The sequence below is a fragment of the Primulina eburnea genome, chromosome 2, assembly GCF_022965805.1.
Source record: "Primulina eburnea isolate SZY01 chromosome 2, ASM2296580v1, whole genome shotgun sequence".
Taxonomy (NCBI): Eukaryota; Viridiplantae; Streptophyta; class Magnoliopsida; order Lamiales; family Gesneriaceae; genus Primulina; species Primulina eburnea.
This window is the reverse complement of record NC_133102.1, coordinates 45,857,456-46,101,248: the sequence shown is the minus strand read 5'-3', so window position 1 is coordinate 46,101,248 and position 243,793 is coordinate 45,857,456. Positions and strand designations below refer to the sequence as shown.

General features: G+C 34.6%; 30 protein-coding genes, 3 long non-coding RNA genes, 1 other non-coding gene and 1 pseudogene across 50 annotated transcripts; 25 read left to right on the top strand and 10 right to left on the bottom strand.

Moving 5' to 3' along the window:
• Positions 1-908: 908 nt before the first annotated feature.
• On the bottom strand, positions 909-5,156 carry LOC140823722 (uncharacterized). Its single transcript, XM_073185198.1, has 3 exons — positions 4,666-5,156; positions 4,090-4,170; positions 909-1,556 (listed from the first exon to the last, which is right to left on the bottom strand). Exons 1-3 carry the CDS (start codon positions 4,822-4,824, stop codon positions 1,167-1,169), a joined length of 630 nt encoding a protein of 209 aa, XP_073041299.1. The 5' UTR covers positions 4,825-5,156; the 3' UTR covers positions 909-1,166.
• A 6,228-nt stretch (positions 5,157-11,384) lies between these two features.
• LOC140823720 (UDP-rhamnose/UDP-galactose transporter 6-like) lies at positions 11,385-14,631 on the top strand. 5 transcript variants are annotated; one of them, XM_073185195.1, is made up of 6 exons: positions 11,385-11,551; positions 12,459-12,686; positions 12,985-13,169; positions 13,256-13,456; positions 13,862-14,023; positions 14,129-14,631. In XM_073185195.1, the coding sequence occupies exons 2-6, from the start codon at positions 12,530-12,532 to the stop codon at positions 14,453-14,455; spliced, it is 1,032 nt and encodes a 343-aa protein (XP_073041296.1). In that variant the 5' UTR covers positions 11,385-11,551; positions 12,459-12,529; the 3' UTR covers positions 14,456-14,631. The 5 variants fall into 5 exon arrangements, with proteins under 5 accessions (XP_073041296.1, XP_073041298.1, XP_073041297.1 ...); XM_073185197.1 differs by having other exon boundaries at positions 11,385-11,650; positions 12,484-12,686; XM_073185196.1 differs by having other exon boundaries at positions 11,385-11,650; positions 12,475-12,686.
• A 3,268-nt stretch (positions 14,632-17,899) lies between these two features.
• On the top strand, positions 17,900-21,929 carry LOC140823719 (brassinosteroid LRR receptor kinase-like). Its single transcript, XM_073185192.1, has one exon. The coding sequence runs from the start codon at positions 18,080-18,082 to the stop codon at positions 21,716-21,718; it is 3,639 nt and encodes a 1,212-aa protein (XP_073041293.1). The 5' UTR covers positions 17,900-18,079; the 3' UTR covers positions 21,719-21,929.
• A 6,065-nt stretch (positions 21,930-27,994) lies between these two features.
• On the top strand, positions 27,995-34,757 carry LOC140823718 (uncharacterized). 2 transcript variants are annotated; one of them, XR_012116268.1, is made up of 3 exons: positions 27,995-28,217; positions 28,657-28,875; positions 34,644-34,757. It is a non-coding gene; the product is annotated as an uncharacterized lncRNA (long non-coding RNA). The 2 variants fall into 2 exon arrangements; XR_012116267.1 differs by lacking the exon at positions 34,644-34,757 and adding an exon at positions 33,183-33,727.
• On the bottom strand, positions 30,165-37,543 carry LOC140823717 (developmentally-regulated G-protein 3). Its single transcript, XM_073185191.1, has 10 exons — positions 37,335-37,543; positions 36,667-36,720; positions 35,589-35,762; positions 34,787-34,858; positions 33,738-33,797; positions 32,524-32,633; positions 31,750-32,049; positions 31,197-31,388; positions 30,560-30,611; positions 30,165-30,461 (listed from the first exon to the last, which is right to left on the bottom strand). Exons 1-10 carry the CDS (start codon positions 37,374-37,376, stop codon positions 30,411-30,413), a joined length of 1,107 nt encoding a protein of 368 aa, XP_073041292.1. The 5' UTR covers positions 37,377-37,543; the 3' UTR covers positions 30,165-30,410.
• Positions 37,544-38,947: 1,404 nt separating this feature from the next.
• Positions 38,948-44,884, top strand: LOC140823716 (shikimate kinase, chloroplastic-like). 3 transcript variants are annotated; one of them, XM_073185189.1, is made up of 12 exons: positions 39,027-39,080; positions 39,386-39,451; positions 39,614-39,842; positions 41,261-41,316; positions 41,556-41,610; positions 41,720-41,792; positions 42,407-42,494; positions 43,164-43,246; positions 43,337-43,466; positions 44,134-44,212; positions 44,351-44,415; positions 44,500-44,884. In XM_073185189.1, exons 3-12 carry the CDS (start codon positions 39,629-39,631, stop codon positions 44,548-44,550), a joined length of 894 nt encoding a protein of 297 aa, XP_073041290.1. In that variant the 5' UTR covers positions 39,027-39,080; positions 39,386-39,451; positions 39,614-39,628; the 3' UTR covers positions 44,551-44,884. The 3 variants fall into 3 exon arrangements, with proteins under 3 accessions (XP_073041288.1, XP_073041290.1, XP_073041291.1); XM_073185187.1 differs by lacking the exon at positions 39,386-39,451 and having other exon boundaries at positions 38,948-39,064; XM_073185190.1 differs by lacking the exon at positions 39,027-39,080 and having other exon boundaries at positions 39,100-39,451.
• Positions 44,885-48,574: 3,690 nt separating this feature from the next.
• On the top strand, positions 48,575-50,683 carry LOC140823714 (F-box/kelch-repeat protein SKIP6-like). Of its 4 annotated transcripts, none has more exons than XM_073185186.1 (2): positions 48,575-49,746; positions 50,300-50,683. In XM_073185186.1, exon 1 carries the CDS (start codon positions 48,642-48,644, stop codon positions 49,716-49,718), a length of 1,077 nt encoding a protein of 358 aa, XP_073041287.1. In that variant the 5' UTR covers positions 48,575-48,641; the 3' UTR covers positions 49,719-49,746; positions 50,300-50,683. The 4 variants fall into 4 exon arrangements, with proteins under 4 accessions (XP_073041287.1, XP_073041285.1, XP_073041286.1 ...); XM_073185184.1 differs by having other exon boundaries at positions 50,268-50,682; XM_073185185.1 differs by having other exon boundaries at positions 48,575-49,759; positions 50,300-50,682.
• Positions 50,684-52,604: 1,921 nt separating this feature from the next.
• LOC140824822 (mitochondrial pyruvate carrier 4-like) lies at positions 52,605-53,092 on the top strand. Its single transcript, XM_073186369.1, has one exon. It carries the CDS (start codon positions 52,709-52,711, stop codon positions 53,006-53,008), a length of 300 nt encoding a protein of 99 aa, XP_073042470.1. The 5' UTR covers positions 52,605-52,708; the 3' UTR covers positions 53,009-53,092.
• Positions 53,093-58,662: 5,570 nt separating this feature from the next.
• On the top strand, positions 58,663-62,086 carry LOC140823713 (OVARIAN TUMOR DOMAIN-containing deubiquitinating enzyme 5-like). 2 transcript variants are annotated; one of them, XM_073185182.1, is made up of 4 exons: positions 58,698-58,788; positions 59,926-59,984; positions 60,113-60,220; positions 61,029-62,086. In XM_073185182.1, exons 3-4 carry the CDS (start codon positions 60,117-60,119, stop codon positions 61,909-61,911), a joined length of 987 nt encoding a protein of 328 aa, XP_073041283.1. In that variant the 5' UTR covers positions 58,698-58,788; positions 59,926-59,984; positions 60,113-60,116; the 3' UTR covers positions 61,912-62,086. The 2 variants fall into 2 exon arrangements, with proteins under 2 accessions (XP_073041282.1, XP_073041283.1); XM_073185181.1 differs by lacking the exon at positions 59,926-59,984 and having other exon boundaries at positions 58,663-58,788.
• A 1,577-nt stretch (positions 62,087-63,663) lies between these two features.
• LOC140824821 (nuclear transcription factor Y subunit B-like) lies at positions 63,664-64,568 on the top strand. Its single transcript, XM_073186368.1, has 2 exons — positions 63,664-63,957; positions 64,027-64,568. Exons 1-2 carry the CDS (start codon positions 63,750-63,752, stop codon positions 64,509-64,511), a joined length of 693 nt encoding a protein of 230 aa, XP_073042469.1. The 5' UTR covers positions 63,664-63,749; the 3' UTR covers positions 64,512-64,568.
• Positions 64,569-66,933: 2,365 nt separating this feature from the next.
• On the top strand, positions 66,934-67,806 carry LOC140824381 (transcription termination factor MTERF8, chloroplastic-like). Its single transcript, XM_073185975.1, has one exon. It carries the CDS (start codon positions 66,934-66,936, stop codon positions 67,804-67,806), a length of 873 nt encoding a protein of 290 aa, XP_073042076.1.
• Positions 67,807-70,368: 2,562 nt separating this feature from the next.
• LOC140824380 (transcription termination factor MTERF15, mitochondrial-like) lies at positions 70,369-71,013 on the top strand. The gene has a single exon (XM_073185973.1). The coding sequence runs from the start codon at positions 70,369-70,371 to the stop codon at positions 71,011-71,013; it is 645 nt and encodes a 214-aa protein (XP_073042074.1).
• A 3,507-nt stretch (positions 71,014-74,520) lies between these two features.
• On the top strand, positions 74,521-77,563 carry LOC140823712 (uncharacterized). 4 transcript variants are annotated; one of them, XM_073185177.1, is made up of 3 exons: positions 74,521-74,765; positions 75,147-75,311; positions 76,912-77,563. In XM_073185177.1, the coding sequence occupies exons 2-3, from the start codon at positions 75,171-75,173 to the stop codon at positions 77,374-77,376; spliced, it is 606 nt and encodes a 201-aa protein (XP_073041278.1). In that variant the 5' UTR covers positions 74,521-74,765; positions 75,147-75,170; the 3' UTR covers positions 77,377-77,563. The 4 variants fall into 4 exon arrangements, with proteins under 4 accessions (XP_073041278.1, XP_073041279.1, XP_073041280.1 ...); XM_073185178.1 differs by having other exon boundaries at positions 74,554-74,765; positions 75,124-75,311; XM_073185179.1 differs by having other exon boundaries at positions 74,598-74,765; positions 75,137-75,311.
• Positions 77,564-83,956: 6,393 nt separating this feature from the next.
• LOC140824820 (heavy metal-associated isoprenylated plant protein 23-like) lies at positions 83,957-85,298 on the top strand. Its single transcript, XM_073186367.1, has 2 exons — positions 83,957-84,381; positions 84,978-85,298. The coding sequence occupies exons 1-2, from the start codon at positions 84,219-84,221 to the stop codon at positions 85,268-85,270; spliced, it is 456 nt and encodes a 151-aa protein (XP_073042468.1). The 5' UTR covers positions 83,957-84,218; the 3' UTR covers positions 85,271-85,298.
• Positions 85,299-86,638: 1,340 nt separating this feature from the next.
• Positions 86,639-89,156, top strand: LOC140824819 (agamous-like MADS-box protein AGL66). Its single transcript, XM_073186366.1, has 10 exons — positions 86,639-87,048; positions 87,131-87,184; positions 87,289-87,307; positions 87,580-87,635; positions 87,939-87,966; positions 88,054-88,115; positions 88,258-88,357; positions 88,437-88,490; positions 88,597-88,736; positions 88,909-89,156. Exons 1-10 carry the CDS (start codon positions 86,864-86,866, stop codon positions 88,913-88,915), a joined length of 705 nt encoding a protein of 234 aa, XP_073042467.1. The 5' UTR covers positions 86,639-86,863; the 3' UTR covers positions 88,916-89,156.
• A 1,477-nt stretch (positions 89,157-90,633) lies between these two features.
• On the bottom strand, positions 90,634-91,389 carry LOC140824379 (FCS-Like Zinc finger 6-like). The gene is made up of 2 exons (XM_073185972.1): positions 91,109-91,389; positions 90,634-90,754 (listed from the first exon to the last, which is right to left on the bottom strand). The coding sequence occupies exons 1-2, from the start codon at positions 91,387-91,389 to the stop codon at positions 90,634-90,636; spliced, it is 402 nt and encodes a 133-aa protein (XP_073042073.1).
• A 1,883-nt stretch (positions 91,390-93,272) lies between these two features.
• Positions 93,273-94,649, top strand: LOC140823710 (olee1-like protein). The gene is made up of 2 exons (XM_073185176.1): positions 93,273-93,527; positions 94,152-94,649. Exons 1-2 carry the CDS (start codon positions 93,383-93,385, stop codon positions 94,475-94,477), a joined length of 471 nt encoding a protein of 156 aa, XP_073041277.1. The 5' UTR covers positions 93,273-93,382; the 3' UTR covers positions 94,478-94,649.
• Positions 94,319-95,630, bottom strand: LOC140823711 (uncharacterized). The gene is made up of 2 exons (XR_012116266.1): positions 95,444-95,630; positions 94,319-95,169 (listed from the first exon to the last, which is right to left on the bottom strand). It is a non-coding gene; the product is annotated as an uncharacterized lncRNA (long non-coding RNA).
• Positions 95,631-105,948: 10,318 nt separating this feature from the next.
• LOC140823709 (ethylene-responsive transcription factor ERF060-like) lies at positions 105,949-107,944 on the top strand. The gene has a single exon (XM_073185174.1). The coding sequence runs from the start codon at positions 106,534-106,536 to the stop codon at positions 107,656-107,658; it is 1,125 nt and encodes a 374-aa protein (XP_073041275.1). The 5' UTR covers positions 105,949-106,533; the 3' UTR covers positions 107,659-107,944.
• A 13,224-nt stretch (positions 107,945-121,168) lies between these two features.
• Positions 121,169-121,241, bottom strand: TRNAR-ACG (transfer RNA arginine (anticodon ACG)). Its single transcript has one exon. It is a non-coding gene; the product is annotated as a tRNA-Arg (tRNA).
• Positions 121,242-122,167: 926 nt separating this feature from the next.
• Positions 122,168-129,568, bottom strand: LOC140823708 (asparagine synthetase [glutamine-hydrolyzing] 3-like). The gene is given in 15 exon segments (XM_073185173.1): positions 122,168-122,576; positions 123,058-123,165; positions 123,272-123,358; positions 123,502-123,582; positions 124,277-124,411; positions 124,607-124,828; positions 124,918-124,998; positions 125,694-125,855; positions 126,496-126,590; positions 127,135-127,230; positions 127,513-127,654; positions 127,826-127,921; positions 128,368-128,400; positions 128,402-128,507; positions 129,356-129,568. Coding segments are annotated over 15 exon segments (1,719 nt in total). The 5' UTR covers positions 129,436-129,568; the 3' UTR covers positions 122,168-122,381.
• A 9,276-nt stretch (positions 129,569-138,844) lies between these two features.
• Positions 138,845-140,295, top strand: LOC140824818 (transcription factor MYB53-like). The gene is made up of 3 exons (XM_073186365.1): positions 138,845-139,024; positions 139,166-139,295; positions 139,398-140,295. The coding sequence occupies exons 1-3, from the start codon at positions 138,892-138,894 to the stop codon at positions 140,098-140,100; spliced, it is 966 nt and encodes a 321-aa protein (XP_073042466.1). The 5' UTR covers positions 138,845-138,891; the 3' UTR covers positions 140,101-140,295.
• An 8,876-nt stretch (positions 140,296-149,171) lies between these two features.
• Positions 149,172-151,833, bottom strand: LOC140824817 (nudix hydrolase 18, mitochondrial-like). 2 transcript variants are annotated; one of them, XM_073186363.1, is made up of 5 exons: positions 151,577-151,833; positions 150,269-150,368; positions 150,094-150,177; positions 149,692-149,814; positions 149,172-149,602 (listed from the first exon to the last, which is right to left on the bottom strand). In XM_073186363.1, the coding sequence occupies exons 1-5, from the start codon at positions 151,660-151,662 to the stop codon at positions 149,447-149,449; spliced, it is 549 nt and encodes a 182-aa protein (XP_073042464.1). In that variant the 5' UTR covers positions 151,663-151,833; the 3' UTR covers positions 149,172-149,446. The 2 variants fall into 2 exon arrangements, with proteins under 2 accessions (XP_073042464.1, XP_073042463.1); XM_073186362.1 differs by having other exon boundaries at positions 150,269-150,383; positions 151,577-151,830.
• Positions 151,834-160,333: 8,500 nt separating this feature from the next.
• On the top strand, positions 160,334-163,501 carry LOC140823707 (uncharacterized). Its single transcript, XM_073185172.1, is given in 3 exon segments — positions 160,334-161,114; positions 161,210-163,243; positions 163,245-163,501. Coding segments are annotated over 2 exon segments (429 nt in total). The 5' UTR covers positions 160,334-161,114; positions 161,210-162,913; the 3' UTR covers positions 163,344-163,501.
• A 1,421-nt stretch (positions 163,502-164,922) lies between these two features.
• On the top strand, positions 164,923-168,544 carry LOC140823705 (PHD finger protein MALE MEIOCYTE DEATH 1-like). Its single transcript, XM_073185171.1, is given in 4 exon segments — positions 164,923-165,589; positions 165,744-165,987; positions 166,825-167,044; positions 167,046-168,544. Coding segments are annotated over 4 exon segments (2,121 nt in total). The 5' UTR covers positions 164,923-165,294; the 3' UTR covers positions 168,408-168,544.
• An 11,401-nt stretch (positions 168,545-179,945) lies between these two features.
• On the bottom strand, positions 179,946-183,312 carry LOC140823703 (uncharacterized). Its single transcript, XM_073185169.1, has 3 exons — positions 182,816-183,312; positions 181,659-181,896; positions 179,946-180,297 (listed from the first exon to the last, which is right to left on the bottom strand). The coding sequence occupies exons 1-3, from the start codon at positions 183,113-183,115 to the stop codon at positions 180,146-180,148; spliced, it is 690 nt and encodes a 229-aa protein (XP_073041270.1). The 5' UTR covers positions 183,116-183,312; the 3' UTR covers positions 179,946-180,145.
• Positions 183,313-184,649: 1,337 nt separating this feature from the next.
• On the top strand, positions 184,650-185,684 carry LOC140824816 (ubiquitin domain-containing protein 7SL RNA1-like; annotated as a pseudogene).
• A 1,797-nt stretch (positions 185,685-187,481) lies between these two features.
• LOC140823702 (transmembrane 9 superfamily member 3-like) lies at positions 187,482-192,936 on the top strand. 2 transcript variants are annotated; one of them, XM_073185168.1, is made up of 8 exons: positions 187,482-187,754; positions 188,591-188,631; positions 188,752-189,337; positions 189,424-189,561; positions 189,666-189,822; positions 190,966-191,450; positions 192,108-192,329; positions 192,498-192,936. In XM_073185168.1, exons 1-7 carry the CDS (start codon positions 187,609-187,611, stop codon positions 192,325-192,327), a joined length of 1,773 nt encoding a protein of 590 aa, XP_073041269.1. In that variant the 5' UTR covers positions 187,482-187,608; the 3' UTR covers positions 192,328-192,329; positions 192,498-192,936. The 2 variants fall into 2 exon arrangements, with proteins under 2 accessions (XP_073041269.1, XP_073041268.1); XM_073185167.1 differs by having other exon boundaries at positions 192,108-192,528.
• Positions 192,937-193,750: 814 nt separating this feature from the next.
• On the bottom strand, positions 193,751-194,947 carry LOC140823704 (HMG-Y-related protein A-like). Its single transcript, XM_073185170.1, has 2 exons — positions 194,803-194,947; positions 193,751-194,405 (listed from the first exon to the last, which is right to left on the bottom strand). Exons 1-2 carry the CDS (start codon positions 194,851-194,853, stop codon positions 193,977-193,979), a joined length of 480 nt encoding a protein of 159 aa, XP_073041271.1. The 5' UTR covers positions 194,854-194,947; the 3' UTR covers positions 193,751-193,976.
• Positions 194,948-208,072: 13,125 nt separating this feature from the next.
• On the top strand, positions 208,073-210,342 carry LOC140824378 (uncharacterized). The gene is made up of 8 exons (XM_073185971.1): positions 208,073-208,083; positions 208,151-208,322; positions 208,453-208,514; positions 208,648-208,758; positions 209,008-209,129; positions 209,210-209,341; positions 209,448-209,519; positions 210,200-210,342. The coding sequence occupies exons 1-8, from the start codon at positions 208,073-208,075 to the stop codon at positions 210,340-210,342; spliced, it is 825 nt and encodes a 274-aa protein (XP_073042072.1).
• A 2,517-nt stretch (positions 210,343-212,859) lies between these two features.
• LOC140824377 (uncharacterized) lies at positions 212,860-216,931 on the top strand. The gene is made up of 13 exons (XM_073185970.1): positions 212,860-212,878; positions 213,047-213,158; positions 213,241-213,360; positions 213,948-214,083; positions 214,374-214,544; positions 214,680-214,838; positions 214,951-215,057; positions 215,319-215,409; positions 215,502-215,643; positions 215,729-215,879; positions 215,971-216,087; positions 216,459-216,585; positions 216,689-216,931. Exons 1-13 carry the CDS (start codon positions 212,860-212,862, stop codon positions 216,929-216,931), a joined length of 1,695 nt encoding a protein of 564 aa, XP_073042071.1.
• Positions 216,932-223,667: 6,736 nt separating this feature from the next.
• On the top strand, positions 223,668-227,803 carry LOC140824376 (uncharacterized; the record flags this gene model as incomplete). The annotated part of the gene is made up of 13 exons (XM_073185968.1): positions 223,668-223,811; positions 224,095-224,146; positions 224,463-224,584; positions 224,690-224,740; positions 225,005-225,118; positions 225,223-225,342; positions 225,512-225,647; positions 226,018-226,188; positions 226,340-226,498; positions 226,578-226,684; positions 226,973-227,060; positions 227,160-227,301; positions 227,634-227,803. Coding segments are annotated over exons 1-13 (1,527 nt in total), but the record flags the coding sequence as incomplete, so codon positions are not given.
• Positions 227,804-227,867: 64 nt separating this feature from the next.
• On the top strand, positions 227,868-228,891 carry LOC140824815 (uncharacterized). Its single transcript, XR_012116463.1, has 3 exons — positions 227,868-227,987; positions 228,422-228,549; positions 228,652-228,891. It is a non-coding gene; the product is annotated as an uncharacterized lncRNA (long non-coding RNA).
• A 3,420-nt stretch (positions 228,892-232,311) lies between these two features.
• On the top strand, positions 232,312-233,799 carry LOC140824814 (dof zinc finger protein DOF5.7-like). Its single transcript, XM_073186361.1, has one exon. The coding sequence runs from the start codon at positions 232,601-232,603 to the stop codon at positions 233,600-233,602; it is 1,002 nt and encodes a 333-aa protein (XP_073042462.1). The 5' UTR covers positions 232,312-232,600; the 3' UTR covers positions 233,603-233,799.
• A 2,567-nt stretch (positions 233,800-236,366) lies between these two features.
• On the bottom strand, positions 236,367-243,454 carry LOC140823701 (metal transporter Nramp7.2-like). The gene is made up of 12 exons (XM_073185166.1): positions 243,275-243,454; positions 243,066-243,106; positions 242,902-242,980; positions 238,762-238,866; positions 238,534-238,643; positions 238,120-238,301; positions 237,957-238,026; positions 237,682-237,855; positions 237,443-237,547; positions 237,242-237,373; positions 236,897-236,992; positions 236,367-236,804 (listed from the first exon to the last, which is right to left on the bottom strand). The coding sequence occupies exons 1-12, from the start codon at positions 243,378-243,380 to the stop codon at positions 236,499-236,501; spliced, it is 1,506 nt and encodes a 501-aa protein (XP_073041267.1). The 5' UTR covers positions 243,381-243,454; the 3' UTR covers positions 236,367-236,498.
• Between the last annotated feature and the right edge of the window lie 339 nt (positions 243,455-243,793).

Genomic DNA, 243,793 nt, shown 5'->3' with positions numbered 1-243,793 from the left:
ATTTATTAAAATTGTGTACTTGAGCTTGACTCTAGTCTATTAGCTTATAAGATATTTTTTAATTTAATCTAAATATTACAATATTAAGATGATATTTGATTAAATTTATTTAAAACAGCTTATAAGCTCTTTTATATATATACATATATATATATATATTTATATGTGTATATATGAAAATAGTTTCATACTTTTAATATTAAAAAAATAAGTCTATTTTATATTATATTTTCTTTGGAAAAATATATTAAATTTTATTTTCAATGTGTACAAGTAGATTAAAAAAATTAAAGTTACTAATTTACTCAATAAAATTTTACAATTTTTTTTATATCATAATAAAAAGATAGAACAAAACCTTATTTTAAGTTTGGTTGAAAGTAAAGTGATAAAGTGGAGATTTAAGAAGCGAGGATATATTGAAGATTTAAGTAGTTATAAACTGGTATTTTGGAGAAGTGAATATTAAAATCTTACTTTTTTTTAAAAAAAAAAGTAAGATTTCCAAACTTTTTTTTTAAAACAGTTTATTTTGATAGTTTCCAAGCTTTAATACAACGCATAAGCGTTTTTTAAAATTTATAAACTTTGTCAAACACCTTCTAAATCTTCAATACCGACTTTAGAGGTCGCGAATTTGCCAAGGGCACATCAAGAAGGCTCATGGCTTGGACCCTAATTGAACATTATGGGCCAAGTTAAATTGAACGCATATTCATTCTAATTTCTTTTGGACCCAAACTTGAGAATCAATTAGAAGGCCCGGTTCGCCCGCTCCACAAATAAATAGAAAGTTTCATACCACATAATTGAAAAATGATTAATTTTTATTCAATTAAATCGGTTTCTTTACTCACATGTACATGTGTGCACCGGTATAACTGAAGAGGGCAAAAAAATACCATACATAAACACCAAGAATAACTTATCAATCAAGCGACATACAGAGTGTAGTTTCTTACATGGACAACAATACTGACTAATGAGAAATTATAAACTTATAAAATGACAGACGATTAATATCGGATATTGAAAAGAAAAAGAACACCGATACCAAGTATATTAATTCATTTGGCAAAACCTGCAAGGGCAAGGCAATCTTCACTTTTTTAAAGATTTGCACTAGTGATTCTCTCACCCAATAATAGAGATGGGATTTCAGCATTTCAGTAAGTAGAATCATGGCCAGGGCTATCAGCATGCATGTCCATCGAAGACTCATTGGAACTCTGGGGATGGGGATTCGGATCTATGGATTGGTTGCAGCCAATCTCATTGTTCCGTATGGCAGCATTATTCACATTGTGAGCACCATGATATTGCTGGAGATTCCTGTGAGCAGGACTAGATAGTGCATTGGAGAAGATGGTGTTCTTGCTTTGGTCGGAGTTCCCTAAATGCATGCCTTGCCCAGCTGTTGTAGCCGCAAGTGCATTAGAAGATACAGGGAATCCGTGGTGAGCTGAGTGAATTGCAGCAGTTTGGGATGGTTGGTGGTGCTGCAACGTCGGCCTTGGGGATGGTGGAGGTTCTTCTGTCCCATAATCTAACTCGTTCTGCAAATTTATGAAATTCATATAGAAAAAAGAAGCGGGGGTTTGAAAAGCCAGGACATGATATGAATAACATGTCACTACGAATACACTTTAAAATCAGTCAACTGCATCCAATATTTCCTTTCCCGAAGGGTGGTTTTACTACATAAAATAAGTAAACTTTTATAACATGAATAAGTAAACTTCTATAACATGAAGTAGATCAAAAAGAAAGAGAACGCTTTGCCAATCTCCATAAACAGCATCTAAGCAAATCACATGCATTCATCTCTTTCAACATATTGACAATTTAACAGAAGAAAATCCATATCCAGGAATTGGAGATCAGAGGTTTTTCTCGTATGTGTATATATATATATATATATATAGATGTAGTATTCCAAAGGTATTTACTAAATATCAAATAGCACAAGGGTTTCATCCTTTCATGAGTTTCAACCAAAAATATTTGAGTCGGTGAGATTATGAGTAGAAAAGTTAGCTTTACATCAATAAAAAATACAACAGAACAAGATGTAGATAAAACTTGCAACATAAAAAGACGTATTCGAAACTCCTCATGTACAAACCCTCATCCTCTACCCTTTAAACTGATACTGCTGGTATTGGAACAAACAACATAAGGAGTACAAGAAATGAGAGAGGAACGAAATGGTTCGGGCAGGAAAGAAAAGAACTAGAAAATAAAGTCACCACACTTGAAGATAATAAAGTGAAGTAGTGTGATACTGCCAAGAAATCATACGAACTGGGTTCCTCAAATGGCTTTACTCGTGTTGTTAGACACAAAGTTCATCACCGTATCAAGGACGAAACAAACAAGCACACATAAAGGTAATCTACTTATTAAACACAGTTTTAAAAAACAGAGAAACTGCAGTATTACAGTTCGAGCAGACAATTTCCTTAATTCCTAAGGAACCAACCACCAGAAACCCACAGTGAGTTTTTTTCCCTACAAAATTATAACAATATTCAAAAACCTCTAGTTCCCCGGAGTTGAGCATGTAAAGATCCAAGTCCCAAATAAGCCAGACCTCAAACTATGAGAAATTGAACCAAGCCGACTGAAAACTGGAGTAAACCAAAGCCCCGATGCATAACTCTATCTCGTGGAATGTCTTTTATACTCTCATACACACTTTACATTTCAAAAATTATACATGTTTGATTAATCATGCTAATTTTCATATCAAGAATTTTGGTTTCACAAAATTTAACATGTATGGGAAACTACAGAAGCTGGAACATCATCAAGTTGAACATCATCATAGACCATCCAGTGGACTATCTCATCACATGTTTGGATATGTTTTACAGAGAGAAAAACTTGACATAAAGCCAAAAGCATAGAGAACTCATTTAATTTTGCACCCCACAATAGGACTTATTATAGGTTGATGGTGAGAGGAGAAAGCTGATCAAACCAATTGCTCCATAGCATAGTTGTCAAACGAGCGAGACGCAAAAATACCCTCCAAGTGTCTGGGGCTTAAAGCTTCACGATTTACGGAAAAAAGCACAATATACAAATGTCATAGATGAAAATCTACTATAAAGAAATTTAATATTAATTTCATTTATACCATATAATCTAATGCGCTTTATAGTTCTCAAAAGTGCAGGTCTTGCGCTTCGTGGCACTTTGCGCTTAAGTGAACGCTTTTAACAACTATGCTCCATAGTATCAGTACAATTAATTTAGAATGAAAAACACTAAGGATAAATTCATGTTACAAGATTTAACATCATAGTCTAGAATTTTCTTACAAATAATTGCATGTTAAGGCTAGTTCCCAGACAAAACCAGATCCCTCCACATGAATTCTTCACTCCAAATCAACTTAATGATAGAAAGTTGAAATATTCTACTACATCTACGCTTAATCGTAGGAAGTTTCAAACAGTTGGCAAAAACTTAAACAATAACAGCTAGTCATTCTAGGTTTCAGAAATCAAATACGAAAAGTTGAAATTACAGACATTAACGTGATAACGTCCACATCCATCAAAGTGAAATCAGACTTCAAACTTTGCTTTAGGATGTGCTCCCAAATCCCAATGAACAGCGAAGTTTCATCAAACAAACTACTCCTATTGCTTATATATAATAAACGGTAATCGCATAACATGGTTAAGTTGGTGCAAAGATCAATGGTCACAGTTAAAAAAGATTTCACGAGGATGAAGCAACAATGTAAAACTTCACAAATTGATAAACTATATTTATCTGTGGACAGAACAAAGTCCTCAGGCATCTGATGTGAATCGTTGGAGCAGAAATAAATACGCTCAAAACTGCAGGCAATCTATGAAAAATTTTCCTGATCACATTATGTATCATATCAAAGAACCAAAAGTGGATAAACAGAGAAGTTGATCTCTCCTACAGTTTTGATTAACTCAGACAGAAACACACGGTGAATTTTTAAAAACGCCACAAAAAACCAACATTAATGATGCAAAGTACTAGAAAACTGCAAACGCATTAAATTAATAGTGTAAAGTGTAAACTAATCAAGACAAGAAATACCTGCATATATGCAAGTATGTCACCAGTCATCACCCTCACCCCATCTTGTTGCTGTCTCAAAATCCAATCAGAAAGCTTTCCCTACAACCAAAAGAATACAATGCGTGGAAACAAGTCAATTATCATTTATTTGCTTGAAAATCCCTAAATCTTTAAACCACCAGATTCATCAGCCTCGAGGCATTCTTCCCATGTTATGCAACAACATACACAGAATACTTCAAATTTTCATCGAAGGAATGCATTTAAATAGTCGTCTGGAGTTTAATGTTTTGAACATCGGGTGCATTAAAGTACTACACAAATTAACCCTATCATGTGATCATTATAAATTAATAATCTTTACAACCACAAGCGTTCATCATAATCAAGAGCAAACGAAGACAAATTTAGAAAAATCAAAACATCAATTATCCGTACCCAATCACGAAAGACAAAGATAATAAGCAATTTACCAGCCAATTATCAAAACAAAACTCAATTAACGAAAATCCCCTCCAGATAAACGGAAACCTATCAACGATCGATAGCTATCAAACTTAAAAAGCTGAAAAGAAGGGGCAAGCAGCATCATACCAGCGCGTGACGTTCACCAGCCTGGAACGACAGTCGCTGTTGGTGCATAGTCTGGGTATACAGCTGCGAAAGACAGCTAGCAGCGCTACAAAAGGTGGAATACATGCTCCGATCCACTTCATCTAGCCTCGTCGCGTCGGATTTCCTCTTCTTTGCCATTTGACAATCGGTAACGATAAAAACTATGGCACCCTTTTTTCTCCCTTGATTTTTCACAAAAACCTCGACAGTCCCGTCCCGCCTTCTATATAATCTCTGTTTTGTGTGTGTTGTATATATACATACATGTATCTATTGCCTACGGAAACTACGTGAAGAATTACTCTTCTTCGGTGCTGGGAAAAAGCAAACGAGGATTTATCCAATGGGAGAGAAGAAACTGAAATGGAGAATTGTTAGGGTTGTGCTTTTAGACTACCACGTGGCATTTCCAGTGGTAACATGTTCTACTCGCCTTGGAGAAAAGCCACGGGCGACGGCTCCTGGTCGGTACTTTGTAAAGTCCTCATACTTTGTTAAATGTATCTGAGTAGGTCTCATGTGAGACCGTTTCACGGATCATAATATGTGAGACGGGTCAATCTTACTCATATTCACAATAAAAAAATAATACTCATAGCATAAAAAGTAGGAGCGAGTCTCATGTGATATCGCCTCACGGATCTTAATCCGTGAGACGGGTCAACCTACTCATATTCACAATAAAAATTAATACTCTTAGCATAAAAAGTAATACTTTTGTATGTGTGATCCAAATAAGAGATTCGTCTCACAAATACGACCCGTGAGACCATCTCACACAAGTTTTTGCCAAAAAGCAATACTTTTTCATGGATGACCCAAATAAGATATCCGTCTCACAAATAAAACCCGTGAGACCGTCTGACACAAGTTTTTGCCAATGTATTTAAGATTATATGAATTTATGAGCTTAAGCTCGATTGAGTTTTTGCAAACTAAAGATTGATATGTTACGATGAAACTAATAAAAAAATTAGAAAATTGTATTGTGGTATAATATGTTTGTTCATTCGTAATTTTGGTTATCAGTTTCATAGAATTATATTATTAGTCACGTATCATTTGATTTTTGAAGTTTTGATTATTTTTAATCTATAATGTTGATATAACACTATATATGTCAGTAAAATTGATTCTACGTTAGTTGCACATCGAAAAAAAACTAAAATTATATTTTTTTAAAAAAACAAAAGAAAAACATTTGCGGACCAAAATGATATTTGACAATATATAAAACCATAATCATTTAAAAAAAAAACCATAATCATAATTTCAAAACAGTTGAACATCGATAAAGAATTAAAATTATTTCAAAATTTTTTATTTAAAATTTGTATTTGAACGGAATATGTATATTACTAAAATTGAAAAATAAATCCAGGATAACCGAATGGGGTCTAGTTGAAAATAATTATAATATACTTAATGAGTTAAGGTATGTTTATAGGCAAAGTTTGTCGGAGACGGTCTCACGGATCGTATTTTTTATACGGATATTTTATTTGGGTCATCCATGAAAAAATATTATTTTTTATGCTAAGAGTATTACTTTTTATTGTGAATATTGATAGGGTTGACCCGGCTCACAAATAAAGATTCGTGAGACCGTCTCATAAGATCTACTCATGTTTATATATTAGTTAGTGATCCTTTTAACCGATTAAAATCTGTCAACTTTCGGGTAGCTTTTTATTAGCTAATGAATTACAATATTTGAAATCACGAACTTTCGGTTCTTGTTTTTTTTTTTATATATCAAAATTATGTTCATTTGGTGGTTAGCAGTTTCGAAGAAATCAAAATGTCGGTTTCAAGTTATATACTTGTACGTTTTCATTGAAATTTGACTAATTAAATTACCAAAATCATAATTAGGCGGTCTTACAACGTAAATTTTATAATTTTTCATTTTCTTTAATATAGTAAATTAGCAGCCAATATATTATTTATATATTAAGTTCAAAAGTATCAATAAATAGTTCACTAACTATAACATCATGTATTTTGTTCTTTCACAAAATAAAAGGTCAAATTATATATATATATATATATATATATATATATATATATATATATATATATATATATATATATATATATATATATAAACACACACACATATAAAACATAAGCTTCAAATCGTATTTCTCTTAGAAACTAAATCAAAATATGTTTTTATTAATAAGTGATATCAAAATATAATAAATATCACCCTTTAATTTATAGCTAGCTAGTTATGAATTGGAGGTTTGTTTCGAGGAGGAATGTAATCTATCGTGGACAAATCTTCATTGTCCCCGATTTCTTCTTTTGTTGCGACCATTTCCTTTGCAAGTTTCGTGGGATTTTGATGAAGAATATTCTCTTCCACGCGTATATTTCGTGCTACAATATCAAGAAAAAAAAATGATTATACAAGGGAGATCATGCATCATCAAAGAATAAACAGCATAGTTTCAAGCCTCGACAACAAAATCAAGGATAAATTAACAGGTTCAAAATTTTCATTTTAATATATTTTAAAAACGTGAATTTTGCCCGTCTCTCGAAATATATATATACCACGCCGTCCTCGACTAAATGATAAAGAAAATGAATTGAAAATTTAAATATTAAAATAGAAGGCAATGCCAATATACCTTGAGTAGTTGTTAAGAAGAAGCATATTAGCAAGATCGAAAGTGTTGCAAGAAACAGGCGTTTGGTTGGGAAAACAGCCATCTCAAGAATATGTGGCGCTCAAGTTGCGTATACAAATCTAAGTTTATACATTACGTCTTATTTATAGGCAGACAAATACAACTTCAATCGATAGTCATGCGCATTATATGTATTTGAAGATCTTACGTAAGTCAAATAGTCATAATTTTTTTAAGGGAATTGGAGTCTCCATCAGTGGCGGAGCCACATGTATAAGCCCGTGTAGCCTAATTTTTTTTAAAAAACATTATATGCAAATTTTGTATATTTTTGGATTAGCATGATATTAGCTCGGGTAGATCAATTTAAAATATTAAAAGATTTTAGAATTCAAAATTCTAGCTCGGGCAGAACCATTTCCTGACTACGCAATTGGTCTCCATGGACGTGGTTCAAAGTTGAATGTGTCTTGTTGATTTGGTTGGTGCATGTACTGTATATATAGTGGAGTTATTGTATTATGTTTGCGTCTGCCCATTATGCGTGAAAAAGTATATGGAATTGAAGCTTAAGGACAGTGCATATGCCACATGATAAAGGCCAACCACATGTTTGGTTTTTGTCATTTGTGTTTACTGAATCTATTCACTAAGTTTTGGCATCGTGAAAGCCTAGGTTAAATGTTTTTAATTATTATTTCTTGAAATATATACATACAATTTGATGGTATATCGTATCCCTTGTTGAGCAGATTGAATACTTTTTCTTCTTTCGAAATGATAAATATAACAAATGGATTACCGATGCATATGTGCGGTTGAAGCATACGTGTTGCTTGTACAAAGATAAATATGAGATATAGAGCTAGGTTTGCGGCGGTAGTTCAATTTGGAGAGAAATTGAAAAGGAGTTGCTTTCATTTAATTTGGATAAAAAGTTAAATAAGATGCGACGATGATTTAATTGCATTGAGAAATATATTTTGTCTTTAAACACAAAAAGATATCAGTGTATATTTGTTATTTTCATATTTTTCACTGGCCATTTTCTTGGTTGTTGCATTCATGTTTTGTTAATCATATTATTGTAACTCAAACTCAACAAGAGTTGTTTATTTTGATTCATGTGGAAGTTCAAGTCAGTGTTCTGAAAAGTGGAAGACGATAGATATACGGTCATTCTACTGCTTAGCGTTTAGGCGATCGTTTTGGTGGATTTTTTTTCCTAAATATCTAAATTTCTCTCCATCTTCATATTTTTCCAATAATTTTTGTATATAGAATTCAAACTCAAAATTAACTTCATATTTCTCATCTTTATCTGATACAACTGATTGAAACAAATTCTTTTAGAAAACTGATTCTAGTTGTATGTTTACTCTAGGGCCTAGGGGTGTAAACAAATCGAATCAATCCAATTTGACGAAAATTTGAAGGCTCGAAATAGTTCTATTCGAGTTTGAGCTCAATTTGAAAATTTTAAATTTTTTGGCTTGAATTCAGTTCGAATTAAAGCTCGATTTCGAGTTCGTCTCGAAATATTCGGTCTCATTTATTCATTAAACTTTTGTAAACTAATAAGTTTTAGTGTATAACGTTTTGCCATGAGGCAGTACACAAGTTTTTATACTTGTACATGATTTGTTTGGTCTCATTTTATTCATTAAATTTTATTTGTGTGTGTAATTAATGTATATCCCGCTGTATGTTGTGAATAGGTCTTACACCACCTGTACATAAACCATAAATTCTGATACACACAATCTTACTATTTTTGTATTTTTATATTAAACAAATCACTTGCACACATTTCGAAGAATGTTCTCATTTTAGCAATCAAAATTTTCTTATTTTTCTGGCGTTGGATATAGCCAATTTGAACGTACGACGGTTTATTTGGTGCCTCTAATATAATGTTCGTGACGCATGTGACGATATATCATATCATCCTTAGGGTTTGTAGAAGCAATGTCTAATATAATGTTCGTGACGCATGTGACGATATATCATATCATCCTTAGGGTTTGTAGAAGCAATGTCCGCACTCTCGGACCCAGCTAACGTTCTCGTGTTCTCCAGAATTTTCCTAATTCAGGTAACGATTTTTTCTAGCTACATTAACAACATTTTAATTTTTCAACCAATGTTTGAATTATTGTAATATTGGTAAGTTGATTCTGAAAATTATTATTGGTATGTATCACTATGACATTAGAATTTTTAATTAGTTTCTAATTGATGTAATTTTTGTAAATCAAGACCAAACCAAATATTACCTGAATCAAACTGAACCAAAATCGTGGTTTTGTTTCTATTTATAATTTAAACCACTAATTTTATATTGACAATTAACCCAACCGTTTGTTTTTTATGCCTCAACTAGTTAAATCTAAAATATTTTACTCTTTTAAAAAATGTTTTAGTGATACAACTACCATTTGTCCATCAAAGTAAAAGTATTATCGTTACTTTAGCACAGTTGTCAAAATAAAACTACCATAAATTGGATACTAGTACTAAAATTCTATCAAAATAATATATATTTAATCTTAAAAAATGTTACACGATTGTATCAATTTCCTCTATTTTAATCTAATTAAATTCCTTATTTAATTTAATTATATGATTTTTTGTTGTAACGGTTTAACTTTTATAATTAAGTTAAAATGTACTTTATTTATTCCAACCCATTTTTTTAAACCAAAAGCTAAGTTTCTTTCTAATAAAGTTTTTAAATTTTCAACCCAAAAAAATATAAATTTTTGAGCTTGTTCTGGGGTAAAATTGTGGTTTATTTTAGCAAACTAATTTTTGTATGAAAAATATTAAAATGGGCTTTTGGAATAAAATAATAATTGTGAAACTTCTTAAAATATGAAAATATTGATGATGGGTTTTTCTTTTTTCCCGTAATTTTCCCTTTTCTGTTTTTTTATACCTTTTCTAATATAAAAGTCTCTACACGTGCAAAAAACATGCACGTGATCCAACTTGCTAGCACATGAATAGACAAGAGAACTAACTGTAATTCGTTCTCCAGTCTACGTCTCTGCATCCTGTCACACCTGATTTTTCTCTTTTCTTTTTTTCTAATTTATTATTTAGTAAAAAAAATAAATAAATCAACTCTTTTGGTTAGAACAAGTCATAAACAGGTAGATATAATTACTGATTCATGTGCTCTGATATATAAGATAAAATGCTTAATTTTCTGGGGAAATATCATTAGGCGTACAAATCACAATCTATAATATTGTGATTAAATCTAATTAGTTTCTATAAAACTAGCAAACGAAGTAGGCATAATGCTTGGTTCTAAATTACACCCTCCCATAAAAAAAATTTAAAAACAAATTTTGGAGTCAGTCATAATCCTACCTTTATTTATATATAAATAGAAATTATTTGAGTAAGTTTCTTGTGAGACGGTTTCATTAATTTTTATCTGTTAGACGAGTAAACCCTATCAATATTTACAATAAAAAATAATACTTTTAGCATAATAAATAATATTTTTTCATAGATGACTCAAATAAGAGATCTGTCTCACAAAATACAACTCGTGAGACCGTCTCATACAATTTTTTGTCAAATTTATTTTTGATGTAGTCAACTTTCGAAATTATACCTCATAACAAAAAATTAGGTAAATGGCTAACTAGTAGTTTCATTTTTCTTCCTAGTAGCTTTGTATAACTTCCACATTATAGTTGACATTCTATGAAATTTTCGTAGATTTTTTTAAAATAATTAATTTTAACTATTATTCTTATTATTACACATTTAATTATATATATCACATTTTTCTTTACATTTTATTTTTTCGTCAATTCTATGGAATTTTCATAGGTTTTTTTAATAAATAATTACTGTTATTATTTTTATTATTATTCATTTAATTATATGCATCACATTTTTCTTTACATTTTATTTTTTCGTTTAAATTTTACTTTCATTTTAAAATTAAAAGCAAAAACCTTTTTGTTCTCTAATTTTTTGTAGTGAATATATATTGTATGTATGTAAAGTCGCCTTGAATCAACCAAAGGTACACTCCATTCTAAATGGTAACACGTTTTCAAGAACGGAAACTGGGAACAGCGCGTTTCATGGACAAGTTTCAACAGTGTTGTTTTGTGCAACACTCAAAGGTCACATTCGTCCAGATTTGTCCTCGAACATCACATGATCAATCTGTTAAATTCAGAGGCTTGCAGTTGAAACAAGTAACTATTCTCTTTTTCCTCTCGATTCGGTCTCCTCTTGCAGTCAATTCCGCGCTGCGGAGAGCAGAGTAGAACTCTTGCGGCAAAGCTGTGGATCAGGTAATAACAGTTCTGAATTTGCTGTTTCCTTTTACATTCGAGGATTTTATGTTCTTTTTTTTTGTATCTTGTTGCTGAATTTTAGAATCGATTGTGGTTTCGCTGATTTGCTGTTGGATATTGATTATGTGTGCGATGGAGTCGCTGCTTGATTATCTTGTAGTTATTTATTCTTTGGTGTTCTTTTCCAATATCTGTTTATGAAACTCGATGATTTTAAATGCGGCGATGTTTGAGTTACTTGTTTGTATGTTTATTCTAGAAAATTGTTATGTTTAGTTCAAGTGGTGATAAGTGGAGTGAGCTCGTGAAGATATTTCTTGATAGTAAACTTTTTAGTTCTGGTTTTGGATGTATGGCTTCTGTTTTTTACATATTTGAAGATTCCAGTTGGACTCTTGCAGTAATAGTTATACCTTAATCCAGAGTTGAATAGGTTGTATTTCTTCAGTAAGCGTGCTCGAATCATGTGAAAATTTGAGTCTAGTAATTGGATGGTTCCCCTTGAATATCAGATGTTATTTTGAAAAAGAATTGATTGAATCGAATTGGTTTTCTTGGTTATAATTCTCAGTGCCCCGAGGGTAAGTGCCTGTATGGTAATTGATTTAACACCGCTCAAGATTGTCAAGTCTGAACGTGACAAAGTGGGATCATAGATCGATATGATTTTAACCTTATATCCTTCTTAAAAAATAAAGACGTGTTTCACTTCATATTTAACGTCTACTAATTTTCTTAGTATACTTGACCTTCTGTTCTTATTAGTTCTTTAAACTCAGTTAATACCAATAGGCTTGTTTTGCAGTGATGTGCATGTAAAGTTTTGACAGGAGCAAGAACTATTTCCTTCCCTGGAGCTGACATCTTTAGAACAATATGGACATTTTTAAGCAACTGAAGAGAATGTCTTCTGGAAGCAAGGATGACCGCAAAGTGGCTCTTGATGCAGCTGCTTGGATGTTCAACATAGTTTCTTCTGTTGGAATTATAATGGTCAATAAAGCTTTGATGGCTACATATGGTTTTACTTTTGGTATGATAGTAATGCCTATCGATGGATAGATCCTCAATAGCCAATTATTTTATTACTTTCATTGATTAGTCTATCCTTTATCCATCCATTACATTTTACATTTCATATGGCATTAGGCATGGAGATTTGAAGGTTTTTTTTTTGTTCGAAAAAAACTGTTAGATATGATAATCTGAACTAATGTAGACGGATATTTAGCAGCAAATTTCTCTGGAACCTTATGTGAAACTTGCAGCCCACCACTAAAACATAATGTATTGATATGTTTTCTTTGTTCGATTATTTCTTTGCTTTTCAGCTACAACTTTAACCGGCCTACATTTTGCTGCGACTACCTTGATGACTCTTTTACTTAAGAGGCTGGGCTATATCGGGAGTTCTGCTCTTCCAGTCTCGGATCTTCTGAAATTTGTTTTATGTGCAAATTTCTCTATTGTTGGAATGAATTTGAGTTTGATGTGGAATTCAGTCGGATTCTATCAGGTTAGTACTGCAGTTCATTCAGATTTTACTGCCAATGCAATTGTTCATGACTACAAAATGTTCTGCTCCATTTCTTGATGTGCCAGATCGCAAAACTCAGCATGATCCCTGTGTCATGTTTTCTTGAAGTTGTATTGGACAATGTGCGGTATTCAAGGGACACCAAGCTTAGCATTTTAGTTGTTCTATTGGGTGTTTCCATATGCACTGTCACTGATGTTAGTGTGAATGCCAAGGGGTTTATTGCTGCATTTATTGCCGTTTGGAGCACTTCGTTGCAGCAGTATGTAAGTCTTCTCTCCATCAAATGATATTGATCAAGGAATCTTGTGGCTTACGGCTATTGGGATCATCCGTGAATTAAATTGTGTTTGAGTTCGGGTGGTTGGGTATAAACATGGTTGGTACAAGGAAAAAAATTTGACTGGGAGGCTAATTGCATCTTTTAACTTTTATATTTCAGTGTGGAGGTGAATATCTTGGTTTCAGTCCTACTGCTTATATCCAAACTGGAAGGATGGTTTGGGAGTAATCATTAAATATGAGTGTATTGCGGGCTTGTCTATGTTAAGCACGACCTTTAAGCATGAATTTTCCGATGTCTTTGATAGCTCATCATAGGATATACTAGTTGCTTACCTAGTCTTAATGAAGTGCTTGATTGGGTTCTTTCATTTTTCATACATCTGCAGTATGTCCATTTTCTACAAAGGAAGCATGAAATCGGTTCTTTCGATTTATTAGGGCATACTGCTCCACCTCAAGCAGCATCATTGCTTTTGGTAGGGCCCTTGATGGATTACTGGTTGACAAACCTAAGGATTGATTCCTATCACTATACCTTAACGTCAACGGTAAATCGGTCACTATTACAAGGAAAATATGATCAGCGATTATGCTGACACTAATGCCTGTATTTTGTATGTAGCTTTTTTATCGAGTCTTTGACGTCTTTGCAGATGTTTATAACATTGTCCTGTGCAATAGCAATAGGAACCAATCTGAGCCAATTCATCTGCATAGGAAGATTCACAGCTGTGACATTTCAAGTGTTGGGCCATATGAAGACCATTCTCGTACTGATATTAGGATTTGTTTTCTTTGGAAAAGAGGGACTTAATCTACATGTGGTTGTGGGGATGATGGTTGCTGTCATGGGTATGATTTGGTACGGTCGTGCTTCGTCTCAACCTGGAGGCAAAGAACGGAACCAAACCCTGCCCGTCCAGACACTGGAAGAAGAAATCGGGCTCGTAAAATCTAGTGAGAATGAAGAGAAGATCTAGTGACCATCCCAAAAGCAATGCCAAGAGGCGTTTTAGCTGTTGGGTAAAATCTCCTAGTACAAAAGTGTCGAGTCATTTTACTTACAGCGCCCCAATATTTGTGTTTCATAAGATCATACAACAGTTGCAAGTACCCAAAGAATTTACCCATCAATATAGTTGCATTGATCATTTCAGCCATTTGGCAGGTAAAACTAGGGGTGCAAACGAACCGAATCGAGCCGAATAATAGTAAAAAAATCAGGCTCGAATTCGGCTCGAAATAGGTATATTCGAGTTCGAGCTCGATTCGAAGTTCGATAATTTCAAATATTTGGGCTCGAGCTCGGCTCGAAATGAAGTTCGAGTTCGAGTTCGAGTTCGGCTCGAAATATTCGAATATATTCGTGAACTATTCGAATTATTGCTCGGATATTAAGGTTTGAAAGCTCGAAATGCTCGAAATATTCGATATATATATATATATATATAATTATATTATATTAATAAAATATTAAGGCTCGCGAACTATTCGCGAGCTATCGAACAAAATAATTTGGGCTCGAGTTCGGCTCGAAAAAAAGTTCGAACATGTTCGAGTTCGGCTCAAATTCGATAAGTTCGAATACGAATCGAATATTTATCGAGCCGGCTCGAAAAACTCGCGAACATGTTCGGTTCGTTTGCAGCCCTAGGTAAAACTTTCCATGCTTATGTTCTTATCAAAGCAGACGTGGCTCTCCCCATCTTTGCAAATATTGCATCGTTTACTTAACCGACTTCACATTTGCATTGTGCCTCATAAATCGACTGAGTTTATTTTTTGTTAATATGATCTTAAGCAGGGGAACAAGGAGAGGGGGTAATGAAGACTGACTAGGGTACCCTTTTCCCCCTAAATGATCTATTGGCTCATTTATTTTTCCTCAGCTCCCAGACTTCTAAGCCTTTGACTCCGCTACTCTAGTTAATGTTTGCACAAGAAATCTATAAAGTCACAATGATGAAAGAATGATGAGAAGGATATGAAAATCACAATTTTCTGGTGGATCTAGGAAACAAATTTTAGTTTCACAGTAAAAATCCGGTAAACTCCATCCATCGATTAATTAATTAGTTGGAGGTCTTTTTATGTCACACCACGATCTTGGAAATATGGTCTCGTCTATCTTCTAAAAATTTGATTAAAAGTTTAAGAACATGAGCCTATCTTCTAAAAACTTCTAGGAAACCTATCTTTTTTATTAATCCCATACAGAAGCGGTTTTTGGGCATTACCCATGGGCCTCGCTCGCATTTTGGTTCCAAATCGTTCTGACAATTGATTGTTTTAATGTTCGTGAGATTATTACCATCAATCACTTGATTTTCTCTGTTTGATGAAATTCGTTTGTGTACCACGCGGTAATCAGAGATGGACACGTGTACTTAATTTACTATATGATAAGAAAACATAATAATGGCAAGATAAGATTTGTTTTCTAATCAAGAAACCATTCGATTCATTATTTTATCCGCAAATCATACAAGTTGAGATTGAATATGTTATTTATAAAAATATATTATTTTTTTGAAAATCTCCTCATTCGAATGACAAACAATAGCATTTTCATGTTGATACAAAAGTTTATGAGATCGTTTCACGAATCAATTTTATAAGACGAAGATCTTATTCAATCCAATCTATGAAAAATATTATTTTTATGTAAAAAATATCAATATTCACTTCATATACGAAAGCTAGTTGATTTGTCTCACTGTTGTGTGCAGTAATTTAGTTCAAGGTAGAAAAATCGAAAATGGCGTTTGAGCTGTTATATATTTTAAAATATTTGAATCTCACTGCTACCACTATCTATAATTTTTAATAAAACAACAAAAGCTCGATCACATCCTTACTAATATATAGTTACGACTTACGAGACTGTGTTCTTACATAAAAAGTATAAAAACTTGCTTTAAAATTGTAATCATTTGATTTTTAAAAAAATTTGTAATCATTCCATCTTAAATTACATTTCATTTAATTATATTAAATTTAACTAAATGAAATGTAAAGTTTTTGAGAAAAAATACATTTTGTATGATTTAATTCATTAGAAATTTATAGCATGGTTGTGTGCAGTGTACATGTGCAGCCTTTTTTTTTATTTAAAAAAAAACATTACTCGATGATAAATTAATACACATGATGAATTTTAGATTGATTATCAAAATTATAATATTTATGCAAAATATAAATTATTGCATTGCTCATAAATTAATCCTCAACTACCATACTGTACATATGCACATTAAAGACGACAATAAATTGAGAATTTGGGACTTTAATATTGTAAAATTGAGCCAGATTGCAATAATGACGGTAAATAAAAAATCTCATAGGCATTAACTTATGTGCATGATCGTGTGAAGACAATCAATTAATTATTCAATGAAATCTTGTCATTCATAAAAAGTAGATAGTGATTGAGCCATCCATGCACTTCCGTACTTTTCAACCCTTTCCTACACTAAATAAATAGTTAGTAGGTAATTAATTACTAAATGCAATTAGTTATATTTTTACTCTATTCCTACTTATTATATTTATAAATCTAAATTAATAAAATTAATAATATACTTAACTTGATATGTATGCATGAGATGATAGTAAAATTAAATTTAAATAGATTATGGATAATACAGATAGAAAAATGCGATCATGGAATAAATCATGTGAGGACAGACGAAAATAGAATTATGTTCTATTTGGATTTTGACAAAAATTTGTGTGAGACGGTCTCGCGATCGTATTTTATGAGACATATATCTTATTTGGATCATCCATAAAAATATTACTTTTTATATTAAGATTATTATTTTTTATTTTGAATATCTGTAGGGTTGACTTGTTTCACAGATAAAAATTCGTGAGACCGTCTAAAAAAAACTACTTTTGGATTTATTCATGAGTTTTTTTTTTTTTTTTTTGAATCATTGAAATGTATCAACTTAAAGTTACTACAAATCATTTTATTCGAACACCTCATCAAATCAAATCAAAATCCTCGTATCTAATTGTAACCTTAAATATTTTGGTACGATAAATTTTAGTTTTATATATTTTTATTTATACGCTTGAAAATATTTCTGAACGGCCATCCCTATTCATGCATTTCCTGCATAACAAAGACCACTTTTCTATCAAAACTAGAAATCAAAAGACTTGAAAAGCCAAGTTTTGAGCAACTGAGAATGGAGTTAGAGTTTCACTCATTTTGGAAATTTGATTATAATCTGACATTTGAAATAAAATGTATTCTATATTTAGGGCAGAGATAGAAATTTGTGTCACATGGCATGTGACGAAACAGCTGTGTCCACCCCCCCAATTCAACACCCCCCTGCCTTAAATAATTCAACGATAAATTTATATACGATATTTATTTATTTATTTATTTTAATTACTTAGAGTTTATTGACTCCATCTCTACAAAGCCAATCCCATTTAGTTTTGGGTTGATCCCTCCCTCTCTCTACTTTGTGTCTGTTCGTGTGTGTCTGTTCCATATCTCCTGTCTGGAATGGAAGCAAAAGAGCCACGGCTCCTCAAGATGCACAAGCCCACGACATAATTCCTACAGAGCACGTTAAATTTTGAACATGAAAGACCACAACAAGCTCATCAACTCCAATTTTCTCTTCTTCTTATGTCATCACACCAGTCTGCAGCAGCAAATCTTGATGTGTGTATTATTATTATCTGTCATCTTTCTCCCCTCTACACTTGTTTTTTCTGCTTCAAACGACCTCTACAGGGACTCTCACCAGCTAATTTCCTTCAAGAATTCACTCCTCAACCCCGCTCCACTTCAATCCTGGCAGCCTGCCATTTCTCCCTGCAGTTTCAGTGGTGTTTCTTGTAAAGATTCGAGGGTTTCATCCATAGACCTTTCTAATTATCACCTTAGTGCTGATTTCTCCTCGGTTGCGAGTTTTTTGTTGACTCTTCAGAATTTGGAGTCTCTTGTTCTGAAGGCTGCTGGTATTTATGGTTCAATCTCTTCTGTTTCGAGTGTTTCATGTGGGAGCTTCTTGAGTTCGCTGGATCTAGCTGAGAATGCTATTTCCGGGAGTTTGACTGATATTTCCATTCTCGGGACTTGCCTTGGATTGGTTTTTCTTAATCTTTCCAAGAATTCTTTGGACCCCCCTTTTGTGAAGGATGTTGCTAAAAAAGGCACTTCCTTTGCGGGGATTTCCTCGTTACAAGTTCTTGATGTTTCTTACAACAATATTTCCGGGCAAAATGTGGTTCCTTGGCTTTTATCGAGTGGTTTTTCTGAGTTGCAGCGCCTGTCTTTGAAGGGTAACAAATTGTCAGGAGATTTACCTATGTTGAACTACAAAAATTTGGTCTATTTGGATCTTTCCACCAACAATTTTTCCACCAATTTCCCCTCATTTAGTGACTGCTCCAACTTGGAACACCTTGACTTGTCTTCCAATAAATTCCACGGTGATGTCGAGAATTCGCTTTTAAAATGTGGGAAGCTGAGTTTTCTTAACCTCAGCAATAACCACCTAACAGGCTCGATTCCAGAGCTGCCTAGTGGGAGCATACAGTATCTGTATCTCCGAGAAAATGATTTCCTGGGTACTTTTCCTCCGAGTTTATCCGATTTATGCACAACCATCGTGGAGTTGGATCTGTCTTTTAATAATTTTACAGGTAGTTTACCTGAAATTCTTGGTGCCTGCTCTGCCACCTTGGAGCTTCTTGATATCTCAGGAAATGATTTCTCTGGTGAGTTACCCATTGACACGCTCTTGGAATTGAGCAATTTGAGGACTTTAAGGATGTCTTTCAATTACTTTTCGGGACCTTTGCCCGATTCTTTTTCGAAGATGGTGAGTTTGGAGACCTTAGATGCGAGTTCAAATAGTATATCTGGTTTGATTCCTTCTGGTCTTTGCCAAGATCCTAGGACCGGTTTGAAATGGTTGTATTTGCAGAATAATATGCTCACTGGTTCGATACCTCAGAGTTTAAGTAATTGCTCACAGTTGGTTTCTCTTGATCTTAGTTTAAACTATTTGAATGGAACCATCCCGCCAAGCTTGGGGACGTTGCTGAATCTCAAGGACGTGATCTTGTGGTTGAATCAACTCAATGGTGAAATCCCAGAAGATTTTATGTACTTGCGGAGTTTAGAGAACTTGATTCTTGATTTCAATGACTTGTCTGGATCCATACCAGACAGACTTAGCAACTGTACCAGGTTGAATTGGATTTCATTGTCTAATAATCAATTGAGCGGGGAAATACCAGCTTCTTTGGGCCTTCTAGGCAATCTAGCGATTCTGAAACTTGGAAACAATTCGCTAAGTGGAAGTATTCCAGCTGAGTTAGGGGATTGTCGCAGCTTGATTTGGTTGGACCTCAACACTAATTTCTTGAACGGGATGATCCCTCCAGAGTTGGCCAAGCAATCTGGTAAAATTGCTGCGGGATTGCTCACAGGGAAGCAGTTTGTGTATATCAAGAATGATGGGAGCAAACAATGCCATGGAGCTGGAAATTTACTCGAGTTTGGAGGCATTAGGCAGGAACAATTGAGCAGGATTTCGACGAGGCATCCCTGCAGTTTCAACAGAGTTTATAGTGGCACTCTTCAGCCAAATTTCAATCACAATGGCTCCATGATATTTCTTGACCTTTCTTACAATAATCTGGAGGGAAATATTCCGAAAGAGCTGGGTTCCATGTACTACCTGTATATACTTAACCTGGGACACAATGATCTTTCTGGTCCAATCCCTCTGGAGCTCTCCGGCTTAAAGAATGTTGCTATTCTTGACTTTTCCTACAATAGGCTGAACGGTTCCATTCCACAGTCGTTGAGCAACCTCCCGTTGGGTGAAATTGACCTATCGAATAACAATCTATCAGGAATGATACCTGAATCAGCTCCATTCGACACATTTCCTGATTCCCGGTTTGCGAATAATTCAGGACTTTGTGGATACCCTCTTCCCCGTTGTGGGGCGGGATTGGGTACAGGAAATGGCCAGCATGAAAAATCTCACCACAAGCGTACATCCATTGCGGGAAGCGTGGCAATAGGATTGTTGTTTTCCCTCTTCTGCATTCTCGGATTGACGCTAGTTGCTATAGAATCGAAGAAGAGGACAAGGAAAAGGAAGGAGGCAGCGATCGAGGCCTACATGGAGAATCACTCGAACTCGGTCACAGCCAACAGCATATGGAAAATCAGTGCTCGTGATGCATTAAGCATCACCCTCTCAACCTTCGAGAAGCCACTCAAGAATCTCACTTTGGCGGATCTTTTTGAAGCCACAAATGGCTTCCATGACGACTTCCTTGTAGGCTCAGGTGGATTCGGGGATGTGTACCGAGCCCAGCTAAAGGATGGAACTATAGTGGCTATCAAGAAACTGATACATATCAGCGGCCAAGGTGACAGGGAATTCACTGCCGAAATGGAAACAATCGGGAAGGTCAAACACAGGAACCTTGTTTCCCTTCTTGGCTACTGCAAGGTTGGAGAAGAGCGCCTCTTGGTCTACGAGTACATGAAATATGGGAGCCTAGAGGACGTGTTACATGACCGGAAAAAGATAGGGATCAAGCTAAATTGGGCTGGAAGGCGAAAACTCATCATTGGATCAGCTAGAGGATTGGCTTTCCTCCATCACAACTGCAATCCACACATAATTCATAGAGATATGAAATCAAGCAATGTTTTAGTCGATGAGAATTTTGAGGCCAGGGTGTCGGATTTCGGAATGGCAAGGCATGTAAGCGTAATGGACACTCACTTGAGTGTCAGCACATTGGCTGGAACGCCAGGATATGTACCTCCCGAGTACTACCAAAGCTTTAGATGCTCGACCAAAGGGGATGTCTATAGCTACGGCGTGGTTCTACTCGAACTGCTTACCGGTAGGCGGCCGACAGATTCTGTCGACTTTGGGGACAACAATCTCGTTGGATGGATGAAGCAGCAGGCTAAAGTGAAAGTACGGGATGTTCTTGATCCCCAGTTGTTGAAAGAGGATCCTAGTTTAGAAATGGAGCTTTTACAATACTTAAAAGTGGCATGCTCATGCTTGGATGATCGGCCCTGGAAACGTCCCACAATGATCCAAGTTATTGCTATGTTCAAGGAAATTCAGGCTGGATCTTTGGTCGATTCGTCTTCGATAGTTACAGTAAGTGACGGTAGTTTCACAGCAGTTGAAGGTGTAGAAATGAGCATACGAGAAGGGAATGTATAGAATAAGCCATTGTGAAACCGGAACCAAGTTAGTGAGGATTCTTTGATAAAGGTCAAGAAGTATGCATGATATGCACTTGAATTTGTACTCTTGCAAATAGTAGTAGTTTCTTGAAAAGAGAAAATCTTGTTATTTATTTATATACTTAAAAAGGATATTTAACTTTTGTAACACTTTATTGTACATATACAGTTTGAGTTTGAAATGGTTCGTCCTTCCTAGTTTTCATGGATTTTTTTCAGAAACACAGCAAAAAAATATGTGAAAAGTGCCTGTTAGATTCTGTGACCTCACTATGACAGTGACGAAGTTCATGATTTTTCTTATATTTTTCATCCGATTATCAGACCTAGTAAAAATTGTCATGCCTTAGCTAGTTGGCTCAATTCCCTTTTCAGCATCTTGTCTTAAATCCAGGAATGCATCATCTGTCTTATCATCTCATTTTCTCCCATTTATTTGTTCCAAGTTTTAACTTGTTCTGTTCGTATAAAAAATCTGTAAATTGTCAAACAATGTCTCTAACTCTACATGCATGCAAGTTACATCAAAATGCTTGGGGATTTAATTATGTTTGTAGGCCATCCCCCCTTCATTATTCATGCTTTTGAGTTTTGACAACTTTCATGTTCCACCCCCCTTCCTTTTTGTTCCGTTCCTCTCTGTATCTATTCTAAATACATGTACTATCACTCAATTATTGCAAAGGAGTATATTATATTTTATTTTCCTTCCCAAAAAAGCCTACTGATTTTATTCATGTTTTTACTTTTTATATAAATATCGAAGGAGAACATTTTTGGTTAATTTTTTTTAAAAAAAATTCTATTAAATTTAAATTTCCCACTTTCTAATCAACATTAGTAATAGATGTAACATTCACGAATCACCAAGTGGTCCTTAAAATCTATTGGTTTTATGTGGGCGTGTGCACGTTCACGTGTATTTTTGCTTCAAAGCAAGTGCGTTAAAAGTGGTCACATCTTACCTTAAAAGTAATAAGATAAAAATAAATCCGTATATATATATATATTTTTTTTAATATCATATATACATATAAAAATATAATTTTAGCATTATAAATAATATTCGTAAATTTGTCATAGTGAAACTAATGAATTATTTGAATTCAAATTTATATATATTTCAATTTTCGAGATTTGTCTTCATAATGAAAGGACTTGCATGCATTATTAGTTTCGAGCCCATTGTTCTTCACGATTCTATATCATTTTCAGACACTTATATCCAGCTTGGTGAAACAAAGAAAGGCTAACTACTCTAATTTTTTTAAAATAATTTCTTAATATATATCATAATAATTCAATCTCAATTATATAATAAATAATATTTTAGATCCATAACGTCGTAACAGTAATATTATAATGTTCCAAATTAGTTATTTGGTCATGAGACAGCTTGCACTTGTCCTTTATAATTATTTTTCTTTTTTTTTTCCTTCCTAAAATTACATTTCATTTTCTTTCGAGAAATGACATGCATGTTCATATAATTAACAGATTTAACAAAAGGATTCGTATAATTTTATTTGGTTTCGTGTTCGATATCAGGTGATAACGAATTTTTTTAAAAAAAAACTTAATGTAGTAAAATAATTATTCATGAAAATTATATATTTCAAAAACACACACGCACACACCTCCGGGGTCCCTTTTTTCCAAGCATTTTCATTGTTATCACCACCTTCATTGAAAATAGGAAGATTTAACCGATTTCTTGGTCTATATAACTTTACGCCCCGGAATTTTTTGTTATATTTCATTTTTACATGCACAAACTTATATTCAAAGAATAGTCTGCAGAAAATTTGCAAATTCTTGCGATTATATGAAACGACATGTGGCCCCGAGACTTGAAAATTTTAGACAAATTTTGGGGTTCATGGATTAGATATAGTTTTAGAAGCATTGTAGGTTTTGTCCCCTCCCATTTTAATGTAATTAATCCTCACAAAAAAAAAATCTTTGCCAGCCAATGTTGTCTCCTTCCCTTTGCCACATATTCTCACCCTCCAATCGGATTCTAGCAAGAGATTATAATTTTATTTTTAGAGCCCACTTCATATCGTGTGTCACGTAGATATTTTACATGATAATAATTGGGAATTTTTTTAATAATTTATCTTTAAAAGTGGTTGTTGGAGTTGTTGAATAAGGGTGAAATATAACAATGAAAATTGATTGATTATTGCCTAGATTCATTGATCTAGTTACATGAGTTGTTAGTTCATCAAGAAAATTCTTAATTCTTGATCATAATATAACAGTATACTTCCACGATAATATTTAGAGTAGGTCTCTTGTGAAACAATCTCACGAATATTTATCTGTAAAAAAGATCAAATCTACCGATATTCATAATAAAAAGTAATAGTCTTAGCATAAAAAGTAATACTTTTTTAATCTGTCTCACAAAATACAACCAGTGAGACCGTCACACGCAAGTTTTTGCCTAATATTTAACAATACTTTTTACATCAAAGATGTATTTTGTTTTTTTGAAAACACAAACAAAATTGATTTAAATCTCATCCACTTAATTAATATTGAAAGTGGAGACAATAACCTATCAAGAATCAAGATTTTAAAAATCATAATTATATCCTATATTTTCCCTTTTTCAAGAAACGTCTATTTTGGTGGGTCGGGTGGAACCCCAATGTCTACAATTTTAAACAAAGGTCGAGTGGTTTAGGTTTATACCACGTCAGGAAAGGGTCCAAAAATTACCAAATAACAAGGATAAGAATTCGTTGTGCCCCCACTACAAGGAGAAGAGGACAAGCGATTTAGGTCTCGAGCTTCTTTTTTTTTTTTTTTGCCCGGAGACTTAAAAAGTTTTGTTAAAATTAAGGTAGTCCTATTATTGTTTAACTTTTGATCTAGGTAGTTTATGTCTTTTGCAAATACACATAAATATCAAAGTTTTTTTTTTACGGTATACTCAAGAGTCCTTCAAAGATGCCAAACGTTCCAAAATTGTAAAAACTAAAACTCGGAATGTAATGTGTGTTTACGATATTTGAAATTGGGGGATCCCAAGACAAAAAGTGGAGATACATATTCATTTTCGCGATGGAATAGAATTGCATAAAACATAACCAAATTTCGTTATCACTATGGTTTTTGTTGGGAATGTGTTTTTTTTGTTGGATAAATGAAAATAAAAGAAGGAGAAAAGTGAGGAGTTGTATAGGTAAGTGGGATGTCTTAATGTGGCTTGTCCCACATTGAGAAAATTACCAAATGAAGTTTCTCTAATAAGCTCCAAGTTGAGACAAGGGTTTGGGCCCCAAGGGGTACCAGAAGTTTTTAGAAGGGGGAAAACGCTAATAGGCTGTGTCTCGATGAAACACACGCGCGCTCGTCTCGTCTCGATGCGGTGCGGTCTTTGACCAAAGTTAATCTTTTTAGACCAAATTTATTTGGAAATTAAAAATGTTAGCTCAACGAGAATGCACAACAGAGTGCATGGTGCACGCACTCGGGCAGAACTGGGCGCCACATCCCGCGCGGGTGCGCGCATGTTACTGGAATTCGAGCATCGGGCCAGAACTGGGCGCGCGGCCGCGCAGCTTCTCGCGCGAGCGCGCGCGCCCTACTGTGAAATGTGCGCACTGAGACAGTGCATTGCGCGCGGCCGCGCGTGTTGTCGCGCGGCAGCGCGCGCTGCACTGTTTCAGACGAACATGTGCGTCCATTGGCTTCTAAACATCCGTTCATGGCTGCGTTTCCACCAAACCTTGTGTCCTTTGCATAGAAGTGTGTCTCCTCGTTGCATCCGGTCTGAAGAAACGTCTCTCTTCAAAGCAACCGGTGATCATCTATAAATAATCCCTCCATCCACATTCAAAGGCTGCTGAAATTTTGCATCTTCTCCTCTCATCTTGCTGCATCTATTTCGAAAAACACTTGAAAGCTTTTGCATATTTTGTGTTCGCTGATTTCGAGATTTGAAGTGCTGCAAACTCTCGACGTGAAGTCGTTGTATATTGGGGACGATTGCCTACGAAGTATAGCACTATATACGGGCAATTTCATCTTGCGGAGAAAAGATCCTCCTTGCCTCGACTTGATCATTTTGTTGCTGCCGTTGGTTTGATATTGAAGTTGCTGCTCTTGATCGTGTTTCAAGACATCAAACATATCCGGGTAATATCTATTTCTAACATTTTTTTCTTAGCATTGAAACCACATGTGATATCGGTTCTAATAATGAATAAGATTTCAAGATTGTACAAGTATGAGGCTAAATAGTTGAGAACGATTTAAAAGATTTGACAAGTACTATTCATATTATCAAATATATCTTATTGTCAAATATAAACACGCTAGAAAGACTCATGTTGATACAGTGGAAGTAATTTCGAACTTGAGACGTTACATCACATTGAATGTGATTAAATCAACGTGAGAACAAACCTAGTTATGCTATTTGTTCTTTTATATATATATATATATATATATATATATATATATATATATATATATATATATATATATATATATATATATATATATATTCGATTTTAATAGTAAATGCACGAAGCAAATTTGTATAGCGATCGAGCGGACCTTTTTAAAACATTATTGTAAACAAATATGTGGTCTCACTACATTATAACGTTACTTGAAATTTAACAACATCAATACTTTATTATCAATGTCTGGGTACATTCTTATCACATAACATGTAAAATGTTTTGATAATTCGTCTGAGTTAAGAGCGTGATGTAAAACAATGTGTTTTTGTAGAGACTCGATGAATAACAAAAGTCGATCAAAAAGAGAATTAAAGATGTCACATGTCGTATCAACGATCCAACAAAAACTATGTCAACATGTAAAGCATAAAATATATAAAGATCAAGTTTGTAGAGTAAATTGCTATCTAGGCTGAACTTGCTACTCTTACTTATCAAGAGGCAAACTCGAACTGGAAAACCATTATTTTTCCGGGGTGAAATGCAAGAACCCAAAAATTTCGAGGGTGAAAATGTGATTATAACGTGCTTCGAATTATTGAAGGACGCGTGTCACGGTTGAGGCCAATAAGCGTGGTTCACGGGCAGCAGACATGAATCGGGCAAATGGGGCAGCTGGAATCATTGTGACTTTGAGCTGGGCTAAGTAGCTGGAGCTGCCCACGTGAGATTGCCAGATGTGGGCCCCGATTTACTAAATCCGGCCTACTCATTGGATATGAAGTTACAATCCACAAACGACTTAAATAAATTTTTTTAAAAATAAATTATCAATTTATTGATTAGTTAATATATCTTTAAATTAATAAAATTTTATGATATCAATATTAATAATTTATAAATATTTTAGAAACAATAATTTGCAAGTTCAAACTGAAAATTCTGATTTTATAGATATTAATAGGATAAATAAAAAGACTGGGCCACATCAGAGGTGGGCAAAGGGCTAGGCCAACCCAGAACAATTTAAACCAAGTATATACTGCCATTTAAGGCCCAGTTAAACCCTGACTCGGTAGCCCATGGGGCCTGGTCCAATTGCCCATCAACGTGAAAATTATATGAATATTTCATAGACTACTTAATAATTAATGTAGTGAAAAGAACTAATAAAACTTTAACTCTTAATTATTGCAAATGAAATAATATTTGAGTTAAGTGTAGGAAACCTCGGCCGCTTCTTTTATTTTTTATTAAAATTTCTTAAATCTTATCTCTTTTTTTTTTATTATTAATCGAATATATGAAATTTTAATATTTTTTTAAAAAATAATATCATTAAGTTATACATATGATAAATAAATTAGCTATATTATAATTATTGATGAGGAATAATAGTACGAACAACAATAAATACTATGAAATAAATTAATAAAAATGTAATTAGAAATAGTGAAAAAAATGTATTTAAAAAATTAATAATTTTATTAATAATTTAAGAAATTTTTATTTTATAAAATAAAATCCTTAACAAGTTTAATCTGAAAATATTTTGTATGTGATTAAAGTAATGTTTGAAATTTCTATTAAGTTTTCTTTTATAAAATTGTACAAATTCACAGTGATAAAAGTACATAATATAAATATATGACAAAAACTTGTGTGAGACGGTCTCACGGGTCGTATTTGTGAGACCGGTCTCGTATTTGAGTTATCCATAAAAATATATTACTTTTTATGCTAAAAATATTACTTTTTATTATGAATATCGACAAAATTAACCCGTCAGATTAAAATCTGTGATGGACTCACTCTCGTATAAATCTGTCGCCCGTGTTTATGCCTTTTCTTTGTTCACAGCAGGGAGCACATGCATTTTACCTAAGAAACTGTTCTTTCCTCTCTCTCATCATCTAAAAACACAGGGAAACTTATAAATTTTCCTTAAAAAGAATAGAAAGTGCAGTATTTTTAGCAAAAAAGTTGAAAAGGTGCAGTATTTTTAGCAAAAAGGTTGAATTTTTTTACTGCTGTCAGATGGACGACTCCAAGGAGGTAAAACTAAGTCAAAAGGGTCTTTATTTGCTTTGGAGGACTCTGTTTCTCTTAATGGATGATATTTTATTGATAATAATTCAAATCCCAGAAGGCTTCAAGGCATTTTTTTTTCAGAATTTAATATTTGAAAATCAATTGGACTGTGGATACATTTGGATGTGCTTGGTTTGAAGAAAAAAATCTTTAAACTTCTTTCATGTGAGAAGTGCCAAATTCATGAAAAAATCTTAACTTTATCAATCCCATGCTTAAATTTGTAGTTTTCATCTTCATTTGTTGGAAGAATTTCAAGTGTGTTAAAAATCCGGATGTGTTATATGACGAAATCAAGTTCTTACAGGAATTTCAAGGGGGCCTTTTCTTGTGATTAAACCTACAAAGTTTGTTCATTTGAATTTTAAGTGTCATTAGCTGAAATGTTTTCTATCTTCCACAGAAGAATTCACCATGGCTATCTGTGGCACAATTTGGAGACTGGGATCAAAAGGGACAGTAATCTGTTTACTCGATGGATTTCTTGAAAATCCGAGAAATGAGGAAGCAGAACAAGAGGGGATCCACAAGAGCCAGTGTTGGAAATGAGGAAAACCTAATCTCTTTAAACACGAGAGATTTGAACAAACCCCACGACGATCATCAGGACCATTCTCCAACAGTATGATCCTTTCCCCATCTTTAAGTATGACCTGCATGTTTGAGTTTAGAGAACAAGTAGTTGATACTTACGAGCTAGCATTCAATATCTAATCGGGTATTGATGGCAAACTCTAGACAATTTTTTACAGATACTGATAGAACGTAAAAGAAGGTACATCATGGAATGATGTAGGTGGGAAAATTCACATTTTTGGATCGAGTTTTCTGATTATGTAGCCGACAATCTTAGAGATAATTGGTTTCCTTGGCGTTTAGATAAATAAGCCATTTCAAGAATGGATCTTGTAGAGAGTTTCCTTCTTGCTCAAGATGAATGCTTACTGGCTTTACAATCATATCAAATAGATAAATAAGCCCTTCAACTATGAATTTTATAGATACTTTGATTCTTGCAGGATCAAACTTTAGGTCAACCAATCAGCCTATAGAATCAGACTTAGAATCGCTTATTTATGTTTGCTAGGAATCAATCTATCATCTATCTCAAAAGGCTTCTTAATCTTCATAAAAACACGCTTTAACTTTGGCTCCATCTGGTTAAAAGATAGCTATGATTTCTTTGAGATGTGCTCTTGATGTTGTCATGAAGCATACATTTGAGTGGATGTGATGCAAGATGGTGTACCATAACACACTGAAATAACATGCAAGAGATGGGTGTGTGCTTGATGAAGAAAGCAACGTTTGGTACTTGCTAAAGCTGAAAAGTATCCCTATTACATCTGGACCACCTTAAAGCACATGTGATTTCACATGGAATGTATGTTACCAGAAACATAAAATAATGAAGTAGAATGTAGCTCGTTTTGGGCTCTCTTTAATCTTTATACCCATAGAAGGTATCCCTTTTCATGAAGCATACTGTCATCTCACGTGATAATGATTCTTAGTTTCATTGTTTATTTGAATAAAGATTCTTTAAATAATTTTGCAAGTTTGATGTTAACAAGAAAATATTAGGGTGATTTGGAACCTTTTCTAATCTAATAACATAATTTTATATCCAATGCCAACCTGATCCCTTGTGTCTTCAAGGCCTGACAATGCCAATGGACAGTTTGCTGAACTTTTATTATCTCGGGCTTGTATTATTATAGTTATTTTCTAGTTTTAAGAATTTTTTCTCACCGTAGATACTGTATAAAACAGTACATTTACTAAATGTAAATGCTAGTAAATGTAAATGCCGTACTAAATATATGCGTATAAGGAGACTTTAACTGTCGAATCGAAGACGAAGTTTCCATTTCACCCGGCGAGAGAGTATATTCAGGAAGAGTTTCATAATCAGAGAATCACTCTTAATATAAATTGAAAGCTTAGAGCATCTCATCAGGACATTAAAGTTGCAGCAAAACACAACCACGAATAGTCGATTTTAAACTCCAGCTTTTATATCATGTTCGATCCTACTCGCTAAGTGACTCTTCATACAATGACTCGTACTTAGGAGAAAGTTCTATAAACTTTACTGCTGGAAGTCTGGTGCCACATGCCTCGGGACATAGCTCGAGCCACCGACCCTCGAACTCATCACAATTTTTTGATTATCTGCACTACATCTTCATCTTCCAATTCGTGCTCCTGGTGAAGATACCGGGGCCAAATATAAAGCAGCAGAAATATTACAATGATTACCATATAGCATGAATCCTGAATAGGAAATCATGATAGAATTTTACCTTGCCTACCCTCTGGGGCTTGTGTTTTACACTTGAACCCCAAACCAGTGCGCTGCAGAATTGAACAAATAAAGTTCAGTAATAGCAATCAAATTTCTGAAAAATAAATAAAGTTTCCAGATAACTATGCACCAATGAATTAGAGGATACTTGTAATTCTACCCTATATAAATTTCACGTTGATGCTTCATTGCACGAGGAACAATGAGGACAATGTCAATCCATGGTGAGAAACCTCACCGATGTCTTTCCATGGTGAAAAACCTCACCTCAACAAATTACAGGTGTTAAGAGACATTTCTTGCCATCCCCTTTATCTTCAATCAGATACTTCACATCAACCCATGGTTGATAGAACTATTAGCCTTAATGAGTAATGATTACTCTCCGTTTTGATGTTTACAAACACGCTAAGATCAATTGAATCGACCCAATTGATGTTTGATCTGTTTCCTTTCTTCTTAAAGCTAAAGTATAAAGTTTTGAAAACTCCGATAAGCTCTGTTTGAGGTAGAGTGTAGGGATATGCAACTATAATTAGCTGGGTTTTACTCTGGATAGAATAATCCTGTCCTCAGTATTGACACATTTAATCAACAGTAAAGAACTTCAAAATCAAGAAACTTAAGGAACTTACTACTTGAATTGTTTAAGCATATCCTTGTGGATTCTGTTACAGAAATCCTCAACAGTCTTTTTCTTCGATGACAGTATAACAGGGTCTTCATAGTCCGGATTCATCCCTTTGGGCTTCGTGTATATGCGAGTTAAGCTAAGATACTCCCATACTTTATCTAGGAGACCATCAAGATTCCATTCCAAATGAGCACTGGAAACACAAGTTATAACGCAAATAATTTGTACAATATCAGAGAAAAAACAGAAGATATAAACAAACTAGAAAATAAGGTATTACATACATCAGAAAATAATGCCGAAGAGGCACGCCAATTATAAAATAAATTTAGTTCAATTAGTTGAGCTTTGAGAACATGCAAATACTCTGATAAACTTCAGGAAAAAATCTTATCTCAGAAATCTTGGAACAATTCTACAATTCATATTCTGGATTGCATAGATGAGATGATGTGCTCTTACTACATTTATTCTAAACAATTCAGAGTATTGTAAGCAGAAAACAAGATTATAACGTCATTACATTATTTCATATAAAAATAATCCAAGGTTACCTCACAGGGCAATAATGTGGAAGTTTGTCGAGAATCTCCAGTTCTTCAAGTGTAATCTGATCAATCTTGTTGACAACATAAATGCAAGGCATATATACCCTACTTCCCTCAATGACATCTATAAGATCATCAGCTGTCGCATCATACCTAAGATTGATATCAGCATTGTGTATTCTGTATTCACTGCATATTGCCTTCACAGTTTCAAGGTCCAGATGTGTGTTGGTAACTGTAGACGTAAGATTGATTCCACCCTTATCTTTCTTGCGGAATGTCAAATTTGGTGGTTCCTTGTTTAACCTAATCTCATTAAAAGAGTAATATATCGTTTCAACGTCATGTAATTAGGATAATCATGTGAAGAAATACATAAAAAAGTTGTAATTGGTTTTGCATAAAATGAAAATAAAAAACACATGAAAAAAGCAAATGCAATTGACAAGATTTTTTCCTATGTTGGTTTTCAGGCTCCATATAATTAAGAATAACCTATTAGTTCACTTCACTTTCTTTAACATCCACCACGCTAAGAAATCTGGCAATATTTTCCTTGCCACACTATTTAACTAGTAAACATGCACGTGCATGCTTATTAAACAGGAGCCATAAACTCTTACGTCATCAGTGCGCGAAACCCGCAAGTCACACACAATCAGTATAGACAAAATGAGCTACGAGTAAAGTACAAAGCTTCCTGCAAATAGATACTGGCAAAATGATGCAGATATAAGGGATTAAACTGTCATGAATATATCACATGACCATGCAAAATACCTTATACCAAATCCCTCGAGCTCTTTCTCTATAAGTCGTTTATGTGTAATTGGCTTTATTGCATCCAGAACAATCAGGATACAGTTACACGTCCTAGCAGTACTGATGACCTGAATTTAGAACACAATCAAAAGCACTGTATGAAAATATAAGCATAAAATATGAAATTGAAACATATTATCTAAACGAAAATGATATTCAGATATTGACATTAATAATGCATAATCACCCATTGTCGCAATTTCTGTAAAGGTGGGAATGTGGGATAGATTATAGCAATTAACCAAGAAGATAACAAAAGATCATCGTCGATTTCTAAACCTCATCCTAACAAAGCTCGCCATCGGTCCCCTTAATTATAGATTCTCTGAACAATCAAATAGGGGTCCACTCAACAATATTTGATATCGTTGTCTTTTGAAAATTTCAATATTTCATAATCATATAGAAGAAATTCAGGCAGAGAAGGCAAAAAGTACAGGTCGTATTCATGGATTACGGGTTGACGCAGCTGTCTCATTAAGTACAGTATCCTCCTCTTCCACTTGGTGCAGGTGTTCATGGTTTCGTAATTGTGATTCCAATACTGGTTTATACTATATTTCACAAGCTCTTCGTGGGGAGAAGATTCTCTAACTTCCTTTGCCTTTTCTTTTCAGGAGCGAGGATATTTACATAGCACGTGCAAAAAAAGGGTAACAGAAAAAGACTTTGGAAATGTTCTTCAAATCGAGTTCTTGGCTTATTCAGGATGAAAACTGAAGAAGTTTTAAAGTAATAACAAAAGTTGGTGAGTTTGGATTATCTTCTGTTTGAAGCTTGCGCCTGAAGGATTTTTTAGGTTGGGTTATACTTGTATTAGTTTTATTATTTGTTTACCAGTGTGTCTTGGGAAGCAAAAAGGCACACACACAAACACTTAATATAAAGGTGAAATCACTGAGTTAGAAGATTGATATGCAGAAGGTTCTCAACAAGACTTTGTGGATTCAAACCAGAAACCCAGGGTAATAGGATTCTAGGAAGTATGTGCCAAGAGAATAATTTCAATTTGGCAAAATGATGCGCCAGATGTACAATAAACAAAAAATTTTAAGCCCAAAAGACAACTTCAGTAAAGCTAAACAAAAACAGATCGAGGGGAGAGAAGGGTGAGAAGAAATACCAGTCAAAACAAAACAAAACTATATAGTGACAGAAACGTTGAATATTACCTGCCTACCTCTCCCCTTGCCATCTTTAGCACCCTCAATGATACCAGGAAGATCCAATAACTAAAAAATGCAGGAAAAAACTAAAAGATAAATATTTCAAACAAGAAGAGTATAGATAATGCAGGGAACCAGTTACTAAATGAGATTTTTGAGGCCATTATTTCTGGCTGAATATCGTCCAAGATTCACACAAATTTTTGATATTACCAACCTTCTTGCATGAAACAAAAATACATTTTAGAAAAATAAAACATTAATATGCATAACTGTTAAAGGCCTGACAAGTTGAGCCCTCAAGAATGCATTATTTTTAAGACGAAAAGAAAGAAAGTCCAAGACTGAGATTTTTAGGCCCTGTTAGTAAAAACACTAAAAATGCAATTATGAATTTCTCAACCACGCACTCGTTCCTATATTATTGGAGAGCAATGACAGAAAAGTAATGCACAGATTGCGTTGCTCTTTACATCCATCAATCAATAGATTTATTGATGCATACTCTTAATGGCCCTATCATAAAATAGATTTCAACCACCCGCAGCCTTCCAATGTCTATATGATATCCCACTCTTAATTTTGACAATATTTAATGTTAACAACTTAAATGGGAAAATGTACCACGTTTATTTGAAAACTCATGAGAGGAAATATCTATATCTCGAGCTCACAACAATACAAATAAAGTAAGTTCGGCAAAGTAGTTTGTCACTAGAGATGCTGGAAGGTTACAAAAACAAAGTTAAAGGAGAAAAACACGTAAAGGGAACACTGTGAGAAGACTTGCATGGACACACAGAATGCAAGTAATTTTAAAATTTTGAAAAATCTCCAATAAACTTGATTAAGTGAGTGTTGTAACTAGTAAAAACAACCAACTGCATATTACTCTGTAGTACGATTATGCAGGATAGCATTTGAAATCAGTATTCGCTTCAACAGAGTAAAGCTGCATTCGGGTAGGATTACAACTTTATTTTGGAAACAACTCTATGGAAATGCAAGTGTTCTAATAACTGAAACAAACAGTTCGCCAGTGGAAAAGTAGGTACCTGAATTTTGGCTCCTCGATACACAATGACACCAGGAATGCAGGTTAAAGTAGTAAACTCGTATGAAGCAACCTGAAATTGATGTAAAGAAAGATCAAAAAACACTCGTTTGAGGCTTCAGAAACCTGAGCATAAATATGTAATGTACCAATAAGAATAATAAGAAGAGAATCAGGATACCCAACAGCAGTTCTATCAGTCAGAAAACATGAAGAGTACTGATTTCATCTTACATTGGAGGTTTTCGTTTACCCATACTTTGCATTTATTTCAGACGAAAGGATTGATACGAATCCCCAAAAAACACAGAATCATCGCCACAACTCCCCCAACAAACTTAGTTAGACTTTCACGTCAATAACTAATTAATCGTGTACAGATGAACGGTAAATGAACCAGAAACGGAGGATAGATGTTTATTTTACAGTGTAGATATCTTAAGCTTTTTAGGGTGACATAATTCTATATATTGGTCGTTATTTCGTTAAAATTTCAGGATGTGTTCCTGATGATCCGTATGCCTCAGCCCTTACACTCCCAAATACATTAATTGTTTCTCGCATTTAAAAAAAATCCTTTCTTGCAACGTCGGTCAGGATGTAATTAACTCACCACAGCACTAAATATTCAGGAAAACAAGCAAGCATCCAAAACAAATGCATAAAACAGATGTTTTAGAGAGAGTTTGTACACTTTAAAAGCTAAAATAACCGAAGTATGCAATAATTACATATAGATTGGATGCTATGGCACATTATCCATAAAAGGTCCGCGGCTGCGCAACATATCAAGAATTACAAACCTCTGAAAAAGTGCCTGTTAGTTTGTTTAAAAGTGTGGACTTCCCAACTGAAGGGAAACCCACAAGTCCAACTCTAGCATCACCACTTTTTGTAACATCAAAACCTTCTCCAGCACCACCACCCCCTTTTGATGAAGGCGTAATTAGTTCCCTCCGAAGTTTTGCGAGTTTTGCCTAGGAGATTAAAAAGCCACGCATATTAAAAAGGTAGCTAGTGAACTTCAGATATCTTTGGAGAAAGAAAAATTTCACTGAGAATGGCTGGTAAAACAGAAAGTTTCACAAAAATAATAGTCAATCAGGTCCGTGTTAGAAGCTTATACAAGGACATGTATACATGCATTAATATGCATGTACATGAGGCTACAGTTACATCATCTACACCATATTTTTCAAATTACGTCAATCCAAAAGATGATAAATAATGTCATATCATAGATGTTAAAAGCGCACACATTGCACAGGGGTATTGACACAAGGCCTGGTGATAGTGCCCTTGTACCTTAAAGAACTATGTGAACCGACCAAATATATATGAGCAATAATTCAAATTCACAGACACATTGTACCCTACACATCATAAGATGTGGACAAAAGCCGACAATATAGTATTTTAATTTCACAGAGAATCGGTGAGGTTATAAAAACTTTTAAGGGAGTTCCAGCACAAGTTAATGAGGTGGGAGACAATTTTGATGAGGAACTTCTAGCAACTCAAAAAGACAAACATGCATCCCCCTATGTCCAATATAAACAACAATTTCACCAAATGGAAAATGAATATCATTCAGGCCATTTTGAATGGCAGGTAAAAACACAAGATTCAATTCAGGAAATACTGGTGTATAGTTACAAAAGACCTGCTTTAGATGATGTCCACTCACTCACTTTGAGTGGATATACAGTTCATTTCAGTAGAATTGTAATAAACAATATTGGATATGCGCAAAGTGATCTTGATTTTCTCTATCAACAAGATTAAAGATAAGAAAGGTAAAACTGAAGACATGGAAACATGATATCTTTTCATCAGAAATTTTTATGTTAAGACAACGGTGACAAACATGACGTGCTGTACCTTCAGTAAGCCCAGGTGATGGGCGGTTGCTTTGTTCTTCTGAGTCCTTGCCATCTGCAATAGGGAAAGGAGAGAAATTTTCCTGTTCTTAAAACGCTATGCAAATTATAATAAAATCGATCCAACACAAGACATATGAATACAACAATTCAATGATTTAACTTTCCAACCCTGAGTAGCCAGCCCAATACACATAAAAATAGAAAGCTAAGGAATAAAAAAATCCGACTGAACAGCACTTGGTAACAGTTGGATAAGAGTATATAATTGTAAGTCTATCTCGGAATATAGCATTATCAGTAGCAACAAAGTGAGATTCAGTTAAAAAATGACGTTCATCTTACATCAAGAGGATTTATAAACATTAAGTGAATGGGAAATAATACAAGAATACCTCGTGGCCATGGCTGGAAAAAATAAACGTGAAAAACTAAAATATCTGAGAAAAATCAACCTTATATTTAACAATTGCATAGTTGCACTAATTTTTCAGCCTCAGTTCGCTAATAACACTAAAATCTATTAATTTCCTTCTCACATCTCGCCAATAAAATCAGATAAAGACCGATAAACAAAGAAAACCACTTCCTTAAGTTAAAATACGCAGACATCGAATGAAAATTTATCAAAACCTCGATCATTTGCTTCTTAATAAATATTTCAATTACCTCATCTTCGATGTCTTTAATCTTCTGCATGATAGTGGCCATTGTTTCCGAGACAATAGGAAATGAGAAGCTATAACGACAACGTACAAGCTTTAGGCGGTGGGAATAAGCCTTCAGGTCGGAGCTGATCCTTTGTGCGTCGCCGGAGTTGGGGGAACCAAAGAAACCCAAATTCTTCTCAGCTTGGGCTACGCTACTAGGGCCTGTTATTTGTTGGGCTCTACTTTATGGGCTTCTGCCTACCTTTTCGGACCAACGCCTTCCAATTTTCCATATCGACGCGCACGAGATCTCACGAATCTTTATATATGAGACGAGTCAATTATATCGATATTCATAATAAAAAGTAATACTCTTACAATAAAAATTAATAATTTTTCATGGATGATCAAAATAAGAGATCCGTCTCACAAAATACGATCCGTGAGACCGTCTCACACAAATTTTTTGTCAGTATGGGACATGGAGTTTGATGGCTAAAAAATGTTTTTTAAAAAATTCATCAATATGTTAAAAATAAGTCATTATACGATTTAACTTTAATTAATAACATACATGATAAACTATGTTTGTGGCACCGATAAAATTGGACGATTTGTCGGTGGCACCTAACACGTGAAATTGGATGATATTGTCGAGTTTGGATTTGAGCCAGCTGAAAATCAATACGATATGTTATAAGAGAGAACAAAATGGTGGGTGAAAGTTCCAAATCAGAAGTTTTAAATTTAATAACTAAAGGTGGATTAAATAAATATAAATTACTAACGATTTTTTTTTTTTTATTAATATGACTTTTCTTAAGTACGGTTGTGTTAAGTTGATTACATTGTCATTTTTAGGTTACATCAGACTGGATTAATTTTTTTCTATATATATTATATATTAAACTATCCGTCGAAGTAACTTTCAGGATGAAATTAAACTGATCATGATGAAATTAAACTCAAATTCACAATCTTTCAGGGATGAAATTAAACTCAAATTCACAATCTTAACGTGATATTAGAATACAAGTTCATCGTTACATGTTGGACTATTTATATGGATCACCCGAACTTCATGCTCTCATAATTCATTCATGGGTATGAAGAGATTGTCCAACGTATATTCGTAGTATAATGGTATATAATTTGAAATTTTTTGTGTAAACCAGAATATCAAAATAATATATATAAATTAAAAAATATACTATTTTTAAATAATAAATTAATTTTTTTAAAAAAATATAATTTATTTTTCGATATAAAACAGTATATAGTGATATCATACCGAAATATCGGTACATTACAGTATTTCGATATGCTAATTATACATATCGAAATTTTTGGTACGATATCGATATAAATATTTTAATACTTTAATTTTCGATATCGTATGTTTTTCGATATAATACGGTATAGTATCTTTGGTAAAAATGTGATTTGATTTTATAATATTTTTATTTTTTAGACATTTCTTTTGTAACTATGAGCATAAATATAACAATAATATATATATATATATATATATATATATATATATATATATATATATATATATATATATATATATATATATATATAGTATGAGCATAAATAATATAAGTGAAATAAAAATTAAAATACTTTCCCTTTTGAAGTTGGAGTTGATAGCCACCTACCACAAATTTCTCATCTATAAAAACTATTAGCATGCTGACGTCTCAATAGGAAATTCACCACCAGCCACAGCGTTTCTTCCAATTTCGGGTATGTAAACGCTTATGTATGCTTCAATTTCATGTTACATATGCTGAGTTTTCCACCCGTGAATCTCGTCTGTTTCTGCATTTACATATGTGCGCGAAACTTTTCTGTACGGGCATCCTTTTCTTGTGGCAAAGGAAATTTTTTGTAATGTTTTGACCTGATTTGAGGAAAATCTGGTTTTGTTTTGTCGTGTTGAGTTATCAATTTTTTTGGTAAATTGGGCACCTTTTCTCTTTAGTTTTACTGCTGTTTTATCATGGGTTTATCGAACTGTTCTACTTTGGTTTTGTTTTTTAATGTTTGAAGGATATTGATTGAGAGTGTCTTGTTATTGATGAAAAAAGTTATAATCAGAGTGATAAAAGATTGGACCTTTGAAGTTTTCTGGTGATTCTTTTTCCCGTGTATTTTCTAAAAAGTGAAATTTCTTAATTAATCTATAACACTGAAAGAAAATCTTGGCTCAAAATTTGGTGGGATTGAGTTGTTGTATGGTGATTCATATATTGAAAATTTCATTTTTTTGAAACTGAATCGTATATTTTGAAGAAAGAGGAGAAATACATGGAGGCAAAATTTTCCCAAAGCTTACAATTGCCGGCAAGGATAAACTCTGAAAAGATTGCAAGGAAATCAAGTAATTCTTTACAGTTTTTGCGGAGAAATGGGGAACTAAAGTCGTATCTGGCTCCTGGTTCTATTAATCTGCTGGCTAGAAAAGTAAGAACTCAGGGCCCAATGGTGCTAAAGGTTTTGTGCTCCTCTGGAAATGTTCCAGGTGATTATGAATAGATATCATTTGGTTTGAAACTTGTATGGAGAACCGTTATAACAATATTTTTTTTCTTTTTCTGTTGAAACATCAACATGGCATAGTTCAAATTTGGTGCTGATTGTAACCATAGTTGTCAAAGGCGAGCGCCTTAAGGCGAGTGGCGCCACCAAGTGAGGACCCTTTGCCTGGACTCCAGGCACAACGATTCACTAAAGCGAGTTCAGGCACTCGCCTGAACTAGCCTTGGAAGTTTACTCAGACGCGCTTGGGTTAATTTTTTTTAATTACTTGTTTAAAACAAAAAGCCCGAACCCAAACCCAAACCCAAACCCTACCAGCCCAACTCCCCAACACCGGAATTAGAAGAAGAGAGCTATGAAGAGAAGAACGACTACATCCAAAACAACCAGAAATAGACCGATTTTACATCTTTTGGACGAAGAGAAAGAAGAAAATGATGAATTCCAAGAAGAACACAAGTGGGGTTTTTGATGATTCGATATAAGAAGATGAACTTGATTTGGATGATTGAATAATTTTATTCATGTTATTAATTACTATGAACTTATTAAATATATTTTTAAAATTTAAATATGTGCGTCTTGTTTCGGTAAGGGGTTTCCTCGTCTTGGTGTGCCTTGAGCCCGTGAAAAATGTGATTGTAACTAAAAAAAGCGCTGATTTCATTGGATCCTTGTGGTTTTGTTATCTTCAGTTTACAGAAGATGATTTGTCAAATGATGGTCAAGCGATTCATTAAAATCGCTCAATAATTTTTTTTTATCAAAGATTACCTGAGTGGTTGACAGAGATGATAAGATGAATAACATTTAAGTGTCATCAGTTTGAGAACTGACAGAAACAAGTGCCTGATTTTCCATATATGCGCACCAATTTTGTACCCCTCTCACCTGAAAAGATATAAACCGTCCTTCAATTTATTGAAAGTATGCACCATTTTTCATTTGTTTGCTATCAATCTCTAGCTTCAGAATTTCATCTTCTAACATCATAGTTTTCAGGTTAAAATCATGAAACATGTGATCTTGATTTAGTGGTCAACATTTTTTAATATTTTATGAAAAAAACCACTCTTTTTGCGGTATAGATGATATAACAATCAACATTAGTTACATCAAGCATATGTAAAGACGAGGACTGCAAATTTGTGCAGTTACAATGAACTTTCCTTCTCTTGTGTCATTAATTCAGCTCATCGTCAATGCTGAGTAAATACATAATTTTAGCTTCTATTAAATTGTCCATGTATCTATTTTCTGTCAGTCTTCAGTGTTTTCTGTCGAGGTGGTTGTTTGAATTTTCCATTGGTCACACGTCACATACGAAGATAACAAACTGATAGACTTAAGTTTCTAGCATCACATGAGTCACTATTTTTTTTGTATTTTTCTGTCTTTCAGCTTCAGTACTAGAGTCTGGAAGCCTTCCTTCATTTGATGAATCTATAATTTTACAGGTAAGTTCACTTGACATTTCTTCTTTAGATTAACGTCCTAAAACCTTAGCTGACCATACCTAGTGTTATGGCATTAAAAATTATAATGTTAATGATGTCATAAAGATGTGTAAAGCTTTTTAGAGTGCGAGAAGCTGCCTTTCTCCTTGGGCAGTAATGGAATAATAAAAAATTGGGCGTGTTCTTGAGTATTTGAGCAATTGAAGTCTGCTTTTAACTTTATTAAATGCATGTTGCAGAATAAATCTGAAGGAATTGAACCATATCTAAATGGACGTTGTATATATCTTGTTGGTAAATGCACCCATCAGTTTTTTTAAATCTGTGTGAACTACTTTGTTTCTTCGCCCTTTAACTTTTTTTCTTTCTTTCTTTCCTTTTTTTTGTGTTTTTAATTATACAGGGATGATGGGGTCTGGGAAAACAACAGTGGGCAAGGTTTTGTCAGAAGGTCTTGGATATTCTTTTTGCGACTGGTTGGCACCAAAACTTCATTCTTCTTCCTGATAAGTGAGGAGCCATTTAAAATTCAAAAAGAGCTATTTGAAAATGGATTTGTTGGATCCTTTGATTAGTAATTGAAAATTGCTGATTTCATCAAGTATGATTGAGACTTAATTGTGTTATTAATCACTACTTGCTATTTATGATTTTACCCTCCACTAACTCAGTTATTGGAGATATGCTAAAGTTTATGGATATTTAGAGCCTTAATGCCAGGCGCAAGGTAAGGCACGTGCCTTATCAAAGTGAGGTGCCGTAAGGGATAGAATACTAGGATCTTAATACATGTAGAAAATCTAATCACATAAAGTCCAATGTCAATGACAATTAAAAATCCTATAATTAGTCTATTAGTGAATTAAATGCAATTATTTTTCATTTTACTTTAGATTCACTATATCTACATTGAAGGTGCATTTAAAAGGTGTCTTGAGCCTGTAGAATGCACCAAGGCTCGTGCTACATAGCCAAGGTGTGTGCTTTACTGAAGGGCTGCGCCTTGAGCTTGGTGCATGCCTTCTGGATTTTAATAACTATGGCTGATCCTTGCAATACATATCAATAGTTTTACTTGTGAATGCTTCAGTGACACGTTAATAGAACAAGCTGCTGGTGGAAACACAGTGGCTGAAATATTCAAGATATATGGTGAGAGCTTCTTCAGAGATACTGAGGTAAGAAAAAAACTTCTTTCCTATTCAGTTGGTCATTTCAGGCTTTGACACCAAACAAAAGACTCGGACATTGAGTTTTTATTAGAGCCTGTATTGGTTAAGCCTAAGCTTATGATTATTGAATAGTTTATATGCCTGTTGGTATTCAATTATCAATTTGTTTTATGATGAGTTAGTTGAAAGTTAATCCATCTTTATTCTCCCAGGGAATTATTTAGATTAGTTAGTGATTGATTTATTTGCTTTAACCACCCACAAGATTTATGCTTGTAAGTACTAGAAAATCTTGTGCTTCAACGGATAGTTTACTAGGATAGTGTGGCCAAATTTCCCAATCATACCGTTTTTGCATATGGACTGCGGTTTGAATGCTTTAAAAGAAACTTTGATATCTATCCAGTGCGGGCCAGTGATACAAAACCAATTTCGCCGTTTGGCTAGGATTTTCGAAGATTCCGAAATGGGTTAACCAATTTGGTCGATAAATATTTCTTATTATTTTATATGATTCATTTAATGTGAAGTCACCGACTATTAATGCCGTTGTATTTGTTTAATTGGCGTAATAGCATCAGCATCATGCTCCATGTTTTATTGAGTTTCGTAATTGTTGGAGAATGTGACAATCTTTCTGTCTCGACTACAATTCTTCTTTCTTCTGTTCTTTAGACAGAGGCATTGCAGAAACTGTCTTCGATGCATCAATTAGTTGTTTCTACCGGTGGGGGTGCAGTGATCCGACCAATCAATTGGTAATAAAATGTGAAGTTCTTGTGGCATTTTTAAGTGGTCGACTTGCTATTTCAACAGTGTTTCACGGGTCACTGTTTATACTTTACTAGGAGATACATGCAAAAGGGCATCAGTGTTTGGCTAGACGTACCTTTGGATGCCTTAGCACGTAGAATTACTGCTGTAGGTACTGATTCTCGACCCCTGTTGGACCAAGAATCTGGTGATCCTTATTCCAAGGTAACTCGCCGCATTTTTATTAATTTTGGAATTCGTCAAGAATGGTACAGGTCTCGTGTACTTTTTCAACTTACGAAAATCGTGCTGGGGCTATTGCGATTGTGATTAGACGTGAATAGATTCCGATTAAAATATGTCTGGGTTTGGGTTTCTATAGGTTCAGCTCATGGAAGACCTAATCCAATCATAATAAATTTATTTTAATGAAAATCTGCATTCGCTCGTAAGTATATGTATTTTTAATGATTTTGAGTTTCAAATAAGACTCGTGAAAGTTGTTAAGTATATACCATCTCTTTTGAAGTCCAAGAAATATGTACCTGTGTTTTTTCTCCACGTGGGACTAATAAACGATGAGTGAGATTGCTATTTGTCAGTGATTGTAAAGTTGGAACTTACACTGAACTTTATCATTCTTTAGAAAATTTATGTATTGATAATTAGATTATAGATTTATGGCTGCATATGTGTGAGCCATATTGGACTAAACTTGGTAAGAGGGATTCATTTAAAAAAAATTTGCCAAGTTCGAGCAGACCATCTTGGCTCACTTGTACGATTGACATGTTGTATGTATACATATGATCCAGGTTCCGTTAAAAAATCAGATAAATTTGGGGATTTGGGGTCTTCTGTTTTTTTCCTTATGTGTAACTTCGTTATGTAGACCATGAAGCGATTATCTACACTTTTCAAAGAGAGGGGTGAAGCATACGCCAATGCTGATGTCCGTGTCTGCTTAGAAAGTAAGATTGCAGTATCTAGTTTCATTTTTGTTAAATTCATTCTTTTGCTCTTTAATTTTTTGTCCAAAATCGTGCATGCTATAAATCAATCTGCCCACGTAACTTTATTGATGGATCACTGTTAATCTTTGTATTTAGATATTGCTGCGAAACTCGGATTAATGGATGTATGCAATCTCACACCTAGCGTAATTGCGATTGAGGTCTATCTGTCTCCTTCTCTAACTCCTTTGTTTTTGACCAAGTAGTTTCTCTTATCGACTTAACTGGGTATGATGTGACAACAGGTGCTTTCACAAATCGAAACCTTCTTGAAGAAAAGGAAAAAAGTTATTTGATTCTTTCATTCCTTCATAATTGAAGAGGTGATTGCCGCATTTCGGTTTTTCCAGTTCAAATACACGGCAGTTGCAACCGTGGAGTGAGGATGTTGTGCTATATAGCTACTGTACAGAATAACATGTTGGATGCTGCTGTGTGTCCTCTTTTGTTTTTATTTTTGTACACTTTCTTGTTTGATGGATGATCATTGCTACTATATATAGAGTGGTTCACTCTTGTCAAAAGAGAAAACATCGTTTTCTCTATTGTTTGTAAAATATGTGTCAAAAACAAGGATGTCTGTCAACTGTGTAACTTTAAATCGAGTTTTTATTTTGTTATGTACTTACATGTTACTTTGGATAATAACGATGTTCCAATAATATGAAAATTTATATCCAAATTCTATGAATCCAAATCTGACCATCGGTTCCCGATTTCAATCTCGGCATACGAATTGAAATTGAAGAACATATGGTTTAGAGCTTGAATTAAAAGTTATGGTTTTAACTTGACTTCACAATATGAATCAAATCAAGATCGGGTCGAGGTGGAGTTGATTAGTTAGCACAGAACTTTTTATCCTCGTGTTACTATTAGAACCAGATAACATTTTATATTTAAAAAAAAAAACTACATTTTAAAAAGGGGAGATAAAAGAAAATAATCAAATTACCTATAAAAGAAAATTTTATACGTGATTTACTCATATTTCAAAGTCCCATTTCCTTTTTCTTTATAAAATATATAAATGAAGCACCCCCAAACCATATGGACTAAAATGTTTTTCACATTGTTCCTCCTTTCACTCCTGGTGGATTTGGCCTCCTCACAGAGCAATGAAGGATACGAAGTTCACGTCGTGAACGTCCTTCCTAACAACGATTTCCCATTGAAGATCCATTGCGCCTCCAAGACCACTGATCTCGGCAACCATACGCTTTACGTGACCAACGATTTCTACTGGCATTTCCGGATGAACATCTGGCACACTAGCATGTTCTTCTGTAGTTTCCATTGGGGTTCGAGGAATCAAGCCTTCGAAGTGTTTAATGAAGGCATTGCCTACACTTGCGGATTTAAACCAGATGGAAACATATGCAATTGGTCCGTTAGAGAAGATGGGTTTTGGCTTAGCAATCAAGTTCCTCCGGGTCCGAGTCAGATTAAGAAATATGGTTGGGTTTTGTTAGAACAATGAAGATTAAATTTATATCTGTTTAAGATATGAATAAAATATGATCAATTATATGTAAAATAAATAAATTTTGTCCTGTTGAAAATCCAAAACTCAACTACATATTATATATCCGTAGTGGAAGGAATTTTTTTTAATTCATCTTCAATATCCTGAGATATATAGTAGATGTCTTGTGAGACGGTTTTACGAACTTTATCTGTGAGACGGGTTCTGCCGATATTAACAATAAAAAGTAGTACTCTTAGTATAAAAAATAATATTTTTTCATGGATGACCCAAATAAAAGATCTGTCTCACAAAATACGACTCGTGATATCGTGTCACACAATTTTTTGTTTTAAATAACTCTCCCTTGGTTATAGATATTGAGAAAAATAAGGGCATCCGCATCCGTTCTCATTAATCCATGTTAATAACTCTTCATCTCCTCAAAAATTATGGGGTCCACGAGCCACATATTCATTGCATTAACACTTTTCCATTATTAACACACACTCACATTCATTTAATATCAACTTTCATTATTTATGGGTTCCACTGTTCACTTACTCATTTTTTTTATTTTTAATTATTTCAATATCTTTCTAATATTTTTAAATTTTACAACAAATATTACTAAAAATAAATAGTATTATTATTTTAAAAATAACTTAATTCCAATATTCATTAAAATATTATTAATTAAAATATTATTAAGAAATGAAAAAAAAGTTGGAGATTAAAACTAGACATTGGATAATAACTAGCCGTTTGGTATAAACACTAGTGAAAGTATGTGCTGTATGTTTGAGATAAATTTTTAATAAAATTAATAACACTAATGTAACTAGCCGTCAGATTCACTGTTCTCAAAAATACAGATTCAACACAATCTCTTTAAAAAAAACACAAAATACATTGAAAACGAATTACGATAATTGAAAAAAAAATTACATCAATCGAAAATTACATATTTCATTTCTCTCTAATTTGGTCACACAGATGTTCATGAACTATAAGCTGTCCGGCGTCATTTGTGAAGTGTCTTTCGAAAGAATTTCGTATTCCTTAAGCAAATATTTGCTCTTTTTAGCTTCAGATTTGTTCAAAGTCGCTTTTGCTTTCATCTCCTCTATTGCAAGTTCTTTTTGTTTCCATTCAGATTCGTTCTTCTTTATGTCTGTATACTGAGTAAAACTTTCGAACATACTGTCGTATCTTGTTGTCAAATCCTACATCGATGATTTTGCTTTGTTTTTACCTTTTATTTTTGCGGCTTTTTGACCAATTGGACGAATCTCTTCTTCATTTATATCTAAATCAACACTCGCATCTTTGTTCGATGAGGTGTTGCTAGCCCACGACTCTGAGATTCTCGCTTTCTTTGTACCAACCAAGTGATCATCGGACTGTGGAGTAAACAGTGGACGTGTTTTCATGATTCTCCACACATGCTCCAGATTAAATGCAACTCCATTATTTTCATCACGATATTTTTCATATGCAAACCGCAATATGTCTTCATCACTATGGCCGCTTCGATAAGTATTGTAAACACTATTATAATTTGCGTTGAAGCGATTCACCTTTTTTTGGACGGTATTGTGTCAATGATATCGAATCACGTTTAAAGCTCTCCGAGATGAACCAGCGGGACGATTGTCATTGTAGTAGCTTGCAACACGTCTCCAGAAATCATTCCCCTTCTGATCATTGCCGATGACTGGGTCATCACTCATTGTGACATACGATCTCGCTAGTAGCTCGTCTTCCTCCTTTTCCCATATTATTCGCTTCTTCGTACCCTCAACATCTACATCAGCATTTTGCATTTTTTCGAGATCAACTCGTGTTTCACGGTCGGACAATTGAGTCTCTGGGACAGACGTAGGAGTTGGCGGTTCGTTTTCGATTGGCATAACGGTGGATTGTGGATTATATAATCCATAAAAATAAGGCGGCATGAAATCTGGGTTGCCTATACTTTGCCAATATTCAGATGTAGGCGGTGGATACGGAGCTCGGGAGGTGTAATTTGAATGATTCGAAGGATTTTCATAACCTTGAAAATTTGAAACAAACGGCCAATTCGGAAATTGTGGTGGATATTGTGTAGAAGAAACAAATCGAGGTTGATTTTGTGAGTTCTGACTATTGTCACCCATTTGGTTAAAAATTATGATTCAACAAAGAAATGATGAAATTGAAATTGATAGTGTGAGAAGATATAGAAGAGATATTGAGTGTGATTAGTAAAGATAAATGTTTTGGGATGAATTTGTAGAAATTGATTAGTATATATAGTGAATAAATTTTAGTAAATATCATATGTAGTATTTAATTTTCAAAAGAGTCGTTGGTGAATAATTTTGCCGTTTGAAAAGAGCCGTTGGTGATTCCGTTCGGGAGATTTTCTTCAGAACATGCCTTAATTAACGACGGTTTTTGAAAAACCGTCGCAAATAGCGACTGTTGTTAAAAAACCGTCGCAAGTAGCGACTTTCATTAAAAAACAGTCGCGAGTAACGACGATTTTCAAGTTGTGATGGTTTACGAAAAACCGTCGCTATTTGCGAAATAATGCCGTTCATTCTAATGAATTTCTTGGCTGCCATATTACCCAAAATTAATAACTTCTACATCCACATAGGTGCATGAACATTAATGTGCGTTAATAATCATCCATTAATGCACCAATGTGGGTGTCCTAATAATGGTCAAAAGTAAATTTTATTTTAAGAAATAAAATAAATTTATAATATATTTGATTTAAAAATTCGTGCACTAAATTCCAGTTTAAATCATTTTTTTTTTTGAAGTTTTAATCATTTTTTCTTGAAAATCAGACAATAATCTTTCATTAATTTACAATCACAAATTTCAAGATTCCTACTCTCTTCCTCCGCGCGCACACTAGAATCCACCCGCATGACAGGTCCATCCGCCGCCGCATCCCCCCTGTGTCCTTCATCACAACTCATCCCGAACCTGCCAGATGATATCTCCGTCCAAATACTGGCCAGAGTTCCCCGTTCCCATCATCCGTACATCTCTCTAGTCTCAAAATCATGGCTGTCTACCATAAAGTCCCCTGAGCTCTTCCGCACTCGATCCCTCCTCCGCGTCTCCGAATGCTCTCTATACCTCAATCTCCGCTTCGATTCTTCCTTCCACTGGTACTGTGAACAAACCCTTCAATCCAAACGATCGCTGGTACCCCTCCCCCAAATTCCTCAGAGCCGCATCGGGCCTTCGACTTCAGTGCTTGGCCACAAAATTTACATGATAGGCGGTTCTATCAATGACATCCCATCGAATGATATGTGGGTCTTTGATTGTAGGTTTAATAAGTGGGAAAGCGGGCCGAAAATGCGGGTGTCCCGGGAGTTTTCCGCCGCGGAAAATTGGGGCGGGAAAATCTATGTCATAGGTGGGTGTGTGGTGGATAATTGGGCTCGTTCCATCAACTGGGCCGAGGTTTTTGACCCCGAAAGCGGTTCTTGGGCAGCGGTTCCGAGTGCCATTGAGGTGAGGGACAAGTGGATGCACGCTAGTGCCATGATAGGGAATAAGCTATACGCAATGGCCGATAGGGGAGGCGTGGTTTTCGACGTGGGCTATGGGGAATGGGGCAATGTGCCTAAAAGGTTGGACATGGGTTGGAGGGGTCGGGCTGCGGTGGTTGGTAATGTGTTGTATTGTTATGATTACTTGGGGAAGATTCAGGGGTATGATGTGGAGATGGATGCTTGGAAGGAGTTGAGAGGGGTAGAGAAAGGATTGCCGAATTTCTTGTGTAACTCGACAATGGTGAATTTGGATGGTAAGTTGTGTGTGGTGTGGGAAGGGAAGGGAAGTGGGAAAGAGGTGGATATTATGTGTGCTGAGATCGAGGTCAAGAAAGACAGTGATGGAAGTTTGGGTGGGAAGATTTTGAGGTTGGATGTGATTCTTGTGGTTCCGAAAGGGGCTTCGATTGCTCATTGCTTGGCGGTTGAACTTTGATGGAGTTCTTGGCGGTTGTTGAACCATGGTAGGATGAAGGGGTACGTCTTTGCTATTTATTTGGCTTGATTTTACAGCTTATTATATCAATTACGTACATCGAGTTTAAAGATTGTGATAGACTTGAGTCCGTTTAGTCTGGAGATTTGTTAAAATGCTTAATTTATATTGTACATTGTCTGGCCTGAGATCTGGGATGAGTGAGTGCAAGATGAGTGTGTAAGTTGCTTTAGTGAACATGTTTCGGAATTGAAATAGTCCATGCATGGGTTGTAAGTTTATAAGAGGTATTGAAAAAGTCATGTGTAGGTGTAACATGATCATATGATTAGTGTTTCCAAGTGTAGTTGAATATAGCCCCCACATTTCCGGTTATGCAACTGCTGTAGCATGAAAATGTTGGTTCGGAAGACACTTTTCTTGCCTATCTTTAGCTGCAGAATTTCATTGGTGAATATCATTTTGGAATATTGTATTTGATTCTAGTCGAATACCATGTAGAAGCTAATCTTTTGTTTTTGCTGTGCGTGTTAATATTTCTTCCGGCAGAGACTAAGCACGCCAAATTTTTCAAGATGCAGTCTTGGCCCTAAGCCGATTTTGCAATATCGAGTTGCAGTGTGCTGGACGAAATTTGATTACTGCGACGACCTAAATTTTCAAGGTTCGTAACGTTAAAACAGCAGACTCGTATTAAAGATAACCGGTCTTGCCAAGACATGTAACATATATCCGCCATTTTATGAGTTCAGCCACTTAAAGCCGCCCGGAACTAACATACAATGTGTTGATATACTCAGGACTGTGTTGTGTGTATTTTCAATTATGGGTTAAAATTGATTGGAGTCGGTTTTGCAACCCTTTGAGTTTCATCCCTTTGAGTTTCGTCCCGTTGAGTTTCATTTTGTGATCCATATTTCAAATCATACGGTGGCTTCTTGTACAAAATTTGAGTGAAATTATTAATATTTTTCTCTCCTGAAGTTTTATCAAGTTCCATATTCTAGTTATTATTTTATTTAATATTAATAGGTATACAAAAAATGTACTACAAATTTATGTATTTAACATAATATATTCATCATGTCTGCTAGCGAGATTTAATATTTTATTGATATAACATAATTATGTATTAAATAAATATATTTTTAACTTCTTGAACATTTTATTTCGAGAAGCTGGTTAACATATTTGAATGTTTCGAAATGAGTTTGAACTCGAGCTTTGATTCAAATTGAAGTTGAGCTAAGACTATCAAAATTTCTTGCGCTTCAAATTGAAATCTAGCTTGAACAAGAATTCAAGCCTTTAAATTTTGTGCTATTCGATTTGATTGCGTTGGTTCGCTTACTACTTATACAAAAAAGAACGAAAAAATGCACGGAACACATGCTCCCGTATGCTAATTTTAAATATTGATGCACGTAATTTTTTCCATGAAATATATGTACACTTCTGTATTCGTGCACATTCTATTACCACCTTAATTTTTTTCCCCCAAAAAAGGAAAGAAAAAAAAAGTACAGTTCCAGTGTTGTCTATTTGACATATATTTAACAACACATGCAGTGTTGTAATGAGAAGCTCCACACCAATCAACCAATGTAAATGTCATAAATGCACGTACGTTACCCCCCAACCACCCCCCCCCCCCCCCCCTCCCCCCTCCCTCTCGAATAGTCCACACAAGCAGATGATGCCATTATTATAATTGGCTGGCGATGGCATATAGACCAAGAATTTTACAAATTGGTCGAGACAACTTGTTCTTATCATTTTCGTCACTTCTTCCCTTTCTGTGTGAAAATTTTCAGGTGACGGAAACTTTTGATGGGATAAGTTGGGGTGGACTCCCAATTCGGCTTGTTTCCCCTAGTTTGAAAGTAGGGTGGGGATCCACCTCTTGATTCGTGTTTTATTCTTCCGATCGAGTAAAGTTAAATTTTAAGATTGTGTTGAGATCGATAGATTTGAGACGTTAGATTTCACAAATAAATTTATTCGATATCAAATTATATAATTGTAATAGTGTACCTTCAAATCTTACTCCCAATCAAATTCTATCGGTTAAAGTGGTACCTAAATATATTTTAGTTGGTAGGCCAAAAATTAATACGAGACTTGGCAATTATTAAATGCGTGCACCAAAAAAGTGGACGATGGTTATTGACTATTTCTCGACTCTTGGGACAATATATTGTTGTCTGTTGAGTAGTAATAATTAGATTTGATTTATGGATCACTCATTGACAAAGCCATAGCTAAAAATGTCGGATGAAATCGAGTGTTCTATCAAATTCTGTTATTTTACACAGATTTAAAGTATCATTATAAAAACAAATTGTACAAGCAAATTTCGTATTTTATCATTATGTAAATCATCCAAAAAATGGTTGTATATCTTTCAAATACTTATTTCATATTAAATTATCATAACAAAAAAAAACCCCATTAAATATAAACACTGAACTACATATTTGAAAAATGGGAAAAAAAAATACACACGTCGTATATTGGCGTAATATTATAGTAAAAGCTTTATTTTTTCCCAAACAATCATTAATGTATCACAACATATATTTGCATCGGTCTATATCTTATGTGTGTACTACCTTCACTTCATTTCAACGAATAAGATCTTGTCACACATATAATTTCAAAAAAAAAAGTGGGTCATAAATATGTATGGATAAATCTTGGTCATCCATCCTATCACGGGACAATGTCCACGTGGGTAAGACTGAACAAAACGGTCTATATTAAATCAGGTGTAGAGGATATGTTGAATTAAAATAAAAAATTGCGAGAGGAAACCTGACAATATTAAGTGAAATAAAGTCTTTTTAGTCAGCAGTTAAATAAAGCAAATCTCCCAATCACCCTCTACCCATCTACCTATATTTAACTCAATCCCAAGAATAAAATTATCAATTCTCCAACAAAAACGACAGAGACACAAAAACAAACATTCAGTGTGATTGGTGGAGACGATGAATGCGAAGAAGTTAGTCGAGAGCATATGGAACCATCCCGCGGGGCCAAGAACCATCCATTTCTGGGCACCGACGTTCAAGTGGGCCATCAGCGCGACCAATATTTTCAATTTCTCGATGCCGCCGGACTCGATCTCGTATCCTCAGCAGACGGCATTCGTGGTCGCGGGGTTCATCGGCGCCCGTTACTGCACGGTTATCACGCCCAAGAATTGGAATCTTTTCAGCAATAATTTTGCTTTGGGTTGCACAGGTATTTATCAGCTGGCGAGAAAAGCCACGCATGACCACTCCTGATCATCTGATTAATTAATATTCAGGATTACTTGTAAAACCAGGTTTTTGTTTGGTTAATTAATTCCCATGGATGGATTTGGAGTGTGATTCAAAGGGGCTGGCTAGTTTCATGAATAATTAATCTGCATGCAAGCACTTGCCTATGCGAACCAATTATTTGGCAATTTAATTTCTTTGACAACTTGTATGAGCAGGTCTTTTGTGAGACGGTCTCACGAATCTTTATCTGTGAGACATGTCAACCATACCGATATTCACAATAAAAAGTAATACTTTTTCATAGATGACCCAAATAATTAAGAGATCTGTCGTCTCATACAAATTTTCTGGAATAATTGATATCATTTTCTCCATTGACATGTTATAATCAATGGTTTTATGGGTAGTAGTTATGCAAATAGAGGATTTAACTTAATTGGGTATATTTCAAACAAAAAAAACAACACGGCCCATTAGTTAACTTTTAAAGCATTAAATGGTGATGTGGAAAATTTGAACAAATCGAATTCATTCCTAAACAGATTGAATTTATTAAAAAGATAGGTAATATATATATATAATTCAATTTGTTTAGGAATGAATTCGATTTGTTCAAATTTTCCACATCACCATTTAATGCTTTAAAAGTTAACTAATATATTACAAAAAAAATTTTTTTGAAAAAAATATATTTATTTTTTTCATTTCACCAAAAATCATGTCATTATATCGAGTTATAGCTAGTCATTATATCATATTATGGCTAGTAAATTAAAAAAACACATGTATTTTTCACATTTCACAAAATATCATGCAATTATATAGGGTTATGACTAGCCACAAAAAAAATACACATATTTTTTAATTGAACAGACGGATAGACCCATAAAAAAAGTAAAAAAAAAAAAAAAATCGGGTACCCGATACCCAATTTGGTATCGGTAAAATTACCCGAACCCGATAATGTCGGATACTCGACAGACCCGATTTTTATTTGAAAAATACACGACCCGATTGGGTTTTACCTGATCGCGTCGGATCGGGTACCGATATCCGAGAATAAATGCCACCCCTACGTGAACCACACGTATGAATCTGCATAAGATACACATAAAATTACAATGAGTAGAAAATTTGGAAAAATAAAATAAAAAATTGTAACTTGGTTAAAAAAAAAATTTCCCACATATATAAAATATCCACGCCGGCCTCCGTACGTCAATAAGTTCTAAACTTATAGTATAATTATATTTCTTTAAATTAATTACAATTTCGATCCAATTAATTAATTTATTATGTATGTAATAATTGATTAATTAATAATGGCTCCTTGTGTATTTGATTAAATGCATCCATGTGAAACTGTGTATGAAATGTTTAGCAGAAATTTAGCTTTAGTGCTTTAATATTGCTCTGCTCCTTTATGGTTGAAGAGCTCTGAATTCTCGAAAGGTACGGCGTCTCTTATTTTTCAAGGGACCCAACTGGTATGTATATTGGAGATCGAATGAGATCTATCTCTATTCATGTCACATGGGGAGTAATTTTTCCTATGTATTGTCAGGGCCGTTTTCAGAAATTTGGAAGTCCTAGGCTATTTTTTTAGGTGAATGTTTTATATAATTTTTTTAAAATTAAATATACAAATATCACATAAAAACTAATGATTAAATGCACATAATTAATCAACAGTATCTAATATGCTACATAAAGAGGCCCTAACAAAAAGAGAGGCCCTAGGCGGCTGCCTAGGGCGCCTACCCCTAGAGCCGGCTCTGTGTATCGTACACAAAGACCTTCAGTTTTTATCCTTTCAATTTGATTTTTAAAAAGTTCTTTGGGATTTGATCAAGAAACAGATACAAAATACATCAAATAAAATGTGATTGTTTCGTAAAACAAATTTTATAGCATGATCAGAACATAATCAACAACATTAAACACAATACGTCGAGACATTATATGTCAGAACATGCTGCACCAAAATAAAGGCAAACAAATTATCAACAACCAAAATTTATTGCAATACAAACTAGCAACATAAATATAAACTAACAAAATAAATTTGTAATGCGATAATGAAACAAACAAACCGAAAAGTAAAGTTTCTTTAAAAGAAATTTGCCCGGATGCTTGAAAATTGACACTTATAGACGTTTATTTCTCAGGATACAACAGTAAAATCAGTAGCAAATTAAGCACAAATTTGCTACTTTGGCAAACTCTCGTATCTTTACTTTATCATCAAAATTTAATGGAGGCCAAATGAAAAGCTAGCAATATGAAATACAAAAAAAAAAAACACTTGAGTGAGATCTTGAATGTATTTGTAAAAATATCTATGGATTGAGGAAATATACACATTATTTGTAAGATCCAAAATACACATAAAAAATCATGAAAAATTAATTAACTCAATTAATCTTATAGTTAATAACTCAAGAATATGAAAAGTCAAAAGATATTTTCAGAATCATAAATAACAATTAAGTCAATAATACAAAAGAGCTAAAAGACACTACCACGTCATGATCCATACATAATTTTCATTCAAACTTTAACTAATTCAAATTTTCAACATGTTCGACCAAATATAATGTCACGCCACATGATACAAGTCGACCGTGTTTTCGGAATTTCAATACTTTAACATGTTCAAGAAAAACTAAGCCTCGACTTATTAATAAACTTAAGTAATACTTATTCAATGAATTCAGCATTTTACGAAACTCAATAACTTAATTTATCTAAAAAAATGCAGGTATCTCAAAATTCAAGTTTTCATAACAACCAAACATTCAATTCACCAGCCCCAACATTTGGTAACCTCTTGCTCTTCCACTCCATGTAAAAAGTAAATTACACAAGTGTCACTTAGTAAATGGAATGAAAATATTTCCATGCTCAACATATGGCAATAATATACCAAAACTTTACATAACACGTTCATATAACATAAGTAATTTTGAAACATCTGCAAATTTCCTCTGGTTTTACTTTATTGAAAAATGTCATTATTTTTTAGTTTGACCCAAGTCTCACATATAATGTGTCCATAAACGAATCAATTATCCAACATGGCACACATAGAAAAAAATAACAAATTACTTATTTAATGAATAAAAATATGAAGAACACAAAAATTCATTTGAGAATTGAGATCATTTCATGTTAAATTTGTGAGATAGATATTCGATTTGATATGCGAAAAACATTATTTTTCACTGATATATGGTAAACTAATCATCCGCTGTTGTTGGTAAATTCTGTTCTGCATGCCAAACATGCATTCAGAATTGGGTTTTTTCTCTTGGTTGCGATCCTGCTGCATGTCAAGTGACTTGTTTGACCAAAACACATCAAAGCCATTTGCATGATTGGTTCATTAATTTGTGATTTTATGGGAATGGGGCTTTAATTTTTTGTGCCATACTTGATTGGAAGCATCTATTTGATTATCCTTGCTATAGGGAGCATCTCCCAAGGGTTTGTTTTCACCTCCTAAATTAGTGACTGGAGCTGTAACTTATGATAAAATAATCTTATCCATTTGGGATCTTGAAAAATAGTAACGAGAGTCGGGAAGGTCACAAAATTGTTGGGCAACATGTTTCGGTGGATTCCCACACACACTGTGAAGGGAAGAATGTCATATAAAACCTGGTAAATATGAAACATAAGTTGAATGGTTTGAATTATCTTTGTTGCTGGTTATTTCAGGCTGCTATTTAATGATTTAGCTTGATGTGTTCTGTGGTTTACGGGAAAGAGAATAGAAAACATGATGTATTGCCTTCTACACTAACTGATCTTTGCCACATGAACGTGTGACAAAAGTGCCCACCTCTTGCTTTTTTTGACCATCAATTGCATGTTTATGGTATCACTCGAATCCATGATCCAAGCCGCAAGGACTAACTGATGGCTGACAGTTTATTAACTAAGTTTATGTTGATGGAAAACTGACAATAATGGGATTATTTTGCAGGTATGATCCGCTGCTGCTTCCATAATTAAAAATAACAGAGGTGCTGCATGAGGCTCTAATTGTCAGCAATGTCAAAGAAGGCAACAGTCCTTGAATGCATTGAAACAATTAAGAAAAGAAGCTGAGTAGATTCATTATGTTTGACAGAAAACAATTTTTTTAAAAAAGCAAAAAATGCTTGATTTGATATATTATCTATACTATATTATTAAGTTTGAGATACTTAGAGTAACTAATTTTTGGTGTTATGATCTGTTCTAATAATTATATATATTAATAAAATACTAAAATCTTAATGTAAATCATATGTAGTTTAGCGGTTAGAGTCTTTATTTTTTAGACATAAAGTTTTGTGAGCTCAATTTCTATTTGGTTTTTCTTATTCTTTTTTTTTTCTATTTGTTTTTAATTTATATATCAAAATTACAGTGTAGTCCCTCACTATTTCTTATAATTATATTCTGATCCTCATTTAAATATAAACCAAATGAGTTATGAAAAATATTCTACAAGCACGTAACGCGTGCGTCGGTACACTAATATATTAGTATTATTGTCATTGTTGTGGTTTTTATTTAATTTTTCAGTTAAGCTGCGTTTAGCGGTGCCTAATTTCCCGATCTCGATCAGAGATCCATAATTTTTTAAAAAGCCTCGATTAGAGGAGTTCACAAATCAAAATTTGATACCCAAGAAAAATAAAAAAACGAAAGAGAGAAATAAAATCATTAAACTAAATATGATTTTGCACCTCTTCGTATGAATCATTTGGTGAAAATATTTTCCAGTCTTGTGAATTTGGAATTATAGTGATTAATAGTTTTATGACCACATTTGCAAAATTTTAACTATTGAATTGTTCAAAAAAAAAAGAAGACATTTTTGGTTCTATATGTTTAAATCTTTGTTATTTGGGTAATTTATATGGCCAAATTTCAGTTTTAATTTTATATTTTTCAATTTTTTACAATTTCAGATATTTTCTATCAAGATGTTGATTTGGTAATGTACAGAAAATATTTATGTCACATCAGCAATGTCATATCAATGTTATGTAAAAATTACTAAAATTACAAAAAAAATAATTATCTATGATTTGAATTTTCAGAAAATATTAAACAGATACTAATATAGTAATATGTTTGTATAATTTTTCGAAAAATTATATATATATATATATATATATATATATATATATATATATATATATATTATCTTGAAATAAGTAGTCAATAAAATTTAGGTATAATTTGTTTTATTCACAAATATTCTAATAATTCTTTGATCATATGTGCCAAAAATAATCTAGGTTTTATTCTATTCGCACGAAAAAAATTATTATAAACAAGTTCACAAGATGAACATGTCTCGTGTGAGATGATTTCACGAATTGTTATCTATGAGACCAGTTAATCCTACTGATGTTCACAATAAAAAGTAATACTCTTAACATAAAAAGTAATAATTATCATGAATGATCCAAATAAAAGATCCGTCTCACAAAATACGACCCTTGAGACCGTCTCATAGAAATTTTTGATATAAACTTTTTTGTTGGGTTTTCTTGGATTTGTCGAGTATGAATTTTTTTTCCAAATAAGTTTTAACTTTTAAGGTAATTTTTTCTGAAAAAGGAAATAGAGAAAATAGAATAAGAAGGAAAAGAAAAGTAAATATGGAAGGGGCCAATTATTTTTTTAATAAAATAAATATTTGGAGTCGTGAAATGAGGCGATTACTTCTCCTAAAACCAAACCCTCCTCCCCCTCCTCTCTGAAAGCGGCCGGCGGCTTGGTTACAAGTTATGAGCCAGGTTATACTTTGTATTCAACACCCTTACTTTTTGTTACCCTTTGTATATATATATGTATGTATTTATCTGTGCGTATACCTATATATTGCTAGAATACAGTTCAAAACTCTACCGTCTGGGTCTGTTTTTCATCTGTTGCTGCGTACATGACCTTAATCACCTCCATATTCGGTGTACATGGCGTTTCTGTATCGGGTTTTAGTGAAATTTTAATGTTGTGCTCGTCCTTCGATGTGGGCTAAGTTCGACTTAATTTAGAAAAAAAATGATTTAAATTGTTGGTATCTTATTATCTTATTAAAGTTGGTGCGGGTCTTATTATGTAGTTATTGATTCGGGTCTCTCGTGTGTGATGATTGAAACCTTTACGGTCTTTTGTTGTTCTTTAAGTGGTAGTTTAAATTCTGATTTGTCACTCATCCTTCTCTATTACTTGTTAATGTTGTTTTTTATGCATTGTGAATCTTGACTTTTTATGTCATCTTAATGTTTTTTTTTCCGGTGAATTACGATGTGAATTGAGTTGTAGTAGTTATATTTTACTAAAATTGTCGTGTAAGTTTTATTCTTGTTACCGGGAAGTGATGCAATGATGTTGTTTATTGCTATGTAAACGGAAAATCTCCTAAAACCTTTTCTGCCTTCTTTTCTTTGACACGTGGCTCTATTTCGCTTTCTCAAGTGACTTGTGTTTGTCTCTATGATTACCCTTAACGTTTTCATTTCATAAAATATCTCTATCGTGATCTTGTTTGATTAGAGAGGTAGATAATTAGTAAGCATGTTGAGTTGTAAAAGCATACGATGAGTTCTATGTTTTCTTGCTGAAAATTGGTGGGTGCACCATTGTTGATGAGTTAAATTTTGGCGTGTTTATTTGATTTTGTTTGTATTCCGAGTGTCGATGTGTAATGAAGTTAGTTAGATGCTGAATATCTAGTTCCAGGGAAATGGTTTACGGGGAAATGGATGATTGAAAATAGAATGTCATTTGAAATGTAGGTATTTTCTGTAAGATTAAATTGCATCCACCCGATACTAACCTAGAGAAATAGCTGGAGTGATCTTGATACGTCTTTAACAAGTGATGATTGATTATGGTGGAGATGTTGCTTAAATTACAAACACATTTTACAGCATGGATCTAATCATACTTTGCTTTTTGACATCCAAGACCAGCTTGCGTTCTTAAACTGGTGGAATTTTTGGCATTTCATTTTCCCACACTTTGTTTTTCGTTACTCTCCTGTTTTGTGTTAGCCTTGAAGTCTTGATTGATATAAATTGATCCCAATATTGATCTAACACCTTGATTTCGGGATAGGTGAATGGCAGATACAAATCCAGTGGAAGACACAATGTCTGAGGGGGTTTCAGAAAATGCAGTTCCAGAGAAGCAAGAAACTCTTGAAGAGATGCTTTCTAGACACAGGTAAATCTACACACATGTTCTTGCATGCATAATCCTATTTAAGTGGTTTTTTTCTGACCTTGTTTCTTTATTAAAGAACAAATAGTGCAATATCGATATATGTAAGAATATTTACTTCCATAATCTCTTCCATAAAGATGATAAATCTTTTTTCCTTAAAATCAATGAATGAATTACCTCTCAATGATTTTGAATGGGATCCGTATCATGATACATATGATTTATTAAATCAACTCATAGTCGAGACTTGAATAGTATGACAAAAGAAATTTTTTTTATTCTTACCGAATCTAAATTTGGATTTCTGAACTAAATAATCCAAAATTCGTTGTATTTGTTACCTGTTTCCTTGTATTTTAACCAATAATTTACCTTGCGGCTTTCTTGGATAATCATTTGCTGAAGTATAGCCAGATTGCCTTTCCACTTTGGTTACACACACAGTCATAGACCTAAACAAACAATAGATGCAAAATGGAAAACAATGGAAACAAAAAGAACAAAGACTCCTTTTTGGTTTGGGAATGTCATTATGCTCCCCGACACCCTTTCTGTAGAAAGGTGAAATGAATTGAAGTAGTTATTGGACATTGGTTCCATCAGGAGTGTAGGCTGATTTGTTTCGTATCTGGTAGATTTGGTTGCAATCTTTTCTTGCTCTGGTTGCTAGTGATTTGTTAAATCGCCGAAACTTTGAAATTAGATGATTGTTTTACAGTTGTTGACAATCAAAAAGCTCTTTGATTGTGTATTTTCATACGGAGAACGAAATTTGTTATGAGCTCAAGTGGAATTTGTTGAATTGCAGAAAAGAGACTAATGATCTACAGAGCAAAGAAGTTGCATTAAAAAAGGCCGCGGCAAAAGGTAGCAAGGCCGAACAGAAAGCCAAGAAGAAACAAGTTGATGAAGAGATATCTAGACTTTCAACAAAGCTTAAAGAAGCACAAGCTAAGGAATTGGCTTTGTTAGGCTACAATGGCGGTACAGATAAACAGAAGGGAGATTTGGACAATCTGGTGAAGGCAATTGCTGGGGTTTCAGTCACAAATCAAGCAGAGCAGTCATCAAAACCAAATAAGCACGCAAAGAGACGTGAAAAAAGAGCCCAAGAGGAAGCAGCCAGGGAACGTAGAATTCAAGAAGAGCAGAGCCAGATTGTAAGCCATCGAATTATTGAAGATGAGAAGTTAGAGCGAAAACTAGAACCCCTTGGATTTACCATCAATGAAATAAAAGCCGACGGCCATTGTCTCTACCGAGCTGTTGAGGACCAATTAGCCTTCCATTCTGGAGGCTCCTCACCTTGTACTTACCAAGAACTTCGGGAAATGGTGGCTAATTATATGCGAAAAAATGCATCAGATTTTCTACCGTTTTTTCTTTCTGAAAATGCTGCAGATGGAGAATCTGCAGATTCCATTACTGAGAGGTTTGAAAAATATTGCAGGGACATCGAGTCTACTGCAGCATGGGGAGGACAACTAGAGCTCGGTGCTCTAACCCATTGTTTAAAGAAACCTATCATGATATATTCAGGATCTTTTCCTGATGTAGAAATGGGGAAGGAATACCTTCAAAGTAATGGAACCGGCTCATCATCGAAGTCAAGTATTCTGCTGTCGTTTCATAAGCATGCTTTTGGGCTTGGTGAGCACTATAATTCTGTTGTACCTGCGGGGATTCAATAGTTTCTATTTAGCCATGGTTGAGTTGAAAGCTAACCTACTGTTGGCTTGTTTCTTTAAGTCATTCTTTTTTCTTATTGTTATTGCAGACTTTGTTGCTCAAACTACCATTTTTTATGGATATATTTACGTGGTCTTGTATTTTATGATATATAAAAGTAATAAAATTCATTGAACATGATGGAGATGGAGAGCAGACGATTTTTCCTTGTAGTGGCAAAGTTTAACTAGTTTACAAGGCAAACTATAGTTAGTTCTATTTTAAGGGACAAGGAGAACCAGTTATATATTTGCAGCCTCGTACGCTGTTGATTTCGAGTGGCCACTGTCAATTTAACATCTTGCATTAACACCGGCATCGGTTGATGGTGGATACGGCAAAGCAACACCTAGGTTACAGCTGCCAGTTGACGCCCTGCTGTCGCCGTTAGCCTAACCTAATCAGCAAAACAAGAATAATTTTTGTTATCATTATTTAGATTCACAAAGTCGCATGTTTAAAATAACAGGAAATAAAAAAATGGGCTTCCGCGATTTTTGTGATGAAATCTTATTTATGTGGGTGATACCCTCACTTCATTTTAACGGATAAGATCTTGTCACACATACAATTTCAAAAAAAAAAGTGGATCTTATATATGTATGGATAAATCTGGACCATCCATCTTATCATGAGAGTAATGCTCACATGAATAGGATGAATTAAACTTGCGATTTATCACATATCTTCTTAACTACCTAAGAACATTTTTATGAGAAAATATATGGAAATCTTCTTATTTCCTTTAGCACTTGTTCATATATTCTTTATCTAAAAGTCTCCGCTGCGCAGCCGACCAAATTTGGAAGCTTCTAATAATGTCAAAGTTTTTTCGTGGGACGATCGCACTTACAAAAATATAAATACAATTGTTTGACTAAATGGATAAAACCAATTTTGATAATTAATTTTTCCAACACTTTCTGATTGGACATCACGTCATATTTGAAAGACGATTTTCGGTATTTTAGTGCATGTCTATTGTGAAGAACAGAAAAATGTTGCATTGCTTCTAAATGTGCCATTTGGCATTCACATAAAGATTTGAAATATTTTTGTCAAAATTATGTTCCACTTTATAATATTTCTTCTCCACAGATAAATTTCACTGTACAATATATCGAAATAAAACCGAAATTTAATAATTTCTTGATTATAGATTTTTTCCGGTTGTAAATTAACATTTTTTTTCTATAAGAGAACATTACATTTTTGATCACATATTTGTCCAATTGAAGTCTAGGTATGTTATTTTTTTTTGAAAATTTAATTTTTTTTCCCGACAAACTGTTTATTCGATGAAAAATGTTTAAAATTATTAAAAACCAAAAGAAACATGACCAATATTTAAATTTGTTAACAAAAAACTAAAATAAAACAAACATACATACATACTATAAATTTCTTGAATTTCCTCTTTTTTATTTTCTCGAGTCTGCACAAATGGTCCAAGCACGTAGAGTTGTTATATATAACTTTTCATAGAGTTATCTGCCCGATTAAATTTTATAATAATGCTATTATAAGAATTAATCGTATTTTACAGAAAAAGATAAAATTATAATGATGTGAGCAGGCTAATTTGTCAACTCGATTGTGCTAGTCTATTACCTAGAAATCTTATTTTATTTGATCAAACTATTATTTTCAAACACATATTCAACCAACCGATTATCAATTTTATATCTTATATAAACCCTAAAACTCCTCTCCAGTTTTCCAGCAGTACTGTAAACCTTGAACCCTGATTATTTCTATTTTTTTTTAGGAGTTTTATCTTCTTCCAGCTGCTCCTCCATCAATGACAGGTAAAAAAAGAGTACAAAACAATTCCTTAATTAACAACAACTCAATGGCACTTGCAGACACTAAGGAACAAGACGGCTTCCTCCCCATTGCCAATGTAAGCCGAATCATGAAGAAATCCCTCCCTGCAAATGCCAAGATTTCCAAAGAAGCAAAGCAAACTGTGCAAGAATGTGTCTCCGAATTCATTAACTTCATCACGGGTATCCACTGATCAATCTTTTTCATGAATTAAATCTGATTATTTGTCGTTTGATGGGATCTTTTTACAGGCGAAGCATCGGATAAATGCCAAAGGGAGAAGAGAAAGACCATAAACGGCGATGATCTATTGTGGGCTATGACAACACTTGGATTTGAGAACTATGTTGGACCCTTGAAAGATTACCTCAACAAGTATAGAGAAAATACTGAGGGAGAGAAGAACACTGTGGCTACACAAGAAGATCCTTCTTTGCCGGCCACGAATCGTCATGGCGAAAAAATAGAAGATATTGCTGTCTGTAATAGTTCGATTGTATCCATGGGGTTTGCAGCCAGACCTGATGATCATGATTTGTGGGATTTTAAAACATATAATAGTAATTATCTTGGCATTGGTTTACCAGATGATCCCAAAAGAAGTCATTATGGTGAACAGATGAATGTAGGGATGATAAATAATGCTGATGATTTGAAAAATGGCAAGAGCTATATATTTGACGAGAATTCTAATAGGATCATGGAAAGTGTTGGGGAGCATGGGGTTGAGTGGTAGATTTTTCTGAAATGGGAAATAAATAAATCTATTAATATAAACTGTATGTTTTTTTTTTTAAGTCTAATATTGATATGCAGTTTTATGAAATGATGATAAATTCTAATATAAAGTACTTTTATTTAAAAAATTTGTACTTCCATATATATTAATTCATATAACTCACAAAATTTGATGATATGTTAGTCAATCGCTAAGGTAACTGATAAATGATTGACCATTTTATTGATTTCAGCTTGTTTTGGGATGAATATGGAAAAGTAGGAGGGATGCATGTTCATAGTTAATAACTTAATGACTACATTTGCTTCATATATATATATATATGATTTTTCTGCTATGATGTTAAATTTAATGTGTTTTTGTTGAATGATATTAATCGGATGAAATGAAGAAAGTTATTAGTATAAAGCTGATGCGATCTTTGTTAGATAATAATGTTATGACATATTGTTTATAATATTTTGTTATTTTTTCTATAATATTTAATTTGCTAAATTTTATATTTTTTCTTAATTGGGGCTCAAAAATTTAATAAATATTCATAACTTACTTGAAATAAAAAGACTTCTACCTCAAATTTCAAAACTAATATTTATGAAATCCCTCTTCTAAAAAGCCAAAAAAAAAAAGAAAATTATACAGTTTTTAACAACATCAAGTCTCAAGCTCACCTTTTTTCAAAATTTTAAAATGTGAAGTTTATAATGCAACATAAATAATTATATATATATATATATCTATCATAGATTTAAATTCAAAATCCATTTGTTTGAAATCTTCAATTTACAAATGGTAACTTATTTTTTAAAAAATATATATTAATATATTTTAAAATCCCAAAAATTGGAACCATTTAATTTTTTTTGTTTTATATCCTTTTTTCAAATTTAAATCCTTGAAATGCTCCAAATACGATTCTGTGATTCCTGTCTGTGGGAACCAACTGTATTTTAAGAAGGAACTGCGTGTATGTCAGCTGGACTTTGCTCGGGAGTCGTGGCGAAGGTTTGCCTCCAGGTCTCATCACCTGTCTGTTTATGTGCTACTTCATTATTACTCCGTATATTGAAGATTTTCTGGGCTTTTTCTTTTTGATTCTTTGGGTAAAATTGGGGATTTTGGGGATTGATGGTGATTCTAGGTAATGGTTCCGAAACTTGTTCTGATTACGTGAACGTTGTCACAAAAGCAATAGACTACATCAACATTTTCGAGCACTTTTACTTTATTTTCTTTGGATTTACTTGAAATCTGCTTAGCTTTGCTAATAAGCTACAGCTTCGAGGCTGATTCCTTTCTGGTATTCTGCTTCTATTGTTAGAGTGCTCACTAAGGTACTTATGATTTTAGATTTGGCCATACCACTTGTGTATTGGTTCTACTAGCACTGAGCTCCTTTACATTTTGTGTATTTTGTTTAATATTTTATTTCAATTATCATTTGTAATCTTAGTGATTTTGTATAAATTACATCCAGCATTTTCAAGGTTTATGTAGAATTAGTAATTTTGCCAATGGCAGAAATTTTGTGTGATCCTGATAAAGTCTTCCTACTTTCAATCTGGACAAACTGGAATGTGGAAACTTCTGGTTTTCTAATGTTACATATTTATGATGAGGAGTGGTTAAAGTATGCAGATGCACCTGAAATTACGATCCTTCCCACTTTGAGTTCATTCATAAGATAATCATAATTAAGTAGCTAAAAAAGTAGCCGTTTTTTGTTGATTAAACAAACCCTGAGGTTTGGTTAAAAGATTTTATCTTTTGGTGTTGTATCCTACTCTCTGTACATGGTTTGTTCTCATATATGACAACTGAGCTTGGATTATTTGTTTTCTTGGTGAATTCTTGGACTTCGAACTGATTTATATCTTTTTCTTAATTTTGAATGCTCAGGTGGCCAAGGGGTACTGCACATCTGTTCAGAGTTGAGTTCATCTTTATCGTTCTGTTTCCTATTCTTATCTAATTTCTGCTTCCATGACCTCGAAATAAGAAATGCTTAGATTCATCTTTTACGTGCCCTGCTTAGATATGTCAATTATAGTCATGTCCATATCAATAACAGCCTGTTACCTGTTAAATCTAACCTCTAGCTCTTAAACACTTCAAATCAAATTTCAGAGATCATGTCCAGTATGCGCTCTCACTCACTTTCATATTTCCATTATCGCAATTTCCACTTCGACCCCACTGATCCATTTTCCCAATGCATTAATTTTTTATTCCCTTTCTCTCTGAGCCGCTCCTACACATCAACTCCGCACTCAAATTTAGAAAGCCATGTTATGTTTAAGTTTTTCATCGACTCTTTGAAATGTCGCAAACAAAGAGCTCTCACCATCACTAGTCACTTTACACATGTCAAATCCACTAAAAAACCTCAAGCAGCTAGCTGTTCATTTCCTCAGATCTCATGGTTTTTCAGACACCCAAATCAGATCATTGCTTTAAATCCATCCCAAAGCTTGTATATTTTCAAGAACTTGGTGTCCCAAGTCCTCATCTGGCTAAGTTCATTTCCAAGAACCCGATGCTTCTTTCCAGCAGTTTGGATAAAAAGCTAAAGTCTGGTATCGAGCTCATGAAGAAAGTTCTCGAGCTTAACCGACCAGACAGCGGTAAATGTGATATTAATGATGACCTGTTTCGTATCCTCTCGAGGTATTCTTTTGTGATTGGCGAAAAATCAACATTGCTATCTAACATCAAATATCTGGAAAGTTGTGGTATCGTGGGATCTCAATTGATCATGCTTCTGAAGAATGATCCACGGCTCTTTTCTGTTTCTGAAACCAAACTCAAAAAACTTATCTCAAGGGTTACCGAATTAGGATTTGCTATGGATTCAAGAATGTTTGTTCATGGTGTTTTAGCTTGTTATGGTAACAGTGCTGAAACTCTAAAAAAAAAGTACAACTTGTTTCAAAGCTTCGGATTCACTGAATGCGAATGCAAACAAATGCTTATCAAAGCACCCATTCTCTTCAAATCATCAGAAGCACGATTAAGGCGTGGAATCGAGTTCTTCTTGAGTACACTTAAGCTTAACAAATCTGTGATTTTTGGATCGCCATATTGTTTGATGTGTAGCATGGAGAAGAGAATATTACCTCGACATAGAGTTGTGCAGGTGGTGAAATCGAAGAGGCTTGTGAAGAAGTTGCCGAGTATGACAAGTATATTACGTTGGACAGATCAGAAGTTTACGGAGAAATATATTTTGAGGTTTGAGGATGACGCTGAAGAATTGATGTTAGCTTACGAAGGCCATCTTTCTGAATCTTGAAAGAATTAATTTACCTCTGTTTGGAGATTACCGGCATTCTAAAATTATTCATTAGTGCCAAAAATTTCATTCTAAATTTATCTTAGTACAAATATTTATTTATACCAACCAAGTCAAGCACATACGAAATATGGTTTAGAAATAATTTACTCAAGTTATTTCTTTTATAATCAATTACTATATAATAAAAACTAAAGTTTTTATTATCTAAATTATACTATATAATAATGCATTTTTTAAAAAAGTTATTAATTACTGTTTTACATTGCGTTTTTTTTAAATGAATTTTTTTTTACTTGGCTTTAAAACAATGCATAGGTGGTCAAAATTTAGAGTAGGTCTTTTGTGATACGGTCTCATGAATTTTTATCTGTGAGACGGGCTAATTTTACTGATATTCATAATAAAAAGTAATATTCTTAACATAAAAAGTAATATTTTTTCATGAATGACTCAAATAAGAGATATGTCTCATAAAATAAGACTCGTGATATCGTCTAACACAAATTTTTGTCAAAAATTTATTCTTTGAAAACATAAAATACTTGTATTTTTAAAATGAAATAATTTTAGTGATGAGTTTTAACGTTATCACTAAAACACACACACACACACACACATACAATAGGAGAAATAAATTGGGTTATAAAATATATTTGAAAATATAAAATTATCCATATTTTTTATTTGAATTTTTTTTTTCAGAAATATATTTATGATAGTTTTATAATTTCAAATACACTTTTGTAATATATAATAGGTAACCTCACTGTAGATGGACCTAATCCAACGTGTAATTCCAAAACATAATTCTGAACTTTGAAGGAAGAGGCCAGAATACAAATTGTATGATCTCGTGGGTAGAACGATAATTTCACCTCAAATATAAATCTCTTCTCCGCAGAAGGAACTGCATAAATTTCGAAGTGAAACTTTAATATGCGGCCATCGTTTTGCTTGCACCACTGTTCAATAATTATCAGGTACTTCTCTTTTTGTTGTTCATAAATTCAGAAGTCCTTTTTGTATTTCCCACTTCTGTATTGATTCATTATAAATCTTTGTAAAATGAACTGCTGCATTTTGTCTTGGAATCTATCAATTGAAAAATATTATTGCCTTCTCTGTGATTCCTCTTTCTAGGATTTATTGGGTTTCTGGCGTAATTTGTGTTGGGAGCCTCGAACAAAGGTGGTTTTTAAAATGTTTTTGAGAAAATTCTGGAGTTTAGATGGATGATCTTGGACTTGTGATCGGTGGTTGTCTAATTGACGGTTTCGATATATGTTCTGATTATATGAACATTGCTGCAAAAGCTTTAAACCGTGTAATCAGTGCTTGTTTTCATGTTTATTTGGTCTCGATAGGTCAAGTGTTTTTGCCGAAGTGGGAAATTTTGTGGGATGAAGATATAGTGTTCTACTCTCTATCTGTAGTTTGGACAAATTGGAAATGTGGAAGCTTGTAGTTTTTTAATGGGATGATGTACGTTTAGTAGTGGTCAAAGTAAGCGAATGCACCTGAGGTTAAGATCCCTACCACTTTTAGTTAAATCATATGGTCAATACTAATTAACTAGCTGAAAGTAGTATTGTTGTGGATTATACAGATCCAGGTGTAGGTTCCGAAACTTCATCTATTGTGTTGTTTTTTCATTCTTTACCCTTGGGTTGATGTATATATGAAATTATGATTGCTTAGCTTGGTTTAAGTGGATTTTGGTGACTTCTTGGACATTCTTGAACTGATTTATAGCCTTTTCTTTTGGTTGTTCAGGTGATTAACGGATATTGTGCTTCTGTTGAGAGTTGAGTCTATCTTGATCTGTCTTTTCAAATTCCTGTCTAGTTTTTTACTGCTTTCCATTATAAGAAAGGCTCAGCTTTATTTTTTCTTGTGCTGAGCTTAGATTTATATATGATGGTTGTATTCAGATATAACAACAGTTTGTTACCAGTTGTTAGAATCTAATTCCCCTAGCTCTTGGAAACTTTAAAATAAATTTGAGAGTTCATGTCCCCTCTTCGCTCTCGCTTGCTTCTGCCTTTCCATTTTCGCAACTTCCACTTGAACCCCGCCAACCCACTTTCCCCTTGTATTGATTTTTTTTATTCTTTTGCTCTGAGCCGTACATACACATCAACCACACACCCAAACTTAGAAAACCATATTTTGCTCAATTTTTTGATCGACTCTTTGAAATGTCCCAAACAGAGAGCTCTCACCATTACTAGCCAATTTTCACATGTCAAATCCCTTGAGAAACCTCAAGCAGCTGTTCATTTTCTCAAAATTCATGGTTTTTCAGATATCCAAATCAGATTGATGCTTAATAGCCGACCCCAGATTCTTGTACTTGATGTCGAAAAAATACTTAAGCCAAAGCTCATATATTTTCAAGAACTTGGTATCCCAAGACCTCAATTGGCTACGTTCATTTCCAAGAACCCGATGCTTCTCACTTGCAGTTTGGATAAAAAGCTGAAGCCGTGTATCGAGCTCGTCAAGAAAGTTCTTGGGCTTATCCAACCTGATACCAGTAAATGTAATATTAATGATGACATGTTTCATATCCTTTCGAGGTACGCTTGGGTGATTGGCAAGGATTCCAGATTGCTATCTGGCATCAAATATCTGAAAAGCTGTGGCATTGTAGGATCTCAATTGGTCATGATTCTTAAGAACGAGCCACGGCTTGTTTATATGTCTGAGACCAAACTAAAATCTCTTATTTCAAGAGCTACTGAACTTGGATTCGTCATGGGTTCAAGGATGTTGGTTTATGGTGTTTTTGCTTGTTATAGTAATAGTGCTGGGACTCTCAGTAGGAAATACGAAGTGCTTCAGAGTTTCGGTTTCTCCAAATGCCAATGCAACAAAATGCTTCTCAAGTCACCCCATCTCTTCAAATCGTCAGAAGTGCGATTAAGACGTGCAATTGAGTTCTTCTTGAACACTGTTATGCTCGACAAATCTACGATTGTTGATTGGCCACAATATTTGGTTTTCAGCATGGAGAAGAGAGTATTGCCTCGATATAGAGTTTTCAAGATCCTAAAATCAAGGGGGCTTGTAGAAAAGTTGCCGAAAATATCAAGTTTGTTATCCTATACAGAAAAGAAGTTCATGGAGAAATATGTTTTGAGGTTCGAGGAAGATGCTAAAGAATTGATGTTAGCCTACGAGGGGAACCTTTCAGGATCTTGAAATGTAGAGACATCGAATGCTAATTTTCATAACATTCAACGGCATATCACTGAGCTAGTTGCTAAATGGTACTCTCATTTTTTAACACCAGGAGCCTAGTGCGTTTTCTGAATTGATACAATGTATTATTTTCTGTCGGATGTCGATCATGGAATGTGGAATTCAGTTTTAGTATGCGATGGAGCAGATAGCAGGGCAACCAAGCTCTCCCTTTATAACACGGCTTGTGCTTATGTTTCTTTTCTCGTGCACGATTTACTGTTTTTGGTTGGAGATTATCCGCTTTTGGTCTTATATCATTCTAGTGATTGTTACCAAAAAAAAACATCTAAATTTCACAAATTCTTAGATTAACTATTTCTAGCATTTACTAACGTTATATATTATTCCTGTACAATAAAATAGGTAATATAAATTAATACTGTAAATCAATTTTATTTTTGAACGGTTGAATGGCGTGTAGATTTTATCATAAAAATACATATGACATGTTATGGTACTTGTGCTTTTGCCCACTAGTTTCATGAATTTTAAAAGAAACAAAATATTATAATTATGCTCAAAATGGAAAACTTTCTTTTTGGTCTGGGTGATCTGAACCGGAAAAATATTTCAAAAATTTGAATTTTTAATGATTTTGTGCATTTGAAATATATTATATTTGTAACGCAATAAGGGATTTTTTTTTAAAAATAATAAAATAATTTTATTTTTTTTACCATAACAAAATATTGAAAAACCAAAACCTTTAGGGTGTGTTTGGTTGAGTGGATTAAATAAGGATAGATTAATAGTCAAATATATATCGTTAAAATTTTAAGATGTTTTAATAATCATTTTGACTCAGTTTAAGATCCAATTTTATGGATAACTATTTGATTAATAAAACTTGAATCTTAAACCGGGTCAAAATGATTATTAAAACAACTTAAAATTTTAACGATAAATATTGGACTATTAATCTATCCTTATTTAATCCACTCAACCAAACACACCCTTAAAGAATAACTGTACAGCGCGTTTCAAACCCATTTTCCTAATGAGGAGCGGTGTATTTTTTATAATGAATGGGTCTCATGTGAGACCGTCTCACAGATCATAATCTATGAGACGGGCCAATCCTACCTATATTCATAATAAAAAGTAATACTCTTAGTATAAAAAGTAATACTTTTTCATGGGTGACCCAATTGTGGATTTTTGCAAGAAAGGCCGAAGCCACACCGCACCCGCGGTGCAACCCAGACCGCACCCGCGGTGCATTGACAGAAAGTTGGCAAATTTTATTCGAAACAAAACCGCACCCGCGGTGCGAGAAGACCGCACCCGCAGTGGTGTGACCGCACCCGCGGTAAGAACAAGACCGCACCCGCGGTGCAAGAGTGACCGCACCCGCGGTGCTGCATGCGAGAAATCCACCATCTCTTCTTGAGTTGACACATGGCACATATATATATATATAGACTTTGAGCTGAGTCTTCATTTCTTCATTCCAGCAAAAGTCAGAACCGAGAGCTCCTTGGAATAGCTTCAAGTTCTTTCACTTTGAATTTAGATTTCTCAAGATTTAGCCATCCGAATTATATTCCGAGTTAAGATTTGGATTCCTCTCATCACTAGCTTCAAAAGGATGTAAGTTTCTTTATATTCCTGCATGAATTAAGATATTGATGTTGGGAAATGCTGATATGCTTGTAATTATATATTCTGGGGATAATAGACATTGTAGTAACGTAAACGGATCGAGAAAATGATGCCATACGTGATTGTTATGAAATTTCAGATGGTATGAGTTGAAATAATGCAGATTTTGGGGAGATTATGACTTTGTGATTGATGTGATGAGTGGTGGATAATTCACTAACTATTATTGAGAGATTGGTATCAAGAAATCATGCCATTACACTACTGAATTGTATTGAGATTGAATTATGAATGGTATAAGACTTGCCTTGAGTTATGTCTTGATAGAGTGTATCTTTACATTGCCATTTCAGATTGACATCGGTAAGATTCGTCTTCGAGACCTCGACATCAATAACGGCTTAACAAGAAAGGTATAATGCATGTTTTGTTTGGGGAGATACAACTCAAATGAGATCCCATTTGAGTTTCCCAACCAAAATCACATACTAGATAATATGATTGTAATTTGTTTATAGACTTGTATTCAAATCTTTTGAGATGATTATGCTTTGTTTACAGATTATTATTCATTGCATTTAAGATATCGAGTCTTGACAGAACAGTCAAACTTCTAGACGTTCGGTGATATCACAGCTTAGGGGAAGATCAGTCTCCTATTGTAGATGTGGATACAGATCGGGCCGAAGTCTAGGAATAAGACGTACAGTCACCCCGATTGGGAGGGTAGGTGATAGATCGTCTTATTCACACCGGGATCCCTAGAGTTATAGTCGAGTCGAGTCGAGTCCAGACATGGTTTGATTCGCATTGCATGTTTATATGGATCTCATTCATAATAGCATGTTTCATGTTTTAGATTGATTTATGCATGTATACATGTATATACTGGGATTTGTTCTCACCGGAGTTTCCGGCTGTTGTTATGTCTGTATGTGTGCATAACAACAGGTGGGGCAGGATCTGGGTCGAGACAGAGATGAGATCGTGATAGCAGTGGTGACTTCGAGCGCAGCAGAGGACTAGTGGTTTTACTAGTTTGTATTATTGGTAGATAGTAGTTTGTTCTAAACATTAGTTTGTACGAATGTATAATAACAAGACTTGTATGTACATTTGATGAAATAAAGTAGAAGTATCTATTGTGCTTAGTTTTATTAACATTTGATACAATGTTAAAAGCAAAAATTTGACCCACTTTTTATAATAAGGATCCATTTAATCCCAAAGAAATGAGTTAGAGCCTGGGTCCTCACACCTATATTCATAATAAAAAGTAATACTCTTAGTATAAAAAGTAATACTTTTTCATGGGTGACCCAAATAAAAGATCTGTCTCACAAATACGACCCGTGAGACCGTCTCATATAAGTTTTTGTCTTTTATAATAGATCTGTGAAGTTTTTGGTTTTTAATTTTTGGTTATAAAATGTTTAATTATTTATATTGTTTATTGATTTATTTTTAAAAAAACCCTGCAATAGCTTATATGTATCTCAAAAGAATGAATTTGAAACATTTCCTTTTAAAAACATTATACAAGTGAAATTTAAAATATAAATTTAAATTCATGATTAAATATTTTAATCCAGACGCAAATGACCATTATTTTGATCTAAGTTCACTTATTTTATGACTATTCTTTTTTTAAAAAAAAATTAGGTACATTAGTCAACACCGAAATTTAGTAGTATATTATATTTTTGTTATTAAAAAAAAAGAAGTCGGTCTTCTTATTTAAAAATGTTCAAGCGTAAATTGCTGAAAATAATAATTGATAAATAAAACAAACTTATGCACCCCTAATCCACACCTAATCAACGGGCAGCTTTTAACTCCCGGATATTTTCCCATCTCGCTTGTTTTTAACGCTGCCCGAACTGCCCGATTCCCCTCTGAGGAGATTACGGTCAGCTCACCCAGAATCACCACGCCACCGAGCTTCTTTCCTGCAGATACAACAATATATTTACATCTTCCTCTCTGTAGTTTTCTCTGCTTGATCGGACGGTCCACAATGAAAGTTGCCTCTAATCTCTGCTTCTCCGCCTTTTAGTTTCCTAAACCCTTAGATCTCCTCAACCAAACCTCAGATCTGCGCACTCCGGGTAAGTCTTCTCCGTAAACCCTGAATTTAACTAATAGTATTTGGATATTTACTTTAATTTCATCTCGATACACTCAGATCTTTGTATAATTTGTCACGATTTCTCAAAATTTCAGCTGCGTCGGTCAAATTTCTTCTATGAAATAATTTTACTCGATTTAAAGTTTTCGCAGTTATTTTACTGACGCGAGGTTTTCCTCGTTCACGAAATCAACCAACTCTTGCTTTCCACTAAAATTTTATCATTAGAAAGTGGTACTCTGTCTTCTTCTCCGATTACCTATTTTTAATCATTATTTTCATAATAATATATATTTTTTCTTTAATTAATACATTGATCTGGTGGCTAATCTTGGCAGATCTAACGGTCAGTATTTCGTAGGTGGTTTTTGTTGCGGTTTTAGTTATGGAGAAGATTAACTGTGGTACAGTGCCCGAGATAACTATGGTTAAGCAGAGCGTACTATTGTGCGCCGGTGGTGAAGCGTGGTTGGTTGCTTTGCTAGTTTCAGCCCTGGTCAAGGCTCAGCTTTTAGGCCTTAGTCAGGTACCAGATCTCACTTCATTTTGTCTTATTTTATTTATTAACTATTTCTTTCTCCCTAGAATATTTTTTTTATAAAAAAAATCGTGTCGCCCCTGTTTAAGCTGAAATTTTGATTTTGCGCATTTTTTTCCCTCACTAAAAATTCGTCCAAATATTTGTTTTTTTATTGTTGTTATTCGAATTTTCTTGTCAAATCTGTCAGAAAAGAGCATAAACTTTTAATTTTCTTTTGTTTTTTTTATACGGAGGGGTTTCGAGATTTAGATACTTTAATGGTAATTTTTTTTTAAATATTCATATCTATATTATTCTATAAATTCATTTTTCCAATCTGTTTTTTCACCCTAGGACATGTAATTTATTTATTTATTTTCTATAATACAGCAATTATGTAAAATATTTAACACGAACTTGATTAAATATACTTGAGTTATTCGAAATAGCCGGTTCAATCGAGAGCTGATCGATTTAGTTACAGTCTTTTTTATTCGGTTTTATTTCTTCGATCCGCCTTTAACTAAAGTTTCTTTTCGCAGCTATACGATAGTATCAACTGGCCATGATATAAACCTTTAGAATATTCCAAACCAAGATTCTTATATGCCAATAATATTATAATAATAATTTTGTAAAAGATTAGCTGGAAGTAAATGTATAATTATATTAAATAATATTGAACATATGTTTCATGAATTGTTCAATGTCTTAGGCCTGAATTAGTAGGACGGGCCCAACTCAAATTATTTGAATTTTTTCAATAACGCGTTTTGGGCCCATTCCTTTTTTGTCGTTTTGGGCCCATTCCTTTTTTGTCCCGGTTATCTTTTGTAGGGTGTGAACCAACTAAATCATGTGAATATTATTTATTTTTTGACATTGAAGCTCAACTAATCTCTAATAGAACTTTGCTCGAAACTTTAAAGAGAAATCATTTTGTGCTTAAGGCTGACTTAAGTTCGAACTCGATTTGTTTGGACTTCGTTTGGCTCAATCTTATGATCTTGGATGATTTTTAATATATATTTATAAAATGTTATGAGTGATGTGAGGAAATAATTTTTTAGTTTGAATTTGGCTCGAAGATATATTTGGATATATTCGAGCTTGGCTAGAGTTTATAGTTTCAAATATGAAAATGATAATAACTGAATAGATTTTAAAAAATTGTGAGCCAACTTGATTCTTTATAAGATAACCAATCTTGTGCGTGATAGTGATAACTTGTTTCATGGTATCCTAACCTCATGATTTAGTTGTTCATTTAGCTTAGTTTAAGTTCCTGTTTTCAATGCACAAATATGTTAATTGTGGAATCTGTAATATTTTATTTTATCATATGTTTATTATTGAAAATAATAAATGGAAAGGTGCAAGTGGGATGACCTTTTCAAGTCTATCAAAGAGTTCTTTTCACATGGTAACTTATGTTTGACATCTGCCACATTATGATAATTGTCTTAAATATTAAGCCATTCTACACATGTAATCATTATAATACTATTTTGTTCTCTGAAAAATTGACTCGATGTTGTGATACTTCTGAGCAAAAGTTAAAACTCTTATAACTTTGTGTTCTTCCGGTTTGTTTTCTAAATTTAAGGAATGCATAAAGCTATTGAATAACCAACCTAAGATTAGAGGAGACCATCGTGGCTCTATCCTTCCAGATGAGGTAGCTGATGCTGGTGATAATGACACTGATGAAGAAGAAGATGGTGAAGGTGACGAGGATGACGATGAGGATGATGTTGATGAAAGAAATCCTAACCCTAACGGCAACAAAAGCGGACCCACAAAGGGTCGTGAAGGAGGATCAACCGGCGGAGCTCAGGAGAATGGTGATGACGACGACGACGACGACGAACCGGAGGATGGAGGGGATCCCGACGAGGACGATGATGATGATGACAATGATGACGACGATGATGAAGATGATGATGAAGATGCGGAAGATGGTGGCGACGAGGAAGGGGTCGTTGAGGAAGAAGATGACAAAGAGGACGAGGAGGAAGATGAAGACGACGAAGAGGAAGACCTCCAACCACCTAAGAAGAGGAAGAAGTGAATTAATATATAACAACAATAAAAAGATAACCTAGAAAAAGTCCGTGCTTTGGGGAGGTGAATTTAGGATTTATGTTTTCGTTTGAATCATGTCTAAAGACTGGTTTATGGGAAGTGATCCCTGATATTCATTTGGGTTAAAGTGCAATTGGAAACCAACCTACGGGAGATATTTAATTTTCTTTTTACTTTCCAAGCCCGTTTGATAAATGTTAGATATCTCATTTGGATTTTCACATCTTTCTTTAACCTTACTTGCAAAACCATTCAATCGATGGTAGATGTCTTTTTCTTGATTTGCACTTGACAAATACACGTGGGTATAATAAAAAAGTGATTTTTTCTACAAAAAAGAATTAATACATGTGTCCATCAATCCTTATTTAAACGAGTTGAACATTGCTGATTGTACTTATATATGCAACTTTTAACATTTAGATTTGATTAACTTTTGCTTGTTATCCATCAGCCATTCTCTTTTTCATTTAAAAATACTTGAGCATAAAGATTTTGATTAAAATTCAATGGACGGCCTATTAAATTAAAAAAAGAAGAAGGTCGGCATATGGACATATAAAAAATTAACTTAGATGTGATTTTAACTGGCCTTTAACGTGTGTCATTAAGTAAACCTTGGGAATTGAGGAAGAAAAAAAGACACTGGAAAATTCTACCCTCCTGTGAAGTTTTCGAAATTTTTTATTTTTAAAAATACATATTATATAATAATGATTATATTTATTTAAATTATGATGTTTAAATATATCAGATACCATGATATAATTAATTTAAAACAAATCACATATTTGTTCCAAAAAAAAAAAAACCTCAAATACCTGCATATTACTATCAATAATAAAATTAAGAAAACAGAGAGTTGTACAGTTTAGCAGAGAGCATTCAAATGAAAACTAATTTGTGCTGAATTATTTCCCGATTGATTATACCATCTCCATCTCGATTTTAATTGCATGACCGTAACTCGAAGAGATCGGCAAGTTGTTTTTAAAAATAGTTTTGACTTGCACCAATACTCTGTCCCAAACAATCTACAACCCGAAAAATCCATCTAAGTAAAATTAAAATCTTTTTATAACTATATGGTTCCCGTAGTTGACAAGAATTTTAAATAAATAAATATATATATATATATATATATATATATATATATATATATATATATATATATATATATATATATATATGTGTGTGTGTGTGTGTGTGCGCGCGCGCGCTTCGAATTTCCATAGTGGTGTCATACGCTATTATTCGTTTTTGCCTTGATGTGCACAAAATGTAGCGTCTTCATCACGATGTTCATTTGTGATGACAGGTTGGCTGGCAGCTATATTATAAGTAATACTACTTGAACTTAATTCATGTGTAAAAGAATTAAAATGGACTTTATGTTAACGAATTGTTTGACGGAATTTTTGCACAAAAAAGGTTGATACATACACATACACACAAAATAAACATGTGGTACATATGGTATTAGATCCATAACCTCTCCATTTCAATAATAAACCTTAAGTTGCTATTGCCATTTCAAATATATTTTAGTTAAACAAAAACAAAATCAGACATACATCAAATTATTATTCAATAAAAGCTCTCGATTTTTTTATCGAAAACAATCGTATAACTACCAAACATCACCTATATTTTTCTTAGTACGGAATTGATCTTATAAGGTATTGGGGCATCGAGTTATCATTTTATCTAGAGAATCTATCGTACATAATAAAGAGTGAGTCTAATGTGAGACCGTCTCACTGATCCTAATATGTGAGACGGGTTAACCCTACTCATATTCACAATAAAAAATAATACTCTTAGCATAAAAAATAATACATTTTCATTGATGACCCAAATAAGATATTCGTCTCACAAATATGATTCGTGAGACCGTCTCACACAAGTTTTTGCACATAATAAATACTAATGTTATGTTGTACGTATTGTTTGCTTGTACAAATTTTAATTAGTTTGATTTATTAAAAAAATTAGGAATGGTTATGAAATTTTACTTGCTTATTAGAACGATATTTTATTCATTAGAAAATTTTATTAAAATTGTTTGCACCCAAATATAAAATTCCAATTACAAATTTCCTGCTTCTCCATTTTTTTGACATGGGATTTATTCTGATAAGTGTTTCAATTCTACATATATATGTAATAAGAGAGGGACATATAAATATATATACACACCATAACAAAATGCTTGATAGGTATTTGTCTGAATGGAACATATTCTTAATTTTATCACATCTTCCCTCCACTAAACAACACCATTTGATGATATATCGATAGGCAACGACAATGATAGATTCTCGGAACATGACAGTAATATTTCAAAATTTTCAATTCCAATCATTAAGTGACATATTAAATATTTATTTTGGCAAATGACATGATATTCAATGCTCTGTGTTTAAATAAATAACAAATCTTAATTGAAAAATATACAAATTTGTCTTAGGAAATATTACATGCGTAAAATAGATTACTAAAACGTTGGAAAACAATTGAAGAGTTGAAAGAAAAAAGAAAAGAAAGATCGACAAGCAGGATTAATCATTTAATATGACAAAGGACACATGTAAATTGAGGCAATTTAAAGATCCCAAAATGCGCATATCTTCTCGCAAGTAGAAGGATGGGTTACTCACTTATCAAAAGAGTATTCAACAAGAATAGAATATATTTTCTATAATTATATATATATGTGACAAAAACTTGTGTGAGACGGTCTCACAGGTCGAATTTGTGAGACGGATTTCTTATTTGAGTTATCAATGAGAAAATATAATTTATATATATATATAACTTTTATAATTTTATGTACATTTTGAGTTGGGTACACGGGCAAGGAGGATCCACAGAGAAAGTGACGACATTATGGCTCACTAGAAAACAAGAGGAAACTCATGCTGAATTTGTAATGACCAACATATGGTTTTTCATTGTGTTTGAAGCATGAAAAGAAATTGGCATTGGGCTTCGTATAATCAAGTTTGATATATTTAAGAATTAATTAATGAAATCTCCTCGATTATCATATATATTTCATATTCACAAAAGAAATTTATGTGAGACGGTGTTACATGTCAATTTTATGATATAGATCTCCAACTTACTAGAATTTTAATATTTTTAGTACAAAAAGTAAATTTTGTTTATAAATAAGATCTCTAATCTTATCTTATTCGTGAAAAAATATTAATTTTTTATGTTAAAAATATTAAAGTTCTCGAGTAAAGACAATGTAAAATCCTCGTCTACAAATCTAAAAGAGTAGATATCTCATGTGACGATCCACATATCTTTCCAATGAGATGAGTAAATATTTTTAACTTTAACTGTAGATCGTCTCATAAGAAACATTTTATTTTGTATTCGGAGATGATGTTTTTATATCATCTCTGCTCGAGAACTTTGTCCCACATTGGACACTAGGTACATGTCGGCATGAACATTACATTAAATGCATGTCGGGGTGGACTGCCTTTTGCTGAAGAAACAAAATTGCATACGAAATTAATAAATGCACGTGGTTTCACACTCAAAATTTTGATTATAAATAGAGGCACAATTCGATCATTTCATTCATCACATTCTGAGTTCCTCTATCAGTATACACATATTTGAGTGTGTTCTATAATATTTGATAGGTGTTTGTTCTCCTGTATTAAGAGAGTTTGTGTTCTCTTTGGAAACACAGTGAGTGAGTTGTACACCAGTAAAATATTATAGTGGAAATTTTTTCATCTTGCCCGTGATTTTTACCCTAATAATTTTTAGGGGTTTTCCACGTAAATCTCGGTGTCCAGTTTATTCTTTATTTTCGAGTTTTACTATCTCAAATTCTGCACGTGAGACCAACAAGTACATACCATTGGACCAAGAGGGCTAAGGCTAATATATATATTCGCTATAAACACTACACATATATCCTAGAATGACTCACGAGTATTAATGAAGAGCTCCTACAATTTTAGCATTCATGCATTATAGAATCATTGGACCAACTGTATGTATCTATATGTATCATCATGATCCCCATTCATGACTCTCTCAGTTCGAGTCTGCTAGTATATATTGTTGGTTAATCCGATGTTCCTTTCGATTATTACTTTATTAAATAATAAAATAATAATGATAAAATCAAATCGGTTGTCGGGTTGGTTTGGGTTCAAGTTTAGAGTTGTCAAGTTGTTTCGAGTTTAGGTCGATTGTTTTTTTGAAATACTCTTACATCAACCCGACTAGTCTGAATTGAGACCACTAAAAGAAGTCCAATACTTCAATCAAATATGGCAACAACTCGGGGTTCGTGAGCCACAACAATATCAACACGAGTAGGTCTTTTGTGAGACAGTTTCATGAATTTTTATATGTGAGACGAGTCAACCCTACCGATATTCACAATAAAAAATAATAATTTAAGCATAATAAGTAATACTTTTTCATGGATGATCCAAATAAAAGATCTGTTTCACAAAATACGACCCGTGATACCGTCTCACACTAGTTTTTGCTTATCTACAGTACATCAGTTCAAAAAGTCCAATCATGCAAAAAGAATATAACTTAAAGCAGGCCAGACGGGCTGTAGCTCGGACAGTACTGTTATATACATTCCATTACTCATTTGATCTAAAATTACCGATTCCCTACAATGAGGAATGGGACTTGGAAAAGTATAAGGATAAAACGGCACATCATCCACACAGTTCTTCCAGAAATCAATAACAGATGAAACCTCCCGCAGATATCACCGCTGAAATCATTCACATGCATGGCCCCAACAAGAATATTTATCTGCTAGCTTGAACAGAAAAAAGGCAACAAACCCTGACTATAAATTCATCCAAATCCCCCAGCCACAGCCAACCATAACAGAATAACACATTTCAACTTAATCCCTCTATATCGTAACATCATCATGTCTTCCATAGGAGCCAGCTACGGGCACGTCCTCGTGCAGAAGAAGCAACAGAAGGAGAGGTTGAAGAAGAAAATGGATCAGGAAAGATCAGAAAGATTGGGAGAATCAAGAAACATTGCGGATGGTGAAAGGGTGGCTTTTGATGACACTAATAAGAGTGGTAAAAACAAGAAAATTCACCCTGCTGAAGATCCACGCTTCGCGTCCACTGCTAATGTCAGTTAAAAGTCATAGGGCTCCATATATATAGATGCTTCAACGATCTAATAAAACAATAGTGGGGTGACTGGCAAGTTTATATCATAGGGATGAACGTGGAAATAATTATTATGTTCTTTGTTTTCAATAAAGTTCTTGAGTTGATAATTTTGTGTTGTAATGTTTCTTTAGTTATATGATAATTTAGTTGTCAAGATTTCAATTTTCAACTAATAATTTTTACACAATTCCTTCCTTGGGGCCGAATGTACTGGACGTAGGGCAAAAACTAATTGGGAAGTTTGAACAAAAATCAAGAAAATGAAATCGGACCTTCACTCTTAAGTCTTAACTAACTGGGCCAGCAGTTTTTATGTAATTGAGTCTTGTTGTTCTATAAGAATGATAAATTATATTTTTGAAGAAAATATATTTAATGACTACTACATCATTGTAGATATAGGCATTTGAATGTGATTTCAATATAGATAACATTTACATATATTTAGGTTTCAGATGACTATTAATCACAATTAATTCATTATTTAACGAATTTAAAAAGTTTTTAAACTCAAAAGACTCGATAATAATCGTATTTGTGCATGATTTTTAGTCTTTAATTTCAGTAAAGTTAAACGATATGTGGTCTGTATAAACGGAAAGAAAATGAAAAACTCATAATGTATCATGTCTTGTCTTCCTTTCTACCATATTAAAAGAATCACAATCTTAATCAATTAAACTAAATATATTATTATTTATCTACAATCACTTTACATCATATTCAATTATTTTAAAAGCTGATAAATTATCTCTGCTCAGAGTTATCCAGAAAGTAAACGAATCCTACAATGACCTAAATTATTTTATTTTAATTTTGATTGCATACAAGATAAAGAGTGGGTCTCATGTGAGACCGTTTCACGGATCTTAATCCGTGAGACGGGTCAACCCTACCCATATTCACAATAAAAGTAATACTTTTAGCATAAAAAGTAATAATTTTTCATGGATTACCCAAATAAGATATCCGTCTCACAAATATAACCCGTGAGACCGTCTCACACAAGTTTTTGCCCAAGATAAAAGATTTTTAATCATATCAAATGTAAACAAAGATTAGATAAAAACTTGTGTGAGACGGTCTCACGGGTCGTATTTTGTGAGACGGGTCTCTTATTTGGGTCATCAATGAAAAAAATATTAATTTTTATGCTAAGATTATTATTTTTTATTATGAATATCGATAGGATTATCCGTTTCACAGATAAAAATTTGTGAGACGGTCTCACACAAGACATGCTCCAAAGATTATATATAGTTTAATTCATGGTCACTCACTCGATCCACTCGTACATGACTCGTGTCTATATAAGGAGGTGGTGGAGTGACGATACCTCTCGCATCTAATCGAAACAAACACCAAGTCTAGAAATTAAAGCAGCTTTCATTATTCTTTTTTAAATTTTTTTTCCCTTCCGATCCCCTAATTTCCATTCTCCCTTAAATTTGATTTTTTGAACACGTTAACTCGAGGGAAATTTATGGCGAATCCTCACTTGAAGTGAAGAATCATTTTAACATTCATATTGTTTTACATTTTCCCTCTAATTTCCAAATGTTTAATTAATCTTGAAGTTTGAAGATAATCCCTTTTTGCTTCAAACTTATCGAGCAACTAGGTTTGTTTAATGGGTGTTGCAGGAAATTTGGAGGAGTGCATATCTGATATACTGAGCAGTGGCAAAAAACACAAGAAGAAGAGAAAACAGTGGCAAACTATAAATCTGAAGGTCAGAATGGACTGTGATGGCTGCGAGCTTAAAGTCAAGAACGCATTGTCTTCTTTAACTGGTATACATATATATTATTAATTAATGCAATGTATCAAATGTTAGAGACTCTGAATCTGTGAGACGGATCAACCCTACCCATATTCACAATAAAAAGTAATACTCTAATCATAAAAAGTAATACTTTTTCATTGATGACCCAAATAAAAGATGCGTCTCACGAATACGACCCGTAAAACCGTCTCAGATAAGTTTTTTGCCTAAATTATTAAGTGTTTCATGTTTCGTTTAGATAAATAGTACTTAAAGTTTTTATAAAAGTGTTTTTTTACAACTTTTTTAATAAAAATGTTTAAAAGTTGTTTTATAAAATATTCTATAAAAATGTTTTTACATTTCAATGGTAAAATGTTTTGATTTTTATCATTGTCTTCATTTATAAAAACATAAAAAAAAATAACTCTCAATCTTTCTTTAAAAATTATACTAGAACAATACATTTTTAAAGCTATTTTTCAAAAAAACTTTTTACAAAAATCTATTTAAACACTTACTTTAACGCTAAAAACAATTTTAAAGTACTTGTCCAAACAAAAACTCTTATTTTATTCTGATTTAATAATTATATACATGATGAATTGAACTTGTGCTGCACAGGAGTAAATTCTGTGGAGATAGACAGAAAACAACAGAAAGTAACAGTAACAGGATACATAGAGCAAGGCAAAGTCTTGAAGAAAGCCAAATCAACGGGGAAGAAGGCAGAAATATGGCCGTATGTGCCTTACAATCTAGTTCCTCAGCCCTACGCCGCTCAGGCTTACGACAACAAGGCACCACCTGGTTATGTCAGAAAAACAACAGAAGCCAACAATGTTGGTGCTAGATTTGAGGACCCCTACGTTACAATGTTCAGTGATGACAACCCAAATGCATGTCATATCATGTAATAATATATAATTATTATGATAATAATCGAATAATATAATTGTGGGACAGAGATATATTTTCTGTAGTTTTCGATCCTCACGACGACATTCGGTTCCAAGTTATAACTGTTTAATGATCTAATAATATATTTTCTTGTGTATCAGATATACTGCATCATCTTTCGCATTGACCATATGTACGTTTTTCTTATTTTATACCTAATGAATATAATACCTAATTAAACGTACGGCTTAACTGATATAGCTAGGTTCGTTAGATTGTCCTTAGTAAGCTAGCTAGGTCCATGGTGATATATTTTTTGAATCTAAGGCTCCAATTTAAATCCCTAGGGAAAAGAAAAAGGCACATGCAAAAGTAAAGTCAGTCAATTTTCACTGTTAAGAAGAATATATTGACAAAAGAAAGGAGAAAATAAGAGCAGCACGAGAAATCTATGGATGCCCACTGGTTAATTTGGGTCACACAATGGAGATATACTTGAAGCTAAAGTGGTCAAATATTTTTATTTTTATTTTTGAAAGAAATTTAATTAATCATGTAAAGAGCTACACCCATCATCCAAATATTCAATCAAACAATGCGGTATCTCAAAAAAAGTAGAAGGACTAGCATATAAATGAGCCGCTCGGGCCAAGGCGTGAGCTACTCCATTTGCTTGTCTATAAACGAACTGAACCGAGAGCGATACTCCATGACTTAGATGAGCTTTGCATTGACGCACAATAGATCCAAATTCCGTATCATCATCTATCGGATTGTTTATGGCATCAACAACATTTTTTGCGTCAAGCTTGAAAATCACATTTGAAAGTTCCATTTCCTTGATCCATGTGATAGCTTGGAGGAGTGCAAGAGCTTCGCATTCCTTGACAACAGGATTTCCGGCAGTGTGTTTTATTCGGCAAGCTATAAACTCTCCATTTTCGTCCCGCAACACACCACTAAGTCCATACCTGTTGCTCGACGTGAAAATCGCAGCATCTGTATTGCACTTTAGGAATGAGGCAGGAGGCTTATGCCATCTCTTACAGCTAGTATCATTCTTGTTGGAGCTGGGATTCGAAGCTTTCTTTTTGTCCTGTGCTTGCAGCCAATCATATAAGCTCTGTGTTGCATAATGCACCGTCTGTGTAGGTGTGTTCTGCTGATTATTCCACAGTTTCTCATTCCGTTGTCTCCATAAGCTCCATAGAATTGAACTTTATGTCTTATTAAAAATTATGGTCACTCTTGCAAAAATAATGTATTATACATATGATTTTAATATATAAGCACACGAGAATGGTCAAAATTTAAAGAGATTACTTGTAAAGATTAGAGTAAATATCGTGAAATTAAAACGTTTAAATACCTATTCCCTCCGTTTTTCATGACGAGAGAACAAAATTTGTCCAACCATCTCCTCTCATTCCTCCCAACGTTTTATTTTCTTCAAAAATTAATTTAATATTTAAAAAAAATAAACTACCCTTGAACAATTTTAAATTTTCTTTTCATTTCCACTCGCAAAAGCTCTCAGTTTTCCCAAGAATAGATTCATACATTTCCTTAAACCAAAACTTCAAAATCGAATTTACAAATTATAAAAAAAAATGGGTAGAAGTAAGCTTCCGATCAAGAAAATAGAGAACACCACAAATAGGCAAGTCACATTCTCTAAACGTAGATATGGTCTCATAAAGAAAGCTTATGAAATCGCTGTATTATGTGATATTGATTTAGCTCTTATCATGTTCTCGTCCTCCGGTCGTCTCAGTCATTTTTCGGGCAGAAAAAGGTATTTCAAATTAATTATCTCCATGGATCGATTTATAATTCATGATCTGCGATATATATGAATTCTTTCTTGATTATTATAGGATCGAGGATGTGATTTACCGGTACTTGAATCTCTCTGATCGGGATCGAGGAGGGTAATTTTTCTTGAATTTGGATCATATTTCACATCACGCTTATTTATCCTGAATTTACTCGAATTATTATTTTAGGTTTGACAATTTGTTTTTGATAATTTCAGGACTATTCATAACAAAGAGGTATTTAAACTTCACGTAAATATGTATAATGATGGCAAAAACTTGTGTGAGACGGTCTCACGGGTCGTATTTTGTGAGACGAATCTTTATTTGGATAATCAATGAAAAGTATTATTTTTTATGCTAAGAGTATTACTTTTATTGTGAATATGGGTATGATTGACCCATCTCACAGATTGTGATCCGTGAGACGGTTTCACATGAGACTTCCTCAATAATGATTTATAAATATAATTTCGTAATGGGATGAATTATAATGTGATTCGTTGCAGCATATAATCAGCACTTTGATGAAAATCAAAACTGAGAAGGATCTCGCAATGCAAAGGTATCTAATGTTCGGTATAGTTATCAAAACTTTCAAAATATTATTTAAATTTATTGTACATATATATTATATTTAATACTAGCGAATCGTAGCACATGCGATGTGTATGTTTCTTAGAAAAAATAGAGAATGAAATAGCTTTTCTAAAAAAATGAAAGTTATTAATTTTTAGAAATTGAAATGTTAGAAGGTAAAATAAAATGCAAAAAAAAAAAAAAAAGATTTATAAAATATTGTATAAAAATAATTCATTAAGTGAATTTTCCTTTTTCTATCTCTAACTATATAACATATTCTGATCAGTTCTGCAACTCCGGGCTCGGATTCCGAGGTACTCTCAAATAATTTAAAACTTTTTTCTTGAAGTAACCTTATTAGTTAATCGTTATTAAATTGGATTTTGTATGTGCTTTCTCAGGAAATCCAAAAGGAGATTCTTGATTTGAAAAATCAACTAGAGAGCGCTGAAGAACAACTTAGGTAATTTAGGGAAGGCAGTCTTCTTTTTTTTTGAAAAGTTAATAGCTAGTGAGCAGTTTAAACTTAGGAAATTGAATCTGTTAACATTTTCACATTCGATATTTATATTTTTTTTGTTCATTCTATTTGAACAAAAAAAAAGGATATTTGAACCAGAATCAGAGAAGTTTGCATCAATAGCTGAGTTCCAATCTTGCGAGGTCCGACTTGTGGAAGCGTTGCGCCGTGTTACGCAAAGAAAAGTAAGTCCACACAATTATTTTAGGGAGATGCGAATTAGCCTATACAACTAGTATATGATCAAATGTGACGTTATTTCAGAGATTTTTGCTAAGTCAAGTCAGGGAGCAGTCGAGTTATCACGACACCATACAGGTAATAGATGTAATTCCAAGTAAATGGCAATAATCACCGAAATTTTTAACAAATTTTAAAATATAGATTTACTCTTTTGTTTTTGATGATAATACGATCGAAACAGGAAATAAATACAGTGGTTCAGTATATTACAGAAGCACAAGCACAGGGATCCCTTGAGAACCATTATCATGAACTAGGAAATGGGATATCCGAACTAAACAATATTAATGCTGGATCCGATGCATCTTCTGTTGATCTCAGGTATATCTTTTATTTGATAAACATCATATTTTCTTGGTCAGTCCTGAAGCCCTGCGCTCAAACAACATCATTAGTTTAATCTGCATGATTTTCCAAATAAAATCCAATTATCTTGGGATCAGAATCTATTTCTCTTTTTTTTTTTGGGTATTGATGCATTTTTGCCCTGCAGGGTGTAATGACACTTGAAGAGGGAGTCCTCACAAAAACTGTAGGTGTCGAATCCATAAACTTTCGAAAATGGGGTCCGACTTATTATAGTTTTTAGATAGAAAAGTCGTAATTTTTTAATAATAAGTGAAATTTGGATCTTCTTTCTTCTTTTTTTGGTTGACCAATGGCTTAATAATCATTGATCCACAATTAGTTGTTTTAGTCCATTGATGAAATAAATTGTGAAGTAAATTCGTCTATATGTTAATTTTGATCCTAATGTTTTCTTTTTACAAAATACGATTAAATAATATCATTTATTTGGCAAAATTCTATTTTCATTTAATTAAAAGTATTCAAAAGTCGATCCCTACAAATTACTTTTTAAAAAATGGCCATTATATAATAATTGTCTGATTAATTCTTCAAAATATTGTTATGAAGAAGTCGTAAATAACACTTTTTTCCGAGTAATGGGAATCAAACGGATGCGGCAACAACATTTTCCAATGATTTCGATATAACTTGATTTTTGAATTTTATTTATTTCTTATCGCCCACCTTAAGATTGATAAAAAAATAATTTATTATTTAACATTTTATGGTAATATTATGTGCATGCGTGATATCAGCTTTCCTCCATTTTCACGTCTACATCTTGTGCTGCTTTTGAAGCTATGCCACCCTCAATTTCCTCCATGATATTTGGTCGATTCGTAAATGAAATAGTTTTAATTTATAATATTGCGGTCGAAATTGAAGAACCTACTTTTCGAAAATATTCCACACTTTTTTTGTGGGTTTTTGAATTACTCGTCCTTAGTAATTGCTGCACAAAAGTTCAAACACAAAACTCGTATGAAACAGTTTCATATGTCAATTTGTGAGATTGATATAATTTTATTTATGTCACTCATGAAAAATTATTGCTTTATATTGTAAATATGAGTATAATTAACTAATCTCACGAATAAAAATTTGTGAGACCGTCTCACAAGAATCATACTCAAATTCAGACTAGCCCGTTGAATTGGTTTGGAGTTATCAAAGGGAATTATGTTATGAGTTTCTGTTAAGATTGGAACTTGGACCTAACTCAATCACAAGCTCAAAGTATTAGGATTATCCAAGACCATATATACAACTCCAAAGTTATTTACTCAATCGATGTGAGACAATTAACAGTTTCATACTTAAACCTGAATGTTGTTAATTATTTATTGTTCGTAATATTAATTGGACTTTCGTGAAGAGTCGTTTTCGATGGAGTTAGGCCTTACGATTGCACATATATATTATTATTGTTCTTGGAGTCTGGAGAAGACCGCAAACGTCGCTACCATCAACTTCGGAAAAGTTCATTCACTGCAGCTGGACATGATATTGTAATTAAAATTATTATAATAACATATTATGAATCTATTTTTTGGAAGAAAAAAAAAGACAATATTAGTAGTTTCTGTTTTTTTTTTAAATGGAAAGATTTTTATAGAAAAACCAAAGCAACATTTACCTTGATAACCTAAGCTCTTTAGGAATAAATATATGATGATCAGATCAATACAGTATCGAATCATAGAGATTTCAAATATAGTGATGGAACTTTTATTTATGTGAACCCGGTTCATCGAATATAAATACAACCCATCAAACAACACCTCATATATTGTATTGTCTTTAGATCATACACTAAACAAACACAAGCATATACATACATCTATACTTATAATAATATTGTATGTGATCAAGCTGCCACCGCAGTCTCGGCCTTGTCGGAGATATTTTTGGCAGCATGCCTCTCTTTTCTTTCGTCTTGTTTCATTCCTTTCTCTCTACACTCGACGCTACAAAATCCCACATCACCCCTACGAAATTCAAAACCCTTTCCAGTTTAGCATTCAATTTCCCATATATGCAAAATAAAAGGTCAATAGCCATGAATTCAGCACTGGCAAGGAGTTTATTTATATATATATATATATATAAGTTAAAGTCAAACATAAGATTTAATTTACAGTTTCAACTTTCAGATCAACATCAATCATATTGTGAGTATGACAGGAATGACTCACAAATTCATCAAGCTAGCTGGTGAATTCTTAAATAAAATCATACCTTAATTTTCTTGATTTTGCTAAATAATTCATCTAAAAATACAACTAAAACAAAATAGTTAACATTTTTGGATGATGAATACTGCTACTTTATTATTAATTTACCTATACATGTAGACGTCGATATCAGGAGCCAGACTCCGGTGGCAGAGGCCGCATCTCTTCAAGAAGTGATCCGTCTGGATTTGCGTATCGCGAGAACTCTTCAAGTCGAATCTGGGAGAAAACACGGCCAACGAGCGGCGCTCATACTCGATCACTGGTGATCGACATTCCGACTGAGGAAAGAGCGCAACCTGCTCCACGTTGACCGCATGGTCGACCCCGATCATGGACATACTAGTGGTACGCCGGAAAGAAGGGCGTCGACCAAGCTCGCCCAACATCGTTCACACCCACGAATATGAATCGCACACACTGTGTGACAGGGTGTGGGTATGTGTGTGGACTTGTGGTATAAGGAGGGTGGGAGCGAATATGAGCCGTTGGATTTGTGTGTATTGATGATGTTAGGCATCACTTTCTGATTTAATCATTTTGTCACCTTTTTTTCTTTTAATATCATTGGCTCCTACTTTTGTTGAGTATATTATGATATTTTTAAAAAAATTAAATCGTATTTTTCATTATAAAAAAATATCTAGAAAATATATCAGTATTATTCATATAAAAAACAAAAACCCGATTTTGATTTAGTTCTATATTCTAATCCAAGGGAAAAAAAAACATGTTTAATGTATATATTTTTTAAGAGTAGGTCTCATGTAATACCGTCTCACGGATCTCAATCTGTGAGACGGGTCAACCCTACCCATATTTACCATAAAAAGTAGTACTCTTAGCATAAAAAACAATATTATTTCATGGATTACCCAAATAAAGATCCGTCTCACAAAATTTGACCCGTGAGACCGTCTCACACAAGTTTTTGCCATTTTTTAATTGTGTACATTGATTGAATAGGTCGCTTGTACTTTAATTTGCTGAATTCAGCATATTTTTAAAAACACAATCTTTCAAAAATATATTCTTCATCGATTTTCTATCATCGAACATAAAAATTAATTTCAATGGCACCTCTTTAGTTCTGCTAAAGGCCTAAACAATCGTTTTCCGGAATTATTTTAAATAACAATCGTATTAATTATTGATGTTGTCCAGCTCAAAATATATTTTCAAAAACTTAATTTTTTTTAAAAAAAATATATAATTTTGTATTTCGGTAAAGCATTCTAGATTATAGATATACGTCAATAACTCGAGTACCTAACCGCATTTAAATAATATTTTTAGAGTACTTTAATATATTTATATTTATTTTGCATGAAAAAGTTACTTCTTGAAATATAAATTTTTTTTGGAAAAAAAAAAACGAATTTTTGTTGTTTTTAGTTTTTCATTTTATTTTTATATTTATACGTAGAATAACTTTGGGTTCCCGTGCAGGCCTTGATTGGGCCCGTTTTAAAACGGATCTGATAATTTTAAAGAACGGCCTGGTCCATCAATTTTATAAGTCTGCGGCGACAGGTTGGGGATCAGTTTTTTTTTACTAAAAAAACTTATATATTTAAAATAATAAATATTTATATCATAAAACTTATATATAGTCACATTGAATACTGTTATAATTTAATTTTAAAAATATTACATTTTTATACTAAATATGATTGTTTTGATATTTTTTAAAATATCATTTTTATTTTTGATTTTATTATATTTTTATTTTTGTAAATATATTACCTAATTTATTTAAACAATATTAAATGTAGGCAGAATAGAAAACCTACATTTGTTTTTCATAAATGCTACTTGTACTTTATATATTAAAGTAATTTTTCCCACACGTTATATGTGAATAAAGTAGTTGATATAATATGATTTTTATTTTTAAAATTTAAAATTAAATTGAAAAAAATTATTACTTAACGAAAAAATTCGCTTTTGGTAGATCTAAGCAAAATGGAAAAATTAGAGCAAAGAAAAGAGCGAAATGGACTATGTTGTAATTTTTCGCCCACTTTTGTATTACTATTCAGAATTTAACAAAAACTAATATTATATTATTTTTTTATGAGACGAATCTTATTAATATTTAAATAAAATATTTACCTTAAAAAAAATATAAGAAAAATTATTGATTATTTAATTCAATCTAAATTATATATATTATTTTAAAAAACATTTGGCGAGGACCGACAGAGATCAACGTGGTAACAGAGAGTCTAAGTTAAAAATAAAATTAATTATCGCCGCGAGACGCGCTTTTGCTTTCTTTCTCCTCAGGTGACCCCACGCCAGCCCATATAAATTTCATCCATTATATCTCACTGCCCATCCATACCAAATTCGTATTCCAGGAAGAAAATCATCCAACCAATGGCGAAAAACCTGATTCTTTGGTTTGCTCTGTGTGTCCTGCCCGCGATTGTCATCGCGCAGGATCCTCTTCTTCTGAAGGGATCTGTTTACTGTGATTCATGCCGCTGCGGGTTTGAGACCGATGCTTCCAAGTATCTCGCTGGTAACTGCCTCACTAAACTTCTTTATGTCTCTCTTTTACAGTACATGAACTGGATGCCCTAGATCTGTGCGTCAATCAACCAAAATGTGTTGGATCTGGTACAGTTGATGTTGGATTTTGTAGATTGTGAAGGGTTTTGTCGGAATTCTGTAGAATTTGTTTCACATCGGTAGTTACTCCCCAAAATTTATAATCTTTTTTTTAGCATTAGCCATAGGTTTAAATCGATACTGTTATAAAGTGCGAAAATGTGTGGTTTTACGAAATGTTGCGTTTGAAAGGATTTGAATTCATTATGTTATCAAAATGACTTGTGTTACCAAGTTGAAATATTTAGGTGCAAACACATCCAAGTTTTTTGTCGGTTGCAAGGGTTTTATCGCTGACAAAATTTTCTTACACCAAGTTAGCTACTTCAAAAGTCACGCAGAATGTATCATCGTAGATTCTTTTGTTAGCTTTGCTTACAGTTTTAAGATGACCCCCACAGATATCCGAAATGTGCTTGTAACCTCGACATGTAAATGAAATTTGATGTTTTCTTCCTCTTAGATTTTTGCTTATATTGTAGTCTTTCCTTGCATTTGGCCTGGTATAATGAGTAAAGTGTCGTGGACTTGGCAGGTGCTGTTGTTAGAATCGAGTGCAGGAGCAGGGCCAACTCCGAACTAACATACCAGAAAGAGGGAGTCACAGATTCGTCGGGAAACTACAATGTGTTGGTTGAATCGGACCGTGGGGATGACTATTGCGATGCTGTGCTTGTGAAGAGTTCAGATCCTGAATGCAGCGAGCCAAACAAAGGGCGTGATCGTGCGCGTGTCATTCTCACTCGCAACAATGGGATGAGCTCCAACACCCGTTTTGCCAATCCCATGGGATTCCTTAAGCGCACACCCTTGGCTAGCTGCTCCAAGATTCTAAAAAAGTACGAGGAGGCGGAGGATTGAAATGCTTGAATTAAACTTAGATGCTTTGCGTTACTTAAAAGATTGTGTTAGTACCTTATTATTCTATTTGTTTCACTGCTTGTGGTAGGATTTTGTTGTGTTATCGATCCGGCCATATCATATTATGGGAGTGTTTAAAAGTAATACATATTTTACGGTGTTGCTAAGACTACTTAGAGACCAGTTATGACTTATATGTGCAAGCCTTATGATCGCAATGCTTGTTTTTTTAGAATCGTTGCGATTTTTATCCGGTTATCTATTTATGTATTTTGGTACCTAAATCGAGGTGACTTCAGAACCCATTGGAAATAAGTTCTACGGAGGTGGAAAAAGTTGGTGTAGCTCTGACCTATTTTAAAAATATGTTTTACAATCTAATAATATTAAATTTAAATAAAATTATTATTAGTGTTAATATTCTTTCTAGAACAAAAGATTCCATTAATAATCAGACTAGTTTGTCGCAGCCACGGAGTTATCTTCACGAGGGAATAAGTTGATAAGGGCATCCATGGAATTACAAATTGTATCCGTAATTGCAGAGACAAGATGAGCGTCGAAGTTCTTGGGTTCTTGAATAGCTTGAAGTACTAGTTTTGCGTCGATCATCCCTCGCTGACAATGGAAAGATTGAGCCTGCTAATGTCCCCTCCTTGACGGCATTCAACTCAGCAATATGGGGAGAAAACCTGGTTAAAAACAGCGGACAAGAGCGAAAGAACAACACCCTCAGCATCCCACCAAAAAATGATTTTAACGATGGAAAAACGATTGCATGTATTGATTTTGTTGAACCCAGGTGGAGGTGTATGATATTGTAGGCCAAGTCCGTTATATGAGATTTGAGCTAGCTGGAAGAAAATGTTTAGATGTTGTCGTGGCAAAAGACTCCCATGTGTAGTTTTCTCGGGCAATTACCCCCGCAACCGGCGTACTTTGACCACAAAAATCACTCCAACAAACCATATTAAAAGTATCTAGATCAACAGCTTGCCCAAACTCGGCGAGACAGCAAAAAAAGGTCCACAAAAGAGCCATGTTCAAAGCTAGCCAAAAGGGTCCAAATAGCAGTTAGTTTCCAGCACTTCACCACCACATTGAAGTACAAAAATGCGTGCACGCAATCTTCAGAATTTGTATTATCAGCTGACATAGATCACCCATCATAACGTAGGACCGAATGCTTATCGTTTTACCAAAAATTAAGTGGAGACAATTATTGCACCCAACAATCTCCCTCTCAATAATGACACTTCTTGCAATCAATGGGAGTCGAAACCATGACATTGGCTCTGATACCAATTATAGGCCGAGTACTCACCGCTTTACCAAAAGTTATAATTAGTGGTAATTGTGCAACTCAAATCTTTTAAACCGCACAACAGCTCAAGCACCATAATTTGACCGCTCTACCAAGTAAAGACAATTATTACACCCAACACATAATTTCTCGCATGGACAGATGATCACACGTTGTGGTGTTTGCAGGAATTAAGGCAACAACCAAGTGTTCGTTGCATAATTAACAGTGGAAAGAGACGAGAGCAAAGAAAGGAAGAGCACAGAGTCAAAACGCAAATTGAAAATTTGAAGAGTAGTTGCACCGCTCTGCTGGCTAGGCGCACCCACGTCTGGCGTGTTTTAGAAAAAAAAGTAGAATAAAATGCGAAGCCTTAGCGTTGATTTTTTCTCATCTTTTCTTCTCGATTAAGTGTTGCAACTTTGTTATTTGTTACCTAACTCATTCGATCATCTAAAAAGAGTTGAGATTATTTTGTGTAACATCAAATTGTTCTTTCTCTTTGGGACAATATCCCTTCTCATTCACTTGCTAAAACTCGACACCATGGAAGAAATCTCGCAACAACAGGTTAACCCGAACAGGCAGAATATCATACGATGCATGCCATAAATGGATCTTCATTTTATTTGGAAGACTCATAAAGCACCGAAGGAAGGGTAGATGCTGGATTAGAGACCAGATTAGACTGGTTCGAATGACTTAATTTCAATTGGTGAGGATGGCTCATGTTCTTCTCGTAAATTTTCCTTATCTAAGCTATATCAACATAGCCAACTAGAAAACTCATCCGCTTGTCAATTCTCCTGGTGCGGTAGCTATACCAAAGGAATAGGGAAGTGGAGCCCTCCTCACCCTCAACAGCAAGTCGATAACTATACTTCCTTTTAGTATCATAGTGCCATACATGAACATCCTCACCATCCATTATTTATATTATTGTTAGGTAGTTTAGTTAGAAAGCTCATGAATTCGCTCTAACGACGCTAAGCTAACGAGTCAAACTCTCGACAAAAATTGCAAAGATTTTATGAGCTCGATCCTTGAGCTTGCTGAAGAACTTTTGAGTTGAAGAGTTTGAGGAGAGGTAAGGCTTTGTAATTTAATAGGTTTCTTGTGTGACGATCTCATGTATCTTTATCCGTGAGATAAGTCATCTATGCCTATATTTAACGTAAAAAATAATATTTTTTCTCATGAGTGTACTAACTAAGAGATCTGATTCATAAAAGTGACTCGTATAATTTAGGAGTTCCAACCTGTCCTCGATTTATTCAAACATGTTAAAGAACATGAGAACGTGTATTTCAATCTTGCAATTGCAACACATTATCCTAGTTATTATCGAATATTCCATTCCTATTTTCTGGTAAATTCACATTTTAGCAGCTCCACATGATAAGGTTAAGTATATAAGATACTAAAAGTAGCCATGAATTCTCACGGGCAGATTGATTTTAGCTAAGTGAACGATACTCCAAAACAGGGGCGTAGGGCCAGGTAGGGCTTTATGTGTAGTCATGGACTTCTTCTTTCATCTACTTTATAAAGTATATTTTTGGGTTTTCTGCTTCGATTGAATTTGAAGCACAATCCTTTTAGAAAAGAATACCACCACCACGTATTGGGATAATGCATCAATCATCCACTGATTGAATTCGGGAGTAAGATATAAGCTTAAAGTAGTACCTCAGCCATTCATTCATATGTCAGAGAACTCGTGATTTGGCTTCCTACCTTATCATCATCTTGATATATTGCTTAAATTAATTTTCATACGTAACGATAAGGTTATTAAAAAAAAAAAAAATCTTGATTATCTTCATATCACAAACTTCATATGCCTATTTCTGTTCGATTTTAAACTAAACCCACTATAAAAATTGGATGAGCAAGAGCATGCAACTCGAACTCCACCATTAATTCGTGATCCTAAAAACTTTTACTATGTTAACTTCTACAACTTGAACATGTACATCATCAATATTCCATCAGATTGTGCATATGGCATTCTGATCGAATCCGAACTGCTGAAAGAACCTGATCGTCACCAAGTTCGAGTCGAGTTATGAACCTTACAGGTCTGTGCATATATCCTAGGGGTCTTTTAGTTTACATCACCATGCACGATCCTCCTCGCTTTGTTGAAATGAGGATTAAACTAGATATGCAGTTGACAAATGTGTGACACGAGTGCGTTTTGTAGAATAGGTGTGGGAATTAAGTTACTAAATTTAGTTAGAGATAGGATGAGAATGAAAGCCACTGAAGCCAGTTTTATAATTTTTAAAGACATAATTTTCATCTATTTCGATTGCCATCATATGATTTTAAATAGGTTGACTTTAATTTTAGATTAGAATAGATCGAGCACTAAGTTATTCTTGCCAAATGTCAACCAATCCGATGTCGTTTTGACTTTGAGAGTTCACAAACTTAAATCTTCCTATTCCGGTTATACATAAAAAAAATATTATTTTTTATGTCAAAAATATTACTTATTATCGTAATTATATATATATGGTTCACATCTTTAATAAGAGACCTACTATAAAGATTTTCGAGTGGGTGAAAATACACATATGATTGGAAGAGATATTGCTAATTTTAAACGAATTCGAGTGCATCATAATGGTGTTCTTAATTTATTCACATTTGGATTAGCTATTATTTGCTATTATTGTCCTGATAATGTGGATGTAAAATAAATATTATTTCTGTATAACAATATTCTCCACTCGAATATCTTAGAATATAATATTATTCCAAAAGGTGAAATCGCTCACCCCGGGCGCCCCTCACACCCTGCCCGACGGGTATGTGAGAGGAGGTAAATCATGGTAATCTGACCAACCAGCAGTGGCTAGACCCGTGCTCACCGCGCACAAGGAGCCTCCCCCCTACGTCGAAGGGAGTTACTCCCACACTGCCGCTTGCGAGACTCGATCCTTAGTCATTATTCCAAGATGTCACCACTGCTAGCCAGTCAGGCTAAATCTTAGAATATAATATTTATTGCCTTGTGGTTTGTGGGTTGATGGCGCTATCTGTGTGCCGCCCAAAGGATAGAATTGCCTCACTTTGTGGAATCATCTGTTTGACCTTTTCTGGTAAAATAATTTGTATTCTTGACTGTGTGAACATGATCAGCGGCGGCATGTGGCAATCACTACTAATATAATTGTGTGCGATAAAATATAAACTCTAATTATTGCCTTGCCGCACCCGTTAATGCATGGCATTGTTTGAATAAAATTAAATATACAATATTTCATCTGAAAGAGCAAATTAAAAGATATAGCTCTATAAAATAATAATCTTTATGTCCTAGTTTTTTTAATCATAATGGGGATAACTCGCTTTCCAAAAGCACTAGAAAAAGTCAACTCGCAATGTTATGTTTTTACGAGCAGATTTTTTGTGACAAGATCTCACATATTTATATTTATTAGATTAGATTAGATGGGTTAATATAATACATATTTATCATGAAATATATTTTTCATGAAATAAATTGGGTCGAAGATTTATATCCCCAAATTGACATGTGAAGTTTTTGTGATTAATGAGAAAGTTTCATAAATTTATTTACGTGAAATAAGTTAATCCAACTATATTTAAAATAAGAATAAGATTTATAATATAAAAAATAATATTTTTTAATAGAATAAAATAAAAAATTTGTTTCACACAAACATCACTATTTGTGAATATAATTTTCACGTCAACTAAGATGCCGTGGCTTGTAAGAATATCTACGTTCGTGAAACCGGGGCCCCATTTTTTGTAATAAAATCCCGGGTCCCACGTTAACCCGTTTAGATCTCACGCAATGCGCCTCTTTAATTGCTGAATTTGACTTTCGTAAAACCTACCCCAGTTAATGTCTTCCCAAATTTCCAATTGCCCATCAAAAATTTAACCACTGTTTGATTTGAATAACTTTTTAAATATAATTCGTATGTTATATTTTAATAAATATTATAATACTTACTAAAGTATTTGTTACGATAAGATCTATTTTTTTTCAAACTTTCAAATGATTTACAGATTAAATCATTCATGAAATGAATCTTTTTGATAATGTATATTATAGCGAATGTGACATTGAAACTAACGGATCTATATTTGTCAGATAAGTTAATCCAAACTATTTATTAAAAAAAATTATTTTTAACATAAAAATATATTTTTAATGAACCAGATCATATTAGATATTTGTCTCTGATCGATGAAACAGTTTACAAGTGCATGTTTGATTTTATTTCGGGTACTTTTCAAGATTTTCGATCTTCCAATTTACTTTGTATTTTTGTGTGTTATGATATAATAATATAATTTGACAATAATAATTATGATAGTTGTGAAAGTTATAAGTTGTAGAAAATAAAAATAAAAAATTTGTTTTACCTTCCTAATTCAAAGTTTGGAAAAATATTTTAGGGGCAGAGGCTGGAGGCAAACATATGGCAAATCGTATTAATATTTTTACACACACAAAATCAATTATTATCAAGCTTTGAATTTACTTTTTGGACAGAAACTATACCAAGTTATTGAAGTTCTGATATTGATGGCAACTATGGTTTATTATATATTTTTGAAGTCGAGTTTGGAACATAATTGTTTCAAATTTAAGGTTTTGATTTTAAATATTGTCTCTCAAAGATGCTGCATGAGAATTCAGGAGGAGGAGGTTGGGCCAAGAAGTCAATGGGAGCTGCAAACCATTGAGTTGGTTGGACTGATGAGTTCTGTCATATTTGGAAGGTGAGAGCCATTAACCATTGGGAGATCGATAAGCTGTGGAAAATGTTATTCATTTCTATTCAACTGTAAAAACTTTTGGTTTAAGAGTGGTCATTCTTCCGTGGACGTAAGTCATTCAAGACCGAACAACGTAATTTGTTTGTCTCTCAATTTTCTTTCTTGTTCATAACGAGTGTTCTTTACAGCAAGTTCGTAACATTGCGTTGGTTTTTCTTCCTTGTTTGATTGCTGGTACACCAGATTGTGGGCTGGAAAGTGGTTCGTTTTAGTCGTCATCTGATTGATTTGGGTTTAAACATAACAGATACCAATAAAGTGGATGAGTTATATGGAATACAGAGAAAATATATTGGCAAAGAAAGCTTGCTAATGCCAGTCTACCTAGCCAAATGCATTCCCCCAAATTCCCAATCTCGTACGCAACAATGGTGTGGCTTGCCCAACGCGCAAAAAATGTACGGATGTCCCAAATAATAATTCAATAACAATTAATTTGTTTTCACCATATTTTGGGAGTAAAAATTTGTAATTTAATAGTTAAAAAAAAGAGTAAAAATTTGTAATTTAATAGTTAAAAAAAAGGTGTTGATGTCTGTGTACATAAATAAAGTTCAACGTATAAGAGCAACTGAGCAATAACTCGAGTTCTTTGTGGGCATATACATTGTACATACTCTTCGAGGTGTGCCACTATCTCTTTAAATTTAATATTGTTTGTGTTTCCCGATGATTTTTGAGCAGGTATCTTACGAGATAGTCTTATGGATCTTTATTCGTAAAGCGAGTCAATCATATGCATATTTCCTATAAATAATAATATTTTTCATAGCTGACGAAATATAATATTCAGCTTACAAAATTGATTCGTGAAACCGTCTTACATCAATTTTTTTGATAATTTTTGTATATTTTTTGTTGAGTGTGTCTCTTGTGAGACGGTCTCACGAATCTTTAAAGTAATACTCTTAGCATAAATATTAATATTTTTCATGAATGACCCAAATAAGAGATCTGTTTCACAAAATACGACCCGTGAAACTATCTCACACAAGTTTTTAAGTTTTTTTGTTTTGCTTTTTGTTGGTATTTCTAAAAGGAGTTGCTTACTATTATTGTATTTTAAGAAACAAAAGTTGAAAATAAAAATAATGTCATGATGAAGAATCACGAAGATCGTGGTTTTAGAAAATAATTTATGAACATCAGGCAAAGTTTGAAGTTACATATAATTAATCTCTCTATAATTTATGTTATCAGATCTCATATATACTTTGTCATATTATCTATATGTCCATCAACTAAATATTTATCTTACACCAATCAAATCATTAATTATTTATCTTATTTCAATCAAATCATTGAATTTAAATTAATATTTTATTAATTATTAAAAACAATTTAATCAATCAAATCAAATTATATCAGATAATTTATCTTGGTATATTTTTATCCTTTCTTATAGTGCAATTTAGTGGATACAGGTAAATTAGGCATGGTAGGTTGCCGGCTAAGCCATTTAACCCGAGCTCAACAGTTTATCGAAAGCTTATTATTAGTTCGCTCTACTATTTGACTATTACGTTTCTAAGTAATCAAATTGGTTAATTTATTTTTTGGATGATTTTTTTTCTTATTATCTATTTATTTCAGAAGGTTATTTATTTATTACTCGACATATAATGTAATGTATAATGGATAGTGGAGAATTGATACTAGTAGATAATACACAAACGTTCAAGATGTTCAAATTTTTTTTTTTTTTTTTGAATTCCTAAACTAAGGGGTGGGGATCGAACCCATGCCATTTGCATGGAGAATACAAATGAGAACCATTGAGCCACTGCCCTGGTCTCTCAAGATGTTCAAATTTATGCATACGGGAATCATAAATTGGCCCGGAAAAAATATATATTCATCTAGATAGATTAGGCCATGGCGACAAAAAGATAGGGATTAGGTGTTGATGAGATTCAATTTCCACATAAAAAAAAAAGGGGTGGGACCTCATTTTTTACGAGCCAACGGAAGCTTCTGGATAGCCACGAAGATTTCCCAAATCTTGAATATTTAAACTTTTTTACAACATTTTAAAACAACACACATATATATGTGTATGTATAACACTAACACACATATATATAATAACTTGTTGAAATAAAAAAAAAAATTGAACATTTTTGTGTAATTTCTAATGTAACTAACATAAAATTATAATAATAACTTTTTTTTAACTGATATCGAATAGGAAAAATCACAAATCTAGCTTTTACGATCTTTTTTTTTAAAAAAAAACAAACATTTATAATACAATAAGTGATGAGTATGTCTCTTGTGAGACGGTCTCACGAATATTTATATGTGAGACGTGTCAATCCTGCCGATATTTACAATAAAAAGTAATATTCTTAACATAAAAGATAGTACTCTTAGCATAAAAGTAATATTTTTTCAATGATTACCCAAATAACTGATATCCACAATAAAAAGTAATATTATTAACTTAAAAAGTAATATTTTTTATGGATGACCCAAATAAGATATATGTCTCACAAAATACACCCGTGATACCGTTTCACACAAGTTTTTTGTCATAAGTGATATATGATTTTAAGAAAGTGGATATAATAATTGTAATTATGTTATTCTTGACGTTGGGTATGAAAATGCAATCAAAATCGATTTTTATCATGATAAAACATTTTAACATGTTTTTAATATAATTATTATGTGTGTAGTTGATAGATGTTAATTCGGAAGTTTTTAGAAGCTGAAACTCGAATTTAGTCAAGAAGAAAATCTGTGGTAGCTGATTATTTTAAACATATCTCATTACTCAATGATCCAAATGACCGCTGCCAAGACAGTTGAACATCCAACTCAAATAGCTGCAAATTATACCTTAGACTGGCTCGACGAATTCAAATATTACCTAGGCAAACCAATAACCGTAATATCAAGCTGGACAACTGTATCAGAAACCGGTTTGATATGACTAGTTTTGATATTCTGTGATTTCGCTAAGCTCGGCTATCCAAATGGAATTTGTAAGGAAGTGTTGTACAGGAAATTAAAATATTATAATATGTGTATCAGAAGTTAGTGTTGTGCCCGGTGTTGTCAACACGGCACACAACACGGCAGCGAAATTAAGTATTTAACACACAAATATAAGTTTAATAAATTAACTCTAGATTTAAATTATGCACAAGTACGAATACTTGTGCGATGCCTCATGGCAAAAAATTCACTAGAAAAATTATGTAAATCGTTTACACCAAAACAGTGAGAAAACAAAACCAAATTCCTTGACACTCCAAGGAATTAAAAATGCATCAAAACAAACCACATAAAAACTATATGCATAAAATAAAAAAGTGTGTTGCTTAAAACCAAACGACGACACTCTTCGATCAACACTATGCGTCAGTGTTGTTCTTGAGTGTTGGCAACACCAATCAGCAACACGGTATAACAGTGAATCAATCACACAAACTTTTCACAATCTGAACTCTGTATGTGTACTCCCGAAAACCTCCAGCAGATCCTCTCCACAACAAAGTGATCACACGATCACACAGAAACGCCTCAACAAAATATATGTTCGACTTTTGTATTTTTCTTCTATGTATGCGCTCTTCTGCCGACCTCACGAAAGAGTCACATCAAAGGACTCACACGAAAAGCTTCAACTCTCCAACTCTTTCCTCAAAACTCTACTGCGGCCGTCCATCCTCTATGTATATATATCCGATGCTTGACCTAGAAACACTTCCATAAAAGAGTCCTAAAAAATATGGAAACAAGATTTCATTAGATATATAACTCTTTTAAACAAAGATAAAATATCTTGGAGATAAAAATCATATTAAAACAAATCATATAATATCTATACATATATCAATCAAGATCTTATCATATAGAAATTAGTAAACCAATATATTATCATTTAGAAATAAATCAAGCAAGATTTGATAATCTAGAAATAAATCAAATAAAATCTTTTTAGTCTAGAAAGACAAAATCTTAAATTGATATTAACAATTTAACAAAATAATAAAAGAATAAAATATTCCTTTCAGAATTGTTCAATATGCGTTATGAAGCTAAGTTGTTACAAAGAGTTGTAAAACAAATTTTTTAGTGAAATCAATTCGACAATGGAATAAGGATAAATATAATTTTTTTTTAAACGTGTATACTTTTAGTGAAATCGATTCGAGAAGATGATTTTTATTTTGTTACACGTTTGTTATTTTTATATACAACTTGAGTAAATATTTTTTTTAAAAAATCTAAATTACTTTATACTACCCACATCCATAATTCATCTTTCATAAATATTTATATAAAATAATATATTCTAAAAAATTTTACGTTTAATATTCTAATATAATTGACATAAAAATATCTCGATCGAAATTCGAAACTCATTGGAAGAAGTTTTTTTCCAGCTAAAACATATATATTATCACAATTAGACGTACAAAAACAGTACAGTATTCATCCTAATATTGACCGAATATACCACAAGTCAAAGATATTGTCTACCTAATGAGCACGCGCCACCTGTCTATCAATTGACAACTTCCAGTATTAGATTCTATCAATCTTTAGGTGTCAATACATTATTGGCCATACTTTTAAAAAAACACGCGTTTTTGGCTGTCATCAACAAGTAGCCCATGTCGTAAGTGTGAATTTAGAGGATAACTTCAAATTATTTTATTTATAACTGATATTTATTATAATATAAATTTGTACATAAAAAGATCGAGTTAATAGAAAAAGTTATCTATATAATTATCTACATTTATAATAAGTAATATTGATACGAAATTTATATAGTTTTATGTAAAAATATTTTATTTTGAATATGAAGATTAAACTCGTAAAATTAAATCATGAGAAACAATGAGTTTTTTTTTATGAATATTTAAATTATCGAATTAAATTAGGCAAAATTTATGTGAGACGGTCTCACAGATCTTATTTTGTGAGACATATATCTTATTTGAGTCATCTATGAAAAAATATTACTTTTTATGTTAAGAGTATTATTTTTTAGACAAAAACTTGTGTGAGACGGTCTCACGGGTCGTATTTTGTGAGACGGACCTTTATTTGGATAATCCATTAAAAACTCTTACTTTTTATGCTAAGAGTATTACTTTTTATTGTGAATATGAGTATGTTTGATCCGTTTCACAGATTGTGATCCGTGAGACAGTCTCACATGAGACATACTCTATTTTTTATTGTAAATATCGATATGATTGACATATAGATAAAAATTCATAAGATCGTCTCACATGAGAAATACTAGTTGAATTATCTAAAAAAAAAGGTAATCTATAGAGACAAGGCCAGGACTTTGCCTTTATATATGGAGCAGAGTTTGCACCATTCCATAGAGTGAAAAATACAGTGAGAGGCCACCGGCAAAAAAATCAGAGCGCTGCGTTAACATTTTCGTCTTAATTTTCTCCCCCTTCTGTGAACACCCCTCTTCTTGGATCCCTTTCTGTCATCGTCTGTCTTTCGAAAATTTAAATCGATTTTCCTGGGTTTGGTTTTCTTCTATTGGAGGTTTAATTTTGGTCATTTTCATACCCGAAAAAGGAAAAACGTAACCCGATAACGTTTTTTTTTGAAAGCCAGGTGATTCAGAACAGAGATCACTTGTTTGTGTACATTTATTTTTTCTTGCTGAGTTTTTGTTTTTCTTGGATCTGAACTGCCAATAGGGTTTTTTTTATACCCGGCAAGGTGTAGTTTTGGATCTTGAAAAAGGTTCTAAGAAAAGGTTGCTTATTAGAAAACCGATTCGATCCTTTGTCTCTGTAGAAATTTCGAACTTTTGCAGATCTGATAATTACCTGTTCTTTGGTTTTGGTATAAGAATCAGGTTAATTTTCTCGACCTTTTAGATTTTATTAATTGTCCTTTGTGTGTGAATCTTCAATTTTTCTTGACATAAGAAACCATGGCTGCAGCTTTAGATGCATACAGTACTTGCAGTGGTCAAGGTTTGTCCACAGATCCCCTGAGAGAAGAGCTTATGCAAGCACTTGAACCTTTTATGAAAAGTGCTTCCTCTTCTAAAAATATTTCTTCTGTTTCCCCTTTTGATTCAGTTTCTTCTTCTTGCTCTTCTCTCTTTCCTGGATCTTCCAATATGTACCCTGCTTTGGGCTCGATCTCATCAAAAACCCATGAAAAATTATTTTCTCCTGTTTTTTATTGTGTTACTCAACCAGGAGATGAGCCAACTGTTAGTTATAGTTCCATAGGGCTCAATCAGCCTACCCCATCTCAGATCCTGCAACTCCAGTCGCAGTTTCAGCAGATCAACGCTCAATTTCAGATCCAGCAACATGAAATCCAAAGGGGTCTCACTCAGAACTCATTTTCAAGATTCCTTGCCCCGACACCTGTCCCTATGAAGCAGCGTGGAAATCTCCAGAAGCCCACAAAGCTCTACAGGGGAGTGAGGCAGAGGCATTGGGGGAAATGGGTGGCTGAGATTAGACTCCCGAAAAACAGGACCAGACTATGGCTTGGAACCTTCGACACCGCGGAAGAGGCGGCGTTGGCTTACGATAAGGCTGCGTATAAACTGAGAGGGGACTTTGCGAGACTCAATTTCCCCCATTTAAAGCATCAATTGTGCCAAGGATTCAGTGGCTTCAAACCGCTCCATTCCTCTGTTGATGCAAAACTTGAGGCCATTTGTCAGAACTTGGCCATTTCTCAGAGTCAGGGGAATTCAGGGAAGCCCTCTACTGTAACTGATAAGAAGATTAAACCTCCGGCACAAAATGATGAATCAAAGCTCGATACTTTAACCAACGAGACATCAAATGAAACATCGAGTTATCCGGGAGCAATTGGTGCAGTCAAAGTTGAGACCTCGTTATCATCCGATTCCCCATCTGATGAAACATCGTCACCTTCGTCATCACCATCAGCCGTGTCGGGTTTGGGTTCCGGGTATCCTGAAACGGATGACATCTTCTTCAATTTCACGGAGTTTTCCTTCGACGCATTCGATAATCCGATGTTGCAGAAGTTCCCTTCGGTGGAGATTGATTGGGCATCTTTGTATTAAGTTATCGATTTAATTTTTCTAGCAAGTCCTAGGTCTAATATGAAGTTTTAGCTATCTATGGCTTCTGCATATGGACTTTTTGACATTTGCAGTGCCGAATAAGTAGTTTTAGTTGTATGTAATGTAAGGAAACTTCATCTTTGTCTGCTGGTAGTTTTTTTTCCATGTTCGACAGATGAAGCTCAGTAGTTTTACCTGTATTATTAGCAGTCTGTGAATCTACTTTGTAATTTCAATCTACTTGTATAAATTATTATGTTGTAAAAAATTTCTGTCTCTATTTTTATGCGTTATTGAAAAACGATCATTTGTTTTTGTTATATATATATATATATATATATATATAGTATAACTTTTTGATAACTTGGATGATGAGTATCAAATATGATCAAAGAGCGTGCGTAAACATTTGTTTTTCTTTAGGCAAGTTGGACAATTTTTTGGGTGATCGCATCATGTCATTAATTAAAAAGTTGATGTGCGCCAAAAAGTAAACCCAAAAAATTGTCTGATTATAATCGTTCATTGCATATGCGAGAGAGACAAGACCGATCGATTTCCGAAGAGCCAGCCAGCCTTTGGTGGGGGCAGATCTCATTTAATGATTATTTTTTTAAAATCCTAATATGAATATTTTTAAATATCAAACTTGTATTTTTCGCATGCCTTCGTTGTCTTCTCGAATTCTCTTTTCGTTAACAAATATTATTAAACACTAGCTATATTAGTAACCACGAAAACGAGCCACAATTTCTATCTTCTTGGTCATAGTTCCATACAGCGCATGCGATGCTGATTTCTCTTTGTACACCAATTCACAATAATATAAGCTAAACATCGACGAGAGAAAGCATACATGAAAAAAAATACTCAGGTCAACCATATATTGATATGATATGATTATATCTCAACCATTAGATGTCAGGTTCGTTTTTGTAATATGATAATCAAGGCCTTGGCTAGACCTATAGATCTTTCGGTTCGGAACCCAGCCGGTGTTGTCAAAGGTGCTCGAACTGACAACGTAGCTCAGCACATTCTTATGGTCATGATATTTCTGTGGGAATCAATCTAGATAACAAGGAGAACCAGTTGTCCTTAGGTCAATCAAACGACACTCTGAGAAATATTTATGTTAAAATGTCTCACATGAGTTGGATAAAATATATGGAAGTTGTATATATGAACTTGGATAGCTCATTTTATTAAGCTAATTTTTGAGGTTCAGTTAAGTCAAAGTTTCAATCTTGACAATTTATGTGCAATATAATATGTAATATCATATCTTTAACATATTGATCATGTATAATTTCTACTGTGCTTAGAAATCTGCACACTGTATTGGTTTCTCCAGATAGTAAACAGAACATATAGCTACATATATAATTTGAAAAGAAGGTGTGATTGCTTAGTTTTAACTCATGCGTGCACCATCGAAAGCATCGCGTAAATTATCTTGTCAATACGGCTAAAGCTGCATTATTTGATTGAAAATGGAGGCAAACATGATCCACGATTCAAGGATTTTATTTTCTTATATGGTTTTCATTGCATTGTAAACCGATTTATAGGCCACAAAATTAATCACGAACTAGTTTTGTGTGTGTATCCCATATGAAATACTCAGGAACGAGTTTGTTGGTTGCTCAATGTTCTTACTAGCAATCATTATTTCTATAGAAATGAATGAATAATTAGGTCAAGGGAAACATCACATCATTGTTACAAACATGTATCATATAAGACGGTTTCAGGAATATATATTTGTAGACAGATATACTCTATTAATACCTACCATGTAAATTAATATTTTTTACATTTGATTCATACAATTGACACATAATACCATCTCATGTAAATTTTTGTGCTTGTCATTCACAACTAGTAGTACCAACTTACACATCTTATGTTCACAATAGTGCCATACTATATATATATATATATATATATATATATATATATATATTATATATATATATATATAAAATTCTTGAAAAAAGAAAAGAGAATCAAAGAATTTAGAGGCCACCATACCACTTACACTCACTTTCAGGCATATAATCCTTTCGATTTCAAATGGTTCTCACTCTTTATTCTCAGCGCATGCAAAGACAAATTCACACTGCCACTAAAAAGTAGTCATCTTTTGAGCATGAAGAATCCTTCGAAGATGAGCAATGTAAGATTAACCTTTTACCTTCTTTTTATATGATCATACCCCATTGAAGAATATATAATAAAATAACATTTTAAAATCTGATAACAGATCATCCCCTGATGAATAAATGTTCGATTTTATGATATAAAGGAGTGTGAATAGACGTTGTAAAATGTCGCTGCGTAAAGTTATTCCTCTACCAATTGATAATAAAGGCAAATGATCAACTTCACAAATTATCATCATCAGTGGGCTGTACTCGATCGGGTTTAAGCTTCTTTTGTAATCCAACAACAATATTTATTCAATTTTTATATAAAATATATTCATATGTAATAAATTTAATTTGTTAACATCACACTGACAGTTTCCATTATAAAATATGAGTTGGTCTCTTACGAAACGGTCTCATGAATCTTTATTCACAATAAAAAGTAATACTATTAGCATAAAAAATAATATTTTTTCATGGATTACCCAAATAAAGATCCTTCTCACAAAATACGACGTGTGAGACCGTCTAAAACAAGTTTTTGCCATAAAATATATATTATACTGATTTTTTTTAATGTTTATCATTAAATCCATGTGAAACAGCGTGAATACAAAAAGTGGCGTGCTTTGATTATATTAAGTAATCAATAAAAAAAATCATGGTTATACGATAAAAAAAAATAAATATGACTCTCTTTTAATAGTATAATGAGAAGTTAATTAAATAGTTATATCTATAAGTAATTAATTTGTATGAAAAACTAATTAATATTGCGAAATACTTCCAATTAGTTTTTATGATGATGAAACATATAGTTGATATATTTTGATGGCACATGATAAATTTTCGAATTAACGCAACAGTTTGTTAGTCATGTTAGTTAGGAAACCAATCTATAAAATTTTATTTTAAATCAACATCTCAATTTTTTTTTGTCGAAAATTAAACGAAAGAATTGAAATTTCTTGTGTAGTCCAAATTTTTTCTCTTTAATTTCAAATCAATTCTCCAACCTAGTTATTTGAAATCATGATCACCATAAATCCTATCTTTCTATCCAAACATAACGTCGTTCAAAAATCTCAGCGATGACACGTGAATATGTAAAAACGAAAACGATAAAAGGGGGGAAAAATGAGGCCTTTCTTAAATTAATATCGAGTGGCCCAAAGGTTTTAAAATAGAACTTTGTAAGTCTCATGGGCAACAACAACATGGACCTATGATTTGGGCTCTTTCGGAAATCAATTCTTGTTGACCCATAACTGTTCCATTTAGAATAATACCAAATCAAGGATTTGATTAAAAAAAAAGTTTATAAAAAATAGTGATCATCACAATTATATGTTGAATTGGTCAATCTCTATCATCCTTTTGAGCACGTGGCAACACTAACTATACAAAAACTCATATAAAGTTGTCAACGTCTCAAATTTTTACATGAATATCATATCGAACTTATAAAAAATATTATTTTTATGTAAAAACTATTATTTATTTATTACAAATATGGATCAGATAAACCCGTATCACAGATATATATTTGTTATATCTTTTCTCAAGTAAAAAAAGAAGAAAAAAAGAAAAGAAATGAGAAAGTAGAGTATATTTGCATTTTAAATAATAAAAGACGTAAATTTCAAAGTGAATTAAGGAATAACTTTACCGCTAGGCTAACTGACCGAGGCAGTTAGTAATTGGAGTAGGTCTCTTGTGAGACAGTTTCACGAGTTTTTATCTGTGAGACGGGTCAACCTTACTGATATTCACAATAAAAAGTAATGCTCTTAGCATAAAAAGTTATATTTTTTCATGGATGACCCAAATAAAATATTTGTCTCATAAAATACGATCCGTGAGACCGTCTCACACAAATTTTTGTCTAGTAATTGAACTCCAAGAGCTGTCAACTTAGAATCCCTTGCTTGGCATCAATATTTAATTTAATTAAATATATCAACAACTAAATAATCTACTCCGTGAGCTATTAGTTTTTCAACGCACGCAGACACACACACACATGTATATACTTTTTTTTGACTGAATTCGTATTTAGAGGATGAAGTGGTTTTTTTTTTCTTTGAAAAAAAAGACAATCAATGAACTAAAATAAAGTAATCGATTAAATCTTTCACTGTCGTGGCCAATCACTTCAGTTTGTAAAACTAGTTGATCTTCGTTACAAAGTTTATTTTTGAAAATTCATATTAAAATCGTTCCACGCTACTGTTTTTTGAACCATATATGCTAATAAAGAATATTAAAAGCCGAACACAAACCACACGCACGATTCTATTAAATTTTTGGATTTTAAGTATGACCAAAAGTTTCCGCCGTGATATATATGTTTAAAAAAAAGCATTTGAATGAAAATGGTGTGGTTCTATTTTCAAAAAAATAAAAATAAAAAAATCTGCTTTCTCACATTGTCTATCACAGGACCACAATTTTGGTTCTCAAGACAAGAAAAATTAGTTTTGGAAAAAAATAGGAGCCATGGGTATCGTTGATAATTCAAACCAACGACAGTGCGTGTGTGGACAATAACATTCAAAGAACTCTTTTTCACCTTTTCTTTTTCTTTGTTCAAACCCGCCATTTTTGGAGTTGATAATTAACCAAGAATTGAGTTCATTATCGCCTCTATCACGAAACGAAACTTCCCTCGTCGTCTATCTCTTTATTCAATATCAAACATTGTATCTTCTGTTGCATCATCAAAAGAAATTGATAAGCAACAAAACCCACAGTTAATTTCGTCATTGTCGAATTAATTAACTACTGATCTTCGGATTTTGAAGAGGACCTGCAGTCTTAATTAGCTTGCTTATTGAGTACTGTACATTAGGTAAACCCTTGGTGCCAGCTATTCAGCTTTTTCTTTTTGGTTGACGTACCCGGAATCCGCAACTACCATCCATTCACGAGCATTTGGTAAACTCGCGAACTTAACACAATAACCCACAAATCACGTCAATAGAAAACCTTACTAGGGAACCCCAATGCATAAACTCGATAGAAAACTTATTGACAAAGAGAATCAAACTTGTGATCATTTGGTCATATGCTCACCCATTGTTTGAGCTACAAGAGGAGAACCGACGGAGTTTGAGCTACCTGGAATTATATCCCTCCAAGTTATTTCAAATATATGTAGTACAGTGTGCACTTCCAAATCACATCGATCGATCGGAATATATAATCGAAAATATAATACATGGATGATATAATATGTTTTTTAAGATAAACTAAAATTAATATATTATAAGAAAATATGTATTATAATTCGAAGGGTTTTTGAAAAATCTTCATTATTTGCTAGCTATTATGTTGGGCGAGACATCGCGCACATAATATAATATTACACCTTTGGAGTAGTTTAGGATGAGCAAGCGACCTGGATATGTCTTGCCATGTTTAGCTAACTTCTTTCATTTCCATTAAATGTATAGGTATGGGTTAAAGATTTTTATTTGGATTAACAAAGTTCTGTTTGTATATATATATATGCTTCATTTCTACGTACATATTCTCCTTGATCATAAGGATTGCATGTATTAATTTACGACGAGAAATATTGAGAGTAATAATGAAGCAAGATTTATAACTGGTACGTCCGTACGTGGAACATGACTACATACAATTTATTTAATTAGTTTCCTAAATTTTTTGTGCATTTGAAAAGTAATTAACCAAAGAAAAAGGAAATTTATATGATTTTAGTTGTTATGGTTACAGCAAACTTAAGCGTATTGTTGAACTGATCCATCCATACTCCAAAAGTGTCATTTAGATAATTAAATATGTATGGAAATTGTCCAAAAATAATAGACACATAAATAAAGGGAATTTTATTATTATAGGTAGGAAAATGTATGATTTTCTTCCTAAAATCGGTGGATCGCATGCAGTTTCTGTTCTGTGCCTAGATTTTTAATAACATAAAATAAATGATAATATAATTGATTATTAATTTTCCAAGATTATTAATTCGTAAATCGATCGAGCTACATTTTTTAAGACAAAAATAAATTTGGGGTATAGAACAAGAAGCTAGGGTGAAGATTGGCGATCGAAGTCCTTTTCAAAAATGATATATATTCTGTAAAATCTTTAAACACACAGTCGGTGGTGAAAAGGAATTTCATGATTCAATCGTGAAATTAGCTAAAACGTAATAAATAAGTAAATAAATAGCATGGTGTAATTAATGTGTGAAAGTGATCAATTTATGGTTTCAAATCACCGAAACCCCTACTCACTGATTATTTTAACAAACTTAACTTGAGAATTCGAATGTACTGATTTTTTTATTTATTCGAATAACTGTTGGATACTAACTAGTAATTGTTCATATAATATTAATATATTCAAAATTAAAATTTATTTATCGTTAGAAATCTAAGATATACCATTACTATTCGGTACATATTAGATAAACCTCATACAAAAATAATAAACTGCAAATTATATCAGTAAAATAAATCACAATAAACAAATCATAAGTGACAAGATCGCCCGAACTTCACAAACTCAACTTAAACACGCTGTTGGAGCTTCTATCTACTATTCTCTTGGTAAGCTAGATTGATGGCCTAATTTAATTAGGGACATTGAATATTCTCTTGCTTCGTAAGACAGATGGCCTAATTTAATTGGTGATAGATTTAAAGTATGGACCGACATATAAATTAAGTTCAATAATATGTTCATTAATTATAATACATTAGAGGTACAGAAAATTTTACATTTATTGGAAAATTTACACGAACAAATTTTAGATATATATTCCACTTTTTTTTTTTAATTTAAAAAAAAAATAAAGCAGGACCGTAAAAATGATATAATTCACACAATAGTAAATATTTATCAGCATGTGAGTTTTTCTTTACTTTCCTACCTTTCACACACTAAATCTTCTTATCCCAAAAGGAAACCAAACACACATTATTGGGTTGATATCAATACAAGGTACAAAGCTAGCTCTCTCTCCAAACGCACTCTTTCATGGCTGCCCCACACTCTCGAGTTCTTTATTATGCAAAAGCATCTTTCATTCTCGATGAAAACCCTTGATTTCTACACACCCGATTAAAGGGCAGCTTAGCTTATCTTGCAAGAAACAGATCAGATCCTCGTGTGCCAATATCAATCCCATCATTTTTCTTTTGAGTTACGTTGTTTTCAAGGAAAAACCTTTTGATCAAGAGAAAGGGGAGGGAGGAAGGAGACAAATCGTCGTCTTTTTTGCAGATCAGAGCTTTTTAGTTCATGGGTATTTTCTGAAAACTCCGTTTTTGGTCGCACCTTCTTTTCTTCTCTCTTACGTTAGTTAATATTGGTTTATCTCTTTGTATAATTTCTCCACAGGATTCACTTTCTTGATCTAGAATAAGAAAATTGTCCCGATGGATTCTGGCCATAGTGACTCATCCAGTTGTGGTGAGGATCAGGAGTATGATTCACGCGCCGCCGCCGCCGCCTACTCCTTCTCTTCTTTCGTGAATCACTCAGTACCGCCCCAGCCGCCACAATTTGATCCATTTTCCAACTTTTTACAACTCCAAAATTCATCTCAGTTAAATCCTAATGTTTTCTGGCCAAGGAACGCTGATCTTAGTTCCGATCCCTGCCCTAATAATAACATCATCAACTTCCCCTTCACGGTTCCTCCTCAACCACCCACGGTGGTTGCTTCCGGCAATAATCTCACCGATGCACTGCCAGCATCCGCCGCAGAGAACGGGACTCAAAACCGGAACCCTGCCGGCGCGTAACACGAAGAAAAGATCTAGAGCTTCAAGACGCGCGCCTACTACTGTTCTTACCACGGACGCATCAAATTTCAGGGCTATGGTGCAGGAATTCACCGGTATCCCTGCGCCGCCTTTCACCTCATCTTCAGCATTCCAAAGAAGCAGATTTGATCTTTACGGTGCATCCTCAAGCATGAGACTAAAACCCCAGGACGCCGCTCAGCCACTGTATCTCCACCGACCATTTGCACCAGAAGCTCAACGGCCGCCTCCGCCGCTGCCATTTCTTACTTCTACTGCTTCCATTTCATCTTCAAGTACTACCAACAGTGTAGCTTCGACTTCAACTCCTCCGATGAACTACCATTCACTTTCAACTCAAAATTCAAATATTTTCAACTTGATTTCAAACCCCAATCTCACCTCATTCCTTCCGACAGATCACAAGTTCCCATTTTCAAGTTCTATTCTCCCGTCAAAAGTTCCCGGTCTGCATTCAAATGTCAAAACTGTAGGGTTTGATGAATTTTCTTTACGCCGTGGTAACGTTTCTGCAGCCATTGGTAACCTCCCAAACCTCATTCCCTCCGATCAAATCCAACCCAGAAATGATCATAATGATGACAACAATAACGCAGATGAAATCGATCATGCGGTTCGAGCTGAAACAAGCACTTTGAATGGGATCCACAATTTTTCGAGGAATCCAAGAAATGACAAGATGAATTATTTACAGAATTCCTCGACGGATTTTCATGGCGAGAAGGGCAGGAAAACATTGGCACGAGGAATTCAGAAGGTATGATGGAATCATGGATTTGTTCTTCCGAGTTGAAATGATTGTAGCGTAGAAAGTATGCAGTGGTAATTATGAGTTTTATGATTTTAAAGATTGAAAAAGCTTTTACTTGTGTGATCACTATGGTTAATTCTTAGCATATGAACGTCCGTAAATCAAGTTAAATTTCACTATTTTTCTTGCTCTTATTTCCGTGAAAATAATTGTTTCTTTTTGGAATATATATAATCATTGAGCATTTCACATCATATATATCTTTCATGATGAACTTTTATAATGCTTTTTTATTTCATATTTTAAATAATTGTTGAAGTATACATCCCTAGGTAATTTTGTTCGGTTCATGATAATAATATATGATCAATTTTTTTATGAGATGGTCTCACGGATCGTATTTGTGAGACAGATATTTTATTTGGGTCATCCATGAAAAAAATATTACTTTTTATTGTGAATATCGATAGGGTTGACTCATTTCACAAATAAAGATTCGTGAGACCATCTCACAAGAAACCTATTCATAATATGTGTGTGTATTATATATATATATATGTTTTAAAAGAAAAAGAAGTAGATAAATGTGAAATCGGTCGGTGACTTTTATTATTGAACATGAACATATATCTAGCTAGATAGATGAATTGCGAGTGGCGTCGTTTGAGTTTCACTTCGCCTCCAATTTTATTTTTTGAAAATGACTGATCGAAATATTTTTCGTTAAAGTTTATCATACATAAAATTTCCATTAATAATTTCAATTTTTTTTCTCACGATGCTTCATGGATTTTACTCTTTTATTTCGCACGTTGTTTTTTTTTTATATCACAACTATAAGTTATCTATCTAAATAAATACCAAAGAAATTAAAAAGCGAAAATCCATCATGTGAATTTAGTGAACATTATTCGTTGGAGTTTCCACGTGTTACTATTTGTACTAAGGTACGTTCCATTCTCTATTAGGGTGCACTAAAATTCAAAATTCTAGTAATGTACAAAGGAGGAAGTACATCTTTAGATTTTGATGCTCCATAAAATTTAATGCGTTCCGAATGTAGTACTACTCAATTTCTGGACCTAACGATTTAATTTTTTGAACAAGGGGACTTAAATTCAGAGTTTGTGAGACGGTGTCACGAATCTTTATTTGTGAGATAGGTCAACAAATATATTATTTTAATCAAATAATATTTTAAAGATCTGTGACATTGTCAAATACGAAAAAAAAATATTATTTTTATGTCAAATATGAACTGAGTACGAATAAAGATCCGTGACATTGTCCCACAAGAGACATACTATTTGAATTATAAGGCAACAAAATCACATACATGGAACTTTAACTACACATAAGTATCTGTTGTGAGATCAATTAGTTCAACAAAGAATGAAGTCAAATTGGAGGATGATTTCATGTGAGAGTGGTGCATTGATCAATTAGCTCTGCAAAGGATGAGATCGACTCAATGTGATACCTCGTACGTTGTATCATCTGTTTCTTTCTTCTTTCTTCCAATGGTAGTCATTGAATCTACGATGATGGTAAGACTTGATATAACATCTGATTAGTCATTATAATATAATATAAATATCGTTTAACTTTAAATTAAACTTTCACCGTTTTAAAAAAAATTTATCGTGTTATTTCATAACCATATCAGGTTTGAAGTGGCATGCAGATTTTCCACTATCATTAACTACCTAATCAATGTCCTAATATACTAATTAAATGGATGGACAACTATCCTTTGCCTACTCATCTCATTTTCATGAATGAAGGCATTCATAATCTCCCGATATTGAAGACCGAGGGCTTTGCCCAATGGTGTCGTCGGAATTCTCCATGTATTGACTCAAGTTCGAGTATCCTCCAACCCTTAGACTAGGATGTAAAAAAAAAAAAAAAAAAATCCACCCGATATTGGAATGGATATATATAAATATAGAGCGAAAAGAACAAAAAGGCTTAAAAGAAGCAAGTAAATAAATGGGGGAAAGTGGTTCTTTACGGCGGTGTCCATTTTATTCTCGAAGGGAGTAATCTATTTAATGACATTAAGAACAAAAACTACATATAAGTATAAAAAAAAATGTCACTTTTCATTATACGTGTGAGTTGTGTTTCTTCCTATATAATATAACAAAATATAACTATTCATTTTAAAATTATGGTATGAACCTTGATAAAATACAAGAGATACGTATGATTTCAATCATATTTATTTATTTTTAAAAAAACTATATAAAAATAGCATAAGATAATCCAAAATACATGTATGAATGAATAAAAGCTTTTTGGGGAATGTAAGCTACGGGAGGCATCGATATTTGGAAACTAGGAGGAAAGGTGAAGACTTTTTTACGCGCACGTGTCCTTTAAAAGGTAATTTAATGTACCAAAAGTGATTTTTTATTTTATTTTATTCTCAGTAATTAGGTGGGGAGTGGGTTGTCTACATAAATAATTTAGTAATTGTTGATTTTCAAGGGAATAATTAAGTTTGAGTTTTTCTTTGACTTGTGCCTTTTGACTTATTGGCTTCGTAATTTTAATCCTCCCCGTTTAAGAAATATTATCATCATAATAATAATTAATGAGATGCTTATTTCATAGTAAATACGAGACTTTTATCTCACAAGAACTTTATTATGCTTTTAAAAGTAATATATTTTAATTTTAAATTTAAAGAATATAATATAAAGGTAAAAAAATAAGATTAAAATTTATGAAATTACAATTCCATGCGAAACAATTGTTTATTCAGATACTAAGCGTACGTGGGGCGAGTAATAACGTCATTTAAACGTCAGGTTTACCTCATGAAGTTGTAGTGAGGCCCATTAATTTTCAATTTAAATAACCAAAGCCCAATTATGAATAAGCCCAATATGGACTGAGTGGCCCAACAACTGATGTAATCAAACTGCAAATTAGTCCATAACGACTTATTCTTTTACATCATTATCTGATTATTTTTAATTAAACCAGAATTTTGGTGTGGAGATTGTAAAAGGAACCTATTGCGGTGATTCACACACACACACACACACACACAAAAGCACATTTTTATTCAAAAAAAAAAAAAAACTCATGTTCCACGAATTAATTGTAAACGGATTTCTGACTTGACCTAACTCGACCCATAAAAAATTACTACTTTTCATTTTATGTATTGAACATATTGATTCGTCACTCACACGTACACACACACACACACACATATACATATATATATATATATATATATATATATATATATATATATATATATATATATATATATATATATATATCAAGGCAAAAACTTGTGTGAGACGGTCTCACGAGTCGTATTTTGTGAGACAAATATCTAATTTGGGTAATCCATGAAAAAATATTAGTTTTTATGCTAAGAGTATTACTTTTTATTGTGGATATCGGTAGGGTTGACCTGTCTCACAAATGAAGATTCGTGAGACCATCTCACAAGAGACCTACTCATGTATCAATGATACTCTCTCCTCAATCATTTTTCTTTAATTAATTTCAATGAAGATTCGTTAGTTAAATGGTTGCTTTGAGGTTTGTGTGTATATTCCAGCATAATTTATATTATGAGTTAAAGAAATTAGTATAGTTACAATCACAGTTTTAATATCATTTGAGATTTTTAATATTATCATAAATGTAATACATAATATTCACTTGATACGTAAATCCAAAGTCTAAGCCTCCTTGAATTTGATTATGATGACTTGCATGTCAAGGTGTCGCCATATAATTGTGGGCTTTAAATTTTATGAAATTTATTTTCCTCAAACCCTATTTATTTTTATAATTCAGCATGAAAATTTGGCATTTTTGCATTCATACATTAACTTCAAAAATCTACAATGTTTGATACAAATTAGACCTATAATATATATATATATATATATATATATATATATATATATATATATATATATATACCAGTAAAGGATGACATGATGCCGAAAAATAATGACGTGTCATTGAAAATTACCGGCACATATAGCGACGAGTATTGCTGACGTGACGAATGATATTGCTGAAGCGTCCGATTTCACTTCAGTATTTCGTTAAAAATTACTACAATTGAAAAAATAATGCATGTTATAATATATATATCACATGGATTCTATTGACCCTCCAAATTGGAGGGCAACTACAAATGCCCCACTAAGCTACACTAGTGTTCGTAGAATCTCTCACGCCAAATAAATCACAATGGATATTCTAAGTTCATTCTTCCATAATATCAATAAAGCTAAAGATATTGATATGAAATATTAATCCAAACGTTTGATGCATGCATGCCAGGCTATATATTAATATTTGTGCAGGAAACAATCCATGACAGCCATGAAATGAAAATCCCATCACGGAGCAAGAAACGATATATTCACCGGAAACTCGAATAGCTCGAAAAAGGTAAGAATATAGGTAAATTCGAAAAAGGGTTGCGATTATAGGGGGGGAAAGGGACGTTTGCATGAGGATATATACTTTTAACTATTAAGCAACCTGAATTGCAAATAACAATGATTGATCGAAGGTGGGGAATGACTGTGGTTGCATTAGTGGAGAATGTGATTGAACTTTTTGTCGATTTGTCAGTATGCGCTTTCGAAGCATTCTAGATTTTGTTACTTTTAATGAAGAACCAAAAATTAAATTACTAAATTATTCGAATAAAGAAGAGAGTGAGAAATAACTATTAAATCAGTTTCTTCTCACTTCACAACTAAATAATAATACTATTATAAAGAGAAAAAGCGAAAAATAAATTAATTATTTTAAAACGACTCCGCTGGGGATCGAACCCAGAATCTCTGGTTCCGTAGACCAGCGCCTTATCCATTGGGCCACGGAGTCAACTTTTTTAACCATATGTTTAGTTAAAAAATGACTTTAATCTCTGGGCCTCCGTTGTAAGTTTTGTTATTTCATAAATCACTAGTATTACACTAAATATTTTACTTACATAGCAGTAATGATATTTTAGGTAAAGGTAAAAACTTGTGTGAGATGGTCTTTGGATTATCTATGAAAAATATTATTTTTTATACTAAGAGTATTACTTTTTATTGTGAATATCGGTAGGGTTGACCCGTCTCACAGATTAAGATCCGTGAGACGGTCTCACATGAGACCCACTCTTTAGTAAAATGGCACTCGGTAAACAACCCCCGAAAAAATAGGTTGAACAGACAAGACATCAGTATTATGTTTTCTTTTATTAATTTAAAAATAATTCAGTAGATACATATACATGGAATCTTATTACAAGATATTTGAACGACGGTCATAGTATGTCGACGATGGATGATGCTGTGCATGATCAAGAAACTCCTATAGTGTGAGGCTCCTGGGCAGCAGCGACTCCACTTGTCATGTTTTATTTGGCCTTGCCAAGTGTTTTCCGGCCGATTTGAGCCCCATTGTTTGAGGGGATGGTGCAAGCGATCAATCTTGGTTGGACTAATTGGATCATAGTATCGGACGCACCAGCCTGTTAACGCCATCAAGAATCCAACTCCTTTCTCTATGGAGGGATTCTCTAGCCGCTGTCATAAGACGCTGCTGCACTCAATTCTCGTCCGTTATTGTCCAGCATTGCAAGGGTAGCACAAGTCTTTTCAGAATTTTAGCCTTGTTTTTCTGATGCGATCTTATTTTTCTCAAATCTATTGTAACTCAAGACTTGTTTCACTGTTGGTGGTTAAACTGATAAGATCGTGCTTAAATATTTAAATTGTATCATATACTGATCTTCGGTACGATATTTATGCATGCTGAAGTAGAATTGCACGCCAAAAGCAAATTAATATTTAAAATAAACTAAAGTGCATAGAATAGTTTCGCAACACGTTTTTTAAATATAATTGAGCAAAATTGAATCTAACTGTACCACAAACAATCTTGGCTAAGCACAACACTACACTAGAGTGAAATGAAGAACCTACAACAACAATCAACAATACAATCAACAATAAACGCAGTCGAATTTCTGGGTTATTTTACGGGTGGGCCGTTTGTGGCTGGGGCATCAGCAACTGCCTTCGTCTCCTCAAATGCAGCAACATGGACACCAAGGGCAGCTCGACCGGAGGGATCAAGATTATTAGACCATGCCGCATCCCATTCTACAGCCTTAGCAGTGCTGCACGCCACACTTGGACCTCCGGGCACTGTTGATCTTGCAGGATTCTAAATACGAACCAAAATCAGGTTAGTTGAGTCGTTCACTAAAAGAATATGTGATTGTTTTGATTCGAAAAGTTTGGGAGAACAATGATTTAAATCCGTAGTCATATATGCAGATTTAAAAAGGGGTAGCGAGTGGATGCGGGTTATTATATTGGGCTTTAACCGAAGGAAATATAGAAATTTATTAACTACAAAGTTTGAATAAATTGAGTCGCTCCCTCACTCGTGAATCTACTTCCTAGTCATGAATCATTTGCACTTGTTTGTGTACTACAGTAAATTTCAAAACACGTGGGTTTTAACCATTCTCTCAATAATTAGTGCATTTAAAGATCTTCCTCAGTTCGAATCAGTTGTGTATTATCTATCTCCAATTCCTCACTCACGGATTCAAATCCTTTAATCGCAGCAACACCACGTCCCAATACATTGTTCCTGTCTAGTTCGTACCAGCTAAAAACATGAACATGCAGTAATTTACCTTGGGGAAAAACCGCTCAAAGATAGTTCGGTAGTGGTACCCTTCTTTCGTGGTTGGAGTATTCTCAGGGTAAACAAAATTTGCGTTGGCTAGCATTGCATCTGTAACCTGTCAATGCCATAAATGAAAATCTGTCATACATATGCACCAAGCAACCTAAAATGTATAGGTATAAGGATTCAAGAATATGCAATATGTAGAGAGTTAGGCATACCTGTCGGTTAGCATGATCTTTCAAGCCATCAATCCAACTGTATCCGACTCCATCACTGAACTGCTCTTTCTGTCTGTATAAAATGTGCTGAACCAAGAAATACGAATGGCTCAAGAAGTCATTGCCACATGCTAACGAATTGTCTTGTTGTTCTAATGGAAATTGCTTAGAAAAGAAACAAAGATAAACTATGTTAAAGTAAAGAGTGCAATCGAAGAACCAGCACAAACCTTGGGTAAATACGGGTGTTGCTCATCATCAAAGGCATTGCGCAAAATCCATTTTTCAATTCTTCCAAGGTCAGGTCTTACCTGTTATTTTCAGGCAAACAAAATCTTCATGGAAATTTTAAAAGACTGCGAATCAATCAAAACATTATTGTTGGTAGATATCTTCTGAACTTATCTGTGACTAGAATTACAGGTTTGCCTGAGACGAGACAAACGTAAAATTAACATCAAATAATGTGCAGTGGAATATTCAGAAATTTCTGTCAAATTCCTATCCCTCCAATTCAATGTAATAGGTGATGTTCTGTTCAATTCTCCTCCCTCCAATTCAATGTTATGGGTGATGTCAATTCAGAAATCCTAAATTATTAAGCAAAAAGTTCAAACATCAATTTGTTGGCTTTTGAGCTGGTTTTTGGCTTAAATTTTCGGAAGAGATACATGTCTCACATTTGTGATCAACAAAAGCATTTTCTCGTTTTATACTGGAGGCTGAAGTAATTCATCGTGTTAGCATATAAAATGCACCAAAGTAAATTGCCACGTTTTAAAGTAGTTCACACCCCATAAATCAATAGTTGATGCTCGAGCACAAAATTAATAAGCCTCTACTGAGACAGGTTAAGCAGTGAAAGTATCCAAAATTAATTTCCTGGATTTCTCTGAACCAATTTTAAATGAGCATATTAATGTGTCCTGTCAGGAAAAGGTTGAATAATGTCATGACTACGGTTGAAAGTTGAAACAGTAAAGACTGAGATATCACATAGTTCACCATTTTCCACTCTGGGTCAATACCCATGGCAATATTGATAAATTCTTTGTCTAAGAAGGGTACGCGAGCTTCAAGACCCCATGCCGAAGTTGATTTGTTGGCTCTCAAACAGTCGTATAGATGAAGAGCTTTGATCTGGCACCAAAGTTTAAAATAAAACAGGCTTCATACTTGAAAATTCTTGCTATAAGTAATAATTAAAAACCATATCAAGACAACCATATTACCTGTACATATTTGAAAATTCTTCCTAGGAGTAACGATTAAAACCTTATCAAGACAACCATATTATCTTTTTGGGTTTACGAAACATATGTTGTGGCAAAGTACCTTAGCACATGTTTCCTTGTGAAGCTCCTCCTTGTTGGGTGCCTTGTGAAAATACAAATAACCGCCAAAAATCTCATCAGAACCTTCACCAGATAGAACCATTTTTACTCCCAGAGATTTTATTTTTCTGGACATGAGAAACATTGGAGTACTGGCTCTGATAGTAGTCACATCATATGTCTCAGTATGATAGATAACCTCCTCTAGTGCATCTATTCCTTCCTGATTTTACAATAAAAAAAAAGAAGAGAATATGATAAAAAGCAACAGTGGTGCAAATAAATTATTCAACATTCATATAATAAATATACCTGCACAGTAAAATGAAACTCATGATGACGAGTTCCCAGATAGTCTGCCACTTCTCTTGCTGCTCTCAGATCAGGAGAACCCTGAGACAGAAAAAAAAACAAGATTAATAGTGTAGAGGAACAAGTGACATAGAATTGTAACTTTAGCCGTTAGAGAATAGGAGCAAAGATTGAGAAATAGCATTGATTGATTATACAAGGATTAAGTGAAGATCGACAAGATAGATTGCTTTCGCCATTGTTATACAAAAAAGTAAAGATTTGACAGAAAATAGTGCATCAATGTGACACCAAGATGCTAAATTTTAACCGATACCAGTGCCTTGTACTAAAAAATAAGTCAGCAAAATATATGATTTTAGTTTTTGTATGTTTTTTATAAAAAAGTTAGTATGCGGCTACGTGCTCTTTTCATCCCCTATGTCATACACAATGGAAGATTCTGCAGAGTAACGGTTTGCATCTGTTTATATACATCACGTATAAATTTAAATAGAATGCAGCAAATAAACTTCACAAAATTGCTAGGACAAAGGGCACAGTTACGCTTAGAGGTTCCGAAGTTAATATCAAGAAGCTTGCGGAGAATTTTGTGGCAAGCACAGAAGCCTGAAGAGGAGATATTCCAATTATTCTTTTCATTCTTCATAAAAATTGTCGATTCTCCTTTGCACGAGAGAGTTACTAGGGAATCAAAACTACTGAGGTGCGGAACATACTTGGCAACAGAACTGCTACAACAACTGGAAGCAATGACAGTTGTTAAAGTTTATCACCTTTAAGCCAATGCAAAAGGTATGCAATTGTGATCCCCACTGGCAGGCTGCTTCAGAATCAACCAAATAGCGGGAAGCCACCGAAGCAACAAGCGATGAGTCCAATCCACCAGATAAGAGTACACCAAAGGGTACATCTGTCATGAGCCTCTTCACAACAGCCTGCAAAATAGCAAGAGCGTAAGAAAATGTAATTTAAAAATATGCACACAAAGATTTGATAGATGCACAATTTCAAGGCAAATCATTTCACAGGCTTAATTACAATAGGTGATGCCAAAAGAGTATTGATAAGAAACATTTTCAAAACAAAATTGTATGGTTTTGAAGGAGAAATAACAAAACTTGAAATGATATGAACGTGGCATACGTTACATCAAACATAATAAAGATGAGGCTATAACATGAATAAGACATGAAAATATCACAACATAAATAAGTAAGAGTTACAATTGTAAGAGTTGAAAAAAATTATCGAACAGTAAACTGTAAAAAAGAGAAGGAAGGCATTTAGAGGACTATCAATGCAGAGTAGCTAGGAAGAAAGAAGTACTGGGGAAAGGAAAAGAAAATGAGATCAGGAGGGACTGAAAGGAAGAGAAAGACCAATCCAATTCAAATACACACAAGAAAGATAAGACTCGAATACTCAGATATTTGAAGAAAGCAAAGAATAAATAAACAGAAGAGATGAAAATCACCGATTAATAATTTTTTAGATAAGCACAGACCACATCTAATGGTTAAGGCACAAGAATATATAACACAACAGTCAATTGGAAACAGAATTGAACAAGATAACCTTCTCAAAGGCCTTGCGTAGTACTAGGGGCTCATAAGGAGCCGAAGGTATCTGTTCTGAAAACCATGGTGGGTTGTACCACCTTCTGAGCCCTCCTGTTGCCATTATCATATTAGCATATTGCAGCAGTAATATATTTGCAAGTAGTTTACTGCAGAACAGAGAAAATTCTTGCATCCCAGAACATGTTTAGCAAGATGCTTCTTCAGCTAAAGAACAAGTTCCCATTTCTATCATAATCAACTTCAATCCTCAGATTCTTAGTCACAAAGATATTTTACAGTTCCAGTATCATGCAGGAGAAAATAAACTTTATGTTTTGATAAACTAATTTCACATTAGTAGTAAAAAGGATCACATAAAGATTAGCTAAACAAGTTGATTTAATGTCTTGTAAGCATGAAAATGCCTTATCAGCTAAACCCACCATACAACAGATCAATAGCTATACTCAATAGTTCTGGATGAGCATGATTTAACAGTATAGAAAACCTTCATGCATTTGTCAATAAAATAAATGACAACATCAGCAGAAAAAAGTTGGACGCTTAAGTTAAATTGGTAAAAAGAACAGTTGCAGTCAGAATAGTTGAAGCAAACTAAATTTCCCTCTGGGGATTTCAAGTTCATCTAACATACCACTTTTGCTTGAATAGATGTGTCCTGGAAGGAAAGGCATGAATCGTTCACAATCATCACTTAAAGCTTTCATCTCCGAAGCAAACCATATTGATCCTGAGAGCAAATCATTTAGTTAAGCAAAAACCTTGTTACAAGATAACCGAAACAATTTTCATATGAAAGGGGTTAGGCTTTAATCCAAAGGAGAGATCACAAATGAAACTTCCATTTTTAACAATGCATCTACAGTGCATCATAACATGCAGCATTCAAAACATAAGAAAAAGAATGATGCCAGTACCCTGCTGCTGCATACCTAGTTACAGTGTACTATATGGGATTACTGCACAGAATCACATCCAAAAGATTTAATGCAGGGACAAAATGGTCACATACCATCAAGACCCCAGCCTATGTAAAGGGGAGTAATACCAATCGCATCTCGAGCAGCAATGAAACTATTGTCGCGAGTGTCCAGAAGAACAAATGAAAACATACCATCCAACATGTCAACAAAATCCTCACCATGTTCTTCATACTGAGAAAAAAAATGATTCAGAATGTATAAAAAACTGATGTAAGAGGCAACGAGCTTACCTCATATAATTCTAAAACTTTTTCAAGGAACTACTCGGGAACAACAGATAAAATTGTCAGATGTTGTCATGCAGTCGCACACTTCTATCTCCAACTACTGTCAAGTACTAACCAGGTGAGCGATAACTTCACAATCACTTCCAGTTCTGAACTGATGAGACTGCAGCTTCTTCCTAAGTTCTTTATGGTTGTATATTTCTCCATTAACCTGAAATTATCAAGAGAGAGGGTACAGGAAAAAAAAAAAAAAGAAACATCACATGTCTTGTCAAAAATAATCAAGATTTTCCCAGGAATTGTAATGTAAAGCACACAAATATTGGAAATTAGAAAACATGGAGAGGACTATGTTTCTAGTAAACCTCTTTTATTCGTTTAAGGAACATAAACTTTTGGCAAGATGATTTCTGATTGTGAATGGTCAACGGAAATGATTTTTCTTCCAGATGCCACATAACTGGGAACATCATAGTTTCATTTTTAATAAAAATATGAGTAACTTATAGTTTACATATTTACGGAAAAAAACTCCTCAAAACATTGGAGCTGGATGAAAAGATACTATTACCCCATAAAAAGGTATTACATAATGAATCTCAGCCGCTTAAAAGACAATCAATGTGGGAAATTCTTTTAATGAAAAATTTTACCCACCGTGACAACAACTGTTTTGTCTTCATTATACAAGTGGCTGATCCCCTGATGTAGGATCTACAATTGCCAAACGCTGATGAGCGAGATAACAGTCCTGATGATAGTGCAAGCCGCTCCAATCAGGACCTCTGTGCCGCAACCTATGGGCTCCAAATACAAGTAACAATGACTCAAAATAATATCTAGACCATGCAATGCTTTACGTAATGATAATATAATAATGGACAGAGTCAGTAAGAACAGCTAACAGGCAAAACTGAGCTCAACAACAAGCATCACTAAATAATTTTCATGTGACTTTGATTAAACATGATTCAATTGTTGTTTAATATAAAGTTTTCATATTGAAATAAGAATATTGATTGAAAATCATCTTAAAACAAACAATTGTTTTAGACATGACCAACATTATCGACAGATGACAGTTAATTAAGAAATTATTAAAATATTACAATATTGAAAAAATTAACACAGCAACAGAAAATGACAATAATAGAGAAATTCAATATTAAACGTCCCCCATCCCCACACTCAAAAAATGGTAATTTTTTCTGATTTGCAGGAACAGCTTCACTTCTTATAAGACACGATGGTCATTCAACCTTTCCCATAAAACGTCAATGCTTTCTGATTTGCTTCATATCGCAGAAATAAATCCTGTGTTGATTATAAAATTGTTCCATTAATCCCTTATGCAACCAAAAATTCAACCACTATATTTCAATAAATGTATCACTCCAGGTTTTTGTTTCGCAAAAACAAATATAAAAGTACATTTTCCGAGGGAAAAAAACTAATAATCTTGCGACAATTAACCGATAACACACGATCGATAAATCATAAATCTACGATTTTCATTTTCATATATGAAAATCAAGAAAACGAAGATCAAAACACATTTTCCAAATCAAACAATAACACCAGAACCAATCGATAACGCGCGGAAAAAAAAAACCCCACAATCATCGCAGATGAAGATAAATTAAACCTTCTGGAGAGCTCGATGATCCTGGACCGCTTCGCCTGAGAGTTTTCAGTGACACCGAGAACTGCGAGAATTCCACACATGGCTTCTTAACCCAATCCCACTTTCTGAAGAGAGGAGGGATAGACAGAGAAAGACAACGGCTACAAGTCAAGGTGAATGATGGCTAACGAATCATCACAGCCGTTGATTTTGAAAGATTCCGTGATTTAATTAGGGTTTAAGCACTCTGGGTCCACATCCTCGTTATCAACCTATTTTTGGTCTTTTTATTCTGCCTTTTTGTACTGATTTTTTACCCTTCACATTCTATCAAAAGTTACGATCTTCGAAATATTATATTTATTACAAATTCAGTTTTTTTTTGAGTGATTTATATTATGACAAAAACACAGATAAATATTCGTGAGATCGTCTCACAAGAGATTCTTATATTATTCAAAAAATAGTTTTATGTTGATGTAATTATATTAATAGATTATGCATTTGCATACCTTATTAAAAAATTCCATTTGTTGGTATTATGTAGTGCACCATTGGCATTGATATCCTTGTTTGTTTGGGCCATGGAGAAAGACTCTAATCTAACTGGACCAAAGATCCAAATCAAGTTTCTCCTACTCTATTGAATTTGGGTCCATTGGCCCAAGTTGTACCTGTGGAATCTAATATTTAATTTGATTTTAAAATTGCAAGTTTTATGAATTATTGTAGTCACGTTTCAATAATTTAATTTAAATAAATCCTTTACGAAATTAATTTTTTTAAAATGGGATAAATGTGCCTAATTTTTATATTCCATATATAAGTCACACGCATTTCATTAATTTAGTTTTATTTATTTATTGATGATACTTTAATAAATTCGAGGTACAAACGAAAGAAATAATTGGACAATAATATAGATTAGGTAATAACTATCTCTTTCTTTGAAATAATAATATGTGTCGTGTTACACACATTTGATTAGAAATTATATAATATATGCTCTATATAATTTTGGAAACTATATAAAATGTTATATTGCCTGGATACATATATAATATATATGCTTCAATAATTACTACAGAAATTTTCCTGTATATGCACATTTATACATGCGGAATATTAAAATAAAATTAAAATAAAAAATAATGTACGGGAAACTACAATATTAAATGATTGGTAGACGGGGACTGGAAATATATTGGCGCCTAGTTTAACACCAAGAAGACTATAGATTTTGCCGTGGAAATGTAATATAATATATAAATATACGTAATATATAATATTTTCAAGTATTTTTATATAAATAAAATTCATATTTAATATTACAAAATTCCATACATTATTTTGTAATTTTCTTATATTTAATATTTTCATATACATTATTTAAATTATTATTTAATATTTTAATTTTGCATAACAAAAAACCTAGAGATACGTTTCATTTAGAATTTAACTGTAAATTTTATAATTTATAAGAAGACTGAAGAGGTTGGATGGGTTCGTGTGGTCCGAAGAACTTACACGTGGCATTAGTGAGGTGAGATATTCGGTAGAAACCTATTGGAGCAAGCAAATAAGCAGTTTAGCGGAGACTGAACCAATAATTAATTAATTAATTATTTATTTAATCAAACATTGAGCTTATGAAGTTTAAAGTGACATCTAAATTAAACCTGTTCCTTTTTTATATTGTTCAGTTCCGACAATCAACTTTGCTTCCAAAGCAATACATAAATTTCGATTTCTAGGGGGGAAGTGGTTGCAATAGTGTCAATTTTCAAATATTAAGTTTTATGATTATGTTTAGTAAGAAAATAAATTATTGAGTTTAACTTTTTATTTCAAAAATCTCACTATAATTTAATTAAATTGATCGACTGCATATATGTTTTGAATATGTTATCTTATTTTATTTTATTTTATTTTTAAAAAAATGTTTCGAGTAGAAATAAAGGTGTTTTAATGGTGTAAATTTTCTTAACTAACTTGTGACTTTTGTTAGACTTTGTGTCCGAGGTTCTAACATTGAATTCTCGCCTTTTTGATACAGACTAAAATATATCGTATGTACGTCGGAATCACTTAAGTAGAGAGACTTTTATATGATTAAAGACCCTAACTATAAGGTAAAAATAAAATATAAATTGTGGATATATTAAATTTCAAATAAATTAATCGAAATGAATGATAATTATATTATTTGGTGGAAATAATTAATTTCTTGAGTCGATCTTGAAGGGAGCCCGTGTAAATTAATGTGTCGGTAAAACCCGTGAAAATTCTTCGGAAATGAATTATTTAATTAATTATAGTGATGCGCTCAAAAAATGCGCATCCATAAAAATATTTTGAACCGATTATCACGAACCAATTTCTTCAATAAACCGGATCAAAACGCTCCAAAAATATAACTGTGTATCAAAGAAAAAGGGTGAGATGACTCCGCCCGGAGGCGAAGCCACTCCGACGCTCAAGTCAGTATATTATTTGAGAAAAATATAAGACTGACGTAAATAATTGTACATGAAAGCGTACCTTAATTAGGGTTTAGGAGCCCTTTATTTATAGGTGTGGAGTCTAAGATGGTATAGAATTTTGTGATATATGACAACTAGATTTGTACATATCAATACAATATTTTGTAATATCTCTAAAATATAATTAATGATATGATAAGATTTTTTACCATATCATCAATAGTGCCCCCCACAAAAAAGTGACGACGAGTGAAATGATGGAGGAACGTTTATATGAATGAAATTATATTTTAGAGTATTCAAGATAATATTCTAATTGCCTGAAATAATGTCCTTTGAACGTTTGTTGTGGAGTGTGCTTTCTGAGATAAGCCAAATTAAGCGGCCAATGTAGTAATCTGATATTGAATAGATAGTCAAATGATTTTTCCTTTCGAGTCGCTAGAGAGTCAAAAGAGCCAAGAGTGGCTATACTCCTCAATAAGAAGTCAGGTCAAGATGTCGAGACCAGCATAAATAAGATGTTCGAGATATATCGACTGCTGAAAGTCGAGCTCAGATGAAGAGCCATAAAGAATATCCTGCTGAAAACCGAGCTCAAATAAAGAGCTATAGATAATAGTCCGCTGAAAGTTTAGCTCAAATAAAGAGCAATAGATAATAGTCTGATGTCGAGCTCAAATAAAGAGCAATAGATAATAGTCTACTGAAAACCGAGCTCAAATAAAGAGCTATAGATAATAGTCCGCTGAAAGTTGAGCTCAAATAAAGAGCTATATAAGATACTCCTGAAAATAAACTCAAATAAAGAGCTATAGATAATAGTCTGCCGAAAATCGAGCTCAAATAAAGAGCAATAGATAATAGTCTGCTGAAAGCCGAGCTCAAATAAAGAGAAATAGATTAAGAATCAAATCACTGCCATCGAGCACGAGGTCGAGCTTATATTTTTTCCAAGCCGAGTTGGATTTACTGAGTGCCGAGCAAGGTCGGGCTTACTGAGGTGCCGAGCAAAGTCGGGCTTACTGAGGTGCCGAGCAAGGTCGGGTTTATGTAATTGCCAAGCAGAGTTGGGATTACTGAGGTGCCGAGCAAGGTCGGGCTTCTGTAATTGCCAAGCAAAGTTGGACTTACTGAGGTGCCGAGCGGGGTCGGGCTTACTGAGGTGCCGAGCAAGGTCGGGCTTCTGTAATTGCCAAGCAAAGTTGGACTTACTGAGGTGCCGAGCAAAGTCGGGCTTACTGAGGTGCCGAGCAAGGTCGGGCTTACTGAGGTGCCGAGCAAAGTCGGACTTACTGAGGTGCCGAGCAAGGTCGGGCTTCTGTAATTGCCAAGCAGAGTTGGACTTACTGAGGTGCCGAGCAAGGTCGGGCTTACTGAGGTGCCGAGCAAGGCGGGCTTCTATGATTGCCAAGCAAAGTCGAGCTTACTGAGGTGCCGAGCAGGGTCGGGCTTACTGAGGTGCCGAGCAAAGTCGGGCTTACTGAGATGCCGAGCAAGGTCGGGCTTCTGTAATTGCCAAGCAAAGTTGGACTTACTGAGGTGCCGAGCAAGGTCGGGCTTACTGAGGTGCCGAGCAAGGTCGGGCTTACTGAGGTGCCGAGCAAGGTCGGGCTTCTGTAATTGCCAAGCAAAGTTGGACTTACTGAGGTGCCGAGCAAGGTCGGGCTTACTGAGGTGCCGAGCAAAGTCGGGCTTCTGTAATTGCCAAGCATAGTTGGACTTACTGAGGTTGCCTCAAAGTTAAAGTTTATTCTTTCTGTCTGCGATCCATGTCTTGTATCCTATATTTCTCGAGTCATCAAGTAGGACCTGGCTATGTTGTCACAAAATGTCAAGCTCATGTGCCCACTAGTAAAAATGACATGAGTTGAGTCCAAGCCCGATGTGTGTAGCTAAATATAATATGCTCTGAATTCTGCACCAAAACACAAAACCAAGACACAAGGAATGCGAAAGAATAATAATTTGAATATATAACTTGGCATCTAAAATTTATCAAAAACTAACAAGATTGGAGTAATGATCAAATGACAAATTCGTGATGCTTGGCATCATCTAAAATTTAAGCTTGACATACCGAAAACAAATTTAGTGGAGATATTCTGCTAAATTTCAAATATCTTCGTGTCTGAATTCTAACAATAACTAACGAATATATACTGATCAAAGCTCCATCAAACCAACAAAGGACAAACCTAACAATATAATTCCAACACCTTCTATTTTTGAGGTCAGCGAAAAGTTAAGGTCAAATATGAAGTTTTTTCTAAATCACCCAAATAATTTTATGTAAGTGTGGGCCACGAGCTTTGAGTACCTAACACAGTAAGTTTTGAATTATGAGAATCTAATGTCCATAGAATTGTGAACTCCGTTTCAAATTAATCATGGGAGAAAATTCAACTACATGCTCGAATGATTCCTTATTCCTAAGATTGCATGGGTAGGTCGTAGGCGGGAGTATAGACAAAGTGAAATTATATATCTCAATTGTTATCAAAAAGTAGGAATGCACCTCTTAAATTCATCGAATTGACCCACATAAGGCATATTTCTGAAGAGCAAAACCCATAATAATTTAAAAAGTAATTTGAGCAAAACAAATATTTGTTGCCCAAGAGAGCAATCGGATGGTTTAGGTATATAAGGCCAAATGCCCATAGTAATTTTTTTCAAAAATAAGATTTGATTGGAAAATATCCTTCCACAGACGTGGATTTCATGAAATAAATTATTGTAGAACAATTTATTAGTATTAACCAATAGACTAGTTATTCCTTTGTGCACCTTGCAGTCACTTGAGTCAAGTGAATTCCCAAAGAAAGACCTGCTAAAGCATGAAAGAATAAATGTTCCAAGTGGGATTTAAGATGAATAACATATAAACACAAAGTCATTGAGCTGATCCTAAATATTCCTAGTATTATTGATACCCAAAAAATTCTGGAAATATGATAGCAACGGAAATTATCCAATTTATGATGTTGAGGGCAACAAATATTCAAAACCGAATTAAATGGTTGTCTCATGAGTACGAGTGTTAAAGTGTTCATTGATTTTGTTTTTGTTTATTAGTTGAGTTTTATATGCTTAAACAAATCCACTCAACATATATAACATAAGGAGAAAATAACAGTCATAGAGTAGAATTATATCACCCTATGTGCGACGACGATGCAGTGCTCGGCAGATTAGCCATTGGTGAGGAGCATGTTCACTAGATGATCACCCGGAGAACAGTGGTCTACGACTCTTGTTGCGATGTGGACCCTTTAGCTTTTCTAAAACTCACTTTCGAAGCAAAATGAGTACAGGAGAATCCAATGGCAAGCTTTTATCATCACCGGAGATCTAATCTAGGGAGACAGTGCCGTCGTCTCTAGTGAGGAAACACTGGCGCCGGAATCTGACATCAGGGAGTGACCTGCAAAATGCAGAGAAAATAGTCTCCAGGTGTTTATTCCAACCAACGACGGGTAAGGAGCATATGGGAGATTAAGCATATTGAACGCAGGAAGGAATGAGTCCACAGCTCCGCCGATTACTTCCAGAGACGGTTGCTGGTTTGTGGAGGAAACCGGGGTAGATACGGCTCGGATATTACGGAGACTGGCAGTTCTGGAAAAAGTGAGAGTGACGGGAAACTGCGATAGGCGGCGGAGCGAGGAGTACAGCGAGGCGGAGAAGCCGTAGGAGGCTCTCGCCATCGGTGGGCAAGAGGGAGAAACGAGTGGTGAAGAGCAGATTTGCTAGTGGGGAGAGAATTTGTTTGATTATGCCGGTTGGTTAAAGAAATCACAAGTGGGTCTCTGGTGGCCGCTTGGTGGGGAATTGCAGCGTATTTTGTTCCATGTCTGTGATAGGCTGCGGTGATGGGTTTTCTCTTTGTTCTCTCTCTCGATTCAACCAGTAGATCCAATTATGAGAATAAATTTCGTTCCCACAGACGGCGCCATTGATGCGCTCAAAAAATGCGCATCCATAAAAATATTTTGAACCGATTATCACGAACCAATTTCTTCAATAAACCGGATCAAAACGCTCCAAAAATATAACTGTGTATCAAAGAAAAAGGGTGAGATGACTCCGCCCGGAGGCGAAGCCACTCCGACGCTCAAGTCAGTATATTATTTGAGAAAAATATAAGACTGACGTAAATAATTGTACATGAAAGCGTACCTTAATTAGGGTTTAGGAGCCCTTTATTTATAGGTGTGGAGTCTAAGATGGTATAGAATTTTGTGATATATGACAACTAGATTTGTACATATCAATACAATATTTTGTAATATCTCTAAAATATAATTAATGATATGATAAGATTTTTTACCATATCATCATATAGATAATTTTGTCATGGTTAGTCTGACTTAACTTTGTTATTGACGTTTGATATCCAAAAAAAAAAAGAATTATCCGTTTATAAATAAATAAAATTTGAGGTCTAAATATATTTCAAATTTTTATTCTAACATAATATAACTCCCATGCCCCAATAAACTGTTAATTGTTCCACATCGGTTGGATAAATAATATTGGAGTTGTATATATGGGCTTGAAAAATCCTCTCTTTTTGAGCTAACTTTTAGGGTTGAATTAGATCCAAATTTCAATCTTGACACAAACCAGACTCAATTACTATAATTTAGTTATTTTCTAGAATTTATCAAAGTCGAATATGAACTATATACATTCTCTAACTAATTAAGGCCAATTTTTTTTTATATTTTTTTAAAAAAAGCAAATCGAGAGTACTATGCTTGTTAGAAAAATATAATAATTAACAAAGACGATTTTATTTTTTTATGTAAAAAAAGAAGAAGAAAATCAACTGTATATGGTAATCGATCGAGAAGATATAGTAGAAAGTTTGATAAACCAACTTCTTCTCTAACAATGTCTGAACCAGTCACATTATTAGACTTGCTAAATATTAGAGGACGTCACTTGTATTTGTTTTTCTTCTCGCTTCCTTGATTAGGCAAAGCTTTTTTCGTTAATATCGGAGTCACTAAACATACATCAATCTTATTAAATATATAAGAGAAAATTATTTTAATAGTGTAAGTGAGTTTGTTTTAGACTTTAATCACGTAACTTGTCTAACATTAGTTTTCATATAGTAAATTAGATTATTTTTTTTAATTTGGTTTGGTCATTTTTTTGCCCAAAATCACTAAATCCAATTAAAATTACTTATTTGACATCGATGATCTCCTACGGGGCTCATGCGACAATAATAAAACATACATTACGTATATTAAATCTAGCAAAATGAAAAATTTTCATCCAATTTTGAAATGTTGAGTATCATTATAATTTATTCTTTACCTTAATTTAATTTTTCTTATATATATGAATTTTGTGTCTAACATTAGCTTTATTTGTACCATATAAGTCATGTAAGATATAAGTATTATTCGTCGGATTTAATGATTTCGGGCCCAAAAAAAATAAAAAAACAAAAGAAATTCAATTTAGCAGATGAAAACCAAATTTTAAAAAGTCTCGTGACGACTAATATATATAAAGCACCTTGGAATTCCATGGATAAATTCCAAGCCGAATGAAAAATCTATTTGTGTTCAAATTTCCTGATTTATTTGTAAATATAATATTAATTTTGTTAGACAGCATCAGATTGGATTAATAAATATATTCGTTTTGCCAGTGGTCCATGCACGAGCGATACGTACATGTGGGGAATTTCCAAAATCAGTCTTGGAATTCAGGAATTTTATAAATTCCAAACCGAAAAACGACGTTAGATTACATAACATATGCATACAAATGCATGCATGTACAATTCTTGGATTAATTCTGGTTGAATTTTTCTTTATTTGATCAAAATACGTTCAACTTAAAAATATCAGCGTATTTTCTATATAATAAATTAATTAAATGCCATGCAAAAAGATGCAACGAAATGACGAAAGGGGGCTACCAACGTTGCGTGCATGGGATCTCATTTATTCAAATGTCCAAAGGGAAGCCAACACCTGTCTGGTCACTCTCTTTCTTTAGAAATTTTACGCAACTTGAAATTTCTAAAATACCCTTTTGATTTTTGTTATTCATAAATTAATCCTGGCAGATCTTCACGGCGTCGGCTTTCACTGTTTATTCACGTAGACACCGATCGGTCAGTTCCAATTCTTTTTATTTTTTTAAATCACAGATTAGTATATTTATTCATTTAGCCATTATTTTTAACATTTTAAAAGTTCATGGTAACATTAATTAATTATATATATATATATATATATATATATATATATATATATATATATATATATATATATATATCAAATTTTGGTTTTGATGTATTAACTTTGATTTTTTTTTCCCTTTCGATCACATGCTAAGCAATTATTCAAAAATTTATCTAACACAGTGATTACACAAGTAACATCTATACAATTTTTTTAAAACTTTTGATTAAAAAAATCTATTTAAATTTTTTTGATTCTTAATTATAATTATAAAAAAAGTTAAAGTCAATTTAATTTCAATTTGTGCCTCTAGCTAATTGTTTAACTCAAAATCTTTTTAAACTATACAGTAGCTCAACCATCACAGTTTAACTCAAATCTATTTCATAAGAGTACTGATATGACACCCAAAAATATTGACTTAATATCGAAAATTACTAATTTGTCAGATTGCGCGTCAACAATAAAATCAAATAACTAAAAGTTAGAATTTAGTGCATCAAAAGTATATTTTATAAATTTAATAAATCAAAACCCAAAATTGGACTTATATTCCATAAAACACCACCCCAAAAAACACACCCCTTGAAAATTAACTACTCGAGACTGCGTAAATTTGTTGGATGCATGTGGTGTAATAAATAATTGTCGAAGGAGATATTTATCAAAAGAGTATAGGGCAATATTGTAATTTCAGCACCTAGAAATAATTAATGGAATGCACAGTGTCTCATTGACATACAGACGAGGACAAAGATATATGGTTATATATAATGTGGATGCTCTATTTATTTGGTAGGATAGAAAGGAGGCAAGCCAAATCACAAGGAAACATTTCAGATAAATTAAAATTAAAAAAATGGGTAGGTCTCCTTGTTGTGATGAGACTGGTTTGAAGAAAGGTCCTTGGACTCCTGAAGAAGACGATAAGCTCATCACTTATATCCAAAAACATGGCCATGGTAGCTGGAGAGCCCTCCCGAAACACGCCGGTATGAGACGATTTTCTTTATTTTTAGTGTTGTTATATGTAAAATTTAGTGAACTAGTTAATATTTATGTGCGATCATGCTTCATCATGTCTCAAAATGACGTACGATGATTGTTGATTTTATTTTTTCATCCTTTTGAAGGTCTGAATAGATGCGGAAAGAGTTGCAGGCTTCGCTGGACAAATTACTTGAGGCCCGATATCAAGAGAGGGAAGTTTAGCCAAGAAGAAGAACAAACAATTCTCAATCTTCATGCCATCCTTGGAAACAAGTATAAGAAATTATTCTTAATTATTGTTTTCTTGAGTGGTGTGATCGATCATGGCTTGAATAATTAAGTTAAAATTAATTTTTTATTTTTGGATAAATTAAGGTGGTCTGCGATTGCAACACATTTACCAGGGAGAACAGATAACGAAATCAAAAATTTCTGGAACACGCATTTGAGAAAGAAGCTCATACAAATGGGGTTCGACCCTATGACCCATCGCCCCCGGACCGACATCCTTTCGAGCCTGCCTTCGCTCATAGCCTTGGCTAATCTCAAAGAACTGATTGAAAACCCTACATGGGAAGAACAAGCCATGCGGCTCCAAGCCGAAGCCGTTCAGATGGCTCGGCTCAAGCAATACTTGCAACAATGCCTCCTTCAGCCGTCACCAATCCACAGTACTTTTCCAAACATTAATCCCACTGTTCAGGATCTTGAAACTTTCAATATTCTCTCTGCTTTAAGCCAGCTAGAAACTGTGGAGCTGCCACCATCTGTGGCCACCGGAAGTTTTCACGACTCGATACCCTTCGCCCATTTGCCGGATTTGCAAGTAGACGCCGCCTTGGTTCAAGGTCCTGATTATGAGACGGTTCTGAGTCAAGGTGAGAATGACTCTCCGGCATCCACATGGAATATTCCGGTGAGTCTTTCACCATCTCCGCCACCTGAAGCTGTCGTACCGATGACGATGAGGGAAACTTCGTTTACCAATACTGGGGATGCTTGCAGCACATCTAGCTATGGAGGAGCTCAAATTTGGTCTGAACTCCTTGACGACCCGCTGTTTCATGATATTGTTTAGTCCTGTTCAATGATTTTTAGATATTAATTAAATAAGGTTTTACATTATTGTCTGGAATTTTGCGGTTTGTTTTTGTTTTTGGTGGCTTTTTTTCAACTTTTTTGAGATCACCCAAAAAACATATATATGACATTGTAAATTATATTTTATACGTGCTTGTAATTTCATGGTATAATTTTTCTCCAATTTCTTGTTGATTTGGTGTATTGTTAATTAGATCAATTTTTTTTCCCTTCAGAATATACATGTAAATACACTTCGGATAGTTCTTCCTATAAATTTCTTTTAATATACAAAAAATTCTTCGTGTAATATTATATAATAATGCAGATGATATTATACTTTGAATACATACATATATACAATTACCGATAATTCATTAATTGAAAAAAATACGTGTAAATACTAAATTGTTTTTCCATCATAATAAATATTAATTTTGAAATTATTTTATATATAAAATGCGAAAAATATCAATTTAAACGATAACAACGTAAAATTAACTTACTATTACTTTTTAAATAATATACTTAATTACATTGTTTCTTGACTTTTATTATTTACTACCAACATATAATAAAACATTTCTATATGATATTTATTGAAAATACATATTTTGCATGCTATTATAAATCAATGAATCTAATCGATCTTAGTGTTTCATATATTACAAGGACACGTTAGAGTAGATTCCATGAAATCTACAAAAAGGATCTTTTTAAGATATATTAATATTTTAATATATTATCTAATTAGCAATATATACATAAAACTCAGCAATAAATTATAAATACACACACATACATATGTATATATATGAAATGACGGGAATCTACGAAACAAATTAATAATAAAACTAAAAACGCTAATGATATATATAGACAAAACTTTATGGAAGAAGGTCTCACGGGTCATATTTTGTGAGACATGTCTATTATTTGGATCATTCATAAAAAAAAATTACTTTTTATTGTAAATATCAGTAGGGTTGACCCATCTCACAGATAAAAATTCGTGAGACCGTATCACAAGAGACCTACTCATATTCTTAATCAAAGTTAAACTCCTTTTTAGTGATATTTTGGAGAATTCTTTTTTAAAAAATTCCATGTTTCTCTTCTCTCTAAAAAAATATCATATAGTCTCTTTATATGAACAAATCCTCCATATTTTTTATGTTTGAAGATGATTTTCTCACATATATAAAATATAATATTTACATATCGTACATTACACAAATAGAAAGCGCGTGTTGTGAGAGATTAATTTACGTTGTGTCTACATTTATTTACGTGTTAAATAAGTTTCTAGGCCTTTTCTTACTTTTCAACGTTTCCAAGAATATGAATTGTTTAAGATTTACATGGTCTCGGATCAGATATTATGTAAGCAAAATCTTGCAATTAGGAACCAATGTCAATCATGGCACTAAATAATAGAAGGAATAATTAAGAGTATTTTGTCAATAGCCACTTTTAAAATTTCAATTAATTAATCTACCTCATTATTTTCAATATTCAACATATTATATACGTGATTTTATATTATAACTCATGTCCTTTCCAACTATCAAAAACTTTATCTATCCACTGCTCATTGAGTTTTTTCTCATGCCAACCACTCCAAAACTTTTGTCAATATTGTTCGTAAATCATATACATATACACACACACACATATATATATATTTATATATATATATATATGATATATGTGTGTGTGTGTGTGTGTGTATGTATATATATATGTATGTATATATATTGTTTATATTTACCAATTTGTAATTATTTTGTCTGATTTATTTTGAGTTAGTTGACTAATCGATCAATGTCAAATAAAAAGTGACGCATACGGATTCTCAATCATAGGAGAGGGGCCAAAGTAGTTAGGAACAAATAGGTTTAAAAATTAATATATGTCTTTTTAGTAGCAACAACATTGAAATTGATAGTTCGATATTGCCCATTTTCTACACGAATACTCCATGTATTATTTATATATTGCGACAATTGTATAAAGTGGATTCGATTAATTAACATTTGTGGCTGCTTTGCATCAAATTGACAATCATCACTCAATAATATATTTTTTTATAAATGTAATAATTTAATTGTAGCCTTGTAGATATGTGATTATATATACCCATTTTTCCTCATAAACATGTATATATCGAGTTTAAATAGTTTACACTTTCGTTGCTTAATTACGAGTGCGCATCCAATGTAAATGATTTGTATGTAATTATACATAATGTGCAAAATCATTATCGACCGAACCGAATTAGCGAAAATTCGTTATTTAATATATACCACGTTGATGTCCTGTAGACTAACATAAGAAATTTGATTCAGAAAATATATTTCAACTAGTTCCGTTTTAAGCCTACTGGAATGATGTAATACCCAAGATTTTATATCGTGTTAAATTACGATTATTGATTTTTAATCGAGACAATTATGGAAGGACTAACCGAGACACGAAATTAGATCACGTGTGAAAATTTATGTGCGAGGACAGTAGCATCGGCGCACATGCGCGACTATATGCGCGCACATACGCGAGAGGTCCAGAAAGGTTGACGCACATGCGCGACTTGGATTCGTGCACATGCGCGAGACAACCCGAGAGTTGCCAATTTTGAGCAAAGGCCTCGCGCATAGGACGCGCATATGCGCGAGCCACCGTGTAGACACGCGCCGAGACATTATGTCTCGCACATATGCCCCGAGATAGGTCGCGCATATGCGCGAGACGTGCAGCACAAGGGCATGGGCCACGTTTCAGGAAACATGCATGGTACATATATAGACACACACACACACACACACACACATACGAAGGTAATAGAAAACCAGAGGAAAAAGAAGAAATTGAGACCCATTTTCCTAATTTGATTTTAGAATTCGATTCGTGAGAAATCCGTCCGTTAGATTTTAAATCCGACTTCGGTACTGTGTTCCTATCAACGCATGCTACAACTGGACGTAAGTTTTACTACGTTTTGACATGTTTTGAAATTATGAGGTTGTTGGAATTGAATACACATCATATATGTTGCTCATGACATGTTAGACAGTGTAGAATCGAAGTCAGATTAAGAAACGGACTGAATATGGAATTATTATGAATTTCAGAATGAAATTGACTAGAATTGATATCAGATTTGTACTGTGGTTGTTTGTAAATTATGGGAATTAATAGATACTTGTTTGGTATCACATATATCGCGAGATTGTACTGTTGTACCGTCAGAATTTGATAAAACAGAGATATCGTGATTTGATTAGAATATTGATACAGTATATTGATATTGTCATTGCCAGATTGAACATTGACAGACTTTGAATCAAGACTTTGATTGTATCAGAGCGACAACAAGAAAGGTATAAATAAATGTTGATTCGGGATTGCACGACTCGAGTTAAGTTTGACTTGAGTTTCCCAAAATCACATACTTTATTTTATTGCATTGATATTTACAGATTATCAGATTGATATGTTAGTCTATTGAATGATAGCAGAGCCAAAGTTTGAGTCTAGGGCAGATCAGCCTAGCTAGAGCAGAACCGCCGAGTCTTTGTCAGAACCGCTGAGACTCTAGACTTACGGTGTATCGATGAGCTTAGATGTAGAGAGTACCAAAGTCTAAATTAGATCGGGATCCCTAGATTAGAAATGAGTCCTAGATTTAGGTACAGATTCGTATGGATTCATGTAGTCAAATTTGATACATGTTTTTATGATTGTTTATGCTTTTATATATGTTTTATATGATTGCATTGATACATTGTTTATACTGGGATATTTATATCTCACCGGAGTTATCCGGCTGTTGTCTTGTCTGTATATGTGCATGGCAACAGGTGGGACATGTTCAGGGTCACAGAGGTGAAGAAAGATCGAGTTAGAGTGGAGACTACAGACTTGGACCAGAGATGGGGTTTAAACACTTGATAGTTAATTGTTGAACCTGAGATGTGTATGATTGTATATTTTATCAGATTTATACTTTTATACTGATATGTATAGAAGTTTGATTCCATTACCTTTCGCATTTTAAAAAAAATTAGACCCTGTTTATTATAATTGATTAATTAGTCCCAATCACGATTAGAAAAATGATTAGCGTTCGGATCCCCACAAATGAACCGAACTTCCGAATTAATATGTATATATATATATATATATATATATATATATATATATATATATATATATATATATATATATATATATATATTATACACACACACACTCGTATTGACAATTTATCATGTAGACGTAGAAGTCAATTTTGTAGATAGTTCATTTTTGACAATATCGTATCATTTCTTTCTGGAAAAAAAATGGGAACTTATCTATACCAGTTTAAGTACTGATCGTATATATTAAGATCATAAAATTCAAAAGGGCCGGTGCGGTGACCATTCTTGTTTTAATTGCTTGTTTGAAATGAAATTTAATTAGCTCAAAGTCTTACAAGAAACTAAGTTTAAACTTTCAAATAATTTTCTCTTTAGTTTTGATTATATATGTATGACCGAGCGCTTGCCGCTTTACCAAAGCTATAGTTGGTGGTAATGGTGCAACTCAAATCTTTTAAACCGCACAACAGCTCAAGCACCACGGTTCGACCGCTCTACAAAGCAGGGACAATTATTGCACCCAACAATATATATATATATATATATATATATATATATATATATATATATATATATATATATATATATAATATATATATATATATATATATATATATATATATGATCTAAGCAAAGACATATGGTTTATTTGTTCTTAATTAAGCCATTATTTTAGTGACGACTAAACAAAGTAGGTTGGAACAAAGCTGCAAGTTGCAAGGATTTAGTTAACCTTATCCCAATTAATATATTAGACCTCTTTACGTAACTAAATCTCTATTTTAGAGAAATCGACAGACCGTTTCAATTGTCTGCATTTCAGAAGCGATTTTAAACAAATTATGTTGCTCTTTTTTTCCACAGGTTTTATAGGCGTTTTTCCGACCGATTACAGAAGCCGTTTTACTAGCTGCTATTCATGTTGTGATAATTCCATTCTGTTAATTGGCGATAATAATAAAGGATCTAATTTCAAACAAAAATAATTAAATGAATTCGATTAATCTTGAGTTTTAAAAGTCTATTTGAATTATATATTATATAGCTTAAACGAGCAAATAACATGTTCCTTGGACTGGATATGTATGCGTCAATGTCAATGAGCAGTTCATGCCGTGCATCAGTTAATTCTATCTAATGCAGCAGTTTCATTCATCTTCTTATAAAATCAATAAAGATATAATATAATTTCAGCAATTGTTTGAAATTCAAAGTATCATATATTTAATAAATTGAAGAAAAATAAATATAGCCTTAAATTTTTCCAATATATATGGTGGACTGGACTATGAACTGATCGAATCAAAGAATCGACTGGACAAATGTTTTAAAAAGAATTAGCTTCTTCAAGAAAGCTTGAAGAAAAAGGACATATATTCCTAAGTGAGTAGGTGGACTCTTTTTTCATTTTCTAACAAGAAATTGACTATGGAAACCTTTAATTCGTCACTAATTTAAAATTCAAGCATCAGGGTTTCTTGTAATGGCGTCGTTGATCCGTTGGTTCTTGCAGGTAACCTAGATTTCCTGGGTTCGTGGGAAAATATATACAATAGATTAAAAGTCAAAACATTTCTTGCCAGATTGGTAAACATTTAAATATGTGTGTGTGTGTGTGTGTGTGAACGAATCATAGCTATGGATCGATATACAATTTATAAGGTCCAAATATGGAGTCATATATGTGTGCAATATGCAATTCGATCTCCCAAAAATAATTAAGGGTAATTTATATTCATTCAAATAAACCTTTATCCCAATTCAAAATTTTTAGTAATAATAATAAATAGTCCCCATTGATCTAAATAAAGTATTCAAGTAAAAATATATACATATATCCAATTGGTTATTTTAGATTTTTAAAATTTCTTGACAAGTAGTTCTTCCTTGCAGCAAATTAAGTCTAAAAGTTTTGAAGAAGAACAGTGAGATGGAATTATTGAGATAGTTAATTAATTAAAGTAAGAAACTGTCACGCCCGAGCTCGGACCCGCGTCTGCGTGACTGCACAGTGTGCCCCTATAGTAGAGTATCACAATCACCCCTCCTTCAAAACACGATGTCCTCGTCGCGGCCTTGACTACTCGACCCACCAGCACCGATAATCTAGAGGTGGTTCCTACAGGTTCAAGAGGTCGCTCTCATCATGTAGCACTTTGTCCTACATGTTCAAAAGCTGACTCTCATGCACGTAGCACGTTGCTCCGCATAACACTTATTTCTCGATGTTCTTTGCTGGTGACCGGCTCTGATACCATTCTGCCACGCACCGAGCCTGGGCACGCGCCTGCCTGCACTGCACAATGGACCTTTATGGCAACTACTTCGTATTCGTATTCGTCCTCGCTTTACGAAAATGATTAACCCAAGTTGTTATAAAAGTCCGTTGTAAGCCTATTATAAACTCATTTTAAATCTTTAATTTTTTTAATATGTAGGACAAATGTATCAGAGAAACCAATATTATACGATGGTATTAGGAGTTAAATATAAGTTTCTCGGGCCTGTATAAATACCATACAAAGTTCTTATAAATGTTTATTTTAGTTACTCCTTGAATTAAAATTCATGCACCAAATTTATAGGTGAAAAATTAAATTTAAATGGTTAGCTCTTGAATAATATTTGTTTACATACGTACGTGTAATTAAAATAAAAATTATACTCCTCCTAAGTGGTATTTTTACAATTATGATTTATAGAAAAAATAATAATAGTAACTGAAGTTTAAATGTTGAAAGATGATAGAAAACATAATTACCAGTAAACCATCACTTTTCTCTATTTATACTATATATATAATTTGTTATATGAGTGGGGTTGGTATCACAAAGTTAGGAGAATTGCATGCAATTCTACTTATTATTATGTAACAATAATTTCTGGTTCGAGTAGTTGAGTTTGGGATTTTAAAAGGAGATTTCTCCACTGAAGGTTCATCTAAAATAATTATTCGACAATTATTTTTCTATGCAAAGAAACAATAATTCTTGTCTTTTTACGAAATTTTTAAAGTTAATATAATCATATAATATCGAGCTTAAGTATCTTTTACATTTAATTTTTTTTAAAAAAAATTAAATGAGAAATGAGAGATTAGGTTATTAAATACAAAAACTTGTGTGAGACGGTCTCACTGGTCGTATTTGTGAGACGAATCTCTTATTTGAGTCATCCATAAAAATATATTCTTTTTATGCTAAGAGTATTACTTTTTATTGTGAAAATGAGTAAGGTTGACCCGTCTCACAGATTAATATCCGTGAGACGGTCTAACATGAGACCCACTCTAGATTAAAATCTTAAAACAGCATAAAAAAAAGTCATGAATGTGTATGTAAGATAAACCTAATACATCAAATTTTATAAAAGCAAGAATTTGCCTAAATAAAGTGCCAAGAGTCAGGAATTGGAGATAATCGAAAGCATGATTTCAGATAACAAGTTGCTCTCATATAATTTAAGCTCGTTAATTTATCAGTGAATAAGACTGATTTCACATAAAAACAATTGTCATTTATAATCAAACAAAATCCCTTGGGCCAAATGAAAACTTAGAGATCTGAGATGGAGAAACCAGAGCATTTGTCATTGATTTCCACTGCAGGTAAATGTGGTCTAACGAAAGGCGAATAATAGATTAATCATCTGGACAGTTTGATGTAGCTCACGTGAAGAATTATGCGACTTCGCGACGACCGTCAAATATTCGAACACGTTAGAGGATGCTTGAGCCAAACAAATTTGAAAGGTCGAAATTAACGGTGTAGGCCCACGGAAAACAAGAGCTTGAAAGGCAATATCATAAATGGTATATACAGGGCCGGGTGGTGCTTGCTATTGGGGGGAAATAACATCAAGATGAAATGATATATTAAATAAATAGCTAGCAAATCACAGGATTTAGCTAGACTTCATTAAATAAGTTTCAAACTCCATAATCAACATATTTGTAATAAAACAGTTAAATAGAACACGAACATCTGAAATACAATCTAAACACAGACTGCATGCAAGTTATTCATCTCCAGCTTTTGCCGCTTTCAGTTAAAGCGACAAGTTTTCGTAATATATCTGCATTTTGTGGCGACATTCTTCTTCAGTAATCCTCGACATCTAGTGCATACTTCTCCAGCATGTTCGATAGATGATATAATAACTACTACACGATGAGACGATACATATATGCTGAGATTACATTTTTCTTTTCATTAATCTTTCCACAGCTATGGAAGAGATTTCGGGAGATTAGAAAGCACTGGATCTCAAATTGTCATAAATCGTGGTTCTTGATCCAGAAACCGGTAGAGGATTTAACAGGATGATCGATTGTTGCCTCCATGCATCACAAAGTTTCATTAACCCTGTGAGAGAGTCAAACCAACTGATCATGGCATTCAGTTGTCAAATAATTCAATCACAAAAGATAAATCTTGAAATATGATGAGAGTGCATTTTACTCTGTAGAGAACCAGAAGAAGACGAGAAAGATACTCTGCATGTAAATGGTAATGTATGTTTTTGTTTCGGAAATATTTCATTTCCCCAAAACAAAAGCAAACAGACCTACAGTATTTCGACTAAATGAATGTTAAAAAATTCAGTTCATCACATATGATCACGGTTTGTCATACCAAAATCTAGAGTGCTTCGACTTACCCATAGATGTTGAGCGTGGTGATATAAAGATTGTTTGGATCAAACATTGCGAGTTTTTGTAGTTTCACGATCACAAAAACTCATTGATCAATCTTATAATCACGACTCACGAGTATTCAAATAATATGATAAAATCATGCATCAACTTTCCATATTCATTTCCTTCCCCTTAAAAGTGATAATGGATTTGAGTTGGGAGTTTGATATCAAAAGAACCCATATCAACGATCCAAATGCACTCTAGCAAACAAACAAGGATAAATGCAAATTAAGGGGTTTATGTACTACGTACGCATGCGTGCATCGGTTTCATAGAAAGGAAAACAATGTGGAAAATATTACAGGACATATGTTCCAAGTTAAAAACAACAGAAATTTCGAAGAACATAATTAGGCTATACAATTAGACTTGAGAATTTTGAAAAAAATGAGACGACAACTGGATTCCTGCTCCTAGTTGTTCTTCTCGTTTTCTTCAAACTGGGGCAGATGGCTTGGTTTCTGCACCAACTTCAATGTCTACTGCTACTGCTACCACTACCACTACAAGTTAGACTTAGATTTCACACCACCCTGGTTAAATGAACCGACGTCAGTTATATCCTCTTTAACTTGCACTCTGAGGCGATTCACTAGTATTTCCAAAGCTTCAGTCATCCACCAATATTGACAAACTTTTCTGGCTTCTCGTACACTAATCTGTCATATTTAAGACAACATGAAATCGGAATATAGTCGAGGGAGCAGAGGGCCCTATAAATGTCATGAGAAAAGTCGTGGAGTGTTACCCATGATCTTTGACGTGCATCTTTCTCGGGCCAAAATTCGAGTTGCTCTTTCACAAGTAATGGGAACATGTGACACTCGGAGCTGTTGTTCTTGTTCTTGATATTCCATTTACCCAATGTACACTGCATGACGACCGACGCATAGATGGTGTGAGGATAGGTTCATCGATTTCGAACTTACTAGCTAGTAAAATCTCTAATTCAACAACTTACAATAAATTAATCAGTAGTACTATCATGTACGAGGCATATCATATCTATCTATCTATTATAAACTCGAAAAACCGTGACTGAAGCCTCAAAATTACACGACTCCACTCTCTCTTTAGAACATTCATGTTCTAACTTTTCAATCATGTGTTACATACAAAAAAATATACATATGGGATCTTAAATACTAACCTCAACATCACCCACTACTCCGGCTTCCTCCACCGTTTCACGCAGTGCAGCGCTCTCAATCAACTCGTCCGTCTCCCAACCTCCCTAAAATTAAAATGTGTCGTACTTATATATTATAGATTCTCTTCAAATTAAACATTATAATTACCATTAGAAAATAACAATATCATGATACCTTTGGAAACAGCATCCCTTTACCCTTTCTCTGTGATGTAATAACGAGAACTTCAATATCTTCCTCGTCCACCTGAGATTTCCCATTGATGCCTTTGTATCTGTAAGGAATACATCTGTACAGAACATTAAATCAAGTACATGGTGAGACCAATGTAGACAAGTACTACAAATTCGAGTTGCAATAATGGAATATTAAATAAACTTTCATGCTTAATAAAACAGTGGACTCCACGTGAAACCCATACGTAAAATTATTATTATTATTAATATAGTTATTATTATTATTATTATTGGAACCAAAACCATCGATTCCAGAAACGAAACAAAGGCATAGTCGGCACATACTTGCAGGCCACGGAAAATACGTGTTGGTTCGGACCACGTGAGTGGTGGGTGGGTCTAAGTTCTAATTAATTAACGTCATAATTATTAATCAATTCCACATTTATCATAATAATCTATACATTAGTGTGGGGCCTTAGAATAACTACCGAAGACACCAAAATATAATTCCATAAGTACCCTCTTACCATACTAAAAAACATTTGCAAATCACTCCATAATTTTAAATAGAAAAAAATCAAAAAAAACTTCCATTTTAAAATCGAACAACTTTTCTAAACGAAAATAAATTTCGTGTTATTATTTAATATTATTTGATCAAATTAAAAATAATAACAGCACATGCAATGCATGTGAATCTTTTACTAGTAATAATAATAAAATTGCATCCCAGAACCAACGGACTGAAATTTCCCAGAAGCTTCAAGTACGATTGCCCCAAGATTCAGTCAAAGTAAACCGGAATTTCCCCGTAATTACACCCAATCAAACTGATTAAAGTACTCTGAAACATACACAGACGCAAGAAAATTAATCACTTACGTACAACCAAAAATGAGTTCTATGTAAGATATTAAATACAAACAAAATAATTTACTCGGGTAACCATCAATGTATTATATATGGAAAGTATTATTCCAGATGCATAAAATTTTCATTTTTCACACGAGATTTGATCATACGAAAGACGCGGTCAACTAGAACACAATAAAAGAAGAAGGAAAAAAAATACCCATTGTGATTATTTTAGCATTGCTCGAATGGAAGCAGTTGGTTGAAAATAATAATGCAGATAAAGTTAAGACAGCTACATGTTTTAGATTGTATCTCAATTTAAACATATAATTATATAAATATGCGCATAAAACGATTAAAAAACGAAAACATTAATCCGTTTCAGTGAATTATTTTATGCTCGAAAGCACAAAATCTGTTTAAGTGCAGTGTGTGAAGAGAGACGAACCCGACAACTTGGCGATGGCCATGAAAATTATAACGCTGCTTATTTCTTCCAGTACGAGAAACAAGACCAGCTTCGTTCAATTCCATCAGGCGCAAAATCGAGAAAATATGAATGGCCGGAGGAATATGTCTTGAAGGTGATCCGGCGATAAATTTAATATTGTCGTTTCAGACACGAGAACGATGACATCTATCACATTTATTAATTTTCCCACTGCGAAAAAGGTTGGGGAAATAATGACAGTTTTTATACATAAATTTATGACAAGAGGGCTTCACAACCTATAAGGGTATTTATGGGAATTTTTGATCGTGCTGATCTAAACATGTGAGGTCTGACGGTGGGGATTAGGGCTGCAAACGAACCGAACATGTTCGCGAGTTTTTCGAGCCGGCTTGATAAATATTCAATTCGTATTCGAACTTATCGAATTTGAGCCGAACTCGAACACGTTCGAACTTTTTTTCGAGCCGAACTCGAGCCCAAATTATTTTGTTCGATAGCTCGCGAATAGTTCGCGAGCCTTAATATTTTATTAATATAATATAATTATATATATATATATATATATATATATATATATATATATATATATACATTTCGAATATTTCGAGCATTTCGAGCTTTCAAACCTTAATATCCGAACAATAATTCGAATAGTTCACGAATATATTCGAATATTTCGAGCCGAACTCGAACTTTATTTCGAGCCGAGCTCGAGCCCAAATATTTGAAATTATCGAACTTCGAATCGAGCTCGAACTCGAATATACCTATTTCGAGCCGAATTCGAGCCTGATTTTTTTACTATTATTCGGCTCGATTCGGTTCGTTTGCACCCCTAGTGGGGATATTACTTTTACTATATATGTAAGAAACTGATTTTTTTCGAACCTTTTTAATTAATCATGTCTAAAGAAATTTAAGAGTATATTATTTCGATTATTTTATCATGACATCATATTGGAAAATAATTGTTTGGGAATCTTTATTACTAAGTCGATAATATCTAGGCTTGTGCAAGCATATTTTGAAATAGGGTAAGAAATATTGCAAGAGGGGAAGATATCATACAAGATCTAGAGGATCGATGCATGGATTTTGCACACAATTTTCGAAATCCTACTATATTCTATGCCTAATACTTGGATACAAGAAAGCTCTCATGGTTAATTGGAATAAACCATCCAACTTCGGCACAAAAATCTCCCCTCCCTTAGCTTGCACCTTATTTTCGAGGCCACTCTAGGGTATAAGATTAGGAATTTAAAAGCTCCAATTTGGTAGAAAAATCAACAGCCATTTAATCTCACCGATGTCAACCTTGAGTTTCGGGACGTAACACTATAAGGTTGAATTTTCAGTATTTCTGCACATAAGGTTTGAAAAGGACATGGTTAAGAATAGTCTATGGCTAAACTCTCACTAAGGGGAGAAATACTTTGGTTTAAAATAAAAAATGAAACAAGGTTATAGTTAGATTTATAGTTAGGATTTTTTCTAAGATTAGTTTTTCAATCGCCTTTTGGAAATATATCAAAAGGTTAAGTATTTATTTGGTTTAGTTTAGAAATTTCCCATTTCACTAGAAGGGCGTGAATTTTTGTTATTATTATTATTAAAAATTATTATAACAACTCGAGATGTAATATTTAGGTAATATCCCCATTTTTAATGATGCGATTGGTAGTGAAAAAGGTGAAACGACCATTTTTACGATGTAATGAAGTGTAATATCCCAAAAATAAATGTTATATATGTGAAACGACATACAATCTCTCTTTTGAGGGAGAGATGTTAGTTCGAACGGGAAATTTGACTTCAGTCCCCAGCCGCCGTTTTTTTTTGTTTTCAGTCCCTAGGTACTTTTTTAGTACCACATTTCCACATGAAGTGTACCACATTTCCACATGAAGTGTACCACATTTTGTATGAAATAGTACCACAATTTTGTGGGTAGGGAGTGAATGCAAAGAAATATTATGATTGGGGATTTTTCAATAACTTCCCCTAGTTCGAACCCACATAAAATCAATCATTTCCATCTCAATGTTGTAATAAAAAACATATTGACTCCTTATATTTGTTCAAGGCAAAAACTCGTGTGAGAATGTCTTACGGGTCGTATTTGTGAGACATATATCTTATTTTGGTCATCCATGAAAAAAGTATTACTTTTTGTCCTAAAAGTATTACTTTTTATTGTGAATATGAGTAGGGTTGACCGTCTCTCAGATTAAGATTCGTGAGACGGTCTCAAATAAGACTCACTGTTTGTTCAATTATGTTTCACCTTAGTCTTCCACTGGTGAGAGAGAACTTATTTAGCAAATTAGATGTGTTTATGTCCGAATTGAATACGATTAAGAGATTACTGAGACCAATTGTAATTAAATTTAGTTCGATTTGTAGTTAAAGTATATCTCCAATATTTTGAGCCCAAACGATTGTCGGAGAAGTCATCCATTTTAAATTTACACGCAAAATTTATTGTTTGGCTGAGACAATTCTGTCGAATAATCAATACATGTTGGGATGCAGATGGGTCAAGGAAGGCTTCACGTGTTGTTTCATTAAAACGGGGTGGCATTTACTTAGATAATTCGGTTAATTATTATTTCTGATAACGGAATTTTATTATTTTTTGAAAAAGATTTATATATTTTCTTCCTTTTTTGTTTTTTTGTTTTGTTTTTTTATTAACTATATATATTCTTGTGGTAGAATTAAAGTGGTGGAGAGTACGTGTCCATGACCCAACACTTGCGGACTGCTTTTGTAGCTTGAATTTGTTACCAAATTGAACTAATATACAGCTTTTGAATTCACCAAAATATTATTATTATTTAATTAATTTCGGTCGGCAATCAAATATTATAATAATTTTATATACGGCAATCCAGCATCAGAATCCAAAAGGTAAAAGAGGATATAAGACCTTTTATATATATATATATATATATATATATATATATATATATATATATATATATATATATATATATATATATATATATATATATATATATGAGTAGGTCTCATGTGAAACCGTCTCACGGATCATAATCTGTGAGACGGGTCAACCCTACCCATACTCACAATAAAAAGTAATACTTTTAGCATAAAAAGTAATACTTTTGCATGGGTAACCTAAATAAGAGATCCGTCTCACAGATACGACCCGTGAGACCGTCTCACACAAGTTTTTGCCTATATATATATATATATATATATTTATATATATATATATATATATATATATATAATTATCATGAATTTCAAGTTCACTCAATAATAGAAATATTTGAAATATATTATATTTTGTGTAATTACATGTAAATAAGTAAAATAAAGATTCGAGATTTCATTTACTATTCATCGACTCGAAATCTATAGATTTCAAATATATCCAATCAAATGCAACCTTAAGAGTTTTTGAAGATATAGCCTCTAAAAGTTGAATGACATTGACTATAAGCATAATTTGTCTGTTGATGTTAAAGTTTTTTTTACCCAAATTAAATATTACAGGTTTAGGACACAACGCATGTGATCTGCAGCTAGTGTAATAAATATCACATGGATTTTGAATCAGCGTCGGCGCTGGGTTTTCATTTTTACCCGAATTAGAATTTTTTAAATCATGGTTGAGCTACTATTGACAAATAAAACCCCAGTCTACCAAAAAATAAGACAAAATGATATTTATAAAAAATATCAAGAAAAAAAAGTCGTCCGGGCGGAGCAACACATGGCTCCGCCCGTGTTTTGAACTCTTGATCCTTGACTTAATCATCGATGCTATTCTTGGTTCCTAATTTGTTCATATATGTGGAAAATATGCAGGTTGCATGTTGTGGATCCTATTGAATAATTAAAGTTCAATCATTAGACGACACTGCATTAGACACAATACCAAAAAAAATTATTGTTCTGGATAAAACATGGACGAACTTCTCGACAAGATAAGCCACAAGAAATAAATGTACACGAATGACTAGATATACCCAAACTTCACGACGTGTATTTCACAAGTATTAGATACACAAAATTCAATTTGAATTGTAGCGTTAAGTTATACTTATCGAATATTGTTGTCGATGATAATGATATATTTCAAATCTTTTAAATCATATTACATCGTTATAACACCGTATTTTCCGGAATCACTTTAATTTTGGTTTGATTTCTGTGTTTTGAACAGGTCCAATCCATACGACGACAATAGTCTGAAACCGCATACAAATCCGCCCACTCTTGGAGAAAACTCGTCGCTTTCTTTTGGACTCTTGGGAGTCTTTCTTAATTTGTATTTTCCACCACAACTTAAAAGCAATTTGATATACACGCCATTTTATACAAATGGATAAACATTGACATTGACTTGTGATATGATTAGTTTGATAGAAAACTTAATTACAAACAATAATGTCATTAACACAAGGTAATGGAATATTATGGTACTCGATTTGTCTCCATTAACCATGATGAAATGTAAACATGATGATTACATAGGTTTGGTTTTAATTGTATTTATGAGTAAAATAATTATAATCGACGGTTACATAAAGTCTGTTTTGATATAAGAATTTTTGAAGTAAAAATAATTAGTAAGTTTTTATTTTAAAAGAAATCAATTGGCTAAAGAAAATGAGGGTTAGATTATTTATTTAATTTTAATTTTATAAAAAAAAAGTTGAGTATCATTTCCCCCTTAAAGTGCAAGTTCCAAAAATGGGTAGTGGAAGGAAAAATAATTTTTGGGCTCTAAGTTAGAATTTATTTCTTAAAATTATTATTTTTTTAATAAGGTTTGTTAAATAATTGATTAAGAGTTTTAATTTTCTAAATATTTATAGATATTGACTTTAGATGTGATTTAATATGATTAAGAGTATTTTATTTCTTTATAAAATTTATCTTACAATGATTTGTATGTATTTAATCAAGGAAACAATTCTAGGGAAAAACGTGCTTACTCGTACGAAGATCGTATTTTACGCACAAAAAAAAGAGAGAAGAAAAAGAACGGAAAGATAGATATGAATATTCTCAGAGAGAGAATTAAGTAGTCGAGCGCCGCACGTTTGAAGATTACTATTTACAATATTGTTGTCGTGGTTGTTCGAGACATCTTAATACAAGACTTGCGAAAATGTTGATTGAAGATTTCGTTTTATTGCTCCAGTTTTGGTACATAGTTTTTGCATTTTTTTAAAATTATTTTATTGTTGTTTTTAGATTGCAATTTGATTCTTTAACTTGTTAAGAAAAATAACTTTTCATAAAATCACTAGTTTGTTAACCAAAATTGTTTTTCTAGTGATATTTTACCTTAATGCATCACACAAATATTTATAATGTACATAATTATCTCTGAATTATTTTTATTTAAGTTATTTATTTGTGTGTTTTATCATTCCGCTACGTGAATTGTCACTAGATGTTATAATATTTGAGACAACATCGATATTTGCTACACTTAATTTTTTTACCAGTAATGTTAAACATAATTCCTTTACATGTGGTGAGGTAAGTATACAAGATAAATCAAATCTCAAACAACTTCTCCTATTTAATAAATCATTTCTTTGAGCATAGTCAATTGGCTCATATATAATTGATTACACGAATTTAACATATGAAAAACAATATTTTGAACTTATAGTTCATCCATCTGATATCAAGTCCTAGAAAACATATACGAGACTCAATTATAACAAATTACATTTTTTAAAAAAAAAAGAAAAACGGGTCTCTTGAAATTAATTTTACAAAATACACAAGATTTTGTAAATATTCTGATCAGTGATTAAAATATTTGAAGAGAACCAAACGACAGCAATAATCTCACCCCTCATTAGAATCATATAATTATAAACATTAAATGTCACAGTTGAAAGCGGCATCGTGCAATATTTTTTAATCGTGTTTGTGGAAATTTGCTCTAATAATTTAGCATATCTTTCAAACATTATTTTCAAACATTATTTTGGACGATAGCAAACGGGAGTTCAGACAAAATGACTAAGATCTAATTATTTAATGATGACTAGATAGATCCATTTTTTGTTATTATGCTTCTTCTGTCCTTTTCTTTTTTAAAGTTTTCTTTTTTTTTTATTATTGTAAAATCGATTAGGGTTTAAGAACCGTTTTCTACTTGTTTTTTACGTTATAATACTTTAAAAACTTTCAATTAATTAATGAGAACTAAAAAGTTTTGAATGAATAATTGTTGTAAATTGTGAATAACAGGAGAAACGTTAGGCCATGGACGTCATAAGATTCTCAAGGGCTTCGCGTTGTAAGGAAAAACATGTACAATTTTGTAATTGGTCATGGAAAAGAAGAAACGACTTAATTAGATTAAATAATATGAAATAGAGTAGTTCTCATGAGAGTGTCCGTGAAAGGAGTCCACCCTATCCATATTCACAATAAAAAGTAGCCAAAAACTTGTGTGAGACGGTCTCACGGGTCATATTTGTGAGACGGATCTTTTATTTGGGTCATCCATGAATAAGTATAACTTTTTATGCTAAGAGTATTACTTTTTATTGTGAATATGGGTAGGGTTGATCCGTCTCACGGATTAAGATCCGTGAGACAGTCTCACATGAGACCTACTCTAAAAAGTAATACTCATAGCATAAAAAATAATATTTTTTCATGGATGACCCAAATAAGATATCCGTCTCACAAATACGACCCGTGAGATCATCTCATACAAGTTTTTGCCTATGAAATATCGGACTTGCGAAAAAGTAGGTGGAATGTATAATTACCTATATTTGGAGAAAGATAAAAATATTTTGTATTATTTGAAACATTTGACTCACTACAAGAATAAATGTTTATGGTGACATTCATAAATGTTATTATATTCAATATTTAGTGACATTTAAGTTTTAATGACACCTCCAACAAATGTCCTTTATTCCAATGTCGTCTTAAGCTTTCTGACATTTTTTAATGTCATTATAAGATGTTAATGACAACTTCATACGTGCTACTAATTATTCATGTAATGAAAATTTTAAATGTCAGGAAAACTCATGTTTTAAATACATTTATACATGCCTTGTTATTATAGTAATAATGACAAATTTGTATGTCAGTTAAAATCATTTATAATGACAACTAAAAGTGTCGTGTATGTTATTTATACTGACAATAACAAATGTGGAATACTGGGGTTGGATAAATATAGGAGGAGGGAAAAATAGATAAAATAAATGAGGGAATAAAAAAATATATTAGATTAGTTATCCTGACATTTTTAATTGATGTCATTTTTTATATGGAGGAAAACAATTATTTTCTTCCTTTAATATTTATGCAACCCAAATATTTCCACATTTATTTATAGTGACAATTTTTAGTTTTTAATGATTTTTTACGATGTGAAAAATAATTGTTTCTTTCCATATAAAAAGTGACATCAATTAAAAATGTCAGGATAATTAATCTAATATATTTTTTTTTATTTTACACATTATTAATTTTTTACAAGTGTCATTATTAAGTATTTGTAACAATATTTAATTAAAAGTGTCTACAAAAAAGTGTCACAATAACCATATATTATTGTAGTGACTCGAATTTTTACTATAGATTATAATTTTTTGACAAACTATAAGTGATTAATAATATAGTTTTTTAAAAAATATTTATGAGCTGGATAGATATTATTTAGTAATTAATTAAATAATTTATAAAAACATCCATATTGGTGGGAGGTATAATATTTACTACCTCATTTGGTTCACACATATCAATTATATTAAGATATTTTATTCTTTCATATTCATTTTAGCATTAATTTTATTATTTGTGGGTCTCATTGACCACTCATATATCTTTATTCTTATCTTATAGTAAATAAATATATTTTCAATTTTATTTAAACAAATTAAATGATTATTACTTAAAATAAATAATAATATTATTTTTAAGTATAGTTATTACTTATATTTCATAGTGTAATTTATTTTAGATTAAAATATTGCCATAAAGTTGAAATGAAAGACTACTACACAAGAAAAAAAAAACTACGCTTGCATAAAATTTAAAACAATATATAAATTAATTTTTTGTCATTTATAAAGTGTCATTCGAGAAGATTGCGCATTCATCCAATTGAATTTTGGGTAAGCCATATTTTTTTCTTATCTTTTCTACTTCAAGTTGTTTTTGTTTCATTTCCTTTTTAATGTTTGAATGATCAATAAACTTTGCAAACGTATTGTCTAAATTCATTGTCACACCCTCCATGCCCAATTTCACTTTGCAATTTTCTTTTATTTTTGGTGCCTTCTAACCCATTGGACGAGTGTCTTCTTTGTTCAGGTATAAATCCAGACTCACATCTTGGTTGAACGATATGTTGCTTACCCAGACTCCGTGGTACCCGCCATGTGATACCGAGCCCTCAAATACACAAAAGATCAATGGGCTCAATGTTGGGCCTTTTAACCCTGACATTAAAGTAGGCTCAAGTGTGTGTTTATTTTTATTGACGCACTGGTTAATTGACATGGCTTGCCAACAACATCTAATTGGGCTGGCTATTAATAAAACAATAATTGTTAATATGTTTGGAATTTGGTTATTATCATTTCCTCTCCACGGACTTGGCTCTCCGAATAAATCTGCCGTTTACTGTCACTAATAATCCTCCCAAGAAAAATTATAGCGATCAAGCAGATAAATTGAAGTTTTTCTAACCAAATAAATCTCAGTTTCATAGTTAGTCTCTCGTTCTTTGGTCGTTATTTTAGTTACCAATATTTGTTTCAATTTCAAGTTCGTTGTTATGTAATTTTGTTTATTGAGTAATTGAAGCATATTTTATGAACTGTTACTGTTTAAATCAAAGAAGCTAAATTGATTTTCTTTGCTTTTAATGTAAAGATGAGGAAAGGATGTATAGACAGGAAACATTTTGTTAACGAGGGATTTATTTTGAGGGGAATCTCATATTTTTGGGAAATTAGGCGGAAAAAAAAATCAGATTTAATTGCTTGACTGTATTTATTAAATTGTTCATAGATTGTTGTTTCTTGAAGATTTGTGGAGTGGTTTTTGCTTGTGAATTGGTTTGACGATGAAAGCTCTGTTCTTGGCAAAAACGAGTCTCCTTTGTTATTACGTGTTTCTTGAGTTGTTAATGAAAAATAAATTGTTTTCAGCTGTTTTGTTTTGTTAAACTTTATCATAGTTTGCATCGGAGAGAAATTTTATCTGGAGTAAAATTGGGTGTAAGATCACAATGCCTTCGCAACTAGCAATGATCCTTGTATATTGTTTTCATTTCGCAGGCGGTTCGTGTTTCTCCCTCTTGTTATGTCTTGAAGGGCATCTCATAAAGCTAAAAGGTGTGGTTCATGGGTAGCTAAAATTGGAGCTGTACTTGTCACCCCCAAAACACTTTCTCAATCAGCATTCCTCAGATATGACGCGGGATACCTGTTTGAGGCTCTTTCGTTCATGTTGATAACTCTTCCCATTGTTGTTCGAAACTTAAGAGATCGAGGTATGGCTACTATGTTATATAAGGGAATGTAGAATCCAACTCCTTTCATTACAGAGTTGAGTCTATCATTCTGAAAGGTGCAGAATGAAATGTAGGGACTCTAAGGTTCGAAGGAGAGGATGTACCTCTGAGGCCCTAACATGGCTGAAGAGATACCAATGTTAAATGTACTTGCTGGTAGGGAGGAGATAGCCATACACATATTGGATGGATACAGGAGAAATACCATAGCAAAAGGTGGATTCACCTAATGACCTAATCTATAGTACGTAGCTACTGAGCTAATGTTAGAACTTTTCCTTTGGTAGGAAGAAGGAACAGACAGTGTAGGGGTCAGGGGTCTTGGGGGATATGATGAGGTCCAGCACTGATTCCGAAAATTCCTTCTAATCTATATTTTGCTCTACGAGAGAGCAAGAAAAACTGCTGCTCTCAGTATTTAACACTAATGTTTGGCTTTAATATTCAGATATTGAGCTTCTCTTGCATTAACATGGTACAAATTGTGAGGTATGAAAAACCACGTTTCACCCAAAATTTATTCTAATCTCCGTTTTGTTCTACCAGAAAGCTGGAAGAAATGCTGCTCTCAGCATCTCACCGCTGATTATTTGGCTTCGATATTCAAATATTGAGCTAATATGTTTAGTGTCTTTGTATTCAGATGCAGTGGCGGAGCCAGACATATGGCTCCGCCCGGGCTAAAATTTTAAACTCTATAATTTTTTAATATATTAAATTGATCTACTCGGGCTAATATTATATTATTCCAAAATTATATAAAATTTACATGTAATTTTTTTATTTAAAAAAAATTGGGCCACCCGGGCTACGAATTGTACATTTAGTAATGCGCCTCTTGCATTAACATGCTACAAATTGTGAAATATGAAAAACCACTTGTCTCCCAAAATCCCCTTCTTATCTACTTTTTGATCTCATAGAATGCAAGAGAAATGCTGCTCTCAGCATCTCACCACTAATATTTGGCTTCCATATTTAAATATTGTGCTGATATGAAAAACCACTTGTCTCCCAAAATCCCTTCTAATCTACTTTTTGCTCTCATAGAATGCAAGGGAAATGCTGCTCTCAGCATCTCCCCACTAATATTTGGCTTCCGTATTTAAATATTGTGCTGATATGGTAAGGAAGTGTATTTGTATTTAAACGAACATAATAATGGGAGAAAATCTTCTACAACATTTCCTGTTACGACAATAATTGGTTGCACATGTATCGAATTTCAACTGATTTTTTAACTGTATCATAAATCACACCAATAAAAACTCTACACATAGCAATGTTACAGGAAATTTTGTAGAGGATTTTTTTCCATAATGTGCCTCTTGCATAGTTGCATTAAAATGCTACAAATTGTGAAGTATGCAGAACCACGTTTCTCAATTCTTGAGTTAGAAACTGAGTGTTGTGCCATTGGTCCCATTTCCTTATTATTCTGATGAGTTTTTTCTGTCATGCCATTAACACCGGTTATCTTTGTTTCATGATGCAATAGTGATTTTGATTTGAAAGAATGTCTTGCAAACAGCTGTCTTTGCTGGTACTGTGGTGGTTTTTACGAAAACTTATTCAAGATACTGCAAAAAATTTATGATGATGTGTGTTTATTGTCAAGTACATTCTGTATGCTTCCTGGTTGTTGATTTCTCTTGTTGCACTAAATTGATCAATTTCTAGTTGTTTCTTCTCTTTGGCCTTTAAATGTGTTTCTTCGGCTAGACATCTATGAATGCATTAGATTATTCAATTTGCAGCATGTCTTTAAATTTACACAGATGCAAAACTCTAAAATGGACTCTGAGAGGGCAATACACAAAGGCGGATGCCACTGCAAGAGAGTGAGATGGCAAGTACAAGCTCCAAAGAGTGTTGTAGCCTGGGAATGCAATTGCACAGATTGCTCGATGAGAGGGAACACTCACTTTATCGTCCCATCGCAGCAGTTTGAAATAGACGAAGATTCTAAACAGTTTTTAACAACTTATACTTTTGGCACACACACAGCGAAGCATACATTCTGCAGAGTCTGTGGCATAACTTCATTCTATATCCCAAGGTCGAACCCGGATGGTGTTGCAGTTACATTCAGATGTGTAGACCCTGGCAACACTAACTCATATCGAGATCAGGAAATTTGATGGAAGTAATTGGGAAGGATCATACAGTCAAACGGGCATTTCGTCGTGTTCGAAAATGGATGCATAAATTATGTCAAATAATGTTATTAAGGACTAATATATAGTATAACATCTAAGTTTTGTCCCCCAGAAATAAGTCGTGTTTCCATGTACTCATATGAAATCCTGAGTCTTGCTTGTGATTGTATTGCTTATTTACTTGCTTATATTACTGTTTTATCCACATATACTGTCTATTGCGTGAAATTTGTTGGAGTTTGTACCAAATTAAAATATGATTGTTATATTTAAATTCCAGATTTGGGAAAAAATACATGTAAGAAAATTATAAAAGTAAGAAAATTATATTTTCAATCCATAATTTTTATGTTTCATTTTGGTCTATATATCGATTAGTTTATGATTTTAGTTCATTATCTTACATTTTTTAATCTTTTTCTTAGTCGTAGTATTGATATTGCACTATCAGAAAATGATGTGATGTTATTGAAAATGTCGACGTAGCAATGAATACTGATGACATATCTGATGTCATTTCATTGATGAAAATTATCAAAATTTTAAAAATATAAGTTCCTGTACTAAAATTATGAATTGCACGATAATATAACAAAAAAAAAACATGCAAGCTTGTTCAAAAATGTAATTTTTTCTATATATTTTTGTTTATATTTTTTCCAAAATATAATCAAATATCTAGATCAAATGGGAAAAATCAATCATCATACTATGTAATATTTGAACTTTTTCATTTTTTAAATACATGCAAACCTTATCTCAGAATTTTTAAATTTTTTAGAATTTATTATTTCTTATATTTAAAACTTTATTTGTGGTATATATATATATATATATATATATATAATTATATTTGATATTTAGATTATATGTATAATGTTGTTTAAATTTTAAAACTTTGGTGAATTTTTTTGGTATTATATATATATATTTAAGATTTTAATAATTTAAAATATAGTTTAACTATATTATATAATAAAACAGTATTCCGGTTCGACCATCCACTTGGATTGAAGCGTTGAATCACTATTTTAAAGTAGACCGATCTAGTTATGACTTATGAAAGCATTTATTTATGATTCGTTTGGATAAATATTTTAAGAACGTTTTTAGTATTTGTGAAAATAACTTAAAATATGTGTTTTGATAATATTTTTATAAAATGTTTTATTTATTTTTTTAATAAAAGTGCTATCTAAGTATACAATTTAGAGGCGTTTGTTGATATTTTTTTTAGAATAAAATGCATGTTAAACTAGAATTAAAAGGTATTTTCATATATAATAGTTGTACAGACACATTCTTAATTATTTTTAATTATAAATATTTTTTTAAAATAGTTATCCAAACATCTTTCATAAATTTTTATAAAATAATTGTTCAAACACATATTTATATTTAAATCAAATATTTTTTAAAAAAAATATAAAAATTTTATTAATAACATTATTATAAAAACTTTTTATAAAACCTTATTCAAATAAATTCTCAATAGTTTCTTCACTCCATTCCATTATTTTTTATGAATATTGTTAGCTATTTAATGGAACCAAATGTTTCGGGCCCTTCCACGTCAGCACCAGGTCGACTTCTAGTCGCCGCTTCCGACTCCATTGTTTATTTGGATAATTCTCATTCTAATAATTTTGTCTAATCTCTGGTTAACCACCAGCAATTCAACGGCCCCGATTCGTCTCCTAAACTCTGTAAGCTTGCCTTAACTTCCAGTTCAAGATGACTAAACAATTTCTCTAATGCAAATAAATGGCCCATTTCGTGAAACGGGATCATCTTCTACCTCAAATCAACCGCGCAATGCAGTTAACCTCAACCGAAATTTTCAGGATTTGAGTTCTTTGCAAACAACTTGGACTCCCCAGATATTTTAAACCCTCAACCGTTCACCAAGATTTTGATTGCTGAAAGATTTCGAGCTATTTTTCAGTTCGAAGCAATGAAATCCGAGTGAGAAAGGAAGACACTTTTCACGAGCTCAAAAAATGGAGCCTACATTTCTTGGTCTTCACACGAACAGAAAGAATCCCAGAAAGTTTTATGGCTTTCACACGTTCGCGGAACCGGGCTGCCCCGTTTCTCTGAGCGGTGCCTTTCGCGATAACATCCGCCATTTTCTTCGAGAATCTGCGGCGCTCGAGGATTACGATGTGGAGGGAATGCCCGTTTGGTGTACTTTTTTGGTGTACGAGAGCAAGGGCGTTGTACTTCCTCTGTTTACAGTTGAAGAAAATGTGAAGCATTCTAATAGGCCCTTCTGTGATTACTGCCACTGCGCTGGTTAGTGAAAAAATGGAGTCCCTTTTGTTTATTCTATTTGTTGTGGACCAGGCTTTGCGTGAATTTGATGTGGGGTTTGTGTTTAATTTTTTATTTTTTGTTTGTGCAAGCAATGTTATGCTGTTTTTATCCTTTGTTAATTTTAATAACACAGGGTGGAGCAACCATTTCGTGTCAAAAAGAAAGTATCATTTTATAATTCCAGTTGATGATGAGTGGAATAAGTCTCTTGATGAGGGTGCTTTTGATCTTCAATCTCACTTCTTGCATGGTTTGATTCACTGCAATGGATTTGGGCATTTACTCTGCATAAATGGGATTGAAGGGGGTTCTAAGATCATCTGTGGTAGAGAACTCATGGATCTCTGGGACCGTATCTGCACCAGCTTACATGCTCGGTAATGAGATCTCTATACTTTCAATTTGGCATTTTCCGTTCTGATTGATATGTGATGATCTGTATATGAACATGGTTACTAGATTTTGACTCCATGGTAATGAACATCTAATGCTGGTTTTCTTAAAAATATTGAATTACATATTTAAGAAATACCTGATAGATTTTGCCTTTCTAAATCTTCTCAGATACAGATAGAATTGATGATTGTATATAGATAAAGTAGATTGCATGGTTTGCTAATTGTGAATTTCAAGCTATATAACAGATGTTAAATAGATTTTTTTTAAAAAAATTCTTATTGATCCATGTCTGATCCCACACGAGATCAAACGTATGATTTTAGTTGATTGAGATTGGAGGTTGGTTTTGGGTCTGATGAACTGTTAACAAAGGAAGCTTATTATCAATTTATTACTGATTATATGATTATCTCATAGGCCACGGTCCGCTAGAGAAATCATGGTTTGAACCTTCCCAAATATACGATGGATATTTTATTATGATGTGATCAGACAAGGAAGAAGTACTGAAAACAAATAATTGTTTCGTTTCAGTATCATAATTTGTAATTCTCAAGCTGCTGACAGAAGTCTAATCGCATTAAGTTTGTTATAGGATTTCAAAAGCATTTATTTGTTATATGGTTTTAACACTTACAATATGTTTGAGAAAAAGTTATCATAAAGCAAAGTGTAGTCACATGACTTAATTGCTCTATAGATTTTCAGAGTTCTCAGTTGTTTCATTAGATACAATTACTTCATTGTCATTGAAGATGAGTCAAAAGAACATTTTCAGTTTCTTGGATGAAATATTCTAATAAATTGTTTTGTAGGAAAATCTCGGTGGAGGATGCTTCCAAGAAGCATATGATGGATCTCCGTCTGCTTTATGGAGTTGCTTATGGACATTCCTGGTTTGGTAGATGGGGATACCAATTGTGTCATGGAAGCTTTGGCGTGAAGTGGCATAACTATGAAAAGGCTATAAATATTCTCAGCTCCTTAGAGCTGGATCAAGTAATCGATGATCTCAGTTTCACAAATGGATTCACGTTATATTAAACAGATTATCCACCAGTACAGAAATCTTAGTGAGGCCAGTTTGGTTACAGTTCGAGATCTCTTCAGATTCATTCTTACTTTGAAGATGAAAACTCCTGCCGAAAATCGTACAACCATTTCTGCAGCAATTTCACAATGTTCTCGGAAAAACTCGCGTTTTTTTGCACCTGTCAAGGTTTGTTCCTGGAAAATTTCCACTGGAACTCCTATTAAGAACTGTCCATTTGCCAAAGAAAAATCCTTCAAATGCAGAAAATTTTCCAATCTTGCTGCTAATATGGCTAGTAGATGGCCGGTTAGGAGACTCGAGCATGCTGCAGGTGTCATTGTTGATGCCTTGAAAGAAAAGAGAGAAGAGAGCAAAGGCTGCCATAATGGGATGACCAGACAAGAGGTTCGTGATGCAGCCCGTATGCATGTTGGTGATACAGGGTTGATAGATCATGTGCTGAAAGCCATGCACAATGTCATTGTTGGAAAGTACGTTATTCAACGAGCTGTGAACCGATCCACTAAAGTGCTGGAATATAGCATTCAAGATCTCAACAGTGTCAAATTTGGGGCCTGTCCGGCAACAGTTTCAAAGACATTTCATACATTTGGTATTGTTCCTGGAAAAAACGTTTATGAAGATCTGTACCTTTTCTATACCTATTTGTTCAGGGACTATCCGAAGTCTGAATCTGTTCAACTTGCTGTTCAAGCCATTCTCTGCAGTAAACTTTTTGTGAAGGAGTGGCATTTTAGAGATGAAGAGGACGACTTGTTAAGGTTTGTCTGTAGATTAACGATAAGTTCACTTGACTTAAATACCGAACTTTTTCCAAATTTTCCTCTCCAGGAATTCATTATAGTTCCACCCTACTCTACCATTGGTGATTTAAAACTGTCACTGCAGAATGCGTTGAGGGACACTTACTTTGTCACTGAAAGACTAGTGGTGACTGATGTCGTGGAGTTGGAGGGAATGGAGGATGATGAGGTTCTTTTTGGGATTATTGAGTCGGGTAGTGAGCTTTCGGTGAGGGGTTTTGGGTTGGACAATGAATCTGATTTGAGATACGAAGGGGGAGCCGAGAACTGGACAGTAAGATGCAAGTGTGGAGCTGAAGATGATGATGGAGAAAGAATGGTGTCGTGCGACATATGTGAGATATGGCAACATACCCGTTGCAATGGTGTTGAAGACACAGATACCGTGCCAAGATTGTTTGTATGTGATGTTTGTTGCAGTAACCTTGCTCCGGTACAGACAGCGTGTGGGCTTGGGTTCGAGTTGGATCAATCGTACAAGGTTCCAATGGTGCTTCCCCATATGCCTGAGCTTAACATGGGGTCACTGTATTGTAAATAGTTTTGATAGTTGAGAAATTCTTCAGTCGAGGAAACGATTTTTGTGGACCTATGTAGGCTTTAAGACAAGTAATTACTGCATAGCTCATCAAATTTCTTGATTGTACAATGTTCTGTAACAAATCTTGTAGGCATCAAGACAAGTAATTAATTCAGGTGCATCGATGGACAGTGACAGTGATTTGGCCCTTGTGGCCTGATTGTCTAACTAGTCTAAAAATTTGATAATTTTAGTTTTTTTCCAAAACTTGGTTCAGGTGTGATATCAATATATATGAAGTTGATTTATATAGCATCACATTGATGATCTCGTTGGAAAATGACTGAACTTTTTAAAAATCTAAAAATACATCGTTAAAGTTGAAATTTGATAATCTATCAAAAACGTAAATTTTTTTAAAGAAGAAACAACAAAGATGCTGGTAAAATAGAAAGAATAGGCAACTTGTAGAGTAAAACTTCCATATATTGTAATACAATACAACATAATATATATATTTATATAACATAAAAGGAAGTCGACCTCGATTTTGATAAAGTGTGTCAAATTTCATCTACTATTTTTGTATTTTCTTAAAAAAAATTAGTCATTTTTCTAATATGATACTGATGTTAGTATCACATGAACACTCCCGATGAGTTAAGTGCAAGCAACATATGACAGACTGACATGTCGTGAGCCTACACCCATGTTAGTGTGATTGTTCAATTGGTTCATATAACAACTACTTCATATATATCTTTATTTTATAAAAATGACAAGCTCAAATTGTTATAACAATTTAAATATTAAATTTTACCAATGCGAAATGAGGCACTATATATCACTTTTATTCTTACCAAAATTGTACGAAATTATAACCATAATAATAATTTTATTGGTAATAGTAAGGATTTTTTTAATTTAAAACACTCATTATTAAAAAAATTAATCGCTAGAATAAGGTGATTTTCTGGATTTTAAAATAATGCAAAATATTATAAAATCGAGAAGTGTAAATTATTGTCAAATAAACACATGAATCAAGATATAGGTGAAATTTTTTTTCCCCCAATTTGTTATAGTTTGAAATAAAAAATCATTTATATAATATTGTATTAAAAACCCTAAATCCTCACTTGATCAAGAAAGTGGTAAACCAAAAATTATAATCAATTTTGTTGGTAAATTAAATTTTCCCATTAAATAATGAATAGCACCACTTCACCAAAAGATACGTTCCCTTGATCAAAGTTACATAATTTTTATTTCATGCCCTTAATTATCATTATTGACTTGTTAAATGTATGGGAAAGGACGGGTCGATCAAGTTAATAGATTTTTCGACGACATTTTCTATAATTACATTAATTTGTGACATCATACATTAATTTCTTTAGTCAACATATATAATATAATATCGTGCATTTTTACGAATTAATTGAACCTATAAATGATCCCAAAGCACATAATAACTCGTGCATGAAACCATAATATTAGTCAAAAATTAAAGTACGTACACGATGGCGTGATATGTTTGAATATATGATATGTAAATTTGGTTGGCCACCTTTTATAAAAGAGGAACAAAATTAATTTCGTCAAATAAAACGTCCTAGCAATTTGTTTGGGGCTTGAACAAATTAAGTTTTTTTAATTACTATAAATTTATATAGTACTATTAATTAATATTTAAAAATATGAGATTCATTGTATAATTATTAGTACATCTACTGGAATTAATAATGCATACCTATATATATAAATTATTATTTTTAATTAATAGTGTGATTAAAGTTGAGAAAAATGAAGGTGAATGCGTCGTCGGTTGAACTTGACGCCGCCAAACAAAGAATAACGGCTGTACACAATTAAAAAGATTTGAACAATATCCTTAGACTTTTCAAACCTGATACATTAACCTCGTCAAAAAAGAAATTTTGTGGAAACATACTGTGAAGTTCACATGAAATGTGATCGAAACCCCCGAGCAACCCACCACCCCACCAAGGTCCCGGCCATTTTGTCTATAAATATTTGTCACATAAAATATACGCCATAAGATATCTGAGGTGAAAAAGGAACAAAAACATGGAAAGAAAACAAAAGATTAACAAGTTAAATTACAAGAAACCAGGAAACTTCATCGGCAATCAGGCCTGCAAGAAGCACCCCAAACACAAGCAATCACCTGGGGTTTGCTCCATTTGCCTAGGAGAAAGGCTTTCCAAAGTATCTAATAGTACCAGAATCTCTCATAGACTTGCGATATCTTCGTCATCTTCTTCTAGTTCCTATCTATCGTCTTTATCTTCATCGAGTGATTCCTCATATTTGTCTCCGTTTGTGAGTTATACTTGTTACTTAGACTTGGAACCTAGAAAATCCATCAGGGTTTTCAAGAATGTAGGCCAAACTGTGATCAAGAAGAGTAGGTCGATGAACTTTGGGTTATGGAGAAGAAAAGAGGAGGCTTCCGTGGATGAAAACAAAGGTAAGAACATCGACATTAAACGAGGGTTTTGGTCGAAATTGCTGCCGAGAAAAGGTAGAGCATTGATGCAGTCTAACACTATGCGAGAAAGGGTGATTAAAGAAGTTATTTAGTATAGATTTGTGTAGATTAAATTAAATATGATGGCCAAGGTTTCACTATCTATATCAAAATATGTATAGATGCGTGAGGAGCCGAAAGAAACAGGATACAAGTACAGGGATATACACCATCGATTAACGTTCGTGTTCATAAATCATTAATTATTTTTTCTATTCGTTTGATATATTTATTGGTAAAATAAATTGTGTTAGCTTTGTAATATGGATCAATGCCCGAAAATTTGATCAATGAAAGATTTCTCTTATTCTATTATTTTACATTACATTTTTTTTATTCTTCTTTTTGGGTGCTAGAATATTATATGACAGACGCAAGGAAACTTTGAATAAAAAGAAAAGGGAAAAAAAATAAAAAGAAAATCACAAAGCATAAATTAGTCCTATGTTTATACATGCATATGACATCATACCTAGCGATATAATATTTTATTGTGATTATTTTTTCAAAAAAATAATTGTGGGGACCCGGACGCTAGTCAAGTTCTTAATCATCATTGAGACTAATTAGTCAATTATAAAACAGGGTCTAATTTTTTTTTTAAAAATGCGGAACGTAGTGAAATCAACTAATATACAACTCAGTATAAAAGAAAGTACAAGTCCTGTACCGTCTACAAATCAGTAAAACTAAGGTTCAACATCTAAATATCAAGTGTCAAAACCCTATATACATCCAAGTCTGAAGTCTCCACTCTATCACGATCTCTCCTCATCTCCTGGACCCTGATCTTGTCCCACCTGTTGTCATGTACACATACAGACAAGACAACAGCCGGATAACTCCGGTGAGAATAAATTCCAGTATAAATCAACGAAACATGCAATCATATCAACAAATATAAAGCATGTAATCAGGTAACAGATATATGTATCAAAATCTGAAACATAAACAATCATAGACTGTCGACAATGCTCATAACTCTATCATTCAGACTAGACTCAATCCTAGTCTAGGGATCCCGGTTTCTAGATGTGGTGTTCCTATATCGAATTCCGTAATAGAAGGAACAGTAATTCCATTACTCGATATAACCAAATATGGTGTTCCTATATCGAATTCCGTAATAGAAGAATTCCAATCCTATTTACTCGATATAACCAAACATCCGGTGTCATGACCTAACCGTCATGGACTGTAGCTCTATCGTTAATATCCTATCTTGAGACATCGTGCAATGTGCCCGTGGCGATCCCGCCACTGTCAGGCACTTCCGTCCCAAGATTGCCACACTATCCTGTGACATCGTGCAATGTGCCCGTGGCGATCCCACCACTATCAGGCACTTCTGTCACAAGATTACTCGTCTAATACCTGCTATCTATAATTCAAGAGAACAAGTACATCAGTCAAATCAATGCAAATATCAATGCAATAAAGTAAAGTATGTGATTTAGGGAAACTCAAGTCTAAACCGACTCAAGTCGATCTCCCAATACCACATTGACTTATACCTTTCTTTCGTCGGTTTCTGGCTCAGTCGAAGTCCTGAATTCACAGTCTGTCTGGCAATGACAATATCAATAATCTCATGTCAATATACCTTTCAAATCAATAACAATCTGATCAATCTGGATTTAATTCAAAATCAACGGCATAACGGTACAATTTCAATATCCCCGTCAATACAATATCATCAGATCACAGTTACAATCCATAACACATATCCAATACAATCCGTAATCCAATCATAATTCAAATCTGTCTGGTATAAATCAATATACCCTAAAAATTCATAACAATTCCACAATCAGTCCTTTTCTCAATCTGACTTCGATTCTACGATGTCTAGCATGTCAAAAACATCATATATGAATTCCATTCAATTCTGAAAATAGCATAATTTCAAAGCATGTCAAAACGTAGCAAAACTTACGTCCAGTTGTAGCCTACGTCGATAGGAACTCAATACCGAAGTCGGATTCAAAATCAGACGGACGGATTTCTCACAAAAGACGTAAGGATTTTTCACTCTTTTCCCCATAGCTTTTCTCGACTTCTGTTACTGATTTTCGAAGGAATAAACGTTATATATATATCAATGCATGAATTCGACGAGGTGGCACAATTTTTGCAAAACACGTTGCACCGCGGGTGCGGTAACCGCTGGACCGCGGGTGCGCTGTTAGCCAAGATCGAGAAGATCTGATCACAAAAATTGATTTCTTGTGATCTCAATCATCTCTACTGCACAGGGTCGATTGTTCTACGTATTTAACACGAATTAATTAATTACAACACAGAGATTAGAGATTACCCTTGAAGCGTGTTTTCGATTTTCTTCTGCACTGGATCTACGCTCCAAACCTCCAAGCCTTCTCTGGTGTTCTCTCAAACTCTTTGTGTAGGATTGTGTTGTGTGTGGTCACAAGTTACAATATCACATATATATAAAATATATTTGTGATATCTTGTAACAAAAAGATAACTAGAATATCTTTTAAAATATAAATTTAAATGGACAAATATATTATACATATCTAGAAGATTTGATATCTCAATCTTCCATGAAATATAATAGTCCAGATAAATTTATCCCACATATACCATAAATTATAACTCATATAATTTATCCGAGTTTATATTAGAGCCACCAAAGGGACCTGGTCGGATTCAATTAATTTAAGCTCCAATAAATTAATTTGATCCAATCAACTCATGATTTATCAAAATAATTTATTAATCTTATTCTACTCCACTAAAAGGATAAGATTGCACTATCAAATTAATTGATATTACTGAAGCACAAAATCAATAATAATATCCTCTGATTTATCGACCCAACATATCACCCCTGTCGATCAATTAGAACATCTAAAACAGGGTATCCAGACCATATAACCCACATTAGATATTCATAGCTTCTCAACCCTCATCTTCTCTTTGACAGTCCCATGTGATCACATCACATAATTAATTCAACAAGAATGTTGAACTACTGAGCTCAGATTTTACTGTCTTCTAGAAGAACTTGTGAGTTTATGATCATACCTATTGACTAGGTGACAGATTCCATATTACGAATATATGTTCTTTGTTATTTCACTTTGATTCCCAAAACATCGAGATATTGACCAATGGTTTGGTCTCACTCATTGATGTATCAAAGAACTTCAAGCTAGTAATCAAAGTTCATTATCCGCTCAGGATTAAGGTGTTATGTACGACAATCAAGTGATTTTGAATTATTATGGTAAAATCAAATTCAAATCTCACGTGGTCCAGTCCAATACAACAAAATGTATCCTTAATTTTATTACCAAACCAAAGATAGGCTTCAATAAAATTGAGACGATCTTATCAAAATAATTTGTCCTTATTTATTTACCGATCGTGGACAATAAAACTTTGGATTGAATTACAAATTGAATCTTTCCGTGTTTAACGACTTAAACACTCAATTTATAATAATACAACAATCCAATGGACATATGCATTGCTCAAAACAAATTTATTTAAACAAATAAATGAACATTATTTTAATTTCAAAATGTCATCAACATATAACAAAAGTACTCAATGGGCATCATACTATCGAACATCCTCCCACTTGCCCTAAAGTAAATGAGTCATGTCTAGTACACCCATATTTTGAATATGTTCCTCAAAAGCTCTAGCAGGTAAGCTTTTGGTGAAAGGATCAGCAAGATTTTCAGCAGATGCTATCTTGCACACTATCACGTCTCCACGTTGAACAATATCTCTCACTAGGTGATATTTTCGTTCAATGTGTTTTCCACGCTGATGGTTTCTTGGTTCTTTTGCATTTGCCACTGCACCACTGTTATCACAATATAAAGTAATGGCATTTGATGCACCAGGAATAATCTCAAGGCTTAGCAAAAACTTTTTCAGCCAAACGGCTTCTTTTGATGCTTCACAAGCCGCTACATACTCCGCTTCCATTGTGGAATCAGCAATACATGATTGCTTGATACTCCTCCAAACAACGGCACCACCACCCAATGTGAATACAGATCCCGATGTGGATTTACGAGAATCTCTATCAGCTTGAAAATCAGAATCAGTATAACCCACAGGTGCCAACTCTGAAGCCGAGTAAACCAACATATACCCTCTAGTTCTCCGAAGATACTTGAGAATATGCTTTACAGCAATCCAGTGCTCTGGTCCTGGGTTTGACTGATATCTACTAACAATCCCAACAGCATAACAAATATCTGGTCGAGTGCATAGCATAGCATACATAAGACTTCCTACAGCCGAAGCATAAGGAACTCTTTTCATGTATTCCACTTCACTTGGATTCTTGGGATTGAGGTCCTTTGACAAGTGAATTCCATGTCTGAAAAGTGTTTGACCCTTCTTGGAATTTTGCATTGCATACCTCACCAATATTTTATCAATATATGAAGATTGAGATAAAGCAATCCGTTTGTTCTTCCTATCCCGAAGGATCTGGATTCCTAGAACATAACTTGCTTCTCCCAAGTCTTTCATGTCAAAACGTTGAGACAACCAATTTTTGGCAGATGTCATCACCCCTACATTATTCCCAATAAGTAGGATGTCATCCACATATAGCACAAGAAAAATCACCTAGTCATCTAAAATTTTCTTATAGACACAAGGCTCATCAAGATTTTGATCGAAACCATAATCTTTCACAGATTGATCAAAAACGATGTTCCAAGACCTTGACGCCTGCTTAAGTCCATAAATAGACTTTTTCAGTTTGCATACTTTATGCTCTTGACCGTTGTGGATAAAACCGTCTGGTTGTACCATATAAATGGTTTCGTCAAGATTTCCATTAAGAAATGCTGTCTTGACATCCATTTGCCACACCTCATAATCAAAATGAGCTGCAATGGATAAGAGGATCCGAATAGACTTTATCATAGCCACAGGTGAGAAGGTTTCATCGTAATCGATTCCTTCTCGTTGACTAAAACCTTTGGCTACCAATCTAGCCTTAAAGGTCTCTATTTTTCCGTCTATTCCGCTCTTTCTCTTGTAGACCCATTTACACCCTATAGATCTCACACCTTCAGGAATGTCTACAAGAACCCAGACGGAGTTCGTGTACATGGATCTCATTTCTGATTCCATGGCACTCCTCCAGTGGTCAGCGTCAACATCCTCCATAGTTTCTTTGTACGTGATGGGATCCTCCTCTTGTTCAATGGAAACCGCATCAAACGATTCTCCATAGAGCAAGTATCTAGAAGGTTGTCGAATGACCCTCCCACTACGTCTAAGTTGTGGAGGTTCTTGGTTGATTGGAATTGATTGTCGTTGTCTTAAGTTCTCTTCTTGATCATTTCCTTCATTCTCCATTTGGATATGATGGGGTGACCGATCATTAGAACCAATGCCTTCTACCACTTCATTTGTTTGGAAACCAGTGGTTAATGGTGGTAGAAATGTGAATTCAAACTGAGTAGGTTCAGTGCGGATCTCTGGAGTAGATGATTCAGTAATCTCTTCCAGAAGAACCTTACTCTTTGATTCACTCTCTTCTATGTGCTTGTCCTCTAAGAAGGTTGCATTTGTACTTTCAAATACCTTCTTGTCTTGAGGACTATAGAAGTAATATCCTCTTGTTCCTTTAGGATATCCAACAAAAATGCATAATTCTGATCTAGGTTCCATTTTATCCATCTTTCTCTTTAGCACATAAGCATGACATCCCCATATCCGAATATTTCTTAGATTAGGCACGCGCCCATTCCACAATTCAAGGGGTGTCTTAGAGACAGACTTAGAAGGAACCATGTTCAATAAGTACATTGCAGTTTGGATAGCATATCCCCAAAAAGATGTACTGATCTTAGAGAAACTTAGGATGGACCTAACCATATCCAACAAAGTTCTATTTCTCCTTTCAGAGACACCATTCTGCTGAGGTGTAGCTGGTGCGCTCAATTGGGATATTATCCCATTATCTGATAAGTATGTTCTAAAGTCATTGGATAGATACTCGCCACCTTTGTCTGATCGAAGTGTTTTTATGCTCTTACCTAATTGTTTTTCCACTTCATTTCTGAATTCCTTGAACTTTTCAAAAGATTCAGATTTGTAGGACATTAGGTAAACATAACCGTATCTAGAGTAATCATCAGTGAATGTGATGAAATACTCAAATCCTCCTCTAGCTTGTACACTAATTGGTCCACATACATCAGTGTGCACTAATTCTAAAACTTCATTGGCTCTATGTCCTTTAGATTTAAAAGACCTCTTAGTCATCTTACCTTCCAAACAGGATTCACATACAGGCAAGGATTCCACCTTTAAATTACTTAAAGGACCATCCTTTACCAACCGTTGAATTCTATTAAGGTTGATATGACCAAGTCTCAAGTGCCACAAATAAGTTTCATTAGTGGGAGACAATTTAATTCGTTTGTTGGATTCAATGTGATGCAAAGAGCTGTCATCTTGTTTTAAGACATACAAATCGTTATTCAAATGTCCCTTGCAAATAAGAGCTTTATTCAAGGTAATATCAACCACCATTTGTGAAAAATGGACATAATATCCTTGTCTAAACAATAAAGCAACAGAAATCAAATTTCTAGTAATCTCCGGAACATAATAACAATGTCTTAAAACCAAATGTTTATTATTCGAAAAATAAAGATAAACAATCCCAACAGCTTTTGCAGACACCACAGCCCTTGTGCCAACTCTTAGAGTATGTTCTCCTTCATTGAGGTTTCTGGTTACTTGGAACCCCTGCAAAGTATTGCATATATGATTAGTGGCTCCAGAATCTACAATCCAAGTATCAGTAGAATCAACCACTAAACAAGACTCAATAAAAGATAACTCACCACTACCTTGCTTCTTGGAAGCTAGATATCCTTGGCAGTTTCTCTTCCAATGACCCTTCTCTCCACAATGGAAACATTTTCCCTTAGGCTTGCCATCTACCTTGACCTTCTTTTCACTTTGTTGTGGACCCTTCTTGTTGGGCTTCTTCCTCTTATTCCCATTTTTACTTTTCGGCTTGGAATAAGACGGCCCAGCAGAAGCAACAACAAATGAATCACCAGTTTTAGTCTTAAGAACACTTTCAGCATTTTGGAGTTCTTTCATCAACTCAGTCAGGGACATGTTTAGCTTATTCATGTTATAGCTAACCTTAAACTGTGAGAACATCTCAGGGAGAGTCTCAAGTGCCATGTCAACCTGGCTCTGATACCATATGTTAGCCAAGATCGAGAAGATCTGATCACAAAAATTGATTTCTTGTGATCTCAATCATCTCTACTGCACAGGGTCGATTGTTCTACGTATTTAACACGAATTAATTAATTACAACACAGAGATTAGAGATTATCCTTGAAGCGTGTTTTCGATCTTCTTCTGCACTGGATCTACGTTCCAAACCTCCAAGCCTTCTCTGGTGTTCTCTCAAACTCTTTGTGTAGGATTGTGTTGTGTGTGGTCACAAGTTACAATATCACATATATATAAAATATATTTGTGATATCTTGTAACAAAAAGATAACTAGAATATCTTTTAAAATATAAATTTAAATGGAAAAATATATTATACATATCTAGAAGATTTGATATCTCAATCTTCCATGAAATATAATAGTCCAGATAAATTTATCCCACATATACCATAAATTATAACTCATATAATTTATCCGAGTTTATATTAGAGCCACCAAAGGGACCTGGTCGGATTCAATTAATTTAAGCTCCAATAAATTAATTTGATCCAATCAACTCATGATTTATCAAAATAATTTATTAATCTTATTCTACTCCACTAAAAGGATAAGATTGCACTCTCAAATTAATTGATATTACTGAAGCACAAAATCAATAATAATATCCTCTGATTTATCGACCCAACATGCGCTCCAACACCGCGGGTGCGGTCCTGTTTCTGACGCGGGTGCGGTCACCCTACTGTATCAATTCCCAAAATTCCAGTAGCACGACCGCGGGTGCAGTGCTTCTCCTACCGCGGGTGCGCTCAAGCTTCGGCAACCCTGTTTATTTTCTAAACTCAACGACTGCGGGTGCGGTCATGGTGACACCGCGGGTGCGGTCTCAATTTTGCAAAACTAGCTACCCTACTGGACATGCACCGTGGGTGCGGTGTCTTCCTGAGCGCGGGTGCGGTGTTGTTTCGGCAACACATTCTGAAATTCAAAATAAATGACCGCCCATTATCTTAAATCGTGTCTCCGTTGGCCCTTCAATAATCACATTAAATTATAAGTCAATTATCGTTAGTAACCAGTGATTACTTTTCGAGCATTACAATAATTGAGGTAATATAATTTCTACAATTTGATTCCTCAATTTTCAGCCTCAAAATATTAATCAACATGTTTTATCTGAAGAATCACGCTTTTATAAACTGCACAAATATGTCTTCCCGATTAAAAAAGATTACAAAATGCATGATATTAAAATGTGTACGTAAGAATCTTCTTTCGAAAAAAAATGGATAAGCTGTGTAGATTTTCAGTTACTTGTGGTGGCTCCCTTGGATATTTATTAAATACGGGTAAAAAGTTGATGGGATATTAATTCAGTTTTATCTTGGAATTTAATGTCCACTGTTTTGATAGGGCAGTTCTAGAATACTCATTATATTGTTAGGAAACGCAAAATCTCTTATGGATCATTTGAAGTTCAATTTTGAACCACAAATCAACAATCTGATTTGACTATGAAAAAATATTAATTTTTATGTATAAATCATATCGACTCAAACATACTCTTTGGAAAAATAGTTTGATTGAAAACAAAAAACAGATTTTGATCTCGAGTGTTTTGCGTACATAAGTATGGTCCATGGAAAGAAATTTGGCTTTATATTTCATCTCACATTTTAGTGGACTAATCGCAATCTCATCACGTAAATAAATTTATGTGAACGCAAGCAACCGTGCCTTAAGAGGTTGGTTGATATTATCTTGATATCTTCACACATCTAAAAGTTCAGGAAAGAACATGTAACAAGTACGACGTAATATCCAAGCACAAAACTCCACAAAGTTCCTTTTTTTCCTCGCATTTTACACATAAAAGATGAACCATCTCACCAGCAGTATTATTGGCACACGTACGGTCGAGAACACTGCAATTCACGAAGAAAAATCATGCATGCACATCCATGTCCACAAACAGGTTATAGGGGTTAAGACCTTCAATCCGCTTTTTTGGATGCAGTTTGATTTGGGGCATGACGAGTATTAGAGTACGATGAAACTGCAGAACCCGTAATGTAGAAGAAGTGCTTTCCCAGACCAAGGCTTTTCTTAGCAGCCACCCACAAAGTCCAAAAGAACCCAATCCAACCTGTTTAGTATGAATCAACTCGTGGTAAAATTTTGGGACGGAAAAAAGAGAAGAAAAGAAAATCATAATGAAGATTGGATTAAATTAAAATGCAAGGGAAATTGCTGTAAGGCCTTAAATATGGTTCCATCAGAATTAAGTCCAGTGTTGCCTAATGTAAGATCTGATATGTTCTGTGCGGTCCTACGATTGCATGCTCTACAGTGATCTAATATGTGGCGTGTAAGCAACTTTTTTAGTTCATAAACCTGGTTGTATGCTCTACAATGCAAGAGGACTCGAGTACATAAATCTCATGAACATCTTCTCCTTCCTCCTACAATCAAAACAACATCATACTGTCTTGATCAATAATCCTTACTTCGTCATCCAAATTTATGTTCTCTCTTGGAGTATGAAACTAAATTGGTGGGAAATATTGAATCCAACACTTCAGGAATAAAGGAATAAAAATATAAATACAAAAACCTACTCAAATTACCAGTTAAAATACAAATCTGCAATCTGCAGAGGTCATAAAATCGAGTTGCTCATTTTTCAGAATCTGAAAATATTTGATTCTTCGTGAACTTCATTGGACCGTCATAAAAAAATAATAGATGGTGGTTCTAAACTCTCTCACATTATGTTTGCCAATTTTTTAAGATGGTTACTGTAGCAATATTCCCTTCTATCCTGAACCAACGAGAACAGTTAACATATCCATTTTCACCCAAAAAATCTTATATCTATCGCATGGAATAAAGAATGTAAGTGAAGGACCTAAAACCTGGTGACGCAATGTAACAAATACTTTTTCAACACAACCAGCTGTCCCCACCCCCAAGAGTCCCAGTCACTCATTTCCTCTTCTTGAGGTTTATGCGAAAGCTAGAAAGGTCAGGATATGCATGTGTATCGCACACCAGTCACATGATAACATGAATCATTGAACTGATTTAAGGGTTTCTAAGTTGGCTGTCAGAAAGTAACACACTATTGACGCCACAATGACAGGCAGAAAGGGCTAACTTAGCCTATTTCAAATTTATGTGATATTTCCTATCATAATCTACCCAGGAGTGAAGAGGATCACAATAGCTAATATCGTATGAATCAGCATTTGTAAAATTTCCATGCTCACTTTTCATAATGCTTAGTACATGTGTTCACGGTATTCAAGAGAGGACCTACTCGTCTTCCCAAGTTTTCTTCATTCTATTTCTTAAGACATGATGGAAAGAATGTGAAACATGTCTAGCAAAGGCCAAATATAGTAGCCGATCGATGCATATAAAAATGCAAACAAGACTTTCTTTCAGGTGTCATTAGCTTTGTTCAAAGTAAATTTAAAGATAACAAAAACAGAATTGTATCAGTACCTGTAGCAATAAAAACAGCAATAACCGCAGTAATTGTTGTAGTAAAAATAACAAACACAGCCACCGCTAATGCGCCAACATAAATGGCTGCAACACAGGTAAAGAACAGAGCCAAGAATCCTCCAGCTGCTGCTAAAGACATAAGAAGAGAAATGACAACAGCATTGAAGGTTGCTGCTACAAAGAAAAGGAGAAAGACCGACAATCCTGTCAAGGCGAGAAGTGCAATTGTCCCAACCTGCGGTAATTCAGTATCCCAGAATCAAAACATCATACCAAGTGAAACAACATATTTTAAAAGCAATGGAACTTTAGTTATAACAATACGACCAAACAATAGGGAACGGGAGTTTAAGGGACTACAACGTTCATTTGTGTAGCCGAAACTCAGGTGCTTTGGGGGGATTTGAGCCTTTCCTCTAAGAAAGTACGAATGTAATCAAACCACGGAAAGTCATGATGAAAAAATTTCACATGAATGAAGTCTAACATATTAGCACCAGCTCCAGAATCCAGAATAAAGCTTATCATAAGCTCACTCGTTGAATGAAGCTATGATACAAAATTACCACATGAAGCAAAAACAGATAAGCATTAGTCAGAAGCTCGGACAGGCTGATTTTATTATCTCATTTAAATATTAATGCACTTCTTGGTTCTGGTTTTGTAGCATTAGAGATAATAAAAGGATGTATAATACTGGGACAATAAATTGAAACATGTGTCTAAGAGAAGGATATTGTAGAACTCGAACCAATTATTGGGCGAAACAAGGGTGTGAAGCAATAAAATGTGAGGTTGTTAAATGAAAAGGTTTATAAATCTACAGTATTAAAAGCTTTAGATTAGTGAAGTAGTTATTTTTACTAAAAATGGAACAATAACAGCAAAACAGATTAGAGAGTAGTGGAGTAATTGAAGCGGCAATCTGTTACAATTAATAAAGCGATTGTCAAAAGAGCATCAGTTATGGTCTAAGGGAGTAAAATGCAACGAACCCATAGAAAGGAAAATCATGAATCTTGATAGCTTCTCACAAGACAATTGCAAGACAACCGGTGAATTAAGCTAGTTAAACAATAACAGTAGCAAGATCACTAATTTAGTACACAAATCCAGAAAACAGCAGACATAATGCTTAGGAAATATATACTCACGGAAACTACGAAAAGTGCACGGAGGGGGCTGCCGCGGCGAGTCCAGGCGAGAATATTGCGAGCAGTGTTCCTCGACGCGTCGCGAAGCAGAGGAATATTATCGGAGAGCGAGGATTTGATCCTCTGAAGCAGCGGTACCGAAGCGTACCCTGAATCCGAATTGGGGAAGAAGATCGCAGCAATCAAACGGTTGACAATTGTGTAGAGGGTCAAATCTCGTGCTTCTTGTTCACTGTCTCCAGCATCTTCATCACCTATCAAGATCCCATTGGGCGTCTTAGCATCATCGTACTCCGTCATTTTTCTTTCTCACACTCGCTGCCTGGATATCCGGAGACTAGTCAAGGGTGAACAGTGTGAGATTGATTGCACACAGGTTGAAATTTTGGTCTGGCGATATCCGACAGATGAACTCCGAACACGTGGTTCAAGATCTGCCCCCACACTTCCCAATTCCCAGCATGGAAATTTATTTCCCGTCCTTTTCTTCAATGTTCATCCTTCCAAGTGTTTGTTTCTTGTCACTCTCACATCGAAATAGTTTTTATTATTTATTTTAATATTAAATAGAATAGATATATAACAATTTCTAGTCCAATATATAAATAATGACAAAATTTGTATGAGACAGTCATACGGATCGTATTTTATGAGACGAATATTTTATTTGAATTATGTTAATAGTATTACTTTTTATTATGAATATCGTTAGAATTATCCGTCTCACAGATAAATATTCGTGAAATCATATCACAAAAGACTTACTCATCATTAATTTATCGATTTCATATTAGTATACAACTCGGTTAGCAATTTTTGTAACAGGAGTCGAATATATCAATAATTTATCGATTTCATATTAGTATTTTTATGGTTTCATGTCAATATTTTAACGAAATAAAATGAAAAATCTAAGTAAAGATTCGATTTGACAAATTAAACGACATAAATTGCAATTTGTTCTCTCCATCCGACTTGATTATTTCTTAAACACAACAAAAAGCTATTTAGTCAATTATATTTGAGTACAGTTGATCTATTAGCACATTTGTAAACAACATAAATATTACACATTGAATTTGTCAAATATTAAAATAGCATAAAGTAGTCAGAAATCACAAGTCTGGTTTACTTTTAGGCAAAAACTTGTGTGAGACGGTCTCACGGATCGTATTTATGAGACGGTTATCTTATTTGAGTCATCCATGAAAATGTATTATTTTTTATGCTAAGAGTATTAATTTTTATTGTGAATATGGGTAGGGTTGACCTGTATCACAGATTGTAATCCGTAAGACGATCTCACACGAAACCCACTCATACTTTTATATAGCCAATCGAGAATTGATTATAGTTGAAACAAAATATATTTGAGAAAGCCATCATCCTCGTTGGCAGTAACATCGGTCGTAGTAATTTTCAAAATAAACTATTTTATTATTTTTAGATTGAGTGGGTCTCTTGTGAGACCGTCTCGCGGATCATAATTTGTGAGACGGGTCAACCCTACCCATATTCACAATAAAAAGTAATACCTTTAGCATAAAAAGTAATACTTTTTTATGGGTGACCCAAATAAGATATCTGTCTCACAAATACGACCCGTGAGACCGTCTCATACAAATTTTTGCTTTTTAGATTATATGAATGAAATATAAAAAAAAAAAATAAGCAACATAGATCATTTCTTGACAAAATCCAATATCAGAACACCATAATATATAGTATAATACAAATATATAATTGATTAAATTGTAATATAATAGTGCATACCATCTTCTCTTTTGGTACATGATATTACTGAAACACCGCAATCTATATCTGTTAACTCGTCCATCAATCTCGGGTTTCTGTTGCAACCATGCATATATAACTGGCCAGTTCTCTTTCGATTGCGCTCTATCCCTCTAAAGCACACACATTTCTTCGTCAATGAAGGATTGATGGATCTGTTCTTCGTACCGAATAGAGGTAAACCCTTCTTCATCGAAGTGGGCTACTTCGATACAGTGCTGGAAATCAAGGAAATGGTTGAAAAATATCAAGGGATTCCCGTATCCAGACAAACCCTAACTTTCAACGGTGACGTCCTGCAAGATGAACTCAATGTGCACTACTCCGAAATCCTTGATCGATCCCGGATCGAGCTGCAAATCGCTTCGGATCCTAATTTCAAGGACGACGAAGATCTTTCGTCGTCCAAGATCCACCTCGTTCTGAAAATGCCGGCTTCCAAGGTTGGTATCACGGTTAATTAGAATGAATGTTACCGAAACGGTTCGAGGGTTAAAAGAGAAAATCCAGGAGATTGAAGGCATTCTGATAAGTAGACTTGTTATCCATGCGAACGGGGTGGAGTTGCATGATCGTCGATCCCTTAAAGACTGTGGGCTCGCTGATAATTCAGAACTCGACGTCCACGTCCAGGCATCCCCGGAAACCACTTCAACGGGGTCATCCGTGAATGCTGCTGCTAATAGACCCCGGAAGTTGAAGATCGTCGTTCTCACTAAACATGGCACTAAGAGAGTCCCATTGGAAGTTAATCCGTGGCAAGATGTTGGCGAGCTGAGGACGAAGTTGCAGAAGCTGGATAAAGAAATGCAGCTTGATCTTCCGAAGGACGGGTATTTCTTTATCTACAAACAAAACGTGATGGATGATGATAAGTCTTTCAGGTGGCATCATGTTGGGCAAGGGGATACAATCGAGACCTTTGGTGGGAGTGTTTCGGGTGGATCTTGATTTTGCAGAATTTTTTTTGGTTGGGTAATCACGATGATCTGTAATTTTTCAGAGCTTATTGTTTGATTTTGCTGTGTAAATGACACATTACTCATATGCTTGATAAAGAAAGAAGAGAACTCTTGGTATCGTTTCAATTTCTTTGAACTTATTATCATGATTAATGATTATCATATTTAAAATTATCTTACATGTGAGTACCTAGGAAGATTTAGACTTCGACATAATTCGATCCTGAAAGCTAATTCAAGGAGATGATTGTCCAAATACATATATGTACAACTCTTACAAACTTAATCAAACCAATGTTAGACATTTAACACAGACTTCATTAGCATGAATGAACAACTGGAGCGGTATGTTTATAATAACTTATCGTGTGACTAATAAGACATTTCAACATATAACGGTGAGCCTGAGTCAAGATCGGAACATGTCTATCATATTATGTTAAAATTGAGACTTAAATCTAACTCAATCCTAAAGTTATCTCAAAAGAAAATGATTGTCCAACTTCATACATACAACTTTATAGAATATAATCCAAAATGATGCGAGATATTTAACAATAATTTTTTAATTTGGTCCAAATTGATCAATGTTGCGACCTCAAACATGTAAATAGATGGATCTATGCTAATAAAATTTATTATGCTTTTTATATGTTATAATATAAGTTGTTTTAGGGACATATAGAAGTTCAGGTTTTGGGAAGTTATGAATTTTTTAAAAAAAATTCGCGGAGGCTTTATTTTCATATTGAACAGTTTGAACAGGAAGTGTATACAGAAGACATAAAATAATTTTAATATTAATCTATTTATTCTGATTTACTCGAGCTCTTTGAAATTCAGTGGTCACTTCCGATGCAAAATCTTGAAGACTAGACTAATTTGATTTTTGTTTTATTTTTTTTAAAACATGATTACACTAATTTGTTGAAGTACGAAATCAATCAGACGTCCGAGCATATGATATAACACATAATATGATTTCATTTCAATTTTATTAGATAAATCATTTATTTAATTTAACTTATAAAAATATTTTTTTTATTTTACGTAAAGATCAAGTTAATCCATGTCACGAATTTATCGTCTAACAAAAAATCTATCTATTTAATTTATTATTCTAATAGAAAGATCACCCTAGAACATTTAATTTCGGATCATTAGAGATTATTGTTTTATTTCAAAGAAATGATTGTTCAGTTATCTCTCAAATAAACGAAGTGTATAAGATCATTCAATGCCAGAAACTGACGAGACTTTTCAGTTCGAATCTTATATGTTGATAGCTTAGTTACTTCTGAAAATAACACTATATCATTGACATTTTTACTTGCTTTACATATTCTCCTTTCCATTAAAAATTAATAATTTTTTTTATATATAATTCACAAATCTTTACAACATTTCAAATTTACACTTTATTAATATTATTTGTACAAATTATAAATTTTAATGTTTTAAAAATTATTTCGTTGAGAAAATTTAATTTTTTTAGATTAAATAGAATTTTTTATTATTCGACAGATTTGATTTCAAATTACTAAATCAAATTTGATTACACCTAAATTCTTTTTATTCGTTTGTCAGTATTGTCAATTAATTTTTATATATATACATAAATAATAAAAAATCGTTTCATAATTTTAAATTAAAATTAAAAATTACTAAAATAAAATTAATTAAGATGCAATTAAATTTGATAGTATTTTTTAAACACAAAATATTAAAATGGAACATTTAAAATCAATAATAAAAAAATGTATAACATGAATATGTTTGCTTAATGAAGGTTACGAAGTCATAATCAGCTGCCTAATTCCATTAATTCCACTCTTCGTGGTTCGTACCCCTAACCACCTCCTCCCCCCCCCCCCCCCCCCCCCCCCCCCCCCCCACCACCCAACACCACCCCCAAAGAGAAATACCCCTCTCATTCACCGTAGATCGAAATCTCGTCCGTCAGCTCGCTAGCTCGCTACTTCAACATTGAAAATCCTGCGATCCCACACATTCCCCTTCGAATACGCTCGCGTGAAAATGGAGAGAGAGGCGTGGTACGCCGTCGTTTTACTCCTGCTGTGCGCCGTGGTCACGGTGAGGTCCGATGCGGCGGATCACAAGTACAAACTCGGAGATCCAGTGCCGCTCTATGCTAATAAAGTCGGGCCCTTTCATAATCCTAGGTGAAACCCCTTCTCTCTGCTTGATTGGCTATTTGTTCGGCTGCCTCGTTGGTTATTTGTATCGGGGTTGTGGGATCTGTTTTAGAATTTGGCGAATTGAAGGTTTTGTGACTGGTCTTCTTTTCGTGATTGGTATCGATGGAGTTTATGGGGTTTGTGGAGTTGGAGTGGAGTAGGATCTTGTTGGTGCTGATCGACATTTTTTTTTGTTAAGGAAGATATGCTTTTGATTTTTCTTTGGTGGATTATTTTGCCACATCAATTTTCCGTTGATGGCATGGAATGTGCTTATTGTTTGTGCATTTATATCGAGTTGCGGAATCTGCTTCAAGATTTTATTTTGTGGGTTTCCTGATGGATTTTTTTCCTTTGGGTTTGGTTTCTATTTCACTGTATTTCCGAGGGATTGAGATGTGTTACTGGGTTGGTCATAAAAAGCTCTCTTTTTTCATAAACTATCACTATTCCTGAGGTCTTATAACTCCGTGGATTCGTTGTGAAGAAAGTCGACGAGTTCTATCTCTTAAATAGGAGATGGGCTGTGAAAATTAACACAAGTTTTGAATGGTTACATTGTCATTTATTTGCTAGGAAAAGTCAAGATAATATTTAAAGCATACAGTGTCTCCAATCAAAATCTAGGTGAAAACACTTAGGAAACTATGATTTGTGCAATGGTCCGATACATGAGCCATATTATTCATGTTGTTAGAGTTTTGAACAGAGTTTGATTTGATTGTGAATGCTATGTAAATATAAAAACTCTCATTTATATGCGAGGAGAAAGCATTTTCTTACAATGCATCGATGACTGATATATTTGTTTCTTGTACCAGTGAAACGTACCGCTACTTTGATCTTCCTTTCTGTTCACCAGGTTTACTTCTTAATCATTTCATTTCTTTTTTACTTTAATTATGATTTGCTAAGATTAACTGGTTGGAAAAGTTTTTGTGAACTAACATCTATCTTGTCATTGGTGGAATCTCCTTGGTAGTTGATGTGCAAGAGAAGAAAGAAGCCCTTGGGGAAGTTCTGAATGGCGATAGACTTGTCAGTGCCCCATATAAGCTAGACTTTTTGCAGGATAGAGACTCCGAAGTAGTTTGCAAACAGAAGTTAACGAAGGAAGAAGTTTCGAAATTCCGAAGTGCGGTATCAAAAGATTACTATTTCCAAATGTACTATGATGACTTGCCCCTCTGGGGTTTCTTGGGGAAAGTTGATAAAGAAGGAAAATCTGATCCCAGCGAATTCAAATATCACCTATTTAAGCATCTTCATTTTGAAATATTTTACAATAAGGATCGTGTGATCGAAATAAATGCACGAGCTGACCCTAATGCCCTTGTAGACGTAACCGAGGATAAGGAAGTTGATGTTGAGTTCATGTACTCTGTAAAATGGAAGGAAACAGAAATTCCTTTTGAGAAGAGAATGGAGAAGTATTCCCAGTCTTCTTCACAGCCTCGTCACTTGGAAATACATTGGTTTTCTATAATCAATTCATGTGTGACAGTTCTTCTTCTGACTGGTTTTCTGGCTACTATTCTCATGCGAGTTCTCAAGAATGATTTTGTCAAGTGAGCACATTCTTATAGTTATCTAATTCTCGGAGTTAGAATGGTTTCGCATTAAATGTTGATTTTATTATTATATCCTTGTGAAGGTATGCTCATGATGATGAGGCAGTTGATGATCAAGAGGAAACAGGTTGGAAGTACATACATGGTGATGTATTCAGGTATCCCAAGTACAAATCTTTATTCGCTGCATGCCTTGGTTCTGGCAGCCAGCTGTTTACTCTGTAAGTATATAAATTAGCTGCATTCTCCTCCCAGACTTAGAGATCATTTTCAGGTTGCGTATCACAAAACGTTAAAATCTCGTCTTTGTGTATTTTCTCCGCAGTACGGTGTTCATTTTTATACTTGCATTGGTTGGTGTATTTTACCCTTACAATCGTGGAGCTCTGTTCACGGCTTTGGTTGTCATTTATGCACTGACATCAGGGATCGCTGGCTATACGGCTGCCTCTTTCTATGGACAACTGGAAGGAACAAACTGGGTATGCTTGGGTTTACATATGTCCCTTTGTACTTTTGAACTCGACTTTAATTCATCTATACGATCAGTTTTAATGACATCATCACAGATTAAAAGGTGACTTGAATGTGTGTAGTAGTAAATATGTGTAACCAATTAAATATTAAGAGAAGAAACTTTATTTTTGATTTTAAGGATACATTGTTAGTATTGCATGCCTTACAATGTTGATTTGTTAGTCACTTATTAGATGTGAGTGTCTAGGCGTCCAGTAAGGGTTTGCATCCAGTTATTGGCACATTGCTACTTTGTTGATCCATTCAACCTTCAGTTTGCTCACCTAATTAAAGGATATATAGTTGCTAAACTTGTTAATGGGAATTTACTTGAAACAAGATATAGTTGCTAAACTTTTCAACGGGAATGTTGGGCCTATGATTGAGCTGTTTCTAAAAATGATTAATTAAAGCCTAGGTCCTTCAGTTTGTGCTGAGTCAACTTGTTCAGCCTTAGGAACTGGGCAGACTAGCAATCGTTCTTTTTTGCAATACTGAGCACAATTTTAACTTACTCTTTCACGACTGAATGTTGAAACTAGATGCTAGTTACTTTATTGGGATATACAGTTTCAGTTTTTTGTTAAGTTGAATTTTCTTTCATTATGTTGACGCAATTTGACTAGAATATGGAGTAGCTTGTTTGACTGATGAATCTATGTATTTGCATAATTTAAAAATCTGTTGGTGCTAGAGTGGGGTATTGGTTTGCCGGGGGGTGGGGTTGGGATAGAAGAGAGGAGATGTGATTTAACTGGGTGCGGGAGGTGTGGTTTGCTTGGATGCGGGAGGTAGATCTGCATGGTAGGGCTGCTTTAGATATTTTTTTCTTGTCCTATCCACATTATTTCCTTATTATTCAGAGTCTAGTTTGTTGACCATCACTGCTTTAATTTTGCCTGCTAGACTCCATTAGTGTGATAGTGTCAAGAAACTACAGACTACAGAGTAATAAAGGTTGTAAATGCCTAATAGTTATTTTGGGCTGATTTTAATCTTGTTTAATGGCAAATGCTACTTTGATTTGTTTACATTTATACAAAGAAAATGGAAAAAGGTTATGTTATAGACTCCAAAAGATGATGGTCTGCTCCACTTTCATTCTATAGGTTCGGAATCTTTTGTTGACTGGAAGTCTATTTTGCGGACCGCTATTTCTTGCATTCTGCTTCCTTAATACCGTTGCAATTGCTTACAGTGCCACAGCGGCACTGCCATTTGGTACTATTGTTGTCATCTTTCTTATATGGGCCCTCGTGACATCTCCATTGTTAGTCTTGGGAGGGATTGCTGGAAAGAATAGCAAGGCAGAATTCCAAGCTCCGTGTCGCACCACGAAATATCCCAGAGAGATACCATCATTGCCTTGGTACCGTGGAACTCTACCTCAGATGGCTATGGCTGGATTCTTGCCTTTCAGTGCCATATACATCGAACTCTATTACATATTTGCCAGCGTATGGGGCCATAGGATTTACACCATCTATAGCATTTTATTTATAGTCTTCATCATCCTTTTGATCGTCACAGCCTTTATTACCGTGGCATTGACTTACTTCCAGCTTGCTGCTGAGGATCATGAATGGTGGTGGAGGTATAACATGCTTTTTTTGTTCTCGGTTTTTTGTCATATTTATTGCTGGGATTTGTTATCCTTTGTTCTTATATGCATCGACTGCTAAAATTAGATTACCTAGTTAGCCGCAGCTAAATAGTGTTCATTGATATGAAATCACTTTATTTTTCTAGAATAGTGCATCAGTTTAGATTTGATTCTGTGGTCAGAGTTCAAATTACTTGTAGGTTTATCCATATGAACCATATTTTTATGCTATTAAGAAGATTTGAGTGCTTCACTATTAATTACTAACCTAATACACAGGGGTACAATAAACTCTTCTTGATGCAACTGATAATATGGAATGTGAGGAAACTTTGTACTATGTTTTGTGAATATCCCATTTATCGTTCATTTTCTCATCCATGTGATTGAGCGTCAACTTTTAGGGTTGATTTTGGTGATTTCTCCATATTGTTTTGTCTCATTGACAGTTTTTTGTGGTTGTATTCAGACCCAAACAACCTGGAAAGGATTTCTACTCGATTAACCTGAATTATTATTTTATATCAACCTATTTGTGTGTGTATTTTTTAATGAGAGGCTCTCACGAGAGCCTCATCTAAATAATCTTACTTTATTTTCTTACCTATCGAGAAACTCACTGGTTTGATTGATGGGATAATTTTACAGATCATTTCTGTGTGGTGGATCTACTGGGCTGTTCATATACGGATATTGCTTGTATTACTTTTACGCACGTTCAGACATGTCTGGCTTTATGCAAACTTCATTTTTCTTTGGGTACATGGCATGTGTTTGCTATGGCTTCTTCCTTATGCTGGGGACAGTTGGATTCCGTGCAGCACTGTTTTTTGTCAGACACATTTACCGCTCGATCAAATGCGAGTAGCTGTAAGTTGAGTCATCTGACTTTCTTGTTCTACATAATGTTTGATAACTATTGTAAGGCAATTTGCAATGAAAGAGTAACATCAAGGACGATTGGCCTTCTCAAATGGGAGATTCTAGTGTCTTACAGTCACTCTTCAAAAGTTACTTATTGTTCTTTGTTTATTTTAGGTTCATTTTGCCATACCCAGTTTTGCTACTACTTCGAATGCGTTTCTTCTGATGGTCCTTGAAAGTTCTATGTTTGAGATTAGTCAGAGCCCAACAAGCTGGGGTTTAAGGCTTGCCTTTGATCTTGTTGGGCTGGCTTGATTCTAGCTACACCTTGAGCCTTTTGATCAGGGAACCCCAAGTTCAAATTCGGTGTCCTTAAAGCAAGCTATTATTATTATTGTGCTCATTAGGTGACGAAATTTTTTTGTTGCGATCCATGTTCAATTGTTTTTTCTAAGTTCTCAAGCTGCATCTGAGATTGGACGAATTCTTGAAGCTCGTGTGCTAGGCTTAAATACATTCCCCACTGTTTTCATATCACGTTTATCCATGATAATTTGTTGAAAAAGTGTATTTATTGAATTACTATTTATACAAGTTTTCTTACCGACATTAATTACTCTATAAAGCAGATGACGCATTTAACTCGTCAATCTATGCGCTGTAAGTCAAATATTTCTAGTACAAGAAAAGAAGCCCACCAACATGTTTCCCTAAATACCGGCTGGGTTCTGATGATAACATATGTACTAAAATGAAATCTAACGATCTGTAGTCGATTCAGTTCCTATCGGCGATCTTTGCCGTGGATCAAATGTGGACGCCACCACTCACACGCACATATGACACGAAACAGAATCATAAACGATACCACACTTCAAAAAATATGACGCTTGACAAATATATAATTAATATGTAAAAACCAAAGGCTTGCAAATTTGAAATCTTTTGATTCAAAAAATGAAATCTCATTGGCAATCAAGATTCCATGGTGGACCAAAATGCCCAGCACCGTAAAATGGAATGTTATGGTCCAAGGAAACCATCACCGCATAAATAATGTCCAGAAGTTTTGAAACCACAAAATCCCATCAGCTTAAAACAAATTTCAAACAGTGGTTTTTGCTCAGATCCCACCATTCTTGATAAATTTTGTTCCTAATATCAATGTCATGCAACAACAACAACAACAAAACAATCTTTAACATTCTCATCCAATTTTAATATATCCAAACGGATATTAAAGTATTCAAACATTGTACGACTAGAAATTTTGAACCTAGACATCCATCACAACAAGATTACCATTAACTTGCAGTGATTTATTTTGTAGGATCATTAATCAACTATTCCTAGGATTAAGACACATCTAATCCACAAGCAACAGCCATTAGCAGGAGCAGCCAAGAAATACATAAAATTCAACAGTAGAAAACTAAGTCAACCACATAAAATGCACTAGATCTCTCTCCTATCAAACCAACTACAACTAAACAAGAACGTCCACCGATGTACACTAACCATAGCCAAATACACAACACATAAACATGGAAATCTAAAGCCATCGTCCAATTAAAACAGCTATTGAAGTGCATAAACATCTATAGTTAAAGAACCAGAACAAGTCAACCACCAACACTACACCTGCAAATTACCTCAAGCCTCTACACCATTCTGCATCAGCTCTGGATTCATCTTTTTCGGCCGCCCCCTTGGTTTTCCAGACTTGGAAACGCTTGGTGGGCCTGGTGGAAGCTTTGGTTTCTTGGGGACAGGAGGTGCATTGGGATCTTTTCTTGGGCGGCCCCGTGGTCGAGGAGGAGCAAGGACAACACCCTCAGGTAAAGGATCTTTCGGCTTCGAAGGCCTGCCACGACCACGTTTGGGCGGGGCATCAGGGCCCGCCTTGATGTAGTTGTTCTTGATCAGTAGAAGCTCCCCATTGTCTTTCATTCTGGTCAGGTGATCGGATAGCAAATTAGCATGCCCAGCTGGCATTTCTCCGTATTTTGACTCCATGAATTTTGTTATAGATGATTTGTTTGCTCCACCTTGTTGCATCGCATCCAATGCTTCCGTAATCATCTGAGAAGATGAAAATCAAAATCCCTAAAGTAAGCAATATCTCCGTCTTTGAACAATTTTTTGGTCCCAAAAGAACAAAACCAAAATATTACCAACAGAAGGGTCAAAAACTTGAAAGCGTCATAAACACTCAAACTTGATACAAAGTAAAGGTTCTCCTTTTCCGTAAAAAGTTGAGCACCATTTTCAAGACATGACTAAATAAAGAAACAATCAAAACTCACAAAATGAGGGTTCCAAGAAAAATTGAAAAAAATGGGGTTCTCTACAAACATGAAAATCTCCAATATTCTTCCAAAAAAAAAATAAAAATAAACAAATGATTATAAGCAGGAAGGGAAAGGAAATTTAGAAAACTAAGAAGTAAAAGTCTGAGTTCAAAACTCGATACTTTCACCTGCGGGTATGAAGGTAGCGACGGTGGTTTGCCGAGCTCCTCGGTTGCCATTGAAGTTGGGATTAAGAGAGAAAAAGCAAACAGACGAAAGAGGTCAGCTTTTACGGTGAAAGAAATCTGTATGAAGAACTTATCGACAAAATTATTACGAGGGTTTTAATAATAATATGAATATCAATAAAATAAGTTTTTTTTTTAATTTTAAAATAATAATATGATAAAATTAAAGTTCACTTCCAGTTAAAAATTAAAATTTAAAAAAAAAAATTTGTGAGAGGGAATGGACGTTTGAGATTTGCGTAAAGGTTGTGATGATCGACTGAGTTAAATGCGTCGAAATGGTATCACGAGAATTGATGACATGGACTGTGATGTACATTTTATGTTGGGTACGTAGCTCTCATGTTACACGGTTTCACGAATCTTTATATATGAGATGAGTCAACACTACCGATATTCACAATAAAATGTAATGCTCTTAGCATAAAAAGTAATATTTTTTCATTGATGACCTAAATAAGAGATACGTATCACAAAATACGATCTATGAGACCGTCTCACACAAGTTTTTGTTTTTTATGTTTATGTTTTGAGTTATTTATTTATTATTTATATTATATGTTTTCATATTATAATTTTACTTTTTTTTTCCCTATAATATGTGTTTCATACAGCACTCCCGTGAAAAAACTACTAAACGGTAAATTTACATGACCAACAATGAAATCAGAATTTCAAACTATTTTCATTGTTTGCCAAGCGGTAATGGAAAAATATTACTAGTAGAAAATATTAAGAAATTAGATGTTTAATATAACTAGTAGAAAATATTAAGAAATTGCCAAGTGTGATTGAATTGGATTGAGTCGAATAAGAAAAAAAATTAAGAAATTCGATTCAAATTAATATGTTTGAGCTTGAAATTAAATATATTTGAGTTCGAGTTTCATCTGAAGCTAGAAAATATTAATATCTTTTTGCTCGAATTCGATTTAAAAATAATGGCTCGAAATATATTTATTTATAATATGTAACTACATTAAATTAATATAAATATATTAAAGTTCATGAGAGACGGATGAAATATAGAGCATAATCGACTCAAGGTCGGTTCGAAAAAATTTCGAACATTCTTGGATTCGACGGATGCGAATTCGATAATTTCGAATATAAATCAAATATTTTTGAATCGACTCAAGAAATTCACGAATAAACTTGATTTGTTACACGCACCTAGTATTGAACACAGCAACATCATATAAAATTGATGTCAAGTGATGTTGCTGAAATCGGTGATGCTAGCTGGGAGGTCAGATCCCTGCTTGGAGAGCTCGGATAAAACCTTTGAACGCTGTCTGGGAGGTCGGAACTTCACCTTGGGAGCTCGGATCAGACACCTCGAAATCCAGAAACACAAACAAGAGTGTTAGAAGGGGGCCGGAAGGTTGTTCCGGCGTAGCCCCTCCGACGCTCAAGTCAGAAAACTGAGAGAGAAAACTGTGTGTGCAAAGAGAATGTGAAAAGTATGAAGAAGAAGTAGTGTTTTAAAGTTAACGAAACCTGTTATTTATAGGTGAACCGCAGAGTCCTAGTTTTGGTAGGTTTCGATCTTGAGAATCTTCGGAAGATTTGATTAGATCTTCACCCAGATTTGATTTAGATATCGTTAGATTTAATTCAGATCTTTAATGGGCTTTACTTTTCTGGGCTTTGATCTCTGCGGGCTACGCGCTTAATATCTGAGTAAGGGCTCTCGTAGGCATGAGCCCACGAGACGATAGGACCTCATGGGACCTCGGCTCGGGAGCTCGGCCGAGGGTTTCCGATCGTCCCGATAATACCTTCTTGGAGGTCGGCTCGGGAGGTCGGCCAAAGAGCTCGGCCAGGGAGGTCGGCTGACCTTTCCAATCGCTGGAAATTCCGATATGGGAGGTCGGCCAGAGATGACCTCCCGGATGACCTTAAGCTTCCTTCCGAATGCATGCTGGGCTTTGCTCTGAGATGGGCTATCGGGAGCGGGCCGAGCCCATCCTCCATCCGGGGGTATCACGAGTCCCCCCCTCGAGTCGAGCTGACGTTGAAAACCAGAAGCTCGTAGTGGCGTGAGCTCCCGGTTGCCCATGGTTATTTTGAGCTCAAGATCATTGAATCGTGCTGTATGACTGAGCGGCTGGATGAGCTGACGTCATAAACCGGAGGCTCATAGTTGCCTGATCTTGGTGGTCTTTGGCTGGACTGAGCTTAGAAGCTATTTGGCTATGCTGGCCTTCCGTGACAACATGTCAGTATGTCCTGATGTGATCGGCAAATCCTCTAGTCGAGCTGAGTCTTGGGCTTCCTCGACCGTCCTGGGCTATCCGATGAGCTCCCCTACTTACTCCGTTATGCCATAAAAGGCTATTCATTGCGCTGATCGGAAATATTCTTATGGGGCTGAGCTGAGACCACCGGTTCCGAGCTACACTGAATTATCCATTTATGACGTCTGCTGAGCTTGTGAAAAGCTGAGGCGTTCCACTATTAATTTTGCAGGTTCCCGACCTGAATACGAACCGACACTGCCACCTGTCAAGCCAAAAGTTGGTTGTACGATCTTCGAGAACATCCTAGCCGCCCACGTCACCCGAAATCAACGGTCCGATCTCCTCAAGGTCCCTCTATAAATACCATCTCAAACCCCACTTAGTCACTCTTACGCTTGGATTTCTTCACCTCGGCTCCGACCCTCCACGCAATCTTCTCATTTTCCAACTCTCTGCCTTATTCCCCGACCTTCCGTAGGTACTGCTATCATGGTTTCCCCACACCCCTCTTCCTTGTCGACCTCCGAGGGGATATTCCGTGAGGTGGATCAGTACGACCCCCTCACGGAAGTCGCTTCGGGATCAGGTGGGTGTCCTGAGACTGAGGGGGTGAGCTCCCGCCTCGTTCCTGATGATGATGGGGCAGCCCTGAATCAGCTCAGTCTCAGTTATCCAGAGGAGCCAATCAGGACGTCCGACCCCTGGTTCGAGCTCCACCCTTCGTGGCTGGATACCTCGGATGAGCTCCGCATCCGAGCTATCTCGTGCGCCCCTGCCGATTATGATTTCATATTCCCTCACTCTGAGGAGCGAGCCAACAATCCCCCTCCTGGCTACTATACCTTCTATCAGGACCAATTAGAGGCTGGCCTTCGATTTCCACTTCCTTCTTTCTTTCAGCAGCTCAGCCAGTTTTACCAAATCCACCTCGGCCAATTCACTCCCAATGCTTTCCGTACCTTGTGCAATTATGTAGTTCTTTTCAAAGCCTTGGGCTATGAAGTCGACCCTCTTTCCTTCTCCCACTTCTACCTCCCTAAGAGGTCAGAGGAGGGCCCCTTTTATTTCTCAGCTCGGCCTAATTGTCAGTTTTTTGAGGGGGCCCCGAGCTCTAACAAACACTGGAAAAACCATTTTTTCTTTGTTCAGCCCTCCGATCAGTGGGACATCTGTTCTCAGTGGAGGGTTTCTCTTCCTGAGCTCCCATGCCCCCTCTCGGGCTTTCGTAAGAGCAGCACCTTTCTCGGGCCATTCGAGGCGATCAGGGGTCGGCGTTTCCATACACCCACTCTCTTAGCCGAGGACCTCTTGAGTTATTATGGGCTCAGCTCGGCCAAGATCACATCCCAAGGCAACGAGGGTATGGAACTTTAGCCCGACCCCTGCTGATCCCCTCACACACACATTTTTTTTTTTTTTTTTTTTTTTTTTTTTTTTACTAACCTGAGCCACTGCTTTTGTCTCAGCTGCTAGAGTCATGAATGCCCTTATCAAAAAGGCTGAAGCCCGGAGGCAACAGAAGGCCAGCTCGGCCGGTGCAGACAAAGGCAAAGCCGTGGTTGCTGAGGTCAACGCGGAGGAGGTTACTGTTGCTTCCATTGCTGAGACTCAAGTGGTTCCTCCGAGCTCCTCTCGGAAACGCCGAGCTCCCGAGACCCCCCGTTCTCATGGGCAATCTGGAAGCAGCGGGGAGCTCGGTCATGTTCAAACTGAAGCCCTGCCCCTTCGGCAGGTGAGGTCAGATACCTCTTCACAAGTTCTCCGTTGTCGTTCCAATCTGTACGATATGTATCGGGAGGACCTGCGTATTGTTGGGGCAGGGCCATCCCCTCTGGCTGGGGCCCTTCTCCGGGACATCGCCTCGAAGGCCGACGCGGAGTTCTTGGATGGGCTGAACTGGGCTGAGCTTACCAGGAGGTCCACCAGCGCCAGTGCCGAGGTAAGTAAACTCAGCTTGTTTCTTTATGCCACTTAAACTTGGCTAACATTTTTCTAATGCAGGCCGCTCTGCTGAATGCCGAGGTGGCTTTCAGGGCCAATAATATCCGGAAGCAGTCTTCCAGGGAGGCGAGGTCCTTCCAATCTACCTCGGCCGATCTGGAGAGCAAACTTGCTGCCCTTACGGAGGCCTTGGATAAGGAACGGGCCAACTCGGCGAGGAGGGAGGCCGACATGAGGGAGGGCTTTGTTGCCGAGACCAGGAAGCTGAAGAACGAGCTGCGCTTGACTGAGGTTCGTCTAGATGCTGCTCAGGAGGAGACAAAGGCCGTTAAGGAGGAACTTAACGTAGCTCAGCAGGAGATCGTTTCAGCCCGGGCTGACCTTGCCAACGGGACTGAGGTCTTCAAAGAGGCTTTTTTGAAGTCGGAGGAGTTTCTGGACGTCATTGCTGAAAAGGCCCTCAACTTCATCTACGTGGGTTTTGATGGTGCGGTGGCCCAATTCAAAGATGCTGGATACCCTCCTGAGGGGACCTCTGCCGATTTTTTGGATGCTAAGAAGGTCGTGGAGAACCTCCCTCCCGATGTATGAGCAGCGGTCCTCCCCCTAGCTGTATTAGTTTCGGGAATTTAATTTATATATGAGTGTATTATGCCTTCATCCTTCACACCGGGTCAGCTTCTCGTATTTAGGTCAGCACCCAAAGCAATAACCTAACTCACGCTAAAAGAGGTCGGCTGGGCTCTTGGAGCTCGGCTAAATACTTGAACAAAACAATAAACCAAACAATAAACCGAGAACGCACTGAGAGGTCGGCTGAGCTCTCGAGCTCGGCCGAACACTTAACAAAATAACAAGCCGGTGAGATCACCCTGAGAGAGGTCGGCTGGGCCTTTGGAGCTCGGCCGAACACTTAACAAAATAACAAGCCGGTGAGATCACCCTGAGAGAGGTCGGCTGGGCCTTTAGAGCTCGGCCAAACATTAACAAAATAATAAACCGATGAGGTCGCACTGAGAGAGGTCGGCTGGGCCTTTGGAGCTCGGCCGAACACTTAACAACATAACAAGCCGGTGAGATCACCCTGAGAGAGGTCGGCTGGGCCTTTGGAGCTCGGCCGAACACTTAACAACATAACAAGCCGGTGAGATCACCCTGAGAGAGGTCGGCTGGGCCTTTGGAGCTCGGCCGAACACTTAACCGTAATAACTTGGTATGAGCTCGGCTCGGCCTTGGGAGCTCGGCCAGCCACTTAACCATAACTTTGGACTGTAAAATTTATGCCGAGCTGAGGTGAGCTGAGAGGCTCCTGAACTAATCGAGGATTAGGACCCTTCATCATACTTGGCGTGACCAAGATGAGGTGAGCTCTGGGCTCCTGAACTGGCTGAGGGTGAAAACCCTTCTCATACTTGGCGTGACCAAGATGAGGTGAGCTCTGGGCTCCTGATCTGGCTGAGGGTGAAAACCCTTCTCATACTTGGCGTGACCAAGATGAGGTGAGCTCTGGGCTCCTGAACTGGCTGAGGGTGAAAACCCTTCTCATACTTGGCGTGACCAAGATGAGGTGAGCTCTGGGCTCCTGATCTGGCTGAGGGTGAAAACCCTTCTCATACTTGGCGTGACCAAGATGAGGTGAGCTCTGGGCTCCTGATCTGACTGAGGGTGAAAACCCTTCTCATACTTGGCGTGACCAAGATGAGGTGAGCTCTGGGCTCCTGATCTGGCTGAGGGTGAAAACCCTTCTCATACTTGGCGTGACCAAGATGAGGTGAGCTCTGGGCTCCTGAACTGGCTGAGGGTGAAAACCCTTCTCATACTTGGCGTGACCAAGATGAGGTGAGCTCTGGGCTCCTGATCTGGCTGAGGGTGAAAACCCTTCTCATACTTGGCGTGACCAAGATGAGGTGAGCTCTGGGCTCCTGATCTGACTGAGGGTGAAAACCCTTCTCATACTTGGCGTGACCAAGATGAGGTGAGCTCTGGGCTCCTGAACTGGCTGAGGGTGAAAACCCTTCTCATACTTGGCGTGACCAAGATGAGGTGAGCTCTGGGCTTCTGATCTGACTGAGGGTGAAAACCCTTCTCATACTTGGCGTGACCAAGATGAGGTGAGCTCTGGGCTCCTGATCTGGCTGAGGGTGAAAACCCTTCTCATACTTGGCGTAACCAAGATGAGGTGAGCTCTGGGCTCCTGAACTGAATGAGGGTGAAAACCCTTCTCATACTTGGCGTGACCAAGATGAGGTGAGCTCTGGGCTCCTGATCTGACTGAGGGTGAAAACCCTTCTCATACTTGGCGTGACCAAGATGAGGTGAGCTCTGGGCTTCTGATCTGACTGAGGGTGAAAACCCTTCTCATACTTGGCGTGACCAAGATGAGGTGAGCTCTGGGCTCCTGATCTGGCTGAGGGTGAAAACCCTTCTCATACTTGGCGTAACCAAGATGAGGTGAGCTCTGGGCTCCTGAACTGAATGAGGGTGAAAACCCTTCTCATACTTGGCGTGACCAAGATGAGGTGAGCTCTGGGCTCCTGATCTGACTGAGGGTGAAAACCCTTATCTGCAATAATAATAATTTCTAACAAAAATGCATAATTTTATTAATGTATCTGAATAAAGCATCAAGACCTGACGTCCTTGCATCGAAAGTAAATGACAAAAAAAACTAAAGCTTCTAGCAATATCTAAGCATAATATTTGCGAAGGTGATAAGCATTCCACGGCCTCTTCAATTTCTTCCCTGTCCAGTCTTCTAAGTAGTAGGCACCCGAGCTGAGCTTTTCCACCACTTTAAAAGGCCCTTCCCATTTCGGATCGAGCTTTCCGACCTTCTCTTCCTGAACCTTCTTAAAGACCAAGTCTCCCACCTGGAAGCTCCTCTGAATGACCCTTTTGTTGTAGGACTGGGCTATGCGTCTCTTGTAAGCTTCCATTCTTATGGCCGCGGCTTCTCTTTTTTCTTCCACGAAATCCAAGTCTGCTGCTCGTCTCTCATTGTTTTGCTCATCATAGCATGTGACGCGAGGTGTTTCTTCACCGATCTCCGCCGGAAGCACGGCTTCATTTCCATAGACTAGGCTGAAAGGCGTCTCCCCCGTGCCTATTTTTGGGGTGGTCCTGTATGACCAAAGCACGCTGGGGAGTTCCTCCACCCAATTACCTTTCGCGCTCCCGAGTCTGGTCTTCAGGCTCTGCACTAAGGATCTGTTGGTGACCTCCACTTGGCCATTGCATTGAGGGTAGGCCACGGAGGTAAAGTGCTGCTGGATCTTCATCTCTTTACACCAGGCTTGGATCCGGCTTCCTTGAAATTGCCTTCCGTTGTCGGATATCAACTTCCTCGGGACCCCAAACCTGCAGACGATGTTCTTCCAGAGAAATTTGAGTACCTCATTTTCAGTTATCTTAGCCAAAGCCTCAGCCTCTACCCACTTTGAGAAGTAATCTATGGCCACGAGCAAGAATTTTTTCTGGGCTGGGGCCGGGGGAAAAGGTCCTACAATGTCGATCCCCCATTGGTCAAACGGGCAGGCCGCCACAATACTCTTCATCAGGGCAGCTGGTTGATGTTGGAGCTTACCATGACGTTGACAGCTGTCGCATGAGATGACGATGGCTAGAGCATCTTTTAACATAGTGGGCCAAAAATATCCGGCCAAGAGTGCCTTTCGTGCTAGAAAGTAAGATCCCAAGTGATTCCCGCAGCAGCCTCCATGAATCTCTCTTAGTACATAGTTAGATTGCTTGGGACCCAAACACTTGAGAAGAGGCCGAAAGGCTGACCTCTTGTAAAGAGTTCCGTTGACCATTACAAACCGAAGGCTTCTTCGCTTCATCCTGTAAGCCTTCTTCGGATCTTCAGGGAGCACCCCATCTTTCATGTAATCTAATAACTCGGCGCGCCAGTCATTGTCTTCGTGCTCAGGAGAGGGGTAGTGCACAGAAGGGTTTAGTTCTACTTGGACCACCACCTCTCTTGATTTCCAGCTGTGAAGTGAGCTCGCCATTTTTGCAAGGGAGTCGGCTCCCTCATTCTCCTCCCTGGGGATCTGCTTAAAAACCAGTTCTGTAAAGAGTTCCTTAGCTGCTTCCACGGCTTTTACGTATTCTATCAATCTCTCATTCTTGGTGTCATAGGATCCATTCATTTGGTGGGCCACCAGCTGAGAATCAGAGAAGATGTGGACCCGAGCTGCTCCGACCTGCCGTGCTGCTCTTAGACCTGCTAAGACCGCCTCGTATTCTGCCTCATTGTTGGATGCCCTAAAGTCTAGTCTCACGGCTAACTTTAGTTCATCCCCTTTTGGAGAGATCAATAACACACCAACTCCGCTGCCTTCATTGGTGGATGAGCCATCCACATAGACCTTCCAAAGGTCTTCAATCTCCACATGCAAAGTCTCAGCCAGGAAATCAGCCAAGGCCTGTGCTTTGATTGCGGTCCGAGGTCCATATTGAATGTCATATTCTCCCAGTTCCGTGGTCCACTTTACCAATCTTCCTGAGATATCAGCATGAGTCATTATCTTTCCGAGAGGGCTGTTAGTGAGGACCATAATGGGATGAGACAAAAAGTATGGTCTCAGTCTCCGGGCCGTGGTGATCAAGGCCAAAGCAAGTTTTTCCACTGTCGTATATCTGAGCTCAGCTCCTTTGAGTGCATGGGATATATAGTATACGGGATTCTGCTCGGTGCCCTTTTGTCTGACCAGGACTGAGCTCACGGCTGCTTCGGTGGCTGATAGATAAACATACAACTGCTCCCCTATTGATGGCTTTGCTAGTATCGGGAGCTCAGCCAGATATGTCTTCAGGTCTTCGAATGCCTTTGCGCACTCTTCATCCCATTCAAATTTCTTGGCCTTTCTGAGGACTCGGAAGAAAGGAAGACTCCGGTGTGCCGCCCTCGAAATGAATCGTGATAAAGCTGCGATTCTTCCGGCAAGCTTCTGGACCTCTTGGAGATTCCCAGGAGGTGACATGGATTGGATGGCCTTTACCTTCTCGGGGTTGGCTTCAATCCCCCTTTCTGTTACCATATATCCCAGGAACTTTCCGCTTTTGACCCCAAAAGTGCACTTCTGTGGGTTTAGCTTTAACCCATAAGACCTCAGAGTGGCAAAGGTCTCACGGAGGTCGGCTATGAGGTCCGCCGAATTCTTGGATTTTACCAAAATATCATCCACGTAGACCTCCACATTCCTTCCTATCTGATTTGAGAAAACTTTATCCATGAGCCTCTGATAAGTAGCCCCTGCATTTTTTAGCCCAAAAGGCATTACCACATAACAGAATGTTCCTTCAGAGGTGATGAAGCTTACTTTATCCTGATCTTCCCTTGCTAGGGGTATCTGGTGGTACCCCTGATAAGCATCCATTAGACATAGATATTGGTGACCCGAGGTGGAGTCCACCAACTGATCAATCCTTGGTAAGGGGTAGCAGTCTTTCGGGCAAGCTTTATTAAGATCTCTGAAGTCGACGCACATTCTCCATTTTCCCGAGCTCTTGGGGACCAGAACAACATTTGATAGCCATGTTGGGAAAAAGATCTCCCTAATGTGTCCTGCCTTAAGGAGCTCGTCTACCTGTTCTTTTATTACCTTATCTTTCTCGGGGCCAAAGTGCCTCTTCTTCTGTTTGACTGGTCGGGCTTCGGGAAGAGTGTTGAGGTGGTGTTTCATTATCCCGGGGCTGATCCCCCGAAGCTCTTGTGGAGACCAAGCAAATACATCAATGTTAGTTTTCAAACAGGCCAGCAGATCATGCTTGGTTTCGGGATCAAGATCAGCCGCCACCCTGACACTCCGCTGGACCCCTATTTCTACCGTTTCTGGCTCCTCTTCTGAGGTGAGCTGAACCTCTCTTCTGGAGGTCATATTTGGTTGGGCCACAATCATCCCTACCTCTGTCCGAGATCTTTTGACTTCTTGCCTTACCTCATCCACATAGCATCGTCGAGAGGATTTCTGATCCCCCCCGACGACTCCTACTTCATTCCCCACAGGATATTTCAGCTTTTGATGATAGGTAGAGCTTACAGCTCGGAATTCGGCCAGGGCAGGTCGGCCAAGTATTCCGTTGTAGGAAGAGGGGGCATCCACCACAGTAAAACATGTCATTTTTGTGATGCGGTGAGGTCCCGCCCCTAGGGATAAGGGGAGCATGATTTGCCCCACAGTTTGGACCGCATGTCCTGTGAAGCCGAATAAAGGCGTAGAGATGTGATCAAACTCGAAACCTTCCACTTTCATTTGGTCTAGGGTTCTTTTGAAAAGAACGTTAACTGAGCTTCCGGTGTCAACAAAAATTCTTGCGACGTCATAGTTGGCGATAGTAAGAGTGACTAGTAAGGCGTCGTTATGAGGTGCCATAACACCTTTCATATCATCCGGCCCGAAGCCAATGACGGGGTCGTCTTTGGGGGTCAGGTCTAACCCCAAACTTTCCAATCTCCGACCATGAGCTTTACGAGCCCTGCCCGAATCTCCGTCGGTGGCACCACCCGTTATCATGTGAATCACTCCTCTGGTCGGATCATTAGCAATCTGCTGGACCTGAGGGCCTTGATGTCGCGGGGGGTCATCTCGACCCCCGCGGTTGGGTCGGTTCTCCCGGGGTTGTGGCCTCTGATTAACCCCAGGAGGTCCCCGATCCCTTCGCTCATCTCGATATCTTCCTTCTGATCGAGCTAGGAGGTTCTTCATGTGAGGGTCTCTTTGCATGATTCTTTGGACCTCTTCCCCCAATCTCTGGCAATCATTGGTGACGTGACCGTACTCTTGATGGAACTCACAAAACTTATCTGAGGGAGGTAAACGCGGCCCTTTCTCGGCTTGTTTCGGTCGCTCCAGCTTTCTTCTTTCTTCACAAATGGCCATAGCTCTTTCCAAGCTCATTGCCAACGGGGCATAAGGGAAAGGCCCAGGACCTCGGCTCCGTTCCTCTGTTCTTTCTGCAGGCCTCTTCCTACTTGGTTCCACTTTCTCTTTCCCCTTATTTTTATCATCGGGTCGGATATCCACTCGCCTTTGCCTTTGTGCATCCTCAAGATTCACGTACTTCTCGGCTCGGCTCAGGAGCTCATCATAACTTTGAGGGGGTTTTTTGACCAAGGAATTGAAAAATTGTCCCCCTCGGAGCCCTTGCGTGAAAGCATTTACCAAGGTTTCTGTTGCTGCAGCTGGGACCTCCAAGGCCGCACTGTTGAATCGTCTAATGAAGTCCCTCAGCGAATCTGTATCTCCTTGTTTCAAATTGAATAGGCCCAATGAGGTTTTCAAGTATTTTTTACTTGTAGCATACTGGTTTATGAATAGGGTGCTGAATTCTCGAAAGCTGGTAATGGAATGTGGTGGGAGCAAATCGAACCACCTCTGGGCGGGTCCCACTAGGGTGGTAAGGAAGACCCGGCATTTGACCCCATCTGAGTATCGGTGAAGCAAAGCAGAATTATTGAACCTTCCAAGGTGTTCTTCGGGGTCAGTACTTCCATCATAATCCTTGACGGTTGGTTGGCGGAAATTAACGGGGAGGTCTTCATTCAGTATCTCGAGGGAGAGTGGACTTTCTCTGTCCAATACGGGAGGTCGGCCCCCCATTCGCCTGCCAAGCCTCCTGACTTCCTCCCAAATGGCTTCCATATGCTCAGGAAGAGGGGGAGGAAGAGGAGGTTGTTGTGGCGGTGGTGATGGAGTGCGATTTCGACGGAGGGCCTCATTCACAGACGTGTTGATCAACTGGGCCAATTGGTCTAGACTAAGATCAGCCACACCTCTGCCTTGGCCACCTCCGGGACCTCGGTTACCATCTGCATGGGCCTGGTTGCCACCTCTGGGACCTCGGTTGCCATCTGCATGGCCCTGGTTGCCACCTCCGGGACCTCGGTTGCCATCTGCATGGCCCTGGTTGCCACCTCCGGGACCTCGGTTACCATCTGCATGGCCCTGGTTGCCACCTCTGGGACCTCGGTTGCCATCTGCATGGCCCTGGTTGCCACCTCCCGGACCTCGGTTGCCACGCGCAGGGCCTGTTCTTACACCTGTTCGTCCCCACATGTCTACGTCTTCTCAGTATATTCCCACAGACGGCGCCAATTGATATCGCTGAAATCGGTGATGCTAGCTGGGAGGTCAGATCCCTGCTTGGAGAGCTCGGATAAAACCTTTGAACGCTGTCTGGGAGGTCGGAACTTCACCTTGGGAGCTCGGATCAGACACCTCGAAATCCAGAAACACAAACAAGAGTGTTAGAAGGGGGCCGGAAGGTTGTTCCGGCGTAGCCCCTCCGACGCTCAAGTCAGAAAACTGAGAGAGAAAACTGTGTGTGCAAAGAGAATGTGAAAAGTATGAAGAAGAAGTAGTGTTTTAAAGTTAACGAAACCTGTTATTTATAGGTGAACCGCAGAGTCCTAGTTTTGGTAGGTTTCGATCTTGAGAATCTTCGGAAGATTTGATTAGATCTTCACCCAGATTTGATTTAGATATCGTTAGATTTAATTCAGATCTTTAATGGGCTTTACTTTTCTGGGCTTTGATCTCTGCGGGCTACGCGCTTAATATCTGAGTAAGGGCTCTCGTAGGCATGAGCCCACGAGACGATAGGACCTCATGGGACCTCGGCTCGGGAGCTCGGCCGAGGGTTTCCGATCGTCCCGATAATACCTTCTTGGAGGTCGGCTCGGGAGGTCGGCCAAAGAGCTCGGCCAGGGAGGTCGGCTGACCTTTCCAATCGCTGGAAATTCCGATATGGGAGGTCGGCCAGAGATGACCTCCCGGATGACCTTAAGCTTCCTTCCGAATGCATGCTGGGCTTTGCTCTGAGATGGGCTATCGGGAGCGGGCCGAGCCCATCCTCCATCCGGGGGTATCATCAAGGTTGTAGTTCAATAACTTGTTGAGTTTTGTGGGATAGTATCTTTTGGCATCCAATATATTTGTAGTTCAATAACTTGTTGAGTTAAGAGATGTAACATTGCATGCCATGAGAATGTAAATGTCACGTGAATCCAATATAAATTGACCATGTGTGAAAAGTTGGCCCTATATATCAGTAATTAGCTAACATACATAATATAGATTTCATCGAATCTGTGTTGGTAGGTGGACTAAATATCTGTACTCATGCGATAACAAAGACAACAAGGTTCATGGATGGGCAAGCAATGATCAAGGTGTGGGGATGTGGATGATAACACTCAGCCACGAGTTCAAAAATGGAGGCCCTTTAAAGCAAGATTATCTCACCTCCCATGTTGGATCTACCATGCTCTCTGTAAGTTTCCACGACTTTCCACTTCTTGTACAGTAGTAACTTTGTCCTATGCAATATTTTGTTGGTTTCTCTTCATGTTTTTATGAGTGTGGCTAAGTGGCATTTTCATGTGCCCCTAGATGTTTAGTAGCCCGCATCATGCGGTGGAAGATCTCGCCCCCCAAATATCAGTCAGCAGAATACTGGAAAAAGGTGTGCTGAACCCTTCCGTGCTCTGGAACGATGCCAAGCAGAGCGTCTGTTTCCATTATAACGCGAATAGACGATAGATAATATAATACAAGAAAACTTGAAATAACATATTTGTAATATTAATTAATTGCAGATGTCGAAGGAAGTTGCAAGCTGGCCATATAAATTTCCTCTTTCAAATGACTTTCTCGAATCCAAACAAAGAGCTAGGTGCAGTAAGTGGCCAATTACTCGTTCATGACAGGTAATTTATAAACCGGTAGTAAAGACAATTTTGTCATGTAAGTTGGATTTTAGTCAGATTAAGCCCGATTTTATTATTTTTTCGATAATTTTATGTAGATACATAAATAAGCAACCTGTCCCAGCCGCCTCGGCGTCCAGGCTAATGGCAAACTGAAAGCAAGGTCATATCTCACTTCCTTGGTCGATATTATTAAAAACTTTGGAGAACAATTATTTTTTATAGATAAATATATAATTTGATATTTAGGGTTATCAATTCTTTCTTGATCAAGAATGTGATCCCCGGAACATACAGCTTGTTTGCATGGGTCACTGGAACTGGAACAGTTGGAGATTACAAACACCCTAAGAACATCATCGTCCAAACAGGTTATTTTTAATGCTCTATATTTTTTCTAGTCTTATCCTACTTTTATTTTGGTTAAATCATGTCTAATATTGAATTCTAGGTTCAAATATTAAGCTGAACAATGTCGTTTTTGAGGCTCCAAGAGTAGGTCCTTCGCCGTGGGAGATCGGAATCCCGACTGAAAGGCTGCTGAGTTTTTTTATCCCCAATTCAGTATATAAGATGAATCCATGTAATATTTACAGAGAAAGGTTTTTTCAAATTAAATTTATAAAAAAATTGCAAAAGTATATTGTTTGAGTCACTGCAGACATTGTTAATCTCTTGACGATTCTCAGGTTTAGGCTATACGGATTGTGGGCTCGTTACAAGTGTTGGGAAATTAAACCGAAGCGATGCCGATCACAATGGTAATAGTACCCAAAAAATACGGAATAAAATAATCAACAAGAACACAAAAATTTACGTGGTTCACCCAAAATAGGCTGCGTCTACGGAGCTACTGGTGATCTTTTATAACTGAAAGAAATATTACAGCAAGTGTATACACCAATACACTCAATATTTCTCACTTCCAACCCGAATATACCGAGAAAAATAATTTCTCTAACTCGCACTGAAAAAAAAAATAATTTTTTTTTCTATTTACTCTCTTTTTATCAAAGCTAAAAAGCTTTTAATTTTGGAATACAATAACTGAAAGAATTGAGTTCTATTTATAACTAATTCCTTCGTTCAGTTTTATAAAAAAAAATACGATGTCAGATAAATAACAAAACACGTTTTCTTATTATTTGATTTAATGTGGGTCCCACCACATTAAATCAAATCTCACCTAACAATTTTCTCACACAAAGACTTGATTTCAATCTTGTCTTCACATCATCAGTACAATCAACTCAAATCTCTTCATTTATACATGCAGTCCAACTGAAGTTGAACACAATTTCAGTTTGTTAATGATTACCGTCTCTGTGAGAATATCAGTTGGATTTTTACTTCTAGGAATCTTGTAAGCATCAAGACTACATCTTCAAGTATACATCATCTATTCTGATGATATTGAGTTGCTATGTGTGATCCTTTCAAGGCACGCGTCAACAATCAAAGCTCGCCTGCATATTTCACGACCAAATTCATGGCCTCTACCATTTTTACAGTGCCAGCATTGCGGGAAGTCAACTTGTGGATGGCGCAAATGCAATTTTTTTAACTCAAGCAAAACTTGGATAAGCAATAAACTTGATTTATGCGTATGTCGTCATTATTAATTTTCATATTTTATAAAAAAAAATTGATTGAATAATCGGAATGTACTTTACCTTATAATAAATATCGATTTCCATACATGTATACGTACGTGAATCTATTCTGTATCCAATTAATGGAGATAAGTAAATCTTTTGATTCAATGCATGCATTAATTTTCTTTTTCTCATGCATATATAATTTTATCATTTCCCCTTCGGAATAAAATGAAAATTCAAACCAATTCTGCGCACCACTCTCGTGTTACTACAGATCTTCAGCTAAACTCCTCTCTTTCATTTCTCTACTTAAAAGGTTACCTTTTTCATAATTTCTTTTAAATGTTTCTTAAGCAGAATATTGATTTCTCGAGCAAAACCATTTTTTTTTTGACAAAGATCCAACGATTAAGAATTTTTCATGGGATATTCAAATAAATTTTTTCTCAATATTACAAAAGGTTCTGCATATTCTGCTAACATTTTCATGACAATCTGCAGACTGAAACAAAAGAAATGGAAGGGATCTCGCCGAGGGATCCAAAGTTTATCACACAGTAGTTGTTTATAATTAGTGCCGTTCCAATTTTTTACGGGTAAGAACGCAAAAAACCTTCTGTTTTTGGATGATTTACAGCTTTCACATACGATTTTTATTTCCATTTCATAAAAGTGATAAATGGAGATGGAACGCGTGATGGTTTAATCATTGAAAACTGGATAAAAAAAAGTATATGTTTATGATCGATTTTATTAAGAATATTTCTTGAAAGGTGGTAACATGAAATTCTGTGATTTTATTAATATACGTCAAAATCATATCATAATGGTATAAAGTTCATAATTGTATAAAGCAATTAATTATATGTATTTTCTATTTATGTAATCAAAAGGTGTAAAGTTTTAATAAGTAATAAAAATTAATTATAAATTATTTTGAATGAATAGACATCTCAAAGAGGGTAATAATTAAATTAAGAATGAATTTAAACTTTATTAAGTTTCAAAATAGTTTATTCAAGTATACTTTCGAAAAATCATTTATGACACGAGATTTCACAAATACAGAATTCTTAGATACTCTAGATAATATTTTTCCAAAAGCATAAAAAAAAGTCGTTATTCACACGAATATAATATACATACATACATATATATATATATATACATATATATATATATACATATATATATATATATATACATATATAATTTAAATACCTATTATAATTGATGATGCATGTATCACCAACTTAATAAATTCTTACATAAGATGCATGATATCAACAGTAAAAAAATTTATTTAATAAACAGTACTAAATAAATCACAATTTTCAATATGATATCCCAAAATATATCTTCTCAAAATATTGAAAAACTCTACCAACCATTACCAATATTTTTAATAAAGAGTTTTAATCTACTTTCTACCTATTATTACTGATTGAATTAACGACTTGATTTTTCCACTTAATCATTACCTGATTCTGGTTCATTAATGATGATTGTTAGGAACACACACATATGGCTGTGTATGAACACACACACACACACACACACACACACAATATATAAAAAAAAACAATGTTAAAACATAATTCATTTGTTTTTTTATGTATATCGTATGAAATAAAACCAGGCTATTCGACTCTCCATAAAGTCCAGGAAGCTAGCTAATACACAAGAATGGGAACATTACAGCGCTGGAAATCAATTTTCGCGTGGATCGGAATATTTTCAGTACTGCTATTATTTACATCTACCGATTCCCAAAACTTGACCAGGTGCGAACTTCGATTAGTTGTATGAATGTATCGATAGATCGCAAGTTTGATTTGGTGCACGTATATACCATATAGATGATGGACTCGATTTGTTTCCACATACTTTGACAAAAATAAATGAATACATATAAAATTTTAATTTTCTAAAATTTCTTGAATCTCTATACGTGTTCCGATGATTGCTAAACGTGGTTAATCTCAATGGCAGACTATCAATAACAGAAGGTGGCACTGAAGATGTCTCGCAATCTCAGGGAGTGCATTTGTTTCAACAGGGTCAACAAGTACGTATAAATTTATTAGCATTACTTCAAAAATAATATATTTTTTCTTACATAAAAATATAATGTTATCCAAATTATAACTTGATGAACAATAAATAATGTATAATATATAGTTTAATAAACGTGACAGGTGGTACTGAATAATGGCATCGTTAATGTTACATTTTCCATGGTTGGCCATGTGACCAGCATAACGTATAAAGAGAGTGACAATTTGCTTGAAGCCCAAAATGAAGAACACGATCGGGGGTACGTACTCGCGAGTTTATTCGGTTTAATTTCACTTCCTGATATCAAATTAATGTTTATTATCGAGGTCTTAAATTTGTGAAATTTAAATTGATAGCTATTGGAGTGTCGTATGGAACAAACCAGGAGAAAAAACTTCTATGGAGAGGTACGTATCCAATTATACCTTAATAATTTTCTCTGATAATGCACGTTGAATCGGAAAGTTCAGGCTGAGTCGGATTAAGAACCCCAGATGTTATAGGAGAGAAGATTTAATTTTATCATCCGATGTTATAAAAATAATCGAGTTTCAGATTAAATTTGGTAACGGCGTACCGCGGCCCATATGTCACCTTCTCTAGGCCTGATGTTCATTTTCTCTAACAATAAGGTTACAATGGAAACTATGAAGTGATCGTGCAAAATCCAGAGAAAACGGAGATTTCATTCGCCACAACATGGACAGTTGGTAGTGCGAAAGTTCCTTTAAATGTTGATAAAAGGTAACAAATATTCTAAGTTCTACCAATTGTTGGAATCTAAATTCTACAAATTACAAATTTCTGATAAGTATTGAATGCATAGGTTTGTAATGTTGCGAGGCGCCCCTGGATTCTACACTTACACTGTGCTCGAGAAGCACAAAGGGTGGCCAGCGTTGGACATCCAAATAGCTAGAGTTGTGTTCAAGCTTCAAGAAAATAAGTACGTACAAAGATTGCATTTATTTCCCACCTTTTCTTTTCGTAATTGATCATGGAATAACAATCAATGTCCACGTGCAAAAACTTGTGTGAGACGGTCTCACGGGTCGTATTTTGTAAGAAATCTTTTATTTGGGTCATCCATTAAAATTATTACTTTTTATTATAAGAGTATTACTTTTTATTGTGGATATCGGTAGGGTTGACTTGTCTCACAGATACAGATTCGTGAGACCGTCTCACAAGAGACCTACTCTTAAATTGGTCAAAGTTTTCATTCAACATAATTAAGCCATATAAGCATGAATGAACTTGTATATAACTCTGGGTAGAGATCAACCTACCATTGGGATATGACACCAAGTGTAAATCCAACAATTCACATTTATTATTATGTTCGGGGTCAAAAAAATTTTAATGCACCCCATAATTAAGTTAGAATAAATAAAGATCATTTGATGCAACCCTAGGGTAATATCGAGACTTTGTTGGAGATTTATGTAGCTTTAATGTGAAGTTTACTAAATCTTCATGTTTGGTTGAAGTGAAACTATATATAATCGATTGATTCCGTTTATATATATATAGGTTTCACTACATGTCCATGTCGGATGAGAGGCAAAGGTTCATGCCAATGCCAATAGACCGCAGAAATGGTCAAGTTCTTGGGTATAAAGAAGCTGTTCTCTTGACAAATCCAACCAATCCAGAATTTAAAGGAGAGGTAGTATTTTTTCTAGGGTTGTTTCTCCAACATAAGTGTAAATAACATTATATTACCCTGAGAGATCACATCGACATTAATTTTTTTTAATAATAATGGTTTTTCTAAAACTATCATTTTATTCATGTATGCGCCTTCATATTGCTAGGAATTTTTTTAAAATTAAATCGTCCAATTGATGATTAATAATATTTTTATAGAGTGAACTTGCATACAAACTAGTGATTAATGAAGTTTATCGTACTACTTTGAGAAATGGATTATGTCGTCGTTACGGTCGTCATATTTAGGTGGACGACAAGTATCTGTACTCATGTGATAACAAAGATAACAAGGTTCATGGATGGGTAAGAGATGATTTAGGTGTGGGAATGTGGATGATAACACCCAGCATCGAGTTCAAAACTGGTGGCCCTTTAAAACAAGATCTCACCTCTCATGTTGGCCCTACCATGCTCTCTGTAAGTACTTTGTCTACTTTGATAACTCATATATATAGATTATAGATAGATAGATATAGTTTTTATATATATTGTTTGTTATTCTTAATGTTTCAATGAGTGTGGCCAAGAGACCAATTATTATCGTACATGTAGGTATTTATTAGCCCACATTATGCTGGGGAAGATCTTGCTCTCAAATTTGAGGCAGAAGAATATTGGAAAAAAGTTCTAGGCCCCGTTTTTGTTTACCTCAACTCCGACGTTTCAGCCAAGACCAACCCGTCGGTACTTTGGGACGACGCCAAGCAGAGGGTACGTACACAAGTGTATTTCCATTAATCCACATTTAAGAGCTAGCGGCTAAAACGATGATTATATTTATATAGAAGAAAACATGAAATATTATTTTGGTGGTGTTACACAGATGTCGAAGGAGGTCGCTAGCTGGCCTTATGATTTTCCTGTTTCGAACGACTTTATTAAATCCAACCAAAGAGGTTCAGTAAGCGGCCAACTACTTGTTCATGACAGGTAAGTTCAACTGGAAAAAAAGACAATTTTTATCTTGTAAATTGGAGTCTAATCCTCTAATTAACTAAAATTAAATCATAGAAAATCCAATTCAAGCCAACTCATACATGGTACTGATTTTACCATTTTCCGCTAATTTGGCTACCTAACTTAATATAAGAACATCAGTCGTGACTATTGCACGACGAATTATCATTGTAAATTCAATATTCTAGAGCCCAAGTAAACATTTTAATGAAAGGTATGAATATATTCGTGTAGATATATAAATAAGGAACCTGTGCCAGCCACATCGGCTTATGTTGGATTGGCAGCCGTAGGGGATCCAGGCTCATGGGAAACTGAAAGCAAGGTTAATTAATTATATCTCACTTTCCTCCATCGAGAATATTCATAAAATTTTAAAAAAATGCAACTATTTTGAAATATGTATTTTTGGTTTAGGGTTATCAATTCTGGACACAAACGGACGGTAATGGAAGTTTCTTGATCAACAATGTGATCCCCGGAACATACAGCTTGTTTGCATGGGTTACTGGAACAGTTGGAGATTACAAACACCCTACGGACATCATCGTCGAGCCAGGTTATTTCGAATGCTCTCTATATTTTTCTTGTCAAATCCTACATATATTTTGGTTAAATAAATCATGTCCAATATTGAATTCTAGGCTCAGATATTAAGCTGAACAATGCCGTTTTTGAGGCTCCAAGGATCGGTCCTACGCTGTGGGAGATCGGAATCCCTGATCGAACGGCTGCTGAGTTTTTTATCCCCGATCCAATATATAAGATGCATCCATATAAAATTTACACAGAAAGGTTTTTATCAAATTAAAACAATACATTAATGTTTATCGTTTAAGCCCTAAATAGCCACTGGGGACATCATTATTCTCTTCATGATTTTCAGGTTCAGACAATACGGGTTATGGGCTCGTTATACAGACTTGTATCCCACATCTGATCTAGTGTATACTATTGGACAAAGCAATTACATGAAAGACTGGTTCTTTTCGCACGTCACAAGGTACGAGAAAACTATATAATATTTAATAAATAGGGAAATTGCCAATTCGATCCTTTAGGTTGGTCTAATTTTGTTTCTGGTCCTCTGATATTCTCATTTCAGTCTTGGTGCAAAAACTTTATTTCTAAAGTGGCTAATTTTGAGCCTGATGTTGATGAAATGTCTGGAACCATATCAGCGCTTCGGTAAAACCGAACAAAATTATAAAAGAAACGGAGTTATTACATTGAGATAGAAAAGAGACTAATTAAAGGATCTAAATCAAAATTAGGTCAACTTATAGTTCCAACTATTTTTCCTGAATGATACAAACTTGATAAATTGTTTTTCGAAATAAATTTTTTTGTTGGATTGTGTAAAACGAAATTCAGGAAAACAGGAGACAAACAATATGAAACAACTACATGGAGAATTTTGTTCGACCTCAAAAATGTCAACAAAGAAGCAAACTACACTCTCCAGCTAGCCCTTGCATCAGTTAATGGAGCAGAATTACAAGTACGAAACATACATATCAACATGATTGAGATATTAATCTATAACAATTTAACCATATATATTAAATTATATATGATTTGGATTACTGTATTTTTTTTTCAAGGTACGTATCAACGATGAAATATCGCCTCCGCACTTTACAACCACATTGATAGGCAATGATAATGCACTCGCGAGGCATGGCATCCATGGCCTGTACCATTTTTACAGTATCGGCATCACGGGAAGTCGACTTGTCGATGACATGAATACAATTTTCTTGACTCAAGCAGTAAACTTGGGGCCATTTAGAGAGGTTATGTACGATTATATCCGTCTAGAAGGACCAGCAGCTGAGGATGGCTAATAACACAAACCATTTCTAGGTTTTTATTTGCATGTTATAAATAAGCTGCGTATGGTATGGTTTGCCAAATAATGATCACAGAAATATATATGATTTATTAAATTAATATTTGGTGTATTCTCTTTTGAAGATTTTATTTTTTGTGAAAAGAGTTTGATGTTTAATTCTAATATACTCTATGCTGAAGCATGTACTTTGATTTTTTACAACGTATAAATCCAAAGACCGGAAAGGGACTAATCCTAAACTCCGACAAAATACAACTATGATTTTTTACAACGTAAATAAGGTAATCCAGTTCTATCTAGCTTTATACAGCTCAAAACGTCCCTGTGCATATTATTTATTACATCATAAAATTTAGCAGGTTTAATTTATGAGCATAAGCCTCACGAGCCAACCGATCCGCAGCCTGATTCCCTTCACTATAGAAGTGTGTGATGAGGCATGGAATTCCTCGTAGCAAGACTTGAATTGCCGTAACTATATGCTCCAAGTCCCAAGCTATTTGCATCGAATAAATTGATAACATAGAGAGAAGAAGAATATGGTTTCTTATTGAACCGTAGAAACAACCTAAAGAGTTTATATAGTTAAGGTTTACAATGAAAGTAAATAAACTAAAATATCCTTAGGCACTAATAAATATAATATTACTAATATAATATAACTAATATTCCCCCTCAAACTCACGATGCTGCAGCGATAAGCATTGAGAGTTTGTCAGACAAGAAACGGAAGCGCGAAGCCGAAAGTGCTTTTGTAAACATATCAGCAATTTGCAGATGAGAAGAAACAAATGGCAATGTGATGGTGCCGATCTGTAGGTGGTGGCGAGTGACATGACAATCAATCTCGATATGTTTGGTTCGCTCATGAAAAACTGGATTGTGTGCAATCTGAATAGCACTCTGATTATCACAATGTAATGGAGTTGGGTGACAAATAGAAATACCCATATTAGCAAGCAACCGGCGTAACCAAACAATTTCACAGGTAGTCGAGGCCATGGCACGATACTCTGCTTCTGTAGAAGAGCGAGATATGACATCTTGTTTCTTGCTCTTCTACGAAATAGGCGAGTCACCGAGGAAAATACAAAATCCAGTGGTCGATTTGCGATCCGTAGGATCACCAGCCCAATCCGCATCAGAATAAGCACGCAGCTCTAACGAAGACGTAGAAGGGAACAAGAGACTATGAAACTGAGTGCCCCGAAGGTACCTGAGAATACGAAGAACGGCAGCCCAATGAACTGTAGTAGGAGCAGTGACAAACTGACTAACCATATGAACAGCATGCGCAATGTCTGGGCGAGTCACAGTAAGATAAACCAAACTGCCTACAATGGTACGATAGAGACTGGAATCTGTCAAAGGAGTGCCATCCGACGGAGAGTATCTAGCATTAGTCTCAAGGGGAGTATCAACAATCTTGTTGTCAGTGAGTCGAGTACGCTCAAACAAATCAGCTATATACTTTGATTGAGATAAGAGATAGCCTTTTGGAGAATAGGCAACCTCAATTCCCAAAAAATAACGTAGCACACCCAAATCTTTCATAGCGAAGCAACGTGCCAACTCAGACTTCAAAGACTCAATACCTTTATAATCATCACCAGTAATTATCATGTCATCAACATACAAGGATAATAGAATACGACCTGCCGTTGTACGCTTAACAAATAATGCCGAATCGTGGTGACTAGGAAGAAAGCCAAACGAAGTGATCACTATGGAAAACTTCTCAAACCAGGCACGTGGTGCTTGTTTGAGACCATAAAGAGCTTTGCGAAGTTTGCAAACTTTACCAGGTTGATGAGCTACACTGGGAGGAGGTGTCATATAAACTTTCTCATGAAGATCACCATTCAAGAAGGCATTCTTGACATCCATCTGAGATATTTTCCATTGACAAACAGAGGCAACTGCAATCAGAGTTCGAACAGTCATCATTTTTGCAACAGGGGCAAAAGTTTCTTCGTAATCCATGCCATACTCCTGGGAATAGCCTTTAGCAACAAGTCGGGCCTTGTATCGTTCAATAGATCCATCGGATTTGGTTTTAATCTTATACACCCAACGAGAACCAATGGTATGTTTTCCAGACGACAGCGAAACCAAATCCCATGTATGAGTCTGGTGTAGAGCAGTAAGTTCCTCAGCCATAGCAGCCTGCCAAAGAGGATCACGAACTGCTTCTCTATAGGATGAAGGCTAGGAAAGACGATGAACAGAGGCAACAAAAGAAGCAAAGGAAGTAGAATAAGATGAGTACTCAAAATCAGGGAGTTTAGTAGACTTACGAGTACGAGTAGACTGACGCAGAGGAGGATCGTCCGCAATCTCATCCGATAACTGGGTGGTCGTAGGAGTAGGGGCATGAGAGGTGGATGCCTCGTGAACCAAAGTATCAGATAGAACTTCGCCGGGGTCGGTATCAAAGGGGTCAATACGAACTAAATCTGACCGTGTCATGTGATGAGAACTAGTAGGAACAGAAAAGAAGGGAATATGCTCTAAAAACACAACATGACGCGAGACATATAGTTTTTGACTAACTGGATCAAAACAACGATATCCCTTTTGACCAACACCATAACCCAAAAAGACACATAAGGCGGACCGAGGAGACAATTTATTACGCTCAACATGTGGTCGGAGAACAAAGCAAGTACAACCGAAGACGCGCAACGATGAATAATCAGGTGAATGACTATATAACTTTTCAAAAAGGGACAAACCGGAATTATGAGATATAGGAATTCTATTGATCACATAAGCAGCTGTAAGTACTGCCTCCCACCAAAACTCACTTGGAACCTCGGCTGACAACAAAAACGAACGAGCTGTTTCAACAAGATGACGATGTTTCCTTTCAGCAACACCATTTTGTTGAGGAGTGTCTGTACACGAGGTTTGGTGGATAGTCCCATCAGAAGCAAGTAACTGAGAAAAATTGTTAGAAGTGTATTCACCCCCCAAATCACACCGAAAACGTTTAATGACAGAGGAATGTTGGGTTTTCACAAGAGCTCTAAAGTTACTGAATATGGTAAGAAAATCAGACATGTGTTTCATAAGATAAACCCAAGTATAACGAGTGAAATCATCAATGAACGAAACATAATATCTGGAACCCCCTTCGGTGGATACAGGAGAGGGTCCCCACACATCAGAATGCACAAGATCAAATGGCGCAATAGACAAAGAAATACTTTTATAAAAAGGCAAGGCTGAAAATTTAGCCAGTTTACAACCACGACAATCGAAATATCATGACTGGATAAATGACCTAAAACTCCTGTAGACAACAAAAAATTTAAACGAGACGCAGAAACATGACCCAAACGAGAATGCCAAAGATAAAAATCAGAAGACGAACAACTCAAACGAAAAGACGACAAATCCACACTAGAAGCAGCAATATCTGATATTTGGAGCTCATCCAAAACATAGAGTCCCCCTTCCCTACGGCCTGTCCCAATCACCTTCTGAGATTGCGGGTCCTGAACACAACAATTGGTAGAAGTAAAAAGAACTGAGAGACCAGAATCACACAATTGACCAACAGATGCAAGATTTAAGGTTAGACTAGGAATATGGTATACATCTGATAGAGATACATGAGATGTGTTAACAGAACCAATTCCTACCAATGGCATTGGAGTACCATCGACGGTCATGACAGACAAAGAGGGAGCAGAAGTAACAGACGTAAAAGAATCAATATCAGGAGACATATGATGAGAAGCGCCTGAATCTAAGATCCATAAGGGAGACGTTTTACCTGAATTAGCAGACAAAGACAAACCTTTAGGAGAGGAGGCTGACATGGCATGAGACTGTGAAGTAAGGAACTGCTGAAACTGCTCAAACATATATGGATCCAAAGACGGGGCAGCAACTGCATTGTTGGATTGAGGTGGGCGATACGACCATGGAGCAGTCTGCGACGGGCGTTGTTGTGGTGGTCGTTGTTGCTGCTGTTGCTTGCCTTTACTCAGCAATTTCGGACACTGAGCCTTCCAATGACCTTTCCCCTTGCAGAAAGCACATTCATCCAGAGAGACCTTAGGAGCTGATCTGTTTTGGTTGCTAGGTGGAGAATGTTGAGGAGCAACAAAGACGGATGGAGTCGTATTTGTGACAGACACCTTATCTACTTTAGACTTAAGCCGAATCTCCTCTGCTAACAGTTCATTAACCACTGAATCAACAGATGGAAGAGGAGAACGATGTAGAATTGTCCCACGCAATCCCTCGAAATCATTCCGAAGGGCCATCAAAAACTGTACCAGACGTTGGGCTTCTCTACGAGAAATATACGGTTCAAATGCTCGCAGCTCTGCAGACTCAGTGAGAGCCAACTGATCCCAGAGATTAGTCATGGCAGAATAAAACTCTTGAATACTCATATCATTCTGCTGAAGTGCGCGAATATCTGTCTCCAATTGATACTGTTTGGCGAAATTAGACTGCGTATACAATCTAGCCAGATGATCCCATACCTCTTTAGCCGTCTCATACTTAGCCAACTGAACACCAATAGAGTGAGTAACAGAATTGTTAATCCACGTAATAATTTTTGAATTATCAGCCTCCCAATTGTCGACCAAGGCCGCATAATCGTTTGCCTGGTCGTCTGTAGGTTTAACCCGCACACCTGTAACATAGTTCCACATAGATTTTCCACGCAAAAAATTCTTCATAACATAGCTCCAATACGTGTAGTTTTTACCATCCAATTGAATACTAATCGACTGAAGGGAATCATCCTTACGACTAGCCATAATGAAATAGACACAGAGAAGAAATCCCCAAATCTGAAATTCTTGAATCAACAGAAATTTGAAATCCCCAAATAACCAAATCAACAGATTCGAAAAATCCAAATATTGACAAAATCCAATCAAACAAAGCGAGAACAAATCAAAGCGAAAAATCTGAAAAATCGAAAATTCTGAACCTCAAATTGCAGTCTCGTTTTTCCCTAACCGAACAGTCTTAGAAAACAGAAAAAACGATCCCCACTGTTCAGAATGTACCTCTCTATGTTCTAAACCAACTGTCAAAATTTCAAGACGATCCAACGGCTGAAACGTGAGAGATCGCAATTCTCGTTCTGCTGCTGCTGAAAAATCCGAAAATCCGAAAAATCCCCTTCTTTTTCTTCTTCTTCTTTTCAAATCCGAGAAACGTAATTCGATCCCCAATAACTATAGACTGGATTAACAGTCTCTCAAAACATCAAACAAATTTATAGGGCGGCTCTGATACCATGATAACATAGAGAGAAGAAGAATAGGGTTTCTTATTGAACCATAGAAACAACCTAAAGAGTTTATATAGTTAAGGTTTACAATGAAAGTAAATAGACTAAAATATCCTTAGGCACTAATAAATATAATATTACTAATATAATATAACTAATATAAATGACATAACAGCAACTTCCCGAGTCTGCTCAATCAAAACTGGAATTTGTTTTAAAAAATATTTGCAAAAACAAATCCCCTCCAAACGTGCAAACTCATTAAATGACCACAACAAGTTCACATAAGAATTTCTAAAAGCCTCCAATTGTGATTAGTCTGTTAACTTTGCTTCTTCCTTCCTTTTTTTTTTACAATTTTATTATTTTTTTCTATGTGGCGCTGATGTGTCTACTTAAATATAAAAAGGGCAAAATTGAAAAAAATATAATACAAAAATTACCATAAAAAATTAAAGAAAAATCAATTTGATAATATAACTGAACAAAATCACAAAACGTCTCCCTATGTTGTATGATGTGAATTCATCCCGATGGCTGGTTAAGGTTACGACATGAACTTGCAATCGATTGACATTTTGTAAAATTAATTAACGTTGGTTTACGAATCTTTAGGATTGTCAAGTGTGCCTATATAATTTTTAACAAAAAATAATTTACAGAATGCCTAGCCTATCGTGAAGTAAAATCGATCAAATTCATGATGGTGTTCAACGACTAATTATTTTGTGATTACGAACCACGTACATAAAATCTTATTCCAATTAACGAATTAATTGTATTTCATGCTCATTATTCTAAGTTTGACCATATGGCTGGCTGTCTATTATGAGCGAACGAAAAGTTTTCTTTTCTACTAATGCCTTTTCATTGTGACATAAAAAATAATTTAAAAATAATCATACGACTCCAACGATAAATTCATGCAATGGATCTTAATAGATATTAAGATCGATTTATATTTTTTGATTATATATATAAAAAAATTAGTGGTGCATTTATTATTCAAAATTGTTGCTAGAATCTGGAAAATAGTCAAGGATATTAATTTTAGATTTCCATTTATACATGATGGATGAATCTATTCTGAATCGGATTATAGATTACAATCACTTAATTTAATACCGTGCGAATAAATTATATTTCCCATTTTATCATGACTAGATATCTAGCATTTCTGCTTCAAAATAATATACAAAATTCAAATCTAATTTGAATACCCTATCGATCTTGTTATATATACAAGCCCTACGTAAATTCTTCATTTCTAAGCACTTCTTTTAGGTACCCTTTCTTTTCTTCTACATCTTCTATCAATGAATTCGTGGGTGAAATCAGTTAAAATTTCTTTACGAAAGGTCTAAACTAATTGAGAACGTCATGTAATATATTCAAAGTAAAGAAAATCAGGAGTTTAAAAGAAGAATGATATGCCTAGTGAAACACCAGCCAGAATGATCGCTACGACATCTTTTTACGTGGCCAATCTGGTGATATTTCCGCAGGTTAAAATGGGAACGTGGCGGGTCGAGAGGCGGCTCAAGTTCATATTTGGGTGGATGAGAGTTGTAACACAACTATTCTTTGTGCTTGGTGACATTCGAGGGTGAGTACTTGAAAAATATACTCTTGATCTCTTTTTAGCTAGGGTTTTCGCTCGCGCGCGTTCATGTGTCTCTATAATTGCCCACTTAGGTTATGATTGTACATCAATATAAATTTTTTTCGAAATTAGATTAATGCATATATATATACCATTAATTAGCTAGTTATTTGTACATTGATAAAACGTGAGACGACTCGACAAATTTTCTATTATTTTTCCATGTCATAATTTCGATTTGTACGTACGTAGTGCAATCTTTGATTTTTTTGTTTTTAAATTTCAGGCAAGCAAGGCAGGAGACTTGTGGAGTGCAATTACTTCAACAAGATCAACAAGTAAAAATAATTATACTATCTCTTTCCCTTATAAAATTATATTTATTTACTGGTCGATTGAATACATGCGATACCCGAGATTATCCCAATGTATTTTCCGAATCTAGTTTCTAGATCGATTTTGAGTAATTATTAAAATATTTGAACAAAAATAAATGCAATATACATCGAATAAAAATATTTATTTTATTTATAACTTCTCAGAAAAATTCAATTGGAGATCAAGCCTAAAAGTAATACAGATAAAAAATATTTTTAATTAGAAAGATAATAAAAGTCGTTCATATATATACATACGATTGAAATTGTGTGGCAGGTGCTATTGTATAATGGCATTATCAGCATCACGTTGACAGCACCCGCTGGAGTGCTGACCAGCGTCACGTATAATGGGAGTCAAAATTTGCTTGAAACTCGAAATTCAGACGATAATAGAGGGTACGTCAACAATTTTATTTATTATATATATATATATATAAATTTATAAAATACAACTTTATTTTCTAAGAAAAAAATATTAAATCGGCTCTGTTAAATTGATAGGTATTGGGATGTTATCTGGAACATACCAGGCGACCATGGTCGGATGGACAAGTAAATACTATCATGTCCTAATATATATGCGATCAAACATATAAATATATATTACAAAGTTTAATATATAAATTTTTTTTTCCTTGTTTCGAAAATTTTAGGTTGTTCAACTCAGATTCTTTTCGAAGTGAACATCGAATCGTATGTTTTTTTTTAATTTATCGAAATTCATAAATGGCGATGTTTACTTTGAACAAATCAAAAGTACGTGACACATAAAGTTGAAGAAATATAAGCATAAATGGAAAATCTCTTATTTTGTAGGTTTCTTGGGACAAGCTACAACGTAATACTACAAGATGAAAATCAAACTGAAATTTCATTCACCAGGACATGGGCAGTTGGTAGTGAAAAAGTCCCCTTAAATATCGACAAAAGGTACGTAAGATATATTTTTATAGTCTCTAATTTAATTTATATGAAAATGAAACCTTAATTAAATTCTATTTCTTAAGTTTGATCACTTTCTTGTTTCTACGCAGATTTGTAATGTTCCGTGACTCCCCTGGATTCTATACGTATGCTGTGCTTGAGAAGCTCGAAGGATGGCCAGCTTTCGACATCCAAGAAGGGCGATTTTTGTTGAAGCTTCAAGAAAACATGTAACTACCATTTTGTTTTAATTTGATGTGTGATGCTATATATGAACTTTCCTACTCCTTACCCAAAAATTAGTCTTAGTGTATACATATGTGTGTGTGTGTGTCTACATATACGATATTGAAAATTTTAATTGATTTATGCTGTACACCTACGTGCATATACGAATAGGTTCCACTACATGGCCATGTCGGATGTAAGGCAAAGGGTTATGCCAATGCCAATAGATCGCGTTACAGGAACCGTGCTCGATTATCCCGAAGCTGTTCTACTCACTAATCCAACCAATCCGGAGCTCAAAGGAGAGGTTAGAAATAATCCTCTTGATGATTAGCAAATAAATTGATGGAGAATTTCAAATTTGGTCTTGCTGAAATAAAATGACATTTATTTAATTTTAGTCAATTTTTTGTACAAAGTGTTGGTTTGGCGCCAGACATGTCTTGTCAGCAATTTTAGGTGCCCTGTCATCTATATCGCATGTCAAGTCAGTATTTCGATGATTTTTTTTTAAAGAATAAAATAAATCAAATCTTGCACCAAGTCGAAATTTTAATTAATCAAAGTGAACAAATTTTGCTTCCCCACCCCCCTCCCCCATACTAATAATATTCATTATTTGTTCTATGTAATCTAACATGGACCATACATACATTGGTGTTACGAGTATGTCGTAGGTGGACGATAAATATCTGTACTCGTGTGATAACAAAGATAACAAGGTTCATGGATGGGTAAGCAGTGATCTAGGAGCCGGGATGTGGATGATAACGCCAAGCAATGAGTTCAAAACGGGAGGCCCTTTGAAGCAAGATCTCACCTCTCATGTTGGCCCTACTATGCTCTCCGTAAGTTGTTTGTCACACATCAATTCTTAAAAATCATACGGCTGTGACCATATTTTTAGTTTTTTAGTTTGTTCAATTCTTCGCGCGTGACGTATATGTATTATAATGTTTGTGATGGAAATTAAAAGGATTTCATTCATCGTACGTGTAGATGTTTATTAGCACGCACTATGCGGGGGAAGATCTAGCTCTCAAATTCAAGGCTGAAGAGTACTGGAAAAAGGTGTTCGGTCCTTTTCTGGTTTATTTCAACTCTGATGCTTTAGCGAAGGTGAATGCTTCTATACTTTGGGAGGATGCCAAAAAAAAGGTGCGTAAAAATGTGGTTTTTGAAGTACGTACTTTCAAAGTTGAAGACGTTCTTTATATATTTTTGGAATACATATCAGGCGTCGGAGGAGGTTGGTAGTTGGCCATACGGTTTCCCTCTTGCAAAAGATTTCCTTAAATCCGATCAAAGGGGTGAGATAAGCGGCCAATTACATGTTTATGACAGGTATTTTTGTGAACGTAAGATGCTAACTTGTCACATTAATGAAACAATAATTTAGATATAAAGTTAAGTACGGGTATATGTTAAGTAAACCGTATCTATATAAGTAAGAAAAACATAGATTATTAATTTAGATAGGAATTATTTTGGTTTAGTTGGGAGAAGAGACTGTTAAAATCGAGTCTCGAACTCGAGACAATGTCACAAACTTGGGACCTTGTTGCTAAATAATAAACAAGTCATCGGAGTTTAGAAATGAATTATATTTCATACAAAAATTACATTTTTTAGGTACGTAAATAATGATGCACCAGGAGCTGGAGCTTATGTTGGATTGGCAACCCCAGGAGAACCGGGGTCGTGGCAAACGGAAAGCAAGGTTAATTAACTATATAATTTAGCTTCTTTTTTTTTTAAATCTCAATTATTCATTAAATATCATTTATTTTTCTAGATTTAATATGTATTTGGGTATCAGGGCTATCAATTTTGGACACAAGCAGACGCTGATGGAAATTTCTCAATTAAGCATGTGGTGCCTGGAACATATTCCCTCTTTGCATGGGTTCCCGGAATTATCGGAGACTACAAATATACTCCTAACATAACCATTTTTCCAGGTTTTTTTCCCTCTATTCTTTTTACAATTTTTTTCTAGGTAAAGAAAATATATCATCTTCTCGGATAATTTGTACTTTGTTTTCAGTAAAGAGAACGTTAAGCAGGTTTTAAGAGTGATTCTATATACACCAGGTGTATTTTTTGTTTAATATATTCGCGCAAACATCTCATCAATATTTAAAAAAAAAAAATATGTGAGGTCTATCAATACTTTTTTTCCAGATTGAGATGTTCGTGGGAATATATTATACAAATACAAAACCCGGTTTTAAAAGGTACAGAAGTTGAAGATGGATCAGTTAACAAATTTTGTTATACGATTTGAACGCAGGATCTGATATTAAGCTAGACAATGTGGTTTTTGAGCCACCAAGGAAAGGTCCTACGCTATGGGAGATTGGAATCCCGGATCGTACGGCTTCTGAATTTTTCATCCCAGATCCAACTAACTATAAGATACATTTGTACAAAAATGACACAGAAAAGCAAGTCCTCTCCGCATACATGAGAAATTTAATTACAAAAATTAAACTGCTAATGATCATTATTCACATTTCACGATTTACAGGTTTAGACAATATGGATTATGGTATTGCTACAAGGATTTATACCCCGACGCTGATTTAAACTTCACCGTTGGAGAAAGTAACTACGAGAAAGATTGGTTTTTCGCTCACGTTACAAGGTATATTCGTCATTTTTCAGCATTTTAATCTCAATTTTTGATAATATATTGTAACACACTTAACGCAGTTATCTTGCCAATAATCTTCTTAATATGGAGTTTTTCTAAAGTAGAATCCGTAAATTGGCCTGGATTTCATAAATTGGTGATTTATATATTTTTCTTGTATTTTTACACATTTTTTATTAGAACGATGACATAAAGCCATCATTGTTGACAAGACACCGGATATTATTGAAATATTATCGACAATTCGGTAAAAAAATATTAAAAGAACAAAACAAGTCAAATTATTGTGCTAAGACAAATTATGACTAATTAAATGACCCCTTACATAAAAAAAATTTATTTCCCCGGTTTTTAAAATAAGATAGATTTTATTAACAATGTGTATAAGCTATTCATGGGTTTTAATTACTTATGCTGCAATTCAGGAAACTGGGATATCGTCAATACGAAGCAACAACATGGAGAATTTTGTTCGACCTTGAAAATGTAAAAAATGGGGCAAACTACACTTCTGCAATTGGCCCTTGCATCGGCCAACGGTGCAGAATTACAAGTACAAAAACACCATTTTCTTTAGCCATATAAGTTTCTATAACTAATATATATTTATTTTCTTCTGTCCATACTGATGATATCCTACTGTATATTTTTCAAGGTACGATTCAATGATCCAGAATTGCCTCCAGATTTTACAACAAACTTGATTGGCCAAGACAATGCAGTTGCGAGACATAGTATTCATGGATTATACCATCTCTATAGTATCGATATCGCAGGAAGTCGACTCGTCGATGGCAAGAACACCATATTCTTAACACAGGCAATGAACATGGGTCCGTTCAAAGAAGTCGTGTACGATTATATCCGTTTCGAAGGACCTGCGGAGGCCCCATAAGAGAAACCCTCATAGGTGGTCCATCGATCATCTCATGTAAAAAATACATAACACAACTGTGTTTTCAATCACATCAGATCAATGATCCAAATCCGTTTGCATTAGGCACATTTTTAGGCCTAATTTCACAAGAATCAATAAATCTAAACGGGTACCCACCTCGATCCATACCTGAAGTTTAAACGTATTAACCCGTCGACCATATGATCAGACCTGTCACAAGTTCAATTCTTTTGACATCTTTAATAAAACTAATAAATATACATCAAAAGCAATAAATCCATTAAAAAAACAAAAAGAAAGGTTATTTTTTTTAAAAAAAAAGAAGAAAAAATGTGGTTGAATACTGCTGGAAACTGAAAATGAAAAGACAAGGCATGACAAAGAAGAGACTGACATAGGTGGTAACCCTTGACCAACTTACCCACACAGTGTTTGTCGCCTCCAAGGACTTCACCGTGCAAAGTACGCCCAACTAATCAATTTGTTCCTGTCTCCTACTTCTGCATGCTACTTTTTATATACTCAGTGGATTAATTAATTATGTGTTAAAGGCTGGCTATCAATTAAATTTATTCAAGAACCAATATTTGCACCCAAAAGATAAAATTTGATTTGAGTAGATTTTTCTTTCTGATCTAGTAAAAGTTGCTTAATAGAGTTATTATTTATATAGTCGATCGCTGATAATGATTATAAACTCGTAAAAAATTTATCGTATTAGGTCCAAGTTCCAATCTTAACATAGTATCAGAGCCCGGGTTCCACCGTTATGTATTGGACTGCCTATAGTTAGGCCACCCGTTTTGCACATAATTGGTTCATTTGTAAATTCCACGCTCCAGATGTTCATTTCTGAGCGTGAGAGGGGTGTGTTAATTGTCTCACATCGGTTAGATAAATAACCTGAGAGTTGTATATATGAGATTGGACAATCCTCCCCGCTTGAGCTAACTTTTGGGGTTGAGTTAGGTTCAAGTTCCAATCTTAACAAGTAGTATGCAGGTAAAAAAAATTTCACAAATTTGTGTGTGTGTAAAATTGTCTATAAAAATTGAAAAATATAGAATACAAAATAATATATCATTCACATTAAATTAAAAACGTTCATTAAAATGAGGAGAGCATGCCAGACAAGTTACATTGATTCATGCATGCAAAATTAACCAACTCCGCCCCCGCGAATGACTACGAGGCAAGAAAAGATGGCTCAGGTAAAATATCATTTTTTTTTTTTTACGATTTTTTCTGATTTGTAATATATTTAAAGGTTTAATGGGTTTCACATTGTGTAAAAATCTAAGTGGTAAAAAATGAATAAAAATAATTAATGTAGGGGACCTTTAATGACATGCGGATTTGTAATGCATCTATCTATCTTACATTGTGGTCCTTCATTTCATTTGCAGGGTGGCTCTCATTAATTATTCTTCATTATTTACCCTTTCCCGTCCTTTTCATTTTATTTTCTCTCTTTGTCTTTCAAGGCCATCACCTAGTAAATTTATATATATTTAATTTTTTTTAATTTAACTTTTCGATTATACAAAAAATGATTGATTTAATACATTTGATTTTTTTTCAATGATATAAATTTCACAAACGAAAATTTGGAGTTATCTGAAATTTATATAGTAATCATGTGAATTTATTTGTTTTGGATTTTAGTTCAAGTTTGGTATTAATCTAATAAGTTGGATTTTTCATTCTTTTTCATTGGCATATTAATGTGGTGTTGAATACGTCAGTAAGTGGCGGAACCAGAAATATGGCTTTACTCGGACTAGATTTTAAACTCTATAATTATTTTAAATTGATATATCCTGGATAATATCAAAATTATCCAAATTTTACATATAATGTGGCTCCGCCACTGACGTCATCTATATATAGGTGTGGAGTGGGTCTCATGTGAGATCGTCTCACAGATCCTAATCTGTGATACGAGTAAAACATACTCATATTCACAATAAAAAGTAATACTTTTAGCATAAAAAATAATACTTTTTCATGGATGACCCAAATAAGAGATCTGTCTCACAAATACGACCCGTGAGACCGTCTAACACAAGTTTTTGTGATGGGTGTGAACATAAACCAAACCAAACCGAATCGAACTAAAACCAGAAAACCAAATCAAACCGCTGGTGTTGATTGATTTGTCGTCGATCTTGATTTAAATTAGTTTTGAAATAATCAAACTGGAAAAATTGATTTAGTTCAAAGTTTCAATTAAAAAATCTAAATTGTACCGAACCAATCCGACTGCATAAATATATAATTTTTAATTATAAATATATTTTAAATGATATTTAGTTTATATATTATATCAATATTAGTATTAGTATGATAACTTTATATTGGATATTGATTTTATAAATTTTAGGATTACAATTATTTAATTGGACCCATTTTATAGGCCCAAAAATATGTCCAATTTAAGCTAAGCCACAAAGTTTTAACTTTTTACTTTTAACATTAAACTAAACTTACAAATTTGTACTTTCATTTTTGATATTTTTATGAGAAATCTGTAGTGTCATTATCATATTATTACATTGTTAGTAATTCGGGAAATTTGGGTTCAGTCCCCAGCCGCCATTTTTTTTTTGTGTTCAGTCCCTAGGTACTTTTTTAGTACCACATTTCCACATGAAGTGTACCACATTTCCACATGAACTGTACCACATTTTGTATGACATAATACCACAATTTTGTGGGTAGAGAGTGAAGCCAAAAAAAATTTTTGATTGGGGATTTTTCAATAACTTCCCCTTAGTAATTTAACATTTGTATGCATATTGCTATTTTTCAATTTATAATAGAAGTAGGTCTTTTGTGAGACGATGTCACGAATAAAAAATAATACTCTTAGCATAAAAAGTAATATTTTTTTATGGATGACTCAAATAAAAGATCTGTCTCACAAAATACAACTCGTGAGGCTGTGTCACACAAGTTTTTGCCCTATAATAGATAGTTTAGAAATTTTAAATTATGTTTATAATTGAAAATTTTTTTTTTTTTTGGAAAAAAAAAGGTTGAAAATCGATAATTCAAACCAATCCAAATCGGTTTGGTTAGGTTTCTAATTATTTATGATTTGGTTTATAAGTTTGTAATTGTGTAAAACAGAGTTTTTACAAAATTCGAACCAATATACGTGTTTGATCACTCCTAGCATAGCAAAATCCGACATCATGTCATAAATTTACAGATGTTATATTAGCAATATATGACGTTATGTCATCTATGCGTAATATTTTTTACATAATATATGGTATATATAATTATTAGACTCAACAAACTTTATGAGCCTCACTCACTCGATCTACATACATGGCTTACATATAGTAGTCATACATACACCTAGTTTCTATTCTCTTGGATGATGCTATCAGAGTTTCACACAAACACCACAAACACAAGAGCTACGTCCAAACTAACCTCCAAAAAATCCTATTTATATCTTTTTACTTCTTGAAGAAGATCACAAGAGCCCGTCAATCTTTCAATCCCATGCATGAAATCAATGACCTCATCCGCATGTTTATCTTTGCCTCTGCCATAGGAAACTTGACAAGACCAAGAAACTAGCATAAATGCATCCACAACTCAATTTCCTTGTTTCTTCACCTGTTTATTTGGAACAATTTTTACAATTATATATTTTCTACCGTCGTATGGTTTAAAATATATAGTTGCTTCCATGATGTCACATGATGATAAAATCCTCGCCGGAAAAGATGAGAGCCACGGATCCACAAGCCGGAGAAGTGCTGCCGCCAAGCCGCAAGAGGCGTCCGCGGCCGCCCTTAAGTGCCCAAGGTGCGATTCAACAAACACCAAGTTTTGCTACTACAATAACTACAACCTTACACAGCCAAGGCATTTCTGCAAGACATGTAGAAGGTACTGGACTAAAGGTGGTGCTTTACGAAACGTGCCGATTGGAGGAGGTTGCAGGAAAAACAAGAAAATCAAGTCCTTTCAAAGGGTTCCTGGGGATCCAAAGGAGGAAAATGGGCCATCTGATATTGGAGGGTTCCGATTCTTTCAGGGTATTTCACCAGCCATGGATTTTCAGCTTGGAGGGCTGAATTTCCAGAGGCTCCAGCCTTCAAATACGACCAATCTATTCAACCAGTTTCCATCTTACGGAAATCTAGCTAACATTTGTGGCACGACTTCTTCAGGCCCACATCTTATCCTGGATCCTTCACCAACTTCCTCACCTCATTTGGGATTGATCAGTACTACTCAAGGTTTTCAAGAAATGGGATCTTCCAATCTCCGCAGCAATCTTGCATCTTCCATTGAGTCTTTGAGTTCTATAAACCAAGACCTTCACTTGAAGTTGCAGCAACAAAGATTATCCATGATGTACGTAGGAAATAATCAGAAAGAGAACAGTACAAATATTCCATCAGTATCAGATCATATTATTGAACCACTTGTTCAAAAACCCCAGCCCATTTTGTTTCAGAATCTAGATATTTCAAAGCAAGATTACTCGAATCCAATTGGGATTTCAAGGAAAGAGGGTGCCGATGAAAATTTATCTACCGAGTGGTTTTTCGAGAATTCTTATGCAATAATGACTCCAAATGCTCCAGCAACAAGTAGAAGCTATGCAAATGAGATTACCAGCAACTGGAGTGGGAGTCAGGCATGGAGTTCTGACTTGAGTCACTACAATTCACTGCCGTAAATCAAGATCATATATACCATGACGTCGATCTTTTCCTGAATCATCGATCTGTTCTTAATTATTTTATTAGTTTGGCGAAGATGGAGACTAAGAGGGAAAGTAGTTAACAACATGCAAGAGTAGTTTTTACAGTTTCTTGATTTCTGTTGAGTTTTGTGCATTTGTGAAACGCTAGTTGATTAATTAATCAACTCTTTTTCATTATAATCAATTTTAATATTATGTAATCTTTTTATCAGAGTAGTTTCTTGAGTTTCTTGATAATTACTTTTCAAATTAAATGAAGCAAACATCTTTAATAAAGTACAATAAATTGTCAAAATGATCATTCAACATCATAAGAAAGTAATAGGCCATTTAATAGCGCAAATTACAAATCTTGTTTACTGTTCCCTGTTTCACATAATTTTTCTGTCTGTATTTTTTTTCCCATTCTATTGCAAAATCGAACATTTCCCCTCCTCATTTCCTCAATCACTTTGGGATTGATGATAGGTTTGGACCATTATTAATTAAGTGTATTAATGGCATATCTTTGAATTGTTTCATGTTGAGTCGTGATCAGTTTTCTGAACACTGCTCATTGTCTCAGTGTCTCTCTCCGTCAGGCAACCAATCTCTGAATTGTATCACCTGTTAACACTAAATATAATTATTTCTACATCATATAAAATCGTTTGACTATTGAGAAGATACAATGAAAATATATGATTAAGGAAACTAATGATGTTATAACTCTAATCATTTGTAAAATTTGAGTCAAATATTAAATAAAACAAACTAAAAATTCGTCATCGCAACAAGTAGTACCTAAATGTCACACTAACTCGTGCTTCGCAAGTATCGCCTTACGGCGTACACAGTCCTAGCATTAATATGCAAAAATGATTGTATACATTACATATACTAGTGAATTTGTGGATTATACAGTTATATTAAATTTATTTAACTAAAAACACATGTATATACGTACACATACAAATAGTACATATATTTATATGAACGACACAAAGAAATAGGAGATTTCACGCCTTAAACTTTGTTCGTTTAGTACACATATTGTCTAGAATATGATAAATTAGATATATTATTATTTCGTGACTTGGGGGTGTCCGAAAAAGTGGTGACTCGAAAGAGTGTATGGCATGAAGGCTGTCAAAAACTTAACGTTTGATTGAATATAAAAGAGACATGAGAAGAGAGCAACAAGAGCAGCGTAGGGTTTGTCCTTTGGCATTGCAAGATTGTCACGTTTTAAGCTTTTGTGTTGGCCTTGGATTGTGAGCCTTAACCACTCCTCCCACTCTTTACATGCATGCACCAATATTATATTTTTACTAGTTTTCATAATTATTTTATTTTATAGTATACAATCGAGTTGAATGTGACACTTCTCTTAGCATTCAATTATGAAATAATTCCATGTACAATTTTTAAATGGTTCCTATAATTTGACCTATATAGATGAAAGTATGGCCATAGTGTAATAGCAAAAACTTATGTGAGACGATCTCACTGGTCGTATTTTGTGATACAGATCTTTTATTTGGATCATCAATGAAAAGTATTATTTTTTATGGTAAGAGTATTACTTTTTATTTTGAATATCGGTATGGTTGATTCGTCTCACAGATAAAGATTCTTGAGATCGGATACATACTCTAGTGTAATAACATACTAGTTTGTTTTACACATGTATGTAGTTTGATTTTCGTTAGAGTGTTGACGGTAACGTACTAATAATACCGTCCACAATATTTAATGGATATATATCATTTATTTGAATATATAGATAAATTAAAATATGATTTGGAATTATTTTTTTTTAAAGATTAATGGGTTTTATATGGTAGGTGGATAGGAGAAGAAGACAGAGATGTGCGGTTCATGATTAACGTGAGTAACGGGATTTGAACCTAATTGCCGTTGGAATATTGTGAATGGGCTTCCAACTGTCAATTTATATCCTGCGAGAATTTCATGACCCCTCACAACTAACATGCCAAGTCATTGCTGCAACTCAAGAAATCGTGCCCCCCGTAATTTTCTGCTTTTTTATATAGGATATTGTAATATTTTATCTTTTAGTGGTGAAAATTCTAAATTATAATGCATGAGATTATAGGCCAAAATAATCATTACCCTTCAAATATTATAAATCAAAATTAATCAATTATTCCTATATTAAGTTTCAGGGATTTTCCATCATGTTTTTATGCTTTCTCTTAAAAAACAAAACAAATAAATATTTTTAAAGAGTTTTTGAAAAAATAATAATGAAATCCCACAAAAACTACTACTTCAAAATTAAGAACCCTATGGCCTCATAAAAAAAATATGGGCTTTTTTTTTTGGTAAATATGGATTCGTATATATAAATTCAGGAGACTTTCTCTCACAATAGACTTATTTTTAATAAGTTATATGATTGAAATGATTAAAATAATAAATAAATTTCAGAGCTTATCTACTAATTGTTTCTCAGAAATCGTGCGATATTAACTTTAAAAGTAATCCTCAATTACGCCTCATAAATTTGCAGATAATGGCTGTTAGTAACAGCCGTTATTTTCTTCAATTCGTTTCGGTGGGCTTGGGCCTGAGTTATGGATTTGGGCTGCCTTTTGAGCTAGGTCGTCAAATAAGGGTAAAAGCTGCTTCTTTTTAAGAGACATAAATAAAGCAATTTTTGACTGTTCTTTCATGGTAACACTTCTTTCTATTTTTATTTATTTTTTACTTGCAAGCAAACACATGATATTTATTTATCAAGGAAAAAAAGGTCCGTTTCTGATATATGCAGGAAAAAAAACATCGGAAATGGATGGACAATCCAATAGTTTTACTAAATAAATAGGTGATAGTTAAGACTTAAGAGACTTCACTTCTTTTAGCCTCATATTTCTTCCATTTGAATCTCAGTACTGATCCTCTGATTTCCATTGTTCGACTCTGGTTCGGAGGATACTCCGGGACTCAAAATCGAATCCCGGGGGTTTATGTTGGGTATTTCTTTCTTAAGAGTCAAGTACACTAAAAGGGCAATGTAAAGTATAGCCACTGGAATTATCAACATTCCGGCACCGACTGCTGCTGCCTTGGGCATCTGATGACTGGTAATCCATCCTATGACAGTTGAACCTAAGAAATACATGTTGATTGCGATTGAGCAGAACCCAAGAAGCCACAGGACAATATTTACCTGCAAGCAAAAACGTTTGTCGATTCATGAAGCTAGGCTAGTACACCCCTGCCAACTAAGATTTGTCAAGATGCATAAGATGAATAATTTACCATAATGGAATTCTTGTGCTCTCCCATCTTGGCCGCACTGTTAGTGAACTTGAGGAGTGGTACCAATGCAAATGGCAGTTCGAAGGATAATATCATCTAAATCAACAGAGAGAGGGGAAAAGAATGAATAAATGCCAACAAAATTTAACTTCTTAATTGATTGATAAGACCATATGAATAATGAATATGTGAGGATCGATGGATTCGAGTCATTTTCATTGTTCAAGTTTGCCACAAGACGAGGAACTGAATCTGAATCTCCATTTTCGAGTTCAAATTCAAGTATCTGTCGACGAAAACATACACCGATTAAAGAATTAGGAGAGTAGCACAAGAATTATGTACCGAGGCGATGATGATCAATCTAGCTGCTCCAGAAGCACCACCAATGATACCGACCATTAAGCTTGGAAGGATGACTATACATCTTGTCACTAGGTTCCTTAACCAAAGCTCCATTTTCAAATCTAAAAAGCCCTGCATAACTTAATTGTTATAGACTTGATTTGATTTACTTAATTATCTAGCTTGCTATCTAGGCTCCACCTGCATGATATATTGACCGGCATAAGTCCCCGTTACAGTCGAACTCTGGCCAGAGGCGAGCAAGGACACCGCGTACAGCTTCGAGCTCCACTTTCCAAGAGCGTTCTATGAATATATTTTCATTGATGGGTACGTAGACTCAGTGATATATACAACCAAGACAAAAAATAAAATTGAAACCAAATTGCTTTTTTTGAATTACGCGGGATACAACTGCCCTGTTCCGCTCATCTCCTGACCTTGAGGAGAAAAGAGGCGGAGTCGAGGGTGATATTGTTGCAATGGTTCTTGTTCTCCAAAGTGATGTTAGGATTGGAACAGACACTACCAGTCACAGAGATAACAGCCACATTGATGAGGAATGCAATGAACAAGGCTAGCCCACTTTCTAGTAAAAAGTACTTGCTTGCACTCTGCATCATGACAATAATTCCATGCAATGCAAGTTCATCAACCACGAGTTACTTAATATATCTTTCATTATATACACGTAAAAGAATCACGAATTTCTTGCCCTTATGCTATCCGATGTACGCGATATCTTCCTTGAGATCACCAACGCTGAATGAAGGAACAAATTATGCCTGCACACAGTTCATAATTTAGCATAACTAGATAGCTAGAATAAATCTACTGACCATGAAATTGATTAATTATATGCATGGGTGAGAATATACGGCATAATGAGAGCTCCCAAAAGGGCAATGGCATCTCTTGTTGCACTAGAAGTTCTCAATCCGGGGATGAACATTCCTTTCATAATCTCTTTTGGATTAGGCTTCGCATATGCCATCACTGAACAGAAGCATCCTCCCACAACCAACACCAATATTCCAATTGTAATTTCCAACTTTCTTATCTACCAAACTCAACCCATATTAATAATTAGTAGTCATCCTATATATATACATGCAGGATCTTGTGTGAATCATGTTACAACTCGTGAGCTTTAATATTTTTTTGAGCCGACGAAACTTAATTATACCTTAGGAAAATACTATATATATGTGTGTGATTACTATATATATGTGTGTGATTTAATATAGAGAGATTTCGAAATATAAATATATATAGGATATAATATTCCTTACGCCGTATCTTTGCAAGCCAAGAAGGAGAAGTGTATTAAGCCCAGCCAGTAGAACCCCAGACCAAATGGGTACACCCAGGAGAATGTTGAAAGCAAAGGCTGTACCTATTACTGGTTAACCCCCCCAAGTTCCATTTTTAAAATTATTAGTATTAATATGAATATATAAAACTGCATTTTTGCTGGAAAATCCGACAATTTTAATTTATTAAATTTTTAATCGACAAACCTTGAGGTATGTCGGCTGCTATAACTGCAATTTCCGCCAATATCCAGAGGCAATATTTTATCGGATTCGGGTAGTCCGTTTTACAGTGTTCGGCCAGATGTTTTCCTGTTTATGACCAAAGCAAAAAATATTAATAAATCAAATTTTGTTGGGTCCAGAAATGCAATCAATCTTGATTTTGATCATAACAAAATTTGTTATTGTATTTCTAATATATTTATTCAAGTGTGCATTTGATAGATGTCAAGGGAAGTTTTGAGAAGATGAAACTCGAATTTAGTCATACTAGAAATATGACGCAACTAATTTTTTTGAGCATATCTCATCACTCGTTGATCCAAATAACCAGCTGTCAAGACTGTTGAACCGTCAACTCAAATATCTACAAATCATATTTCAGACCGATTCCACGAGTTCGGATGTTATCTAGGAAAATCGGTGGTTGCAAAATCCAATTTAATGAAACAAGAGCAATAATCACATTAATATGACCAATTTTGGAATTTTGGCGGTTTCCCTATCTAAGTTATCTAAAAATAACGAATCATTATATTTTTCGAATCTAAAATAATAATCTATAAATCATCTTCACAAGTCGAAATCTTGATTAGAGAGAATCTGATAAATTGCATTGATTTTGCTATTTTGCACAGAATGAAGAAAGAATCACAACTTGTATACAGTCTCATGTTTCAAGTAACTCTCATACGAATTCGAAATCAAGTGATTCTTGATTTTATAGAAAGCCAATACAAAGAGCTACAATTTTCATGTTCGTTATTTTGCCTATAAATCGATGAATCAAGTGATACAATTAAGTAAAGTGACCAACCAAGCTTGAAGTAGAGTAGGACGAATATGATTGTTTTAATATCGAAAATCATTAAAACATTTCCAAATGGTCATATTATTATATCTAGCGTCTATATCAGTTTTGGAGACCATAAATATAATATTTTGAAGATCAAACAGAGACTTTTTGTAGTAGCCCGAATTCCAATTGGGTAATTAACGGAGTAATGGTGATTAAGAAGGTTTAATGTGTAATTTTGACCGAGTCATGATCGGACGGTCCGAAGATGGTTCGGAAGCACTGAAGAGTTCGTAAGGTCCGAAGTGAGTTCGGTGGATCCGATCATTAGGTGTCAAGAGTTGATCGACACGTGGGAGTTCGGAAGGTCCGAAGTGGGTTCGGTGGATCCGATCATGAGGTGTCAAGAGCAGCTGGACACGTGCATGTTCGGACGGTCCGAAGTGTATGATCGGAGGATCCGATCATGAGCTGTCAAGAGCCAATGGACACGTAGCGTTCGGACGTTCCGAAGTGAGGTTCGGAGGATCCGAACATGGCCTATAAATAGTGCTCGGATTTCTCATTTGTGACTTGCCATTCCTTGAGTTAAGTCTCCTCTTTGAGAGTTTTGGAAGGATTCTAGGGCTAGTTGTTGTTCGAGCGATAGCCAAGAGCTGCCGGGATTGGTAGCATAGCAGCGCCGGAGTTTCGAGGCAATCGACATCAAAGGGCTGTCGACGGACGAAGGTAAACCCTAAACCTTTGGTAGTAATAGGGAGTACTGGTTTTGCTAGTTGAGCATGGTAGAATTGATTGGGTATGCTTTTGATGCGTAGGCTTGTGCTAGACCTGATTAGCGGTGTTGCGTAAGGCTAGGCTTGCTGTGATAGAGGTACGAAAGTACTATCCGAGATATCCTGGTTGAGTATACATTCATATATGTGTTGCATGAGTATGTGGTGCATTGTTATATGTCATATGACGCATGCTATTATGTCACGTTTATTACTGCACATTGCATTTCATGTTGAGCCGTATTCTCCTTTGAGATAGCCTTTACTGTTGAGCTGTATCTCTTTCGAGATAAGCTATATCTTGGGGCCGCTCAGCCCTGTCTTGTGGACGCATGGACACCGAGAGTACACAGTGGCCGACGGGTCGGGAGGGCTTCGGTGGTCCGGGACATTTTAGGTCCACGTCTGTCTTGTAGTGGATGCAGTGACCCAGAGGTTGGACCGCGCGGCACTATCCACTTGGCGCCTCTAGACTGAGCATTGTTGAGATCCTTTTGTGATTCCTGTTTCTTGACTACCCCGGTATCATGATCATAGCATGTGCATTTCATATAGGTCTGTATACTCATACTTTTGTACTGGGCGTTCTTATCGCTCACGTCCTCGGTTTTGTTTATTCTTGGACACCCCATTCCCTCGGGGCAGGCCTCAGGTTGGACAGCTCAGGAGGAGCAGGAGGAGGACGTTGAGTATCTGGTTGGTTTAGTTTATCGGTATTGTTTTGATTTCGATATGGTTGTACCGAATATTTTTATTTTGAGTTATTCTAGACTTCGATTGGGTTGTATAATCGGTATAGTTGTTGACTTTTTCCGCTGTTATCTCTGATTATTGTCTATTAGGTTAATTGCATGCTTAGTTTTTGATTAGTAGGTGATTCTGGAACGGGTCACTACACTTTTGATGAGGATTAAAATCATGGACAAATTATAAAAGAAATATAAGCTAGAATGGAGCAAGTCCAAGAATGTGAGGTGTAAAGAACAAGAAGAAATATGGGATTTCAAAGATTATCACTCACACAAAAGAGACATGTATTTAAGAGAATAGTGAGTGAGAGTTTTTACAAAAATACATTACAATATGATATCTTTTGTATTTGGTTGTAAGATTTGTCGTCCCTAACGGAAGTTAAAAGTGTATTAATAGTTTTGGTTAGGCAAGACATGATTCATCAGTCGAAGTGGATTGTTACAAAGATATGTAAAACCAAAGTCTTTTAGTGGAATCTTTTCAATAACAGAAAAAAAGAGAGATATATAAAGATTTGACATTCGAACCTCTGTAAAAAAAACTTGTGTCGATTTATTTTATCGCATTTACATCTTGTTGTTTTGATAAGCACCGTGAAGCATTTTGAATTTTATAAAATACCAAAATTTTTGATAAAATGTTTCAACCAAACTGCTTTTATTATTTTTGTATTATTTTCAAAATGTTATGTAAGTTTTTTTAGGGTTATGTTTAGTGTAATCAGTTCAATCAGTCCATTGATATTTATAATTAATTAATTACATTGACGACATTAATTGCCACATTTTGGTCTTATATATATATAATTCATTTAGTTGATGTTATAGATTTAGTACTGTGATTGCTTCTATTAAATTAATTATGGATATTTCTATTTATTATTTATTTATTTATTTATTATTATTATTATTATTATTATTATTATTATTATTATTATTATTATTATTATTATTATTAATAGACTTGTACATTTTTTCCTCTCGAAGTCGAAGGGCAGTTCAATAATTTAAATAACAAATAATAGACTCGTACTATATTTTCATTAAAATGGGTGGGTCTAGTACTCAAGTGCGATAGACAAGACAAGGATATAAATCAACAAGACAAAAATGTTCAGATCCATGTATTTATTACCTTTAAGCGATTGATCAATTAAAGTACTCTTCCTCGACAACTTTTTTTTTTTTTTAAAAAAAATCGAGTTCCCAAACTTTTTTTCAAAAAAATAGCATTTACATATAAAATCATAAAAAAATTTATTTTATTTCTTTTTAAAATCAACTTCTGATAAAATATATATTTATTTAAAATTTTTGAGATGTTATAAAAAATTACAAAAAAATATATTTATTTGATTATATTAATTATAAAATAATTTGTTTGCTGTAAGAAATTAAATATGGACAATAGCACGTGTAATGAACATCTTAATTATGAATTAGTTACGTGCACTTATTTTTAAAATAGACAACTTTTACAAACTCAACTATTTCAGAATCATCGTAATTACATATTCAAAAATACTGAATTCTCTTCTTGATGCTTTCAATTTTTATTCAGACGTAGGAACATTTAAAAAAAAAAAGAACAAGAACAAGAACTGAAATGATAAAAGCGTAAAATTAATTAACAGTATATTAAAAATAGTAGCGTCTACGATCTCACGTATTTTTTATTCTTAAACGAGTCAATTCTACTTATATATTTAGAATTAAAAATAATATTTTCAACATAAAAATAATATCTTTCATGGTTAACGTCTCATCTCACAAAAATTTATGTTTATTAAGAATGAACGACCTGTAGCCACCCCAAGTTTTGCAGAACGAGATTGAATGATGAGCGCGAAGCTGAGCCCGGCAAACACAATCCATAGCAACTGTACAAAAAAATATAAGCTTATTACATATTCGCCAATTCAAGTTCAAAAAATTAAAAGCCATGAGATCAAGAATATATATGACTTCATATTTGTGGTCTGCCCCGGCTTGTAAATCTGTTTCCACTGCAAATCAAAATAATTAGAGTTTACATGCAACTAAGTACAAAAATTATTCGAAACGACTTAATTTAAGTACTGTTGCATGAAAGAAAAAACCGAAACAGTTTAGTCTATATATATATTATGTGTGAATCGATCAGATTTAAGGAGGGGAAGGGGTATTTTACTTACAGTTTCCAGGATCAAGATAGGCGACACAGACTAAGAATCCAGGGCCGATGAACCCAAGTGTCTTCTTCCATTGTGGGGTGTCTTGGATTTGCACCAATGCCGACATGCCCTTTAGCTTCGAGAGAGCCTGATGAGAAGTGGATCGATATATTGTAAATGTATTAATTAGTCTAGGATCGAATCACATCTATTTATGCTTTTTTTTTAAGGAAGATGAATGTAAATTTTTTGTTACTCATCAGTCGGGGTTAAAATTTATTTCACTCTGTAATATTGATTTAAATTTAAAATAAAGAGAAGGAAAATTAAATAGCCTCTATGTAATTGATGTGGTAAAAAATAATGTTCCCTGAAATCAAAGAATCGCATCCGAGAAATCAACAAATCCTAATAATTCTAACAATCTCCAAGAGCAAATTTTGTGGGGTCGGAGTTATTTACATTCACTTCACTTATACTTTGTTCATTTGCTCGGAGTTATTTACATTCACGTCACTTATACTTTGTTCATTTGCTCGG

Bases quoted from the DNA above. Each gene is read 5' to 3' on its own strand.
- LOC140823702 (XM_073185168.1), top strand. From the start codon at position 187,609: ATGGAGAGAGAGGCGTGGTACGCCGTCGTTTTACTCCTGCTGTGCGCC. The intron at 189,338-189,423 runs GTGAGCACATTC...ATCCTTGTGAAG, and splicing joins CTCAAGAATGATTTTGTCAA to GTATGCTCATGATGATGAGG. The intron at 189,562-189,665 runs GTAAGTATATAA...TTTTCTCCGCAG, and splicing joins GGCAGCCAGCTGTTTACTCT to TACGGTGTTCATTTTTATAC.
- LOC140823714 (XM_073185186.1), top strand. From the start codon at position 48,642: ATGACAGGTCCATCCGCCGCCGCATCCCCCCTGTGTCCTTCATCACAA.
- LOC140824381 (XM_073185975.1), top strand. From the start codon at position 66,934: ATGGTTTTTCAGACACCCAAATCAGATCATTGCTTTAAATCCATCCCA.
- LOC140824814 (XM_073186361.1), top strand. From the start codon at position 232,601: ATGATGTCACATGATGATAAAATCCTCGCCGGAAAAGATGAGAGCCAC.
- LOC140824379 (XM_073185972.1), bottom strand. From the start codon at position 91,389: ATGTTGGGCGAGCTTGGTCGACGCCCTTCTTTCCGGCGTACCACTAGT. The intron at 90,755-91,108 runs GTAAATTAATAA...TGAATTTCGTAG, and splicing joins ATCGACGTCTACATGTATAG to GGGTGATGTGGGATTTTGTA.
- LOC140823716 (XM_073185187.1), top strand. From the start codon at position 39,629: ATGGAGGCAAAATTTTCCCAAAGCTTACAATTGCCGGCAAGGATAAAC. The intron at 41,317-41,555 runs GTAAGTTCACTT...TGCATGTTGCAG, and splicing joins ATGAATCTATAATTTTACAG to AATAAATCTGAAGGAATTGA. The intron at 44,416-44,499 runs GTCTATCTGTCT...ATGTGACAACAG, and splicing joins CTAGCGTAATTGCGATTGAG to GTGCTTTCACAAATCGAAAC.
- LOC140824377 (XM_073185970.1), top strand. The intron at 214,084-214,373 runs GTAGTATTTTTT...CGTCATATTTAG, and splicing joins ATCCAGAATTTAAAGGAGAG to GTGGACGACAAGTATCTGTA. The intron at 215,410-215,501 runs GTTAATTAATTA...TTTTTGGTTTAG, and splicing joins CATGGGAAACTGAAAGCAAG to GGTTATCAATTCTGGACACA.
- LOC140823712 (XM_073185177.1), top strand. From the start codon at position 75,171: ATGGAGAAGATTAACTGTGGTACAGTGCCCGAGATAACTATGGTTAAG. The intron at 75,312-76,911 runs GTACCAGATCTC...TCTAAATTTAAG, and splicing joins AGCTTTTAGGCCTTAGTCAG to GAATGCATAAAGCTATTGAA.
- LOC140824819 (XM_073186366.1), top strand. From the start codon at position 86,864: ATGGGTAGAAGTAAGCTTCCGATCAAGAAAATAGAGAACACCACAAAT. The intron at 87,049-87,130 runs GTATTTCAAATT...TGATTATTATAG, and splicing joins CATTTTTCGGGCAGAAAAAG to GATCGAGGATGTGATTTACC. The intron at 87,967-88,053 runs GTACTCTCAAAT...GTGCTTTCTCAG, and splicing joins CTCCGGGCTCGGATTCCGAG to GAAATCCAAAAGGAGATTCT.
- LOC140824818 (XM_073186365.1), top strand. From the start codon at position 138,892: ATGGGTAGGTCTCCTTGTTGTGATGAGACTGGTTTGAAGAAAGGTCCT. The intron at 139,025-139,165 runs GTATGAGACGAT...ATCCTTTTGAAG, and splicing joins AGCCCTCCCGAAACACGCCG to GTCTGAATAGATGCGGAAAG. The intron at 139,296-139,397 runs GTATAAGAAATT...GGATAAATTAAG, and splicing joins CATGCCATCCTTGGAAACAA to GTGGTCTGCGATTGCAACAC.
- LOC140823703 (XM_073185169.1), bottom strand. From the start codon at position 183,115: ATGACGGAGTACGATGATGCTAAGACGCCCAATGGGATCTTGATAGGT. The intron at 181,897-182,815 runs GTGAGTATATAT...GAATTACCGCAG, and splicing joins GTGCACTTTTCGTAGTTTCC to GTTGGGACAATTGCACTTCT. The intron at 180,298-181,658 runs GTACTGATACAA...CATACTAAACAG, and splicing joins TGCTGTTTTTATTGCTACAG to GTTGGATTGGGTTCTTTTGG.
- LOC140824821 (XM_073186368.1), top strand. From the start codon at position 63,750: ATGACAGGTAAAAAAAGAGTACAAAACAATTCCTTAATTAACAACAAC. The intron at 63,958-64,026 runs GTATCCACTGAT...ATCTTTTTACAG, and splicing joins ATTCATTAACTTCATCACGG to GCGAAGCATCGGATAAATGC.
- LOC140823717 (XM_073185191.1), bottom strand. From the start codon at position 37,376: ATGGCCACTATCATGCAGAAGATTAAAGACATCGAAGATGAG. The intron at 34,859-35,588 runs GTTTGTAATTCT...CATCAATTTCAG, and splicing joins TAACAGGCACTTTTTCAGAG to GTTGCTTCATACGAGTTTAC. The intron at 31,389-31,749 runs GTAACCTTGGAT...TTGTGTTTCCAG, and splicing joins CCACATTATTGCCCTGTGAG to TGCTCATTTGGAATGGAATC.
- LOC140824378 (XM_073185971.1), top strand. The intron at 208,759-209,007 runs GTAATTTATAAA...TTTGATATTTAG, and splicing joins CAATTACTCGTTCATGACAG to GGTTATCAATTCTTTCTTGA. The intron at 209,342-209,447 runs GTAATATTTACA...GACGATTCTCAG, and splicing joins AGTATATAAGATGAATCCAT to GTTTAGGCTATACGGATTGT.
- LOC140823713 (XM_073185181.1), top strand. From the start codon at position 60,117: ATGGCAGATACAAATCCAGTGGAAGACACAATGTCTGAGGGGGTTTCA. The intron at 60,221-61,028 runs GTAAATCTACAC...GTTGAATTGCAG, and splicing joins GAGATGCTTTCTAGACACAG to AAAAGAGACTAATGATCTAC.
- LOC140823720 (XM_073185195.1), top strand. From the start codon at position 12,530: ATGGACATTTTTAAGCAACTGAAGAGAATGTCTTCTGGAAGCAAGGAT. The intron at 12,687-12,984 runs GTATGATAGTAA...TTTGCTTTTCAG, and splicing joins TACATATGGTTTTACTTTTG to CTACAACTTTAACCGGCCTA. The intron at 14,024-14,128 runs GTAAATCGGTCA...ACGTCTTTGCAG, and splicing joins ACTATACCTTAACGTCAACG to ATGTTTATAACATTGTCCTG.
- LOC140824817 (XM_073186362.1), bottom strand. From the start codon at position 151,662: ATGGAATTGAACGAAGCTGGTCTTGTTTCTCGTACTGGAAGAAATAAG. The intron at 150,178-150,268 runs GTATCATGATAT...TTTTAATTTTAG, and splicing joins AAGGGATGCTGTTTCCAAAG to GGAGGTTGGGAGACGGACGA. The intron at 149,603-149,691 runs GTAACACTCCAC...TAAATATGACAG, and splicing joins ATGCACGTCAAAGATCATGG to ATTAGTGTACGAGAAGCCAG.
- LOC140823709 (XM_073185174.1), top strand. From the start codon at position 106,534: ATGGCTGCAGCTTTAGATGCATACAGTACTTGCAGTGGTCAAGGTTTG.
- LOC140823719 (XM_073185192.1), top strand. From the start codon at position 18,080: ATGAAAGACCACAACAAGCTCATCAACTCCAATTTTCTCTTCTTCTTA.
- LOC140824820 (XM_073186367.1), top strand. From the start codon at position 84,219: ATGGGTGTTGCAGGAAATTTGGAGGAGTGCATATCTGATATACTGAGC. The intron at 84,382-84,977 runs GTATACATATAT...TGTGCTGCACAG, and splicing joins CGCATTGTCTTCTTTAACTG to GAGTAAATTCTGTGGAGATA.
- LOC140823704 (XM_073185170.1), bottom strand. From the start codon at position 194,853: ATGGCAACCGAGGAGCTCGGCAAACCACCGTCGCTACCTTCATACCCG. The intron at 194,406-194,802 runs GTGAAAGTATCG...TCATCTTCTCAG, and splicing joins CGCTACCTTCATACCCGCAG to ATGATTACGGAAGCATTGGA.
- LOC140824380 (XM_073185973.1), top strand. From the start codon at position 70,369: ATGTTTCATATCCTTTCGAGGTACGCTTGGGTGATTGGCAAGGATTCC.
- LOC140824822 (XM_073186369.1), top strand. From the start codon at position 52,709: ATGAATGCGAAGAAGTTAGTCGAGAGCATATGGAACCATCCCGCGGGG.
- LOC140823701 (XM_073185166.1), bottom strand. From the start codon at position 243,380: ATGTCGGCATTGGTGCAAATCCAAGACACCCCACAATGGAAGAAGACA. The intron at 242,981-243,065 runs GTCATATATATT...TTTTTTGTACAG, and splicing joins GGGCAGACCACAAATATGAA to TTGCTATGGATTGTGTTTGC. The intron at 237,374-237,442 runs GTGGAGCCTAGA...TAAGTTATGCAG, and splicing joins CCGGTCAATATATCATGCAG to GGCTTTTTAGATTTGAAAAT.
- LOC140823710 (XM_073185176.1), top strand. From the start codon at position 93,383: ATGGCGAAAAACCTGATTCTTTGGTTTGCTCTGTGTGTCCTGCCCGCG. The intron at 93,528-94,151 runs GTAACTGCCTCA...TGGACTTGGCAG, and splicing joins TGCTTCCAAGTATCTCGCTG to GTGCTGTTGTTAGAATCGAG.
- LOC140823722 (XM_073185198.1), bottom strand. From the start codon at position 4,824: ATGGCAAAGAAGAGGAAATCCGACGCGACGAGGCTAGATGAAGTGGAT. The intron at 4,171-4,665 runs GTATGATGCTGC...TTTTGGTTGTAG, and splicing joins CTGGTGAACGTCACGCGCTG to GGAAAGCTTTCTGATTGGAT. The intron at 1,557-4,089 runs GTATTTCTTGTC...ATAAATTTGCAG, and splicing joins ACATACTTGCATATATGCAG to AACGAGTTAGATTATGGGAC.